Below are 262,500 nucleotides of genomic sequence, written 5' to 3' on the forward strand. Positions count from 1 at the left end.
CTGAAGGGATATCAGCCTCCTGTGTAAGGGTCAGGGCTGTGGAGCTGGGAGTTATGAAATATTTATGGTTGGTGATAAGGGAACATGATAACAGTCAAGGTAACATTCTCCTGCCTCCATCAGCAGCTCAGTACTACACCAGGCCACAACACCTGATCACCAAAGAAGCCAGAGGGCCCAGACTCCAGCCAACAGCTACAGGTGGTCCTTATAGACTCAACTGAACATCTAGCCAACTGTTATCTCTCTTGTGTTTATTAGTGTTTTGTATCGGTATCGAACACCCACCTGATTACATAATGTGTCCAGGAAAAACTCTGGACCCTAGTTATTGTCTGTAAGGTTTTCCTGGTAAGTCAACTGGATCAGGACAAAGTCGGGGCCCTAGTTATCGTCTGTAAGGTTTTCCTGGTAAGTCAACTGGATCAGGACAAAGTCGGGGCCCTAGTTATCGTCTGTAAGGTCTTCCTGGTAAGTAAACTGGATCAGGACAAAGTCGGGGCCCTAGTTATCGTCTGTAAGGTTTTCCTGGTAAGTCAACTGGATCAGGACAAAGTCGGGGCCCTAGTGATGTGGGAAGTTGGACAGAGATATGGTTCCTACCAGCATCTTTGGCCCACTTGAGAATAGAGGTGACCTCGTTGCCCTTCTGGGTCTTGCAGATTCCGTTGCGAGCAGCAGCATTCACACCGACCGTGTTCAGGTTGGTCTTAACACCACACAGGTAGGCTGTGGCTGTGGATGAACTGTCAGGGATCTGGAAGTCAACACTGTATGTCTGCACACAGACAGACAGTACATGCAAACATTAAGGGATAGAAAGGAACACACATGAATAATATGTACGCATGAGCTTGCACCTCATACATACATCATTATACACAACAGACACAATATCTTCCTCTGAAAGAGGTACTCATGGTTGCAGCTGCACATCAAACAAAGTGTGATTTCTGTGGGTATCTCTATGCATGTTAATGCATGTATTTGAAGCTTTGTTTGTTTGTGTACCTTGAGGAGGCCCGCATGGGGGAAAGTATCCATGGTCATCACTGTCTCCTCTCCAGACTGGTTGTGCATCTGGCCCTTGAGGATTCGAGCTGCTGTGATGGTGGTAATGCCCATACCTTGAGGGGAATGGCACAAAGAAATAGGGCACGATGGGGTTGTACTGGACTGTAACTGGTGAATTAGAATAGGCTGGAAAAGGAGGTTACAAATGAGTGTCTCTCATTGTTTTTGTTATGTAAGATTTGGATACGGTGAATACACCACTGATGTGAGGTTTGGACAGTGATTGGTCACTCACCGTCACCCAGGAAGAGCATGATGTTTTTAGCCACATTGGTGTTCAACTTCCTGTTCAGCGCTGCTTGCAAAGCCTTGGCACCCTGGGCTCTCCAGAACTCTGGGTTCTCCTCCTCAGCTGGACCAGAGACAGAGACTTTTCAAAAACATACGTATCTAAAACACACTTATCTGAACTCCTCTAGCTCTCACAACTTACACAGAGCAAACATTTCAGGAATATAAAAATGTTTTACCTTCTGTAATATTTGATATAATCTACTTTGAGAGAGTGTCTGTGTGTGAGAGAGAGAGAGAGATCAGAGGTGGTAGAGATCAACACCCTATGGACTGTGTGAGAGAGAGAGATCAGAGGTGGTAGAGATCAACACCCTATGGACTGTGTGAGAGAGAGAGAGAGATCAGAGGTGGTAGAGATCAACATCCTATGGACTGTGAGATAGAGAGATCAGAGGTGGTAGAGATCAACACCCTATGGACTGTGAGATAGAGAGATCAGAGGTGGTAGAGATCAACACCCTATGGACTGTGAGATAGAGAGATCAGAGGTGGTAGAGATCAACACCCTATGGACTGTGAGAGAGAGAGAGATCAGAGGTGGTAGAGATCAACATCCTATGGACTGTGAGAGAGAGAGATCAGAGGTGGTAGAGATCAACACCCTATGGACTGTGAGATAGAGAGAGATCAGAGGTGGTAGAGATCAACACCCTATGGACTGTGAGATAGAGAGATCAGAGGTGGTAGAGATCAACATCCTATGGACTGTGTGAGAGAGAGAGATCAGAGGTGGTAGAGATCAACACCCTATGGACTGTGAGATAGAGAGATCAGAGGTGGTAGAGATCAACACCCTATGGACTGTGAGATAGAGAGAGATCAGAGGTGGTAGAGATCAACACCCTATGGACTGTGTGAGAGAGAGAGATCAGAGGTGGTAGAGATTAACACCCTATGGACTGTGAGAGAGAGAGATCAGAGGGGGTAGAGATGAACACCCTATGGACTGTGAGAGAGAGATCAGAGGGGGTAGAGATTAACACCCTATGGACTGTGAGATAGAGAGAGAGAGAGATCAGAGGGGGTAGAGATGAACACCCTATGGACTGTGAAAGAGAGAGAGAGATCAGAGGGGGTAGAGATTAACACCCTATGGACTGTGTGAGAGAGATCAGAGGGGGTAGAGATGAACACCCTATGGACTGTGAGAGAGAGAGAGAGATCAGAGGTGGTAGAGATGAACACCCTATGGACTGTGGGAGAGAGAGATCAGAGGGGGTAGAGATGAACACCCTATGGACTGTGGGAGAGAGAGATCAGAGGGGGTAGATATGAACACCCTATCAGGCTCCAAGAGACATGTAGTGATGACTATCATACATCACTTGCCTGGTCTTTATTCTCTCATCAGCTAAACATACTGTAGATAGGAGGCTACAGTAACATACTGTAGATAGAAGGCTACAGTAACATACTGTAGATAGGAGGCTACAGTAACATACTGTAGATAGGAGGCTACAGTAACATACTGTATATAGGAGGCTACAGTAACATACTGTAGATATTAGGCAACAGTAACATACTGTAGATATTAGGCAACAGTAACATACTGTAGACAGGATGCTAGAGCAACATATTGTAGACATGAGGCTACAGTAACATATTATATATAGGAGGCAACAGTAACATACTGTAGATAGGAGGCTACAGTAACATACTGTAGATAGGAGGCAACAGTAACATACTGTAGCTAGGAGGCTACAGTAACATACTGTAGATAGGAGGCAACAGTAACATACTGTAGATAGGAGGCTATAGTAACATACTGTAGACAGGAGGCTAGAGCAACATATTGTAGACAGGAGGCTACAGTAACATACTGTAGATAGGAGGGTACCGTAACATACTGTAAACAGGAGACTAGAGCAACATATTGTAGACAGGAGGCTACAGTAACATACTGTAGATTGGAGGCTACAGTAACATACTGTAGATAGGAGGCAACAGTAACATACTGTAGATATGAGGCTATAGTAACATACTGTAGACAGGAGGCTAGAGCAACAGTAACATATTGTATATAGGAGGCTACAGTAACATACTGTAGATAGGAGGGTACCATAACATACTGTAGACAGGAGGCTAGAGTAACATATTGTAGACAGGAGGCTACAGTAACATATTATATATAGGAGGCAACATTAACATACTGTAACTAGGAGGCTACAGTAACATAATGTAGATAGAAGGCTACAGTAACATACTGTAGCTAGGAGGCTACAGTAACATACTGTAGCTAGGAGGCTACAGTAACATACTGTAGCTAGGAGGCTACAGTAACATAATGTAGATAGAAGGCTACAGTAACATACTGTAGCTAGGAAGGCTACAGTAACATACTGTAGCTAGGAGGCTACCGTACCGTACTGTAGATAGGAGGCTACTGTAACATACTGTAGATAGGAGTCTACTGTAAAATACTGTAGATAGGAGGCTACAGTAACATACTGTAGACAGGAGGCTAAAGCAACAGTAACATATTGTATATATGAGGCTACAGTAACATACTGTAGATAGGAGGCAACAGTAACATACTGTAGACAGGAGGCTAGAGCAACAGTAACATATTGTATATAGGAGGCTACAGTAACATACTGTAGACAGAAGGCTACAGTAACATACTGTAGATAGGAGGCTACAGTAACATACTGTAGATAGGAGGCAACAGTAACATACTGTAGATAGGAGGCTACAGTAACATACTGTAGACAGGAGGCTACAGTAACATACTGTAGATAGGAGGGTACCGTAACATACTGTAGACAGGAGACTAGAGCAACATATTGTAGACAGGAGGCTACAGTAACATACTGTAGATTGGAGGCTACAGTAACATACTGTAGATAGGAGGCAACAGTAACATACTGTAGATATGAGGCTATAGTAACATACTGTAGACAGGAGGCTAGAGCAACAGTAACATATTGTATATAGGAGGCTACAGTAACATACTGTAGATAGGAGGGTACCGTAACATACTGTAGACAGGAGGCTAGAGCAACATATTGTAGACAGGAGGCTACAGTAACATATTATATATAGGAGGCAACATTAACATACTGTAGCTAGGAGGCTATAGTAACATAATGTAGATAGAAGGCTACAGTAACATACTGTAGCTAGGAAGGCTACAGTAACATACTGTAGCTAGGAGGCTACCGTACCATACTGTAGATAGGAGGCTACTGTAACATACTGTAGATAGGAGGCTACTGTAAAATACTGTAGATAGGAGGCTACAGTAACATACTGTAGACAGGAGGCTAAAGCAACAGTAACATATTGTATATATGAGGCTACAGTAACATACTGTAGATAGGAGGCAACAGTAACATACTGTAGACAGGAGGCTAGAGCAACATATTTTAGACAGCAGGCTACAGTAACATATTGTATATAGGAGGCAACAGTAACATACTGTAGATAGGAGGGTACAGTAACATACTGTAGCTAGGAGGCTACAGTGACATACTGTAGCTAGGAGGCTACAGTAACATCATGTAGATAGAAGGCTACAGTAACGTACTGTAGCTAGGAAGTCTACAGTAACATACTGTAGCTAGGAGGCTACCGTACCATACTGTAGATAGGAGGCAACAGTAACATACTGTAGATAGGAGGCTACAGTAACATACTGTAGATAGGAGGCAACAGTAACATACTGTAGCTAGGAGGCTACAGTAACATACTGTAGATAGGAGGCAACAGTAACATACTGTAGATAGGAGGCTATAGTAACATACTGTAGACAGGAGGCTAGAGCAACAGTAACATATTGTATATAGGAGGCTACAGTAACATACTGTAGATAGGAGGCTACAGTAACATACTGTAGATAGGAGGCAACAGTAACATACTGTAGATAGGAGGCTACAGTAACATACTGTAGACAGGAGGCTACAGTAACATACTGTAGATAGGAGGGTACCGTAACATACTGTAGACAGGAGGCTAGAGCAACATATTGTAGACAGGAGGCTACAGTAACATACTGTAGATAGGAGGGTACCGTAACATACTGTAAACAGGAGACTAGAGCAACATATTGTAGACAGGAGGCTACAGTAACATACTGTAGATTGGAGGCTACAGTAACATACTGTAGATAGGAGGCAACAGTAACATACTGTAGATATGAGGCTATAGTAACATACTGTAGACAGGAGGCTAGAGCAACAGTAACATATTGTATATAGGAGGCTACAGTAACATACTGTAGATAGGAGGGTACCATAACATACTGTAGACAGGAGGCTATAGTAACATATTGTAGACAGGAGGCTACAGTAACATATTATATATAGGAGGCAACATTAACATACTGTAACTAGGAGGCTACAGTAACATAATGTAGATAGAAGACTACAGTATGTTACTGTAGTCTACAGTAACATACTGTAGCTAGGAGGCTACCGTACCATACTGTAGATAGGAGGCTACTGTAACAATATACTATCGATAGGAGGTTACAGACAGCGCTTCAATTACATATTGTCATGGGTTTCAATTAGAACTGCAGATAGTAGTTTCTTCGTACTTTAATGTTTTGTCAGATTCAGAAGAACTTGTGTAGCGAGGTGAGAGAGAAGAGAGACAGGGAATTAAGAGTTTAGAAGTTTACGACAAGTGAGAGGAGATCCAGCAGAGAGAAGAGTAGTCGAAGAGTAAGATCAAGTGAGAGAGAGAGTATGATGATGGAGTGAGAGGAGATTAGTTTGTGAAAGGAGAGAGTAAGAAGGTTTGAGGGGAAAGGACCGTAGAAACCAATGAAAAGAGTGAATATAATTACAAACACAACTCAGAAGAAAGTCATAGTGATTGTCCAGAAGTAAGTCAATGAGAAGGGCAGGAGATGAGCTAAGTCAGGTCAGGTGACCATCCAGAGTAAATGTGTGTCTGGCAGATCTTTTACCTTTGGCGGTGGTTGAACCCAAAACACCCAGCAGACACAGGGCCACGATAGACCATTTCTGAGTTTCCATGATGATGTCTAAAGAGGACAGTTATTCTTTCTGATCTTCCCTCAGCGCAACAGAATAATATATTCCAGCCCTCCCCGGCCATAAATCATTTGTAATGGCAGGTCATAAAACTGACTGATAGTGACCATAGGCCAACAACCAACACCAACACCAATGTGGTGACTGACAACCAACACCAACACCAATGTGGTGACTGACAACCATACCAACACCAGTGTGGTGACTGACAACCAACACCAACACCAATGTGGTGACTGACAACTCTACCAACACCAATGTGGTGACTGACAACCAACACCAACACCAATGTGGTGACTGACAACCAACACCAACACCAGTGTGGTGACTGACAACCAACACCAACACCAATGTGGTGACTGACAACTAACCAACACCAATATGGTGACTGACAACTCTACCAACACCAATGTGGTGACTGACAACCAAAACCAACACCAATGTGGTGACTGACAACCAAAACCAACACCAGTGTGGTGACTGACAACAAACACCAACACCAATGTGGTGACTGACAACCAATACCAACAATGTGGTGACTGACAACCATACCAACACCAATATGGTGACTGACAACCAACACCAGTGTGGTGACTGACAACCATACCAACACCAATGTGGTGACTGACAACCAACACCAACACCAATGTGGTGACTGACAACCAATACCAACACCAATGTGGTGACTGACAACCAACACCAATGTGGTGACTGACAACCAACACCAACACCAATGTGGTGACTGACAACCATACCAACACCAATATGGTGACTGACAACCAACATCAGAGGTGACTGACAAACCAACACCAATGTGCTCTCACAAGCAGACACATGAAGTGCAAGTATAATTAAGAATGCAATGAGACACACACGCCACGTTTTTCTCTGTGATTTCATGGCCTTTCCACTACAAAGACTGGACTCAAGTACCTTAGACTCTCTACAGCTGTTTGAATACTTGATGTCCCACAGATTAAAACACCTACTCAGACATTATCAGAGCCAACAGCTCTGAATCATTGCTTTTGTTTATGACTTTATTGATTAACAGACTAGCAGTTGATTAAAAGCACAGGGAGTGTGTGGGGACTGAGCTTCCAATAAACACACTGTAAACACTGACCTCGGATCTGCTAATACAATCGGGAACACACACACACACACACACACACACACACACACACACACACACACACACACACACACACACACACACACACACACACACACACACACACACACACACACACACACTAAATGAGTAGATCATTAATAACACAGTAGACAGGGGGATAAAGGATGATTTACATTATAGAGTCCAATGGGACTGGACTGCATGGATGAAGTGCTGGTCTGGGGGACAACTGCCAAACACACACACCAGTTAATCACGTATGCATATAAATACAGCAACTTCTTTAAGAACAGATTGTTACATATACTCCCACACATTCTCACTACACAGACTTTCAACATAACATGTCTTAACACTCAAATCACACACACACATTCATTAACCTACACGCAGAGACAAGCAGCCCCAAACACTGTAGTGTGAGTAGTGATAACAGCGGTGGTGAGGGTGAAGGCAGGGTGTGTTGGCTCTGTGTTATTGCGGGGGGTGATTTACAAAAAGTGGCATGTGGGTCCAGGCAGGAGGCATGTGCCATCACGTGGGCAATGTAAGTTAGGTATTATCTTTAGTGCCTGTGAACAGGCATGCCCATGGGCCATTGGCATACACTGCCACTGATTGACTGATTACATCGTTGGTTGACTGACTGATTGAGTGACTTAATCATTGGTTGTTTGATTGACTGATTGAGTGACTTAATCATTGGTTGGTTGACTGACTGATTGAGTGAGTGACTTAATCATTGGTTGGTTGATTGACTGATTGAGTGACTGACTAGCTGGTTGGTTGACTGACTGATTGAGTGACTGACTAGCTGGTTGGTTGACTGACTGACTAGCTGGTTGGTTGACAGGCTGCTTATGCTTCACCAGTATGAAAAATCCCCTGTTTTTGTTGTTGAGGATGCTGCCACCATCATGCCTGGAATAGACGGCTCCATGCTGGAGTCCCTGTACAGCTCAAAACTCATGTCCCTGGGAGCAGACAGCCCTGCAATACACAGGCAGAGGTGTTATGCACTCACACTCAAATCTCCAAAAATGTGCAATCACATAGATGGTGTGATGGCTCCCTCTAGTGATTATGAAAGCATTGAACAAACCTGAATCAGCTGTGTAGTGCTAGGGTAACAATCAAAACGTGCCCCCAGGGAGGGACCACAGGACAGAGTTCGGGAAACCCTGGCCTAGGGAATAGGGTGCCATTTCGGACACAGTCAGTCTTCCCCAGTGCCCCATATACTGTACTGACCTATTAGGCCTCTTTAGCCGATCTGTTGGTTGGCTGTCTTTGAAAACTGTGAGGAACCTGTTGATTGTGATGGATAAAAGGAGGCTAAAGATAAGACCATGACAGTAATTGAAGGATCAACATCTCAGCAGGGGAAAGAATCATTCCTGTAACAGTCAGGCAAGATAAAACGATAACAAAGGGAAACAAAATGGCCACCGGGATAAGGTTACAGCGGTGTAAAATGACAGTGAGTACATACATGAAAGAGACCTCTGTTGTCTTCATTATAAGTAGTGTATTGAAGGGGGTGTGAGGTTGAATGTCATCATTATAAGTAGTGTATTGAAGGGGGTATGAGGTTGAATGTCATTATAGGTAGTGTATTGAAGGGGGTATGAGGTTGAATGTCATCATTATAGGTAGTGTATTGAAGATGGTGTGAGGTTGAATGTCATTATAAGTAGTGTATTGAAGGGGGGGTATGAGGTTGAATGTCATCATTATAGGTAGTGTATTGAAAATGGTGTGAGGTTGAATGTCATCATTATAGGTAGTGTATTGAAGATGGTGTGAGGTTGAATGTCATTATAGGTAGTGTATTGAAGGGGGTATGAGGTTGAATGTCATCATTATAGGTAGTGTATTGAAGATGGTGTGAGGTTGAATGTCATCATTATAGGTAGTGTATTGAAGATGGTGTGAGGTTGAATGTCCTCATTATAGGTAGTGTAATGAAGGGGGTGTGAGGTTGAATGTCATTATAGGTAGTGCATTGAAGGGGGTGTGAGGTTGAATGTCCTCATTATAGGTAGTGTATTGAAGATGGTGTGAGGTTGAATGTCCTCATTATAGGTAGTGTATTGAAGATGGTGTGAGGTTGAATGTCATCATTATGGGTAGTGTATTGAAGATGGTGTGAGGTTGAATGTCCTCATTATAGGTAGCGTATTGAAGAGGGTGTGAGGTTGAATGTCATCTTCATTATAGGTAGTGTATTGAAGAGGGTGTGAGGTTGAATGTCATCTTCATTATAGGTAGTGTATTGAAGAGGGTGTGAGGTTGAATGTCATCTTCATTATAGGTAGTGTATTGAAGAGGGTGTGAGGTTGAATGTCATTATAGGTAGTGTATTGAAGGGGGTGTGAGGTTGAATGTCATTATAGGTAGTGTATTGAAGAGGGTGTGAGGTTGAATGTCATCATTATAGGTAGTGTATTGAAGAGGGTGTGAGGTTGAATGTCATTATAGGTAGTGTATTGAAGAGGGTGTGAGGTTGAATGTCATCATTATGGGTAGTGTATTGAAGAGGGTGTGAGGTTGAATGTCATAGGTAGTGTATTGAAGAGGGTGTGAGGTTGAATGTCATCATTATAGGTAGTGTATTGAAGAGGGTGTGAGGTTGAATGTCATCATTATAGGTAGTGTATTGAAGATGGTGTGAGGTTGAATGTCCTCATTATAGGTAGTGTATTGAAGATGGTGTGAGGTTGAATGTCATCATTATGGGTAGTGTATTGAAGATGGTGTGAGGTTGAATGTCCTCATTATAGGTAGCGTATTGAAGAGGGTGTGAGGTTGAATGTCATCTTCATTATAGGTAGTGTATTGAAGAGGGTGTGAGGTTGAATGTCATCTTCATTATAGGTAGTGTATTGAAGAGGGTGTGAGGTTGAATGTCATCTTCATTATAGGTAGTGTATTGAAGAGGGTGTGAGGTTGAATGTCATTATAGGTAGTGTATTGAAGGGGGTGTGAGGTTGAATGTCATTATAGGTAGTGTATTGAAGAGGGTGTGAGGTTGAATGTCATCATTATAGGTAGTGTATTGAAGAGGGTGTGAGGTTGAATGTCATTATAGGTAGTGTATTGAAGAGGGTGTGAGGTTGAATGTCATCTTCATTATAGGTAGTGTATTGAAGAGGGTGTGAGGTTGAATGTCATCTTCATTATAGGTAGTGTATTGAAGAGGGTGTGAGGTTGAATGTCATTATAGGTAGTGTATTGAAGAGGGTGTGAGGTTGAATGTCTCCATTATATGTCATCTACATTATAGGTAGTGTATTGAAGAGGGTGTGAGGTTGAATGTCCTCATTATAGGTAGTGTATTGAAGATGGTGTGAGGTTGAATGTCCTCATTATAGGTAGTGTATTGAAGGGGGTGTGAGGTTGAATGTCCTCATTATAGGTAGTGTATTGAAGATGGTGTGAGGTTGAATGTCCTCATTATAGGTAGTGTATTGAAGATGGTGTGAGGTTGAATGTCCTCATTATAGGTAGTGTATTGAAGAGGGTGTGAGGTTGAATGTCATCTTCATTATAGGTAGTGTATTGAAGGGGGTGTGAGGTTGAATGGCATCATTATAGGTAGTGTATTGAAGAGGGTGTGAGGTTGAATGTCATCATTATAGGTAGTGTATTGAAGATGGTGTGAGGTTGAATGTCCTCATTATAGGTAGTGTATTGAAGATGGTGTGAGGTTGAATGTCATCATTATGGGTAGTGTATTGAAGAGGGTGTGAGGTTGAATGTCATTATAGGTCGTGTATTGAAGATGGTGTGAGGGTGAATGTCATCATTATGGGTAGTGTATTGAAGAGGGTGTGAGGTTGAATGTCATTATAGGTAGCGTATTGAAGATGGTGTGAGGTTGAATGTCATCTTCATTATAGGTAGTGTATTGAAGGGGGTGTGAGGTTGAATGGCATCATTATAGGTAGTGTATTGAAGGGGGTGTGAGGTTGAATGGCATCATTATAAGTAGTGTATTGAAGATGGTGAGGTTGAATGTCATCATTATAAGTAGTGTATTGAAGATGGTGTGAGGTTGAATGTCATCATTATAAGTAGTGTTTTGAAGGGGGTGTGAGGTTGAATGTCATTATAGGTAGTGTATTGAAGAGGGTGTGAGGTTGAATGTCATCATTATAGGTAGTGTATTGAAGAGGGTGTGAGGTTGAATGTCATTATAGGTAGTGTATTGAAGAGGGTGTGAGGTTGAATGTCATCATTATGGGTAGTGTATTGAAGAGGGTGTGAGGTTGAATGTCATAGGTAGTGTATTGAAGAGGGTGTGAGGTTGAATGTCATCATTATAGGTAGTGTATTGAAGAGGGTGTGAGGTTGAATGTCATCATTATAGGTAGTGTATTGAAGATGGTGTGAGGTTGAATGTCCTCATTATAGGTAGTGTATTGAAGATGGTGTGAGGTTGAATGTCATCATTATGGGTAGTGTATTGAAGATGGTGTGAGGTTGAATGTCCTCATTATAGGTAGCGTATTGAAGAGGGTGTGAGGTTGAATGTCATCTTCATTATAGGTAGTGTATTGAAGAGGGTGTGAGGTTGAATGTCATCTTCATTATAGGTAGTGTATTGAAGAGGGTGTGAGGTTGAATGTCATCTTCATTATAGGTAGTGTATTGAAGAGGGTGTGAGGTTGAATGTCATTATAGGTAGTGTATTGAAGGGGGTGTGAGGTTGAATGTCATTATAGGTAGTGTATTGAAGAGGGTGTGAGGTTGAATGTCATCATTATAGGTAGTGTATTGAAGATGGTGAGGTTGAATGTCATCATTATAAGTAGTGTATTGAAGATGGTGTGAGGTTGAATGTCATTATAGGTAGTGTATTGAAGGGGGTGTGAGGTTGAATGGCATCATTATAAGTAGTGTATTGAAGATGGTGAGGTTGAATGTCATCATTATAAGTAGTGTATTGAAGATGGTGTGAGGTTGAATGTCATCATTATAGGTAGTGTATTGAAGATGGTGTGAGGTTGAATGTCCTCATTATAGGTAGTGTATTGAAGATGGTGTGAGGTTGAATGTCCTCATTATAGGTAGTGTATTGAAGATGGTGTGAGGTTGAATGTCATCATTATGGGTAGTGTATTGAAGAGGGTGTGAGGTTGAATGTCATTATAGGTCGTGTATTGAAGATGGTGTGAGGGTGAATGTCATCATTATGGGTAGTGTATTGAAGAGGGTGTGAGGTTGAATGTCATTATAGGTAGCGTATTGAAGATGGTGTGAGGTTGAATGTCATCTTCATTATAGGTAGTGTATTGAAGGGGGTGTGAGGTTGAATGGCATCATTATAGGTAGTGTATTGAAGGGGGTGTGAGGTTGAATGGCATCATTATAAGTAGTGTATTGAAGATGGTGAGGTTGAATGTCATCATTATAAGTAGTGTATTGAAGATGGTGTGAGGTTGAATGTCATCATTATAAGTAGTGGTTTGAAGAGGGTGTGAGGTTGAATGTCATCTACATTATAGGTAGTGTATTGAAGAGGGTGTGAGGTTGAATGTCATCATTATAGGTAGTGTATTGAAGAGGGTGTGAGGTTGAATGTCATCATTATTGGTAGTGTATTGAAGAGGGTGTGAGGTTGAATGTCATCATTATTGGTAGTGTATTGAAGAGGGTGTGAGGTTGAATGTCATCATTATAGGTAGTGTATTGAAGATGGTGTGAGGTTGAATGTCATTATAGGTAGTGTATTGAAGAGGGTGTGAGGTTGAATGTCCTCATTATTGGTAGTGTATTGAAGAGGGTGTGAGGTTGAATGTCATCATTATTGGTAGTGTATTGAAGAGGGTGTGAGGTTGAATGTCATCATTATAGGTAGTGTATTGAAGAGGGTGTGAGGTTGAATGTCATCATTATAGGTAGTGTATTGAAGAGGGTGTGAGGTTGAATGTCATTATAGGTAGTGTATTGAAGATGGTGAGGTTGAATGTCATCATTATAAGTAGTGTATTGAAGATGGTGTGAGGTTGAATGTCATTATAGGTAGTGTATTGAAGGGGGTATGAGGTTGAATGGCATCATTATAGGTAGTGTATTGAAGATGGTGAGGTTGAATGTCATCATTATAGGTAGTGTATTGAAGATGGTGTGAGGTTGAATGTCATCATTATAAGTAGTGTTTTGAAGAGGGTGTGAGGTTGAATGTTATCTACATTATAGGTAGTGTATTGAAGAGGGTGTGAGGTTGAATGTCATTATAGGTAGTGTATTGAAGATGGTGAGGTTGAATGTCATCATTATAAGTAGTGTATTGAAGATGGTGTGAGGTTGAATGTCATTATAGGTAGTGTATTGAAGGGGGTGTGAGGTTGAATGGCATCATTATAAGTAGTGTATTGAAGATGGTGAGGTTGAATGTCATCATTATAAGTAGTGTATTGAAGATGGTGTGAGGTTGAATGTTATCTACATTATAGGTAGTGTATTGAAGATGGTGAGGTTGAATGTCATCATTATAAGTAGTGTATTGAAGATGGTGTGAGGTTGAATGTCATCATTATAAGTAGTGTTTTGAAGAGGGTGTGAGGTTGAATGTTATATACATTATAGGTAGTGTATTGAAGAGGGTGTGAGGTTGAATGTCATCATTATAGGTAGTGTATTGAAGAGGGTGTGAGGTTGAATGTCATCATTATTGGTAGTGTATTGAAGATGGTGTGAGGTTGAATGTCATTATAGGTAGTGTATTGAAGGGGGTGTGAGGTTGAATGTCATCATTATAAGTAGTGTATTGAAGATGGTGTGAGGTTGAATGTCATCATTATAGGTAGTGTATTGAAGATGGTGTGAGGTTGAATGTCCTCATTATAGGTAGTGTATTGAAGATGGTGTGAGGTTGAATGTCCTCATTATAGGTAGTGTATTGAAGATGGTGTGAGGTTGAATGTCATCATTATGGGTAGTGTATTGAAGAGGGTGTGAGGTTGAATGTCATTATAGGTAGTGTATTGAAGATGGTGTGAGGGGGAATGTCATCATTATGGGTAGTGTATTGAAGAGGGTGTGAGGTTGAATGTCATTATAGGTAGCGTATTGAAGATGGTGTGAGGTTGAATGTCCTCATTATAGGTAGTGTATTGAAGAGGGTGTGAGGTTGAATGTCATCTTCATTATAGGTAGTGTATTGAAGGGGGTGTGAGGTTGAATGGCATCATTATAGGTAGTGTATTGAAGAGGGTGTGAGGTTGAATGTCATCATTATAGGTAGTGTATTGAAGATGGTGAGGTTGAATGTCATCATTATAAGTAGTGTATTGAAGATGGTGTGAGGTTGAATGTCATTATAGGTAGTGTATTGAAGGGGGTGTGAGGTTGAATGGCATCATTATAAGTAGTGTATTGAAGATGGTGAGGTTGAATGTCATCATTATAAGTAGTGTATTGAAGATGGTGTGAGGTTGAATGTCATCATTATAAGTAGTGTTTTGAAGAGGGTGTGAGGTTGAATGTCATCTACATTATAGGTAGTGTATTGAAGAGGGTGTGAGGTTGAATGTCATCATTATAGGTAGTGTATTGAAGAGGGTGTGAGGTTGAATGTCCTCATTATTGGTAGTGTATTGAAGAGGGTGTGAGGTTGAATGTCATCATTATAGGTAGTGTATTGAAGAGGGTGTGAGGTTGAATGTCATTATAGGTAGTGTATTGAAGAGGGTGTGAGGTTGAATGTCCTCATTATTGGTAGTGTATTGAAGAGGGTGTGAGGTTGAATGTCATCATTATAGGTAGTGTATTGAAGAGGGTGTGAGGTTGAATGTCATCATTATAGGTAGTGTATTGAAGATGGTGTGAGGTTGAATGTCATTATAGGTAGTGTATTGAAGAGGGTGTGAGGTTGAATGTCATCATTATTGGTAGTGTATTGAAGAGGGTGTGAGGTTGAATGTCATCATTATAGGTAGTGTATTGAAGAGGGTGTGAGGTTGAATGTCATCATTATAGGTAGTGTATTGAAGAGGGTGTGAGGTTGAATGTCATTATAGGTAGTGTATTGAAGATGGTGAGGTTGAATGTCATCATTATAAGTAGTGTATTGAAGATGGTGTGAGGTTGAATGTCATTATAGGTAGTGTATTGAAGGGGGTATGAGGTTGAATGGCATCATTATAGGTAGTGTATTGAAGATGGTGAGGTTGAATGTCATCATTATAGGTAGTGTATTGAAGGGGGTGTGAGGTTGAATGGCATCATTATAGGTAGTGTATTGAAGATGGTGAGGTTGAATGTCATCATTATAAGTAGTGTATTGAAGATGGTGTGAGGTTGAATGTCATCATTATAAGTAGTGTATTGAAGATGGTGAGGTTGAATGTCATCATTATAAGTAGTGTTTTGAAGAGGGTGTGAGGTTGAATGTTATCTACATTATAGGTAGTGTATTGAAGAGGGTGTGAGGTTGAATGTCCTCATTATAGGTAGTGTATTGAAGATGGTGTGAGGTTGAATGTCATCATTATGGGTAGTGTATTGAAGAGGGTGTGAGGTTGAATGTCATCATTATTGGTAGTGTATTGAAGAGAGTGTGAGGTTGAATGTCATCTACATTATATGTAGTGTATTGAAGAGGGTGTGAGGTTGAATGTCCTCATTATTGGTAGTGTATTGAAGAGGGTGTGAGGTTGAATGTCATCATTATAGGTAGTGTATTGAAGAGGGTGTGAGGTTGAATGTCATCATTATTGGTAGTGTATTGAAGAGGGTGTGAGGTTGAATGTCATCATTATTGGTAGTGTATTGAAGAGGGTGTGAGGTTGAATGTTTTCTAAAGAAAGGGAGTCTGTCTCTAAGAGCTGCCAACTCTGCTGTCAACTATCTGGAATGGTCAAAGGGTTAACAGAATAAACTGGATTAAATATAGAGCTGCCGGGGAGGATTTCGCTCTTCATTACCATTCAGAACATTTCCTATCAAAGGGGACAGACAAGGTAGGAAGGATTTCTGTTTAACACAGAAAACAACATTCAAGTATTCCAATAGGAGACCTTTTGATCATCAAAATAAAAGGTGAACAATTAAGTGACGAGGAAGACTTTTCTGAGTGCGTTGTAGGAAGATGAAAAGGTGCTGCTGCAGTGTAAGTCTCCATGTCAGGGATGTTATGGACCATGTTATGTACCATCTGGTAGACCAGGTCAGTACAGCCCTGTTGTCTGACCTCGTCACTCATTGTCACTGTACCAATACCGGCTCACATAGTGGGCATAACTCACAGCAACCGTGGCGTGTTGTACCTGCATCGGCTTTCACATAACCAACAGATTCACAGTTGAAGTCAGAAGTTTACATACATTTTAGCCAAATACATTTAATCTGTTTTTCACAATTCCTGACATTTAATCAGAGTAAAAATTCCCTGTCTTGGTTCAGGTAGGATCACCACTTTATTTTAATAATGTGAAATGTCAGAATAATAGTAGAGAGAATGATTTATTTCAGCTTTTATTTCTTATATCACATTCCCAGTGGGTCAGAAGTTTACATACACTCAATTAGTATTTGGTAGCATTGCCTTTAAATTGTTTAACTTGGGTCAAACGTTTTGGGTAGCCTTCCACAAGCTTCCCACAATAAGTTGGGTGAATTTTGGCCCATTCCTCCGGACAGAGCTGGTGTAACTGAGTCAGGTTTGTATGCCTCCTTGCCCGCACACACTTTTTCAGTTCTGCCCACAAATGTTCTATAGGATTGAGGTCGGGCTTTGTGATGGCCACTCCAATACCTTGACTTTGTTGTCCTTAAGCCATTTTGTCACAACTTTGGAAGTATGCTTGCATTGTCCATTTGGAAGACCCATTTGCGACCAAGCTTTTAACTTCCTGACTGATGTCTTGAGATGTTGCTTCAATATATCCACATCATTTCCCTACCTCAGGATGCCATCTATTTTGTGAAGTGCATCAGTCCCTCCTGCAGCAAAGCACCCCCACAACATGATGCTGCCACCCCCGTGCTTCACGGTTGGGATGGTGTTGTTCAGCTTGCAATCCTCCACCTTTTTCCTCCAACATAATTTAAAAAAGATTTGACCTTTATTTAACTAGGCAAGTCAGTTAAGAACAAATTCTTATTTTCAATGACAGCCTAGGAACAGTAATAATGATGGTCCTTATGGCCAAACAGTTTCATCAGACCAGAGGACATTTCTCCAAAAAGTATGATCTTTGTCCCCATGCGCAGTTGCAAACCATAGTCTGGCTTTTTTTATGGCGGTTTTGGAGCAGTGGCTTCTTCCTTGCTGAGCTGCCTTTCAGGTTATGTTGATATAGGACTCGTTTTACTGTAGATACTTTTGTACCTGTTTCCTCCAGCATTTTCACAAGGTTCTTTGCTCTTGTTCTGGGATTGATTTGCACTTTTCACACCAAAGTACTTTCATCTCTAGGAGACAGAACGCGTCTCCTTCCTGAGCGGTATGACAGCTGCGTGGTCCCATGGTGTTTATACTTGCGTACTATTGTTTGTACAGATGAACATGGTACCTTCAGGCGTTTGGAAATTGCTCCCAAGGATGAACCAGACTTGTGGAGGTCTACAATTCTTTTTCTGAGGTCTTGGCTGATTTCTTTTGATTTCCCATGATGTCAAGCGAAGAGGCACTGAGTTTGAAGGTAGGCCTTGAAATACATCCACAGGTACACCTCCAATTGACTCAAATAATGTCAATTAGCCTATCAGAAGCTTCTAAAGCCATGACATTTTCTGGAATTCTCCAAGCTGTTTAAAGACACAGTCAACTTAGTGTATGTAAACGTTTGACCCACTGGAATTGTGATACATTGAATTATAAGTTAAATAATCGGTCTGGAAAAATTACTTGTCATGCACAAGGTAGATGTCCTAACAGACTTGCCAAAACTGTAGTTTGTAGTCAAATTTGTGGAGTGGTTGAAAAATGAGTTTTAATGACTCCAACTTAAGTGTATGTAAACTTCCCGACTTCAACTGTCCTGAGAAGAGGGGAGTACTGGACATAAGGTCAGACAGGAACAGAGAGGGATAAGTAGGCAAAGGGGAGAGAGACCGACAGAAGCAGAGCGAGTAGAACTTGAGCGTTATCAATCTTGCTCATAGATCCAGGATTTGTTCATAGTTAGATCCCAAATATGCTCATAGTTACATCCAAGATATGCTCAAAGTTGGAGGTTGCAGTTTGAGTGAGCTTGTTACTTAGGACAGTCATGATGGGATGTGTGTAGAGGCTATACAGTACCTGCACCTTTGACCCAGCGCAGTATGGAAGTGATCTTGTTGCCCTCGGTGGCGTTACACTGTTTACAGACAGCCTTTGCACTCAGCTCTCCCTGGAACTTGGTCTGTGGCTGCCACCTTTTCCACCTCGATTATTAGACAGACCCATTACTATGATATGAGAATGCTTGCATCGTAGCTGTTCTAATGATTGTGTTCAGTAAACCTAAATCTCAAAAACCTATCAATATATAGGTATAATATATAATATAACCTATCAAATCTCAAAAACCTATCAATATATTCAAAACTACAGCCCTATCCCATTTACCAGGTACTCCTCAGTCAAACAGAATACAAAAGTGGAAAGGAGAGTGATTTGTGATAAAATGGAGATCTAATAGTGTGGTAAACCCATATAAGTAGTGAGGGCTAAGATGAGGAGTGCTCAGAGCGCACACAAAAAGTGAATAGGTTAAGAGTTCAGGGGATCACAAACCTGTTACAGAGGTCAGACTATACAAATCTGTTGTGTAGGATTAAGGTCTAGTCACCTCTTCCACCCCTGATCTACACAGATGGAACTTCTGCACAAAAGAGAACAGTCAGAACATAACTCTGCAGATGGGAGAACTTTAGAAGCAGAGACAATGAAAACACACAAATGCAATTTCTCAGCGGCGGAGCCCCACAGCCATGTTCTGGTTGGGTGAGACTGACACAATGCCCAGTCGGCTTCCTCATTCCACAGGACAATTAAGTAGAGTAAAGGCTTTCAGTTTTTTTGTGTGGGACAACAGAGAGGACTTGGTGGGGAGAAACAGTTTAAAACCTGACATTACTGTGAAACTACATGTAGGCTGTCAGTCCTCCCCTCTGGATAAAAATCAATATATTAAAATGGTGTCTTATTTGCAATGTTCTTTATTATCTTTTCCAGTTTTAGATATGAAAAGAGGCATTCATTTTCTTAATTAAATACTTCATAAAGTAAAGCAAAAAAGTATTTACAAAATATTCAATTAAATTGTAATCAATGACTTCAGGTGGATCATTACAAGCACCTGCTAGCTGAGGAGAGAAAAATATAAATACAGAGAACTTGTTTCAGAAAAAAAAATACATGGTATAACATTAGAATTTTTATTTTTGAAAAACAAAAAAGCAATATATTACAGAACTCTCCTGAAATGCAATTCCACTAAATGGAAGCAGAAAAAGCCTTAGGAAACGTACTGTGAATGTAATTTTACACTCTTTTGAAATTGCTTCTTTAAAGATGATTTATATATAGACCTTTCAAGTTTGAATTATGATTTTCTCTTTTTAAAAATCCACATTGTTGCAAGCCCGTTCTCCCTTTCCAGACCCACAGTTTTTGGAAGTGTAGGAAAAAAGTAACACGGGACAAATTGGGGTTGGCGAGCATGGCCATAAGGAAGCATTGTGACCCCCAGCAGCAAAAGGTCATTGTCCATTGCCCCACTGTCCCTCTCCACCAGACAGAAAGCGAGCTCCAGCATGTCCACTTTTCTTTATACATATTTTCTTTTATCTAAAAAAAAGAAACACTTCAATCATCCTAAACTCAAAAAGAAAGAGCTAAATCACTGGCAGAGTCGTGCAGAATCATACATTCAACATGATGGCCATCATGTCTCATTCAACAGGATATATGATGTAATCAAAAATATATATATGAGCAGCCTTTATTAGTTCGGTCTGTTGGGGATTTAATTTGTTGTTTTGCTAAACATCATGAATAGTGTTGCTACGGCAACATGACGCCTTTAAAACAAGGGATAAAACCTCAAAACACTGAAGGAAACAGCCACCCCTACAGCTTGTTGTAATGCTTATCGCTCTCGCAATTACTTTCTCAATTTAGTTCAAAGACATTCGGCAGCGCAAAATAAACAAAAACGAAGAAAATAAAACCAAAAACGCTTGCATGTTCAATCCGTAGTAGAACCTCCTAGCTGATTTTTTCCTCTTTTTTTTTTTTTTTTTTACGTTGAAGGATTTTGTTGATTCTAACAGCCCCATGTTCCTGAATCATCCACAACAGGATGTTCTTTTTCCTCCTCCAGGTCTTCCCAGAGTTCAGGGGGCGCTGGTGAGCAGGTCCTAGCTGTTGTTGTCAGACTCCTCGTCCTCGGCCTCACGGAGCCAGGTGAAGAAGGCGGTGACGGACTTCAGGGCCACACCCTTACCCTGCATCTCTGCGGGGTCCTTGCTGGACTCCCACTTGTTGAAGGCCTCTTCTTTGATCACGTCCTCATCATACAGCGTGTCAAAGAACATCCGCAGCAGGTCTACAAGAAAGGAGGAAGAGAGCATGTCAACAATGTAAGCAGAGGGAGACAGGATTTCAATACACAATGTGCACAAAAATAACATCTAGGATACAAATTGGTCAACCACACCCCTCGGTCAAATAACCCCTATGGGAAAAAAGAAAGAAAGGCTAACATTATGAGACAAACACAGGACAAATCTGAGTCTTCAGCATGTAAAAAAAAAAAAAACGGGATGCACGATATATCGGTGAATCTCAGAATCGACCGATATTAGCTAAAAATGCCAACCTCGGTATGGGCTCGATGTCTTGTTTAACACCGATTTTAAAAAACTGTCAAAGCTTCCGTGCATACCGATATACCATAGGAACATGACGTAATGACTCCACATAAAATGTTTTCACTGCACGTGCAACACAGCATTCCTAACCTAGCCCACAATGTCTGCTGTGTGGATCGAGCAGTCAACAAGTCGAGCAGTCATTTGAAAGAGTAAGAACATTTCAGCGAGACAACTCTAAGGCAAAATCCATTAACGCCAAGATAATGGAATTCATTGCCCTTGATAATCAACCGTTCTCTGTCCTGGGTGATGTTGGCTTTCGTCGACTGGTCGAGCACCGGTACGCACTACCAAATGCGCTATTTTTCAGATGTTGCCCTACCGGAGTTACACAGTAATAGCGTCACTATTAGCTTCACCACATACATACTTTGGAACTCCGTTTGGGTCTTTGCGTGTTAAAAAAGATAAAGTAGCACTGTCAAAGCTGTACAAAAAAGTCTGCAAATAAGCAAACAACGGCCACAAACGACGTGTTTACAATACCGCGTCGGTAATAAACCATAATTTGTTTGACTGCAACTTCTGGGGTAGCTAGCTTTAGCTTGGTACCTAGCTAGTACCAATACAACCAGCATGAAAACAATGACCTGTAGAAACAGCAGTCATTTTCATTATTCTCAGCAATGATTTAGGAATCCTTGTGAGTAAGTATTAGCTTGGTTGCCACTTGTTGTTTGCCTGTTGAAATTGAACTTCAGTTCATGAAAATAAATAGCTAGCCAGCTACTTAACCCTGTTGCCCAAAGCTAATGTTATAAGTAGCCAGCTAGCTTCATCTGGCTCGTGAGGCTCAACCGGACTGGGGGTATGTGTTGTGAAGCTAGCCACAATAAGGATTAGGCACAATAGTGGAATTTGCGGTTTGCCTTCAAAATAAAAGTGTATCATTGACAGTAATGCAAAAGACAAACAGTAGAATTATGCCATACTTTTATTTTGAAGGCTAACCGCAAAGTCCACTATTGTGGCGTATCTATATTGTGGCTAGCTTCACATAGATGGGTCCGACCATCATTAATCAATTAAGAACTGTCTTATAAATTAGGGTTATTTTAGATGATGACACCTAGTTTGTGTCATTTTTGGGGAAGAACATTGTTTGCATCCATGAGCTAGCTCACTTTAAAAAAAAAACCAGCCCTGTAGGTGCGCGAGCAAACTTTACCAGCATCATAGCATACGTATTGATGAATTGTTGTGACATGAAATACGTGTGCGCGTAATCAATGTGTAATAACCACGTAAAAAATGTATGAACGCGTTAAATTATGTGAAGTGCAGTCATATTCAGGTCCTGATTGGTCAAATAGTGTTATTTGAAGTGTATCTTTTTTGACACGCAAACGGCGTTCCATAGAAATCCTGGTTGAGAGTGACATGACTGAACAAATGAACAACGAAACAGCACTGCAAGTAAGTGACTGAAATAGGTTTGATTATGTTTTACTGGCAATGGGGACACAAGTAAATGTCAACAAAATAACTTTTTGGTTGGTGTGGTGTGTGTGTGTAACCTTTATTTAACTAGTCAAGTCAGTTAAGAACACATTTTTACTTACAATGACGGCCTGGACGACGCTGGGCCACTTGTGCGCCGCCCTATGGGACTCCCAATCACGGCTGGATGTGATACAGCCTGGATTCGAACCAGGGACTGTAATGACAGCTCTTGCACTGAGATGCAGTGCCTTAGACTACTGCGTTCATTGTGTGTTAACTATTTAAAATTTTTGTTTTAAATTTACAATATCAGTATTGTTTTTTTTGGGGGCAAGGAAAATATCGGTATCAGTCAAAAATGTCATATCGGGTGCATCACAAAAAAAACTGCCAGACTTGACACAGGGAAATAGAGAGGAATGTGACTGAAGTCATTCTGTATCTCACTCACTGGCAGGCTGCTCCATCTCCACCATGAGGGCCTGCAAGGCGTAGAGAGCCTGCAGCTCCTTCTGCTCATCCTTCAGGTACTTGTGGAGCAGCTTGGCCCTCCGGGTGATCACCTTCGCATCCAACTTGTAAGGGTTCTCACCTGCAGGCAGCGGGGGAGGGGTCAAAAACTACCTTTTGGTATTTTTTACATTAGTCCACTATTGATACAGTCCCAAAATGTTTTGCATGTCAGCAGTCATGCTTTCAAGATATTGGACTTTCAAGAAGCAAAGTGTCACCAGCCACATCATCATGATTACTTTTGGAGTGATCTGAGCCATAATGTGTTGGCTCGGATATATTATTTCTACATTGTCCGTTCCAGCACGGTTAAAGCAACCATGCATCGGTACAGAGCTGCTAAGTCCGGTGAAAAGAGTATTGGAGTGCAGGTTTGTCCTGATACAGTGTTGGATTGGCAGGTAAAGGTAGGGTAACTCACAGATGATGGCTGACTGGCAGATGGATGTCATGAGTGCTCTGACAAACATGTTGGAGGACATCTGCATCTCGTCCAGGTTAGCCTAAAGAGGGGAGACACAGTCACAACACATATCAGTGGGGTTGAGCAGTGGGATATACAACAAGGACCAATAGGAATAATGGGGATATATATACAGTGCATTCAGAAAGTATTCAGACCCCTTTCCATTATCCTTATTTTGTTACGTTACAGCCTTATTCTAAAATGGATTTAAAAAATATATATATTTAGCAATCTACACACAATACACCATAATGACGAAGCAAAAACAGAAATACCTTATTTACATAATTATTCAGACCTTTGCTATGAGACTCAAATTGAGCTCAGGTGCATCCCGTTTCCATTGATCATCCTTGAGATGTTTCTACAACTTGATTTGAGTCCAACTGTGGTAAATTCAATTGACGGGACATGATTTGGAAAGGATAACACCTGTCTATATAAGGTCCCACAGCAAAATCCAAGCCATGAGGTCGAAGGAACTGTCCATAGAGCACCAATACAGGATTGTGTCGAGGCACAGATGTGGAAAACGTTTATGCAGCATTGATTACTCCCCAAGAACACAATGGCCTCCATCATTCTTAAATGGAAGAAGTTTGGAACCACCAAGACTCGAACGTCTCTGGATAGACCCGAAATAGCTGAGCAGCAACACTCCCCATCCAACCTGACAGAGCACTGAGAGGATCTGCAGAGAAGAATGGGAGAAACTTCCCAAATACATGTGTGCTAAGCTTGTAGCGTCATACCCAAAAAGACTTGAGGCTGTAATTGCTGCCAAAGATGCTTAATACTTACAGTACCAGTCAAAAGTTTGGACACACCGACTCATTCAAGGGTTTTTCTATATTTTTAAGGAAAATAATAGTTTTTGAATAATAGTGAAGATATTAAAACTATGAAATAACACACGTGGAATCATGTAGTAATAAAAAAAAGTGTTAAACAACTCAAAATATATTTTATATTTGAGATGCTTCAAAGTAGCCACCCATTGCCTTGAAAGCTTTGCACATGCTAGGCATTCTCTCAACCAGCTTCATCTGGAATGCTTTTCCAACAGTCTTGAAGGAGTCCCACATATGCTGAGCACTTGTTGGCTGCTTTTCCTTCACTCCACGGTCCAACTCATCCCAAATCATCTCAATTGAGTTAAAGTCAGGGGATGGAGGAGGCCAGGTCATCTGATGCAGCACTCCATCACTCTCCTTCTTGGTCAAATAGCCCTTACACAGCCTGGAGGTGTGTTGGGTCATTGTCCTGTTGAAAAACAAATAGTAGTCCCACCAAGCGGAATCCAGATGGGATTGAGTATCGCTGCAGAGTCCTGTGGTAGCCATGCTGGTTAAGTGTGCCTTGAATTCTAAATAAATCACTGTGTGTCATCAGTAAAGCACCATCACACCTCCTCCTCCATGCTTCACGATGGGAACCACACATGCTGAGATCATCCGTTCACCTACTCCGTGTCTCACAAAGACATGGCGGTTGGAACAGAAATCTCACATCTGGACTCATCAGACCAAAGGAAAGATTTCCAACGGTCTAATGTCCAATGCTAGTGTTTCTTGGCCCAAGCAAGTCTCTTCTTATTGGTGTCATTTAGTTGTGGTTTCTTTGCATTAATTTGACCATGAAGGACTTATTTCACTCAGTCTCCTCTGAACAGTTGATGTTGAGATGTGTCTGTTACTTGAACTCTGTGAAGCATTTATTTGGGCTGCAAATTCTGAGGCTGGTAAATCTAATGAACTTATTCTCTGCAGCAGAGGTAAATCTGGTTTTCCTTTCCTGTGGTGGTCATCACGAGAGCAAGATGGTTTATGCGACTGCACTTGAAGAAACGTTGACATTTTCCGTATTGACTGACCTTCATGTCTTAAAGTAATGATGGACTGTCGTTTCTCTTTGCTTATTTGAGCTGTTCTTGCCATAATGTGGACTTGGTCGTTTACCAAATAGGGCTGATTGGCTCAAACGCATTAAGTAAAGAAAGAAATTCCACCAAGTAGCTTTTAAAAAGGCACACCTGTTAATTTAAATGTATTCCAGGTGACTACCTCATGAAGCTGGGAAAGAGAATACAAAGAGTGTGCAAAGCTTTCATAATGGCAAAGGATGGCTACTTTGAAGAATCTCAAATATAAAATACATTATCATTTGTTAAACACCTTTTTGCTTACTACATGATTCCATATCTGTTAATTCATAGTTTTGATGTCTTCACTATTATTCTACAACGTAGAAAATAGTTTTAAAAACAAGAAAAACTTGAATGAGTCGGTGGGTCCAAACCTTTGACTGGCACTGTATGTAAAAGTGATATTGAATACATTTTACATTGAATGTGCAACAAATATTTATGTTCTTTGTCATTATGGGGTATTGTGTGTAGATTGAGGGGGCAAACTATTTAATACATTTTAGAATAAGGTTGTAACGTAACAAAATGTGGAAAAAATCCAGGGGTCTGAATACTTTCCGAATGCACTGTAACAAAAGCAAACCGAAATATTAATTGGGTGAGTGGACACACTCTCCCTCTCACACGTCATACCTCGACCCAATCATAGATCCTCTGGTTGTCAGCCTTGTCCTGTATGAGTCTGTCCAGCTGTTTGTTCAGCTCCTCTGAGCTCAGCTCTTTCTTTCTGCTCTTCTCTGTCTCATCATCTCCTCCTCCTCCCAGGGTGAACTCCACATTCTGCATTCAGAGGGAACACACAGAAAGACAGTGAAACTTCCCATCATCACTGTTAAGGGCTTTCCAGACAGGTAGCGATGAGGCTTTGCCAAAATAGAGCAGATTCCCATTTTCTCTGCTTCGGCTGAGTAGCTTTCACGTGCACGAGCACCGCAGATCGCTCCGCCTACGATAATGTTGCTTGCCTAGCTCCATTGAAAATCAGCGGGCAACTCTGCTGCCGCTTCCTGTCTGGAAAGCCCTTAAAACTTCTTAAGGCTAGGGGGCACTATTTTCACATACGGATAAAAAGTGTGCCCAAAGTAAACTCAGGCCCAGAAGCTAGGATATGCATATAGATTGGTAGATTAGGATAGAAAACACTAAGGTTTTTAAAACTTAAAATTATGTCTGTGAGTATAACATAACTTATTTGGCAGGCAAAACCCCAAGGACAAACCATCCAGGAAAATAATTGTTTGAGGTCACTTTCTTTACAATGTGTTTTCTAAGTGGATCTAGATTTCTAAGGCCCTTACTTGCAGTTCCTATCGCTTCCACTAGATGTCAACAGTCTTTAGAAATTGGTTGATGTTTTTCCTTTGAGAAATGAAGAAGTAGGGCTGTTCAGAACGAGGGTCGAGTCTAGTGTACTGTTGTGGTTGGGGCGGCCGAACTGAAAGCCCGGTCCACTTTGTTTTCGTCCGGTATTGAACACGGTTTATCCCGTCTTAAATTTTATAGATGATTTATATTTAAAAATACCTAAAGTTGGATGAGGAAAGTTGTTTGGATCAAGTTTACAGATAACTATATTAGATACTTTGTAGTCATGTTGTGCGAGTTGGAACTAGTGTTTTTCTGGATAAAACGCGCCAAATAAATTGACATTTTGGAAATATAACGACAGAATTTATCGAACAAAAGGACCATTTGTTATGTTTAATGGACATATTGGAGTGCCAATAGAAGATCTTCAAAGGTAAGGCATGAAGTATATCGTTATTTCTGACTTGTGTCGCGCCTGGCGGGTTGAAAAGTGATTTTCATGTGTTTGTTTGATGGGTGCTGTCCTCAGATAATAGCATGGTTTGCTTTCGCTGTAAAGCCTTTTTGAAATCGGACACTGTGGCTGGATTAACAAGAAGTACATCTTTAAACCGATGTATAACACTTGTATGAGTTATGCTATTTCACTGGGTGTTGTCAAATCGGATTGGCGCGAGAAGGGATCACTAAGAAGTTTTAAAGCACCTTGGGACAACTGTTGATGCAAGTAAAACTATATAAACACATTTGATTGCAATTTGATAGATTGATCTAAAGGTAGCCTCAGCGATATGACGTAGATGCAAAGTAAACAGCAGTGGGTCAATTTCCGCAACTAAAGTGTGTTAAAGTGTGAGGCTCAACCTCAGCTGTTTTGGTCTCCTGGCTGTAAGAGCGTGAAGCGAATCCGTGCACATGCACAAATACTGTGACTATCTTGCTCGTCTCAATATCTGCAGTGCTGCTCATGGCAAAGTAATTTAGCTGAATCCACCTTCAATAATGGGACTATTATTTCATATTTGTCTCTTAGTTCAAAAAGGGGTAATACTATATGGTGAATCTGCTTTCAACCCCTACAGGGTCATGACCTCCGACCTCTTACCTTTTCTGTCACAAACTTGTTGACGTCCTCGTCCTCAGGCAGAAAGTCTTTCCAGCTAAGCCCCGCCTCCCTCCACATGGCGCCTGCCTTTTTATGGCTCTGAGGTAGCAGATACAGGTGGTTCCATTAACACTTTGGATCCACAAACATGACATTTGCATAGAATTCAAACATCAAAAGGTCTTCTAGAGAGATATGAAAACATAAAGCACTATCTCCTTCACAGGTTGGGTAGAGAGAGAACATACCATTCCTTTGCAGAGTAAGGTGAGGATCTGGACCAGCAGAACTCCAGCCATCCCCTGAGGAACCAGGGGCTTGGATATCTCCCTACAGGGTCATAGGTCAAAAAACGGTCAGTAGGTCACATCTTAATATAGAGGATACTGACTGATTAAATAGAGTTATTATTATTAGAGGCCTAGAATGAAGCCTGGGACTGACTTAAAGAGCTGTCCCATGGGGATGCCTCCTTCGTGAAGCATAGGGGTGATAAGCTCAGCCAGGTAGAGCCAGATGTGGGGGACGTCTATGGCCATGTCCTCCGCCACCTCCAGTATCTCTTGAAGCCTGTTGACACACACCAAATCACTCAGATTTATCAGATAGACTATCTAGAAAAGAAAAAGGTCAATATACTAGTGATCCACTATAACCGTTTCCACATATTCAATGTTTCACAACTCATTTGTGTATAGTGCTGTTCCACGGGCAGAAAACACAAACTCTCTCTGAGGTGACTGACCCTCTGTAGTACTGCTCTTTGGGCAGGGTCCCTGCCTTGTACAGCTGGTGCAGCAGCAGGCCCATGCGTTCTCTGGCGATGGGGCTGCGCTCCAGAGTGGACTCTAGACCACTCCGTACAAACACAAAGAGCAGCGGGGTGCTGTTCATCTCCACTACACACTGCAGCGCCTCCTACAGCGCAGGAGGGGAAACAGGATTCAAAGGTTAGTTTTACTCCTCTAAAGTAGGGCAGTGTTTCAATAATAAAAACATTAAAATAACCTGTTTTGTTGTACATCATTCACATGGAAAGCCATTTTCAATTACCACCATGTGGCCAACTAGCTACAGTATGTATCATATCTGTGTGTGGTTGATATGTAGTACTCTCCAATGATCTGCATGGGTATAAGTGTGATGTACCTTCATGTCGTTGATGTGTAGGTACTCCTCTATGATAGCCGTGGACTTCTTTTCCAGCATTTCTTCACTCAAGGCAGGTTTGTTCTGGGCAGGAGGGGGGGTCAGAGCAGCTTCCCTCTTCACTGTGGCCCAAACAAAGAGAGAAAGTCACATACAAATGTCTCCCTGAGAAATCCTTGCCTTTAAAAACATTGTAAATTCCCCGTAAAGGTCCCTGAATTGGTTAACATAGTACCAACTCTCTGCCTTTCCCCATCTTTGTTTCATACCATTGTCTTTGCTTCTGGCTCGGTCTCTGCTGCTCCGGTCATCGGTCATGCTGGCTACGCGGCGTACAGGATCAGCAGGGCCGCGGTGCTCCCTCTCTCTGCTGTGCTCCTCTGTCTCCCTGCTAAAGCTCCGCTTGGTGACCGGGGGCCGGTTCCTGTCCCGGTCGTCTCGCCGGTCATCCCGCCTGTCGAAGCGGTCGTTGCTGCCACGGTCATGACGCTCGAATCTGTCGCTGCCACGGTCCCGGCTCGAGCTGTTCCTGTTTGTGTATATGGGCAGGGGGTGGGGGTAGATGCAAAGAGTCACAAGATGACCTTAATTCATCTGAACCAATCATAAACATTCTGCCCTATGGTAGCAGTGATGTTCCATATTCAAACCAGTGCCTTTGGATAATATTAAGACTCCTTGACTTTTTCCACATTTTGTTACATTACAGCCTTATTCTAAAGTTGATTTAATTGTTTTTTCGTCAATCTACACACAATACCCCATAATGATGAAGCAAAAACAGTTCAGAAATGTTTGCTAATTTATTAAAAATAGAAAACTGAAATATCACATTTACACAAGTATTCAGAACCATTACTCAGTACTTTGTTAAAGCACCTTTGGCAGCCTCGAGTCTACTTGGGTATGACGCTACAAGCATGCACACCTGTATTTTGGGATTTTCTCCCATTCTTCTCTCAGATCGTCTCAAGATCTTTCAGGGTCGATGGGGAGCATTGCTGCTCAGCTATCTTCAGGTCTCTCCAGAGATGTTCGATCGGGTTCAAGTCTGGGCTCTGGCTGGGCCACTCAAGGACAGTCAGAGACTTGTCTCGAAGCCACTCCTGGTTTGTCTTGGCTGTGTGCTTAGGGTTGTTGTCCTGTTGGAAGGTATACCTTCATCCCAGTCTGTGGTGCTGAGCGCACTGGAGCAGGTTTTCATCAAGGATCTCTGTACTTTGCTCTGTTCATCTTTCCCTCGATCCTGACTAGTCTCCCAGTCCCTGCCACTGAAAAACATCCCCACAGCATGATGCTGCCAATACCATGCTTCACCGTAGGGATGGTGCCACGTTTCCTCCAGACGTGACACTTGGCATTCAGCCCAAAGAGTTCAATCTTGGTTTCATCAGACCAGAAAATGTTGTTTCTCACGGTCTGAGAGTCTTTAGGTGCCTTTAGGCAAACTCCAAGCAGGCTGTCAAGTGCCTTTTACTGGTGAGTGGCTTCCGCCTAGCCGCTACCATAACGGCCTGATTGGTGATGTGCTGCAGAGATGGTTGTCCTTCTGGTAGGTTCTCATAGCAAATAGTCTGAATACTTATGTAAAAAGGGTATTTCTTTTTTATTTTTAATACATTTGCAAAAAAAATAATCTAAAAACCTGTTTTCGCTTAGTCATTATGGGGTATTTTGTGTAGATTATGAGGATGATTTATTTTAAATCAATTTTAGAATGTGGCTGTAACAAAATTTGGAAAAGGACAAGGGGTCTGAAGTCTTTTGGAAGGCACTATATGTAAAGGACAGATGTAGTCTTTTGTAACGTCCCAGTGCTGCTGACCTCTGAGGAACTCTTCTGTCCGAGTCATGTGAGGGCCCTGAGGAGGAGGGCTGCTGTGGCTGCAATGCTGAGAACCTGTTGAGGGTGCTGGTGGCTGGGCGGCCTCCTGACTCTGGGGCTATGAACACACAGAGAACACAAACACAACATTTTTGAAGAGCCTAAGAGTAGATATTTCACAATGGTGGTTGTACTGGTAAGAGGACTTACTGGCTTCACAAGCGGGTTTGGCTCCGGTGGTGCCTCCACTGCTGCCCTTGCCCCAGCTGCCCCACATGCCCTTACCCCCGAGCTGGGGCGCCAGCAGCTGGTTGTTGAAGTCCAAAGCCCCGGGCTTCAGAGAGAAGGAGAGGTTAGAAACATTACTGTTGAGTAAAGAAGACTTGCAGGATTGGGCTAAACATCTTGAGATCTGAAAAAGGTCTGAAGTTTTGAGTTATATAAGCGAGGAGTCAGGAATAGTATGGTAATAACTCTAAATGGAGGTTAAAGGTTAAGTGGTGTGTGCCAGACTACAGAGTGAGTGGGTTTGGTGTTTCAGTTGGGAATGGTAGGGCTGATAGAACTTTACAATGGGGTTGAAGGTTAAGGAGGTGGATGCTAGACTGCAAGTAGAGGGGGTTGGAGTATTTCAGTCCAAACTGAGTATGGGTCCACGGTACGTGGCTGAGAATCCACAGTATAATGTATCACTGACCTTAGTGATCTTGCTGAGTCGGCTGGTGTCGATGGGTCTGCTCTTGGTGGAGATGGGAACTGTGTTCCAGCCCTCGTCCTGGGGCTGACTCCTTTGGCCCGTCTGGGGGTGTTGGCCCCCGCGGCTCCCCTGATCTCTTCCTCCACCACCACGTCCTCCAACTCCTCCTCGGGTGTTCTGGTTGAGGAGTTGCTGCTGCACCTTGAGAACCTCCCTGTGCTCCTCCAGCTCAGCATCCTTGTGGATCTGGTCTATGGTCTTGGGGCCCTGCTCTCCTCTCCTGGGGACCCACGTGTTCTGGGAGGGGAGGCAGGGAGTGAGTTAGGGCTGTCCATGACTAAAAAAAATCTTGGTCGACAGAGACGTCCTGTTCTTTCGACCAATTGATTTTTCAATATATAGGCAGACACACCCTATGTGTTTGAATAAAATCAACGATATATGCACTGAGTTTGTCTGATGCTTTAAGCACACTGTTTGATTAAATAATTAAGAGACAAATGAGAAAGAGACAAGAAAGAGCCCGATGGTCACACTGTTACAACAAAATGACAGTGAGTGCCTGTGACTGGCGCACATTGTCTCGCTCTCCTCCCTAGTGTATTGAAAAGGCACCACAGCACAGGAAGTGTTTATTGGGCTGTCCATGCTGAAGTTGCTACATCATTTCAGCCATTTAGTTTCTTACTTGTTTCAGACTGAAAAGTTGTGTTACCGAAATCCCTAATTTGTTTAGGAAAAACATTTCCTATTCCCTCAACCCTTGCTCGCTTTACGTAAAACATGTAAGCATCACATGCATGTGACCAATAGGGCCTGACCTATAGCCCATAATAATCACATCAATATATTGGTTATAACAAACTCCAAACACAGTAACATGTGACAGCAAAATGGATGAGGAGAATGTGAAAAAGCAACGCGCAAATGTTTACTGGTTGTTCAGGAGGGAAAGGGGAAGTCAGATCTGTGGAAGACATTTGACTTAGTTGTGGAAACTACTGGAGATCTAGATAAAGGAGGGTATAGGAGCAAGCGTTGTGTGAGTATTGTGTGCCAAACAGTTGCTGTTAAATGACTTTTTTTTAAAAAACAATTTGGAAGTGTAAAAACCAAATAAATAAGTGTACCAAAGAGTCTGTTCTAACGAGAAATAAAATATATAAAGCCTTGATTACAGCAGACTAAAAACAGTTGCATGCATTCGTGAATTGCGATGTATTTATTGTTTAGGCTAAATTACTCAAAGCTCCCTTTGTCATTTAATTTTAAAACTAAAATGCTTGCATTTTAAAGCATGAATGTCTTGTATGCTATGTGATGGCATGAACGAATGAATAATTGATCGATTGATTGATACAGTAGCCCGAGTTAGTTACGGTTTTAAGACAAAACAGGACACGGTCTTAGGCCGACAGCTCGAAGGTAGTTACACAACGACACTACTTATTATAATGATGATCATAATAACAATAAGGATATCAAGAAAAATTAGGGTATAGGAGTGAGAGCTGCGTACATATTGTGTGAGACAAACAGGTGGTGTTAGATCACAATATTATTTTTCTCCTGTTTGGAACAGTGTAAACACTAAATAAATTAGAAGTAATACCAGTCTGTTCTTACGGAAAAACAAATATAAAGCCTTCATTACAGCAGAGCAAAGCTTAAAAATGGCTTTATCCACCATTTTGCCGTTGCATTAAGCTTGGTGCTCATGGAATCAGTAGGCTATAAACAAACACTCTCTAACAGGCAACAGAAGCAGGACCTGACTTATTTCTGAAAATATATATATAAGGATGATTTATAAAGCCAGGCACATTTAACAGTCAGGCTATTGATTATAGATCCAATTAAGTTGGGGTTTCCTCTCTGCTGAATCCTTAGACAATTAGGCTAAGGCAAGGACTGTTTCCTCGTTTCTGCTCTTGCTGCCTCCGCCAATGTTCTCAATCCCAATATGCCGGTCAACTTTGCTACTATGCAGATAGCAACATAGGGAAAGGCACCAATTCTAGGGTGCACTGAAGAGTATGTTCCATAACCGCGGGCAGCGACCGTATCCAACGAAGGATAAACCTCATGTTATAAAATAGATACTATTTCCTTTTTACATACTCAATTGTATATATATACACATTTTTTTTTTTACATACTATAACCATATACAATTTTAGTATCACCTGTCTCAGAGTGATGGACTGTGCCATTCCTGTGCCATTGCTCGACTAAAGAAATCTCGGTCGCCCAACAGCCTATCGAGAAAACAATGGACCAGTCGACTAAATGAGGTGAGCCCTAGAGTGAGAACAGTAATATTATGGACCAAACAATGGACCAGTTGACTAAATGGGGTGAGCCCTAGAGTGAGAACAGTAATATTATGGACCAAACAATGGACCAGTCCACTAAATGGGGTGAGCCCTAGAGTGAGAACAGTAATATTATGGACCAAACAATGGACCAGTCCACTAAATGGGGTGAGCCCTAGAGTGAGAACAGTAATATTATGGACCAAACAATGGACCAGTCCACTAAATGGGGTGAGCCCTAGAGTGAGAACAGTAATATTATGGACCAAACAATGGACCAGTCCACTAAATGGGGTGAGCCCTAGAGTGAGAACAGTAATATTATGGACCAAACAATGGACCAGTCGACTAAATGGGGTGAGCCCTAGAGTGAGAACAGTAATATTATGGACCAAACAATGGACCAGTCCACTAAATGAGGTGAGCCCTAGAGTGAGAGCAGTAATATTATGGACCAAACAATGGACCAGTCCACTAAATGGGGTGAGCCCTAGAGTGAGAACAGTAATATTATGGACCAAACAATGGACCAGTCCACTAAATGGGGTGAGCCCTAGAGTGAGAACAGTAATATTATGGACCAAACAATGGACCAGTCGACTAAATGGGGTGAGCCCTAGAGTGAGAACAGTAATATTATGGACCAAACAATGGACCAGTCCACTAAATGAGGTGAGCCCTAGAGTGAGAACAGTAATATTATGGACCAAACAATGGACCAGTCCACTAAATGGGGTGAGCCCTAGAGTGAGAACAGTAATATTATGGACCAAACAATGGACCAGTCGACTAAATGGGGTGAGCCCTAGAGTGAGAACAGTAATATTATGGACCAAACAATGGACCAGTCCACTAAATGAGGTGAGCCCTAGAGTGAGAGCAGTAATATTATGGACCAAACAATGGACCAGTCCAATAAATGGGGTGAGCCCTAGAGTGAGAACAGTAATATTATGGACCAAACAATGGACCAGTCCACTAAATGGGGTGAGCCCTAGAGTGAGAACAGTAATATTATGGACCAAACAATGGACCAGTCGACTAAATGGGGTGAGCCCTAGAGTGAGAACAGTAATATTATGGACCAAACAATGGACCAGTCCACTAAATGAGGTGAGCCCTAGAGTGAGAACAGTAATATTATGGACCAAACAATGGACCAGTCCACCAAATGGGGTGAGCCCTAGAGTGAGAACAGTAATATTATGGACCAAACAATGGACCAGTCCACTAAATGGGTTGAGCCCTAGAGTGAGAACAGTAATATACTTTAACTGAGGATTGGAGTTCGATGGAAAAGTGTGGCGTACTCTTAACACTCCATCTCTCTTTCAGGCAAAGGTTACTTAGTCAATAAACTAAGACATAAATGGGTGACAACCAGGCTATAGAAAGAGCGGGAGAGATGCCTTGCCCTAACTTGACCCCGTTGTCAGCTTTTCCAGAGAATGGAAACTGAAACTAGAGTGTTTTCCCAGTAAACAGCAGGGGCCAGTGTGCTGACTGAGTGCAGCTGATCAGCTCTTGTGAAACATCCCGACTGCTGCTTTGGTAAGACACTTACTGGGGGTGGAACCATAGAGATCCTATAACGTAGTTATGTGGTGCACATGTTGGAACCCTGTCTGAACATGTAGGAAACCTCCTCACACACACACACACCTACATGACCTGTGTTGTACAGGGAGAAGACATTAGTGAGGATACAGGATCCAGTGTAACACCACATCACTGCTCTCACCATACTGCGAGTCACTGTTGAACAGACACACAAACACACAGGCTCTGCAAACATTTTCTCAGAAAAGTCACTGGATACTAAACTAGTTACAGTGGAACAGTCCAGTCCGTAACTGCATTACGGGAAACCAGAGGCCTAGGCTACAGATCCATACCTGTTAGTCCCTTAGTAACTAGTCGTTTTCAAATAAAGTAAGAAATGTGAGTTTGTGAATCACTGAAACCTTAGTGAATGGGGCATAGGCATGAGGCTTGGGCTGTATACCAGGTTATTTGGAAATACCCACGGGAAGTTCTTCAACACTGTCAATACCACAAACTATTTATTTGACATTATTTGTATTAATTAGAATATTTGTATCTACTTAAGTAAATACCTGCAGTCAACTTGTGCAATTTAGGAGATAACGCAGATCTTGTTATTTCATTACGAAGCTTTACCGGTAGTCGTGGGATTAACTGCAGCCCGCACCAGGTGATCTTGTTATAGTATGGAATTCACAAATAAATATCTTAGAACTATTAAGTTAACCGTCTAAAATGTGCGAAATGCTCTGCAGTTGTGTATTTGGTTTGCTAACTTAGTACCAAGTTATCTAGCTAAGTGGTTAGCTTCTTGCAATTAAGCTCTTGGTAACAGCAGAGAATCCCGTCCGTTTAATATTTATTTTGTGTGTGCAGCAGACTAACATTTTTGAGTTACTTGTATAACTTTATGAGTGGGATGTCTGTCCTGCAAAGTTTGTCAAGAGACTGTATAAAATGTTTGCATGCGTTCGTTAGATTTTACATGTACTTGTTAGCATTGCTAACCTTTGGATTGAAAATAGTGCCCCTTGTGTTCAGCGCAGGTATTACCGAATATCCCAGTATGGCACTCGGTCATTATGAAGTTAGGATAATCTGGATATTGCCCAAGCCTACTAGGCATGGATAAGTATTTTGTGTGAACATCAAGGGACACATCCATTTAGAAGGGAGGTAAACATCTAGATGGTGAATGACATGGAGAGGAGGGAGTCGTTTACAGTGGCTTGGAGAGAAGGGATTGGCTGCAGGGTGCAGACTGACTCCAGTCTCAGCTTATGGCACCAAGGGCCCAGCTGGGGAGCCTCCCTGTATTAAAGATCTGACCTTGTCTCCCTCTGAGCCCACTTCAGAACCCTCGACACCCACACAGGCTAGTGAGGGTTTCTATGGGCCAGTAAAACGCCAACACACAAAACAACACAACCCACTATTATACACTACACCTGCATGCATATAGAGGGCTTGTAAAGCACATGAGGGGTCAGAGGTGATTTGGGGTCATGGGTAAATTCAGAGGTAATGTGGGGTTAGGGGAGAATATTCTGTCTATGGTAGTTTGACCCATAGTGTTTACTGATATGCTTGGATACATAACAACCAGAGGACAAGGGTCAGTCAGATTAGAGATTACCAAAAGGTTTAGGTGAGGGGGCTAAAGCATTCCCCAGACACTGGTGGGTGGTGTGTGTGTGTGTGACGAGGTATTACCCTCCTGAGGTCCAGTACGTCCTGCAGCATGAAGCGGATTCTGGACGATGTCTTCTTCTCCTTGATGATCTTGTCCATCTGGGCAAAGTACTGGTCCATACGTGGCTACAGAAAGAGAGACAGGCAGGTTAGTGTGTATGTGTTTGTGTGTAAATCTGATTCTCAGAAATAATTTGGCATAAGTGTTCTAAACGATGTGTGTCTGTTAGTGACACTGGTTCAGCGTTACCTTTGCCTTTTCAAAGTCCAGGTCCTTCCCTATAGTTGACAAGAGTCTACAGAGGCACTCTAGTGACTCCTCATCGTGGTTCTTCAGCAGCTTGACGATGCAGTCGTGCATGATGGCCTCCGTCAGCATCTTCAGCTTGAATAGCTCACCAATGAACTTGATGTTGCCTAGCGACCGCCGCCGCGCCTTGTCTTTGGCCTCCTCCAGCTCTGCCTTCAGGCGATCCTTCTCCTCCTTCAGACAGGAAGTGATTTAACAGGAAGTAGGGAGAGGGAGGCATATCAGACAGATGGTCAACTGACACATACAGAAACCAAAACCAAGTGTGTGTGTGAAGGACATTTTAATTGGTCACTGAGAGCCCAGCTCGTACCGTGGCTGCAGCGTCCAGCTCTTTCTGCTTCTTCTCAAAGATGACATCATCGTCCTTGTCCTTCTCAAACTCCTTCTGACAGCGGTTCAGAAGCAGCTTGCGGAAATTCACAGTGACTCCCGGCTTGTCTGTAGTGGGGACTTTGAGCTGACGAGAGGAACAGAAAAACACAAACATTTAAGCCACGGTTGGAAAGCTTTGCAGACATAAAGCATAAGAGGGAACGTGATAGGAGACGTCATGAGTGTGTAATGGCACCACTCAGAAACGTGGCACAGAACAGAGGTCAGCACCGAACCAAGACCAGCACACTAGATGTACACACACCCTTCAGAGTTTACTCACCCCAATAAGGCAGCGGCACATGTTGGCGTAGGCCACGGAGAAGTTGGGTTCAGAGATGGCCTTCTCAAAGATCAGATCTATCACTCCCTTCAGCCTCTCCTCTGTATCGATGGTCAGCTCTGTGACCTGCTTCATCAGCTGTTGGAACATCTGAGGGGTCAGCTTGTTCAGGATACTACGGACCCTCTTGAACAGCTCCTGGGTCTTGGCCTGTTCCGAGTCGTCGCTCTCCTCCTCAGGAGCAGCTTGCCCACTGGTAGCCTTCTTGACAGCGGGCTTCCAGGCCTTCTCAGCCTTGTTGAGCTTCACGTCTTCCGTCAGAGACGAAGAGATGTTGATGATCCTCCTGGGCTCCTTACGCTGGCCCTGCTGGGAGCGACGCGGTCCTCCACCACCCATACCAGAGGGCTGAAGGAGAGGAGGGAAGGGAAAAGGAAAGAAATTCAGTCAACATTTTTTAAATATAATCCCAGAGTTTCAGAATCTGAGTGTAGTCTTTGAGAAGATTGACAGTTTTTCATGATAACTCACTGGTCCTCCTCTGTGGCCACCTCCACCTCCTCCCATTCCAGGCCTGCCCAGGTTGGCAAACGAGGGTGTGAAGTCAGGGCCCATGTTCATCCCTGGCAAACGGCTGGGGTCCAGCTGGCGGAGAGGGGCCTTATTCGCCTGGAGAGAAAGAATGACCGAACAAGGACAGAAGAGAAAGAATGAAGGACACAAAGAAAGTCAAAATAAGTAACTGGTAAATAAAGTGGTCTATCTGAAGAAAAATATATATATTCTCAAATGGACCGTGCAGTGGTTCCTCCAGTCCAGCAGGGGACAGAGTGTTGTACTGTACCTTGTCCAGCACCACGTCACTGATCTGAGGTAGGCCCTCAGGCTTGGACATGGCGGCACTGATGAACTGGAAGCCCAGCAGGAAGTCCCTGTCATACCTCTTCTTCTCCTCTGGGTCTATAGGCCTACATAGTTCTGATGGAGAGGAACAAGGAATTATAGATGAATCACATTTATGTGAGTTTTCATCAGTATAGTGTTCAGGGTTTAGGTTGGTAGAGTTGGGGTATATAGTCTCATCTGAACTGAGTATTACTCCGTTTCACTTCTAAAAATCATAGATTGATGTCAAATGGGACTTTATGACTCGTGCTCTGACAAAGCATTTCCAATAAAGTGAAACTTTGCATCCTCACTTGACTGACACGCAGATCTTGTGAGATAAGGTGTAGAGGATAACGTTAAGAGGATAACATTTCTAAGTATAGAAATGTTATAGGGCATCTCCGGGCCAAGGTTCAGAACCCACCCTCTTTGTACTGGTACTTCAGATCCTCGGGCTTGGGTTCGATATTCTCTGCATCCAGTTTGTCCTCCTTCTCCTCCCACGTCTCATCCACCTCTTCGACTGCAGGGGTGTTTGCTGGGCGGGGCTCCTTAGCGTCAGAGGCAGAAGTGGGTGTGGCCTGCTCAGGAGTACTCTCCACTACCTGCTCCTGGAGAGGGGGTGAGAAAGAGAGAGGCAGGGAGAAAGAGGGAGAGAGAGGGGGGGGGGGAGAGGAGGGTTGAGGGAGAGAGAGGAGAGGGTTGAGGGAGAGGGTTGAGGGAGAGAGAGAGGAGAGGGTTGAGGGAGAGAGAGAGGAGAGGGTTGAGGGAGAGAGAGAGGAGAGGGTTGAGGGAGAGAGAGAGGAGAGGGTTGAGGGAGAGAGAGAGGAGAGGGTTGAGGGAGAGAGAGAGGAGAGGGTTGAGGGAGAGAGAGGGCGAGAGAGAGGAGAGGGTTGAGGGCGAGAGAGAGGAGAGGGTTGAGGGCGAGAGAGGAGAGGGTTGAGGGAGAGAGAGAGAGGAGAGGGTTGAGGGAGAGAGAGAGAGGAGAGGGTTGAGGGAGAGAGAGAGGAGAGGGTTGAGGGAGAGAGAGAGGAGAGGGTTGAGGGAGAGAGAAGGAGAGGGTTGAGGGAGAGAGAGAGGAGAGGGTTGAGGGAGAGAGAGAGGAGAGGGTTGAGGGAGAGGGTTGAGGGAGAGGAGAGGGGTTGAGGGAGAGAGAGAGGGTTGAGGGAGAGAGAGAGGGTTGAGGGCGAGAGAGAGGAGAGGGTTGAGGGCGAGAGAGAGAGAGGGTTGAGGGCGAGAGAGAGGAGAGGGTTGAGGGCGAGAGAGAGGAGAGGGTTGAGGGCGAGAGAGAGGAGAGGGTTGAGGGAGAGAGAGAGGAGAGGGTTGAGGGAGAGAGAGGAGAGGGTTGAGGGAGAGAGAGAGGAGAGGGTTGAGGGCGAGAGAGAGGAGAGGGTTGAGGGCGAGAGAAGGAGAGGGGGGTATTAGTTAGTGTACATTCTTGGGTTTTTAATGGGCCAGCTGTAAACAGGCATTCTTAAAGCTTTGATATGAGACGGCGTGGGTGGCGTGTTTGATACGAGACGGCGGGGTGGCGTGTTTGATACGGGACGGCGTGGGTGGTGTGTTTGATACGGGATGGCGTGTTTTGATACGGGACGGCGTGGGTGGCGTGTGATACGAGACGGCGGGGGTGGCGTGTTTGATACGGGACGGAGTGGGTGGCGTGTTTGATACGGGATGGCGTGTTTTTGATACGGGACGGCGTGGGTGGCGTGTTTGATACGAGATGGCGTGGGTGGCGTGTTTGATACGGGATGGCGTGTTTTTGATACGAGACGGCGTGGGTGGCTTGTTTGATACGAGTCGGCGTGGGTGGCGTGTTTGATAAGAGATGGCGTGTTTGATATGAGATGGCGTGTTTGATATGAGATGGCGTGTTTGATATGAGATGGCGTGTTTGATATGAGATGGCGTGTTTGATATGAGATGGCGTGGGTGGGGTGTTTGATATGAGATGGCGTGGGTGGTGTGTTTGATATGGATGGCGAGGGTGGTGTGTTTGATATGGATGGCGAGGGTGGTGTGTTTGATATGGATGGCGAGGGTGGTGTGTTTGAAAAGGATTGAGTGGGTGGTGTGTTTGAAAAGGATTGAGTGGGTGGTGTGTTTGAAAAGGGTTGAGTGGGTGGTGTGTTTGAAAAGGATTGAGTGGGTGGTGTGTTTGAAAAGGATTGAGTGGGTGGTGTGTTTGAAAAGGTTTGAGTGGGTGGTGTGTTTGAAAAGGTTTGAGTGGGTGGTTCATGTGAACAGACCTCCTTAAAGGCATCCAGGAGGTCTCCAACAGCCTCCTTCTTGTTCAGATCCTTCATCTTCCTCTTTTTTTTGGGCACAGAAACAGCAGCTACAAGCAGAACACCACCAACACAGTCAGAATAAACCTCTATGGATTGACACTCAATCCCTAGTCCAACCCTAGCACCCAAAGTCCACCTAGAAATCAAGGTGGAGCGGTTACCACATTGCCACCTATCCAACTTTTTATTTTTATGGCTTTCTGTTGGAGCTGTGATCACTCCAAGTACCCACTGTTCTGGGTCCTCAGCGTAGACATAACCCGGTAACTCTCTGCCCCTCACGACACAGGCTCGACACACACAGTCGGACTGCAACACCTCAAGGGGCAGATCCTGTTTAATCTTCACCAAGTGCCAAGCGGTAGGGTTAGGAATTCAAATAGAGAAAGACAACGTGGTTGAATGAGATAGACAGACAGATGGATCCAGTTAGAGAAAAAGACAGACAGAAGGAGACTGTTTCAAAGAAGTAGAGAGAAAAAGCAAGTCAGACTGATACTGACCTTGCATAGAACTCTCCCCGGCTGGGGTGGTGCTCTGTGGTGGTGGAGAGTCCATCTCGTCTTCTACACGGGGAGCAGTTACAACTGTAGTAGTAGCAGTCTCCGCTAGGACAGGCGGTGCCTGGGCAATGGGGGCGGGCGTCGCCTTGACAATGGGGGCGGGCGTTGCTGTGACTGCAACAGGCGTCAGTTTAGGCATGGGTGCCTCGCTCTGTAACTGAGCCACCTCAGGCTCAGCAATGGGGCTGACGTCACACTCCGACGACTCCGCAGACATCTTCTCAGGGTCCTGGGGGCTGGGGAGCGGCAGGCCATTGGGCAGCCTGAGCTCCTCTGGCTGGGCGATGGGAGACTCCGGGGGGGGTTCTGCTGCCTGGGGGGTGGGCATGTTGATGGACAGGGCTGCTGGCTCCTCCTCCTTGGCTGGGGGTGGCTGGGTGGCAGAGATACCATTAGTGCTGCTGCTAGGGGTGATCACTGGAGCAAGGGAAGGCTCAGGTTTGGATGATGTAGTCACCTCCTGCCTAGCCTCCGCCACCTCCTCTTTAATCTTCACTTCCTCCCGCTCCTCAGCTGCAGGAGTGGGGCGGGGTTCAGGCAGGGGTGCAGGGTAAGCGGGCACTTCAGGGGCAGATGGGGCTGGAGCAGCGGCTGGAGCGTCCATCGTGTCTGCAATGGGACTAGTTGAGGGTTGGGGGGTAGTAGGGACAGTAGTGTGGTGGGTGGTAGTTACCGACGGGGGTGTGGGTAGGTCCTGGGATAAGGAAGGGGATTTACTGTTTGTTTCTGGGAGTTTGACCTCTGTTGGGGCAGGGTAAGTCTTGACCAGTTCAGGGGGGACAGTTATGAGAGTGGCTGCAGGATTCCCTCGGTCATCTGAGGAGGAAAGGAGATGTCACGAGGAAAAACCACTGGTTAAATTCACCTTAGGAAGGTAATGGTTAACAGACTCAAGTGGCCCATAGCATCATACTAATGTTCAAATTGACCCTCATGTCTGTTGATCTTATTTTTAAAATGACCCACTTATTATCCATTCAACATTAAATGGTAAAAATACACAGGTCCTTTCCAAAGGAGCATTTTGTCTATGTGATTCAGTCAAATTCACAAAAATGTACTTCTATGTACTGAAGGTGAACCAATGAGCAACGGCCAGCTACGGCCTTCAAGATGACCTGACCCCTCGGCCAACTCACCTGGTCTGACCACGACAGGTGTCACGTTCTCCCCGTCGGCCTGGCCAACGGCTGGGCCCTCTGATCCAGATATAGACGACTAAGGGACCGAATACAACACACAGACATTAGGTAACTGGAGTGGACACAATCATATGACAGCCTTATGAAAACCTTGTGACAGGTTAGATACAATGCCCAATATGTAAACAAAATGTCTGCACATCCAATAACAGGATGGTATGGTAGATAAAGGTGTGTAAAGGGATGATGGTTGGTGACGAGGGTACGGTAGCTCACCTCTGAAGAGTCGTCGCTCACCTGTGGGGGTGTGGGGGTGGTGCCACTGCGGGTGCCCCCTGACATAATCTCCTCAGTGATGTCTCTACCACCCTGGTTAGGGTCTCGTATTATGATCTATAGAGAGGACACAAGACAACAGTGAGGGACACAAGAAGAAACATTTAGAGAATGCAGGAGCGCCTTTGAGAAAAACGTGTTACTCGCTCTTGTTTCATTCCCTTTCTAAAGGAGGGAGAGCAAAAAAGAGAACGAACGAGAGTAAAGGAGAGAGGGAGGGTGAGGAGAAAGCTGAAGAGAATAGCTGTCACAACTTAACTGCTTCCTATGATGCTAGGCCCTGTTTCCAACTCTGCCAAGTCTGTGTTGCACTGTAGGGCTGTGGCCTAGCAGCGTCTTCTCAATCAGCAGAGCTACATTTCTCACACTCACACAAGAAACACCAGCCCCACAAAGCTATGCAGCCTGACAAACAGACTTGTAGACAGATTGCTGCTATGTTTTAGCTAATTCTTCCCCAACAAAATATGACTACTGACATACTCAACTTTAGTCAAATAAATTCCAGTGCAAGCCAGACATTATTTTCTCTCTCCATACGAACTCAAACTATACCTAGAAAATCAGCCAGATGTGCTGTTATTGAAAAGCACAGTACAATACACCTTCAAACTTCTGAAAAACGGATTACTCACTTACAAGGTGTGCCCTTACACAGAGCCACATGTTTTCTATCACAAACTCTCCTTGCTCTCTTTCTGTCTGTCACACACATTAAGAGTTGTCAGCAACAGGCTTGAGCCAGCACATTCCCCCACTGGTAGAGTCATTTACCTGACGTGGACAGGCTCCAGAGCCCTTAGCAGGCCTCTCTCATCCTGGTGCCGGAGTTGAGCCGTCGGCCTGCAGGCCTCTCCCAGCAAGTAGGCTGCTTTTGCAACCGTGGTTGGGAAAACGCACTTAGCCTACTCCCTCAACTCGCAGAGCCAGCAGGGCAGAGCCTCGTTCCCAGCTCTCACACACGTAGAGGGAGAGACAAAAGACAAAAAGAGAGCGAGCGAGAGAGAAGCCAGAGTGACTGGCCTTGTGGAGCTGCAGCACTGGAATGCAAGCACCCCCGCCCACTGAGCACCGAACCACACAGTCAAAAGGGGCCAAATAGAGGGGGAAAGAGGGAGGAGTAAGTCCAGAAAAAAGGAAGAGAAGAAAAAAACTATTCAAAACTTTAACAAATGAGCTCCGGCTAGTGTACCTCCCTTTATCTCTCTCTCTCAGCTGCTCTTCTGTCATTCTGTCCTCAGGCACTACAAAACATTTCAGCCTCTTCCTGGGGGAGAGAGGGGGGATGCAACAGAAGCAGCAGCAGAGAGGGAGCGAGAGAGAAGGGGAGGAGATAGGTCAGCCATTGTGCTTCTGGCTCAGAGGGGGAGGAGCCCGGCAGCCACGTGGAGCTGAGCTATGTGCTGACATGTCCTTAAACCCCCCCTTGGTCTACCCAGAGACCAGAGATTCATAAAGTGAGCAGTGGAGAGAAGAAAAAAACAGGCCAATGCACTGCTTGAAGGCAGTGTGGTAAAAAGGAAAATATTTAGAAAATTACCTCACAGTTACAAGACAGCTACGACTAAACAGCCTGCTTAGCTTTGCTGAAAAACAACAGCTTTACACTTCATACTCGTTTGCCAGCATGCTGGCAGACATTATTGAAATCATATAGAAAGACAACGTGACGCTCAGACACAGAATATCTGAATCACGACGGACTCGCTGTGTGCTGCTGCAGCACTTCCTCCCCTGTCCCCCCGGTTTACCATCCTCCTATTAATTAATTACATTTCACCTTTATTTAACAAGGTAGGCCAGTTGAGAACAAGTTCTCCTTTACAACTGCGACCTGGCCAAGATAAAGCCAAGCAGTGTGACAAAAACAACAGTTACACAAACAAACATACAGTCAATAACACAATAGAAAAATCTATTTACAGTGTGTGCAAATGTAGAAGAGTAGGGAGGAAAGGCAATAAAAAGGCCATAGAGGCAAAATAATTACAATTTAGCATTAACACTGGAGTGATCGATGTGCAGATGATGATGTGCAAGTAGAAATACTGGGGAGCAAAAGAGCCAAAAGAGGATAAGTAATAATATGGGGATGAAGTAGTTGGGTGTGCCATTTACAGATTGTCTGTGTACAGGTACAGTGATCGGTAAGCTGCTGACAGCTGATGCCTAAAGTTAGTGAGGGAGATATGTCTCCAGCTTCAGTTAGTTTTGCAATTCGCTCCAGTTTACCTAGCAAAGACTTATCGACCCGGAGCCAGTGGGATTGGCGACAAATATGTATTGAGGGCCAGCCAACGAGAGTATACAGGTCGCAGTGGTGGGTAGTATATGGGGCTTTGGTGACAAAACGGATGGCACTGCGATAGACTGCATCCAATTTGCTGAGTAGAGTGTTGGAGGCAATTTTGTAAATGACAACGCCGAAGTCAAGGACCGGTGGATAGTCAGTTTATGTTTGGCAGCATGAGTGAAGGAGGCTTTGTTGTGAAATAGGAAGCAGATTCTAGATTTAATTTAGGATTTTACAGTTCACTGTCTAACCAGACACCTAGGTATTTGTAGTTGTCCACATATTCTAAGTCAGAACCGTCCAGAGTAGTGATGCTAGTCAGGCGGGAGGGTGCGGGCAGCAATCGGTTCAAGAGCATGCACTTAGTTTTACTAGCATTTAAAAGCAGTTGGAGGCCACAGAAGGAGTGTTGTATGGCATTGAAGCTCATTTGGAGGTTTGTTAGCACAGTGTCCAAAGGGCCAGATTTTCCAAATACACCAAGACAGTCGTGAAGAGGGCACGACAAAGCCTATTCCTCCTCAGGAAACTAAAAAGATTTGGCATGGGTCCTGAGATCCTGAAAAGTTTCTACAGCTGCAACAACGAGAGAATCCAGACTGATTGCATCACTGCCTGGTACGGCAATTGCTCGGCCTCCGACCGCAAGGCACTACAGAGGGTAGTGCGTACGGCCCAGTACATCACTGGGGTTAAGCTGCCTGCCATCCAGGACCTCTACACCAGGCGGTGTCAGAGGAAGGCCATAAAAATGGTCAAAGACCCCAGTCATTGACTGTTCACTCTACTACCGCATGGCAAGCGGTACCGGAGTGCCAAGTCTAGGACAAAAAGGCTTCTCAATAGTTTTTACCCCCAAGCCATAACACTCCTGAACCAGGTAATCAAATGGCTACCCGGAGTATCTGCATTGTGTCCCGCCACCAACCACCCACCATCCCCTCTTTACACTACTTCAACTCTCTGTTCATCATATATGCATAGTCACTTTAACCATATCTACATGTACATACTACCTCAAATCAGCCTGACTAACCGGTGCCTGTATATAGCCTCGCTACTGTATATAGCCTCGCTACTGTATTTCACTGTCTTTTTACTGTTGTTTTTATTTATTTACTTACCCATTTCTCACCTAATACCTTTTTTGCACTATTGGTAAGTAAGCATTTCACTGTAAGGTCTACACACCTGTTGTATTCGGCGCATGTGACAAATAAACTTTGATTTGATGTATACAGAATGGTGTCGTCTGCGTAGAGGTGGATCAGAGAATCACCTGCAGCAAGAGCGACATCATTGATATATACAGAGAAAAGAGTCTGCCCGAGAATTGAACCCTGTGCCACCCCCATAGAAACTGCCAGAGGTCCGGAAAACAGCCTCGCCGATTTGACACACTGAACTCTATCAGAGAAGTAGTTGGTGAACCAGGAGAGGCAGTCATTTGAGAAACCAAGGCTGTTGAGTCTGCCGATAACAATGTGGTGATTGACAGAGTCGAAAGCCTTGGCCAGGTCGATGAAGACAGCTGCGCAGTACTGTCTTTTATCGATGGCGGTTATGATATCGTTTAAGACCTTGAGCGTGGCTGAAGTGCACCCATGACCAGCTCGGAAACCAGATTGCATAGTGGAGAAGATACGCGGGATTCGAAATGGTCGGTGATCTGTTAACTTGGCTTTTGAAGATTTTAGAAAGGCAGGGCAGGATATAGGTCTATAACAGTTTGGGTCTAGAGTGTCTCCCCCTTTGAAGATGGGGATGACCGCGGCAGCTTTCCAATCTTTGGGGATCTCAGACGATACGAAGAGAGATTGAATATGCTAGTAATAGGGGCTGAAAATTTTAGAAAGAGAGGGTCCAGATTGTCTAGCTCAACTGATTTGTATGGATCCAGATTTTGCAACTCTTTCAGAACATCAGCTGTCTGGATTTGTGTGAAGGAGAAGCAGGGGGGTCTTGGGCAAGTTGCTGCAGGGGGTGCTGAGATGTTGGCCGGGCTAGGGGTTAGAGGTCGACCGATTATGATTTTTCAACGCCGATACCGATTATTGGAGGACCAAAAAAGCCTATACCGATTAAATCGGCCGATTTTTATTTATTTATTTGTCATTATGACAATTACAACAATACTGAATTAACTCTTATTTTAACTTAATATAATACATCAATAAAATCAATTTAGCCTCAAATAAACAAACATGTTCAATTTGGTTTAAATAATGCAAAAACAAAAGTGTTGGAGAAGAAAGTAAAAGTACAATATGTGCCATGTAAGAAAGCTAACGTTTAACTTCTTTGCTCAGAACATGAGAACATTTGATAGCTGGTTGTTCCTTTTAACGAGTCTTCAATATTCCCAGGTAAGAAGTTTTAGGTTGTAGTTATTATAGGAATTATAGGACTATTTCCCTCTAAACCATTTGTATTTCATTAACCTTTGACTATTGGATGTTCTTATAGGCACTTTACTATTGCCAGTGTAACAGTATAGCTTCCGTCCCTCTCCTCCCTGGGCTCGAACCAGGAACAATGACAACAGCCACCCTCGAAGCAGCGTTACCCATGCAGAGCAAGGGGAACAACCACTCCAAGTCTCAGAGCGAGTGACGTTTGAAACGCTATTTGCGCGCACCCCGCTAACTAGCTACCCATTTCACTTCGGTTACACCAGCCTCATCTCGGGAGTTGATAGGCTTGAAGTCATAAACAGCGCAACGCTTGACGCACAAGGAAGAGCTGCTGGCAAAACGCACAAAAGTGCTGTTTGAATTAATGCTTACGAGCCTGCTGCTGCCTACCACAGCTCAGTCAGATACTTGTATGCCCAGTCAGATTATATGCAACGCAGGACACGCTAGATAAACTAGTAATATCAACCATGTGTAGTTAACTAGTGATTATGAATGATTGTTTTTTTACAAAATAAGTTTAATGCTATCTAGCAACTTACCTTGGCTTACTGCATTCGTGTAACAGGCAGTCTCCTCGTGGAGTGCAATGAGAGGCTGGTGGTTAGAGCGTTGGACTAGTTAACTGTACGGTTGCAAGATTGTATCCGCCGAGCAGACAAGGTGAAAATCTGTCGTTCTGCCCCTGAACGTGGCAGTTAACACATTCTTATTTTCAATGACAGCCTAGGAACGGTGGGTTAACTGACTTGTCTAATTGAATAAAGGTGTAAAAAAAGATTTTTTGGGGGGCCAAATTGGTGTCCAAAAATACCAATTTTCCGATTGTTATGAAAACTTGATTCCGATTAATCGGTCGACCTCTAGTAGGGGTAGCCAGGTGGAAAGCATGGCCAGACATAGAAAAATGCTTATTGAAACTATCAATTATCATACATTTATCGGTGGTGACAGTGTTTCCTATCCTCATTGCAGTGGGCAGCTGGGAGGAGGGCTCTTATTCTCCATGGTCTTCAGTGTCCCAAAAATGTGGGGAATTAGTGCTACAGGATGCAAATTTCTATTTTAAAAAGCTAGCCTTAGCTTTCCTAACTGACTGAGTATATTGTGGCCAAAATATACGAGCTTCTACTTTTAAAAATACATTTTTCTAGAAACAAGTCTCACTGTTGCTGCTTGTTATTGACCCCATTCAGCCGTCTTAGATATCATCCTGACCAACTTGCCCTCTAAATACACCTCTGCTGTTTCCGATTGTTATGAAAACTTGATTCCGATTAATCGGTCGACCTCTAGTAGGGGTAGCCAGGTGGAAAGCATGGCCAGACATAGAAAAATGCTTATTGAATGGCCACCTGGCCATGCTGCTGCTCCAGTTTCAACTTCCACCTGACTGTGCTGCTGCTCCAGTTTCAACTGTTCTGCCTTATTATTATTCGACCATGCTGGTCATTTATGAACATTTGAACATCTTGGCCATGTTCTGTTATAATCTCCACCCGGCACAGCCAGAAGGGGACTGGCCACCCCACATAGCCTGGTTCCTCTCTAGGTTTCTTCCTAGGTATTGGCCTTTCTAGGGAGTTTTTCCTAGCCACCGTGCTTCTACACCTGCATTGCTTGCTGTTTGGGGTTTTAGGCTGGGTTTCTGTACAGCACTTTGAGATATCAGCTGATGTACGAAGGGCTTTATAAATAAATTTGATTTGATTCGATTGGTTCCTAACTTCCCTGAAAAGTTACATATTGCGGGGGCTATTCGATGATAATGCAGAACGCCACAGGATGTTTTTGTGCTGGTTAAGTCTGGGGTAAACCAAGGGCTATATCTGTTCTGAGTTCTACATTTTTGAATGGGGCATGCTTATTTAAGATGGAGATGAAAGCACTTTTGAAGAGCAACCAGGCATCCTCTACTGATGGGATGAGGTCAATATCCTTACAGGATACCTGGGCCAGGTCGATTAGAAAGGCCTGCTCACTGAAGTGTTTTAGGGAGCGTTTGACAGTGATGGGGGAGAGCGTTTGACTGCGGACGCATTACGCACGCAGGCAATGAGGCAGTGATCTCTGAGATCCTGGTTTATGACAGCAGAGGTGTATTTAGAGGGCAAGTTGGTCAGGATGATATCTAAGACGGCTGAATGGGGTCAATAACAAGCAGCAACAGTGAGACTTGTTTCTAGAAAAATGTATTTTTAAAAGTAGAAGCTCGTATATTTTGGCCACCGACCTGGATAGTATGACAGATAGTGGCACTGGAAGCTCAGGGGGCCTCTATTGAAGGACCATCAGCAGCATGGGATGAGGCCGCTTGGCTGGCCAAAGTCCACCCCGGCTACAACAGCATGCTCCCACTGCCAGTGATAAAGCAACCAGGCCCATCGTACCATACAGAACACAGGTACACTGGAGACTAGATCAGACTAGTCCAACCATACAGAGCACATATACACTGAGTGACAAAGTGACCAGGTGAAAGATATGATCCCTTATTGATGTCACTTGTTAAAGCCACTTCAAATCAGTGTAGGTGTAGGTGAAGGGGAGGAGAAAGGTCAATTACAGGAGGATTTTTAAGCCTTGAGACTATCGAGACATGGATTGTTTGTGTGTGCCATTCGGATAAAAGAAATAAGTGCCTTTGAACGGGATATCGTAGTAGGTGCCAGGCACAACGGTTTGTGTGTGTCAAGAACTGCAATGCTGCTGGGGTTTTTCCACACAACAGTTTCCTGTGTGTATCAAGAATGGTCCACCACCCAAAGGACATGCAGCCAACTTGACAACTGTGGGAAGCATTGGAGTCAACAATGGGCCAGCATCCCTGTGGAATGCTTCTGACACCTTGTAGTCCATGCCCTGACAAATTGTAGGCTGTTGAGGGTAAAAGGGGGTGCAACACAATATTAGGAAGGTGTTCCTAATGTTTTGTACACTCAGTGTATGCCTGCTGCAGAGAGACCAGAGAAAATAGCTGAAAACATGTTGGCTCACAATTTAAAAATAAGAGCAAGCTATATGATGAAAAAGTTTTGGCACAGATACAGCCGACTAGCGCTAGCTGACGCTACCTAGCAAATGTGTAAAAAATATATATGTTATACAAATTGATACTTTGAGTCAAAGTATTGATATAATATTAGTCGAAAATAATATTGTGATATGTAACTATCATTTCCCCCCTCCCCATCACTAAGACATACCTGATGAATCCAGACCAGCAGAAGCACACTAGTACTACAGCCCTAAAGAACATGCTCCAGTCACACAGCAGTTCAGTAACAGTTCATCACGTAAAACGTTATCCATTTCAAATCAAAGACAAACGTAAATCATGAGGAGTAGATCCATCTAGAATCCTCCTTAGACAGAATACAACACTATCCCACAGCACAGTGTGGTTTATCACACAAGTCCTCTCGTTACCATGGCAACGTGTCATGTCACATCCACGAGAGTGTAAGCCGGCCTGACAAGAAGACACAGTAGACCAGTTTTGAAGACCAAATCTGCGCTGTGCACCTTCACAGTGGATGATGGGGGAAAGGAATCAGTGCTGGATATACCTTGCTGACAAACTATACTTTTTATTTTTATATTCACACGCTTTATTAGCACAGTCCTTACCTTCCTTTAAAACATGAGAATCACTGAAGTTTTCAAAACCTGCTCTGCATGAGGGGGACCATTGACTGACATAACATCAGACCACTAATGTTTCTTGGTGGGTGTTTCCAGTTGTGTTACTTGTCCATTCTGGGATCAGGATACCTGATTGTCTAATCTAGGAGAGGTGCTACGTGGGCTGGCCTGTAGTCCAGCAGTTAGCGTCGCTGGCCCTATGGGTTCCAATCCAACTCACTGACCTTGTGCTCCTCCTATCTCTGCTGTCTTTTCTCCACTATCCTATCTGCTAAATAAAACCACAAAATGAAACAGTAGAGGTGGGGTGATGAGTTTAACTGTGTGTGGTGTATAACAGTAGAGGTGGGACGATGAGTTTACCTGTACCTGTTTGCGCTCCCTTTTGGGGTGGATCTGTTGCTGTGGAGGTGGTTGCTGCTGCTGGAGGGGGGGGTTCATGATGACCGGAGCAGCCGGCACGGAGGACGTGTACTGCTGTTGGGCCGGGTAGTATGCCCCTGCTGTGGACAAGACAGAGAGAGAGTTGTCCCACAAACTTTAAATTAGCACGCAAGTAGTCATGAATGTCAGCACTTTTGGAAATCACCAGCAAAACGCCAAAGTTTAGTGTCAAGCATATGTGTTGTGAGAACAGCTGCAGTACTAACCACTATGAGAAGCATTTAAAAACATCCTCCATACTAATTCACCAGCTGCGGCAGATTGTCAGAGTAATTTCACAATTAAAAAAGGAAACGTCACAGTTTTTCTACTTTATATTCATCATTTCCAGCACCACCCCAACATCAACATATGAGAAAATGTAATGTTTCTTTGTTTGGTAGTAAAAAAGATAGCGGAAGATAAGTGTTTCCAATGACAACATGGGTGTGCTTCGTGTGATTTTGACCAATTGTGAATAGGCATCGGAAACACTTATCTTTCGCTATGTTTTTTACTACAAAACAGAGAATCTCCACATACAGTGCCGTGAAAAAGTACTTGTCCCCTTTCTAATTTTCTCTACTTTTTTATATTTATGATACTGAATGTTATCAGATCTTCAACCAAAACTTATTAGATAAAGGGCACCTGAGTGAACAAACAATTACCTGCTTATTTAATTTATTTCATGTACAAAGTTACGCAACACCCAATGCCCATGAGTGAAAAAGTAATTGCCTCCTTACACCCAATAACTGGTGGTGCCACCTTTAGTTGCAATGACTGCAACCAAATGCTTGCTGTAGTTGTTGATTTGTCTCTCACATTGCTGTGGAGGACTTTTGGCCCACTCTTGCATGCAGACCTGCATTAACTCAGCGATATTTGGGAGTTTTCAAGCATGAACTGCTCATTTCAAGTCCTGCCACAACATCTCAATAGGGATTAGGTCTGGACTAGGCCATTCCTGACATTCTCCTGTAGAATTCTCTGACACAGATGAATTGTGGCAGCAAAGCATTCCTAAATTGTCACAGGATTGTGGAATGCAGTGTTTGGTTCTCGCCAGGTATAAATGGGACCCATGTCATCCAAAAAGTTACACTTTTAAAACATCTGTCCATAGAACATTCTTCCAAGAGTCTTCATGATCATTCAGGTGCTTTTAGGCAAACTTGAGTCAACTTTTTGGACGACATGGGTCCCATTGTGCCTGGCGAAAACCAAACGCTGCTTTGAATACAGTGCCTTTGGAAATATTCAGATCTCTAGACTTTGTCCACATTTTGTTACGATACAGCCTTATTCTAAAATGGATTAAATAAAAACATTTACACACAATGCCCCATGATCACAAAGCAAAAACAGGTTTTTAGAAATGTTTGCTAAGTTAAAAATAAAATAACTTATTTACATAAGTATTCAGAACCTTTGCTATTAGACTCGAAATTGAGCTCAGGTGCATCCTGTTTCCATTGATCATCCTTGACATGTTTCTACAACTTAATTGGAGTCCACCTGTGGTAAAATAAATTGATTGGACATGATTTGGAAAGGCACACACACACACCCGTCTATATAAAGTCCCACAGTTGGCAGTGCATGTCAGAGCAAAAACCAAGCCATGAGGTCAAAGGAATTGTTCGTAGAGCACTGAGACAGGATTGTGTCGAGACATCTGGGAAGGCTACCCCAAAATATTCTGCAGCATTGAAGGTCCCCAAGAACAGTTTGGAACCACCAAGACTCTTCCTAGAGCTGTCCGCCCGGTCAAACTGAGCAATCAGGGGAGAAGGGTCTTTGTCAGGGAGGTGACCAAGAACCCGATGGTCACTCTGACAGAGCTACAGAGTTCCTCTGTGGAGATGGGAGAACATTCCAGAAGTACAACCATCTCTGCAGCACTCAACCAATCAGGCCTTTATGGTAGAGCGACCAGCCACTCCTCAGTAAAAGGCACGACAGCACACTTGGAGTTTGCAAAAATGCACCTAAAGACTCTCAGACCATGAGAAACAAGATTCTCTGTTCTGATGAAACCAAGATTGAACTCTTTGGCCTGAAGCATGACCAAGTGTCACATTTGGAGGTAACCTGGCACCATCCCTACGGTGAAGCATGGTGGTGGCAGCATCATGCTGTGGGGATGTTTTTCAGCAGCAGAGACTGAGGGACAAGTCAGGATTGAGGGAAAGATGGAATGGAGCAAAGTACAGAGAGATCCTTGATGAAAACCTACTCCAGAACGCTCAGGACCTCAGACTGGGACGAAGGTTCACCTTCCAACAGGACAACGGCCCTAAGCACACAGCCAAGACAACACAGAAGTGGCTTCAGGACAAGACTCTGAATGTCCTTGAGTGGCACAACCAGAGCCCGGACTTGAACCCGAACGAACATCACTGGAGAGATCTGAAAATAGCTGTGCAGCGATGCTCCCCATCCATCCTGACAGAGGTTGAGAGGATCTGCAGAGAAGAATGGGAGAAAGTCCCCAAACACAGGAGTGCCAAGTTTTTAGCACACCTGTGTTTTTAATTGTTAAAACATTTCTAAAAAACAGTTTTTTCGTTGTCATTGTGGGTATTGTGTGTAGATGGATGAGGGGGGGACAATGTAATCCATTTTAGATTAAGGCTGTAACATAAAATGTGGAAAAAGTCAAGGGGTCTGAATACTTTCCGAAGGCCCTGTAGATGTTATTTTATATTCTCAAACTAACAGCAGAGCCTATATGATGTCCTTCCATACAGGCATGACATGCTGGAGTGATGCTTCTATGCAAATGTTGTTGATCAGTAGGCTAATATACAGGGCCTTCAGAAAGTATTTACACCCTTTAACTTTTTACACATTTTGTGTTACACCCTCAATTTAAAATGGATTACATTTAGATATATTTTACACTGGCCCATGTTAGTGGAAATTAGCTTTATTTAAAAAATAAATAAAAAACATAAAAAATGTAGAGCTGAAATGGCCTGAATCAATAAGTAGTCAGGCTCCCGAATGGCGCAGTGGTCTAAGCAAGTGGTGTCACTGTAGTTCGAATCCAGGCTGTATCACATGCGGCCGTGATTGGGAGTCCCATATGGCAGCGCACAATTGGCCCAGCATCGTCCGGTTTTGGCCATCATAAGAATTTGTTCTTAACTGACTTGCCTAGTTAAATAAAGGTTTTTATAAAAAAAAAAAATAGTATTCAACCCCTTTGTTATGGCAAGCCTAAATATGTTCAAAGGTAAACATTTGCTTAACAAGTCACATAATAAAGTTGCATAGACTCACTCCCATTTGCAATAATGCTTAACATGATTTTTGAATGACTACCTCATCTCTGTACCCCACACAGAGATAATTGTACGAGCAGTAAATTTCAAACACAGATTCAACCACAAAGAATGACACATATTAGTAGACGGATCAAAATGAAAATATGATACATTGAACATCCCTTTGAGCATGTTGATCACACTTTGGATGGTGTATCAATACACCCAGTCACTACAAAGATGCTGGCGTCTTTCCTACCTCAGTAGCCGGAGAGGAAGGAAACCGCTCAGGGATTTCACCAGGAGTTTAATAGCCGTGATAGAAAACTGAGGATGGATCAACATTGTAGTTACTCCACAATATTATCTTAATTGACACAAAAGTGAGAAGGAATGCCTCTAGAGAAAAAAATATTCCAAAAACATGCATCCTGTTTGCAACAAGGTTAATACTGTAAAAAATGTGGCAAAGAAATCAACTTTTTGTCCTGAACAAAGTGTTATGTTTGGGGCAAATCCAATACAACACATTACTGAGAACCACGCTCTATATTTTCAAGCATAATAGTGGCTGCATCATGTTATGGGTATGCTTGTAATCAGGAGTTTTTCAGGATAAAAAGGGAACAGAATGGAGCTAAGCAAAGGCAAAATTCTAGAGGAAAACCTTTTTCAGTCTGCTTTCCAACAGACACTGGGAGATTAATTCACCTTTCAGCAGGACAATAACCTAAAACACAAGGACAAATCTACACTGGAGAAGACAGTGAATGTTCCCGGGTGGCTGAGTTGCACTTCTGACTTAAATATATGGCAAGACCTAAAAATGGTTGTCTTGCAACGATCAACAACCGAATTGACAGAGCTCGAAGAATTTAGAAAATAATGACCAAATGTTGCACAATCCAGGTGTGGAAAGCTCTTACAAACTTATCCAGAAAGACTCACAGCTGTAATCGCTGCCATAGGTGCTTCTACAAAGTATTGACGAATACTTATGTAAATGAGATATTTCAGTGTTTTATTTTCAATACATTTCCCAAAATTTCTAAAAACATGTTTTCACTTTGTTATTATTATGTGTAGATGGGTGAGAAAAATATATTTTAAATTCAGGCTGTAACAACAAATGTGGAATAAGTCAAGGGGTATGAATACTTTAAGGCACCGTAAGTCCCAAATGGAAGGAAAACAGATTGTCATCTGTAGCACCATAGACTCCACTGATCAGCCAAAACAATAACTCAATGCATGCACACACTTGAATATGCATTCACCTGCATCTGGAGTAGGCCTATGACCCCTTCAGTTAGCCAGTTTATCAAGAAATTTGCCATTCAAATACAATTATTACCATTATGTTATGTAGTTAGATTGGTAAAAACTAAGTCAAATGTATTGTTTGATTTAAAAATGCATACATGTCTGTCTATGGAAAATTGTGTCATCCCAGAAAAATCAGACTAGGCTACTTCAGGAATCAGGGCTAACTGTTTCCTCTGTTATAATGATATTTATATTTACTATGGATCCCCATTAGCTGCTGCCTACTCTTCCTGGTGTCCAGCAAAATTAAGGCAGTTTAAACATTTTTTAAAACATTACATTCGCAGATTTCACAACACACTGTGTGCCCTCAAGCCCCTACTCCACCACTACCACATATCTAAAGTACAAAATCCATGTGTAAGTGTGTGTATAGCGCCTGTTATCGTGTGTGTATGCATGTGTCTGTTGCTTCAGTCCCCACTGTTCCATAAGGTGTATTGTTACCGTTTTTAAAAAATCTAATTTTACTGCTTGCATCAGTTACTTGATGTGGAATAGAGTTCCATGTAGTCATGGCTCTATGTAGTACTGTGCGCCTCCCATAGTCCATTCTGGGATTGGGGACTGTGAAGAGACCTCTTGTGGGGTATGCATGGGTGACCAATGTGTGTGCCAGAAGTTCAGACAGACAGCTCGGTGCATTGAACATGTCAATACTTTTCATAAATATAAATAGTGATGAAGTCAACCTCTCCTCCACTTTGAGCCAGGAGAGACTGACATGCATATTATTAATATTAGCTCTCTGTGCACATCCAAAGGCCAGCTGTGCTGCCCTGTTCTGAGCCAATTGCGATTTTCCTAAGTTCCTTTTTGGGGGTTACTCCAAGCAGTTTAGTCACCTCAACTTTCTCAATTTCCACATAATTTATTATTATTCCTTACCACCCACTGAAACTAACTGCAGCTTTTTGTTAAGTGTTGCAGTCATTTCAGTCGCTGTAGTAGCTGACATGTATAGTGTTGAGTCATCCGCACACAGACACACTGGCTTTACTCAAAGCCAGTGGCATGTCGTTAGTAAAGATTTAAAAATTATGGGGTCTAGACAGCTGCCCTGGGGAATTCCTGATTCTACTTGGATTATGTTGGAGAGGCTTCCATTAAAGAACACCCTCTGTGTTCTGTTAGACCGGTAATGCTTTATCCTCAATATAGCAGGGGGTGGAAAGAGATACAACTTTTTTCCAGCACCAGACTATGATCAATAATGTCAAAACCGCACTAAAGTCTAACAAAACAGTCAACAGACAAATCTTGGGCCCTAGGCATCTAGGGTAGATTTGAGAGGAATGTATTGGCATCAAGAAATACAGCTAAAATGCTACCAAGCCTATCAGAGAGCAATGTTTAGCCATCCAATCCCTTCAGATCTACAGTGGGGGGGAACAAGTTTTTGATAACCTGCAAAATTGGCAGTGTTTCCTACTTACAAAGCATGTAGAGGTCTGTAATTTTTTATCATAGGTACACTTCAACTGTGAGAGACGGAATCTAAAACAAAAATCCAGAAAAACCCAGAAAAAGTCATTCATTTGCATTTTATTGCATGACATAAGTAATTGATACATCAGAAAAGCAGAACTTAATATTTGGTACAGAAAACTTTATTTGCAATTACAGCGATCATACATTTCCTGTAGTTCTTGACCAGGTTTGCACACACTGCAGCAGGGATTTTGGCTCCCTCCTCCATACAGACCTTCTTCAGATCTTGCGATACATGGCCCCATCCATCCATCCTCCCCTCAATACGGTGCAGTCGTCCTGTCCCCTTTGCAGAAAAGCATCCCCAAAGAATGATGTTTCCACCTCCATGCTTCTTTGGGATGGTGTTCTTGGGGTTGTACTCATCCTTCTTCTTCCTCCAAAAACAACGATTGGAGTTTAGACCAAAAAGCTCTATTTTTGTCTCATCAGACCACATGACCTTCTCCCATTCCTCCTCTGGATCATAGGCAAACTTCAGACGGGCCTGGACATGTGCTGGCTTGAGCAGGGGGACCTTGCGTGCGCTGCAGGATTTTAATCCATGACGGCGTAGTGTGTTACTAATGGTTTTCTTTGAGACTGTGGTCCCAGCTCTCTTCAGGTCATTAACCAGGTCCTGCCGTGTAGTTCTGGGCTGATCCTTCCTCATGATAATTGATGCCCTACGAGGTGAGATCTTGCATGGAGCCCCAGACCGAGGGCGATTGACCGTCATCTTGAACTAATTCCATTTTCTAATAATTGCGCCAACAGTTGTTGCCTTCTGACCAAGCTGCTTGCCTATTGTCCTGTAGCCGATCCCAGCCTTGTGCAGGTCTACAATTTTATCCCTGATGTCCTTACACAGCTCTCTGGTCTTGGCCATTGTGGAGAGGTTGGAGTCTGTTTGATTGAGTGTGTGTCTTTTATACAGGTAACGAGTTCAAACAGGTGCAGTTAATACAGGTAATGAGTGGAGAACAGGAGGGCTTCTTAAAGAAAAACTAACAGGTATGTGAGAGCCGGAATTCTTACTGGTTGGTAGGTGATCAAATACTTATGTCATGCAATAAAATGCTAATTAATTTCTTAAAAATCATACAAATGTGATTTTCTGGATTTTTGTTTTAGACTCCGTCTCTCACAGTTGAAGTGTACCTATGATAAAAATTACAGACCTCTGCATGCTTTGTAAGTAGGAAAACCTGCAAAATCGACAGTGTATCAAATACTTGTTCTCCCCACTGTATATATTAAGTGCCTAGGGAGTATGGGCTAGGGGTTGTTCCTGGACCAGAAGCAATTAAGTTAGGCCATAGGACCATGACAGCACTCCCTCCTCGAGTTGCCTGGCCACTATCGACACATGCCCCACCCCAGTCTTTTCCACATTCACACAGAGATCCCAAATTCCAACACTCCATCTTCAGAAATACACGACTCCATAATTCATTAGTCTTACTTGGTCTTTCCAGACCTGAACTTCCAAGGCCGTCAGCGACAGTATGAACCAGTCTCTCCCACTCACACATATCCCCATCTTCTCTCACAGAACAAAAACTCACGTAAGTGGCCTCTGAATAGCACACATTTCAGTCTAACTCACATTATTGAGTCTGCATTGTTGACCAGGAAGAGCACTGACTAAATTTAGTCAAAACCCACACCGAGAGGGGAGGGAGAAGGGGAACATGCACAAAAAGAGAAAGCAAAGGGAACAGGACTTTCTTGGAGAGTTCCCCTCCCAGTAAATAAGAGCTTGAAATATGAGTCCCGACGAGAGGGAGGGAATGGGGAACAGGGGGGGTGGAGAGAGAGAGTGGGCTTAAAGGAGACGGTGTAACCAGACCGCATCACATAGTTACCCTCAGCCTGCTGGGAGCTCATCCTAGAGGCACAGTTCCCCAATCTCAACGGCATCCTGAGAGTGTGAGAGAGAGGAGAACACAAGGGGGAGAAGAGGGTATCGTCTCTGAAGTCCTCCTCCTCTCCTGTCTACAGCTGAGTTATCCCCTCAACTGCTTAAGTCTTTTTACTACTCTCCTCCGTCATTTGACCTCTCTCCGTTTCACCCCCCTCTCGCTCCCTCTTGTTCCGTCTCTCCTTCCCTATTTCTCTCTCAACAAGTAGCCCAAGTCTCCCGGGATCAGCAGTGAGTAGATGCAGAGGAGAGAGCTGTACACCATGAGAGAGAGGAGAGAGACACACCTCTTTTACATTTTTTTATGGAAGTGATCTGGGCTTCCAGCTAGGTCAGGGCCCAGGACGTAGGTGGGGTGGGGGGTTAGTAAATCACTCAACTGTGGGCTAAAAATAACCCCTTCCCACCCGTATCTAATCACCACAAAGCCTGAGAGGGTAGGAGGAAACTGTTTTTCACCTGGCCATGAGCCGTGATCATGTTGCCAGTACCACCTAATGGATCGGAGGTATATGGCATATATTCTATGGCTCTACAGAATGTGCTGCTTATGCCAGTTTTCCACTGCGGTGCTCAGTTGATTGCTACTCCTGTCACGACTACAGCTCTGCTGTGGAAAAACTTGGCAGACCCAAACCATGCCTTCCACCTCCAGGAGGCTGTATTGACGACACAGAGTAAACCTACTAGTTCACCAACAGAGGGCCCAAACAAACACTTATCGTATTCACACTGAAATATGCATGCAGAAGCCAACTGTATTTCCCCCCAATTTTCTCACAAATTAAGTCTGGTTAAATTAAAAAAAGAAAACATGTTGCTGTCTCATCAGTGCTCTAGTGTGTGTGTGTGTTGCTGAAACAAAGTTCTCGTCTCCTTGTCACATGACCAGTGAAGAGGGTTGTGTGTCAGACTGACCTCAGGACATGTGACTTCTGGAGTCTGATAAAGATGCAACAACCATTCGACATCCTAAAAAATGAACAGACCATGCACACATTTTATAGGGTGATGATCATACCTAAAGCAGAGTGAAGCAAGTCTCAATAGCCCCACTGCAGATTTACAACTTGGGCTGTGGTCTTTACTAGAGGTCGACCGACTATGATTTTTCAACACCGATATCGATTATTGGAGAACCAAAAAAGCCGATAACGATTAATCTAAAGATTAAAAAAAATAAATAAATGTTTTTGAATTTTGAAAAGGCTGTTGCGCAGCAACTCACTGCCTTCCTGAAGACAAACAATGTATACGAAATGCTTCAGTCTGGTTTTAGACCCCATCATAGCACTGAGACGGCACTTGTGAAGGTGGTAAATGACATTTTAATGGCATCGGACCGAGGCTCTGCATCTGTCCTCGTGCTCCTAGAGCTTAGTGCTGCTTTTGATACCATCGATCACCACATTCTTTTGGAGAGATTGGAAACCCAAATTGGTCTACACGGACATGTTCTGGCCTGGTTTAGATCTTATCTGTCGGAAAGATATCAGTTTGTCTCTGTGAATGGTTTGTCCTCTGACAAATCAACTGTACATTTCGGTGTTCCTCAAGGTTCCGTTTTAGGACCACTATTGTTTTCACTATATATTTTACCTCTTGGGGATGTTATTCGAAAACATAATGTAAACTTTCACTGCTATGCGGATGACACACAGCTGTACATTTCAATGAAACATGGTGAAGCCCCAAAATTGCCCTCGCTAGAAGCATGTGTTTCAGACATAAGGAAGTGGATGGCTGCAAACTTTCTACTATTAAACTCGGACAAAACAGAGATGCTTATTCTAGGTCCCAAGAAACAAAGAGATCTTCTGTTGAATCTGACAATTAATCTTAATGGTTGTACAGTCGTCTCAAATAAAACTGTGAAGGACCTCGGCGTTACTCTGGACCCTGATCTCTCTTTTGAAGAACATATCAAGACCATTTCGAGGACAGCTTTTTTCCATCTACTTAACATTGCAAAAATCTGAAACTTTCTGTCGAAAAATGATGCAGAAAAATTAATCCATGCTTTTGTCACTTCTAGGTTAGACTACTGCAATGCTCTATTTTCCGGCTACCCGGATAAAGCACTAAATAAACTTCAGTTAGTGCTAAATACGGCTGCTAGAATCCTGACTAGAACCAAAAAATTTGATCATATTACTCCAGTGCTAGCCTCTCTACACTGGCTTCCTGTCAAAGCAAGGGCTGATTTCAAGGTTTTACTGCTAACCTACAAAGCATTACATGGGCTTGCTCCTACCTATCTCTCTGATTTGGTCCTGCCGTACATACCTACACGTACGCTACGGTCACAAGACGCAGGCCTCCTAATTGTCCCTAGAATTTCTAAGCAAACAGCTGGAGGCAGGGCTTTCTCCTATAGAGCTCCATTTTTATGGAACGGTCTGCCTACCCATGTCAGAGACGCAAACTCGGTCTCAACCTTTAAGTCTTTACTGAAGACTCATCTCTTCAGTGGGTCATATGATTGAGTGTAGTCTGGCCCAGGAGTGGGAAGGTGAACGGAAAGGCTCTGGAGCAACGAACCGCCCTTGCTGTCTCTGCCTGGCCGGTTCCCCTCTTTCCACTGGGATTCTCTGCCTCTAACCCTATTACAGGGGCTGAGTCACTGGCTTGCTGGGGCTCTCTCATGCCGTCCCTGGAGGGGGTGCGTCAACTGAGTGGGTTGATTCACTGTTGTGGTCATCCTGTCTGGGTTGGCGCCCCCCCCTTGGGTTGTGCCGTGGCGGAGATCTTTGTGGGCTATACTCAGCCTTGTCTCAGGATGGTAAGTTGGTGGTTGAAGATATCCCTCTAGTGGTGTGGGGGCTGTGCTTTGGCAAAGTGGGTGGGGTTATATCCTTCCTGTTTGGCCCTGTCCGGGGGTGTCCTCAGATGGGGCCACAGTGTCTCCTGACCCCTCCTGTCTCAGCCTCCAGTATTTACGCTGCAGTAGTTTATGTGTCGGGGGTCTGGGGTCAGTTTGTTATATCTGGAGTACTTCTCCTGTCCTATTCGGTGTCCTGTGTGAATCTAAGTGTGCGTTCTCTAATTCTCTCCTTCTCGCTTTCTTTCTCTCTCTCGGAGGACCTGAGCCCTAGGACCATGCCCCAGTACTACCTGACATGATGACTCCTTGCTGTCCCCAGTCCACCTGGCCATGCTGCTGTTCCAGTTTCAACTGACCTGAGCCCTAGGACCATGCCCCAGGACTAGCTGACATGATGACTCCTTGCTGTCCCCAGTCCACCTGGCCATGCTGCTGCTCCAGTTTCAACTTCCACCTGACTGTGCTGCTGCTCCAGTTTCAACTGTTCTGCCTTATTATTATTCGACCATGCTGGTCATTTATGAACATTTGAACATCTTGGCCATGTTCTGTTATAATCTCCACCCGGCACAGCCAGAAGGGGACTGGCCACCCCACATAGCCTGGTTCCTCTCTAGGTTTCTTCCTAGGTATTGGCCTTTCTAGGGAGTTTTTCCTAGCCACCGTGCTTCTACACCTGCATTGCTTGCTGTTTGGGGTTTTAGGCTGGGTTTCTGTACAGCACTTTGAGATATCAGCTGATGTACGAAGGGCTATATAAATAAATTTGATTTGATTTGATTAATACATCAATAAAATCAATTTAGCCACAAGTAAATAATGAAACATGTTCAATTTGGTTTAAATAATGCAAAAACAAAGTGTTGGAGAAGAAAGTAAAAGTGCAATATGTGCCATGTAAGAAAGCTAACGTTTCAGTTCCTTGCTCAGAACATGAGAACATATGAAAGCTGGTGGTTCCTTTTAACATGAGTCTTCAATATTCCCAGGTAAGAAGTTTTAGGTTGTAGTTATTATTAGGAGTATTTCCCTCTATACCATTTGTATTTTTTTAACCTTTGACTAATGGATGTTCTTATAGGCACTTTAGTACTGCCAGTGGAACAGTATAGCTTCCGTTCCTCTCCCTGCTCCTCCCTGGGCTCGAACCAGCAACACAACGACAACAGCCACCATCGAAGCAGCGTTACCTATGCATAGCAAGGAGAACAACTACTAGAAGGCTCAGAGCGAGTGACGTTTGAAACGCTATTAGCGCGCGCTAACTAGCTAGCCATTTCACTCCGGTTACACCAGCCTCATCTCGGGAGTTGATAGGCTTGAAGTCATAAACAGCGCAATGCTTGACACACAACGAAGAGCTGCTGGCAAAACGCACAAAAGTGCTGTTTGAATGAATGTTTACACGTCTGCTTCTGCCTACCACCGCTCAGTCAGATACTTGTATGCTTGTAGGCTCAGTCAGATTATATGCAACGCAGGACACACTAGATAATATCTAGTAATATCATCAACCATGTGTCGTTAACTAGTGATTATGATTGATTGATTGTTTTTTATAAGATAGGTTTAATGCTAGCTAGCACCTTGCCTTGGATTACTGCATTAGTGTAACAGGCAGTCTCCTTGTGGAGTGCAACGTGAGAGAGGCAGGTCGTTATTGCGTTGGACTAGTTAACTGAAAGGTTGCAAGATTGGATCCCCCGAGCTGACAAGGTGAAAATCTGTCGTTTTGCCCCTGAACGAGGCAGTTTACCCACCGTTCCTAGGCAGTCATTGAAAATAAGAATGTGTTCTTAACTCACTTGCCTAGTTAAAAAGGTCAACAACAAAAAAATTTGAAAGGGAAAAGGGGGGGGGGGAATCGTCACCCAAAAATACCCTAATTAATCGGCCATTCCGATGAATCAGTCGACCTCTAGTCTTTACATACATTACGGCCAACTAATATACACAAAGCATGTGGACACCCCTTCAAATTAGTGGATTCGGCTTATACACCCGTTGCTTACAGGTGTATAAAATCAAGCACACAGCCATGCAATCTCCATAGACAAACATTGGCAGGAGAGTGGCCTTAATGAAGAGCTCAGTGACTTTCAAAACGGCACCGTCATAGGATGCAACCTTTCCAACAAGTCAGTTCGTCACATTTCTACCCTGCTTAAACTGCCCCGGTCAACTGTAAGTGCTGTTATTTCTTCTCTCTCAGGGGGTGGATCAGCTTTAATATTGCGGGTAGATTGTTGCTTCCATCAATGTAATTGTCTACATCATTTCCAATCCCACATATATTTTTTGGGGTCTCTCTCTCTGGCTCTCTCCACATAAACATTCGTACACACACAAACATTCATACATACAGTGGGGCAAAAAAGTATTTAGTCAGCCACCAATTGTGAAAGTTCTCCAACTTAAAAAGATGAGGCCTGTAATTTTCATCATAGGTACACTTCAACTATGACAGACAAAATGAGATTTTTATTTTATTTTCCACCATAATTTGCAAATAAATTCATAAAAAATCCTACAATGTGATTTTCTGGATTTTTTTTCTCATTTTGTCTGTCATAGTTGAAGTGTGGGAGAACTTGCACAATTGGTGGCTGACTAAATACTTTTTTGCCCCACTGTATACACAGACAAACATTCGTACACACACAAACAAATAAACAAACACTAAGAATATACCTTTATTATTCCCCGCAAACCCTACCACCCCTCCCCCAATTGGAGTAAACTAATAAACAATAACAATTAGGCTTCTACCTTCAGTTTATACACATTTTACAGGCACAATCTATTTAACAATAGTTTTATTTTATTAATTATAATTTATTATAGACCAAAAACAAGCTACATATGAACAGCACAAAAATAAATGATCTAATGACTCTGCCTCCTCGCAGCAAAATCTGCAGAGCTGGGAAGATTGTATCCCCCATATATATAACATTCTATTGGTTGCAAGAATTTTGTATAATAATTTAAATTGAAAAATTTAAAGTTTTGAATCCGGCGTTGTATTTGCGTGTCAATTCATAAACCATGTGCCATGGAATCGGTACATCGAAAATCTCTTCCAAACTATTTTTCCATTTATATGGCAAAGCTGTCCATTTTTTGGTCCTTAGACCAATTTAATTTATGTTTTTATTTATCACAATATTCTTTAACCATTTATGGTCTTTAATGCAGGGCCGACAGACAAGTTCCTTACTTTCCCCCTAGTACTTGCCTCTTCCATTTTTGTGATAATGCTGCAATTAGTTGGTTGTAATTTTGGGTAGAGCAGACATTTCCATGTCTGTGTGAGCTGCATGTGTGACATCATTTAAGCTAAAAATCAACCTGAGGATTGAATATAAACATCGTTTGACATGTTTCTATGAACTTTACGGCTACAATTTGGATTCTTTTGTCTGATTGTTTTGACTGAGTTTGAGCCTGTGGATTACTGAAGAAAACAGAGCTAACAAAAAAGGAGGTTTTTGGATATAAAGAGACTTCATCGAACAAAAGGAACATTTATTGAGTAAATGAATGTCTTCTGATTAACACCATATGAAGATCTTCAAAGGTAAGGGATTAATTGTATCTCTATTTCTGAGTTTTGTAAAGCTTCTGCTTGGCTGATTGCTGTTTGTAATAATTTGTCAACTGGGCTATGTTCTGGGCCAGGTATGTTCTGGGCTAGGTATGTTCTGGGCTAGGTATGCTTTCGCCAAAAATAATTTTATAAATATGACACTGCGGTTGGCTTAACAAGACGTTAATCTTTAAAACTAATGCAAAATATGTTTTGTCTTCTGAATTTTTTAAATGATCATTTCTGTAATTGAATTTGGCGTTCTGTAACCTCACTGGATGTTGGCCAGAAGGGACGCTAGCGTCCCACGTTCCCTAGAGTGGTTAACAGCTTTTACAATCAAGCCGTAAGACTGCTGAACAAATGATCAAATGGCCACCTGGGCGATTTAAATTGCCCCCCACCCGTTTCCACACTGCTGTGTATTATCTATGCATAGTCACTTTACCCCTACCTACAGTTGAAGTCGGAAGTTTACATACACCTTAGCAAAATACATTTAATCTCAGTTTTTCACAATTCCTGACATTTAATCCAAGTAAAAATTCTGTCTTGGGTCAGTTAGGATCACCACTTTATTTTAAGAATGTGAAATGTCAGAATAATAGCAGAGAGAATGATTCATTTCAGCTTTTATTTCTTACATCACATTCCCAGTGGGTCAGAAGTTTACACACACTCAATTAGTATTTGGTAGCATTGCCTTTAAATTGTTTAACTTGGGTCAAACCTTTCAGGTAGCCTTCCACAAGCTTCCCACAATAAGTTGGGTTAATTTTGGCCCATTGCTCCTGACAGAGCTGGTGTAAGTGAGTCAGGTTTGTAGGCCTCCTTACTCGCACACACCTTTTCAGTTCTACAGGATTGAGGTGAGGGCTTTGTGATGGCCACTCCAATACCTTGACTTTGTTGTCATTAAGCCATTTTGCCACAACTTTGGAAGTATGCTTGGGGTCATTGTCCATTTGCAAGACCCATTTGTGACCAAGCTTTAACTTCCTGGCTGATGTCTTGAGATGTTGCTTCAATATATCCACATCATTTTCCTCCTCATGATGCCATGTATTTTGTTGAAGTGCATCAGTCCCTCCTGCAGCAAAGCACCCCCACAACATGATGCTGCCACCCCCGTATTTCAATGTTCGGATGGTGTTCTTTGGCTTGCAATCCTCCCCCCTTTTTCCTCCAAACATAATGATGGTCATTATGGACAAACAGTTCTATTTTTGTTTCATCAGACCAGATGACATTTCTCCAAAAAAGTATGTGGCTTCTTCCTTCCGGCGCCGACAGAGATGGCCGCCTCGCTTCGCGTTCCTAGGAAACTATGCAGTATTTTGTTGTTTGTGTTATTTCTTACATTGTTACCCCAGGAAATATGAGGTTTTATTATATACAGTCGGGAGGAACTATTGGATATGAGAGCAACGTCAACTCACCAACATTACGTCCAGGAATATGACTTTCCCGAAGCGGATCCTCTGTTTGGTCCACCACCAAGAACAATTGATCGGATCCCAGCCGGCGACCCAAAACAACGGCACTGCAGAGGGGCAGACGGAGCGGTCTTCTGGTCAGGCTCCGTAGATGGGCACATCGCGCACTGCTCCCGAGCATACTACTCGCCAATGTCCACGACTCGCCAATTGTCTCTTGACAATTGGGTAGACGGAATTCGAGCGAGGGTTGCCTTCCAGAGAGACATCAGTGATTGTAACGTTCTTTGTTTCACGGAAACATGGCTCGCTCGGGATACGTCATCAGAGTCGGTACAGCCACCTGGCTTCTTCACGCATCGCGCAAACAGAAACAAACATCTCTCTGGTAAGAAGAATGAGGGTGTGTGCCTTATGATTAACGACTCATGGTGTAATCATAACAACATACAGGAACTCAAGTCCTTTTGTTCACCTGACCTAGAATCCCTTACAATCAAATGCCAAACGCACTATCAACAAAGAGAATTCTCTTCAATCATAATTCCGGTTGTGTATATCCCGCCCCAATCAGACACATTGATGGCCCTGAAAGAAGTTAATTTGACTATGTAAACTGGAAACCACATATCCTGAGGCTGCATTTATTGTAGCTGGGGATTTTACGTAAATCTGAAAACAAGGCTCCCTAAATTTTATCAGCATATCAATTGCGCCACCCAGGCTGGCAAAACCCTGGATTATTGTTATTCTAACTTCTGCGACGCATATAAATCCGGCGGGGGCCCTCCTTTCGGCAAATCTGACCACGACTCCATTTAGTTGCTCCCCGCCTATAGACAGAAACTAAAACAGGAAGCGCCTGTGCTCAGGTCTGTTCAACGCTGGTTCGAACAATCGGATTCCATGCTTCAAGATTGCTTCGATCACGTAGACTGGGATATGTTCCGCATAGTGTCGGACAATAACATTGATGAATACGCCTATTCGGTGAGCGTGTTTATTAGCAAGTGCATTGGTGATGTTGTACCCACAGCGCCTATTAAAATATTCCCCAACCAGAAACCGTGGATTGATGGCAGCATTCGCACAAAACTGAAAGTGCGAACCACTGCTTTTAATCAGGGCAAGGTGACCGGAAACATGACCGAATACAAACAGTGTAGCTATTCCCTCCGCAAGGCAATCGAACAAGCTAAGCGTCAGTATAGAGACAAAGTAGAGTCTCAATTCAACGGCTCAGACACGAGAGGTATATGGCAGGGTCTACAGTCAATCATGGACTACAAAAGGAAAACCAGCCCTGTCGCTGACCACAATGTCTTGCTCCCATACAAACAAAACTTATTTGCTCACGTTGAGGACAACACAGTGCCACTGACATGGTCCTCTACCAAAACCTACGGGCTCTCCTTCACTGCAGCCAACGTGAGTAAAACATTTAAACGTTTTAACCCTCGCAGGGCTGCAGGCCCAGACGGCCTGCAGATCAGCTGGTGTTTACAGACATATTCAATCAACCCTTATCCCAGTCTGCTGTCCCCACATGCTTCAAGAGGGCCACCAATGTTCCTGTTCCCAAGAAAGCGAAGGTAACTGAGCTAAATGACTATCGCCCCGTAGCACTCACTTCCGTCATCATGAAGTGCTTTGAGAGACGAGTCAAAGACCATATCATCTCCACCCTACCTGACACCCTAGACCCACTCCAATTTGCTTACCGCCCCAATAGGTCCACGGACGACGCAATCGCAGTCACACTGCCCTAACCCATCTGGACAAGAGGAATACCTATGTAAGAATGCTGTTCATTGACTACAGCTCAACATTTAACACCATAGTACCTTCCAAACTCGTCACTAAGCTCGAGACCCTGGGTCTCGACCCCGCCCTGTGCAACCGGGTCCTGGACTTCCTGACAGGCCACCCCAGGTGGTGAGGGTAGGTAACAACATCTCCAGCCCGCTGATCCTCAACACTGGCGCCCCACAAGGGTGTGTTCTCAGCCCTCTCCTGTACTACCTGTTCACCCATGACTGTGTGGCCATGCACGCCTCCTACTCAATCATCAAGTTTGCGGACGACACTACAGTGGTAGGCTTGATTACCAACAACGACGAGACGGTCTACAGGGAGGTGGTGAGGGCCCTCGGAGTGTGGTGTCAGGAAAATAACCTCACACTCAATGTCAACAAAACAAAGGAGATGATCGTAGACTTCAAAAACAGCAGAGGGAGCAGCCACCTATCCGTATCGACGGGACAGTAGTGGACAAAGTGGAAAGTTTGAAGTTCCTCGGCGTAAACATCACGGACAAACTGAATTGGTCCACCCACACAGACAGCGTGGTGAAGAAGGCGCAGCAGCACCTCTTTAACCTCAGGAGGCTGAAGAAATTCAGCTTGTCACCAAAAGCACTCACAAACTTCAACAGATGCACAATCGAGAGCATCCTGTCGGGCTGTATCACCGCCTGGTACGGCAACTGCTCCGCCCACAACCGTAAGGCTCTCTAGAGGGTAGCGAACTACCTGCCCTCCAGGACACCTACACCACCCGATGTTACAGGAAGGCCATAAAGATCATCAAGGACAACAACCACCGAGCCACTGCCTGTTCATCCCGCTATCATCCAGAAGGTGAGGTCAGTACAGGTGCATCAAAGCGGGGACCGAGAGACTGAAAAACAGCTTCTATCTCAAGGCCATCAGACTGTTAAACAGCCACCACTAACATTGAGTGGCTGCTGCCAACATACACCAACTTTAATAATGAAAACATTGATGCAATAAATGTATCACTACACACTTTAAACAATGCCACTTTATATGTTTACATACCCTACATTACTCATCTCATATGTATATACTGTACTCTATACCATCATCTACTGCATCTTGCCTATGCCATTCGGCCATTGCTCATTCATATATTTTTATGTACAAATTCTTATTCATTCCTTTACACTTGTGTGTATAAGGTAGTTGTTGTGAAATTGTTAGATATTACTGCATGGTCGGAACTCGAAGCACAAGCATTTCTATACACTCGCATTAACATCTGCTAACCATGTGTATGTGACAAATAAAATTTGATTTGCTGAACGGTCTTTCAGGTTGTTGATATAGGACTCATTTTACTGTGGATATAGATACCTTTGTTCCTGTTTCCTCCGGCATCTTCACAAGGTCCTTTGCTCTTGTTCTGGGATTGATTTGCACGTTTCGCACCAAAGTACGTTCATCTCTAAGAGACAGAAAGTGTCTCCTTCCTGAGCGGTATGATGGCTGCGTGGTCCCATGGTGTTTATAGTTGCGTACTATGGTTTGTACAGATGAACGTGGTACCTTCAGGTGTTTCGAAATTGCTCCCAAGGACGAACCAGACTTGTGGAGGTCTACAAAAAAAATTCTGAGGCCTTGGCTGTTTTCTTTTGATTTTCCCATGATGTCAAGCGAGGAGGCACTGAGTTTGAAGGTAGGCCTTGAAATACATCCACAGGTACACCTCCAATTGACTCAAATAATGTCAATTAGCCTATCAGAAACTTCTAAAGCCATTTTCTGGAATTTTCCAAGCTGTTTAAAGGCACAGTCAACTTAGTGTATGTAAACTTCTGACCCACTGGAATTGTGATAGTGAATTATAAGTGAAATAATCTGTCTGTAAACAATTGTTTTAAAAATGACTTGTCCTAACCGACTTGCCAAAACTAGTTTGTTAACAATACATTTGTGGAGTGGTTGAAAAACGAGTTTTAATGACTCCAACCTAAGTGTATGTAAACTTCCGACTTCAACAGTACAAATTACCTCGACTAACCTGCACCCCTGCACATTGACTTGGTACCGGTACTCCTGTATATAGCCTCGTTATTTTATTGTGTTACAATTAAAAAGTATTTTTTTGTTTATTTAGTAAATATTTTCCTAACAATTTCTTGAACTGCACTGTTGGTTAAGGGCTTGTAAGTAAGCATTTCACGGTAAGGTGAATTCTGTTGTACTCTGCGCATGTGACATAAAATTTGTTTTGATAAACTGGGCATGTCAAATCTAGTGTGATGGCTTGAGGGGATGAAATGAAGAAGCATTTCTGGAATGATCACTACCGCACTAAATAGGCCCCTTTCAATGTCAATCCGTCACCAGCTAACATGTACTCAATCTGCTTCCATCTTCCCCTCTAGTTCCCACTCCCTCAGGTGTGAAAATCTCAAAAGGATTGTGTAGGTGAAAACAGTCAAGTGGAAGTTCCACTTTGCCTACTGAAGAGCTAGGCCAGAGGAGCCATCACCATACTGCTTACACATATCCAGTCCCTTCAGGTAGTTTAAAACAGCGAATGGGCGAATGAGCATAATGGAAGCAAGACAAATCTGTGAGGGACTGGGGGGGTGATATTTGAGTTTCATACACCTCCAGAGCACCAGCTTCAAGACTAGTATTTGCTGCCAAAACTGGAAGAAGCACCAGTGAGCTGAGCCTGAGGTCACACTGACTTCCCTTCCTACTGGAGCAGACTCAAATACATTCCTGCCCCGGTCTCAAAACACACACGCATACAGGCAGAGGCTCTGTGCACGTTTGTCTTTCCATGGTTGCAGAGGCCCAAACAAAAAGGGAGTCAATGTCAGTGGGAGACTGGTGCATGTGTTAGCCAGGTGCGAGTACAGTATGAGAGAACATGAGTCAGTACCTTTGTAGGCATTGAGCGAGCACGTGACTAACATAAGCACACAAGCTAAGACTATTAGACTGGCAGCACGAGGGAAAATTTCAGAAAATGTGCTCACTCCTCTAAATGTTTTAGCTCAGAAGGAAGAAAGATTTCTAGTCTGCAGTCAAAAAACAGCTCTACATTGACATCTGACCAGATCTCTACAAAGTACACACACAGAAATATTGATATGCAGAAATATATCTACACACACACACACACACACAAGCAACCACACATCAACTCCCCCCTCTCTTGTATACCATGTTGGAGTAATGCATGTCAAGACTTAACATTTCTAAATTAGACTCCATATATGGACTGCTCTGCCCATGGCTGGTCACTGTTCAACTGTGCAGACAGACTAAGCCACTACATAGCACACAGACTTGTGAGCAGGGTCACCAAGCTTGTTTTCAGGACAACCAGTAAGCTTTCCATAGCCCATGTACTGGCAAACACATACCACTAGAGGGCACTCACTCTGCATCACCAGCCCAGAGGCCTTCGTTACCACACAAAATTGACAGGGAAGTTAAGAAATTTGGAACAGACAACACTGTTGGGAATGACTTCTGGTGCCGAAATAAGTAACAGGTTTGGAATTTGACCTGTGTGTCAGGGTTGAATTCACTTTGAATTTAGTCAATTGAAATTCTGTTGAAAATACATTTAAATTAAACTCAGGAATTGACATCCCTGTTTTCAGTGTGTCCAGGAGAGAGCAGTGTTAAGCTGAAGCCTGTGGTTTTGGGTAAAGGTGGGTAATCGGCAGGCGAGGCCCAAACAGAGCCTCTTACCATATGTACCATATTCAGCTGGGCTGGTGCCTGGGTAGAAGCCTGGAGTGCCCGGTGGGACCGGGTACTGCTGAGGGGTGGCCACGTACGTTGACCGGTACTGAGGGAGAGACATGACAGAATAGTTTAGATATTATCTAAAAAGGTACATTGTAGAACGTTCCCCAAGCCCAGAGTATTACAGGCAAGCTAAAATTCAACTACAAAACAATGAGTAGGATGGAAAAGGTGCTAAGACAAGCCTGCCAACTAGTATTTGATCTAACTCATTCAACAGACACACCTATACTTTTCTTTGTCCCACACACACAAGGCAGGAAAACCTCTCTTAAGGTTTAACTTGCACCCCTCTACCTCCCTCTAACACACAGTAACAGCCATCCGTCTCTCTCTGTGGTGCTTTTAAGCACTGCACAATCAGGAAGGGACTGGAGGGTCAGCTGATCGCCTGGGGAAGGGGAGAGGGGCATTTTTCCCAGCACTGGCTCCATAGAGCGGAGGCCAGACTCAGCAGAATCTGTCCCTGAGCCAGGGGGTCACCAGACCACTCCATGTGGGGCCTCCCTCACAGACGGGGAGGGGGACTGCCTTGCTAGTTGCTACCAGACCTGGTTTCAAAAAGCATTTCCTTTCTTTCCAAATTCCATAGCTGGGTTTGATTGAGCTTGCCTGGTGCAAAGGAACAGTCCCAAAAGGTATAGTGAATGTCTGAGTAAAGAGAATGACAGTGGCCTAGTATAGATGGAGCACCATGGTGGAAGGGGCGGGGTGAAGTTACCTGTCCGGGTATGAAGTAGGCGGGGCCCTGTTGGTTGGGGAAGGGGATCTGCTGTGAGGGGATCATCATCATCTGTTGGCCCGGCTGGTAGACGTGTGTGGGCGCCACAGGCCTTGGCGTGCTGCTGGGGGGCACCCGGGGGGCATTGCTGGGCAGACTGGGCCGGCTGTAGTACGGCTGGAGAGAGGAAGGAGGAGGAGGAGAGAGGAGCAAGTTATGGAAAAGTCCTCTTTAGTAAAGAACATTCAACAATTAAAACGTTAAAGAGGACTATTATATTTCCCCTTGCCATTCCTTATGGCAGTTAATACTACAACAATTTTAACAGTCTGTTCTGACACTTTAACAGCATATTCATGAAGGCAGAATCCAAACTGCTAAAAACCAAATAAGACTAGAATGTTCTGTGTTGCTTCATTTACATTCTGATGCTTCTCTTTAGGCAAAACTAAAGCCCAAAAAATGATGGCAGGACCACAGGCACGAACACTGCCAACTACAGACAGACCGACTCCTCTGGAAAAATAAAGAGGAGAAGTGTTACCTGCAGTGACCTGAATCCTCCCTTCACCAGCACATCCCACAGACACCACGTGAATGCACACGGACGCAAGAGAGGGGGCATGAGAAAGGGGGGAGAGAGGACATGAGAAAGGGGGGAGAGGGGGCATGAGAAAGGGGGGAGAGGGGGCATGAGAAAGGGGGGAGAGGGCATGAGAAAGGGGGGAGAGGGCATGAGAAAGGGGGGAGAGAGGGCATGAGAAAGGGGGGAGAGAGGGCATGAGAAAGAGGGGAGAGAGGGCATGAGAAAGGGGGGAGAGAGGGCATGAGAAAGGGGGGAGAGAGGGCATGAGAAAGGGGGGAGAGAGGGCATGAGAAAGGGGGGAGAGGGCATGAGAAAGGGGGGAGAGGGCATGAGAAAGGGGGGAGAGGGGGCATGAGAAAGGGGGGAGAGGGGGCATGAGAAAGGGGGGAGAGGGGGCATGAGAAAGGGGGGAGAGGGGGCATGAGAAAGGGGGGAGAGGGGGCATGAGAAAGGGGGGAGAGGGGGCATGAGAAAGGGGGGATGAGAAAGGGGGAGAGGGGGCATGAGAAAGGGGGGATGAGAAAGGGGGAGAGGGGGCATGAGACAGGGGGAATGAGAAAGGGGGAGAGGGCATGAGAAAGGGGGAGAGAGAATGAGAGAGCAGCAGTCAGTTGATAGAAAGCAGAGAACCTATACCCACAGTAGTGAATTAACAAGCAGAATGCATCCCTAGTCCTTTAAAAATGCAGGTGTGTGAGCAACTGTGTCCATGCGCAAAGCTAACATAGAACACTGAGTCGGTGTGTGTGTGTGTCAGGGTTTCCGTTAGGAAAATGTGGCGCCGGACATTAGGCTGTTTTACATTTTATTTACCAGACCAATATGCTTTGGGTGCATAACCTGATTAGGGCATCCACCCACTATGCTCAGAATGACAAAAATCACATTTAGTATATGGTAATTCATATTAACAGAACATGCAAGTGGAGAATCTTACTGAATTCTGATGTGCACTTTAAACATGTTAGAATAACTGTCTTTTCCTATTTAACTTTTCCTCAGCCAGCAAGAAGAGTAACAAACAGCAAAATCACTAGTCTGTCAATCAAGAGTAGAAAGGTTTGTACTTATTTTATTGGTCAGCTTGTTGAGAAATAAATACAGTGCCTTGCGAAAGTATTCGGCCCCCTTGAACTTTGCGACCTTTTGCCACATTTCAGGCTTCAAACATAAAGATATAAAACTGTATTTTTTTGTGAAGAATCAACAACAAGTGGGACACAATCATGAAGTGGAACGGCATTTATTGGATATTTCGAACTTTTTAACAAATCAAAAACTGAAAAATTGGGCGTGCAAAATAATTCAGCCCCCTTAAGTTAAATACTTTGTAGCGCCACCTTTTGCTGCGATTACAGCTGTAAGTCGCTTGGGGTATGTCTCTATCAGTTTTGCACATCGAGAGACTGACATTTTTTCCCATTCCTCCTTGCAAAACAGCTTGAGCTCAGTGAGGTTGGATGGAAAGCATTTGTGAACAGCAGTTTTCAGTTCTTTCCACAGATTCTCGATTTGATTCAGGTCTGGACTTTGACTTGGCCATTCTAACACCTAGATATGTTTATTTTTGAACCATTCCATTGTAGATTTTGCTTTATGTTTTGGATCATTGTCTTGTTGGAAGACAAATCTCCGTCCCAGTCTCAGGTCTTTTGCAGACTCCATCAGGTTCTTCCAGAATGGTCCTGTATTTGGCTCCATCCATCTTCCCATCAATTTTAACCATCTTCCCTGTCCCTGCTGAAGAAAAGCAGGCCCAAACCATGATGCTGCCACCACCATGTTTGACATTGGGGATGGTGTGTTCAGGGTGATGAGCTGTGTTGCTTTTACGCCAAACATAACGTTTTGCATTGTTGCCAAAAAGTTCAATTTTGGTTTCATCTGACCAGAGCACCTTCTTCCACATGTTTGGTGTGTCTCCCAGGTGGCTTGTGGCAAACTTTAAACAACACTTTTTATGGATATCTTTAAGAAATGGCTTTCTTCTTGCCACTCTTCCATAAAGGCCAGATTTGTGCAATATACGACTGATTGTTGTCCTATGGACAGAGTCTCCCACCTCAGCTGTAGATCTCTGCAGTTCATCCAGAGTGATCATGGGCCTCTTGGCTGCATCTCTGATCAGTCTTCTCCTTGTATGAGCTGAAAGTTTAGAGGGACGGCCAGGTCTTGGTAGATTTGCAGTGGTCTGATACTCCTTCCATTTCAATATTATCGCTTGCACAGTGCTCCTTGGGATGTTTAAAGCTTGGGAAATCTTTTTGTATCCAAATCCGGCTTTAAACTTCTTCACAACAGTATCTCGGACCTGCCTGGTGTGTTCCTTGTTCTTCATGATGCTCTCTGCGCTTTTAACGGACCTCTGAGACTATCACAGTGCAGGTGCATTTATACAGAGACTTGATTACACACAGGTGGATTGTATTTATCATCATTAGTAATTTAGGTCAACATTGGATCATTCAGAGATCCTCACTGAACTTCTGGAGAGAGTTTGCTGCACTGAAAGTAAAGGGGCTGAATAATTTTGCATGCCCAGTTCAGTTTTTGATTTGTTAAAAAAGTTTGAAATATCCAATAAATGTCGTTCCACTTCATGATTGTGTCCCACTTGTTGTTGATTCTTCCTGAAATGTGGCAAAAGGTCGCAAAGTTCAAGGGGGCCGAATACTTTCGCAAGGCACTGTAGCCTATTCCAAACAGACTCATACAACCAGTAGGCTATATAAAAAGGCTACATTAAAAAAATAAAAACAGAAAGCAATGAGTCTGAGGCAACAGATCAGAACTTTTAGCTTAAAATGTTGATAAAATATTATTTCTTCACATTATAAGCGCAGCAATGCACACAATGCAGTCGGGAATTAACCAGAAACGATAGTTGTTAAAAGGGCACAGCATATGCGAGCACTTTCATGTGACAAAAATGAACATGTCAAAAAGGAGAGGAGATCTAATAGGCTACTTTGAAGCAAGGTAAGAAATGCCTCAATGTACTGAACTAAAATATAAACGCAATATGTAAAGTGTGGTCCCGTGTTTCATGAGCTGAAATATTTTGTGAAGAAATGTGTTTAGATCCCTGTTCGTGAACATTTTTCCTTTACCAAAACAATCCATCCACCTGACAGGTGAGGAATATCAAGAAGCTGATTAAACAGCATGATCATTACACAGGTACATCTTGTGCTGGGGACAATAAAAGGCAACTAACATGTGCAGTTGTCACACAACAATACCACAGATGTCTCAAGTTCAGGGAGCCTGCAATTGGCATGCTGACTGCAGCAATGTCCTCCAAAGCTGTTGCCAGATGATTGAATGTTAATTTCTCTACCATAAGCCGCAACCAACTTCGTTTTAGAGAAATTATGTCCAACCGGCCTCACAACCGCAGACCACGAGTAACCACGCCAGCCCAGCATCTCCGCATCTGGCTTCTTCATCTGCGGGATCGTCTGAGACAAGCCACCCGGACAGCTGATGAAACTGTGGGTTTGAGCAAACCGAAGAATTTCTGCACAAACTGTCAGAAACCATCTCAGGGAAGCTCATCTGTGTGCTTGTTGTCCTCACCAGGGTCTTGACCTGACTGCAGTTCGGACTGAACCGACTTCAGTGGGCAAATGCTCAACTTCGATGGCCACTTGCTCGCTAGAGAAGTGTGCTCATCACAGATGAATCCCGGTTTCAAATGTACCGGGCTGATGGCAGGCAGCGTGTATGGCGTCAGGTGGGCAAGCGGTTTGCTGATGTCAATGTTGTGAACATGGTGGCGGTGGGGTTAAGGTATGGGCAGGCATAAGTTACAGACAACTTACACGATTGCATTTTATTGATGGCAATTTTAAATGCACAGAGATACCGTGTCGAGATCCATACCAGATAGTGACTGGCTTTCTGATCCCCATCCATACTTATATTTATTGTTTAAATGTTAAGGTATCTGTGACCAAACTCATAGATTAGGGCCTAACTGATTTCCTTATATGAACTAACTCAATTAAATCTTTGAAATTGTTTCATGTTATATTTTTGTTCAGTGTATGTATTAAAACGTTTAGGTTTCAAACAATTAAGTATATGTCTTCAAAAAGCAAGTTGCCTCCAGCTCATTGCAAAGTGGTGTGTGACGCGCTGATGAAGTCTGCCTTATGTTGCAGTTTGATGCCGCCTTCAAAACAACTTGGAACGGGGAAATCTCTGACTTCAGTGTGTTCAAGACAACTGGGGGGGGGGAATTGCTCAGACTGGGAAAATCGTTTTGAACAGTTATCAAACTCGGGCCTCTTTCTAGAGCTCCGACTTTCCGACCTGAAAATTGCTAACGTCATGATTTGGCCTTCCAGAATTCCCAGTTGTCTTGAAAGCACCACAAGATGCTGCAGGAGCAGCTCTTGTGCTGTTCGACAGATGATTTTCTACTCAAAGGCTCTGTATCTGTATGCGTGTAATAAATAAGATACATAATGAATATAATGTACACACAGGCCAATTTAATTCCACTAAATGTTGCAAATTAGCCTACAAACCGATAAGCTTGAGCAGTCAAACGTATTTCCATCATTGAATAGCCTAAAAAGCATTATTTCGCACATATTTTTTTTCTCCCGCTGGACAATTGTCTGGAGCCAATTTAATTTATCCGCTTATTTATTTATTTTTTACGTTTAATATGTAAATTGGACAAAAGCTAATAATTACCCGCTAAGGGAAATCCTGGTGTGTGAACATGACAAGTTCCGAATGAATGAGGGATCCCAGAATACTTTTGGAATAGGATTCTACAGCAGATTCAATCTCTTAGCCTACCAAAATAAACATGTGTAGGTTTTACAACATTCAGTGCTCAAAAACAGTTTAGAAAGACAGGAAATGCAAGTATAGAGAGAACTCTACACTGTCCCCTATTTCAACCCAGCCCACCCAAGTCCCTGGTTAGGCTGTTAGTACCTGTTGGTGTAAAGCACGGGGCCCGGGGGCAAACTAGAAAAGAAGAGCAAGACAGGTCACAGGTCAGAGGTTAATAGGACACCAGCTGGAGAGCAGCAGATACAACCCTCCTCCACAAACACACAGAGTGAGAGATAGGCAGGCATGGAGCAGGGCTCAACAAGAGGATTCAGAACACTATACAGGTCTCATCTGAGAGAATGTTACTGCTAGAAGGCAAAATCAATGACAGGTTGGAGTGTGGAACGTACACTCACTGAACACTAAACAGTAAGAGATGGTATCAAGAGGAAAGAATGAGAGTTTACACGTAGCACGATTATGGCTGTCATGACATTTCGTCAGCCTGTGATTGTTGACCGTTAATTAACAAACACATTTAGCATCTCCTGGCTTCCAAAGCCACTGACGCAGACCTTTGGAATATTTACATTTTTAAAAAGTCTAATAAATCCATTTAATATAGCCCTCACCTTCTAAAAAATCCAATATTTATTTAATACAGGTCTAAAGAAACATGAAGAAAATGTGTCCATTTCAGAAGAACAGAATAGCATACTCTGAGTTGTCCTTATATTAGGTCCTGATCTGGATATGTCATATGGCTGTGGGATACCCTAGTTCATTTAGCAGACAAGATTTGCTTAGAGTTCCATGGCATTATTATATAGTATGAAGAACACAATTGAACAAAGCTGAATAAAATAAAGGCTATTTTCTCCAAAAGATTTGAGGGAGTGCGCACATGCGGCTATTCTGTGTTGAGTGTTTAACAAAGAAATGGGTACTCCTATATGCTTCATTTAGAGTTAGTTATGTACCTTTAGTTCTACAAACGTTGGGCTATATGTATAGATTATTAATACATTGGCTGCATGATGCGACTAATGATGATTTGAAAAAAGGTCACGTGAAAAGGCATGAGCTCTGCTTTGTTTTTTGGTGCGGGCTGTACACAGCTCATCAGTCTCTCATTCACAATTTGACAAGCAATTGATAATGTCTCCAACTTCTCGGCGGCATGGCCTTTGTGTGGCTGTAATGCTCTCTACAAAAATCTATGCCTTTTGCGGCCAGTGGCCATTGTGCCTTTGGGCTAAATATAATAATGATAATTCCCTTCTCCCTGACTGCTGCATGCTCCGAAGCACCTCTCACTCACATGGCTCTCCAGCACGTGATCGGGCCTTTCTCACAGGTTACAAGTGACGCAACTGCGCGCATCCTTCTGCAATTCCGAGGTGCATATTAAAGAAGAACTGTCCACATTTACTTCTTGTCAGCCAACAAGATGAGTAGGCCTAACAAACAGCAAAAGCACGAGCCTATGTCAATCTAATATCCCCCATAGTACAAAAGTTGTCCTATTCTATTCTGTTGCGAAAAATAAATAAGTCTGGGACAGTTGTGGTATGCGATAGATCCCAAATTAATACAACCCCTAGCGTCAATAAATATTTTTTTACAGAATGGGGCTGACAACTTTTCAGAACGTAGCTTAAAATGTTGATAAACTATTAGGCTATTTCTTCACATTATAAGCACAGCAATGTTCCATTGGAGGGAAAACACCATTATCAAAAGTGACCGCAAATGCGATGACGTATGTAATGCTTTTATTATAAAAAGGTGTATGTTTATGGTAAAAATTCACTCAATTTTAAACTCAACCGCTGCTTATTTATGCCAGTTAGGCTCTACACGACTTGTGAAGAGGGATTAATGTGCTTAATTTTAAGAAGTTATTTGACCACTTTAGTTGTGATACAAACCTTATTAAAACATATAGGCCTATGGGCTAGGCTACATGAGGTGCGCGCGCAACTCTGGTTCGAAAAAGTCAAAATTATATATAAGAAGTTTGTTTTGATTTATAAAGTACCATTATCATGCACCCGTCTCGGAACAGGGGTGGGGGTGTGGGGAAATACATGTAATCGATGCACTTAAATAGCAAATGGAGGAGGCTTTTCCCGTGGTACATTTTCAAGCCAGCCAGGTAGACTATACTTCTATTTTAAAGAAAAGCCATGTGCTTAATATTAGGAAAGTTGAGAAATACATTTGAGAGGCCTATCCTATTGAAAGCTGATGGGATCCTCCTATTTTTAAGAGGCCATCACTCTGTTTTCTCATGCAATTGCACAGCCTATAGAAATGTTGCACAACATGAAATGTTACAGCACTGAGTAACATGCAGTTAGCAAGTTTGGTAGGCTACTAATGACCATCTGGAGCATCAGAGCTTGGAGAAGCCTAATTACTAAACAGTCACTTGGAATTTGACTGCCTTCATGACTGTTGACCGCCGTTGTGGATGTAATACGGTCACAACAGCCCTAAGCAGGATCTACATTCCTACCAATAGATTAAGATACTGCACTAGGGACTAAATGAAGCTGTGGGGTGACGGAGGGCGAACCTGTCGGTGCTGTGGTGCTGGGTTCATTTGTGGAGGTGGGGTTGCAAAGACAACAGAGGGGGGTTGTCCAGGAGGGAAGGTGGCCTGTGAAAGGGAGAGGAAAAGAGGGGAGAGACTGTGATCAACAATATGGTTACTGATTGGAGAAACAACCATGAGACAAGATTGAAGCTCCAATTAAAACAAACAGTAGATTCCCGTTACCTGTTGGATTCCGGGGGAGGGGGCAGGGTGGGTGGCAGAGGGGGGTCCCGTTATAGGCTGTGATGCTTTATTCATTTCATGTGGTTCTGCATGGGCGCACTCGGACCTGTACAGAAATCTGAGAGGAGGAAGAGTGTGGAGGAGGTGAAGAGAGAATCAGGGATAGACTATGAGAGAGAGAGAGAATGGTGTTTAGGCGTTGTTGACCAGCACTCACACTTTGAACCGTGTTTAGTCCCAGGAATGGGAGCAGGGCTCGGTGGTGTGCCAATGTGGTGGTCGTCTGTCCTCTGATCGCCCTGTCAGATAGAGAGAGAGAAAGAGAGGTCAGATTGGATTCATAACTGAGATGACAGAGACAATGGTTTGGTACACATGGGATACAATTCTATTCCCCATGAGACAGGCATATTGTCAGGGAGATCACAATACGATTTCACAATCCTATATGTAGGTTAGTGCGATTCAATACTGCGATTTGATGTTCCAAACATACCTATTGCTCACTATATGTCTGCTGCAGAGCATGAGAAAATGAGTTTTGATCAGTCATGAAAATAAGTGTTGAAAACATGTTGACTCACTATTTTTTTTAAAGACAGAACAAGCTATATGATTAAAAATACCGGCATTGGCACAGGTACAGCCAACGAGAATTAGACAGGGTTTATTCTGGTTCAGAAATGGTGCTTGGGTGGTGGGCGTGGCCATTGGAGTGGTCGCTACCCGAACATTTGAGGCCCTTCTGTTGTCCGCAGTGACAAAATGCAGCCGTTTAAAACCTAATTTCCTACAATTCCACAAGTCAGAAAAAAACGTGCAGTTTTAAAGCCAATTTCCTGCAATTCTACACATTTCGCCATGACTTACCCTAGCCGAGTGACACAAACACAACAAAATTAATGGAGGCCCCAGGGCACGACAAAAATACTAATGAATGTGGTTCATTTGTGATTACTATTTTTAAGAACTAACAAACTCAGTAAAAAAAGAAACGTACTCTTTCTAAGTTTACTTTCAGCAAACTTCACATGGTGTAAATATTTGTATGAACATAAGATTCAACAACTGAGACATGAGCTGAACAAGTTCCACAGACATGTGACTAACAGAAATGGAATAATGTGTCCCTGAGCAAAGTGCGAGTCAAAATCAAAAGTAACAGTCAGTATCTGGTGTGGCCACCAGCTGCATTAAGTTCTGCAGTGCATCTCCTACTCATGTACTGCACCAGATTTGCCAGTTCTTGCTGTGAGATGTTACCCCACTCTTCCACCAAGGCACTTGCAAGTTCCCAGATATTTCTGGGGGGAATGAACCTAGCCCTTACCCTCCAATCCAACAGGTCACAGACGTGCTCAATGGGATTGAGATCCGGGCTCTTCACTGGCCATGGCAGAACACTGGCATTCCTGTCTTGCAGGAAATCACTCACAGAACGAGCAGTATGGCTGGTGGCATTGTCATGCTGGAGGGTCATGTCAGGATGTGCCTGCAGGTACCACATGGGGAAGGAGGATGTCTTCCCTGTAACACACAGCGTTGAGATTGAGCTTGTTGTCATTGCAGGCAGTCCAATGATACTGTGGCACACCGCCCCAGACCGCGACGGATTCTCCACCTCCAAATCGATCCCACTCCAGAGTACAGGCCTCAGTGTAACGTTCATTCCTTCGACAATAAACGCAAACCCGACCGCCACCCCTGGTGAGACAAAAACATGACTCGTCAGCGAAGAGCACTTTTTGCCAGTCCTGTCTGGTCCAGTGACGGTGGGTTTGTGCCCATAGGCGACGCTGTTGCCGGTGATGTCTGGTGAGGACCTGCCTTACAACAGGCCAACATGCCCCCAGTCCAGCCTCTCTCAGCCTATTGCGGACAGTCTGAGCACTGATGGAGGGATTGTGCGTTCCTGGTGTAACTCGGGCAGTTGTTGTTGCCATCCTGTACCTGTCCCCCAAGTGTGATGTTCAGATGTACCGATCCTGTGCAGGTGTTGTTACACGTGGTCTGCCACTGCGAGGATGATCAGCTGTCCGTCCTGTCTCCCTGTAGCGCTGTCTTAGGCGTCTCACAATACAGTCTCGCAATTTATTGCCCTGACCACATCTGCAGTGCTCATGTCTCATTGCAGCATGCCTAAGGCACGTTCACACATATGAGCAGGGACCTGGACATCTTTCTTTTGGTGTTTTCAGAGTCAGTGGAAAGGCCTCTTTAGTGTCCTAAGTTTTCATAACTGACATTAATTGCCTACCGTCTGTAAGCTGTTAGTGTCTTCACGACTTTTCCACGGGTGCATATTCATTCATTGTTTATAATTCATTGAACAAGCATGGGAAACAGTGTTTAGACCCTTTTACAATGAAAATCTGAAGTTATTTGGATTTTTACGAATTATCTTTGAAAGACAGGGTCCTGAAAAATTGACGTTTTTTGTTGTTGCTGAGTTGATATAGGTCCATTATCTTTTCTACATACTTTAAATCTTGTTTTAGTCATTTAAGTTCAAACTGAAAACATTTTTCCAGCCCGAAAAATGATATGTATATATGTATGTAAACACACAGTGCCTTCAGAAAGTACTTTTCCCACATTGTTAGATTACAGCTTTATTCTAAAATGTGTTAAATTGTTATTTTTCCTCATCAATCTACACACAATACGCCATAGGTAAAGAAGAAAAACAATTTAGTTTTTCATTTTCAACAGGACAATGACCCAAAACACCTCCAGGCTGCTTAAGGGCTATTTGACCAAGAAGAGTGATGGAGTGCTGCATCAGATGACCTGGCCTCCACAATCACCAGACCTTAACCCAATTGACATGGTTTGGGACGAGTTGGACCGCAGAGTGAAGGAAAAGCAGCCAACAAATGCTTAGCATATGTGGGATGTCCTTCAAGACTGTTGGAAAAGCATTCCTCATAAAGCTGGTTGAGAGAATGCCAAGGGTGTGCAATGATGTCATCAAGGCAAGGGATGGCTAATTAAAATATATTTTGAATGTGTCATGTGTTATTTCATTGTTTTGATGTATTCACTATTATTCTAAAATGTAGAAAATAGTCAAAATAAAGAACCCTTGAATGAGCAGGTGTGTCCAAACTTGACTGGTACTGAACACAGTGCCTTCAGGAAAGTATTCAGACTCCTTGACTATTATGTTGTTACGCTACAGCTATCTAAAGTTGATTAAATAGTTTTCTTGATGTTGCCACCACCATGCTTCACCGTAGGGACGGTGCCAGGTTTCCTCCCGACGTGACGCTTGGCATTCTGGCCAAAGAGTTCAATCTTGGTTTCATCAGACCAGAGAATCTTGTTTCCCATGGTCAGAGTCTATTAGGTGCTTTTTGGCAAACTCCAAGCGTGCTGTCATGAGCCTTTTACTGAGAAGTGACTTCGTCTGGCCACTGTACCATAAAGGCCTGATTGGTGGAGTGCTGCAGAGATGGTTGTACTTCTGGAAGGTTCTCCCATCTCCAAAGAGGAATCCTGTCTGAGGGACCATTGGGTTCTTGGTCACCTCCCTGAACAACGCCCTTCTCCCCAGATTACTCAGTTTGGCCAGGTCTAGGAAGAGTCTTGGTGGTTCCAAACTTCTTCAATTTAAGAATGATGGCCACTGTGTTCTTCAGAACCTTCAATGCTGCAGAAATGTTTTGGTACCCTTCCCCAGATCTGTGCCTCGACTCGCAATCCTGTCTCGGAGCTCTACGAACTCCTTCGACCTCATGGCTTGGTTTTTGCTCTGACATGCACTGTCAACTGTGGGACCGTATTTTGACAGGTGTTTGCCTTTCCAAATCATGTGCCATCAACTGAATTTACCACAGGAAGACTCCAATCAAGTTGTAGAAACATCATGGATGATCAATGGAAACAGGAGCTCAATTTGCAGTCTTATAGCAAAGGCTCTGAATACTTCGGTAAATAAGGTATCCGTTTAAAAAATATATATCTGAAAAACGTTTTTCGCTTTGCCTTTATGGGTTAGTGTGTGTGGGTTGATGAGGATTTTTTTTTATTTAATACATTTTTAAATAAGAATAACATAATAAAATGTGGAAAAGGGGAAGAGGTCTGAATATGTTCCAGTATACGCATGGACACGATTATTATTATTTATTTTGTAAATGTTTAGACATAGGAGACCCACCCAAGACTTTTCTATGCATAAAAACCCCTGGCAGTTTTAGCTATCTAGCATTTAATTGCTTTACAAATCCATACTTGGAGTTAAAGTATTGATATAATATCATCCAAAATAATATTGCAATATATAACTTGATTTTTTTGCGCCGCATCACTACTATTGTCCCAATAGAATATGTTGGGTTTCATCTAACGGCCATTCACTCTTGAATTAACAGTAGACACACACCCTCTCTGTCTCAGCCACACACAAAGAGCAGTTGGGAAAAGCCCTGTGTTTTCTAAGGGAAATTACACTTCTGGCAGGTGAAAGAAGCCAAAATAAAACACTGACTACAAGACAGAGAAGAAAAGCACACTAAAACAAACCCAGCACCTTTCAAATGGACAGGTGGAACAGCAAAATTAAAGAAATGTTGAAATAGACATTTTCCACTAGCACTACGACACCCTCAGACCGGTGGGGGAGTTAGAAAGGAAATGGCAATGAGAGGTTGTGGTTGGTTAAGGTCAGAGAGAGAGTGAGTTGGTGCTGAGTTGACACTCCGGAGCTGAGTTGACACTCCGTTGACACAGTCTACGCAAAATAAGCCAACAAGGGTCAGTTTGAGTCAAGTTCCAAAAATTCAGCCGCACAAATGTATGTAGAACTACGTAGTGAAGCAAACGGACCTCCATCGCCTTAGTTTGCGTAGACTGTGTAGAGCCTTTTGGAGGGTCTCCCTGTGCTCACCCTGACGCACTCAAACTGACAGCAAGACACCTAATGAAAAACTGATTCACCCTGAGGGGAAGAGACCTATGTTTTTGGCCACACCCTATAGCTGAAGCCTAAAACGGTTCCCTCTGAAAGGATGAGGGAGCACTTCACATACATGAAGGATTCAGTTGAGTTCCTTGATGAGCAAACAGTCATGGCCATATATCTCAATCACCTCCTATTCCAACAGCATTAACTGTGTGCATACTAAATAAAATCAGTATATATCCTACTCCCGCAGCAATAGTGCTGCAGTGCAGAACTGACCAGGCAGGATAGCCCAAGGGAGAAGGGGTTGAAGGGAGGGGGATGTGTGAAACCCAGCCGAGACCACACCCACCAGTTCCAGTCATCCAGCTGGCCTGACAGGCAGCAGAGGGGGATGAATGTGTATGTATGGGGCGGGGACGTTCATTTTCAACCACCAATGCAACAGAGACCGATGCATAATCCCAACACGGACCCCATGACCTAGTGTGGGTGGGAGCAGAGGCCTAAAACACAGGCTGTTGCCATAACAAAGCAGAAAAGGTGTGTGTGTTTACCTATGTACTAGTGAATTATATTATTTTAGGTGTTAGTCTGTGTGAATGGTAGTATCATGGGAAGTTTAGTGTTTGTTATGCAGTCTCAAACAAAAAGAGAGTGCTGAAGGGAATGACTAAACAGTGGCATCTACATGTCATGTTCGTAACGTTTGAATTACTAGCCTCTGATTCTCAGACATTGTTCACATATAACATAGCCTACCCGATAGTCGACCTTAAAAGCACTGTACTGCCTGGATGGCCATGCAAACACACTAGATGTGATGACCTCTGAAATGTCTGTTCAACTCGAAAGCTAGGTAACTGAACAGTACCAGCCAGGTCAATGGGCCGATGGCAGTGCAAAAAAAGTAATGCATTTCTGTGGTGGAAAGGAAGGAAAAAGGACACCTGTCAAGACTGCACGTGTAGCTACTGCCAAATAATGTTTATATGTAACCCATAGCTTAATATAACAAGCCTTACAGGGGACATCAGGGGCCAATTATTTCTAAAGTATTGTGGTGTGTCATGCCCTAAAAAGAAATACCATTCCAATCACTACCCATCTGCCAGATCCCATCCCAGAGAGCATTTCAAATTGAAATGTGATAAAGAACAACTTCACATCTGTGGGACAGAATTGAATGACAGTGTCCTCTGTATATTAGATTTGTATGATCTGAACATTGCAGGTGAGTGACCTCATTCCCAACACCGGGGCTTCCTAACCCTTTTCACCCAGGACCAGACAGGTTCTAGTCAATGACCATACACTTGGCAAGCTACATCAGTTATTTGTTATTGATTATCATCACAATTCCACCACTACTGTTGTTATTTACAATAGCTGTAATTCAAGATGAGAGCCAAAGCTATTCAGAGAAAGGCATTTGGTAGAGGACTAATTAATAATGGGGTAAATCTGGGATCATGGCTCGCCTGCTTCCTCAAGGCTCACGAGCTGGCTCTGAAGCGGCATCCATTTTGAGCCGAGGTTCTCAGCCAAGTTCACGTGTCGGTAATCGCCGTATATCAGTAATCGCTTCTCTAATGCAGATGCTACTACAACAGAAAGACATCTTACCAGACACCCCTGCGGACAGAATAGTTGTGCAGTCAAACAAAGTATTTGAGCTAATGCCAAATGTATTATTCCCTACGCTACATTAGCATTAGAAGCCATACACCGGTCATTTTTCAGTCACGCAAAACATACATAGCTACAAATTCACGGGACAACAAACAAGGCAGACCTGACGACTGTCACACAATAAACATTCATATTGCTAGCCACATGCATGCAGTCTACGGATAGTGGATAACTTTCAAACCCTCAGTTCTGACAAGCTCCGGTAACGTGAGACGATAAGGCGTGTAGGATTGCTTTGCTGTGCGGCGCCATGTTGCTCCAACAGCCTCCTCGGTCGTCACTAGTTACCACAGCCACAAAGTCATAAACCCCGCCCATTTCTACATTTTACCCAAACCACACTGCTAATCTTTTTATTTTATTTAACTAGGCAAGTCAGTTAAGAACAAATTCCTATTTACATTGACGGCCTACTAAGAAACAGTGGGTTAACTGCCTTGTTCAGGGACAGAACGAAAGATGTTTACTCTGTCAGCTCGGGGATTCGAATCAACAACCTTTCGGTTACTGGTCCAATGCTCTAACCACTAGACTACCTCCCGCCCCGACATTATGCCTAACATTAAATTCATTTTTTAAGATACAGCCAATTCTGACTTTGAGGCTGTGCTAACTAGTGGCAAACATTTTTTCCCCCAAATCCACTTTGGAGTTCCCACGTGGGTGGATCTCCTGCTTTAGCGCGCGCAGCAAGTGTGGCACAATGCGCACACACAGCAGCCGGCTTCTTGTACTCCTCTATTCTCTTATCGGTTTTGATTTTCAAATTTGCCAACATTTATAGCAACCATAAACGGACAATGCTCAATCTGCATATAATGACATGCAGGCTAGCAAGCATGTAGCTGAGGAAAGCTCAACTCCGTTGTCTTACATCGAGGTGGATATGTAAGAAAACTGAGTTTAGCTTTCAGCTAACAAACAAGGGGTCTCCCAAATACCAAAAAGATGGTAACCAGTCTCTGGCAATTACCACCCGGAAACTGATCAGCATCTGTACCATTTCACCCGCAGGGTAGCATCCTCGATATGCTGTGTCATCCTCTTAACATTACGCATGGGATCCAAGGATAAACGAACATGCCAATGTGGATCCTACCACATTGTCCATGCATCAGCAATATGTATTCTCAGTAAACGGAGATCCCACAATATATCCCTCTGTCAAATTACAAAGGCCACAATTAAATATGTGGGGCGGCAGGTACCCTTGTGGTTAGAGCGTTTGGCCAGTAACCGAAAAGTTGCTGGTTCGAATTCCCGAGCTGACAAGGTAAAAAATATGTTGTTCTGCCCCTGAACAAGGCAGTTAACCCACTGTTCCCAGATAGTCCGTAATTGTAAATAAGAATGTGTTCTTAACTGACTTGCCTAGCTAAATAAAATGTAAAAAATATGTCGCGTTCAAAACAGCTGGTTACTCGATTTGTCCAGTGGGTCGTTTTTATCCCCGAATATCTAGTTGTCTTGACTACACTGAACTCGGAGATTTCTCCTGACTGACTACCTGATAAAAACGAGACTGGACAAATAGTTTTGAATGTCGATAATCATTTGACCTCGTTTTTTTCACCGAATTCCCAGTTGTCTTGGAAGCGCCACATAACAAGTGTTAACTAGTTACAACACCGACGTGCAGACTGGGAAGGCGACAAAATGATGCCTCCTCGACCAACTAACTACCGGTACTTCAACTATAACATTTACCACCCTTCCGAAACAAGATAGCAGTCACAGAGTGCAGTATGCTGCAAATACTGCGTCCAAAATAACAGTCGACTGCAGTTACTGCACGTTCAAAACGGCAATATTTTTTTGTAAGGAACGATTGGGTTCAATGTCCATTTCTCAAAAATAAAGAACAGATGTGTCATAAAAGTTGCTACGGAACACAAACTATTATTCACCACAAACCGAGCAAATTGTCACTTCTCATAACGTTAGCGCTAGCTGCATAGTATAAAACTGCTTACCATTAATTAGCTATACACGTTTAGAAAAGTATTAGCTAGTTAAAGGGATTCAAATGGATGTTTTTAATTCGGTATGTCAAATCTCCTGCCTTCGTCAATTCTCTTTCGTAGGCTAATGCTTATCACCTCGTAGGAAGGGGTGTCCTCTCTTTTTGGGGTGGGGGTTGGTTGGGCTAACAGGAAAAATCAGTCTGGGAGTGGAGACAGCGCAAGCCCCCATATATCGATCTACTGGGTTTAATTTCAATTTTAAAAGCGCGGATGAATGCGGATTGTCAATTTCTGTCTCACACAATTCTGAATAAGCAAATAGTATAGATGGAAATCATAACATTTACCTTTCTCTCCTTCAGTCCGCAGTCGGACGAAATGGGCGGTCCCGGAAGCCGGTAGCCAAATTCCGGTTTAATCAGTCATGTGACAGGGAGGCCGGTGTGATTGTAGCTTCTACCCGTTTTAGTTGAAAAGTCGAACCACAAACTAATGTGCAGTAGTTTTCGTGTAATATTAAAACGAATTCATACACGCACAATAAAACACTCATCACTAGCGTGGTTGCTTTTGCTCGCATGGCATGGCCAGATTGGTGTCTGTGATGTCAAGTGTGCAGTCTGAAAAGTTTATTAAGATATGTAAAACGTATCAGCTTAATATGCATTTACTTTCCTTAAATGTGTATTTCAAATGTTCAATACATACCGCAACATCCAGCAAGTTAGTATTCAGAACCTCTGCTGCAGTGAGGGTTCATGACCAAATCTCACTTCAGTACCACTCCACTGCTCAGTTTCATTATTAGCCATCCAGATCTGCAAGCTGTGTTATGAAATGTATCTTTCAGAAACTTGTCCATCAGGTATAACAGACAAATTAGACAATTCCAACAAATGAGTTTAACTTTTATTTTAACCTTTTACAGTACTGTAACAAAACTGAATGATAAAGAGGACACATTTTCCATGCTCTAATTACAAAAAGGAGGTTGTCATGTGGGAAAGAGAAACCAGTTGTAGTATTGATGTGGACTGAGCTTATGTTGTTCATCACTAGTGCTGCATTTACACAGGCAGCCCAATTCTGTTTTTTTTCTTCCACTAAATTGGTCTTCAGACCAATCAGACCTGCTCTGAAAATGATCTGATTGGTCCCCAAAAAATCCTGTGAAAATGTAGCTTTGGAAGCTGAATGAGAAGCAGGGAGAGGCTGAACAGTTCCCTTCTGACAGCTGACCCTAGATCAGTTATATATTTGTGGAGCCTAAAAGAGCTGGTTTAATATATTTATGAGGAACTGATCATAGATCAGAACAAAGAGGAATCCAATCTAAATAGTGTGAATGAGGGGACAGTTTCCACTCCCTGCGCCGGTTAGTTTGACCACCCAGAACACAACCATACATTTTCACAGAGGCTGTTGACAAGAGAAAGAGGGGTAGGCCTTCCTGGCTCTTGTCAGACATGGAATAAAGTAGTAAAATACGAGGTCTAAAAGAGTCAGGGAGGGCTACCAACGAGAGACCGGTAAGGAGAGTAACGTGGGTACCAGGGGAGGACAATAGGGCACAATCTAGGCATCGTAGTTGGGGTTCTTGCGGAGGATGACAAAGCCCTCCAGGATTGGGGTGACGGGGAGATACTCCTCTGTGGCCAGCTCTGCCCTCTCTCCATGGGCCAGGAGCACCGGCGTGGTGTGGGTCTGGAAACCTGTGATGGCTTTGGGCTTCCCGGCCTGGCCAACTACGTCCACCGCCTATGGAACAATTACATTACATGAACCATGAGGTCGAGTCCACTCTACCATCTTATGGCATTACATCCTAATCTTGAGAGTAAAAAGCACTTGCACATGTACACGTTACTTTGCATTAGAGATGTTCAACCATAGAATGAAAAGAATCTCCAGCACATTTTACTTGCAAAGCATCGCGTCATATCGTGCTGGCATTTCGACCTTCATCACACCATCTAGGTTCATCCTTAACATTACATTTTAAATATGAAGCTAATCACACAGGCTCTTATTAAGAGCATAGCATGAGCAACAGGCTTACCTGTCCCACCCTGACGGACACGGGCAGCGGTCTCAGCTCCTCGTCGAAGGTGACCAGCATACGGGGCTGCATGGCAGCCACCAGGCCGTAGAGGACGTAGTGAGACTTCCCCAGGATTACTGGAGCACACACAGGAAACAGCGGCGGGCGATGTCAACACAAACAGCCAAATACTCAGACCCAGGTTAAGACATTCAGCAGACTTACTACCTGACATAAAATGAGGACAATGAAACAAGCTGGGCAAGGGCCAATGCCATTCAGGAGTTGAACAGATGCTAATTGTTTTCTATGTGGAATTTTCTAGCCATACATTGAAATTCAGTTCACTTCCTCAAATGACTCAACAGAAATAAACTTCACCCCAACCCTAAACACAAGGATGTGGAAAAAGGGAGGGTAGGGAGAGGCAAATAAAAGGAATGGTGAAGGTAGATTAATGAGGAAAAGGTCTCACTGTTCTTGACGTCGAGGAAGGAGACGAGGACAGTGAGTAGTCCTGCCACGGCCACCTGACTCATCAGCTGCCTGTCACTGTGGTACGGACACAGCGTCAATGTCCCTTTACCCAGGTGAGTCAGACCCTGTGGACATGGCACAGAGCAAGGGTTAGGAGACAGACACATACTCTCCCCCTCTCTCTAAACACACACGTTAGAGTGCCAGAGCGGCACCTCTTTTTGCTACCCACCTGTGCCAGTCGGACCATGAAGAGGTTGTTGGGGTCTTTGGCATGGTACTGAGCCAGCTGCCTCAGCATGGCAGCCAGGCGGGCATTGTTTGTTCCTGCGGACAGAGAGATGGAGCCGTGAGTCAGTGAGTTCTCATGGCAACCATCCACAGCTCGAGACACAGTCAGTGGAGAAGGTCTCATACTTTGATGTCATCTGGCACAGTGAATTCAGTTATATGTTATGTTATTTCCTATTCAAGGATGAGGAATAATTACAGGGGAACATTGTGATAACTTAGTGAGGCAAATCAATCTAACTTCTCAATATAATAATGAAGCCACTGACTGATTGGGTTCCAGACAGTAGGCACACAATAGAGCCCATTGCCCAGTAATGCCAGGGTCCACTCACCGCTGCCCACCATGCCCATGGCAAAGATGGAGTTGTGGGAAACCTCTGGGTCAGCATCGTGGGAGAACTTGCTGAGTGTGTCCAGGATGTTGAGGCGAGGATTCGACACGGAGATCAGGGCCAAGGCCAGAGGCACTGCACGCCTCAGAGTAGGCTCTCCATACCGCAACTAGGAGTGAGTGAGGTGAGAGAAGGAAGGCAAGACAACGGAGAGAAAGAGAAAAACAGACGTGGGATGGTTGGATCAAGTGAAAGAGACAGGGGCTAAATCAACCCCAAACATATTAACAAGTCTGAGGTTAGACTGACCAGGTGCCCAAATGCCCGTAGTGCCATCTCTGAGCCAATTTCTTCTCCCATGGCAATGAGTGCAATACCCAGGACAGCCACACCCTGGGAGGGGGAAGCAGAGAGCATATTAGTTCAATATCAAATCTCATTCAAACCACTCAGATTATATTTTGTCATTTAGCACCTTGCTCAAGGCCACCAACACATTTTTCACCTAGTCTGCTATGGGATTCAAACCAGCGACCTTTTGGGTTACTGGCCCAACGCTCTTAAATGCTAGGCTATCTGACAGTCCTTTATTAACAAAAGCCTGGCATACCTGGTGGGAGCCCATGTCGGCTGCACTCTCTTTCTTGTCTTTGTCCTTCTTATCCTTCTTGTCTTTTTCCTCCTCCTTTTCCTTGGCTTCATAGTGCTCACTGCAGATGTGGAGAAGCTGCTGCACCTTCAGTACGTTACCAGAACCTGGCATGGAGAGAAACAGATAAATATAGGATAAATATACAAGCCATTTCTTGTTAATCTCAATGAGATCACCGGTATAAATATATTATATATAAATCAAAAACAATTGGAGACAAAAATGGAGCTATGATGAGACTGACCTGCATAGGCACAGACATCCACCAGGGTGTTGGCGAAGCTGCGGAAGGGCTCAGGCACCACCTGCAGCGCTGCCAGGGTGGTCTCAATGGCCTCCCCTTTACCCAGGTGGTTGAGGCCCAGGCCCAGGGGCAGCCAGCGGGCGTATGTGTCTTTCAGCTCCAGCTCACTCTTCTCCATGATGGTCTGGACGATGGTGGAGGTGACATCACCATTACACGAGCCCACGGCAATCATACCGCAAGCTAGTGCCGTCACACCTGCCACCTGAGTGTGTGACAAGACACGTAACATGGGACTGTGAGCTGGGTTTAATGAGTGTGGATGTGTACTTGACTTAAACCCAGACAAACTTTGGAACTACACACACACACACACAGTACCTCCATGCTGGACTTGGAGTCTACCATGACAGGCAGCAGCAGAGAGAGGACATCCTCACGGTTTGAGCCAGCATACGCCAGGCCCAGGCTAAAGATAGAGGGAAAAGGTCAGGGGGACAAACCCTACCAAAAACAAGTACTTTTAACAGGCAGCGATTATACAGTGCTAAGAAAGGACTAAACAGACCTCAAAGGTCTTTAATGTGTAAGAGGTGACAGGCAGTAGCGGCTAGGGGTTGATTTGGGACCGAACACCCATTTCCATCTCTCCTTACCCAAAGATGGCTCCAATCCGCATGACGTTGCTGTTGTGGAGGACGTAGTCTGACAGCAGAGCCAGGGCAGGGTCACATTCGTTCCTAACCCCAGAGTTCACTATGCCACAAGCCAGGAGGGCCCCCGACTACAGAGAGAGAAAGGAGAGAAGAGAAAGAGAGGGGGAGAAATATCTACATTAATAGCATTTGTAAAGCTTTTCTGGGTGCTGTGAAGGTTGTGGTACGGAGGTTTTAATGCAGGGTGTTTGGTAAGAGGGTGAGTGTGTGCGCTGACCTTTATGTAGTCCTCTGAGGAGTAGAGGTATTTGTCTATCTGTGTCAGACCACCATCCACATCCCACAGCAGGATCATCCCCAGAGAGGCTGCAGCACTCAGCATACCTGGAGAGAAACACAGAATTAGCATCAACATTTACACAACAGCAATGTTATTTTTGTTATTCAAATAAAATTATATTTATCACATGTGCCGAATACAAAAGGTGTAGTAGACCTTACAGTGAAATTCTTACTTATGAGCCCCAAACCAAAAATGCAGATAAGAAATAAAAGTAACAAGTAATTAAAGAGCAGCAGCAAAATAACAATAGCCAGACTATATACAGGGGTGTACAGGTAGAGTCAATGTGCGGGGGCACCGGATCGTTAATACACTGCTCAAAAAAATAAAGGGAACACTTAAACAACACAATGTAACTCCAAGTCAATCACACTTCTGTGAAATCAAACTGTCCACTTATGAAGCAACACTGATTGACAATAAATTTCACATGCTGTTGTGCAAATGGAATAGACAACAGGTGGAAATTATAGGCAATTAGCAAGACACCCCCAATAAAGGAGTGGTTCTGCAGGTGGTGACCACAAACCACTTCTCAGTTCCTATGCTTCCTGGCTGATGTTTTGGTCACTTTTGAATGCTGGCAGGGCTTTCACTCTAGTGGTAGCATGAGACGGAGTCTACAACCCACACAAGTGGCTCAGGTAGTGCAGCTCATCCAGGATGGCACATCAATGCGAGCTGTGCCAAGAAGGTTTGCTGTGTCTGTCAGCGTAGTGTCCAGAGCACAGAGGCGCTACCAGGAGACAGGCCAGTACATCAGGAGACATGGAGGCCGTAGGAGGGTAAAAACCCAGCAGCAGGACCGCTACCTCCGCCTTTGTGCAAGGAGGAGCACTGCCAGAGCCCTGCAAAATGACCTCCAGCAGGCCACAAATGTGCATGTGTCTGCTCAAACGGTCAGAAATAGACTCCATGAGGGTGGTATGAGGGCCCGACGTCCACAGGTGGGGGTTGTGCTTACAGCCCAACAACGTGCAGGACGTTTGGCATTTGGCTTCCTGCTTTCATTTTAGCTTGTAAGCAGGAATCGGGAGGATAGAACTATGGTCAGATTAGACAAATGGAGGGCGAGCTTTGTATGCGTCTGTGGAGTAAGGTAGTTAAGAGCTATTTTCCTCTGGTTGCACAATTAACATGCCGATATAAATTTGGTAAAAATGGATTTAAGTTTCTCTGCATTAAAGTCCCCGGCTACTAGGAGCTCCGCCTCTGGGTGAGCATTTTTCTGCTTGCTTATGGCGGAATACAGCTCCTTGAATACTGTCTTAGTGCCAGCCTCTGACTGAGGTGGTATGTTAATACCTACGGAAAATACAGAAACTCTACCACACTACCTCAGGCGAGCAGTAGCTCGAGACGTCCTTAGATATCATGCACCAGCTCTTATTTACAAAACGACAGTCTGCCGCCCCTCGTCTTACCAGACCCTGCTGTTCTATCCTGTTGTTGCAGTGTATAACCAGCCAGCTGTATGTTGATAGTGTCGTCGTTCAACCACAACACCACGAAGCATAAGTTATTAGTTTTGAATGTCCCGTTGAGGTTTAATCTTATGCGTAGGTCATCTATTTTATTGTCCAAAGATTGCACGTTTGCTAGTAGAATGGAAGCAAGTGGGGGTTTATTCGATCGCCTACGAATTCTCAGCAGGCAGCCCGCTCTCCAGCCCCCTTTTCTCTGCCTCCCTTATACGCAAATCATGGGGATCTGGGCCTGTTCCCGAGAAAGCAGCATGTTTTCGGCGCCATTTTCACAATCCTCATGCTTGCAATTAAGGATTAGCAATGAAGGTGATACAGTGCCTTGCGAAAATATTCACTCCCCTTGGCATTTTTCCTATTTCGTTGCTTTACAACCTGGAATGAAAATAGATTTATGGGGGGTTTGTATCATTTGATTTACACCTACCACTTTGAAGATGCAAAATATTTTTTCTTGTAAAACAAATAACACAAAAAAACAGAACTTGAGCGTGCATTACTATTCACCCCCCCAAAGTCAATACTTTGTAGAGCCACCTTTTGCCGCAATTACAGCTGCAAGTCTCTTGGGGTATGTCTCTATAACCTTGGCACATCTAACCACTGGGATTTTTGCCCATTCTTCAAGGAAAACTGCTCCAGCTCCTTCAAGTTGGATGGGTTCCGCTGGTGTACAGCAATCTTTAAGTCATACCACAGATTCTCAATTGGATAGAGGTCTGAGCTTTGACTAGGCCATTTAAATGTTTCCCATTAAACCACTCAAGTGTTGCTTTAGCAGTATGCTTAGGGTCATTATCCTGCTGGAAGGTGAACCTCCGTCCCAGTCTCAAATCTCTGGAAGACTGAAACAGGTTTCCCCTCAAGAATTTCCCTGTATTTAGCACCATCCATCATTCCATCAATTCTGACCAGTTTCCCAGTCCCTGCCGATTAAAAATATCCCCACAGCATGATGCTGTCTCCACCATGCTTCACTGTGGGGATGGTGTGAGGTGTTGGGTTTGTGCCAGACATAGCGTTTTCCTTGATGGCCAAAAAGCTCAATTTTATTCTCATCTAACCAGAGTACCTTCTTCCCTATGTTTGGGGAGTCTCCCACATGCCTTTTGGCGAACTTAACATGTTTGCTGATTTTTTTCTGGTCACTCCTCCATAAAGCCCAGCTCTGTGGAGTGTTCGGCTTAAAGTGGTCCTATGGACAGATACGCCAATCTCCGCTGTAGAGCTTTGCAGCTCCTTCAGGTTTATCTTTGGACTCTTTGTTGCCTCTGATTAATATCCTCCTTGCCTGGTCTGTGAGTTTTGGTGGGCGGCCCTCTTTTGGCAGGTTTATTGTGGTGCCATATTCTTATAATGGATTTAAATGACGCTCCGTGGGATGTTCAAAGTTTCAGATTTTTTTTATAACCCAACCCTGATCTGTACTTCTTCACAACTGTGTCCCTGACCTGTTCGGAGAGCTCCTTGGTCTTCATGGTGCCGCTTGCTTGGTGGTGTTGCAGACTCTGGGGCCTTTCAGAACAAGTGTATATATACACTGAGATCATGTGACACTTGGTTAAATAAAGTCCACATGTGTGCAATCTAACTATGTGACTTCTGAAGGTAATTGGTGGCACCGGGGCTTCATAGCAAAGGGGGTGAATACATATGCACGCACCACTGTTCTTTTACATTTTTATTTATATCTTTCGAAACGGGAAGTGATTTTTTACATTTCACTTCACCAATTTGGACTATTTTGTGTATGTCCATTACATGAAATCCAAATAAAAATCCATTTAAATTACAGGTTTTAAAACAACAAAATAGGAAAAACGTCAAGAGGGGTGAATACTTTTGCAAGGCACTGTACATTAAGTTGCTGCTAAGAATCCTAGATTAATGAGCCTAGTACTCACTGTCGAACCACAAAACATGAAACATTTTCAGTCAAGCCCTAAAAAATGTGAACCATGAGCCTCAGAAAGGGATGTGAGGCTGTGTCTGTGTGTGTGTGTGTGTGGGGGGGGGGGGGGGGGGGGGTTCTCACCATGATCTTTGTTTTTGTACAGCCATTTGTTGCCATCATCTGTGAGCAGCTTGTCCTGTCCGAACCCTGCGTTGACGAAGCCGTTGACAAACGAGGATGCCAGGTTCATACGAGCAGAGTCCACCTGGGAACCACTTCCTCCAAACCCTGACAGACAGAAGATGGTGCGATGAGAGGGAGGATGAGGAAAGGTGTGTGATATAACATGACCAGGACAATTAGTGCCCTGCTGTAGTAAAGGACAACTCACTGTTGTTCTCTAGGTGGGTTTTGTAGATGTCATCTGGGACTTTGGGTTCCATGATGTCCAACTGTAAAGAAAGGGAACAGTGTGTTATTGGCTCGCATTCTCTTTCACTAACTGGTTTATTCACGAGACCAGCCAGCTGTTCATTATCCTCCAGCCTCATCTCTTCTCTCACTCTATGCACCATTATTCTCCCACCCTGACCCCACTCTTTCACGCTCCTCTTAGTACCTTCAAGTCTCCTCCATTTCCCCCTCTCAACAATATCAAATGGAGCACGGTCCTCTGACTCTTCTCTACACGTCAAATTCCTCTCTCCGTGGCCCTACTCTAAACACCTCCCCATCTCCAACATACACGCAGTCCCCACTGTCAGTCACACTCCATCCACTGACTTGAACAGTGACCCACTCATTAGTCCTGCTCCAATTGGATATAAGAGTGACGTCAACTTACCAACATTGACTTTCCCGAAGCGGATCCTCTATTTGGACCACCACCCAGGACAATGGATCTAATCATAGAAGCCGACCAAAAACAACAGTGCCGCAGAAGGGCCAGACGGAGCGGCCTCCTGGTCAAGCTACGTAGACGTGCACATCGCCCACCACTCGAGAATACTACTCGCCAATGTCCAGTCTCTTGACAACAAGGTAGACTAAATTCGAGCAAGGGTTGCCTTCCAGAGAGACATCAGAGATTGTAACATTGCTCTCTCGGGATATGTTGTCGGAATCGGTTCAGCCACCGGGCTTCTCCATATATCGGGCCGACAGAGAACCACCTCTCTGGGAAGTGGAAGGGTGGGGGTGTATGCTTCATGATTAACGACTCATGGTGTAATCATAACAACACACAGGACCTCAAGTCCTTCTGCTCACCTGACCTAGAATTCCATACAATCAAATGCCGCCATTTTACCTCAAGAGAACTCTTGTCAGTTATCGTCACAGCTGTGTACATTCCCCCTCAAGCAGACACCACGACGGCCCTCAAGGAACTTCACTGGACTCTATGTAAAATGGAAACCATATATCCGGAGGCTGCATTTATTGTAGCTGGGGATTTTAACAACAAGACTGTTACGGATACAAGTGTTACGGATACAGTTATCCTGTGTGTGTGTGTGTATCCTGTGTGTGTGTGTTTTTCTCTCCTTCTCCCCTCACAGGTGAGAATCATCACTTCCCAATCAGTCAACAATCAATCATCAATCAGAAGACACACCTCCTCCTATTTCCTACCCTATCACAGTTCCTTCCCCATGGTTTAAAAACCCCATCATTTGTTTGCTCTAGAGCTAGCTCAATCTCTCTGTAAATGCCATGTCTGTAGGTCTCTGTTTCACTCTCTCTTTGTCTTAAACCTCTCTTTTGTTTGAGCACCTCCATAGCACTTTGTCATCACCTGTGAGTATTGTTTTGGTTATGGTGTTTGTTTGTTGCTGGTGGGAAAAGGGGGAAACCAAGACAAGTCGCCCATGGGCATACACTACCCGTAGGTGAACTTTGTTAAATACACTAGTTAGAACTGGGCGGACCACCCACTGTATTTTTGGTTAGTTAGCTGTTGTTAAAATAGGCTAGTCTAGCTTAGGGGTGTTTTTATATATTTATTGTTTCTTTCCTTGGGTCCAGCTCAGCCCCTTTTCCTGCTCCCCCCATTACCGTGTGTTTATAAATAAACTTTGAGTTTGACGGTAGATTTCAGTTGTCCTGGTTATTTCGTTCACACTTTTACTTTGTCACAATTATAATTTGCATGAGTTATATTACGGGTCTCATTACCATCCCCCTAGACTGTCGGGCCAAAAGGGATTCGTAACAAAGACTATCTAAATTTTATCAGCATATTGATCGTAGTACTCGCGGGGGTAACACACTCGACCACAGCAACTAACTTCCGCGATGCATACAAAGCCCTCCCTTCGGCAAGTCCGACAACGACGCAATCTTGCTTCTACCGTCCTATAGGCAGAAATTCAAAACAGGATGTACCAGTGACGAGAACCACTCAACGCTGGTCTGACCAATCGGAATCCACGCTTCAAGATTGTTTTGATCACGTGGACTGGGATATGTTCTGGTCCGCCGCCGAGAACAACATTATCTATACGTTGAATCTGAGTGAGTTTATAAGGAAGTGCATTGGAGATGTTGTACCCACTGTGACTTAAAACCTACGTTAATCAGAAACTGTGAATGGATGGCGGCATTCGCACAAAACTGAAAGAGCGAACCCCTGCATTTAAACATGGAAAGAGGTCTGGGAATATGTCTGAATGTAAACAGTGTAGTTATTTCCTCTGCAAGGCAATCCAACAAGCGAAATGTCGGTACAGAGACAAAGTGGAGTCGCAATTCAACGGCTCAGACATGAGACGTATGTGGCAGGGTCTACAGGAAATCCCAGACTGCAAAAAGAAATCTAGCCACGTCACAGACATCGACGTCACGCTTCTAAACACCTTCTTTGACCGCTTTGTCTTTACGGACATATTCAATCACTCCCTATCCCAGTCAGCTGTCCACACCGGCTTCAAGATGACCACCATTGTTCCTGTACCCAAGAAGGCAAAGATAACTAAATGACTACCGCCCCATAGCACTCACCTGTCATCATGAAGTGCTTTGCGAGACAAGTCAAGGATCATGTCACCTCCACTTTACCGGTCACCCTTGACCCACTTCAGTTTGCATACCACCCCAACAGGTCCACAGACAATGCAATCCCCATCTCACTGCACACCGCCCTATCCCATCTCGACAAGAGGAATACCTATGCAAGAATGCTGTTCAGTCTACAGCTCAGCAATCAACAACATAGTAACCTCCAAGCTCATCATCAAGCTGGAGACCCAGGGTCTCAACCCCATCCTGTGAAATTAGGTCCTGGGCTTTGACGGGTCACCCCCAGGTGGTGATAGGAAACAACATCTCCACTTCGCTGACCCTCAACACTGGGGCCCCACAAGGGTGCGTGCTCAGCCCCCTCCTGTACTCCCTGTTCACCCATGACTGTGTGGCCCTGCACGCCGTCAACTCAAATTATCAAGTTGGCAGACGACACTACAGTAGTGGGCTTGATTACCAACAACGACTAGACAGCCTACAGGGAGGTGAGGGCACTCGGAGTGTGGTATCAGGAAAACAACCTCACTCAACGTCAACAAAACAAAGGAGATGATCGTGGACTTCAGGAAACAGCAGAGGGAGTACCTCCCTATCCACCATGAAGGGACAGCAGTGGAGAAGGTGGAAAGTTTCAGTTCCTTGGTGTACACATCACGGACAAACTGAAATGGTCCACCCACACAAACAGTGTGGTGAAGGCGGCGCAATAGCGCCCCTTCAACCTCAAGAGGCTGACGAAATTTGGCTTGTCACCAAAAACCCTGACAAACTTTTACAGATGCACAATCGAGAGCAACCTGTCGGGCTGTATCACAGCCTGGTATGGCAACTGCACCTCTCTCAACCGCAAAGCTCTCAAGAGGGTGGTGCAGTCTGCACAATGCATCACCGGGGGGAAAACTACCTGCCCTCCATGATACCTACAGCACCAGATGTCACAGGAAGGCCAAAAAGATCAAGGACAACAACTACCTGGGCCACTGCCTGTTCACACCACTACCATCCAGAGGGCAAGGTCAGTACAGGTGCATCAAAGCTGGGACCAAGAGACTGAAAAACAGCTTCTATCTCAAGGCCAGACTGTTAAACAGCCACCACTAAACTCAGAGGCTGCTGCCTACATTGAGACTCAATCACTCTTCACTTAAAACAATGCCACTTTAATGTTTACATATCTTACATTACTCATATCATATGTATATACTGTATTTTATACTATCTATTACACCTTGCTTATGTCGCTCGGCCATCGCTCGTCCATATACACTGCTCAAAAAAATAAAGGGAACACTAAAATAACACATCCTAGATCTGAATGAATGAAGTATTCTTATTAAATACTTTTCTTTACATAGTTGAATGTGCTGACAACAAAATCACAAATTATCAATGAATATCAAATTTATCAACCCATGGAGGTCTGGATTTGGAGTCACACTCAAAATTAAAGTGGAAAACCACACTACAGGCTGATCCAACTTTGATGTAATGTCCTTAAAACAAGTCAAAATGAGGCTCAGTAGTGTGTGTGTGGCCTCCACGTGCCTGTATGACCTCCCTACAATGCCTGGGCATGTAGGTGGCGGATGGTCTCCTGAGGGATCTCCTCCCAGACCTGGACTAAAGCATCCGCCAAATCCTGGACAGTCTGTGGTGCAACGTGGCGTTGGTGGATGGAGCGAGACATGATGTCCCAGATGTACTCAATTGGATTCAGGTCTGGGGAACGGGCGGGCCAGTCCATAGCATCAATGCCTTCCTCTTGTAGGAACTGCTGACACACTCCAGCCACATGAGGTCTAGCATTGTCTTGCATTAGGAGGAAGCCAGGGCCAACCACACCAGCATATGGTCTCACAAGGGGTCTGAGGATCTCATCTCGGTACCTAATGGCAGTCAGGCTACCTCTGGCGAGCACATGGAGGGCTGTGCGGCCCCCCAAAGAAATGCCAACCCACACCATGACTGACCCACCGCCAAACCGGTCATGCTGGAGGCAGCAGAATGTTCTCCACGGCGTCTCCAGACTGTCACGTGCTCAGTGTGAACCTGCTTTCATCTGTGAAGAGCACAGGGCGCCAGAGGCGAATTTGCCAATCTTAGTGTTCTCTGGCAAACGCCAAACGTCCTGCACGGTGTTGGGCTGTAAGCACAACCCCCACCTGTGGACGTCGGGCCCTCATACCACCCTCATGGAGTCTGTTTCTGACTGTTTGAGTAGACACATGCACATTTGTGGCCTGCTGGAGGTCATTTTGCAGGGCTCTGGCAGTGCTCCTCCTTGCACAAAGGCGGAGGTAGCGGTCCTGCTGCTGGGTTGTTGCCCTCCTACGGCCTCCTCCACGTCTCATGATGTACTGGCCTGTCTCCTGGTAGCGCCTCTGTGCTCTGGACACTACGCTGACAGACACAGCAAACCTTCTTGGCACAGCTCGCATTGATGTGCCATCCTGGATGAGCTGCACTACCTGAGCCACTTGTGTGGGTTGTAGACTCCGTCTCATGCTACCACTAGAGTGAAAGCACCGCCAGCATTCAAAAGTGACCAAAACATCAGCCAGGAAGCATAGGAACTGAGAAGTGGTTTGTGGTCACCACCTGCAGAACCACTCCTTTATTGGGGGTGTCTTGCTAATTGCCTATAATTTCCACCTGTTGTCTATTCCATTTGCACAACAGCATGTGACATTTATAGTCAATCATAAGTGGACAGTTTGATTTCACAGAAGTGTGATTGACTTGGAGTTACATTGTGTTGTTTAAGTGTTCCCTTTATTTTTTTGAGAAGTGTATTTATATGTACATATTCTCATTCACCCGAATTGCAAAAATCGCTGAAGTTGGAGACTTATCTCCCTCACCAACTTCAAACATCTGCTATCTGAGCAGCTAACCGATCGCTGCAGCTGTACATAGTCTATCGGTAAATAGCCCACCTATTTTTACCTACCTCATCCCCATACTGTTTTTATTCATTTTATTTTCTGCTCTTTTGCACACCAATATCTCTACCTGTACATGACCATCTGATCATTTATCACTCCAGTGTTAATCTGCAAAATTGTAATTATTCGCTTACCTCCTCATGCCTTTTGCACACAATGTATATAGACTCTCCTTTTTTCTACTGTATTATTGACTTGTTAATTGTTTACTCCATGTGTAACTCTGTGTTGTCTGTTCACACTGCTATGCTTTATCTTGGCCAGGTCGCAGTTGCAAATGAGAACTTCTTCTCAACTAGCCTACCTGGTTAAATAAAGGTGAAATAAAAATAATAATAAATAAAAAAAACTTGTGTGTATTAGATAGTTGGGGAATTGTTAGATTACTTGTTAGATATTACTGCACTGTCGGAAGCACAAGCATTTCGCTTCACTCGCATTAACATCTGCTAACCATGTGTGCGTGACCAATAAAATTGTATTTGATTTGAAACAGTTTCACTCTTCCAACCCCATCCCCTTTTTAGTCTACCCTCTCTCACCCTCCCTCTCCTTACCTCTCGGGCCAGGGCGAGGAAATTGCTGTTGAGCTGGACGTTGGACATGATCTCCGTCAGGTCCTCGTAGTCCTCCACGTCCTCGTTGAGCTCCAGGAACATGCCGTGTCGTCCCAACATGAAGGCCATCTCCTTCTGGATCACGCTACAGGAAACACCCAATAAACGGTCAGCTCATCATTAACTATGGAAAACACTGCTGAATGATTGTCAGTTGAAAATATGAATAAATACGGAACTGCCAAAATAAAGGAAACATCGACATAGTGTCTTAATAGGGCGTTGAGCCACCACGAGCTGCCAGAACAGCTTCAATGTGCCTAGGCATAGATCTTCCAAGTGTCTGGAACACTATTGGAGGGATGAGACACCATTCTTCCATGAGAAATTCCATAATTTGGTGTTTTGTTGATGGCGGTGGAAAACGCTCTCTCAGGCACCGCTCCAGAATTACCCATAAGTGTTCAACTGGATTGAGATATGGTGACGAAGACACACACCCCTTTAAACCCCCTATCTTTTAAAGTCTCAGATCTCTTCTAGCCATGGTAGATTATGGGCAACCCTAAGCATGATGAGATGTTTTAATAGCTTAATCCCCTAGAGTCGATTGAGAAATCTAAGCAACATAATAAAAAAAAATCCCCATAAAAATCTGTCAGTTTAAGAGATGTGTTATTACTTCTCCATTAGCTGGGTCTCAATCCACTGCATCCGCTGATGTTGCACTTCTGCATCTACGGTGAAAGGTGGCAGACCGAGAGCAGTGTCTGCCAGACCATGAGACATCCCAAAAATCGACTGTAGCATCTGAACAGTTTGATGGGTCTGCAACCACTATGGAATGTGAAGAATCTCACAAACACGATGGTGTTGTCAGTTTTGCTCTAGGACCCCCACGAGCAGCTTGGGAGTTGTTTGAAGGTAACCGGTACCGGTTTTAAAACATTTAAGTATGCATGTATGTATGAAGGTAGTTTCGTGCCTAGACAAAAAAAGGTTAAATATGTGTAAAAAAATTATCATCTTTCCTGAGCTTTTTTATATCTCCTAGATACAAGACAAATACTTCAAAACCTTGTTAGTCTTTACCATTTATAAATGTGTTATTCAAAGTTTCCCTGCTCTAAAGGAATAAAGAGAAAATTCAATATTCTATTTAAAAAAAAAATATTCTCACTATCTAGGATCCTAAAATTCTAAATCAAATAGCTAAATGATTTATAGTATGACCGACGTAATACACCTCCATGTAAGCTTAGACTTTTAAGAATGAATTAACTCTTGCACCGCACCTGTTTTCAATATACTTTGTATCCCTCATTTACTCAAGTGTTTCCTTCATTTTAGCAGTAGCACTTTTATTGAAAGTGTTGCTGTGAGATAATTCAGCAAGAGAGAATGAAGTGAATGTGTGTCATTACATGTCTTTGCAGGAGGTGAAGATGTTCTCCACCAGTTCCACATCATTGAGCATCAGGGCCAGCCTCAGGGCCTCTGGGTAACGGTTAAACTTCCTGAAGATGTTCAGGGAACACTTTAACAGGGCAGAGTTCTCTGGCTCAGGGACATAGCTCACACAGCTGCAATGGAGGGAGAGAGAAGGAGAGAGGAATGGCAGAGGGGTTTAGGATTACTGAAGAGAGGAACTTCCTTTTGTCTCTTCAGGCTGCTGTTAGCACACTACAAGTGCATTGAGGCAGAAGCAGAATGTGGTACAGGTGTTTGAACGCGTGTGTGTGTGTGAGTGAGTGAAGGTACAGTTGAAGTGGGAAGTTTACATACACTTAGGTTGGAGTCATTAAAACGTGTTTTTCAACCACTCCACAAATGTTAAACTATAGTTTTGGCAAGTCGGTTAGGACATCTACTTAGTGCATGACAAGAAGTTTTACAACAATTGTTTACAAACAAATTTCACTATCACAATTCTAGTGGGTCACAAGTTTACATACACTAAGTAGACTATGCCACTAAACAGCTTGGAACATTCCAGAAAATGGCGTTAGAAGCTTCTGATAGGCTAATTGACATCATTTGAGTCAATTGGAGGTGTACCTGTGGATGTATTTCAAGGCCTTCCTTCAAACTCAGTGCCTCTTTTCTTGACATCATGGGAAAATCAAAAGAAAACAGCCAAGACCTCAGAAAAAAAAAAAAGTGTTAACCTCCACAAGTCTGGTTCATCCTTGGGAGCAATTTCAAAACACCTGAAGGTACCACGTTCATCTGTACAAACCATAGTACGCAAGTATAAACACCATGGGACCACGCAGCCATCATACCACTCAGGAAGGAGACGCGTTCTGCCTCCTAGAGATGAACGTACTTTGGTGCAAAAAGTGCAAAGCAATCCCAGAACAACAGCAAAGGACCTTGTGAAGATGCTGGAGGAAACAGGTACAAAAGTATATATATATCCACAGTAAAACGAGTCCTATATCAACATAACCTGAAAGGCCGCTCAGCAAGGAAGAAGCCACTGCTCCAAAACTGCCATTAAAAAGCCAGACTACGGTCTGCAACTGCACATGGGTACAAAGATCATACTTTTTGGAGAAATGTCCTCTGTTCTGAAGAAACAAAAATATAACTGTTTGGCCATAATGACCATCATTATGTTTGGAGGAAAAAGGTGGAGGCTTGCAGCCAAAGAACACCATCCCAACCATGAAGCACAGGGGTGGCAGCATCAGGTTGTGGGGGTGCCTTGATGCAGGAGGGACGGGTGCACTTCACAAAATAGATGGCATCATGAGGGAGGGGAAAATTGTGGATATATTGAAGAAACATATCAAGACATCAGTCAGGAAGTTATAAAGCTTGGTCGCAAATGGACAATGACCCGAAGCAGACTTCCAAAGTTGAGGCAAAATGGCTTAAGGACAGCAAAGTCCAGGTATTGGAGTGGCCATCCACAAAGCCCTGACCTCAATCCTATAGAAGATTTGTGGGCAGAACTGAAAAAGCATATGCGAGCAAGGAGGCCTACAAACATGACTCAGTTCCACCAGCTCTGTCAGGAGGAATGGGCCAAAATTAACCCAACTTTATTGTGGGAAGCTTGTGGAAGGCTACCCGAAACGTTTGACCCAAGTTAAACAATTTAAAAGGCAATGCTACCAAATACTAATTGAGTGTACAGTCGTGGCCAAAAGTTGAGAATGACACAAATATTAATTTTCACAAAGTCTGCTGCCTCAGTTTATATGATGGCAATTTGCATATACTCCAGAATGTTATGAAGAGTGATCAGAGGAATTGCAATTAATTTCAAAGTCCCTCTTTGCCATGCAAATGAACTGAATCCCCCAAAAAAACATTTCCACTGCATTTCAGCCCTGCCACTAAAGGACCAGCTGACATCAATGTCAGTGATTCTCTCATTAGCACAGGTGTGAGTGTTGACGAGGACAAGGCTGGAGATCAATCTGTCATGCTGATTGAGTTTGAATAACAGACTGGAAGCTTCAAAAGGAGGGTGGTGCTTGGAATCATTGTTCTTCCTTTGTCAACCGTGGTTACCTGCAAGGAAACACGTGCCGTCGTCATCGCTTTGCACAAAAAGGGCTTCACAGGCAAGGATATTGCTGCCAGTAAGATTGCACCTAAATCAACCATTTATCGGATCATCAAGAACTTCAAGGAGAGTGGTTCAATTGTTGTGAAGGCGGCTTCAGGGCGCCCAAGAAAGTCCAGCAAGCGCCAGGACCGTCTCCTAAAGTTGATTCAGCTGCGGGATCGGGGCACCACCAGTACAGAGCTTGCTCAGGAACGGCAGCAGGCAGGTGTGAGTGCATCTGCACGCAGTGTGAGAAAGACTTTTTGAGGATGGCATGATGTCAAGAAGGGCAGCAAAGATGCCACTCTCCAGGAAAAACATCAGGGACAGACTGATATTCTGGAAAGGGTACAGTGATTGGACTGCTGAGGACTGGGGTAAAGTAATGTTCTCTGATGAATCCCCTTTCCGATTGTTTGGGGCATCTGGAAAAAAAGCTTGTCCGGAGAAGACCAGGTGAGAGCTACCATCAGTCCTGTGTCATGCCAACAGTAAAGCATCCTGAGACCATTCATGTGTGGGGTTGCTTCTCAGCCAAGGGAGTGGGCTCACTCACAATTTTGCCTAAGAACACAACCATGAATAAAGAAGGGTACCAACATCCTTCGAGAGCAACTTCTCCCAACCATCCAGGAACAGTTTGGTGATGAACAATGCCTTTTCCAGCATGACGGAGCACCTTGCCATAAGGCAAAAGTGATAACTAAGTGGCCCGGGGAACAAAACAGATATTTTGGGTCTATGGCCAGGAAACTCCCCAGACCGTAATCCTATTGAGAATGTGTGGTCAATCCTCAAGAGACAAACAAAATCCCACAAATTCTGAAAAACTCCAAGCATTGATTATGCAAGACTTGGCTGCCATCAGTCAGGATGTGGCCCACCTTATACCACCCACCACTGCGACCTGTATGCTCTAGTCGGCTGGCCCTCGCTACATATTCGTCGCCAGATCCCCTGGCTCCAGGTCATCTACAAGTCCATGCTAGGTAAAGCTCCGCCTTATCTCAGTTCACTGGTCACGATGGCAACACCCACCCGTAGCATGCGCTCCAGCAGGTGTATCTCACTGATCATCCCTAAAGCCAACACCTCATTTGGCCGCCTTTCCTTCCAGTTCTCTGCTGCATGTGACTGAAAGGAATTGCAAAAATCATTGAAGTTGGAGACTTCTCTCCCACAAACTTTAAACACCCAATTTACCTTCCTCATCCCATACGGTTTTTATTTATTTACTTTTCGGCTCTTTTGCACACCAGTATTTCTACCTGCACATGACCATCTGATCATTTATCACTCCAGTGTTAATCTGCAAAATTGTAATTATTCGCTTACCTCCTCATGCCTTTTGCACACAATGTATATAGACTCTTTTTTTCTACTGTGTTATTGACTTGTTTATTGTTTACTCCATGTGTAACTCTGTGTTGTCGGTTCACACTGCTATGCTTTATCTTGACCAGGTCGCAGTTGTAAATAAGAACTTGTTCTCAACTAGCCTACCTGGTTAAATAAAGGTAAAATAAAAAACCAAATAAATAAATAAAGAAGTTAATTGACAGCATGCCAGGGCGGATTGCAGAGGTTTTGAAAAAGAAGGGTCAATACAAATATTTGACTCTTTGCATCAACTTCATGTAATTGTCAATAAAAGTCTGACACTTATGAAATGCTTGTAATTATACTTCAGTAACATCTACATCTAAAGACACTGAAGCAGCAAACTTTGTAGAAATTAATATTTGTCATTCGCAATTTTGCCCACAACTGTATGTAAACTTCTGACCCACCAGGCATGTGATGAAATAAATAAAAGCTGAACTAAAACATTCACTAGTATTATTCTGACATTTCACATTCTTAAAATAAAGTGGTGATCCTAACTGACCGAAGATAGGCAATTTTTACGAGGATTAAATGTTAGGAATTGTGAAAAACTGAGTTTAAATGTATTTGGCTAAAGTGTATGTAAACTTCAGACTTCAACTGTACATATGTTTGCCCCTCATGTGGTAAGGAGTGTGTGTTGTCCACTCACCTGGTGAGGTAGAGGCAGACCTTGGCATATGCATTGTCATCTATATAGAGCTCCAGCATATCTAGTCTCTCAATCTCCATCAACAGGTCACAGGCCTCGTGCTCAGCGTTGTGAGCCATGTTGTAGGGCACAATCTCCTTCACAAGCTTTAGCAGAGTCTCCTGTTGCGTCTTATCACTCTCCTCAACCTCCTGCCACTCTTTGGCCACCTCGCCTGCCAGGTGCCTAAACACATAGCAGAGTTTGGGTCATTTTTACTTAGTCTACCATTGTTAAAGCATGACTAAGTGAAAATTCTACTTAAGTAGAAGGTAGGATTCCCCCTGTATGCATTGTTAGCCGTCCTGTATCCTACCTAACGTATTCATGACCCCAGGACGCCAGCTCCTCCTGGGAGCCCAGCAGACGGTATTTCAGACACTCTCGCTCCCCACTCATTGTCATGGCCAAGACCGACACCACGTCCGCACAGAAACTCTGCAAAACAAAACAGACAAGAGTTAGCTGGACGTTTCTATAATGACAGTTACGATGGGTCCTTCTGAACATGAATCCCTAGTGCCATCTAGATCTGAAATGTCCAATATACTAGTTATGTATCATTGTTACATTTTCCGTATCTCCAGTAACATTGCAAAAATAAATCCATCACGATTTTGTGGTTATAAAGTAAAAGCAACAAAAAAAAACATGAGCTAGCGCACACCCAGAGAAAATGACTTTATGTAGAGGTGCTGCCTATAGGGATGGCAAGACTTTATTGCTTCCCTTCCCTGTCTGCTTTTACTCACACTAATTTATTGGGTAAATCACCAACATTTTGGCATTACTGTGCCAGCTTCAGGGTCCCTGAAGAAGGCACAGTGATGCCACCCTGAAGGAACAGTGAATCCGAAACGTTGGTGATTTACCCAATAAAGTACTGGGAGTAAAAGCAGACAGGGAAAGGAAGCAATAAAGTCTTGCCATCCCTATCTCCTGTTTTCCCGACTGTCACAGTTATCCATTTAGCAAGGACATAGCCATCGGTATTCCCACCTTGTTCTCGCCAGGCGCCATGCCCTCATAGATCTCTTTGAGCTTGCCATAGTGTGGCCGCAGGAACTTCAGGGGCTTAGGCACAGAGGTCATGGAGGTGGTGGAAGAGCGGATCTGCCTGCGCAGCTCCTCTAGAGCAGGCCGGTATAGAGACGTGTCCGTCTCCTGTGGATGGGTGTTTGAGAGAGAGAAAGGGGGTGGGGAGGTGTACATTGCATAAGTACAAAGAATGTTGTTTTATATGGATAATCACCAAAGACTTGCAGTGTGTGTAAATGACTGACTCTCCATACTAACACCTTATATACAGTAAAAAAATATATTTGAAAAGAATATAAAGAGCTATAGTCCCAGAATGTCCAAAGCAAAACCAGACTTGAGGTTTGGCAGTCCTTGTGGTAGTGGTACTCACACCAAGCCTCTCCACCATCATCTCCAGCTCTTCTTGCAGCTGTTTGTCCTCATCAGACTGGAGAGAAATGAAAGGAACTGACATTACAGTATGACAGATTCAACATGGGAAATTATAAAAAACGAACCCTGCACAGTAAACAAAGAACAATGTGTGTTCCAACAGGAACCTAAAGCAATGAAAAGCTCTGCAATTTGCTAACTGATAAATATTGGAGCATTCTGTCATACACCGGTCCTATACCATTGGCATTGTCGACGGATGGAAGGGTTCCCCTGATAACTAGCTATATCCAACGTTGCCGGTCTGAAATTGGCTAATGTACTGTACTCGATAATACGTTTACAAACCCATTTATGTAAATAGCTAGCTAAACAAACCACACGTAATAACTATACCCACCTCGCAATCAAACATCACTGATCATAACACATATAGGTATCTAGTTACTCTCAACAAGAAAATCTGATAACGACAGGCAGGTTAATTTACTGCAGTTGCAAAGTCACTAGCTGTATTGTAACAACATTAGCGAGTGGTTTACAAAGCAACACTAACGTCATTTAGATAGTTAACGTTACGTTATTGTAACTTGGCTACATAACTACTTAGCAAACTTTTAGTTTATCTATCGGTAGTTCATTTCTGGCCTGTCATTAGCAATTGTTAGCTAGCACAGCCAACTACCGGCTTTGCTAACGTTAACTAGATGAATACGTTTTTTTAATAACTCGCTTTCAGTCGGAAACAATAATCTTAATTGTTGGCACCTGGTACATAGCCAGCCATGACATACTTTTCATTAAAGGAGACTCAAACAGTTATTATTTTGAATGACAACGCTTTCGGCCTGTTCAACCATGTCAACCAGGCAGTGAGTGACTCAGGCAAAAACGCTGCTCTGCTTCCCTTGTTCAAGATGTTTAGAAAAGTGGCACAAATCACCAGTTCTTGCTCTTCTTTTTTATCCTTGTCCTTCCCTGTGGGCTTAATCTCCTTTTCCTCTGTCTTTTCGGACTGCTTTTTCTCTTTCTTTTTTGCGTCCTCCATGGTTGCTGTTTTACGAAATTCGGCTACGGATAAACTGAAGAACAGGAGACTTCCTCTCTTCAGAACCGTGGAAGTTTGCTGACATCGATAGTGTTCTACCGCCACCTGCTATGCGGGAATAATATTGCACCAATCCCCACTCTTAACCCCACGACGATAGATGGCAGCACTTAGTATATCCAAAGTTGGCACATACACAAATAAGAAAAAAACATTCACATGATCACGTAAACAAATATCACGTGTCTTTCTATTTCCAAAAGAGTACTATGATCTTTCCTTGTTAGTTTTTCCAAGCCCGTCAACATGGCTTTTCAAGCGCTCATAGTTTTTACTTTAGCATGTCTGTGTGTCCCTTGTTACGGTAACAGAAAATTCATAGAAATAGATACATTTTCTAATGATGTGCAGAAGGGAAATGGCAAACCTGTCTTTCAGGAGCAATGGATTACGCAAAAACTGGACCACTTCAACGGTGCAGACAGTCGAGTGTGGAATCAAGTAAGTTCTGACATTGTATTATATTCTTATTCGCACTGCAGTATATGGATATATCAGTTACCTGTTAGTTTTTCTGTCTACTGTCTAGGCGTGATCAAGTCTGTTAGTTCATACATAATACAACATACCGTTTATTACATTTCCAGAAATTCCTTGTAACTGAGACGCACTACCGAGCTGGAGGACCGGTGTTTTTGATGATCGGCGGAGAAGGTCCAATCAACGCCGGGTGGATGGCCATGAACCCTGGGTCGGCCTGGCTTACTTATGCCAAGAAGCTCGGCGCCCTCTGCCTTATGGTAGAGCATCGTTTCTACGGCGACAGTCGTCCCACAGTGTAAGTTTTTTAAATATACAGTATCAGTCAAAAGTTTGGACACCTACTCATTCAAGTGTTTTTCTTTATTTTTTACTATTTTCTACATTATAAAATATAATAGTTAAGTCATCAAAACTATGAAATAACACACATGGAATCATGTAGTAACCAAACAAGTGTTAAACAAATCAAAATATATTTTAGATTCTTCAAAGTAGCCACCCTTTGCCTTGATGACAGCTTTGCACACTATTGGCATTCTCTCAACCAGCTTCAGCTGGAATGCTTTTCCAACAGTTCCCACATATGCTTATCTGCTTTTCTTTCACTCTGTGGCCCAACTCATCCCAAACCAATTGGGTTGAGGTCGGGTGATTATGGAGGCCAGGCTATCTGATGCAGCACTCCATCACTCTCCTTCTTGGTCAAATAGCCCTTACACAGCCTGTAGGTGTGTTGGGTCATTGTCCTGTTAAAAGACAAACCTGTTTTTGCTTTGTCATTATGGGGTATTGTGTGTAGATTGATGAGGGGAAAAAAACAGATGGGATGGTGTATCGCTGCAGAATGCTGTGGTAGCCATGCTGGTTAGGTGTGCCTTGAATTCTAAATAAATCACTCTGTGTCACCAGCAAAGCACCCCACACCATCATACCTCCTCCCTGCTTCACGGTGGGAACCACACATGCGGAGATAATCCGTTCACCTACTCTGCGTCTCACAAAGAAACAGCGGTTGGAACCAGAAATCTCACATTTGGACTCATCAGACCGAAGGACAGATTTCCACCAGTCTAATGTCCATTGCTCATGTTTCTTGGCCCAAGCAAGTCTCTTCTTATTATTGGTGTCCTTTAGTAGTGGTTTCTTTGTTGCAGCAATTCGACCATGTAGGCCTGATTCACACAGTCTCCTCACAACAGTTGATGTTTAGATGTGTCTGTTACTTGAACTCTGTGAAGCATTTATTTGGGCTGCAATTTCTGAGGCTGTTAATTAACTCAAATGAACTTATCCTCTGGGTCTTCCTTTCCTGTGGCGGTCCTCATGAGAGCCAGTTTCATCATGAGAGCCAGCAAAAGTGCGACTGCACATGAAGAAGTTCTTGAAATGTTCCGTATTGACTGACCTTCATGTCTTAAAGTAATGATGGACTGTTGTTTCTCTTTGCTTATTTGAGCTGTTCTTGCCATAATATGGACTTGGTCTTTTATCAAATAGGGCTATCTTCTGTATACCAGCCCTACCTTGTCACAACACAACTGATTGGCTCAAATGCATTAAGAAGGAAAGAAATTCCACAAATGCACTTTTTAAGAAGGCACACCTGTTAATTGAAATGCATTCCAGGTGGCTACCTCATGAAGCTGGTTGAGAGAATGCCAAGAGTGTGCAAAGCTGTCGTCAAGGCAAAGTGTGGCTACTTTGAATTATCTCAAATATAAAATATATTTTGATTTGTTTAACATTTTTTTAGTGACTACATGATCCCTTACGTGTTATTTCATAGTTTTGATGTCTTCAATATTATTCTACAATGTAGAAAATAGTAAAAATAAAGAAAAACCTTTGAATTAGCAGGTGTGGCCAAACTTTTGACTGGTGCTGTATATGGGATCGTTTTATGTATGTTTAGATATTTCTAGTCATTTTAAATGCGCTTGTATCACTATATTACGGTGGCAGTTCTTGATCAAATAACCTCTAGGGGACAGAGTTCCATTGAAAGGTGAGCACCCCTGTCCAGCAGTGTCCTGTGCTCTCTCAATATGAATCTCATTTAACTGATGGATATCTGTTATTATTTGTATCTGGCTAGTTCAAAGAATCTAGTGGGATTGATTGACGTGTCGTTCATACAGAGTATAGAAATAGTCAACCAGGTGTTGAGTGAGGCTCTCAAACTGGTTTCCTCCTGACTTGATTAGCCCCTTGTCTGTCTTGTCCCTCACAGTGACCTGAGCACAGAGAACCTGCGGTTCCTCAGCAGTCAACAAGCTCTGGCCGACCTGGCTCACTTCCGCACTGTCATCGCTAAACAACGGGGCTTGACCAACAGCAAGTGGGTGGCATTCGGCGGGTCATACCCAGGTGCGCTGGCAGCCTGGTTCCGACTCAAGTACACCCACCTGATTCATGCTGCTGTGGCAAGCAGCGCACCTCTCCACGCCACGGTAAACTTCTCAGGTAATAATAACACACAGTAATCCTCCTTTCTCTCAGTGATCTGTCAATTTTCTCTCAGGCTTGTCCAAGTCCCCATCTCTCTTCCTCTACATGACCAGTGTCACTCTGCCTGCAGGAGTTTCAGGGTGTTACAGAATACCTGGAGGAGGGTGTCTCAATCATTTAAACATTTGTCTGAAATAAACTTAAGCAAATCACTCAATAATCAGCAGAAGCATAACAAAAGATTGAGCCTGGATTGGCCTGGACTTCAGAAGACCCCAATGTTTCACCTTGCTGAATATAGTCCCCAGGCAGATCCATTTTATGGAATAATGAACTGGAAATAGTCATGCACTGACTATGAGCCTGTCACTATCAGTGGAGGCTGCTGAGGGGAGGACGGCTCATAGTAATTGCTAGAATGGATGCAATGAAAACCATATGTTTGATAGCATTCCATTGACTCTATTCCAGCCATTATTATGATCCATCCTCCCCTCAGCAGCCTCCACTGGTCACTATGTATATTAGAGTTGAGGATAATGGTCAGTGTTATACCCTGGAGGGCAGATAGAGGAATAGTGGTGGATGGGGAAGATTGAAGGGTCCTCTCTAGGTTGTTGTCTTTGGCTTTCTCTTCTTTTCTCTCTTCAATTGTCTCACTGGTTTCTCGAGGAAGAGCTCTCCCTTGCCCTCCATTTGGTAAATCCAACCACAATTATATCCTCCTGATTCCTGCTTACAAGCAAAAATTAAAGCAGGAAGCACCAGTGACTTGGTCTATAAAAAAGTGGTCAGGTGAAGCAGATGCTAAACTACAGGACTGTTTTGCTATCACTGACTGGAACATGTTCTGGGATTCTTTCGATGGCATTGAGGAGTACACCACATCAGTCACTGGCTTTATCAATAAGTGCATCGAGGACGTCGTCTCCACAGTGACTGTACATACCCAACCAGAAGCCATGGATTACAGGCAACATTTGCACTGAGCTAAAGGGTAGAGCTGCCGCTTTCAAGGTGCGGGACTCTAACACAGAAGCTTATAAAAAATCCTGCTATATCAAACAGGCAAAGTGTCAATACAGGGCTAAGATTGAATCGTACTACACCGGCTCTGACGCTCGTCTTATGTGGCAGGGCTTGCAAACTATTACAGACTACAAAGGGAAGCACAGCGGCGAGCTGCCCAGTGACACGAGCCTACCAGATGAGCTAAATAATTTATATGCTCGCTTCGAGGCAAGCAACACTCATGCATGAGAGCATCAGCTGTTCCGGACGACTGTGTGATCACACTCTCCGTAGCCGACGTGAGTAAGACCTTTAAACAGGCCAACATTCACAATGCTGTGGGGCCAGACGGATTACAAAGATCTGTGCTCTGGGCATGTGCGGACCAACTGGCAGGTGTCTACACTGATATTTTCAACATGTCCCTGATTGAGTCTGTAATACCAACATGTTTCAAGCAGACCACCATAGTCCCTGTACCCAATAACACGAAGGCAACCTGCCTAGCCATGAAGTGCTTTGAAAGGCTGGTAATGGCTCACATCAACACCATTATCCCAGAAACCCTCTACCCACTCCAATTTGCATACCGCCCAAACAGATCCACAGATGATGCAATCCCTATTGCACTCCACACTGCCCTTTCCCACCTGGACAAAAGGTACACCTATGTGAGAATGCTATTCATTGACTACAGCTCATCGTTCAACACCATAGTACCCTCAAAGTTCATCAATAAGCTAAGGATCCTGGGACTAAACACCTCCCTCTGCAACTGGATCCTGGACTTCCGGACGGGCCTCCCCCAGCTGATGAGGGTAGGTAGCAACACATCTGCCACACTGATCCTCAACACTGGAGCCCCTAAGTGGTGCATGCTCAGTCCCCTCCTGTACTCCTTGTTCACCCACGACTGCATGGCCAGGCACGACTCCAACACCATCATTAAGTTTGCAGACGACACAACAGTGACAGGCCTGATCACAGACAACGACGGGACAGCCTATAGGGAGGAGGTCAGAGACCTGGCCAGGTGGTGCCAGAATAACAACCTATCCCTCAATGTAACCAAGACTAAGGAGATGATTGTGGACTACAGGAAAAGGAGGACAGAGCACTCCCCCATTCTCATCGACAGGGCTGTAGTGAAGAAGGTTGAGAGCTTCAAGTTCCTTGGTGTCCACATCACCAGCAACTAGAATGGTCCAAACACACCAAGACAGTCGTGAATAGGGCATGACAAAGCCTATTCCCCCTCAAGAAACTAAAAAGATTTGGCATGGGTCCTCAGATCCTCAAAAAGTTCTGCAACTGCACCATCAAGAGCATTGGTTGCATCACTGCCTGGAACGGTAATTACTTGGCCTCCGACCGCAAGGCACTACAGAGGGTAGTGCATACGGCCCAGTACATCACTGGGGTTAAGCTGCCTGCCATCCAGGACCTCTACACCAGGCGGTGTTAGAGGAAGGCCCTAAAAATTGTCAAAGATCCCAGTCATAGACTATTCTCTCTACTACCGCATGGCAAGCGGTACCGGAGCGCCAAGTCTAGGACAAAAAGGCTTCTCAACAGTTTTTACCCCCAAGCCATAAGACTCCTCAACAGGTAATGAAATGGCTAATCGGGCTATCTGCATTGTGTCCCGCCACCCACCACCCGCCAACCCCTCTTTTACGCTTCTGCTACTCTCTGTTTATCATATATGCATAGTCACTTTAACCATATCTACATGTACATACTACCTCAATCAGCCCGACTAACCAGTGCCTGTATATAGCCTCGCTACTGTATATAACCTCGCTACTGTATATAGCCTCACTACTGTAATAGCCTCGCTACCGTAATAGCCTCGCTACCGTAATAGCCTCGCTACTGTATATAGCCTCGCTACTGTATATAGCCTCGCTACTGTATATAGCCTCGCTACTGTATATAGCCTCGCTACTGTATATAGCCTCACTACTGTATATAGCCTCGCTACTGTATATAGCCTCGCTACTGTATATAGCCTCACTACTGTATATAGCCTCGCTACTGTATATAGCCTCGCTACTGTATATAGCCTCACTACTGTATATAGCCTCTCTACTGTATATAGCCTCTCTACTGTATATAGCCTCTCTACTGTATATAGCCTCCCTACTGTATATAGCCTCCCTACTGTATATAGCCTCCCTACTGTATATAGCCTCACTACTGTATATAGCCTCACTACTGTATATAGCCTCTCTACTGTATATAGCCTCTCTACTGTATATAGCCTCTCTACTGTATATAGCCTCGCTACTGTATATAGCCTCTCTACTGTATATAGCCTCTCTACTGTATATAGCCTCTCTACTGTATATAGCCTCGCTACTGTATATAGCCTCTCTACTGTATATAGCCTCTCTACTGTATATAGCCTCGCTACTGTTATTTTTCACAGTCTTTTTTACTGTTGTTTTTATTTATTTACTTACCTATTGTTCACCTAATACCTTTTTTGCAATGTTGGTTAGAGCTTGTAAGTAAGTATTTCACTGTAAGGTCTACACACCTGTTGTATTCGGTGCACGTGACAAATAAACTTTGCTTTGTTTTGGCAAGGGTGTCACCAAGGCAACAGTGTCTTGGAATATGGACAACTATAACAACACACACTGACCCCTTTTGATGAGACTGGGAACATTTAGAGATCAACCAACACACACAAACACAGAAGCTCAGTTGGGAATACTGCACTGATGTCAGATACCGTCATATTTCTCCCAGTCCACGCAAGTTTCTATTTCCCAACAATGAGCAGGCCATTGTGGTTTAGTGAGTGTTTCTAACCATAAGTGCTTTCTCCTGTTCGTCTGAACAAGGCTCACTTTTTCCACTGTAAAGATCATCATTTTTAGAAAGTCATAAACATTGAAATAATATGGTTATTATTGTGGTAACCACACATGGAGCTGGCCTGTCCATACTGGGACGGAGACACTTCAACAATATGTTTGAAAACTCTAACTCTTAACACTGTACGATATTCTAAATAAGGTTCAGGTTATTTGAACAGTACTCCTACGCACTGTTTAAGTATGACTTTGGGAGGTACTTAGAGACTGGAGGCAGAAAGGGTTCTATAAATACAATCCACTCATTATATATTATGACATGACTTACTGGCTCTGTGTTGGAACAGTCACCATGTCTCAAAATGTTATTTGCTCTGTTTAAATAGTGTTGGTTCATAGTGACTTGTGTTTGAACTGTGTGTTGTCTCTCTCTGCATTTTGCCCAGAGTACCTGGAGGTGGTGTGGCGGGCCCTGGCAGCTGAGAACCCAGAGTGCCCCCTGCTGGTAAAGAAGGCTTTTGACACCCTGCAGGAGCGCATCAAAGACCCCAACAACTACGACAACATCACCAAAGATTTCAAGTACTACACCTCTCCTCTTTTCCCGCCCTCCCTCCACCTCTCACAATATAGCCCACTGTCACGACCCGGATCAAAGCCCGTAACAAAAAGGGAGACAACGTGGAGATATATTTAAAAACATATTTAATAACTGAAGTAACCTATATACAATAAACAATGGCGTGTGTAAGTGAGTGGTTGCATACATAGATGTGCCAAAACAAACCGGCCACAACCAAAATCAAACAGTGTGTCTGCAGGGAGAGAGTCACCTTAATGAATGGGGAAAAGGCAGACAGAGTAGGAGGGTCGTTACACCACAAGCATATACACTCTCTCAATTAGTTATTCTCACCTACTGGAATAGTAGAAAATAGTTACAGTAAGAAGAATCACTACATAGTAGAGAATGACGAATACCACAGAACAGGTGTGTGGTGTGGCTGAGGACAAACAGGTGTGTTATTAAATTGGGGTCAAGTGGCAGGAAATGATCCAGTCACTCCAGCTCCTCTCCTAACTGTCCTAAGTGTGTGTGTTGAGGGTGCTGGTGTGAGATGGGTCTGGTTGCAGCTCATCTCTCTTGGCCTTCAATGTCTGCACTGGCAGCTTGAGATATCGGAACGTCGGGCACGCACTGGAATCTGTTGGAATGCCATGGCATCCGATCCTGTCTCTATGGTAATGTCTACACTTCACACGTATGTGCGACTTCTACTATCAGAATACGAAGATGGCTTTGAAAAGACGGGTTTAGACGCACAAAAGTCGCTTTGTGGTCTGATTGTGTTCAAATCTGGCTGACCACTTCAGGAGGTGGTCAGGGATGCATTGTGTGCGGATTTCTCAGTCTGGATGCAGTCAGGCAACCAAACACGCATAGAGTGGGCAACATCATCAGCACTTCTCCCACAAGTCTCCAGAAAGCTTGTGTTTTGGGACCTAGAGGCACCTTTTCTTTATATATGTTTACTTAACCTTTGTTTAACAAGGCAAGTCGTTGGAGGAAATACATTCCTAGTATATGTACTGGCCTCAAATTCTAACCATCTAGCTAATAAACTCAGCAAAAAAAGAAATGTCCTCTCACTGTCAACTGCGTTTATTTTCAGCAATGTTAAATATTTGTATGAACATAATATTCAACAACAGACATAAACTGAACAAGTTCCACAGACATGTGATTAACAGAAATGGAATAATGTGTCCCTGAACAAAGGGGGGGTCAAAATCAAAAGCAACAGTCAGTATCTGGGGTGGCCACCAGCTGCATTAAGTACTGCAGTGCATCGCCTACTCATGTACTGCACCAGATTTGCCAGTTCTTGCTGTGAGGTGTTACCCCACTCTTCCACCAAGGCACCTGCAAGTTCCAGGACATTTCTGGGGGGAATGGCCCTAGCCCTCACCCTCCAATCCAACAGGTCCCAGACGTGCTCAATGGGATTGAGATCCGGGTGCTTCGCTGGCCATGACAGAACACTGACATTCCTGTCTTGCAGGAAATCACGCACAGAACGAGCAGTACGGCTGGTGGCATTGTCATGTTGGAGGTACATGTCAGGATGAGCCTGCAGGAAGGGTACCACATAAGGGAGGAGGATGTCTTCCCTGTAACGCACAGCATTGAGATTGCCTGCAATGTCAACAAGCTCAGTCTGATGATGCTGTGACACACCACCCCAGACCGCTCCAGAGTACAGGCCTCGGTGCAACGCTCATTCCTTCAACGATAAACTAGAATCCGATCATCACCCCTGGTGAGACAAAACATCGTCAGTGAAGAGCACTTTTTGCCAGTCCTGTCTGGTCCAGCGGCGGTGGGTTTGTGCCCATAGGTGACGTTGCTCCCGGTGGTGTCTGGTGAGGACCTGCCTTACTACAACAAGCCTACAAGCCCTCAGTCCAGCCTCTCTCAGTCTATTGCGGACAGTCTGAGCACTGATGGAGGGATTGTGCGTTCCTGATGTAACTCAGGCAGTTGTTGTTGCCATCCTGTATCTGTCCCGCAGGTGTGATGTACTGTGCAGGTGTTGTTACACGTGGTCTGCCACTGTGAGAACGATCAGCTGTCCGTCCTGTCTCCCTATAGCGCGGTCTTAGGCGTCGCACAGTACGGACATTGCAATTTATTGCCCTGGCCACATCTGCAGTCCTCATGCCTCCTTGCAGCATGCCTAAGGCACGTTCACGCAGATGTGCAGGGACCCTGGGCATCTTTCTTTTGGTGTTTTTCAGAGTCAGTAGAAAGGCCTCTTTAGTGTCCTAAGTTTTCATAACTGTGACCTTAATTGCCTACCGTCTGTAAGCACCGTTCCACAGGTGCATGTTCATTAATTGTTTATGGTTCATTGAACAAGCATGGGAAATGGTGTTTAAACCCTTTACAATGAAGATCTGAAGTTATTTGGATTTTTACGAATTATCTTTGAAAGACCGGGTCCTGAAAAAGGGGTTTCTTTTTTTGCTGAGTTTATTTTAAATGTTTTTTTTCGGGGCTATAGTTATGCTCACCCGTATGCAATCCCTTTAGCATTGCTTGCCAGCTTGCTGGCTAGCTATAGAGGCCATCAGCAGTAGCTAAATACTGTAGCTGCTAAATACTGTAGCTAGCCAGCAAGCAATGCTATTTTGCCTATTCTACTGTTTTGTAGAATGCATACAGGCATATAATGCAGGAAAATGGAATTTGGGCACACTCTGGACATTTAAATGTAGGTCTAGATGCATGACTGGTTCGAAATTCGATCAGAATACTAAAGCTGCAAGAACTGTCAAGTCTAGACATGGCAATAGTCTCTCTGAAAGGCATTGGTGCTCCAGGCGGACAAAGGAATCACTCTCCACCTCTTCATTCAGTCCCTCTTATCTTTCCCTCTCCCTGTTAACCTCTCCCTCTCCCTGTTAACCTTTCCCTCTCCCTGTTAACCTTTCCCTCTCCCTGTTAACCTTTCCCACTCCCTGTTAACCTCTCCCACTCCCTGTTAACCTCTCCCACTCCCTGTTAACCTCTCCCACTCCCTGTTAACCTCTCCCACTCCCTGTTAACCTCTCCCTCTCCCTGTTAACCTCTCCCTCTCCCTGTTAACCTCTCCCACTCCCTGTTAACCTCTCCCTCTCCCTGTTAACCTCTCCCACTCCCTGTTAACCTCTCCCTCTCCCTGTTAACCTCTTAACCGTCATCGTATAATTTATTAGTGTGTTTGTACACTTGAAAGTGAAAGGGTTTTAGTCAAGTGTTTGTGTGGCATGTCTGCATGCCTTGGTCACATTGTTCTTTGGCTTTAGGGGCAGTCTCTTATTACTGCATGCTCTCTGTGTGCTTGTTCCAGGTTGTCATAGTGACTGTATGGTCATTTTATATGGTGAACGGTGGGCTGAGACTGCTTTATTAGTCTGGCAACTGCTACTGATGTCAGACTGACACACACAGACCATGCATTTGTCTGGGCAGCCGCCTGACCACACTGTACAAGTGCACACACACAAAAACACATGTACATGTAGTCCATGTCTCCGTCTGTCCTATTTTCTAACCACAAGATACCTCTGAGAGACAGTGTCAGCGTCACAGTTCTGTCCTGAGGTCGCTCTGTCACGGGTCACTTCCAAAGTCAACATGTGACCTCAACTAGTGGGTGGGACTGGGCCTGTTGTGGGCGGTGACTAATGACAACACAAACAACAACCCTCTACGGCTTTTGGATGATGGTAATTTGCTAGCCCAATGTTAGAATAGCAACAAAATAACACATTACCTCCTCTGCTCCTGAGTCCTTAAATAGAATGAATAGAACGGCCGTCCCCATTCAAGTCAATGATGGCAGAATGGGTAGACTGGCAGCCATTGGGGGAAGTAAAAGCATGAAGTGTACTCATCAATATGTGCCATGATTTGTTGATTCAATTTAACTGACATTACAAAAATTACATTCCATTGCATGGGCCACATTGGTTAACATAATTTGAATGAACATTCTACATTGCCAAAGAAATTATTACATCACAATACCAGTCTGCCATTACAAGTGTAATGATGAGTTTACCAGTCAAATTGCCTGGGTTAGAGGGTCCAAGCCCGTTCTATTCATTCTATTTCTGGGTATGTTTGTGAATTCAATCTGGAGTGCCAGAAGGGCTCAGAGTGCGCTCTGGACGTTCGTAAATTCAGAGCGCTGTCAGATGGTCCGTTTGTAAATTCAGAGCGCTGTCAGATTGTCCTTTTGTAAATTCAGAGCGCTGTCAGATTGTCCTTTTGTAAATTCAGAGCGCTGTCAGATTATCCGTTTGTAAAGCTGTCAGATTGTCCGTTTGTAAATTCAGAGCGCTGTCAGATGGTCCGTTTGTAAATTCAGAGCGCTGTCAGATTATCCGTTTGTAAAACTGTCAGATTGTCCGTTTGTAAATTCAGAGCGCTGTCAGATGGTCCGTTTGTAAATTCAGAGCGCTGTCAGGTTATCCGTTTGTAAATTCAGAGCGCTGTCAGATTGTCCGTTTGTAAATTCAGAGCGCTGTCAGATTGTCCGTTTGTAAATTCAGAGCGCTGTCAGATTGTCCATTTGTAAATTCAGAGCGTTTCGCTCTCTGAATGTTCAGAGCACTCACTGGACATTCTGATTGAGGAGTAGGGTCGATCCGAGCGCTCTTACCTCACAACGTCAGTCAAGCACCCAAGCTAACTGGCTAGCTGGCTGGCTACTTCCAGGCACAAATGAGAGAACACCTTTTTACTCGCCCTAGCAGAGCTGGTTAGGCTGTTTTCATGTTATCCAGAGCGTTTGTGACTAACTGTGATGGTGGCAACAATTGAATTACACTTTTTTGCTGACGTTTACTGGCACCGGCCATATACAACGGGTGGTGAGCGTTCGCAAATGTATCAGTTATTCTGCGCTCTGCACACTCAGGCGAGAGTGCTCTGAAATCGGAGTAGATAACCAGGGTATATGCACCCTATATGTGCTTCTGCTGCAGAGAGGGGGGTGTTACCTATGCAACCGAAGACTAATTTGCTGCAACGCCTTGCTTGTTTCAGAAAGGAGCAACAAAGTTTAATCACATTTTTAAGAGTCCATGTTACAGCAGAAACGGACTTAACCACACTAATGCCCAGCTGTCCCGTGTTCATTCACCTGTAAATATATATATTTTTAAATGTTATGGCGGTTATTTTATTTTCATGCTGGTCTTGATCCATAAACGTCGGTTACACGGTAATTGTGCAAGCCCTACGCCACACTAACCCCTAGGCAGCCCCCTTCAACCCAATCACTGTCACCATGACGAACGACTTCATTATCCCCTGGTTATGGGTGTGAGGGATCCGTGTAATATCCTGGTTATATTAAGCTGATAGGCTAGGTCGAAAAAATACAGGCTAAAACAACATAATAAATCCATGCGGAACGTTCAAAAATAAACCCTCATTGCACCAGCGCCGTGGCTGATTCTACAGGATCAGCATTGAAAAGTTAACCAGTGTTCGGGAAGTCAAGTAATACATTGGTTTTAGAGAATTAGAAAAACGTTTAAATGATTAAAATGACAGTAAAACAGTGTATGCTATGTGTTTGCTGAGCAGTTAGCTGAAATTCAATACGATTGTGTTCATTTTACACTTTGATGGCGAACTTCTGTACTGCTTCCATTCGCAGAGTCCAATGAATTTATTTTGGAACGCTTCTGTATGGAATTATTACGTTGTCTTAACCTGTTATCTTAAACCTAACTGACTGGTTGGGTCAAGTATTTCCTTCTGTCAGTCTGTAGCAACATATCACTTATATCAATGGAGTGCATTTGGTACCACCAAATTTGGACTCTTCTTACACTTCCAGGTAGTTTTATGTTTGTGTGTATGTATATCAGTGGAGACTGGTGATTTAAAATTGAGGTGGATGGGAGACTCACAGTATAGGCGTGGAACGCACACGGAGACCACAAAGTGCGTTTAAAAAATCATCTAATACGAATTATTTTAACCTAAAACATTTAATAACGACATGTATAGTACAATATTATGGGGAATGGGAATGACAGGGCTACTTACAGTGTTGGAAAGGGATCATAGCAGTGATTGAATGAGGGTATGAGGTATGAGTTGAGATGTTCAGAGACTTGACCGGTGCAGGACAGGATTTGACTGGGAAGACAAAAAACAATAACACAACACACTACACAGCTAGGCAAAAGAGCTAAGAATGATTTAGTCTAAGCAAAGAGTAATAATGTGATTGTGTATGTGATTGACTCTACATACAGTAATGTGAGGAAATTGAGTGAGTGGGCACATGAGAAGTCGTGGCTTCAGTTCATGTCAGGAGAAAGTTGACAATGGTAGTGGAGTGGAGTGGTCGTCACCTCTTATTCAAGGAACATGAGGGGACTTGGCTGTAAATACAAAATAGCAGATACATTCCATTACAGCTGTGCCATCGTAGGTTTGGACAACGAGTTTCTCTATGAACTTAAACTCAGACGTCTCAAAAAAGTCACACAGACTGCGCATCTTGACCACTTGACACATCAAAGTAGCCCAAGCTTCCTGAATAAAGCCCTGATCATCCACATGCCTGATGATAACTGACAACTGCAAGTAGACTGGTGGCACCATAGGTCCCAGAGCCTTGGGGCTATTTTTACCCCCAGGGGCCTGGAGTTTTTCCTTATATGTTAACCGAACTAGGAAAACTCTAGACCCTATAGGGTATGACAGTGACTAATTAGTTGTAAAAGGGTTTATATGGGCTATGATGGGACCAGTTTTTCATAATCAAGTCACATGGTTTTTAAAAATTCCTGAAAAAAACTCCTGGCCCTGGGGGGGATGAAAACACTCTCCAACAGCATCTACCTTATATTTGTTCATATAAATTATATTTAGACTAGATTAGAAGGGGGGGGTTCCTCTACCCAGACAACAACTGGAAGACAATAGAACTCACAGGGCTGAGCTTGCTTTATGCATGTTTGCATCATGCAGGCCTATGCAACTGTAGGCTTTGTAAAAAAAATATAACAAATAAAACCTGCATCTGCCATCACTATTATGTTGATTGATTAATTCCAGATAATATTTTTGGATTAAAAAAAGTATAGGCAGTCTAGCCAGCCCAATTTGGAATATAATCTAAATGTGATCATATTCAAACTTTCTCCTGACACACAAATGGACTATAAATAAATTAGAGGTTGGCCGATTAATTAGGGCCGATTTCAAGTTTCCATAACAGTCGGAAATCGGTATTTTTGGACACGGACTTGGCCAATTTTTATTTTATTTGTGTATATATATATATATTTTTTACACCTTTTATTTAATCGTTATTTAACTAGGCAAGTCGGTTAAGAACACATTCTTATTTTCAATGATGGCCTAGGAACGATGGGTTAACTGACTCGTTCAGGGGCAGAACTACAGATTTTCACCTTGTCAGCTCTGGGGATTCAATTTTGCAACCTTACAGTTAACTAGTCCAATGCTCTAACCACCTGCCTCTCATTGCACTCCACGAGGAGACTGCCTGTTACGCGAATGCAGTAAGCCAAGGTAAGTTGCTAGATAGCATTAAACTTATCTTATAAAAAACAATCAATCAATCATAATCACTAGTTAACTACACATGGTTGATGATATTACTAGTTTATCTAGAGTGTCCTGCGTTGCATATAATCGATGGGGTGCGTATCGTTGCTCCAATGTGTACCTAACCATGTACATCATGTACATCAATTTCTTAAAATCACTACACAGAAGTACAGTGGGGAGAACAAGTATTTGATACACTGCCGGTTTTGCAGGTTTTCCTACTTACAAACCATGTAGAGGTCTGTCATTTTTATCATAGGTACACTTCAACCGAGAGAGATGGAATCCAAAAATCCAGAAAATCACATTGTATGATTTTTAAGAAAGTAATTTGCATTTTATTGCATGACATAAGTATTTGATCACCTACCAACCAATAAGAATTCCGGCTCTCACAGACCTGTTAGTTTTCTTTAAGAAGCCCTCCTGTTCTCCACTCATTACCTGTATTAACTGCACCTGTCCACACACTCAATCAAAGACTCCAACTTCTCCACAATGGCCAAGACTAGAGAGATGTGTAAGGATGTCAGAGATAAAATTGTAGACCTGCACAAGGCTGGGATGGGCTACAGGACAATAGGCAAGCAGCTTGGTGAGAAGGCAACAACTGTTGGCGCAATTATTAGAAAATGGAAGAAGTTCAAGATGATGGTCAATCACCCTCAGTCTGGGGCTCCATGCAAGATCTCACCTTGTGGGGCATCAATGATCATGAGGAAGCCCAGAACTACACGGCAGGACCTGGTTAATGACCTGAAGAGAGCTGGGACCACAGTCTCAAAGAAAACCATTAGTAACACACTACGCCGTCATGGATTAAAATCCTGCAGCGCACACAAGGTCCCCCTGCTCAAGCCAGCGCATGTCCAGGCCCGTCTGAAGTTTGCCAATGACCATGTGGATGATCCAGAGGAGGAATGGGTGAAGGTCATGTAGTCTGATGAGACAAAAATAATCCTTTTTGGTCTAAACTCCACTTGCCGTGTTTGGAGGAAGAAGGATGAGTACAACCCCAAGAACACCATCCCAACCGTGAAGCATGGAGGTGGAAATATCATTCTCTGGGGATGCTTTTCTGCAAAGGGGACAGGACGACTGCACTGTATTGAGGGGAGGATGGATGGGGCCATGTATCGCGAGATCTTGGCCAACAACCTCCTCAGTAAGAGCATTGAAGATGGGTCGTGGCTGGGTCTTTCAGCATGACAACGACCCGAAACACACAGCCAGGGCAACTAAGGAGTGGCTCCGTAAGAAGCATCTCAAGGTCCTGGAGTGACCTAGCCAGTCTCCAGACCTGAACCCAATAGAAAATCTTTGGAGGGAGCTGAAAGTCCGTATTGCCCAGTGACAGCCCCGAAACCTGAAGGATCTGGAGAAGGTCTGTATGGAGGAGTGGGCCAAAATCCCTGCTGCAGTGTGTGTAAACCTGATCAAGAACTACAGGTAATGTATGATCTCTGTAATTGTAAACAAAGGTTTCTGTACCAAATATTATGTTCTGCTTTTCTGATGTATCAAATACTTATGTCATGCAATAAAATGCAAATTAATTACTTAAAAATCATACAACGTGATTTTCTGGATTTTTGTTTTAGATTCCGTCTCTCACAGTTGAAGTGTACCTATGATAAAAATTACAGACCTCTACATGCTTTGTAAGCAGGGAAACCTGCAAAATCGGCAGTGTATCAAATACTTGTTCTCCCCACTGTATATATTTTTAAACCTGCATATGTAGCTAAAAGAAATCCAGGTTAGCAGGCAATATTAACCAGGTGAAATTGTGTCACTTCTCTTGCGTTCATTGCACGCAGAGTCAGTGTATATGCAACAGTTTGGGCCGCCTAATTTGCCAGAATTTTACATAATTATGACATAACATTGAAGGTTGTTTAATGTCACAGGAATTTTTAGACTAATGGATGCCACCCCTTAGATAAAATACGGAACGGTTCCGTATTTCACTGAAAGAATAAACATCTTGTTTTCTAGATGATAGCTTCCAGATTGGACCATATTAATGACCTACGGCTCGTATTTTTGTGTGTTATGATTTGATAGAGCAGTCTGACTGAGCGGTGGTAGGCAGCAGCAGGCTCGTAAGCATTCATTCAAACAGCACTTTTGTGCGTTTTGCCAGCAGCTCTTCGTTGTGTGTCAAGCATTGTGCTGTTTGACTTCAAGCCTATCAACTCCCGAGATTAGGCTCGTGTAACCAATGTGAAATGGCTAGCTAGTTAGCAGGGTGCGCGCTAATAGCGTTTCAAACGTCACTCGCTCTGAGACTTGGAGTGGTTGTTCCGCTTGCTCTGCATGGGTAACGCTGCTTCAAGGGTGGCTGTTTTTGTTGTGTTCCTGGTTCGAGCCCAGGGAGGAGCGAGGAGAGGGACGGAAGCTATACTGTTACACTGGCAATACTAAAGTGCCTATAAGAACATCCAATAGTCAAAGGTTAATGAAATACAAATGGTATAGAGAGAAATAGTCCTATAATTCCTATAATAACTACAACCTAAAACTTCTTACCTGGGAATACTGAAGACTCATGTTAAAAGGAACCACCAGCTTTCAAATGTTCTCATGTTCTGAGCAAGGAACTTAAACGTTAGCTTTCTTACATGGCACATATTGCACTTTTACTTTCTTCTCCAACACTTTGTTTTTGCATCATTTAACTTCTTGATGCACCTATCCCGTTAGCGGGATCATTTTCGTCAACATCCTTTGAATTGCAGAGCGCCAAATTCAAATGAAATTACTAAAAATATTTAATTTTCATGAAGTCACAAGTACAATATAGCAAAACACAGTTTAGCTTCTTGTTAATCCACCTGGCGTGTCAGATTTCAATAAAGCTTTTTGGCGAAAGCATACCAAGCGTTTATGTAAGGACATCTCTCTCAGTAGACAAAATATTACAAACAGCTAGCAGCCAAGTAGATTGGTCACAAAAGTCAGAAAAGCAATAAATTAAATTGCTTACCTTTGATGATCTTCGGATGTTTGCACTCACGAGACTCCCAGTTGCACAATAAATGTTCCTTTTGTTCCATAAAGATTATTTTTATATCCAAAATACCTCGATTTGGTTGGCGTGTTATTTTCAGAAATCAACAGGACCGAGCGGTCACGACATCGCAGGCGAAAATTCTAAATAGTATCCGTAAAGTTCGTAGAAACATGTCAAAGTTTTTTTTAAATCAATCCTCAGGTTGTTTTTACAATATATAATCGAAAATATTTCAACTGGGACTGTAACTTCTTCAATAGGAGAGAGAGAGAAATGTCTGCTCCAAGCTGTTGCGCATGCAAAAAGCTGCTGGCACCCAGCCATCCACTGACGCGATGTGATCTTTCTCGCTTATTTTTCAATATAAAAGCCTGAAACTATGTCTAAAGACTGTTCACACCACGGGGAAGCCATAGGAAAATGAATCTGGTTGATATCCCTTTAAATGGAGCGAAGGCAGGCAATGGAACAGATAGGTTTCAGGAAAAACAGCACTTCCGGGCTGGTTTTTCTTCAGGTTTTCGCCTGCAATATCAGTTCTGTTACACTCACTGACAATATTTTGACAGTTTTTTTTCTATCCTAATCTGACAATTACAGTGCCTTGCGAAAGTATTCGGCCCCCTTGAACTTTGCATCCTTTTGCCACATTTCAGGCTTCAAACATAAAGATATAAAACTGTATTTTTTTGTGAAGAATCAACAACAGGTGAGACACAATCATGAAGTGGAACGACATTTATTGGATATTTCAAACTTTTTTAACAAATCAAAAACTGAAAAATTGGGCGTGCAAAATTATTCAGCCCCTTTACTTTCAGTGCAGCAAACTCTCTCCAGAAGTTCAGTGAGGATCTCTGAATGATCCAATGTTGACCTAAATGACTAATGATGATAAATACAATCCACCTGTGTGTAATCAAGTCTCCGTATAAATGCACCTGCACTGTGATAGTCTCAGAGGTCCGTTAAATGCGCAGAGAGCATCATGAAGAACAAGGAACACACCAGGCAGGTCCGAGATACTGTTGTGAAGAAGTTTAAAGCCGGATTTGGATACAAAAAGATTTCCCAAGCTTTAAACATCCCAAGGATCACTGTGCAAGCGATAATATTGAAATGGACGGAGTATCAGACCACTGCAAATCTACCAAGACCTGGCCGTCCCTCTAAACTTTCAGCTCATACAAGGAGAAGACTGATCAGAGATGCAGCCAAGAGGCCCATGATCACTCTGGATGAACTGCAGAGATCTACAGCTGAGGTGGGAGACTCTGTCCATAGGACAACAATCAGTCGTATATTGCACAAATCTGGCCTTTATGGAAGAGTGGCAAGAAGAAAGCCATTTCTTAAAGATATCCATAAAAAGTGTTGTTTAAAGTTAACCACAAGCCACCTGGGAGACACACCAAACATGTGGAAGAAGGTGCTCTGGTCAGATGAAACCAAAATTGAACTTTTTGGCAACAATGCAAAATGTTATGTTTGGCGTAAAAGCAACACAGCTCATCACCCTGAACACACCATCACCACTGTCAAACATGGTGGTGGCAGCATCATGGTTTGGGCCTGCTTTTCTTCAGCAGGGACAAGGAAGATGGTTAAAATTGATGGGAAGATGGATGGAGCCAAATACAGGACCATTCTGGAAGAACCTGATGGAGTCTGCAAAAGACCTGAGACTGGGACGGAGATTTGTCTTCCAACAAGACAATGATCCAAAACATAAAGCAAAATCTACAATGGAATGGTTCAAAAATAAAAATATCCAGGTGTTAGAATGGCCAAGTCAAAGTCCAGACCTGAATCCAATTGAGAATCTGTGGAAATAACTGAAAACTGCTGTTCACAAATGCTCTCCATCCAACCTCACTGAGCTGTTTTGCAAGGAGGAATGGGAAAAAATGTCAGTCTCTCGATGTGCAAAACTGATAGAGACATACCCCAAGCGACTTACAGCTGTAATCGCAGCAAAAGGTGGCACTACAAAGTATTAACTTAAGGGGGCTGAATAATTCTGCATGCCCAATTTTTCCGTTTTTGATTTGTTAAAAAAGTTCGAAATATCCAATAAATGTCGTTCCACTTCATGATTGTGTCCCACTTGTTGTTGATTCTTCACAAAAAAAATACAGTTTTATATCTTTATGTTTGAAGCCTGAAATGTGGCAAAAGGTCGCAAAGTTCAAGGGGGCCGAATACTTTCGCAAGGCACTGTATATGCATATTCTAGGTTCTGGGCCTGAGAAATAGGCAGTTTAATTTGGGTACGTTTTTCATCCAAACATCAAAATACTGCCCCCTACACTCAACTTAAACCAAATTGAGCATGTTTCATTATTTATTTGAGGCTAAATTGATTTTATTGATGTATTATATTAAGTTAAAATAAGTGTTCATTCAGTATTGTTGTAATTGTCATTATTACAAAAAAAAAAAAAAAAAAAGTCAGATTAATCAGTATCAACTTTTTTGGGTCCTCCAATAATCGGTATCGGCGTTGAAAAATCATTATCGGTCGACCTTTAAAATAAATAACGTTACCAATTAGTTTACCCTGACCAGATGGACAGGTATCATAGGATGTATGCAGCTGCTCTTATTAGTAGCCTACAGTTGATCAGACAGAAAAATTGTCTAGATTTAATCCCATACATCATGTCAGATTTCTAATGTTTCGGTGTAGCCTATGCTGCTGCACCATTTATGTCATGAGTTTTTGCTTGTGTCTGCCCGGAGTGACTTTGTTATCTTTGTTAAATAAATACCAGAGGAAAGTGCAAAGCCTACTTGAGCGCACATGAAAAAATTAGCTGCATCAAGCTCTCTAATCTAAATCTTACTGGATGATGCGACGGAAGCTATCAAATCATTTGTAATTGTTTTCAACATCCCAGAAAAGATGTTCAGCATGTAAAGAAGCATCGTAACGTGCAATTACAGGTGGCTTGATGATTGTTTTAGCCAGCTATACATTTGACACCAGTTTGTATTGAATGCCCTCACCTTTTCATCCTTCTTCATGAAAATGATCTCAGGCAGAGGTCGACCCTCACTTTTAATTTGCACCTTTTCCATGTACCCCAGAGAGTGGACACAAAAATAACGTTCTAAACCCAATAAAACAATGTATAATATACCTCCATCTCTTTAATTAAAAAATAACAAATTTAAATTGAATAATGTCCCAAAAATGCTCAACTATAACTATTCACTCTTAATCTCTATCCAACAATGTTACCAAACTTCTCAACACATAGAACCCCCATAATGCTCTGTGGCACAATCCCAATACAACAATCTAGGTTTGTTCTCTGATCCTACATCTATGATTGGATGGACAACATGTCAGTTCATACTGCAAAAGCTTTTAATGGTTGGAGGACGTCCTCCGGAAGTGGTCATAATTACCATGTATGTCTATGGAAGGGGGTGAGGCCTACCCACCTCCTAGGTTTTGTATTAAAGTCAATGTAGCTAGCTGTCCTCCGGCTACACCATGGTGCTAGCCCAGACAGCGCTGTTGAAGTTACTGTAGACCTTCATTGCAATTATTTGGTGACATGAATATATTTAGTATAGTTTTATCTAAAAAGGATACATTTTTAAAGATTATTTTTTAAACTATTTTTGTAAATTGATCATGCTGTATATATACTTTTCTACTGTATTATTGTATGTTTGTTAATTCCATGTGTAACTCTGTGTTGTTGTATGTGTCGAACTGCTTTGCTTTATCTTGGCCAGGTCACAGTTGCAAATGAGAACTTGTTCTCAACTAGCCTACCTGGTTAAATAAAGGTGAAATAAAAGAAATTCACTGAGGAGGATGGTCTTCCACTTCCTTCTCTGAGGAGCCTCCACTGATGTATATACTGTAAGCGTCAGGAGTACCTTGGGGCTCCTTTCCGCTTGTACAAAAATTACTAGATAGAAAGGAGTGAGCTAATGTGAGTGTCAAATGGACTCTAAAACAGAACAATAGTGACCTAGTGTATAAGATGAGGTTGTTTGCGTGCCAGGCTTACTTATACAGAGGACTAGTTCCATGAATGTGGATACTCTATACTGTCATCAGCAGTGGCCCTCGGTCTCTATAACACAGCTCACTCTCTCTCTCGCTCACTCTCACTTTTTCATTCTCTGTCTCTCAGTTTATGTTCAAAACTGCAGATCCAGTCAGAGAAGGACCGGGCATACATCCTAGATGCCCTGGCAGACAACATTATGAACACAGTCCAATACAACAATGACAATAGAGAATTTGAGGTAAGAGAGGTTTGTGGACAGTATGTCATTTCAGGGTATAAGGAGCCTGGTTGACCAAGGAGAGGAACCATTTTGACTCAGGATTAGGGTAGTTTGGGGCTCAAATGGGCAGTGGTGGAAAAAGTACCCAATTGTCATACTTTAGTAAAAGTGAAGATGCATTAATAGATAATGACTCAAGAAAAAGTGATAGTCACCCTGTAAAATACTAATTGAGTAAAAGTCTAAAAGTATTTACTTTTAAATATACTGAAGTATTAAAAGTAAATGTAATTGCTAAAATATACTTAAGTATCAAAAGTTAAAGTATAAATCAAATCAAATCAAATCAAATTTATTTATATAGCCCTTCGTACATCAGCTGATATCTCAAAGTGCTGTACAGAAACCCAGCCTAAAACCCCAAACAGCAAGCAATGCAGGTGTAGAAGCACGGTGGCTAGGAAAAACTCCCTAGAAAGGCCAAAACCTAAGAAGAAACCTAGAGAGGAACCAGGCTATATGAGGTGGCCAGTCCTCTTCTGGCTGTGCCGGGTGGAGATTATAACAGAACATGGCCAAGATGTTCAAATGTTCATAAATGACCAGCATGGTCGAATAATAATAAGGCAGAACAGTTGAAACTGGAGCAGCAGCACAGTCAGGTGGAAGTTGAAACTGGAGCAGCAGCATGGCCCGGTGGACTGGGGACAGCAAGGAGTCATCATGTCAGGTAGTCCTGGGGCATGGTCCTAGGGCTCAGGTCAGTTGAAACTGGAACAGCAGCATGGCCAGGTGGACTGGGGACAGCAAGGAGTCATCATGTCAGGTAGTCCTGGGGCATGGTCCTAGGGCTCAGGTCCTCCGAGAGAGAGAAAGAAAGAGAGAAGGAGAGAATTAGAGAACGCACACTTAGATTCACACAGGACACCGAATAGGACAGGAGAAGTACTCCAGATATAACAAACTGACCCCAGCCCCCCGACACATAAACTACTGCAGCATAAATACTGGAGGCTGAGACAGGAGGGGTCAGGAGACACTGTGGCCCCATCCGAGGACACCCCCGGACAGGGCCAAACAGGAAGGATATGTTAAATCATTTAACATTTCTTATATTAATCGAACCAGACACCCTTGTTTTCTTGTGTTTTAAATGTATGTATAGCCAGGGCGTGCTACAACACTAAGATATAATTAAAAAATGAAGCATGTGCTTAGTGAGTCCACCTGATCAGAGGCAGCAGGAATGACCAGGGATGTTCTCTTGATAAGTGTATGAATTAGACCATTTTCCTGTCCTGCTATTCATTTAAAATTGAACTTTTGGGTGTCAGCGAAAATGTATGGAGTAAAAAGTACACAGTGGTGTAAAGTACTTAAGTAAAAATACTTTAAAGTACTACTTAAGTAGTTTTTTGGGGGTATCTGTACTTTAATTTACTATTTATATTTTTGACTACTTTTACTTCACTACATTCCTAAAGAAAATAATGTACTTTTTACTTTAAAAAAAATAAGATTTTATAAATTTCCCCTGACACCCAAAAGTACTCTTTACATTTTTCATACTTAGCAGGACAGAAGAATTGTCCAATTCACTCACTTATCAAGAGAACATCATTGGTCAGTCCTACTGCCTATGATCTGGCGGACTCACAAACGCAAATGTTTCATTTGTAAGTTATGTCTGAGTGTTGGAGTGTTCCTCTGGCGATCCATAAATTGAAAACACAAGAAAATGGTGGCGTCTGGTTTGCTTAATATAAAGGATTTGAAATGATTTACAGTTTTACCTTTGATACTTAAGTATATTTAAAACCAAATACTTTTAGACTCAAGTAGTATTTTACTGGGTGATTTTCACTTGAACTTAAGTTATTTTCTAAGTATGACAATAGAGTACTTTTTCCAGCACTGAAAATACATTGGGGCGGCAGGTAGCCTAGGGGTTAGAGCATTGGACTAGTGTATAGCTTCCGTCCTTCTCCTCGCCCCTACCTGGGCTCGAATCAGGGACCCTCTGTACACATCAACAACAGCCACTCTCAAGTTAGCGCACACCACCGCTAACTAGCTTGCCATTTTCACATCGGTTACACTAGTAACCAAAAGGTTGCAAGATCAAATCCCCGAGCTGACAAGGTAAAAATCTGTCATTCTGCAGGCAGTTAACACACTGTTCCTAGGCTGTCATTAAAAATAAGAATTTGTTCTTAACTAACTCACCTAGTAAAATAAAGGTAAAAAAAAAAAAAACTTCTTTAGGAATGTAGTAAAGTTAAAGTAGTCAAAATATAAATAGTAAAGTACAGATACATTAACAAAAACTATTTAAGGAGTACTTTACACCACTGGAAATGGGGTTGAGGAAGAAGGGACAGGAAGCTCTAAGCTGAAGCCCAAGGGAGGAAATAAAACCGCAATTCTTCCAAAGCGAGAGGCCCAGGGTTGTGGCCCAGAAAAGAGGCTCTCCTGGCGGTTCTCTGGGCTTTCATGCACCCCTATCCGAAACCATGACCCCTCTCATAACCAAGTAGTGTCTGTCTTTACCTCAGGAAGGGAGGCCAGAGAGGGGGGGTCTGAGCTTCGAGATCTGACCATTTTCCCAGGGGTCTTTTGTGGTCACCATGGCGATTCTCTCTGTGGCTTGTTGCCGGTGGAGATGTGAGTCCAATTACCAATAATGTGGAAAAAGGGCACAAAAGAGCCTTTGGATTCAGACAGGCTCCAGTTTCCTGGCCTCAGAGCAGAGAGCTGCTTTAAAAGGAGTGGTTTTGTATGAACTCCACAGAACAACACACTAATAAAGTGATTGGTTGGCTCCAGCGCCCAGAGGGATGGATAGGGGCTGGGGGTTCAGGTACCATTGAGGAATTTGTATAGGGAGTAAAGCAGATAGGGGGAGTGTAATCTAACCCGATAATCTAATACCCCTGCATGGTTGAGCAATGTGTGGCTCATAAAATAGGAAGGAAATTATGTAATCTTATGAAACAATGTTTATAAGGTTATTATTTTTCCATGTATTAACTTAATATAGCAGAGATCCAAACATAGACATGTCTTCTTGTGATGGTCACAGGTGGGGTTAATTTTTCAGCTCTGTGTCGAACCCAGTTGTAGTAAATATGTAACTAACTAAAGATCTCACATGTACCTTAGCTGCTTAGCATACTTAGTAGAAATGTGTACCTCTGTATGATACCAGTGATGTACAGTACCAGTCAAAGGTTTGGACACACCTACTCATTCAAGGGTTTTTCTTTATTTTGTTCTATTTTCTACATTGTAGAATAATATTGAAGACATCAAAACTATGAAATAACACATATGGTATCATGTAGTAACCAAAAAAGTGTTAAACCTTTGCCTTGATGACAGCCTTTGATGTCTTCACTATTGTTCTACATTGTAGAATCAAATCAAATCAAATTTATTTATATAGCCCTTCGTACATCAGCTGATATCTCAAAGTGCTGTACAGAAACCCAGCCTAAAACCCCAAACAGCAAGCAATGCAGGTGTAGAAGCACGGAAAATAGTAACACATTTTAAAAACCTGGAATGAGTAGGTGTGTCCAAACCTTTAACTGGTACTGTAGATAGACAGCGGTAGTCAATGAGAATCTACAGACTTCCACCCACAGTTATAGTGAGTAACCATGATGTTGTGTCATTGCAGCATGTGTTGGACACGAACTGCACCATTAAGACTGTGTGTGGTGTGATGTCCGATGCCTCTCTGGGAGACCCCTACTACCGCTTCGCTGCTTTTGTTCGCCTCAGAACCATTACCCACCTTCTTAAGCCCTGTGTTAAAGACCTCACCTACAACGCTAACCTTCAGGACCTCAGGAACACATCCTATAGCGGACCCCACGGTGGGGGAGGTGAGGGGGTAGAGGGGCAAAGGACCTCACTGCGGGGGAGGTGCGGGAGGAGAGGGGCAAAGGACCCCAAGCCGAGGGATGTGAGGGGCAAAGGATCCCATAGTGGGAGAGGGGTTGGGGTGGTGAAGGGGTAGAGCATCTCTCTGGGGATGTATGTCAATGTTCTCAACAAAAAAAAAAACTCTGTACAATGCCAAGGGACAGAAGAAGCCAAACCTGCTTTATCAGCAGTTAACACTGAGACCCTGAGACCGTCACTCAATACTGGTCCAGGGGATCCTTGTCCATAATGCTTTTTATTTACATTGCTATTTGCACAATTATTTGCTTTGCTAAATTTGAATGGTGATCATCGTACACACCATTTCAATGGACTATCTCATGCTATATGTATTGTGAAGAAAATGAAGAGTACAAGTGATGGGCTGGAGCTAGAGCAGGTTTGGCTCCTGTTGCCTCTGCAGTGTGTAAAGTGTGTTTTATTCACTTAATAGTGTTATTCAGCATTAAAGAAAGATCCCTCCTTGTTATACTGCTTGACGGTGGGGTTGTGTGCGTACATGTGTGTGTTTGTTTGTCTGCGTGTGCGTGTGCGTGAGTGCATTTGCTAAGACAGGCATTTTACATATATTCCTTTTAGTTTTACAGTGGATAGTGTTGTCTCTCTATATCCTCTGATCTAGAACGTTGGTTAGAGCCCTGTCATAGGTTGTGTTCGGTTAGTAATAATGTTCAACCAGTTTCCATGTTGTGCTCTGGCCTTTGGCTGTGGCCATGGTTCCCAGGGATAGTTTCCTTGGCTGGGAGGGCTTATTGGTTTAGTGGGGATCACTGGGACAGGAAGTGGGCTTTTAAAGAGCCGCCCGGAGCTTCTGTAAACCACCCACTTTTCCCTTCTCTCTCCCTCTCTTCCTGGTAACTTTGCTCCCTCTCTTTCCTTTCTTTGTCTTTGCTCAAAGGCACAAAACAGTGCATTTGAACAGTAAATAGTTTTCCCTCGATATTTTTGACAACTTAACCTGTCATTCAAGTCTTGTGGTATTACTATGTAATTTAAGCAATGAAGTTGAAAGTTAACATTTGTTCTAGTGAGACACATATTTGCTCTAGTGAATCAGACAAGATGAAGTCACCAGAGACGTACATACAAATGATTATTATATAACTAAATATACTGTAACTGACAGTGTTGATTGGACCCTACTATATGTACAGTGCCTTCTGAAAATATTCAGACCCCTTGACTTTTTCCACATTTTGTTATGTTACAGCCTTATTCTAAAATTGATTAAATAAAAAAAGGTCCTCAGAAATGTACACACAATACCCCATAATGACAAAGCGAAAATTGTTTTTTTGAAATTTTTTCAATAAAAAACATAAATATCTTATTCACAAGTATTCAGACCCTTTGCTATGAGACTCGAAATTGAGCTCCGGTGCATCCTGTTTCCATTGACCATCCTTGACATGTTTCTACAACTTGATTGGAGTCCACCTGTGGTAAATTAAATTGATTGGACATGATTTGGAAAGGCACACACCTGTCTATATAAGGTCCCACAGTTGACAGTGCATGTCAGAGCAAAAACCAAGCCATGAGGTCGAATGAATTGTCCATAGAGCTCCGAGACAGGATTGTGTCGAGGCACAGATCTGAGGAAGGGTACCAAAACATTTCTGTAGCATTGAAGGTCCGCAATAACACAGTGGCCTCCATCATTCTTAAATGGAAGAAGTTTGGAACCACCAAAACTCTTCCTAGAGCTGGCCACGCGGCCAAACTGAGCAATCAGGGGACAAGGGCCTTGGTCAAGGAGGTGACCAAGATCCCGATTGTCACTCTAACAGAGCTCTAGAGTTCCTCTGTGGAGGTCGGAGATCCTTCCAGAAGGACAATCATCTCTGCAGCACCAATCAGGCCTTTATGGTAGAGTGGCCAGACGGAAGCCACTCCTCAATAAAAGACACATGACAGCCCAATTGGAGTTTGCCAAAAGGCACCTAAGTCTCTCAGACCATGAGAAACGAGATTCTCTGGTCTAATGGAACCAATCTGCATGGAGGAATGGGCCAAAATACCAGCAACAGTATGTGAAAACCTTGTGAAGACTTACAGAAAACATTTGACCTCTGTCATTGCCTTTACAGAAAACATTTGACCTCTGTCATTGCCCAGAAAGGGTATATAACTAAGTATTGAGATAAACTTTTGTTATTGACCAAATACTTATTTTCCACCATAATTTGCAAATAAATTCATTAAAAATCCTACAATGGGATTTTCTGTTTTTTTTTTCTAATTTTGTCTGTGTGAAGTGTACCTATGATGAAAATTACAGGCCTCTCTCATATTTTTAAGTGGGAGAACTTGCACAATTGGTGGCTGACTAAATACTTTTTGCCCCACTGTATGTATCTCTGTGTATCCAGGGAGACAGTGGACATACCAGACCTGCACTGAGTTTGGTTACTTCCAGACCACTGATTCTCCTAACCAGCCCTTCGGTGGCTTTGGCCTCCAGTGAGTACTTATTTAATGCTGACAAGTATTCTCCTCCAGGTGTGTGTGTACTAGTGAAGGAATGTCTCTCTGTGGAATAACTGGATCAATGGCGCCTCTCCTCTCTCTTTCCATCCCTTCCCTCTCTGGCAGGTACCATGTGGAACAGTGTCAGGACATTTTCAACATCAGCGCCAAGACACTCTATGCTGGAATAGACCAGACCAATGAGAACTACGGCAGCTACAACATCCGTTCCACGAGAATTGTTTTCCCCAACGGTTCCATCGACCCCTGGCATGCCCTGGGCATCACCTCTAGCATCTCAGATGACCTCCCTGCCATCTTCATAAAGGGTGAGGGCTCAACGTTGGTCCGTTCTATCCTTTAACTGATGTCTATGGTGTCTTGTGACTACATTCAGGTCCTTTCAGCATCTGACAAATGCTTTGTACAGGACGAGATCAAGAGAGCAGCTGTGTCATGTCACTGTATAACAGCAATCTCTCTCTCATATATATATATATATATATATATAATCAGTCACTCTGATCCAGGAACAGCCCACTGTGCCAACATGTACCCTGCCAGAGCTGAGGATCTCCCCCAGCTGACCCTGGCTCGGGAACACGTCTTCCAGCTCCTACAGAGGTGGCTGAAGGAGAAGTGAGAGACAGCTACAGTGGCCAATCACGCTGAATGAGAAGTGATAGAAAGCCATGGTTGCCAATCAGGCTGAAGGATAAGGATTTATGTTTGTTTGGAGAAAGGAAATGACCACAGTTGTACAATAGTGACTGTGCTATAAGGATGTAAGGACTATTGATTATATCAATGTAATGTTGTTTCCTTGTACATGACAAATACAACTTTTAAGAGATTAATCAGATTTGGTTTACACTATCCTCTTCCAGTAAATTCTTTCAAAATAAAGTGTATTTCCCAATATTACTGAATAGTTGTTTTCCAGACAGTCTGTGCACTTCACAATGTCTGACTGTCTACTCTTGTGAAATATCAGCAGGAAAATGCATGAATGATGCTCTCACTATTTGCACTATGACAGTAGGAGAACCATGATTATGTCCTACAAAAATGCCAGAAGATGACATGTCAAACACAAACAACATTCTGGAAATACATTCACTCCACAGCAGAGGGGCTGTGTTACAGTATATATTTCAGTTCATATTTGCCCTGGTCAAGAATATATGGGGAGATTTTGTCCTTTAAGAGCTTGAGATTCAGTAATACTGCAAAATCCCTCTCCAGGACATGATCCTAACACCGCTGTATTCTCTCTCTCCACACAGTGTTTCTTTTCACAATCCCCTTTCTATATCCCAGCAGGGACACTACTCCCTCAGTCCCCTGGATTCAACCCACAGCAACACAGGGGGTGGGGTGTGAACTCTGAAACATCTGGGGCCTCATAAACTGCATATGTACAAAATGTGTATATGTACAAGTTTTATTTTTAGAATCTAAAATAATTACACAGCAATCCTTTCCATATTTTATTTTCATGACCATTGCAGGCTGTGATGGGTTCATATTCCTGAAGTAGCCATACAACTAATGACCATGCACATCTCTTGTTTATTTAAACAAAGTAGTCTAAATAAAAAGGCTAAATATATATTTCAAGTGTAACTGCTTTCTTCCTGCGAAGGAGAGGCGGACCAAAACGCAGCGTGGTTGAAGTTCATGGTTCTTTTAATAAGAGACACTTAACATGAACAAACTACAAAACAATAAACGTTGCAAAACCGAAACAGCCCTATCTGGTGCCGCAAAGACAGGAAACAACCACCCACAAAATCCCCAAACAATATGGCTGCCTAAATATGGTTCCCAATCAGAGACAACGATAGACAGCTGCCTCTAATTGAGAACCAATCTAGGCAACCATAGACATACAATTTACCTAGACAGGTGCCAGCCCATAAACGTACAAAACTATCTAGAAAGGAAACAGCCCCATAAACATACAAAACTCCCTAGAAAGGTTCAGCCCCATAAACATACAAAACTACCTAGAAAGGTTCAGCCCCATAAACATACAAAAAACCCTAGACAGGGTAAAGCACATAAATCCCCCATGTCACACCCTGACCTAACCAAAATAATAAAGAAAACAAAGATAACTAAGGCCAGGGCGTGACATCAAGTTTTGCAATGCCGTAGGCAGCGCACTTTATAATATACAGTCAAATTTAATTAACAGTTGAACAGTTTATATGTGACATTGAAGTAGGCCTATGTATGTTACTGTAACTAGGCTACCCTATTCCTGCTTTGGGCATTCTGGTTAAATCAATGTTTCCACATTTCCAAGTGGTTGTAATTGTATTTTCTTTACAATGTTTCAGAATTCATGGGCAGTCCATCATATTTAGGTTGGGGGAAAAGTTGATGCAAAATATTGTTGAATTCAAACGTCCTGCTGACAGGTCAATAATGTGCCATTGTTTAATCATATAGAAACTGACACAAATCCTTTTCCAGATACATCATAAATTACTGCTAAAGATTAAAACATCCTCCCAACACAGTGGTAGTTTATGTAAAATATTTGAACGTATGGGTAGAATACACAGTATTGCTGTGCGATAAGAGTGGGACATAATTGTCTATTTAATCTCAGAGCCTATACCAAGGCAGGACATAGAAACCGAATAATCTATTGAACTAAATATTGAACAACAATTCGTCTTTTGCATAGTGTGGGCTGCGTTTATCTTACTTTTAAATTGTTTCGAATATACAATCAATCTTTCTGAATGCATGGACAGGGGTTTAATGTTGGTAGCATGCTTGTTTAGTTTGAAAGAGTCACTACAAAATATCAAAACATTCTGCGCACACCTCTACAGAAATGGGATCAAAATAGCCATTGCTCTTTAAGAAACTGCCTTGGCCTAATTCAAATCGTTTAAAAATTATACTGCAAATAAAGAGCGTTATTGGCGACATAAAAGGTATACGGAGGGTGTTTTCCAGGCAGGGGTTTAATGCTCGTTCACACGCGCAGTTTTATGACAGGTCTTATTTATAACGAGAAATGTATTGTTTTCGCCAAGTATACAATATTTGTGTGCGTGCGCAGACTTTTCAGAAATGGTGCACTCAGAAATGTAATGTGAAATGTACGCAACGGTTATAGGTTCCAACCTGGGCAGAGGATCAAAGGCTCTGTCTGCGCGGTCTATTAAAGGGAAGGATAGCAAGGGCTCCAACATCTCCTCTAGATATAGAGTAAGGGTCTATTACGGGGAAGGGCAGAGATGGCTCCAATATCTCCTGTAGATATAGCCTTACAATAGAGCACATGTTATTTGTGTAAATGACTGAAGTCTGCAGGCAGGATCTGCTCTGCTTCTAGTTTCAGCAGCCTTAAGAGTTGGACATGCTTACATATCCACATACACACTGCCATAGAGTTACATTAGAAGTGCCCATCCAAGAAGACTCAATGTCATTGGCCGCAGATAAAATGAGGTCAATGAAATTATAGATAAAACATATCTATGCTCATTGGCCATTGGACATGAACTACACAACAAGTTGGAAATCGCAAATTCAACAATGAGTGGTTTGGAAGGAATCAGTGGCTAACTGCAAGCATTGCAAAGCAATCACTAGCCTGCTATTGAGTGGAGTGGCTGTGTGGTCCCAAGTCTGGGATTAAAGGTCTCTTTTCCAAGGTTAAAATGATAAACATTCAACATTGGCCATGCTGTCAATGAAGCATGATTTGTGCCAAGCTCAAAACAACTGTTAACTTGGAACTGCGAAATCTGACTTTAGTGAGTTTCAGACAACTGGGAACTGGGGAAAAACGAGCTCCGACTGGGAAAATGCGTTTTGAGCAGTCATCCAACTCGGAACTGTACACCTGGAACTCGGGCCTCTTTCAAGAGCCACGACCTGAAGATCCCTGACGTCATCATGATTCAACATCCCAGTTGTCTTCAAATTACCATAAATCAAGAGAATGTCAGACTTTGATGATAAAGTTTGATGACAAAATTTGCCCACGAAGGACCACTGTGCCACCTTCCTGTTCCAGTGAGCACAGCACAACAAGGTGAGGCCAAAAATGTATTGTATGCCGCTGCATAAATGATGTAATATGGCAGGGAGATATGTATACTGTAGCTAAGAAAGTAATACTAAGTGTTGTGTAGTAAGCTGTTAGTAGCCCACGTGCCTCACCCTAATAATTTGGTCTATTTTCCCTTCTTAATTTTGCCTACTGTTCTGACTTGGTGGTGCACATGTAGCCTACAACCTGTTTTAGAGAAATGCAATCATCGAGAGTTGGGCCAGTAACCGAAAGGTTGCTAGATCGAATCCCCGAGCTGACAAGGTAAAAATCTGTCATTCTACCCCTGAACAAGGCAGTTAACCCACTGTTCCTAGACCGTCATTGTAAATAAGAATTTGTTCTTAACTGACATGTCTAGTTAAATAAAGGTTAAATAAATAAAATAAAATTTTAATTTTGTAAGAGCTTTCATTGTCTGCTTATATGCCCCCTTAATTTATCCTACGGTTCTGACTTGGTGTACAGGGAGAACAATGTAAGAGCGGCCCATGTTCTGAATTCTGTCGCTGTACATTTCAAAAGCGCTGAGCAAATAGTTATATTGACAACATCCGTCCTAGCTCGCTCATTAATGTCTTTATCGAAATTACAGATTGCCTCTTATCTGCTTGTCATCCCCTTATGCCATAGTTTGTACATCTCACTTGTCAGTAGAAACCACATTTATTTAAGCAAGTCAGCAATATCAGCTTTATAAAAAATAAAGGCAGTAAATGAGGCTGAATGAACTGTTTTGCTACCAGACAAGGCCAGGTGTAGCAGTGGTAAGGTGTTGGGACAGCTTTATGTAGACCCTAAAAGTTTGTGGGCACCATTTTTCACCGTCATAGTGAAATTAATGTATTGTTTATTGTTGTGTTGTGTACTGTAGTTGTGTTGCTGGCATGCCCCCCCCACTAAGATTTACATGCCAAAATCGCCACTGTGTACCTTCGCTCTTAATTAATCTCATGTAACTCAACACGCCATACATCCACTAACTCTTTAAAAAATCCTGTATTTTTAGTATGGCAGAGTCGGTGTAACTAAGCCAGGGCTTGGCCCCTCCTGTATATGTGTGTGTGTGTGTTTGGGGGGGTGGGGTGCACACAGGTAAACAGAGGCACCAGGTGGTCCTTTTGTCCTGCCAACAGTTATCTGGGGGACCCAGGGGCCACTGGGGGAAACTGACTTACAATACAAGCTGTCTTAAAATGTCTCCATAGTGAGTGTTGGAGAGGTGGAGTTTGAGTAGGCAACTTATAACTTTATGTTACAAACACTTTCTCTTCTGGGTATGAAATGTCATTGTGGGGTGAGCCACTCCCTTGTCTGTACATTAACCCTTGTGCTTTGCTGCAAAAAAATTACATCCATTGTGGTATGGTCAAATTGACCCACACAGTTTAAACACACTCAACTTTATTTTGTCTTGTCAGACGTTTCAGAAATAAGAAATACAAGGACATTTGATTTTTTTTTAAACTCTATATTTAAGAACTATTTGTTAAACATATTTCCTTTCTCCCAAACAAGTATTTTCTGTTTGGAGCTCATTTTGGAGTGTCAGAGATCTGCTGCTCTCACACTGAGAAGGAGAAGCTTGGGAAAGCTCCTTTTCACCCAAATATAATTATAAAAGTGCAACCAGAAACAGTCAAAACAAAATACATCAAAGACACTTGTTTTTTTTATCTGTGCAAATATCTATACACATGAAAGCCAGCGTAAGGTTTGTATACAAAATAGAAATTCCAAAACATATCAGTGTGTCCACATTTTGAAGTTAGGTTCGTGACACTAAATGAGAAAAAGTAATTTAATTTAATGTAGAAAAAGATAGATTAACTAGTGTTTTAGACTATTCAAAAGTGGAAATGGGTCAAATTGACCCGCAACATAATATCAGGTTAATAAAACTGAGTAAACGAAATTAAGCAAATGTTTAAAATAGGACACATATCACATGCACAAAGATAAATTAAATGAACAATTTTGAATCCCAAATGGTAGGCTAGCAGTTATAAAACAGTAATTTTTAACCGTGAACTATCAAGGACTATAGTATGGCGCACTCATGTTCGTTGTTCGTTAACATGTTCGTTGTCATGTTCGTTGTCACTTCCTGTTTACAGTAGTCTACTATACACTTGCAAGTTGTCACTTTATGCGTTATTTTTTCTTCTCTCAACAACCGTTCTCCGATTCGAATTTGACTGTCGGGAGGGCGGAGTTCAACTCAGTAAAACCCTCCATATTATAATCTTGAGTGTCAGACAGCACCTTTACCTTTGGGACAAACATCGACGGAGACCTTGTGCCTGACTGTTCACTCTACTGGTAACTCGAGAGAGACTGGTGTCGTATTCATATTGCGTTACCAACCGGAACTGTTTTATGTTCAAATAACGTTTTTGGACTATTTACATCCAAACTATTCAGGTAAGGATCGGTTATCTCCACATGGAGACGCGATATACAGTTTAAAAATGTATGCAGGATATGGAAATGTTACTATGTATCAGGCTAGCCTACTTCGTATGTACAGTTCGAGAGATGAGTGATGTGAAGCTACATTGCTGCCAGCCAGAGAGGACAAATATTCATTTTCAAGCGCGTCGCTTCAAAGTGGATCTATTCTAATTAGCTACTTTGAAAACAATGATCATCATTGGTCAACACCTGGGTCATAGTCTCATTTGTCTCGACTTCACGGTTAAACGTCATGTACTGTTAGCAAAGCCTACCACATTTCCAGAACTGAAATGCAGAATTATACTGCTGTTGATTTTAAATTTTTCAATCCATGGATAAAGTAGATGTCAAGGTGATTTAGTTTGCTGCTTGTCAACTAATTTATTTATTCAAATTTCCAGACTGGCATCCATCACTTTTGCAACAATTTTTTATGAATAGCCTACAGTAGGGCAGGCTTTAGCCTACATATTACCAGCCAACACACACACAGCTCTGAAAGAGCTCTGTTTACAGTCTCTGTACATGTCTGAACTGGAGTTAGTTTAATTAACTTGTAGGGAAGAGGCGGGTGGGTTGTCACCAACCTTAAATACCTCAGCTGCAGGAGGCTATGACTGAGTGTTGTTGATAGTTCCCGGTCAAGATTGGGCTTGGTATTGGGTTATCTTGTTCTGTATCTCAGTGAGTAGCCTACTGTTCCCAGTGATTTTGCTTTTCTGAACAGTTTCACAACAAAGTAACTGTGATGAGGATTAAACATCCCAAGGAATGTCAGAGAATTCCAATGATTGGCTTGATAGACCGCTGCCACACTCGGGAGCCCTAAGGCACTGCATCTCAGTGCTGGCAATGAGGTGCCACTACAGACACCCAGGTTTGAATCCAGGCTGTATCACAACTGGCCGTGATTGGGAGTCCCACAGGGCGGTGCACAATTGGCCCAGTGTTGTCTGGGTTTGGCTGGTGAAAGTCGTCATTGTAAATAAGAATTTGTTCTTAACTGACTTGCCTAGTTAAATAAAAATATATTGATATAGGCCATATGTATGTAGAGATAAACTCCTTACTTATATTATTGAATATTTGCATTAATATAATTCACCCGTCTGTTTCTCAATCTGTACTTAGACAATGGTTGTCTGGGTTTTATTGCAAGCTGTTGCATAAAGCCAGTATTTCCACAGGAAGGATGCTAGAGCTGATGCAGTCTTCTAAAAATTGCTGTAAGATTTAATATGAACTATAGAAAGACTGGCAATGAGGTGCCAATAACAAGACCCAACATGAACTATAGAAAGACTGGCAATGAGGTGCCAATAACAAGACCCAACATGAACTATAGAAAGACTGGCAATGAGGTGCCAATAACAAAACCCAATATGAACTATAGAAAGACTGGCAATGAGGTGCCAATAACAAGACCCAACATGAACTATAGAAAGACTGGCAATGAGGTGCCAATAACAAGACCCAACATGAACTATAGAACGATGGGCAATGATGTGCCAATAACAAGACCCAACATGAACTATAGAAAGACTGGCAATGAGGTGCCAATAACAAAACCCAATATGAACTATAGAAAGACTGGCAATGAGGTGCCAATAACAAGACCCAACATGAACTATAGAAAGACTGGCAATGAGGTGCCAATAACAAGGTAATTAGTGCACTACTTGTTACTGGTTTTGGGTGCTGACAGTATCCATTAGTCATGTTTAGACAGCATGACTAACACTTCACTTGACAATGGCGATACTAAGGCCAGGGTCATAGGGGCACAAGACCTTTCAGCGCCTGTCAAAACCATAAGGAACAAGAACATGCAAGACTGCTCTCTCTGTTTGGATTGTGGTGAACCACGTTGAGTCATAATCCTACATACAAATGACTTCCATGACACTCTCTCCTCTTCCAGGTGTGTGAGACCTGAGACCTGAGATGGGCCTCCCCTCGTTACTGTGCCTGTGTGTGCTGGTGACCCTGTGTGGCCACCGGGGGGTGCTCTCCCAGGCCCCCTCCTATGGCGAACGGGGCTCCGACCTGGGGCTCCAGGTATTCCTGCAGGTGGCCCGCTCCAGACCCCAGGAGAACGTGGTGCTTTCCCCCCACGGCGTGGCCTCCATCCTGGGCATGCTGCTGCCAGGCACCCATGGAGAGACCCGCAGGCAGCTCCTCACAGCACTCCGTTACAAGAAGAATGGTTAGACTCCCTCAATACTAGTCCTTTCATAGCCTCATCCAGTGTCACTCATTAAAGGGATATTGCAAGATTCTGCCAATTAAGCCACTTTTCTTCATACACAGAGTCAGATGAACTCATGGATACCATTTTATGTCTCCTTGCAATATGAAGGAAGTTAAAAGGTAGTTTTGCGAGCCAATGCTAACTAGTATTAGCACAATGACTGGAAGTCTACAGGTACGCTAGCATATGCTACTGTACTTGTAGACTTCTAGTCATTGCGCTACCCAGAGTAACAACATGATGACTTGAAGGACATGCCTTCCAGTCATACTCCTACCCCGAGGAATGACAATGTTTTCAGAAAATCCCAAAATATCTAATTGAAATTGTCCAACTCTTCTTTCCAGGCCCTTATAAGATGTTAAGGAAGCTCCACAAGACGCTGACAGCCAAGTCCAACCAGGACATCGTGACTATCGCCAACGCTATGTTCTCCCAGCAGGGCTTCCCTATGGAGGAGGCCTTCATGTCTTCCAGCAGGGCCAACTTCCAGTGTGAGAGCCGGACCTTGGACTTCACTGACACCCAGGTGGCTGCAGCCACCATCAATGACTGGGTCAACAACCAGACCAAAGGTGAGGCTCCAACTGGAGACAAGCTTACTGTAGGACAGTCAATTTAAACATTACCATAGATCTCTAATGGTATGTAATTAGGCTACATTCATTTCACTAGGTCTTGTGGTAATTTTACATTAAATGGGGGTAACTAACTTGTCCTATTCAATTCATTGTTTATTTTGGTCAGTGTGTCATTTGTGTTGGAATCATACATTTTCCTGACTGCTGTGTTCTAATTTACAGGCCACATCCCCACTCTGGTCAAGGCAGACATGTTGGACGGCGCTCTGACCCGCCTGGTGGCCGTCAACGCCATCTACTTTAAAGGCCTGTGGAAGTCCCGCTTTCAGCTGGAGAACACCAAGATAAGAACCTTCAACGCGGGAGACGGCAATGCATACAAGGTCCCTATGATGTCCCAGCTGTCGGTCTTCAACATTGGTGAGTTCTGCTCTGAAACCTAAGACACCACTCTGAACCCTTCTGACCTGCTCACTGGGCTAATATTCTGACCTGTGTGTGAAATGATATACTGTACTAGTCTGCCGTAGTTAGACCACATAATTCCATCTTGGCTGTAGTTTAGCCTGTTAAGTGACATGGATAGAGTTTGTCATGTTGGCCTAAGAGTAGTCGAGTGGGGTATTTATCCATGCCTTACAGTTTCAGGACAGAATAGCTACTCTGGACTGTCTGGGATTATTTCCCTGACATGCCTAGTTTATTTCTGATAATAAATTGTGAAAGCCTCATGAATTAAGCATTGCTCTTGGGAGTCATATTTCAACCTCCATTTACAGGGTAAATACTATAGAGCAACACATTTGGCAAGCATATTTCGCAGACATAATTGACAGGTTAAATCACTTTTCTGTGGGTTGATATGAGTATAATGGGAACCATATTGTTGCTTTATGACTACATATGGAGTTCAGCTTCGATGACATGTTTTATGACTGTTTTACAGCATGATTGTACATGTTGTTGGATTGGTATCACTGTGGTTTTGGCGTCTTTGTCTTGCGGACCACATCCCTACCACAGATTGTCCTGGGAACCAACAAACGTCATCCTTCTCATTATGCAACTAAAGCCAAACTTGACTAAACTCTTTGACATACAATATTCATGTCACTATAGAGGAGAGATATATAGTATCCTCATAAGGGTGTTGAATATTGTCAGAATTTCAGATAGACCAATAAACACCTCTTAGCCTACGGTATGGATACTCCTGACCCCTTATCTCCTAGGTCTGGCCAGCACACCCCAGGGGCTGAATTATAAGGTCATTGAGCTACCGTATCACGGCAACAGCATAAGCATGCTGATCGCCCTGCCATCGGAGGAGGACACGCCCCTAGTTGATGTCATTGCTCACATCAGCACAGCCACGATACAGAGCTGGACCAAGCTGTTGCACCAGAGGAAGGTTCGCCTGCTGCTGCCCAAGTAAGACCCAAACACAACCCACTCACTGGTTAAAAAAACCTTACCCAGGATTCTGTTCAGTAGGACGCAATGTCCTGGACGCAATGTCCTGGACACATTGCAGGTAAAAATATATTGTATAGAGCTGACATTATTGCTCACTACATGACAGAGAAGCGTGTCTGTAATGTTGCACCCCAATGACCAAGTAAATTCCAAGTATTGTTGCAGGGATGGGTCAAAGACAAGACACACCCACTCCTGACTCTTATTCTAATAATATTTAATTAACCTTTATTTAACTAGGGAAGTCAGTTAAGAACAAATTATTTTTTACAATGATGGCCAAACCCTCCCCTAACCCGGACTATGCTGGGCCAATTGTGCGCCGCCCTTTGGGACTCCCGATTACGGCCGGTCGGGATCGAACCAGGGTCTGTAGTGACACTTCTAGCACTGCGATATAGTGCCTTAGACCGCTGCACCACTCGGGAGCCCTGTGGCCAGGAAGTACTTCCTATCAGCAAATAACACACCTGCTAACACTCCTCGCTTCAACATTTGTGCTATTTGTTATGTGTATGAAAAGTCTTCACTAATTGGTGAATTAAATGGTCATTACATCATTGGCCTGTGTGTGTAGGTTTACTGCTGAAGCCGAAGTGGACCTGCGAGCCTCCCTCTCAGCCCTGGGGATAACAGACATATTTGATGAGGGCAAAGCCGACTTCAGACACCTCAGTGAGTGGCACTGGGATCATACATAAAAAATCACATAGAACTGTAAGGTCTTCTTTCTGACAATGTATCAACCAACCATTGGTCTCAGTCTGGCTTGACACAATGATGACTGGGGGTAATATATGAAAACATTGTTGACTGTTTACTGCAATGAGAGCTCCAAATAGCCATGATTCATGTCTAGCTGTCCGGTGTGAAGTGCTGAAGAAGCATAAGATGTTATTTTCCTCTAACGACTTCTGCAGGCTTTCTGATATTATGGACCAGAATTAACGTGTGCCGACTTGTTGTCCTCTAGTGCCACCCAGTGGAACATTGTTTTTATCAATGGAACTTTACAGCACTTCAATATTTTGTCATCTAACTTTTCCCTCAGGTACAGAGCCTGTGTATGTATCTAAAGCGCTACAGAAAGCTAAGATAGAAGTCAATGAGGATGGAACCAAAGCAGCTGCTGCCACGAGTGAGTGTTTGTTGGTTTAGTCATTTTGTGTTTGTATTGAGTTGCGCATCTGTGTGGATACTCTCTCTGAATATTAAAGATAAGGCAGGTTGAAGACATGTTTTGATTTGTATTTATCCTTTTCCTCCAGCTGCCATCTTAATGGCCAGGTCTTCTCCACCTTGGGTCATCGTAGACCGACCCTTCCTCTTCCTCATCCGGCACAACCCAACAGGTACAGCATGCTGTCTGTCTGGCTCTCATTTTTCTGTAACTTTTAGAATGTACTCTTAATCATTTCAAAAGACTGACATCCTCTTTGGCAAAGATCATTAGTTGTTTATCTAGCAGTTGTGTAATTGAAACGACATACATCGGGAAGGGAAGGTCATATTCTGTCTTTGGTTTTCTTTCTTGTTGACATGCCTGATATGTTAATTTCCTTCTATTTGCTGCATAATTACTTGTTGTTTCTTTGGTCCTCAGGTACGATCCTCTTCATGGGCCAGGTAAATCAGCCTTGAGCTTTTTCTGCCTGCAGATGTCCCTTTCCCTGGAATGTGCCTTCCGAGCTTCAGAATAATACATTAATATACACAGCACACACTTCCTTGCTCACATCAAACACACACAAACACACTCAGACTTGTATTTTTGCCATCTGGAGATTTGTGTACAATATGGACATATTATGATGCTATTTGTTTTAAATGTTTGCATTTGATTTGACTTTTTCTATGATCCATAATATAGTGTTCTGCCAATGAGACATTTCCGTAGTGTTTTAATTATCCTTTGTATACTTTCTAGAGTACTTGCTACTTCTTTTTTTTTATATGACCCTGAATGTCAAACGTGTATATTATATGAGGTACATTTCAGTTTGAATTAATGTTATTGGTGGTTTTACATGTTCAGTTTCAGATTAGAAAGTTACACTCCAAGTCACTGAATTCATTTAGCCACTCAAACCCATGTTTTGATATGTCAATCATCTGCATTAAACTCTGTTTGAGTACTCTTGTACTTAGTTTTTTTTTCTCCAAATGGAATGTAACAATTACCATCTGTTATTGAGGTGGATGAGTTGGTACTTAAAAAAATTGAGGGGTGTGCTTAAATAAACATCCTTTCTCTTGTATCAATCAAATATACAAAACATTCCATAAAGTAAATTAATGTATTTATAAAGTTATAGCTACATGTAAAGGATACCTTCTATTAGGGAAAAGTACCTTTGGATGTGCAAGTCGACCAGGGGAGATTCTCATTTTGGAAAAAGACCGTCCTCCATCCTCTTTCCTCTGTGACCTGGAAACAACTCAAGTTGGTGAGTGGTCGAGGAGAGTGTCATTTAGTTAGTAGGAGAATGGAGGAGTGTCCTTGCCTCCCACCGACAAAGCACATGTGAGGTAAAGTTTTGTGAGCATGGAGAGGTTAGAAAAAGGCAGACTAGTAAATTGGGCTAAGGAAAAGGTGGGTATTGAAGAAAGGCTATTTGTGTGTGTGTTCTGCAAGCAGTACAGCGGATGAAGGCACGGCATGAGCGTGGTGAACGGATAGACATGGTTATGGAAAACGAGGAAGGAGAAAAACAGTGCAGTGGGAAGATGTGTGTTGAAGTACAAAATATATTCTGCGGTCCGATGGCTCAGAAATGTAACCTGATGAGAGTGAGAATGAATTACCTGTGGTGGTAGATGTGGTGAAGTCATCCAAGTGTCACGCGCCTAGGGACAAGATCTGTGACTTGCTTTGCTCTCCAGACAGGCTGCCTTTGAAAGGAGTGATTACTAGGGTGGCGTTAAGTGTTGAGGTGGAGCAACTGAAATAAAACAATTCCCTATGTCTGTTTTACGCCTGCCGTTTGGTGCGACACAGGCCCGGTGGTGAAACTGAGAAGACACTGTCTGTCCTTTTGAGTTTGGAAGCAGAGTCTTTACCTGATAAAATCAGTTATCTCGTGAAAGCTTTTGTGCCAAACCCACTAAGGTGTTTCAAATGCCAAGCTTATGGTCATATTGCAGCAGTGTGTAGATGGAGATTCCAAGATGTGAGAAGTGTGCAGGAGGGCATGTTACAAAGGATTGTGTACTATCGGTGGAAAAAAACTGTCTCAATTGTGGGGGAGCCCATGTTGCTGGGGATCAGAAGAGAGATAGGTTGTAGTTGCCAGGGTCAGTGTAGAACAGAAGGTGTTGTATGCTGAGGCAGTGAAGAGAGAAGAGGATGATGAGTCACAGGTGAGCAGTAGGCCTAGGGCAATACAGAGTGATACAAATGTGTGCTTCAGTAAGGTTTCTTAGCATTCATTGCCATGATTATCAACTGTCCCACAGAAATGGAATGTAAATCACAGAAAATAGATGTTTTGGTGGCAGTTGCAGATAAGTACTTGGGTGTACTAGGTTTTACTGCAGAAGAGTGACAAGGTGTGTTGAACAAAAGAGTCCTGTCCTCCCAAGCAGTCGGCCTGGTGAAGAATTACTTAGGGTCAAGGTATTGGCATGGGGTGGTGATTTTTTTAATTTTATGTAGTGGTATATAGGTTAGTTGGTGGTATGCAAAAGTGGTATGTAGGTGTAGGCTTAGTTGGTGGTATGTAATAGTGGTATATAGATGTAGGGCTAGTTGGTGGTGCAATTTTTCCCTTTTTGTTTTCGTATCACAAAATGTAACTTGATCAACCACACAATACCGCACAGTAGGTGGCGGGATGCACAAACAAAATGTGCAAACGCCATAATACCAAAGAAGAAGAAGAGTATCCTACCTGAGCCCTTCCCAGAAGAGTTTTGAGAACTGCTACACCCCCTTTGAATCAGCTGTTGTTTACTCAGAGGAGAAAAGCATGCATATATTTAAAAACACTATGCTACTTATACTTTTATCTATAAAATGTCTACCACATACAGATTACTTTTTACCTCATTACACATTTCATTTGGGATTCCACCACTGTAAATGTAATTTGCATGATGGGAGAAGTGAAGAAAGAGTCTCATTTCATACAAGCGTATCTGTTTCCACATTTCCTTCAACATTTGCTTTGACATTTTCAAAAGGAGTTGATGAGAGGACGGAGGAGTTGAGTAAACCAATTGAGAATCTCCCTATGTGTGACCATAGAACAGTGATAGCAGCAAAGAGTGGTGCGCCCTAGTAAAAAGCTTGCTGATGAGTGTGGTCTGAGGGAGTTGGTGGTTGGCCCTGCTGTGGTGATGGGGTGTTCCTCCGTGGTTCCTTCTGGATCCTGCTATTGATCTAATCTTGGTAGAGACACACAAAAAAATGTCAGAAGTGAGTGATATAGGGGGTTAACAATTACATTGGTAGATGTTTTTGTTTTTTTACAGATGTGGTCATACAGAAGCAGGTGAATACATTCCTTAATTTGATGTGGTGATATGTTGACAACTAACAAATGAACTGTCAGTATACTCTGTTGAACTGTTGGCGATAGTAGCTGCCCTCCAGTGGGTGAAGGACATTCAACCTGCCAGAATTTCAGTATGCTCAGATTCCCTGTCTGTATTTAATAGTTTATCATCTGGCAAATCTAGTAAGAATGATCTGCTATTGGAGGCATGTTATTACGAAGAATCGAGTGATAGGGAGATTCTGTTGGGTCCCAGACCATGTGGGAGTGGGGGGGAATGAAAGAGTAGAGCCATTATGATAGATGTGTGGCAGAGGAGGTGGGACTCAGAGCCCAAAGGCCGGCGTTTATATGCCCTCCAAAGAAAGGTTGGTGGACCAAGAGTCAAGGGTCAGATTAGGAAGGAAGAGGTGGTGTTTGCTCAGTTGCATCTTTGTATTTTTTTTTTAAACCTTTATTTAACTAGGCAGGCCAGTTAAGAACAAATTCTTATTTTCAACGATACAGTGGGTATGATAGGTACAGTGGGTTAACTGCCTTGTTCAGGGACAGAATGACAGATTTTTTACCTTGTCAGCTCAGGGATTCGATCTAGCAACCTTTCAGTTACTGGTCCAACGCTCTAACCACTAGCCTATCTGCCGCCCCGGCAGGAGAAAAAGCATACATTGAACTCATTATCAAATCTGGTTAGAAAGCTTACGAATGGTGTATGGTTGATGAAACAGTGAAGCACGCATGTTGATGCATTGTTGTAAGTACCTGTATGTGGAAAAGATTAATGTGTAGGGTTATTGAGGTTGGACAGCGATGGGGAAGGGTTTGATAGAAGTTAGTAGGGGTCTTTTTATTTTCTTATTGGTACAGGATTAGATAGGAGAATTTAGTTTATCTTATTGTTTGTTTCTTTATTCATTAAATCTGTAAACTGTGATTGACTACACACCCCAGTACAGTAGTTGGCGGTATTTACCTCTAACGTTTGTTTACGGACCGCCATAATATTATAGTAAAAGAAAAATACGGTTTTGCGCTGCTATTCTAGAGATTACGTTAATCCTACTCATCCTTTTAGCTGTCAACTGATTGTCGAGTTGGAAGAAAAAGAAAACATAGCCATGGCGGCAGAGATTCATTCGAGGCCTCAAAACTCAAGACCAGTTCTTCTAAATAAGATCGAAGGACATTCTGACGCGGTCAATGCTGCAGTTTTGATACCGAAAGAGGACGGAGTGATCACAGTTAGCGAGGACAGGTAGGTTGGCTAGCAGTTAACTGTTATCCAGACAATTGACTGACAATTGTTAGCCTACTTACTAGGTTATCATTTGCCTGGGGACCAGACGGTGAATTTTTAAATACACCGTCTGGAACATCATGACAGTGTTTGATTCTGGAAATGGTTCTCTTACAAGCAGGAATGTGGAATAAAATTATTTGAACTTCCTCTGCCGATTGTCCGTTATGTTGGTCCTTTAGCTGCTCGAAATATTTGACAAAATATCCACAGGAATGTATTGTTTTGTCGACTTTTTACAACACCGGTACTGACGTTGAGATTTTTAACACCGCTAAAACCATAGAGATCCTATTAAATTACTAGAGGGGCTAGCTACAAAGATATGTATAACTAACCCACGATTGACCAGAGCCTGTCTTTCCAATGGGAGCAAATTAATCATAGTGGACAGAACGAGCAAGGAGGTGGGCAGAGCCAAGTACGAGCTAGTGAAATCCAATTGGCCCGTTTTAGTCTTTATTTGGATATTTCCGTCAGGGAATGCCTACTCTGAAGTGCACATATGTAAACACTCGATTCGCCCTTGCACGCTAAACAATGCATTTTTTTGTTGTTGACTTTACCCTTTGGCAAAGGGTAAAGTCTACAAAACACAGCTAGGCCAAAATTCGTCTCGTTCCATCTTTTCCCACTGTCAGACACTGGGCTTCCTTCCATCACCATATTTGGTAGTGAGTGGAAACGCCAACCGGATGCTTCACATTTATTCATCTGGTGAAATATCTGTCTCATTGTTCTATCTGTGATAGCAATGTCATAAACCCTCAAAGTTCCATTAATGGGTCGAAAATTGGAAGCCATCCTCCTCGGGGAGAAATCCAAAAACCACATGACGTCGCCCGAGTCTGACTCTCAGCGGAGTGCCCCGACTCTCAGCCGGAATCGGCCCAGATCCACTGCTAGCTGGGATACAGTGCAGATCAATTCTTAACATTTCATTGTTTTACACCTTTCTTATCACTGCACTGGCAAACCATGATTGACCTTTGGACCATCATAATTAGGTTACTGTCCATTTTAGTATTCTAATTCTATGTGCAAGATTTTGGTTAGTATGCATGGTTTACATGTGTTTACTTTTGTCTCACTTTTGTGCCTGTGCCTTCTGTCATGAGCAAAACACATTGATTACCACACACAGAAGTCTGTTTAATAATACATTCAGGTGGATATTTTGTCTAAAATTTCGATCTATTGAGGGACCAACACCACAGACCTTTGGCAGAGTAAGTTTAAATAGAATTTTATTCAACATTTGTGACAGCCAAGCGACGTTTAGGATGTCTCTATGTAAATGTGCGTGGCATTGTCTACATAATTTGAGGACATCGCCACGTTCCGTGGCTAGGTTATTATCAAACTGACCAAACAGCTTGCTGTCCTCTGCCTAAATAGCCTGTAAACCAATTATTTATATTTACACTAGATGACTGAAGCCACTGTGATCCATCTTGGCACTCCCCCACAGTTGTAAAAAAATTTTGGGGGGGGAAACTATACAAAATGTATTTCGTTAAGGCTACCTTTGTTTTTGCCACTTTGATTCGATTACAGATACCTTTTAATGCATACTGCGTTTAATTGTGTTATGTGAGCTTAACAAAACATGTTCTTTTTTTTTAAAGTATCATTTTTTGATAATACTAATGTTACTGTCCCCCCAGCTCTTGAGCTGTCTGTATCCTCCTGACTGGTGGTTATTTTTTTAAAGAAAATAAATATGCTTCTCGGCATCTCTGCTAAAATCTGTGTAAAGGATTGAAAGCGATGGGAGCCTTATTCAGTACATTTAGTCATTCATTTCTTGCTTTTCTAAAGTCTACCAACCCTTGCCAGCAGGTATGCCAGCTAAGATAGTTAGACAAGCTAGCAAAAAATGAAACAAAATAAAGTGTGTGTGCGTTTAGTACTAGTCAAATATTTGGACACACCTACACATTCAGCTCTAATGAACTTATCCTCTGCAGCAGAAGTAACTCTGGGTCTTCCTTTCCTGTGGCGGTCCTCATGAGATCCGGTTTCTTCATCAGCGCTTCATGGTTTTTGCGACTGCACTTGAAGAAACTTTCAAAGATCTTGACATTTTCCAGATGAACTGACCTTCTTGTCTTAAAGTAATGACAGACTGTCGTTTCTCTTAGCTTATTTGAGCTGTTCTTGTCATAATATGGATTTGGTCTTTTACCAAATAGGGCTATCTTCTGTATACCACCCCTACCTTGAAGGAGTCAAAAATCACTTAAATACATGTCATTTTTTTTCCAAAACATTCAAATGAAATACTAGAATGCCATTCATTCCAATGGAGGCATGCTCCTTCTGGGGAGTGCCAATATGGCCGACCGATGGCTTTAAAGCCTCTCTTTGGCCAATACATAGTATCAGCAATCGGGTTTATGTACATTATTGCTGTAAACAATGGCTTGTTGCGGGACGAATCAACTTCGCTCCAAGAGGCAACTGCCTAAACAATTTACAGCTTTCGTAGGTGTTAGCTATAGCAAATAGTGTTTCTTTATTGATTTAGCAAGTTCGCTAGCTAATAGGTATGGAATGCATATCCTCAGGGCATAAAATTGCGATTAGATACTTTGATTTTATTGCGATTCGATTTTCCAAACATATTGTTCACCATATGTCTGCTGCAGAGGGATGAGGAGAGCCATGAGAAAATTAGTTTTGATCAGTCATGGAAATAAGTGCTGAAAACCAATGGGCTCCCTATTTAAAGAGGTAGAACAAGCTATGAAGGAACAATACTGGAGGTTTGGTAGAGCAAACTAGCACAAAAATAATATTGTGATATTGTCAAAACGATATGATTATATCGTCAAAAATATTACTACTACATACCCAACCCAACGGTCACCATTATTTGAGACTTTAAATTAGGGGTATGCACTGTGAATCAATTGACAAGTGTTACTGCCACCTCCAACCCCAATTGCAGTTGAAAATGGTTTTGTTTAGAGCCATTTTGTCACCCCCTGACCCATAACCACTCTAGTTAGACACAAAAGAGAGATGTAAGCCTAAACACCTTCCTCCAAAAAGTTATACATAAATGGAGTGAGTAGCATGGGCACTTCTCTGGAGCGGGTGGCCATCTCTTCTGGTCAACTTTAGGGCACCAGGCCTAGAACAGAGCAAATTCATGTTAATAAACAGATCACTGACCATTTTGAATCCCACTGTACCTTCTCCACTGTGCAATCCGGTTTTCGAGCTGGTCATGGGTGCACCTCAGCCACGCTCAAGATACTAAACGATATCATAACCGCCATCGATAAAAGACAGTACTGTGCAGCCGTCTTCATCGACCTGGCCAATGCTTTCGACCTTGTCAATCACCACATTCTTATCGGCAGACTCAACAGCCTTGGTTTCTCAAGTGACTACCTCGTCTGGTTCACCAACTACTTCTCAGACAGTTCAGTGTGTCAAATCGGAGGGCCTGTTGTCCTGACCTCTGGCAGCCTCTATGGGGGTACCACAGGGTTCAATTCTCGGGCTGACTCTTTTCTCTGTATATATTAGTGATGTCGCTCTTGCTGCGGGTGATTCCCTGATCCACCTCTACGCAGACAACACCATTCTGTATACATCTGGCCCCTTCTTTGGACACTTAACTAACCTCCAAACGAGCTTCAATGCCATACAACCTTCCTTCCATGGCCTCCAACTGCTCTTAAATGCTAGTAAAATGAAATGCATGCTTTTCAACCGTTCGCTGCCCGCACCCGCCTGCCCGATTAGCATCACTACTCTGGATGGTTCTGACTTAGAACAACTACAAATACCTAGGTCTCTGGCTAGACTGTAAACTCTCCTTCTAGGCTCATATTTAAACATCTCCAATCCAAAATTAAATCTAGAATCGGCTTCCTATTTCGCAACAAAGCCTCCTTCACTCATGCTGCCAAATATACCCTCGTAAAACTGACTATCCTACCGATCCTCGATTTCGGCGACGTCATTTACAAAATAGCCTCCAACACTCTACTCGGCAAATTGGATGCAGTCTATCACAGTGCCATCTGTTTTGTCACCAAAACCCCATATACTACCCACCACTGCGACCTGTATGCTGTAGTTCGTTGCCAGACCCACTGGCTCCAGGTCATCTATAAGTCTATGCTAGGTAAAGCTCCGTCTTATCTCAGCTCACTGGTCACCATAGCAACACCCACCCATAGCACGCACTCCAGCAGGTATATCTCACTGGTCATCCCCAAAACCAACACCTCCTTTGGCCACCTTTCCTTCCAGTTCTCTGATGCCATTGATTGGAACGAATTGCAAACATTGCTGAAGCTGGAGACTTATATTTCCTTCACTAACTTTAAGCATCAGCTATCTGAACAGCTGCAGCTGTACATAGCCCATCTACAAATAGCCCACCCAATCTACCTACCTCATCCCCATATTGTTTTATTTACTTTTCTGCTCTTTTGCACACCAGTATTTCTACTTGCACATCACCATCTGCTTATCTATCACTCCAGTGTTAATTTGCTAAATTGTAATTACTTCGCTACTATGGCCTATTTATTGCCTTACCTCCTCACGCCATTTGCACACACTGTACATATACGTTATGTTTTCTATTGTGTTATTGACTGTACGCTTGTTTATTCCATGTGTAACTCTGTTGTTTGTGTCGCACTGCTTTGCTTTATCTTGGCCAGGTCGCAGTTGTAAATGAGAACTTGTTCTAAACTGGCCTATCTGGTTAAATAAAGGTTAAATAAAAAGGTGGAGGTCATGCTTGGTCAATTGTACATTGAGGAGCAATATCCTGAGCAAAAGGTATAGAGACAATTGAAAGCTCTGGAGCGACACCTTTCCCTGTGGTTGAAGAGATGAGGAAAGTGTTTGAGGAAGGGAGAATCAAATAGTATGAGATGTTGGTTCAGTATTCTTTATTTTACATCTCATGACTGGACTGTCGTAATTGCACTGTACTCTCCTTTTGTGTCACGGGTCACAATGATCTTGTGGCTTGAGAATTTCATGGCGTTATAAAATTGTTGCAATAGATGAACTGATGTTTTTATACAGACCTTTTCCTCCCAAGTAGCCCAAGTTCTAGTACTGTAATCCCTATTCACATTTGAGACTATCATGCTGCACCTGTAGGAACGGTACCAAGAGGGGCACTTGAAGTTTGAATATGACATTTCCTGTGTCCTATGTCCAGAACTATCCGGGTATGGCTGAAGAGAGACAGTGGACAGTACTGGCCCAGCATCTACCACACGGTCTCCTGTAAGTACCACAACCGATTTACAAGTAGGCTTTAGTTGACACATCCAGTAGATGCTGAAGCGTATACTACTGAAACAAAACATTGGCCATACGTACATATTTTTCTTCTCTGTACTAGCGCCGTGCTCCTGTATGTCGTACCACCACGATAGCAGGCGCATCTTTATAGGGCAGGACAACGGGGCCATTGTGGTGAGTGAGCTAAAGCCTTAAAGATGACCCCATGCTTAAACGCTAGTCTGACTATGTTTGACTGGACTCATAACATACAATTCTTGTTCACACGGACCCTTTTTCCAATGTTTCCCTGCTTTGAATGAGAATCAAGCTACAAGTATGAAGTTACATAGATTAAGAGTGGTACTGGTAGCAGATCTTTATTATTGTTTGGTGGTCTTAACAGGAATTCCTTCTGTCTGAAGATTTCAACAAGATGAACCACGTGAAGATGTATCCTGGTGAGATCTGAGAGGGGGTTTCCTGCCTTTACAAAGCAAATGACAACAAAAAAGCTTTGGTGACGTTAGACATGATCTCTAGTGTTCAGTAATGGTACAATGATCTGCTATTTCAGTGATAATTTCTCTTTAGTGTGTATTAGATGTGTGTGTCTACTGGGCTGTGTTCTGCATCCTCGCCCAGTCCCATAAGAAATCATCTGCATGCCTCTGGGCAAATGTCCCTCTGTGGACTCAAACATGAATTAGAGGCTGATGTCATTGCTGCTTAGAACACATGCATGCACGCACACTCACACACAGACCCAGACCCACAGTCTAAGAGGAGAAAGTAATCATTGTCCAAGCAATCATAGCTTGATGATCCATCACCACATATTGGCTGATTATTATTAGGTTATTACAGTCCCTTTCCCCCAGGCTCAGTGAATATGATATCTGTGACTAACAGCCTAGCCATGCAGCCTGGACCTTACTCTCATCACTGGAAAATCCCTTCTTTCGGAAACTTGAGTTTTAAGCATTAGATGCCAACAAAAACAGATGTCACTGGAAGTTTCCAGCAGTTCTCTTTCAGCAGAGAAAATGACCCCAGAACAGAAAAGCTCCATTAAATGGTTGATAGTAATTTAACTCGCTCATACCTTTTGCAGAAAGCTGAATGTAGAATGACTAAAACATTTGTGTGTGTATGTATTTAACCCATTTGTGTGTGTGTCCAGCCCATCAGAACCGTGTGTCAGACATGGTGTTTTCTCTGGAGAGCGAGTGGGTGGTGAGCACCGGACACGACAAGAGTGTGAGCTGGATGTGCACCCAGAGCGGCAGTATGCTGGGGCGCCACTACTTCGACTCCTGGGCCTCCTGTCTACAGTATCCTTCTCTCTCTGTGTGTGTGTGTGAGAGAGCTGGACAGGTGTCCGTTTGCATTGTGATGTTCATATTCATAAGAATTACTTCTTGGGGAAAAGGTCACTTCCTGTCTGTCCTATGTGCCCTTCCTCTGTATCTTCCTTGACTCCGTGTCTAGGTATGACCATGACACCCAGCATGTCTTTATAGGGGACCACTCAGGACAGATCACCCTCCTGAAACTGGAGAGACAGACCTATTCCACTGTGACCACACTGAAGGGCCACGAAGGTAAACCTATACATCACAGGAGGTTGGTGGCACCTTAATTGGGGAGGACTGACTGGCGCGGGATTAGTGGATTGGTATCAAACACAAGGTTTCCATGGTTTCCAGGTGTTTGATGCCATTCCACTCGCTCTGTTCCAGCCATTATTATGAGCCGTCCTCCCCTCAGCAGCCCCCTGTGCTACACACACATGGACCCACGTATACTGTACATCTGCCTATGCACAATATGGAAACGGTCACTGCAAACTGCTCAAATGCCAACTGGCAATCATTTTAAAAAGAGGAAATGTTGGTAGCAGATTGTATGGCGCTATACTGTACCGTCATGCAGTGTGGTAACAGTTTTGCAGTGCTGTGATTTTCTCTCCCTCTGGTTGCCTGTGGTTTCTCTAATCATTTCCCTGTGATTCACCCCAACCTTCTAAAATCCAATACAATTCTATGTGTCACGTGCTTCGTGAACAACAAGTGTAGACTAACAGTGAAATACTTACCTATGGGCCCTTCCCAACAATGCAGAGAGAAAAAAGAGAAATAATAGAAAAATAATAACACAACAGGTAAAAGATAACTTGGCTTTATACACGGGGTACCGAGCCGATGTTCGGGAGTACGAGGTAATTGAGGTAGATACTTTTGTATATATTGTGTATGTGGACACCACTTCAAATTAGTGGATTTGGCTATTTCAGCCACACCCTTTGCTGACAGGTGTATAAAATCGAGCACACAGCCATGCGATCTCCATAGACAAACACTGGCAGTAGAATGGCCTTACTGAAGAGGTCAGTGACTTTCAACGTGGCACCGTCATAGGATACCACCTTTCCAACAAGTCAGTTTGTGAACTTTCTGTCCTGCTAGAGCTTCCCTGATCAACTGTAAGTGCTGTTATTGTGAAGTGGAAATGTCTATGAGCAGCAACGGCTCAGCCTCGAAGTGGTAGGCCACACATTCTCACAGAACAGGACCGCCAAGTGCTGAAGCGCGTAGCACGTAAAAATCATCTGTCTTCTGTTGCAACACTCCCTACCGAGTTTAGAACTGTCTCTGGAAGCAACGTCAGCACAATAACTGTTTGTCAGGAGCTTCAAGAAATTGGTTTTCATGGCCGAGCAGCCGCACACAAGCCTAAGATCACCATGCGCAGTGCCTGAGTAGTGTAAAGTTCGTCGCCATTGGACTCTGGAGCAGTGGAAATGTGTTCTTTGGAGTGATGTCATCTGGCATTCCAATGGATGAATCTGGGTTTGGCGAATGCCAGGAGAACGCTACTTGCCTCAATGCATAGTGCCAACTGTAAAGTTTGATGGAGGTATAATGGTCTGGGGCTGTTTTTAATGTTTCGGGCTAGGCCCCTTAGTTCCAGTGAAGGGAAATCCTTAATACTACAGCATCAGTGACATTCTAGATCAGGGCTGCCCAACCGTTTTCCTGGAGCTCTACTGTCCTGTTGGTTTTCAGTCCAACCCTAATTTAACACACCTGATTCTACTAATTAGCTGCTTAACAAGACCTTAACAAGCTGAATCAGATATGCTAAATTAGGGTTGGACTGAAAAGTTACAGGAGAGTAGATCTCCAGGAAGAGGGTTGGGCAGCCCTGTTCTAGATGATTCTTGCAACAGTTTGGGAAGGCCCTGTCCTGTTTCAGCATGACAATGCCCCTGTGCACAAAGCAAGATCCATACAGAAATGGTGGATGAACTTGACTGGCCTGCCCAGAGCCCTGACTTTAACCCCATCGAACACCTTTGGGATTAATTGGAATGCCGATTGCGAGCCAGACTTAATCGCTCAAATCAGTGCCCAACCTCACTAATGCTCTTGTGGCTAAATGAAGCAATGTTCCAACATCTAGTGGAAAGCCTTCCCAGAAGAGTGGAGGTTGTTATAGCAGCAAAGGGGGGACCAACTCCATATTAATGCCCATGATTTTGGAATGAGATGTTTGAGGAGCAGATGTCCACATACTTTTGGTCACACAGTGCCCTCCACTAATATTGGCACCCTTGGTAAATATAAGCGAAACTGGCTGTGAAAAAAATGTCTGCCGTTTATCCTCTTGGTCTTTTATTAAATATATTCACAAAAATCAAACCTTTTAATTGTAGTAAAATGATTGGAAAAAAATGCATGTGAAATAAATATTTAATGTGTGCTACAATTATTGGCACCACTAGAAATGATTGTGTAAAATCTAACTGAAGTATCTTCCCATTCATATTTGACGTTATTTTAAGTTAACCTGAGTGATTAGGAACACTTAAGTGGTAAGTCATGACTTCCTGTTTCACTGGGGTATAAATATGAGGTGTCACACAGGCCAAGATCCAATAGTCATCCATCACTATGGGAAAGACCCGAGAATACAGTAATGATGTGCGACAAAATGTTGTTGAGCTGCACAAAATAGCTCAACGGTTGAAAATGCCCATTTCCAGTATCGGCAATAATTTAAGAAGTTTAAAGCAACAGGAGATGTTAACAATCGGCCTGGAAGAGAACGTGTGTCTATATTGACCCCAACCACAGCGAGGAGGATGGTTCAAGTGGCCAAAAAATCTCCAAGGATCACAGCTAAAGAACTGCAGATGTTAGTTGGGTGTTTGGGTCAGAAAGTCTCCAAAACCACAATCAGATGCCACCTACATAACCACAAGTTGTTTGGGGGGGTTGCCATAAAAAAGCTCTTGCTGTCATCAAACTCCAGCGCCTACAGTTTGCCAAATGTTACTGGATCTTTCAATGGGACTGGGTTATATTGTCAGATTAGACCACAATAGAGCTTTTTGGAAACAAACACCAGAGGTGGGTTTGGCGTAGATAGAAAGATAGCCATGCAGAAAAGTACTTCATCCCCACTGTGAAGTATGGTGGTGGATCTTTGTGGAGCTGTTTTTCTTTAAATCAAACCTCACTGCCTCTGCTAGGAAGCTTAAACTGGGCCGTGGTTGGAACATCCAGCAGGACTATGATCCAAAGCACTCCTCAAAATAAACACAAAAATGGTTAACTGACCACAGAATAAAGGTTTTGCCATGGCCATCCCAGTCCCCTGACCTAAACCCCATAGAAAACCTGTGTGATGAGCTGAAGAGGAGAGTCCACAAGCGTGGACCTCGGGATCTGGAGATATTCTGTATGGAGGAATGTTCTGCGATCCCTTGCCATGTGTTCTCCAACCTCATTATGCATTATTATAGGAGAAGACTCAGAGTTATCTTGGCAAAGGGAGGTTGCACAAAGTATTGAATGAAGGGGTGCCATTTTCTGATATTTTACTTTAAAGCTTAGATTTTTGTGAATATTTAGAATAAAATAATTTTTTTCACAGCCCGTTTTGCTCATATTTACCAAGGGTGCCAGTATTAGTGAAGGGCACTGTACATATAGGTATGGATAAAGTGACAAGGCAACAGGATAGATAATTAAGCAGTAAGTCCCGAGGGGGTGTGGTATATGAACAATATACCACAGCTAAAGGCTGTTCTTATGCATGACGCAGTGCGGAGTGCCTGTATACAGGCCTTAGTCGTGGTATATTGGCCATATACCACAAACCCACGAGGTGCCTTACTGCTATTATAAACTGGTTACCAATGTAATTAGAACAGAAAAAATAAATGTTTTATCTTACCTGTGGTATACGGTCTGATATACCATGGATCTCGGACAATCAGCATTTAGGCTCAAACCATCCAGTTTATAATAAACATACCATGGCGTTGTTGAATACTCATTTCGGATTGGCTTGAAGGGCATTCTAGAGCATGCATTATTTCCGTATAACTCACGGTAGAATTCAATCGCTATAGTTCATTTTGACATGTTCTATGTTTTGAGCCCGAATAATCAACGAGGGGCTATGTGTTCAACGGTAACTAATGCAACTCTGCGGAAGGTCAGTTCTACTCTGCATCGTGGAACACACATTCCATGTCGTTCATTACTTTCCATTGAACGCATAGCCCCTCGTTGATTATCCTTTACATAGCAGTAGTGTATGTGACTCAAAAGAGTGAAAAAAGGGTAAATGCAGATAACCAATAGCTACCCGGAGTAACTATTTAGCAGTCTTATGGCGGGGATGTTCTGGGCCCTGTTGGTTCCAGACATGGTGCGTAGGTACCGCTTGCTGTGCAGTAGCAGAGAGAACAGTATGACTTGGGGGCTGGAGTCTGGAGCCCCATTTCTCACTTCCTATTGTCCTTTTGTCACCCCCCCATTTCTCAGGTAGTATTGGAGCTCTGTGGTGGGATCCTGTTCAGAGGCTTTTGTTCTCAGGAGCGTCGGACCACAGTGTCATCATGTGGGACATCGGGGGCCGCAAGGGACGAACACTACTGCTCCAGGGCCACCAGTAAGAGGGAGGGAGTGTGTCATCCAGTTCATATGCTTGTCAGTAGCAGGGCTCTGTAGGTTAGCACCAGCTGTCACAGGGAGCTGTTCACCACGTATTGTTTTACATTCTGTGGACTCCTCAGATGGCGTAGCTATCAGACCAAGTCAGTGGAGTTCCTCCTTAAGTTATGTCATTATGTTAATACAGTAAACAAGTCAGCTGTCTGGGATTCTTTGGAAGATCACTCTGAATATTTTCTATGTTATTCCTTCTCTCTCTTCCCCTCTCCTCCCCGTCTCCAGTGAACGAGTGCAGGCGGTGCGCTACCTGCAGCTGACCAGACAGCTGGTGTCCTGTTCTGCAGATGGAGGTGTTACAGTGTGGAACATGGACACTCCCAGAGAAGAGGTAGGTACAGTATGTCAGGAGCCAGGAATACATCTCAATACCTCTTCACCTTCTACTCTCCTTAGAGTAAGGGTGGGCAAACTTTCAGGCCCCAAAATAGAACAAAAAACATGCCGTAGGTTACCCAACTCTGCCTTAGAGGCTGCTGAACTCCCAATCTCCTTGGTTACGGAGCATCACCAACTCCCTACTGCCCTCTGGTGTTGAAAGTTCAAGCTCTCTCTCTCTGTTCCTGCTTGACTCTCTACAGGCTCCTCAGTGGTTGGACAGTGACTCGTGTCAGAAGTGTGAGCAGCCTTTCTTCTGGAATGTCAAACAGATGTGGGACTCAAAGACGATTGGTCTTCGGCAGGTGAGAGAGCAGGCAGCCTCTGGTATAGCCCAGAGCCTTATATAGAGACTAGACTACATAGCCATTACTGTTGTAAGAATTGACTGTATAATACTAATGGTAGAAATACAGGAACTAGGAGTGATCAGTCCATATTCTTTGACCCTTGGCTAACCCTCGTGTTTCCTGGTTCAGCACCACTGCAGGAAGTGTGGCAAGGCGGTGTGTGGGAAGTGTAGTTCCAAGCGCACTACATACCCTGTGATGGGCTTTGAGTTCCAGGTGCGCGTGTGTGACACCTGCTACGACACCGTCAAGGACGAGGAGTGAGTAATAAAAACATGCCAAAACAAACTAACCAAGTCGCTCTGGGTAACAGTGTCAGCTAATTGACTCAAATGTACTGTCAATATAATAATTCTGTAACGGAGTATAATAAAAATGTGTGACTCAGATTTATTTTTGTCTTCTTCATCCAACCCCCTTATTCATTGCTACTTGTTGTCCTCACGTACCACGTTGTCTCATCTTCCAGTCGCACTGCGTTAGCAACGTTCCATGAGGGGAAGCACAACATAGCCTTTATGGACATGGACCCTTCCAGAGGCCTGATGGTGACCTGTGGCAGCGACCGTGTCATCAAGGTCAGACATACTATCAGCCCAATCACTCACTGGTGGTCAGATAGACAGTCCCTGATCATTGGGGATTAAACTCAATACTATTACATTTTTTAAATATGCTTGGAAAGTGAAAATGTTCTAGAATGTCAAAAAGTAAACATTAATAGAGACATCTTGCAATTTTGTAGACGGCATCGCCTTTTATTAGTGAAGAGATTTACAGTGGCTAGTTAACAGTAAGTAAGTGAATTATTTCGCCCCAAAGTTAGCCAAGACTATTAGCTAGCCAGCTAAAATGATTTACAGTTAGCAAAATAGTGTAGAAGAGATTGCTAACTACATTAGCTCTGCCTTGTCTCCAAACATTACAAGGTGTCGGTTGTTTACATTTCACCATTGGGATGTGCATCCATGCATATCCACTTTCTTTGCGTATTAATGTAATCTTTCAATATTCATACATCTGACTTTACTGACTCTCTGATTGGCTCTTTCTTTCGACAGATATGGGACATGACGCAAGTGGTTGGATGTAGCATAGCAACAGGCTTTTCCCCACGTTGATTAACCTCTGCACCCGATCGGCCCCCAAACTCTGTCCTCGGCACTACTGACAGGTGTCTCTGTCCTTGGGACCTCTGTTGCAATGACAACTTCTCTGTCTCATCCTTCTGGCTCCTCTTCTCTGTCTGGCTGCTTCTGTTCTCTCACGTCCCGTTTGGATGAAGATACGTGTGTGCTGTGTAAATGGATGGGTACTGGTGTTGGTAACCCTTCAATGATTTGGTGTCAGTTTTGTACGACAGAAGTCTCAAATGTGTCTCAGGTCTAACTTCCAGTGTGTACCCATTCAGTGGAGCTCCAAGCACAATGTGTGTGTGTGTGCACACGCATGTGTGGAAGGAGCAGTGTTGGTGTTTTGTGTTGACGTATGTTAGACTTCTGTGAGGTTTCTTTGACAAAGTGGGTCACATTCCTCTTGCACTGTAACATTGGACTGCTAACACCCATCATCCACAATGCCCTGCCCAACAGACACACAGGGCTCTCCTATTGGCTGGTGACTTCAACTTTCTACATTTGAAATATTGCAAATACTAACCATTATGACACTGCTTTTATATATGCATATGCATAGTGTGTACAGTATGAGATGCAGTGTTACTTACCTCTGTATATCCCTCAATGATCATGAGGTCAGTTTCTCTTTCTTGCTAGTCCTTCTCTTTCCCCCTCTCTTGTTCTCTCTTCACTAGTTGGCCTTAAACTCACTTGTTTGTCTCGGAGGAGGAGATGGAAGAGTCATTAGCCGGCATGGCTGTACGTGCCCGATTGACGCTCGAGCCGTCGGCATGACAACCCTTGCCGAGCCGTAGGCACAGCTGTTCTCCCCCAGACATTGTCCAACTTCACCTCAGACACACCTAAAACCTCTTGTCAATTTTCTGTACAGATATCACTTCTAGTCCTGATAACCAAGACCCCATACTCTATTGCCTTTGCGATAAGTTAAGATGAATTTGCGTATAATGAAAAACGGTGTAATGTTTTGAACAAGAGGTTTTTGTTCTGCTTTTGCTCTATTTAGACAGGCACTTAGGTACTGAAATGGTACTGTATAAAAGTCAATGTAGCACTAGTTACCGTGCACGCTGATGTTTTACACTGTTTCTTCTCACTGTGAGTTTGTGGGTAAAATTAGAAGCTGCTTGCGTTTCCTCTAAGGCCTTAAGAGAGCGGGACACCCCAAGCTTTCTTGAACCTTCAAACTGTTCACGACTCTTCTCACACGTACACACACACACACTCTGCTCTGTAGCAGAGCTGCATTTTTCACTTAACCGTCACCCATGAATACTTTCAACACTATCGACTTGCTTCTAGTTTCTATGTCACTCTCCCGCTCTGTTTTGTTTCCAGAGCCCAAGAAGGTTCTCCACTGCACTGAAATGCACTAAATGTGATTTAGAGAGCAGATGTGCTGTGCATTTAAAAAAAAAAAATGTTTTTGTAAGTTTGCATTTCAGGGGATTTGCTTCATTACGGCTCGAGTTACGTGGCGTCCTTAAACTAGTAAATATTTGGCTAATTTGTGGTAGGTTAGACTAACGCTTGCCTTAAGGTAAAACTGAACATGACATGGGAGTTCCAACTTTTTTATAATTGTAATCCCATTCCAGGTTTGATCACCTAGTGTATAATATTTATATTTGTAGCAATGTGTTTCTGGTTGTTTACTTCATCTATAGGATGATGGTGGTGAGTTCACACAGACAGGATGATGTCACTGAGAAATCTGTCACAGATATGCTTACTATGTCATGTCAGAAACATGATGACAGCTTTGGGAGATATGTTTATCTCACAGAGGTGTTGACATAAAGACATTTTGTGACATCACAGAGATACAGGGGTGTTGATGTCAGAGGGACATTGTGAGGTCATAGAAGCGGCAGGTATCCTAGCGGTTAAGAGTGTTGTGCCAGTAACTGAAAGGTCGCTGGTTCGAATCCCCGAGTCGATTAGGTGAAAAATTGGTTGACGTTCCCTTTAGCAAGGCGCTTCACCCTAGTTGCTCTGGATAAGAGCGTCTGCTAAATGACTAAAATGTCAAGTACAGTCATCAGGGATGTGCAGTGTTCTTGGGGACACTTATACTACAGTACAATCAAGGCTCAAGTTCAGCTTTTATTTATTGTGTTAGATCAAAATAAATCTCTGGTGCTCTGTAAACATGACCCCAACCTTAACCCTCTGCGTTATAGAGGATACTTGGGACAGCTAACTGGAGTCCCAGTGATTTCTGCTCCCAACTAGATGAATTCCATTATGAGGGGTAACTAAGAGCCAGTAACATTTAGAAGCTAACATTTGTGATTCCCTCCACATGTTCCCACCACATTTGTGATCAATACTATTCTCTAGGTATGTTGGTTTGTAATGAAGTATAAGTCTGTTTGATGGGTCAATCCCATGAAGAAGAATTTATATACTTTTTACATGATTAGATTAGTTGTTTTCATCATATGGTGGTCATACATGTAATTTGACTAAACCCCATCCACATTTTCACACAGGTATAAAATTGTAATATCTGAAACTGGAGCCGTATCTAGCAGAGGAGACTACTGGGAGGAGCTATAGAAGGACTGGCTCATGGCATTTATGGAAGTGAGTCAAACGTGGTTTCCATTTGTTTGATGTGTTTAAAACCGTTTCATTTATACCATTTCAGCCATGACATTGAACATGTCCTCCTATAGCTCCTCCCACCAGCCTCTTCTGAATTCTACAGTTTACGTTCTCTATTACTCTTTAAGGGGCGGTAGGGTAGCCTAGTGGTTAGAGCGTTGGACTAGTAACCGGAAGGTTGCAAGTTCAAACCCCCGAGCTGACAAGGTACAAATCTGTCGTTCTGCCCCTGAACAAGGCAGTTAACCCACTGTTCCTAGGCCATCATTGAAAATAAGAATTTGTTCTTAACTGACTTGCCTAGTTAAATAAAGGTATAAAAAAAATAAAACCTCTGTCATTTTATCATGTCATAATGCTCGTAAATAATCTTGTTTTTCCGACCATTGTTGTATATCTTTAATAATTGTATTTTTAAAGAGAAACTCTTGATGATGATGATATTGACAGTACTGCCTAGTCTCCCTGTGGCACTCTGTCACGGTGAAGAAAGAAATGAAATCTTAAGAAAGAAATCCATTCAGACCTGTTAATAAGTCTAACTCTTGTGTTGGATGCCTCCCGCCTGCAATACAGTAACAGTCAGAAAAGACATAAGGGAATTTTATTTTATTCAAGGATGATATCAGAAAATACATGACTGCCTACATTATCGCCTTATCTTTAAGCATATATTTATCTTATCACTTCCTCAAATTGTTTAAGTGCCCCTTAAACATCAATAGTATTAAATAAATATACCTTAGCTGTATTGGACATGTCAGGTAATGCTGTGGTTCCTTCCTTACCTCTTGGGTGTGAATAGGTAAAAGGCCCATCTACCTGCTGATAGTGAGAGGTCTCTTCATGCCTGGGCTCAGTATAACCACCCAAAGGCTTATACTACAAAGCAAGATCAATGATTTAGCCAGCTAACTTGCCAAAATATTCTGAAATAACTTGTGTTTTTATAAGATAAGCATGAAATTGGCATGGTCTAATTGACTCAACCAAAAACACATATCAAAGTTTAGGTTTCAATAGTTATTTCTGGTTGTTAATCAAAGTTAGCTGGCTAACTCTGATCCTGCTTTGTAGTGTATCCCTCTGGTGTTTGCCCTCCTGATGTTGTCATTTTGTTAATGTACACCATGCATTTAATCAGTTATGTACACAAGCTTTATAGACAACTTCATAAGGTTGTAATACTAAAGAAGCACTTGGTAAATTAGTTTGAACACGAGCAGAGTAAACCAACCAACCACGTGTTGTTAGGCTGGGCCCATAGCAACAGGCTGTGATGTGATTTGTGGATGAATAAGGAAGTGACTTTGGTCACATCAGATTCCCATCTGATTGACAGCTTTCATTGAGTCACTGTGTGAAGTGGTAGAAAAGCAACATACTGTGTTTGTTGGGTTAAATGTATAAATAACTGAAAAGTGCTTTCCCTATCAGCAGCTCAAAGGCAACAAGGTAAAGAACCCTTTTCAGGGAACCCTAAATCAGCATCATCACCATCAAACACTGTTCTGTTTTAGCCCTCAGTGCTGGAGTTGAGCTTAAAATATAAAGTGTTTGAAGCCATGTAGAGGTTACATATTAAATGTGCTCTGGTTCAATACATATCTAAATTGTTAAAGTAGTGCAAATCAAATCTAGTAGGATGCCTCCTCTCTCCTCCCCCCCTGACAGGTATGTGTAGACTGTTAGCTTTGCTGAACTGGGTCACAGAATACTGTGATACAGTACACTGGTTCCAGTGTATCTATAGTACTGGTGGGTGGGGGGGGGGGGTCTTAGTGGGGCTGGAAGGTCTTGGCCAGATCCTCCATCACACTCATGAACTTCTGCTGCTCCAACTGGGAACTGTGGGTCCAGGCCAGGGGCAGGTGGGCAGACACCATCCTCCGATCTGACACACACAACACAATATGTTTTACAACCTGGTTGGTTAAAATAGAAGCATTTACTATTCACGTTGTGATTGATCCATCCTATAGCCATGTCAATGAAGTTATCTAGAAAATGCAGTTCAAACAATACAATGTAGGCCTAGTTGTTGTCCCCTGATATGTATTGTGTAAATGCAGGTGCAGAGATGAGAGGGGGTGTCTGTTAGTGACTCTATTGAAGTGATTCTTTGCTATCCCGCTGTGCTGGGGAAGGTTACTGAGGTCGCCACAATGGAGGAAGAGGGCGTGTGTCAGAGGGAGGGAGGAGGGGGGGTTCCACTGTACTCTGGCAGTATCTGGTACCAAGAGCTCCAGCTGCAGTGGACCAACGCCAGAAACCCAGCCCAACCCACCCCCGCCCGCTATCCCCAACCTCCAGTCTTCTCATGCCCCCAGTCAAACCCACACAGACAAACATTTCATTCAGACAGCACTCATCTTCTTTCTCTCTCCTTTCCCTCTCTCTAAAGCCCTCCCATATGCTCCAAATATCCTCATTCCCTCTATTCTTCTCTCTTTCCCTCTCCTTCGGTGTCTCTCTTCTCCAATTCTGACTGAGGTCCACTGTACCCGAGAAGCCTGGCTGTTTTAAAGAGCTCTTGTTTTCTCCAGAAGCACAGATTGAGAACGAGTTGTGAGGAGAGAGAGAGTGCGTGGATCTGACACTTAACCCATGACACTACGCTAGACCTCACTTTGCTGTCTTACTGTAGTTTTGTCTCTCTTCTGGTCATGACCTCTGATACTTTACCACACAACACATATTAAATCGCTCTCTGTAATTGGTAAACAAATGGGGACAATCCCATGCTTCAGACCATGCTTTACTTTTGTTTGTGATACTTCGTTTAATGGAGAAGTTGTGTGGTAAGTGTGTTCTGTGTCTTTTACTGCCTACCCTGGAAGAAGCTTCCGCTGGGCTTGGTGGCGGCGGCCTCTGAGATGGCCAACCACACCACGGTATCAGCCCCCTGCTCCGGGGTCCTCAGGCTGTCCTTCATAGACTGGTGGAAGTCAGGCATGGCATTGGCCACCGCTACAACTCCAGAAAGAGACTCATCAGTAACACATTTTATTTTAATAAACAATTGTTGATCAGAATGTATTACGTTTTAAAACTATTAGATTTGTATTAAAACGGCATCGGATATCTATATTGAAATTGTAAATCTCAATATTAAATGTCAATCTCCAAATGTGGATATGTGTTTATAATGTTGTCATACTTGGAACCGAAGCTGTTTGCTGCTGGTAGTTGTGTAGCTGTGGTGTATTGATACAGTACCTGGTGTGTCCACCCAGCCAGGATGCATCACTGAGAAGTGGATGTTGCTATGGGTTTGGGCCCACTGCTCTGTCATCACCACCTGTTGCCTCTGAAACACACACACACTGGGATCAGTTCAAACACAAATCTCAAATGTAACATTTCTGACCAAATAAAATCAGCCCTAGATGATGTGACAAGCACAGACCAGCAAGAGACCACCACATCATGCATTTACTATATTTGTCTCCAACCTTGTATGGATGTCTGTGTACCCCTGCCCCCCCTCACCTGGTGCCGTGTGCCCCTACTCCCCTCACCTGGTGCCGTGTGCCCCTGCCCCCCTCACCTGGTGCCGTGTGCCCCTGCTCCCCTCACCTGGTGCCGTGTGCCCCTGCTCCCCTCACCTGGCGCCGTGTGCCCCTGCCCCCCTCACCTGGTGCCGTGTGCCCCTGCTCCCCTCACCTGGCGCCGTGTGCCCCTGCCCCCCCTCACCTGGCGTCGTGTGCCCCTGCCCCCCTCACCTGGCGCCGTGTGCCACTGCCCCCCTCACCTGGCGCCGTGTGCCCCTGCCCCCCTCACCTGGCGCCGTGTGCCCCTGCCCCCCTCACCTGGCGCCGTGTGCCCCTGCTCCCCTCACCTGGCGCCGTGTGCCCCTGCCCCCCTCACCTGGCGCCGTGTGCCCCTGCTCCCCTCACCTGGCGCCGTGTGCCCCTGCCCCCCTCACCTGGTGCCATGTGCCCCTGCCCCCCTCACCTGGTGCCGTGTGCCCCTGCCCCCCTCACCTGGTGCCGTGTGCCCCTGCCCCCCTCACCTGGTGCCGTGTGCCCCTGCCCCCCTCACCTGGTGCCGTGTGCCCCTGCTCCCCTCACCTTGTGCTGTGCGTAGACCATGGTCCCGTCATAGCGGCCTATTTCTGTTTGCAGGTTCCCTGTCCTCAGCTTCTGGACCAGCATCCCTCCAGATGAAACTGTGATCTGAGGAGGGAGGGGAGACAGGAAACATGAAATAATCATAAACAGGAAGCACACTGAAGTATGTTTTTTTTGTTTGTTGTCAAATGACATTATGAGAAAAACCGCCAGTGGGTTTCAAACTCACCACTCTGGGCTCTGCACTCTTCTCCAGTAAGGGAATCAGTCCCCTGGTCAGGATATACACACCTAGAGATGGAGAGAGATGTGTTTCTTTCAAGGGGTTTTGAACGGAAGTGGTTATGAGCCTGAAGTATTCACATTAACCTCTGTCACTGACTCACCCATGACGTTACTGGCAAAGCTCTTCTCCAGCCCCTCAGCGTTCACATCCCTCTCACTCATGATGCAGCCTGCATTATTTATCTGTCCACGTCAATCAATAATCCTACATTATGAATACTGTACACATGTAAAGCTATATAAAACATGGGAAGAACTCTGTGTACATTTATAGAAAGAGAGAATGATAAAAGGCAGGGTGATGACTAGAGGTAGAAATATATGTTACATGGTTATCACTTTGATTCAAACGTGTTCAGCACTCACCAGTAAATTCAAGGCTTTGTACTTCCTCTTGAAGGCCTCTGCAAATTCCCAAACCTTCCGTGTCTCTGATAGGTCCAGAATGTGGACATAAATTTCCTGAAATTACATGATTATTACACTAGTTGCAGGGGTACAGAGCACAAGGTGAGGGGAGCAGGGGCACATTACATGATGATTACACCCCCCCCCCCCCCCCCCCCCCCCCCACACACACACACATTTTGAGGGTAAGAGAGAGGCCCAAACTCACTCACTTTATTTCCTGACTCCTTGACAATGTCAGCCCTGGCCTCCTCTGCTTTGTCCTTGTTCCTGCACACCATGTGGACTGTACCACCTGGAAAGGGGATGGGGGATAACAGTAGAGCAAGAGTGGCTGAACCAGGGGTGTATTCAGTGCGGTGAAACGTGATGATGCTCTTCCTCCAAAGACACACATGTACTCACTAACTCACACACACACTCGCTCTCTCTCTCTCTACTCTACAGACACACACCATACCTCTCTTGGCGATGGCCATGGCTGTAGCTCTCCCTATGCCACTGTTGGCTCCAGTGATCATGAAGACCCTGCCTGCCATGGACACTTCCAGGTCCTTTTCCACAAAGTGCTTGGCTGCAGACAGGAACGCACTCCTGCAACACACACAGATAGACAGACAACAGTCAGGTGGAGGCTATCCATCCACTGCTCCATTCCACAGGGTGGTTGAAATAATTCATTGAATGATTGATCGAAAACAGATTAAAAGAAAGTAGGTCAGTGCCAGTGCACATAGATGTCCTGGGGTCAGATATGGTCAGAGTGAGGAGACAGCATCTAAAATGGAACAAAATCAAAACAGTTCAGATATTCAGTGAGCAAGACAAAGGTCTAACAAAGGGAAAGACTGTCACATCATCTCTTAGGTAATTTGAGAAGGAGAGAGGAGGCGGTTCTGAGGCCACCGCTGGTGATAGCTACAGCAGCCTGTGTGCCACGTCAAGGGGTTCAATGGCAGCCATTGTTCCCAATGGGGGATGAAGGGAGTAAGGCAGCGCCGTACTTAGGGATTGTTTTGGGCTAAATGCATGCTCTGTTTGGTGGTGTCATGCAGCGTAAACACTAGCGGAGTCAAGGGTCAGGGCGGGTAAAGAGACTGGTCTCTGCAAGAAAACACAACATTGAACAAAGGAAGTGGGGAATAAATGACAAAGACACCTCTTCAGTTGGATTTGATTGCTTTGTTGTTCAGAATGAGGAAGGGCAGTGTGTGATCTGATGCTATTTGTAAACCATTTATCAATAGTTCCACATGATGGCATTGACTTGAGCTGGTCGATATCCAAATAAGATTGTAAAGCTTTGTAGTTAGCATTAATGACCCAATTGATTAGTAATATGATGGCAAAAAGTCAACGGTTCCTTAACAGTTTTGTCCATTTAGTGGTTTTGACACAACACAGCAGTAATGGCCCAGGCCCTATTCTACAGATCTTGGATCGGTTCTGCTATCCTAATGCAATACTTAATCATTGAGGGTAAAATAACTCAAATGACAGTGGTAAGCAATACAGATATGTACAATACATATGTATTCATGTCTGTATTGCTTACCACTGTCATTTGAGTTATTTTACCCTCAATGATTAAGTATTAGAGGATTAATCAAGACAGGGTTGGAACACTGCTTAACCAGTGTTCTCCATCTGTTTCATTTGTTGATGTTTCTTTTTACCAGTGAACATCTAGAATCTACCTGAACCACTGTGATGTTCACAGAATGTTCACTGTGATGAATTTAATACTATCTTGCCAAATGATGAACACACATGCACAGAGAGAAAGAGAGAAAGAAAGGGAAATGAGATAGAGAGAACGAAAGAGAGAAAATATACACATTGTTCTGGAATAGAAAATATTTATTTTTGAACATTCAGTTGTATAAATTTTATCGATTTAGTTTGTAACTTGTGACATTTGTACCAGGGATTTGATTCCATGAAATATCAAAATCAACTATAACAAATATGTGCGTATGTGCCCAACAGATAGGAGACCAGTGATCAATTGCCTACTGTTCTCCAGAGTAAATATATAAGCATCAATGTGATGATGCTGCTGCTGATGATGATGATGATGATGACAGAAACACCATAGCGGAGAAAATCTTACCTGGTGAATTCAGTCATTCCTTTCAGAAACCACGCGGAGTTGCGGTAAAGAGACATCGTTGTATTACCCATGGAATCCTCTCGTCCCGTCGTCCGTTATTGCACTCTCTCCTCCGGTTTTAACTTGGACCAAACCCACGTGTGTGAATTTACATTTGATGACACCTTCGGCCACCCAGCGGCGAGTTGGGATCAACAACTGAAGCACAATCAAACTCGGTGTCAACTGGTGTCAGCTCGACACTGTCCATGATGTCTATAGGCTTGAATGAATGTTAAAAAACATTCCTGCTGAATCTCCAATAGGTTTGCATGGCACATTCAGGAGTTGCATGCACAGCATTTCAAATTAAATTTCAACGACCGCATATTTCAGTAACAGAAGAAAATTAAATCAGGGAATTATTGATAATAATTATGGGGGAACTGAGACTAATTGTCGGTTTTTATAGGCCTTTAGGCTACAATAGAAAAATCCAAAAGAACACGCAATATGTCTGTCGCTGGAAGTGAAATAATAGACGCACATAACTTGGCTTGACAAACAGGATAATATCTATATTTGATCATAAACCAGTTAGTAAAGTACTACAATGCACCTTGCCCAGGAACCTCCTGTGAAAGGTGTGAACCAATTCCGACCAAGCAAAGCAAAAAACGGGGCGCGGCACAGTCAAGACTAGAGAAGGTATGGTTTCGCAACTTAACCCACAGTCAAGACTAGAGAAGGTATGGTTTCGCAACTTAACCCACAGTCAAGACTAGAGAAGGTATGGTTTCGCAACTTAACCCACAGTCAAGACTAGAGAAGGTATGGTTTCGCAACTTAACCCACAGTCAAGACTAGAGAAGGTATGGTTTCGCAACTTAACCCACAGTCAAGACTAGAGAAGGTATGGTTTCGCAACTTAACCCACAGTCAAGACTAGAGAAGGTATGGTTTCGCAACTTAACCCACAGCATTGTGGGAATTTGACGTTGCCAGTCCCTATGTACCGGTTTTACGCAAGAATGTAGTTAACATATTTTCCCTCAACTGTTGGCCTTACTCTCACATTGCAGCTTCACGATGGTGAGTAAAATGTCTGCTTTTGGTTCCATGTTTTGACATTTTACAGGGGAAGTACATTCTCTCTATCGAACATGCACCTGTCCAAAAGGTGAGTAGGCTACAGTAACGGTGTTGTCAATGGCACACCCAGTTGATTTGGCAGGTTGTCTCCACCTGTTTGCCCGGACACTACAGTAGCTTAAAGAAGCGTTGCTGGCTGGCACCACTGAAACCACCTCTCCCACTTGAACAGTTGTGCCGTCTGTCTTGCATAAGAAGCTGTTTATCGATGGGTTGTTGCACAATGTGTTGTTTTCATACTAGAACGTTTCGAAAGTCATGTGTAAGTTATAGTTTTGCTAAAACTGTCCATTTTTTTAGGCTGATTTTGTGGAGATCGTGAAATATCGTTTTTGTCTTGCACAACAACGTGGGTGGGTATACTTTGTGGACGTTCCAACAGGAGTCTGTTCCAAAAACTTCGTAAATAACAAGGTTGCCAACAAACGACACATACAAAGTTGTATAGTGGCAGAATAAGATGCATATATTTTAATACTTTTACATTTTCATGGCATCCTATTTGTGAATAGGGTAACGACAATTTTTTTTTTCACTCACCAGGTTTATCGCGAAATGTCTGCCCTCTCTGGTAGTCTATGGACAAACATTAAGAATAAGCGATGTGGAGAGTTGATGCCTATTCGACAGGTAATTAGCTAGGTGAATTGATCGTGCAACTTTGTATGCTTTGTTTGTTGGCAACCTTGTACTTTACGAAGTTTTTGGAACAGGTTCCTGTTGCAACGTTCCACAAATTATACCCACCCCAACATCCACGTATCAGTTAGAAGTGTTGTTTTGAATTGTGGTTTGGATTCCAACACATCAACTAGGCTTAAGTGTGTAATTGTGGGGTGTGTTCAAAGTGTCTGAGTGTGTGAGTAGCCTGCATGAATATGTCCATTCATGTGTTACATGAGCATACTATGTCTGAAGAAATACACTCAATCTGTTGCCTACAATAATATCCATTCTAGTCATTCTATTTTTACAATTTGGGTCCCATGCTAGTCAACTTCCTGCCCCCTCCCCCCTCAGATGTACTTCCTGCTACTGTTAAGCCGGCAGGGGAAGCTGCGACTGCAGAAGTGGTTCACTCCGGTGACAGAGCGAGAGAAGAAGGTGACCAGGGAAATGACTCTGATGGTGCTGGCTCGCCCTCCCCACTCCTGTAACTTCCTCCTCTGGAGGGACCTCAAGATTGTTTACAAAAGGTGACTGAGGAAGCAGAACCTCTCTCTGGGTCTGGATCTGTCTGTGGTTTACCTTCGATCTCTTTCTCTTATATCCCTTCTCGCTGTCTCTGATTTTCTTTATTTGACAGATTATTTGTTTTCCTATTTTTGACTTCTGTGTTTCCTTCTTTTGTCTTTTTCTCTGTTGACCCCCATTGCTGTCTGTGTTTAGCCCCTCTCACTATTGTCTCTGGGCTGGAACAGACTATGGTGCCTGTGTACTGTACTGTACTGTAGAGGGAGGGAAAGGAGGAGGGAATTGGGTAGACTGGAACCATCCTTGGCCCCTTTATTAGTGTTTCATGTTTAACCTCCTAAACCCCTTCCTCCTCATCAGTCCGCCTTAGACACACACGGCACACGCTCAAGTGAAATATACACTGATTGTACAACACATTAGGAACACATTCCTAATATTGAGTTGCACCTGCCTTTGCCCTCAAAACAGCCTCAATTCATCAGAGCATGGACTCTACAAGGTGTCGAATACATTCTACAGGGATGCTTCCCACAGTACTTGTGTCAAGTTGGGTAGATGTCCTTTGGGTGGTGAATCATTCTTGATACACACGGGAAACTGTTGACAGGGAAAAACCTTTGCTGACACACTCAAACCGGTGCGCCTGGCACCTACTACCATACCCCGTTCAAAGGCACTTAAATCTTTTGTCTTGTTCACCCTCTGAATGGCACATATACACTTATGACAGTCATAAATACCTCTTCTCCCCCCTTTTTCCTCTCTCTACCCTACTGACGTTACATTTGCAAAACCCTTGGTTAAACATATAGATTCTGGGAGCATCAGAAGGTGGGTGAAAATAAACTATATTCTGGTAATCCAACTAATGGAACATATGCGGTGGTACTTAATGAATATGATGTCAGTTCTGTTGTCATCTGAGACATTCTCATCAATGATAAGATGACATAAACTCTACAGTGGAAAGTCTACACAGCAGAGTTATCGGATTCACATGGAATTGTTGTTCAATTTAAATGTTTGAATATGAAATTATTTGTGATGGGATGAAATATGATTTTAGCTTCTAAAATGTGAGATTTGGGTTTTTATAAGATGGGGCTCTGCTCAATCAGTGGCCCGCCCCTGTGAAGGGACATGGGCTATAAAACGTTTCAAACACGCCCTCCTCTCCCTTCCTATATAAGCCCTTGACGACAATGTAACCTCCTGTTCCGAGGATGCAGGACGACGGTCCGATGTCAGAATGGTTCAGATAATAACTACAGAATGAAGCCAACATCAGCGTGAGCTTGGGTTGCGAATGGTATGAACTTTGAACTCTTATTCACTACAGAAGTGATACCTCCTAGCCGTTGAGTTAGCAACAGCAGCTGCAAACGCCGGGTTGGGAAGGAACAGACAGAGTATCCCGTCTACCACACAAAGACGTTACTACAACATATCCAATTGACAACCAGAGACATTCTTCAAAGGACTAGGTTGGGCAACACGGCCTTCCATCTACCACCAACCTACTGAAGCGCAGCTCAGAGTAAATATTTATTGCGTTTTCCTTTTCCAAATGGGCGGTAATTTCGAATGCATAAGATACTGTATTTACGATAGCACAGCTTCGGCCTTTGTTCCTCAGTCTTCTCGCTCTTTCACTCAAACCCAGCCCTTTTCTTTTGTGTAACAAGCTGTCATATCTGTTCCACCCGCTAGGGACGTTTTCCTTTATGACGTAATTTGTAGTCAAGTTATGATTTAATTATGTGTATGTGTAATTCTGTGTGATTAGTTAGGTATTTAGTAAATAAATAATTAAACCCAATTTTGTATTGCTGGTTCAACTTGTTAGCCAGGGTTCGTGCAGATAACCAAGAATTTACAACTTTCACATGAGAATGAATTAAGATGAAGATTAATGTTGACTGCTATTGATGTAAAATATTACTAGGTCTTTCAGAGTTTATTCGGAAGATAACAGCTCTAAATATTATTTTGTGGTGCCCGACTCTCTAGTTAATTACATTTACATGATTAGCTCAATCAGGTAATATTTTAAAAATTATTTTATAGAATAGCATGTCATATTACTTAATTCGGCATAGCCAAAGACACAACAATAGCTTTCAACTGGTCAGTCTATGTCATGGAAAGAGCAGGTGTTCCTAATGTTTTGTACATGTAAATACATAACAGACAAGCAGATTGTTTTTAACCTCTATGGTAAAGTGACTCCCTTGCATATAAACATAACAACTGTAACCCTGTTTCTTGACTCTCTGCTCCCTTGCAGGTATGCCAGTCTCTACTTCTGCTGTGGTCTGGAGGACCAGGACAATGAACTGTTGACCCTGGAGGTGTTGCAACGATATGTCGAGCTGCTGGACAAATACTTTGGCAACGTAAGCATAATGTACAGGCAATGTAAGGGATAGTTATTGTCAGGTTAAGCTCTCGCTAGGGGAAAGGTTCAATAAAACAAGGGGAAAGTATAGGTTAAATTGATGAATAGAAACTAAATGTTAAAGTCTATGTTTTTACAGTATTTTCAACATTGTATACTCTTAATGGTGCCTATTGCCTCTCATTAATGTTCTGTTGCCCTGTCTGCTCTGTGTTGCCCTGTCTGCTCTGTGTTGCCCTGTCTGCTCTGTGTTGCCCTGTCTGCTCTGTGTTGCCCTGTCTGCTCTGTGTTGCCCTGTCTTGCCCTGTCTGCTCTGTGTTGCCCTGTCTGCTCTGTGTTGCTCTGTGTTGCCCTGTCTGCTCTGTGTTACCCTGTCTGCTCTGTGTTGCCCTGTCTGCTCTGTGTTGCCCTGTCTGCTCTGTGTTGCCCTGTCTGCTCTGTGTTGCCCTGTCTGCTCTGTGTTGCTCTGTGTTGCCCTGTCTGCTCTGTGTTGCTCTGTGTTGCCCTGTCTGCTCTGTGTTGCCCTGTCTGCTCTGTGTTGCCCTGTCTGCTCTGTGTTGCCCTGTCTGCTCTGTGTTGCCCTGTCTGCTCTGTGTTGCCCTGTCTGCTCTGCTGCAGGTGTGGGTTGGATATCATCTTTAACTTTGACAAAGCCTACTTCATTGTGTGTGTGTACATGATTTACTATACTTGTGAGTATCAGAAGTCCTCACAAGAAGAGCAAACCAACTAACATTCTGAGAAGTGGGGACATTTTGCCAGTCATAACTTGCTGTTTGGGGTTAGGGAAAATAGGATTTTAAATGGGAATCAATTATTGTTCCCCAAAAGGTCCTTACATGCAGGGGTGCAACTTTGGTTTTAGGAGTGGGGGGGGGGGGGGGGGGGACAATGAGTGTGGATTCTACCATGTTTATGAATAATCCTTAATTAATCGTGAATAATAATGATGAGTGAGAAAGTTAGTCTCATAAATATCAAACCTCCAAGACATGCTAACCTCTCACCATTACAATAACAGGGGAGGTTAGCATTTTATAGAATGTTCTTTGGATGGTCTTAAACTGCAGTAATTTATGTCTGAGATTATATGAACATGACGAAGCATTCAAACACATCTGTATCCATTCATCATCATCATCAGTCTCCCAGGTCATCCTCACATTTTTGTTTTATGTTTTGTAGTCAGGAAAAGCCTCTTAACCCTTGATATAGTTTGGAAATCAACTTTAGAGGTTAATCAGCCTGCCTTAAAATAGTTTAAATCTTTGAAGCTTCTGGCTTGTCTGGTGTTTACTGCACAAAGAGAATAAAATGTTGCATCTGCGAAAGCTCCTCAACATCACAGACTGGTCTTCCCTGGCTACCTGACCCTGCTGAGACCCATGTCACCATCTGATCCTTATCCGATGAGGCATGACAAATAATTACCTTGTTGTACAGTTATACATTATATTATCCAAGAATAGAATCAATGGTTCAATAACTGAAGTGACCATTATTCCCAGATCCCAGACTGTAGCCTACCCATCAACTCAAGATGGAACTTTGTATCCATTCACTGATTCTTATAATATACTGCAAAATTCACCTGAGCTCTGAAGATTGGCCATCCCTGGCTGTATGAATTTGCTGGGACACCTGTCACCATCTGATTATGCTAAGAAGAGCATAGTGTTGTGTACTGACTGTGCACTGTGACAGTGAAGCCTGTAGAGCTGTTTATACCGTGTCGGTATAACAAGTAGGAAACTAACAGATCAATAATGTTACATTGCTATATTGACTGTGATTGGGGTAAAAATAAGATCTAATGTTAGCCAACATTTGACTAGCTCTAATGGCACATCAACTGGAGAAAACAAACAAAGGCTACCAAACATTTTCATACTCACAGCAGCTGTTATATACTGCTACCAGAGGCTAGAGCTGAACTGGCTGTGGTAGCTAGGAGCTAGCTCTAGTTCATTCACTTCAGACAGAAATTCAGTCGAGGGGGGATGAGACATTAGCTAACGTTACATGTCAGTTACACTACTAGCTCATCACTGGGAATAAGTATTTTTTTTTTCCTGTTAAGTCAAACAGCAGTTTGCTTGCTTTTACAACCTGAAGAAAAATCACAACACACACAGACAACTGCTACCTCTGTTCGCGTGCTCTGTGGCAGGGATGCCAGTTCTAGCAAAGATTGTTAGAACAATGACCACTCAAAACCCACCCAGAAGGCCTGAAAACGAACCCATTGTTTTTTTCCAAAGCAAGAGAGGTGTTGCCACATTTATACAATAAACCCTTTTTCCATAATGTTATCGAACGAATTAGGAAGGAATTGGAACGACTAGAAGCAAAATTAGAATTTCATCAAAACAATTATTGCAAATAAATAATTATATGATTAAACAATAAGGCACGAAAGGGTATGGTACAGTGCATATCTTGTTACGTTACAGCCTTATCCCTCCTAAATCTGCACACACTACCCCATAATGACAAAGCAAAAACAGGTTTTTATAAATATATTTTAAAAATTAAACAAAAATATTTCATACGGATTGGCAGGGATACACTCTAACTCGCAGACATAATTTACATACTAAGCATTTGTATTTAGTGAGTCCGCCAGATCAGAGGCAGCAGGAATGACCTGGGATGTTCTCTTGATAAGTGTGTGAATTTGCCGTTTTCCTGTCCTCAAAGCATTCAAAAAGTAACGAGTACTTTTGTGTGTCTGGGAAAATGTATGGGGTAAAACGACAGCACATGTAACAGGGTTATATTGGTGATTCCCCTTGCCACTATATTGTTAAGTCAATGGGTTTTTGGTTTTAGTTTTGTCTTGCCTTCACCTACTCAACATGGCATCTTATTGGCTGGTTTGCGTAGCTTGCTTACAAGGGAGGATTCAGTTAGAATCGTCCCAGTGAACAAGCACCAAACCAGCGGTAAGTTGTTGGTTGCAAAGCACTGTACGTCAGAAGTGATTTTTTTATACTCCCAAGTGATGATTTAAATGTACAATTTATATCAATTTGTTTGTAAATGTTATTCGAACATCACACAAGATGCAGCATTTTTTGGTGAATATTTATTGTGCATTTTGTAGAGAATTCCCGCTAATACTAGCTAGCAACTTACTATGTCTGGTGGTGGGGGGGGGGGGGGTCTGTATATTTTGTACCGTGCATGAGTGCAGAGTTGGATGGTGAGCTGTGCATCGCATGATGTGGAATTTTGTGCTGTTCCTATCAGAATAAAGCTCCATGACTGGTGCTACAAGTTGGAGTTCGTGTCGATGATTGATTGTACACAACGCAAGAAGAGTACTGTTACACATAGTCATACGCACGTCCTGTAGCACACCATCTCTTTCTGCAGTCCCCTACAACCCTGCCTCATTCTTTGGCCGATCTTGGGAGTGAGTGACTCATCGATATCCTTCAACTGTGTGTGGCGCAGGTGTGTGAGCTGGACATCATCTTTAACTTTGAGAAGAAGGCATACTTCATCCTGGATGAGTTCCTGGTGGGAGGAGAGATCCTAGAGACCTCCAAGACAGCTGTGGGCATCGCTATGGAGGAGGCAGAGACACTACAAGAGGTGACCCACACACAGTCACTTAAGTGTGACACTTGCCCAAATATTTCAATATGTTTCTTCTGTTCTCTCAACAGACAATGGAGGAGTATATGAGTAAACCGACCTACTGAACCAATAACAGGGACGTGAGTCGAATCTTAAGACCGAAGAATTATTTTCTCAATAAGTGCCACAACATTTCAAAGAAGATTTATTCTTAAGATACTCTTCCATTCTGACAGAATACATGGTCTGTTTTATATAAGCACTTTCTAATATTATTAGTCTTTTTTAAAAACTTTTTACTCCTTTTTCTCCCAAATTGGTAGTTCCAGTCTTGTCCCATTGCTGCAACTCCCGTATGGACTCGGTCAAGAGCGATGTGTCCTCTGAAACGCAACCCCTCCAAGCTGCACTGCTTCCTGACCCAGCCGCACCAATGTGTCGGAGGAAACGGTGTACAACTGGCGACTGTGTCAGCGTGTGTGCTCCCGGCCCGCCACAAGGAGTCACTAGAGTGCGATAGGACAAGGACATCCCGGCTGGCCACACCCTCCCCTAACCCGGATGACACTGGGCCAATTTTGCGCCGCCTATTGGGTCTCCCGGTTGTGGCTGGCTGCGACACAGCTCGGGATTGAACCTGGGTCTTTAGTGACGCCTCAAGCACTGCGATGCAGTACCTTAGACCGCTGCACCACTCGGAAGGCCCCTATAAGCACTTTCTGAAAGATGCATTAGGAGTTTTATCATTTAGGAGTTCATTTTAAAACAGAGTTTAACTTTGAGATTTATTTTTAAATGTGTTATTAGTTAAAATTATTTTATAATTACAAATTTGATAGGATCACATATGTTTTACAGTAATTGTAGCCTGCTTTGCTTTATCTGATTTTTAAGCAAATATGTTATTTTAGCATATTGCTGCTGCATTTTCAAATGTTTTAATTCAGTTGTGAGTTGATCCAAGGATTGTAAACCACAACTTCTTACCACTTTGAAAGTCACATTTATTATTTTAATTCTATGTTGGTTAACATAGCCACTGCCTGCACAAACGTGATAGTGCCTTATTGTAATATTTCTCAGTTGGCAAGATAGAGCCAGATGGTTCTAAGATTGAAGCTAAAGGTTGACATTTTGGAAAGTGATGCCTACTCAGTGCCGTTAAAGTTGTACTGTCTGAATAAATAGTTTTGTTTCCAGAATAGTCTGTCATTTTAAATGTTAGAGTATGTTGTTTCCACTTGTTGAAAATTGATCATCTCTTGGTTTTATTAGTGGAATTGACAAGGACTACCCTGTTCGCCCCAGGCTAAGAAATTAGTCATCGTTCTGAGTGAAGCCTTACTTGAAATACAGACTAGATCCATGAGAGAGAATTTAGTACTTACAGGTATCCAAGGGTAAGAAGGAGAAGTTCCTGAATCTACAGTTAGAGACTTTGTCCTTACAGCGCTTCAGATTCCACGCGAAGCTATCGATACAATCCAACTTGAACGTGTACACTTCGGACAGAGAGGGCAGAGGTATGAACGCCTAATCGTTGCCACACTTCTTTCTTTAAAGATAAAATTATGGGTAAAAGACTTGCTGGCATGAATGACCAGTTCCCGAAGGAAATTGCAGAACGGCATAAAGTTCTGTATCCAATTTTCAAGGAAAATAGATTGAAAGGGAAACACTCTCGTCGATAAACTGTTTATTGATAACCAGTTGTTCAGAGACACAAAGACTACTCAATGGCTATTTTAAAAATGACAAAGTTCTCATAGAGGAGGCAAATAAGGAAACGCAATTCTAGCCCAGTTATGGATTGTAATAATACAACAGAAAATAGATATAACTAATTGGAACACAAGCACTAATTCAACATGGTGGAGAAAAACACAGTAAACAGAAGGCGCAGTATGTGTGGATGGATGGTGTGGTGTGTGTTTTTTGGTGTTTGGGAAAGTGTGGTGTTGAGTGAGAAAGAAAATGGTTGCATATCCCAGAACCAAGTTATTTCTGTGAGCAGGGGTTGTGAGAGAGCTTTTGATGTTGTTCAGATGAGGGATATACATTATAAAATAATTATACATTTTATTTATTGTCCTATCGTGGTGAAAGAGTGTTTTAAAATAAATGATACATATAATTTGTTTATTGTCCTATCATTGGGAACTACATTTTAAAAATGAATTCTACATCTAAGACCATTTTATTTCTGGTCCTATATTGATGGAATGGTACACAACGCTATACCCTAGACATTGCTTGACATCATGAATGACCCAGATACTAAGGAGAAGTCCCTTTCTGTTTTATGGGCCTGCTGTAAGCAGCCTGTATGCAGCCAAAATGCGGTGGGAGACTTAGAGCAGCACCGCCCCCTCAAGATTCTGAGCTTGCTTGGCAGAGTTGGTCCTGCAAAGCCCCCTGATGGGAGAGCATAATATACAAGGAAATTCTCAAAGCTGCTAATGAGAACCTTGACGACCTTGTACCTAGCCGGTGGGGATTCTGGTGGGGTGCCCCCACCCAGGCAGTGGCAGTGCTGGCAACTCTAGGTGCAATAACCCATGGGGATGGGGTCACACTCGGACATTCAGAGAGGGGGTATATTATTGTGGCCCTGGTCTGACTGCACGGACATGCTTGGGAATATGGTCACTACGTTTCAGGTGAAGGGGGTATATCTGACCTCCATCATATAGGTTGTGACAATGGTTAATCAAATCTCCCCATTTCTGCCCAGTTTTGCAGGCCTTCTCATACAGCTGCAACTGTATATGCATTTGTAAATCAAGACCTTTCTTGAGTTGGGCTCTAGGATGGTGCAACTGTTGAGAATCTGAGTCTATGGTTGTTGTGGGGAAAAGGGGTTGAGTGTGTGTGTGTGTGTGTGCGTGTGTGTGTTTATCCCACAACTGTTCCAAGGGAGTTAAAGATGTTAGGGACAATATAGGATGATTCACTAACTGTTTGCTAATATAATAATTGCTTGCCATAATGTAATATTGGTAATGGCGAGACTGGTGAGAGGTAAAAATCCTTTGCATAAATTGCCTACATTACTACAAATATTAATAGCTAATTATGGAAAATAAGAAACAGGATTTAAAAATAATTTAAAAAAAAAAAAATATATATATATAGTACAAATCGAGGTGAGGGCGATGGAAATGCATTTGGTGGTTGATCTGCTTCTGTTCTGTGGGTGGCACTGTGCTCTTTCTGAAGGATGGGTCCCGGTCTCTCCGGGGCTATGGGATCCGGGGGGTCGGGGGTGGTCTGCAGGGCATTGGGATGACAACCCAACTCGGGATGAGGAGGGCTATTAGCGGGTGGAATAGTGGGGACCAATTGGAGTTTAACTTAGTAGCAATGCAAATATCATGGTACAGCTATATAGAAACTCAATCATCATGTTACTTTTTAATGGTACGCTTAAAACATATTTTGATACATAGAATTGAAAGTTGTGTCTCATGGTAAGTGGTGAAATAAGTATAGCCAGTTATAATTGTAACGGCTAGGCAGATAATAAGAAAAGACGATCAGTATGTACCTCGCTAAAAGAGAAGGAAAATAATATCTATTGTTTACAGGAAACTCATTCAACAATTTTAGATGAAGTTATGTGGAAAAAGGACTGGGGGGGCGAAATATATTTCTCCTATGGGCAAAGAAATTCAAAAGGGGTGACGATATTAACAGTAATTTTTATCCAAATGTGCAAATTGTCCAAACAGATTATCAAGGTAGATGGATGATTTTGAATATGTTATTGGACAATAAACAGATTTGGCTCATTAACCTACAGTTGAAGACGGAAGTTTACATACACCTTAGCCAAATATATTTAAACTAAGTTTTTCACAATTCCTGACGTTTAATCCTAGTAAAAATTCCCTGTCTTAGGTCAGTTAGGATCACCACTTTATTTTAAGAATGTGAAATGTCAGAATAATACTAGTGAATGTTTTATTTCAGCTTTTATTTATTTCATCACATTCCCAGTGGACCAGAAGTTTACATACTCAATTAGTATTTGGTAGCATTGCCTTTAAATTGTTTAACTTGGGTCAAACCTTTCAGGTGTCCTTCCACAAGCTTCCCACAATAAGTTGGATGAATTTTGGACCATTCCTCCTGACAGAGCTGGTGTAACTGAGTCAGGTTTGTAGGCCTCCTTGCTCTGAACACACGCTTTTTCAGTTCTGCCCACAAATTTTCTATAGGTTTGAGGTCAGGGCTTTGTGATGGCGGCTCCAATACCTTGACTTTGTGGTCCTTAAGCCATTTTTCCACAACTTTGGAAGTATGCTTGGGGTCATTGTCCATTTGCAAGACCCATTTGCGACCAAGCTTTAACTTCCTGACTGACGTCTTGAGATGTTGCTTCAATATATCCATATCATTTTCCCCCTCATGATGGCATCTATTTTGTGAAGTGCACCAGTCCCTCCTCCAGCAAACCACCCCCACAACACGATGCTGCCGCCCCCGTGCTTCACGGTTGGGATGGTGTTCTTCAGCTTGCAAGCCTCCCCCTTTTTCCTCCTAACATAACGATGGTCATTATGGCCAAACAGTTCTACTTTTGTTTCATCTGACCAGAGGACATTTCTCCAAAAGTACGCTCTTTGTCCCCATGTGCAATTGCAAACCGTAAAAAAGTACGTTCATCAATAGGAGACAGAACGCATCTCCTTCCTGAGCGGTATGACGGCTGCGTGGTCCCATGGTGTTTATACTTGCGTACTATTGTTTGTACAGATGAACGTGGTACCTTCAGATGTATGGAAATTGCTCCCAAGGATGAACCAGACTAGTGGAGGTCTACAATCTTTTTCTGAGGTCTTGGCTGATTTCTTTTGATTTTCCCATGATACCAAGAAAAGAGGCACTGGGTTTGAAGGTAGGTCTTGAAATACATCCACAGGTACACCTCCAATTGACTCAAATGATGTCAATTAGCCTATCAGAAGCTTCTAAAGCCATGACATTTTCTGGAATTCTCCAAGCTGTTTAAAGGCACAGTCAACTTAGTGTATGTAAACGTCTGACCCACTGGAATTGTGATACAGTGAATTATAAGTGAAATAATCTGTCTCTAAACAATTGTTGGAAATATTACTTGTGTCATGCACAAAGTAGATGTCCTAACCGACTTGCCAAAACTATAGTTTGTTAACAAGAAATGTGTGGAGTGGTGACTGTGTGGAGTGACTCCAACCTAAGTGTATGTAAACTTACGACTTCATCTGTGTATATATGTATATTTATGTGTGTGTGTGTGTGTATATATAACATTATTTCACCTTTTATTTAACCAGGTAGGCCTGTTGAGAAGAAGGTCTCATTTACAACTGCGACCTGGCCATGATAAAGCAAAGCAGTACAACACAAACCTCTCCACCTCAAGAGTTACACATGGAATAAACAAACGTACAGTCAATAACACAATGGAAAGAATCTATATACAGTGTGTACAAATGAGGTAAGATTAGGGGGGTGAGGCAATAAATAGGCCGTAGTGGCGAAGTAATTACAATTTAGCAAGTAAACACTGGAGGGATAGATGTACAGAAGATGAATGTGCAAGTAGAGGTACTGAGGTACAAAGGAGAAATAAACCAATATGGGGATGAGGTAGTTGGATCGGCTATTTACAGATGGGCTATGTACGGGTGCAATGATCTGTGAACTGCTCTGACAGCTGATGCTTAAAGTTAATGAGAGCGATATGAGTCTCCAGCTCAGTGAATTTTGCAATTCGTTCCAGTCATTGGCAGCAGAGAACTGGAAGGAAAAGCGAAATATACCTGCTGGAGTGCGTGCTATGGCTGAGATAAGGCAGGGCTTTACCAAGCAAAGACTTATAGATGACCTGGAGCCAGTGGGTCTGGCGACGAATATGAAGCGAGGGCCAGCCAACAAGAGCATACAGGTCACAGTGGTGGGTAGTATATGGGGCTTTGGTGCCAAAATGGATGGCACTGTGATAGAATGCATCCAATTTGCTGAGTAGAGTGTTGGAGGCTATTTTGTAAATGACATCGCCGAAGTCGAGGATCGGTAGGATAGTCAGTTTTACGAGGGTATGTTTGGCAGCATGAGTGAAGGATGCTTTGTTGCGAAATAGGAAGCCGATTCTATATTTTATTTTGGATTGGAGATGCTTAATGTGAGTCTGGAAGGAGAGTTTACAGTCTAACCAGACACCTAGGTATTTGTAGATGTCCACATTTTCTAAGTCAGGCAGGCAGGTGCAGGCAACGATCGGTTGAAGTGCATGCATTTAGTTTTCCTTGCATTTAAGAGCAGTTGGAGGCCACGGAAGGAGAGTTGTATGTTGTATGGCATTGTAGCTCATCTGGAGATTAGTTAACAAAGTGTCCAAAGAAGGGCCAGAAGTTTACAGAATGGTGTTGTCTGCGTAGAGGTGGATCAGATAATCACCAGCAGCAAGAGCGACATCATTGATGTATACAGAGAAAAGAGTGTGCCTGAGAATTGAACCCTGTAGCACCCCCATAGAGACTGCCAGAGGTCCGGACAACAGGCCCTCTGATTTGGTCACTGAACTCTGTCTGAGAAGTAGTTGGTGAACCAGGAGAGGCAGTCATTTGAGAAACCAAGGCTGTTGAGTCTGCCGATAAGAATGTGGTGATTGACAGAGTCGAAAGCCTTGGCCAGGTCGATGAATATGGCTGTACAGTATTGTCTTTTATCGATGGCGGTTATGATATCGTTTAGGACCTTGAGCATGGCTGAGGTGCACCCGTGACCAGCTCGGAAACCAGATTGCATAGGGGAGAAGGTACGGTGCGATTCTAAATGGTCGGTGATCTGTTTGTTAACTTGGCTTTCGAAGGTCCAGATTGTCTAGCCCAGCTGATTTAAAGGGGTCCAGATTTTGCAACTCTTTCAGAACATCAGCTATCTGGATTTGAGTGAAAGAGAAATGGGGGAGGCTTGGACAAGTTGCTGTGGGGGGTGCATGGCTGTTGACCGGGGTAGGGGTAACCAGGTGGAAAGCATGGCCAGCCGTAGAGAAATGCTTATTGAAATTCTCAATTATCGTGGATTTATCGGAGGCAGCAGTGTTTCCTAGCCTCAGTGCAGTGGGCAGCTGCTCTTATTCTCCATGGACTTTACAATGTCCCAGAACCTTTTGGAGTTTGTGCTACAGGATGCAAATTTCTGTTTGAAAAAGCTAGCCTTTGCTTTCCTAACTGCCTGTGTATATTGGTTCCTAACTTCCCTGAAAAGTTGCATATTGCGGGGGCTATTTGATGCTAATGCAGTATGCCACATGATGTTTTTGTGCTGGTCAAGGACAGTCAGGTCTGGAGAGAACCAAGGGCTATATCTGTTCCTGGTTCAACATTTTTTGAACGGGGCATGCTTATTTAAGATGGTGAGGAAAGCACTTTTAAAGAATAACCAGGCATCCTCTACTGACAGAATGAGGTCAATATCCTTCCAGGATACACGGGCCAGGTTGATTAGAAAGGACTGCTTGCTGAAGTGTTTAGGGAGCTTTTGACAGTAATGAGGGGTGGTCGTTTAACCGCAGACCCATTACGGACGCAGGCAATGAGGCAGTAATTGCTGAGATCCTGGTTGAAGACAGCAGAGGTGTATTTAGAGGGCAGGTTGGTCAGGATGATATCTATTTGGGGTTGTACCTGGTAGGTTCATTGATAATTTGTGTGAGATTGAGGGCATCTAGCTTAGATTGTAGGATGGCCGGGGTGTTAAGCATGTCCCAGTTTAGGTCACCTAACAGTACGAGCTCTGAAGATAGATGGGGGGCAATAAATTCACATAGGGTGTCCAGGGCACAGCTGGGGGCTGAAGGTGTTCTATAACAATCGGCAACAGTGAGTCTTGTTTCTGGAAAAGTGCATTTTTAGAAGTGGAATCTCGAATTGTTTGGGCACAGACCTGGATAGTATGACAGAACGCCGCAGGCTATCTCTGCAGTAGATTGCAACTCCGCCCCCTTTGGCAGTTCTATCTTGTCGGAAAATGTTATAGTTAGGTATGTACATTTCAGGATTTTTGGTGGCCTTCCTAAGCCAGGATTCAGACATGGCTAGGACATCCGGATTGGCAGAGTGTGCTAAAGCAGTGAGTAAAACAAACTTAGGGAGGAGGCTTCTAATGTTAACATGCATGAAACCAAGGTTTTTACCGTTACAGAAGTCAACAAATGAGAGTGCCTGGGGAATGGAAGGGGAGCTAGGCGTTGCAGGGCCTTGATTAACCTCTACATCACCAGAGGAGGAGTAGGATAAGAGTACGGCTAAAATAACTGGTTGTCTGGTATGTTCGGAACTGAGAGTAAAAGGAGTAGGTTTCTGGACGCGGAAGAATAGATTCAAGGCATAATGTACAGATAAGGGTATGGTAGGATGTGAATACAGTGGAGTTAAATCTAGGCATTGAGTGACGATGAGAGAGCTTTTGTCTCTGGAGACACCATTTAAACCAGGTGAGGTCACCTGGTTACCAGACCCAGGGTGGGAGGTGGAACAACAGGGCTAGCTAAGGCATATTGAGCAGGGCTGGAGGCTCTACAGTGAAATAAGGCAATAATCACTAACTAAAACAGAAATGGACAAGGCATATTGACATTAGGGAGAGGCATGCATAGACGAGTGATCATAGGGACCAGTGAGTAGCTAGGCGAGCTGGAGACATGGCGATTCAGACAGCTAGCGGGCCGGGGCTAGCAGGCTAGCAGAAGGGCCTTAGGGGGACGTCGCGACGGAAGAGTCTGTTGTAGCCCCCTCGGACGGTTACGTCGGCAGACCAGTCTTGACGGATCGGCAGGATTCCGTGTCGGCAGTAAAAGGGGTTCAGGTCAATTGGCAAAATAGGCATTGTAGCCCAAGGAGTGGCTGATGTACCTCTTCAGCTAGCCGGGAGATGGGCCTAGCACGAGGCTAGTTCCAGGTTAACTGATGCTTGCTTCGGGACAGAGACGATAGCCAGGAGTAGCCACTCGGATAGCAGTTATCTCGCTGCGATGATCCAATTGAAAAGGTTCAGGGCTTGCGGTAGGAATCCGGAGATATGGAGATTTGGTGGAGAAAAAGCAGTCCGGTATGCTCTGGGTTGAATCAAGCTGTGCAGACTGGCAGGAGTTGACCGGGCTAAGGTTAGCTGATGACCGCTAGCAGTGACGAACTGACTACTAGCTGACTACTAGCGGGTTCCGGTTCTAAAGTATAGAAAATAGCAGATCCATACCACATTGGGTGAGGCGGGTTGCAGGAGACTATGTTGAAATTGAGGTTAAAAATATATACGAAGAAAAAGAAGATGAATACACGGGTCACAACAAGACAAAGACGTCTGAACTGCTTTAGCAGTTGGTGTGACTGTGTATATATCTTTTTATATATATATATATTGTGTGTGTATGTACAGTTGAAGTCAGAAGTGTACAAACACTTATTTTGGAATCATTAAAACTCGTTTTTCAACCACTCCACAAATTTATTGTTAACAAACTATAGTTTTGGCAAGTCGGTTAGGACATCTACTTTGTGCAAGACACAAGTAATTTTTCCAACAATTGTTTACAGACAGATGATTTCACTTATAATTCATTGTATCACAATTCCAGTGGGTCAGACGTTTACATACACTAAGTTGACTGTGCCTTTAAACAGCTTGGAGAATTCCAGAAAATGTCATGGCTTTAGAAGCTTCTGATAGGCTAATTGACATCATTTGAGTCAATTGGAGGTCTACCTGTGGATGTATTTCAAGACCTACCTTCAAACCCAGTGCCTCTTTTCTTGGTATCATGGGAAAATCAAAAGAAATCAGCCAAGACCTCAGAAAAAGATTGTAGACCTCCACTAGTCTGGTTCATCCTTGGGAGCAATTTCCAAACATCTGAAGGTACCACGTTCATCTGTACAAACAATAGTACGCAAGTATAAACACCATGGGACCACGCAGCCGTCATACTGCTCAGGAAGGAGATGCGTTCTGTCTCCTATTGATGAACGTACTTTTTTACGGTTTGCAATTGCACATGGGGACAAAGAGCGTACTTTTGGGGAAATGTCCTCTGGTCAGATGAAACAAAAGTAGAACTGTTTGGCCATAATGACCATCGTTATGTTAGGAGGAAAAAGGGGGAGGCTTGCAAGCTGAAGAACACCATCCCAACCGTGAAGCACGGGGGCGGCAGCATCGTGTTGTGGGGGTGGTTTGCTGGAGGAGGGACTGGTGCACTTCACAAAATAGATGCCATCATGAGGGGGAAAATGATGTGGATATATTGAAGCAACATCTCAAGACGTCAGTCAGGAAGTTAAAGCTTGGTCGCAAATGGGTCTTGCAAATGGACAATGACCCCAAGCATACTTCCAAAGTTGTGGAAAAATGGCTTAAGGACAACAAAGTCAAGGTATTGGAGCCGCCATCACAAAGCCCTGACCTCAAACCTATAGAAAATTTGTGGGCAGAACTGAAAAAGCGTGTGTTCAGAGCAAGGAGGCCTACAAACCTGACTCAGTTACACCAGCTCTGTCAGGAGGAATGGTCCAAAATTCATCCAACTTATTGTGGGAAGCTTGTGGAAGGCTACCTGAAAGGTTTGACCCAAGTTAAACAATTTAAAGGCAATGCTACCAAATACTAATTGAGTGTATGTAAACTTCTGACCCACTGGGAATGTGATGAAATAAATAAAAGCTGAAATAAATCATTCTCTCTACTGTTATTCTGACATTTCACATTCTTAAAATAAAGTGGTGATCCTAACTGACCTAAGACAGGGACTTTTTTACTAGGATTAAATGTCAGGAATTGTGAAAATCTTAGTTTAAATATATTTGGCTATGGTGTATGTAAACTTCCGACTTCAACCTTGTGTGTTTTCCCCAAAAATGTATGGGTGTTGGAAATGATCTATCCGCAATATTAAAGCTGATCCACCCCTTAAAAACTTAAAATAAATGTGATGTTGTCTTGTTTGTTGCGACCGGCGCTGTCCAAAGTGCTGAAATCATAGAAATAGTATCTCATTCTGTGTGGCTGAAATGTCCATCTTCACATTTGCTCATTATTGTAGCTTTAAATTTACCAAATTGATTTCATTGTTACATACTACTAGCTTATCAGTCAATCAAAGATGTTAGATTGATCAAGAGTTTTTAGATTTTACAACAACAAGCCGAGGCTACATATTGTTATTGCTGACACATTGAGACAGATGGTGTTTTTGTATTTGATATTCTGCAGCCTGTTCACCATCTGTGCGCTCCAATAAGTAAACACTACACAGTAAGGAAAAAATAAAGTCAATGCTTTATTCACCTCATACATTACACATTACCGAACACATGTACGAAATATAAGAGGAGGAACACAAGTGGATGTGCACTGATGTACGGCTAGTATAAAGTGGTCTATTGTAACTAGTGTTGTTCTAGCTAGCCTATCAAAAACATTGAATATTATGCCACACACTCAGTTACAACCACCAATAGGCACTCCCTTGTAGCTACATCAGATCAAGTTCATGTATAAATTGGCTATTAAAGCATGAGCTGTAGTAAATCTAGTGAAGAGACTAAACTCCATTGCATGTATTTACTTTTCAAAATACTTTATTATGATTCCCCCCCCCATCAAAACAATATAATATGGATCTACATCCCCACCATCTACAGTCCTTTGACAGTTTGGGCATAAAGGTCCTTATCTTCGCCCTCTTCAGTCTCTGGGTTCAGATAGTCTAGAATTTTCAGCAGCGTGTCGTCATCCAAGCCCTGCGTTTGTGACACATTGCCCGTGTCCTCCTTGGGATCTGACTGTCTTTTCTGAGGCAGGCTTTTATCTGAGTCCATTTGGTCAAAGTAGTCCTGTATCGCCTGCTCGAACGTTCCCAGCACGAGCTGATGGTCTTGTGAGGGAGGCTGCGAGGTGCGCTTTTTTTGGTTTGCTGTCTGCGGATACTGTGCCAACATCTGGGCAGCCAGATAAGTCGACAGCTCGTCTTCATTGACAGTGTTGTCGTAGTCGTCCTTTCCTTTCTCTGGGACGTTTGGCTCAGAGAACATGTAGTTTTTCTGCTTTCCAGCTGGCGTGTAAAACCTTGACGGCGGGCTTGTATGCTGTTTCTGCTTCTTGATTGCAGGTGCGTTCTGATTTGCCACGCTTCCCAGCCCGAGGATTTTTAGAATGTCTTCTGTGTTTATTTCTTCCGGGATGTTGCTTGTTTGGGTCTCAGGCAGTCTGTTGAAGAATGTCTCTGGAGGGATCTTATTTTTTTGGTGAGAGGAGATCTGAGTTAGTTTGTCCTCTACCCTGGCCAGATCATTAGGTGTCCAAGACTGTGCCTTTGTCCTCAGTGGTGTCCTGTCCTGTTTTGTCATCTCCCCACTCTTCAGCATGTCCATCAGGTCTTCTGGTGGGATTTGTAGTTTCTGGGAGATTTGGATGAGCTGGTAAATGGCCTGTGGATCTACCTTGTCACTGTACTGACTTTGAGCTGCCCTCCTCTCTTCACTCTCCTCCTCTTCTTCTTCTAGCTCTCTCTTCTGCTCCTCCTCTTCTTCTAACTCTCTCTTCTGCTCCTCCTCTTCTTCTAGCTCTCTCTTCTGCTCCTCCTCTTCTTCTAGCTCTCTCTTCTGCTCCTCCTCTTCTTCTAGCTCTCTCTTCCGCTCCTCCTCTTCTTCTAGCTCTCTCTTCTGCTCCTCCTCTTCTTCTAGCTCTCTCTTCCGCTCCTCCTGCTCTGTTTTCTCCAGCACCTTCAGAAGGTAGTAGTCATCTGGGTCATATTCTCTTGGACCTAGCTGACTTGATCGCTTGACCTCATCAATCTCCTCATCATCTTCATTATCATCATCATCATCTTCATCATCCTCCAAGCCTCTGTCGAACTCCTGCCTGTTGTCTTTCTCTTCGTCCTCCTTATCCACCTGCTCCTCTAGGGGCGACCAATCCTCTCCCCCTGTCACATCCTCATAGGCCAGGTTCCTCACCTTGAACATGTCATCATCACCATCATCCTCAGTCTGGCGTTTGTGTCCAGCCTTGGCATTGGCTATCCTCCCCAGTTCCTCAAACACAGACTGCAGATTGGCCAGGTTCTGGGGCGTGTACTTCCCCTCCATGTTCTCATTGGTGCGTTTGAAGGGGCTCTCGCGGACTCTGCCTTCTTCCTCCCCCTCACCGTCCTCTTCATCTTCAAACATCAGCGGGTACTTCCTGTGAGGCCGGCTAGCACGCTGCGTCCACGGATACGCCACGCCCTCTCCCACCTGGCTGTCCTCCTCCTTCGCCGGTCTCCGCCCTTTGCCCAGAGTATGGCGGGCTGCACTGGGCCTCACAGGGGCTGGCTTGGGGCCCTTCTTGGTCTGCTGGAGGGTATTCAGTACCGCCTGTAGCCACTCATGGGTCTTGTTCTCGTTGTTGCCCTCCCCTTCCTCATCATCCTCATCTTGGTCCTGGCCTTGGCCTATATTACTCTGACTGGTCTGGGCAGGAGAGGGTAGCCTCAGCATGGAGAGGAGTTTCTCTGAGTCTGTGTCCATGTTGGTGGTGTCATAGTCTAAGCTGAGGGAAGCCTGCTCCTGTGGGGCTGACGCCCCGGTCTGCTGGCGGAGGCTCTCAATGTACTCCAGGGCCTTGAGCATGTCTGCATTGGGGGGGAGGTAGGGGGTGTCTCCTCGCTGGGGGTCCAGCTCACTGCCCCTCAGTCTGTGTTCTCTGAGAGAGGCCCCCTGGGCACTGCCGGAGCCCAGGAGTAGGAGATGGAGCAGGGAGAGGAGGAAGGCCATCCCTGCAGAGGAGAGCTTGGGGAGTGACGGCATGGTGTCTTCAGCCTGGAGACAGACACAACAGGGAGAGAAGAGTCAGCGCTGACCTTTTAGGTTTAGGATATGAAGATTTTTCACTGGTCAGACCATTATGTACTTATCTGCTCCTGTCACTTCAGTTTAGAGTCTTAATTGATTTCAAACAAGAATATGTTCAAGGGCCGTGCAGTCAAAATCGTGATTTTTCTGTGTTTTATATACATTTCCAGATTAAATTTGTTAATAGACCAATAAGAAAGAGTTCCAAACCTTTCTGCCAATAACAGCTCATTTTCAGTTTTTCCCCTTCCCACTCTGATAGTCCTATAGCAAAAAATTCTTGCTTGAGAAATTGATCTTTGATAAGAAGCTATTTTATTTTATAACAGTTTTAATTGAAAACAATCACAGTAAGGTACTTAATTGCTAGTCAGGAATGATTTGATATTGAGATAACTGCTTCATTGGCCCTTTAAAGATGAGGCCAGTTTAAAGGCTTTTGTAATGATCAGCTCTAATGACCATTACAATTCTGAAATCTTTCATTTTTAGACCTGCCTTTTATTCCCGTTTGATGCTTCAGCTATAGACTCTTAGTGATCTGTATTGAGGTTCTGTCACTCTAGCTGCAGCTTTTACCCACAGAATGAAAACCGCATCTGTTGAAAGCCCAAATGATTGTTTGCAGAGCAGTAATAACATGGGCATTCAGCTCGCCTATAAATCTCATTAGTTTTCAAATTGTTGCTCTCCAGAATGAGTCACAATCCAGTTGTCTTGGTAACCCTTTGGCTGATGCTGGCTGCTGTGGAAACACTACTACCTACACCAAAGACATCTCTAGCACACTCAAACAATGTTGTGTTGCACAAGCCTTTCACTGAGAAAATGCAATGGAACTTTATAATCATGAACCTAATTTGGATACAAATATTGAACACTGCTATTTATAAACCAACTAGTGGATGAATTGGTTTTGAAATCAAAGTGTTGTTTAATTTAGGCTATGTATTATCTGCTTATCCTACATAAACTACAAATTACTTTAGCAAATCACTAAAAACGAAACTATAATAAACTTGACACTATAAAACAGATTATGCATCTCTTCACTGCGGTAGCCCTGTTTGCAATGCATCAGGTTGGTTAAAGATACACGGATTTTAAAATGGAAATTAACATATTAAAATAACTGAAAATAGTACAACTGAATTCCATTTTCTTCAAATAATAATTTCGATGTAGGCCCTATGTAAAATCTTACCTCTGCAAAATAGTTTCAATCGATAGTCGTGAGTGAACTTAGCATCTCTAAGAGCAGGGATTCTCTGTGTTCAGCACCGGGGACAGCTCCTCGGGTTATATGAGGCGCCACCTAACTCGTGCGTCACTGCGACATACGCAATACACGATCCAAAGAAACACACAAACATAATTAGAACTGGTTCACCTCGACGTTCAATTGGAAAGGCTTATGTGATCATGTTATCATCATGTCTAATTATATATTTTTTGTTAACCAACAGCGATGACTAAGTAATTAATATATATAATATCTGGACGGTAAGGTCGTGATTAATTAGCCCACAGCACAATGTCTACTTATATGGTGATAGACCTATACAACTATGTCTACGAGTTCTCCAGATAGGCTAATTATAATCATTTGCTCCAGGGACTTAAGCCTACGTGAGGCATTTTGTAGGCCTATGCTAAATAATGCTGCAATATTTGTGTTTCAAACTAAACATTTGTGTTGGCTATAACAGAAACGCTACACAGCATTTTGGATAATGATGTTGCCCAGTCAAGGAAAAATGCAACATCTATTGATTAAAACATTGGTAGAGCTCAGTTCCTGGTCCCGTATCGGGATTTGCACCTATGTATGCATCAACAAAACGGCGCTGCGGGCGTCCCTCTCGAAAGAGAGGGACCATCGATGACTCACTCACGCCCAAGATCTGCCAAAGAATGAGGCAGGGTGATGAGGACTGCAGAGAGATCGTGTGCTACGGGAGCTGCCTATGACGGTGCAATCGTAAGCCACTGGTCTTTTTATTTTGGTTGCCTGTCAAGTCCTGTCTGGCCCAGGTCAGGGGTACGTCGTCACTTTCATTCATACATTTCCGTGGGGACTCGGCACTCAGATAATTACAGTAGTATGATTTGTTTACTAGGGATCCTGATTCCAGATACGCTTTCAGATATCGCTTCTATTTTGACATTGTAACAATATATTAGGATGGTGTCTCAGTGTGACTGTATGCGTCTGTTGATGTATTTGACTGACCAACCATATTTTGTTTACATTCAGCACATGCCTCCACTTTTCATGTAACTCCCTAATGACTGCATGTACTCGCGCATGTGCAAACACAGACACACACGCCAAGCAGTAAAGGATGTAAGGCTCAAGCAGCTTGGCTAATTGCTTGTGGTTGTGGCTGTGCTATGGGTAAACAGAAACCAATTACCCCTCTGTTCCACCCTCTCCCTCCTCCTACAGCCCATCTTCCCATAACACAGGCCTTTAGGGTCAAATAGAAACTCTTCTTACAGGCAATTAGCAGCAGTCTCAAATGTAACTACAGCCATACACATATTGGTGGTATCTGTATATGTTCCACCATCTGTTCAATGTGTTATCAAATTGTATCAGCCTATTAGAGAGAGAGAAAAATGCTGTCTCCAAGTGCCTCAGATACTATTCAACCTGCTTTATCCTAAGCCCTGGGTGTAGCCTAAAGATGCTCTCTGATTTCATTAAGATAACATCAGTGAACTTCAGGCCAATTTGATCTTAATGCTTGCTTGGCATCATATAGACATTGATCTGTAGTAGGCTATTGTTCTTTTCAGTATCAGTAATTGACAGACATCTGACACATCTATGTAATCCCATTTGAATTAATCTCATGGATCAAATTGGTTCCAATGCCATAGCAATTATCAATCTCCCTGATGATGTCATATAATAGGGAAACTGCATCATGACAGTGATACTGCTCCTTAACCCCAGCTGTCAATGTCCTGGCAGGGTGGATGGAGAGAGGCAGAGAGAGAGAGAGAGGCAGAGCGAGAGAAGCAGAGTGGTGGAGAGAGGGAGGCAGAGCGAGAGAGGCAGAGTGGTGGAGAGAGAGAGGGAGGCAGAGGCAGAGCGAGAGAGGAAGAGAGGAAGAGAGGGAAACCAGAGAGGGAGAGAAGGATAAATTGTATTGGTCTAGAAGCTTTGACGTCAATGACTCAATTTACAAGTGGATCATGTCCCTCTTTGTGTGTCTGTATGATATGGGCTAGTTGTCTCAGCCATTGTCTGCGTATCTCTCTGTCTGTGTTGGGGGAGGCATGAACATGAGTCACGGAATTCTGTACGTTTATGGCAATGGCAATTTGTTTCAGATAAACATCTTGGTGTGTGTGCTGCACTTGAGTGTGGGAAGACTATGAAATTATTTCAATATGCTCCAGCCTCCAGAACCACAGGATGCCATATTAATACTCAATGTGGCTAGGCCTTACCTTATTACTGTGACGGGATTTACAGGTAGATTACAACGGTGTCATTATTATCAAGGAAGTTTTAATGTCACGGACAGTGAAATGCCTTTCTTGCCGACTCAAAACCCAACAATGCAGTAATCAAAAACATGAGTGATTAAATCAAGGAGTAAGAACATGAGAAAGTAAGCATACTATATACAGGGGTTAGTCAGTTCCAGTACCATATTTACAATATGCAGGAATACTGGACTGATAGAAGTAGATACAGTGCCTTGCGAAAGTATTCGGCCCCCTTGAACTTTGCAACCTTTTGCCACATTTCAGGCTTCAAACATAAAGATATAAAACTGTATTTTTTTGTGAAGAATCAACAACAAGTGGGACACAATCATGAAGTGGAACGACATTTATTGGATATTTCAAACTTTTTTAACAAATCAAAAACTGAAAAATTGGGCGTGCAAAATTATTCAGCCCCTTTACTTTCAGTGCAGCAAACTCTCTCCAGAAGTTCAGTGAGGATCTCTGAATGATCCAATGTTGACCTAAATGACTAATGATGATAAATACAATCCACCTGTGTGTAATCAAGTCTCCGTATAAATGCACCTGCACTGTGATAGTCTCAGAGGTCCGTTAAAAGCGCAGAGAGCATCATGAAGAACAAGGAACACACCAGGCAGGTCCGAGATACTGTTGTGAAGAAGTTTAAAGCCGGATTTGGATACAAAAAGATTTCCCAAGCTTTAAACATCCCAAGGAGCACTGTGCAAGCGATAATATTGAAATGGAAGGAGTATCAGACCACTGCAAATCTACCAAGACCTGGCCGTCCCTCTAAACTTTCAGCTCATACAAGGAGAAGACTGATCAGAGATGCAGCCAAGAGGCCCATGATCACTCTGGATGAACTGCAGAGATCTACAGCTGAGGTGGGAGACTCTGTCCATAGGACAACAATCAGTCGTATATTGCACAAATCTGGCCTTTATGGAAGAGTGGCAAGAAGAAAGCCATTTCTTAAAGATATCCATAAAAAGTGTCGTTTAAAGTTTGCCACAAGCCACCTGGGAGACACACCAAACATGTGGAAGAAGGTGCTCTGGTCAGATGAAACCAAAATTGAACTTTTTGGCAACAATGCAAAACGTTATGTTTGGCGTGAAAGCAACACAGCTCATCACCCTGAACACACCATCCCCACTGTCAAACATGGTGGTGGCAGCATCATGGTTTGGGCCTGCTTTTCTTCAGCAGGGACAGGGAAGATGGTTAAAATTGATGGGAAGATGGATGGAGCCAAATACAGGACCATTCTGGAAGAAAACCTGATGGAGTCTGCAAAAGACCTGAGACTGGGACAGAGATTTGTCTTCCAACAAGACAATGATCCAAAAGATAAAGCAAACTCTACAATGGAATGGTTCAAAAATAAACATATCCAGGTGTTAGAATGGCCAAGTCAAAGTCCAGACCTGAATCCAATCGAGAATCTGTGGAAAGAACTGAAAAGTGCTGTTCACAAATGCTCTCCATCCAACCTCACTGAGCTCGAGCTGTTTTGCAAGGAGGAATGGGAAAAAATGTCGGTCTCTCGATGTACAAAACTGATAGAGACATACCCCAAGCGACTTACAGCTGTAATCGCAGCAAAAGGTGGCGCTACAAAGTATTAACTTAAGGGGGCTGAATAATTCTGCATGCCCAATTTTTCAGTTTTTGATTTGTTAAAGTTTGAAATATCCAATAAATGTCGTTCCACTTCATGATTGTGTCCCACTTGTTGTTGATTCTTCACAAAAAAAAAAACAGTTTTATATCTTTATGTTTGAAGCCTGAAATGTGGCAAAAGGTCGCAAAGTTCAAGGGGGCCGAATACTTTCGCAAGGCACTGTATGTATAGGAGTAAAACATGTCTAACCTTTATGTGTAATTTGAGGCATTTGTGTGTTGTTGTCGCGCGACATACTGCTCTTACATAAATGTTTATTTTTCTGTTTTCATCTCCTCCTAAAAAAAGGAACACTCTTTTTTTCATTACTACAAGAGCATGAGTCAGACATAGCTTTTTTCACAGACAGATTGTGCTGAGCGAGAGAAAGCAAAGACAAACACACATGTCCTCTGCTGTTGGATTATTTTCAAACTAGAATGATGAAGTAAATATAGAAAAAAGTGCATTAGTTTGGATGTTTTTTTCATTTGTATGATGGATGCACCAGGGTGATTCTGCGATGGAGAGGACAATGAGGGAAGTGCAGTACATCATTGTTCAAAGCAATGGTACAAATACAGAGCCCTGAAGAACACCACCAATTCAAATATATTCTTTAAACAATCTAGATCTCTGCTTTTTTTGTGGAGTGCGCCAACTCTTTTCTACCTCGAATTAGTCCTTTAGGAAGTTGTTCTTGGTAAGCCCGTTTCAGTCTGTTTATAGTATTAACCATCAAACACATTCATGTTGATCCATAACGGTTTTGCATGTTTCTCAGAAGATGTCTTTGAGTTCAAATGCCATGTAATCCACAGTGAGACAGAATTATACTGGTTACCATGGTGCACACCTGTCCTTTTGGTGTCCTGTGGTAAAGAGCCCTCTAGGTAAAATTCACTATACTCTTAGAAGAGAAAAATAATCCGTATAGAACCACAAAGGGTTCTATCAGTTGCTTCATATAAGTTATATATAGAACCATTTTATTGTCACACCCTGATCTGTTTCACCTGTCTTGTGATTGTCTCCACCCCCTCCATGTGTTGCTTATTTTCCCTGGTGTATTTATCCCTGTGTTTCCTGTCTCTCTGTGCCAGTTCGTCTTGTATGTTTTTCAAGTCAACCAGCGTTTTCCCCGTACTCCTGCTGCTATTCTCTTTTGCTAGTCCTCATGGTTTTTGACCCTTGCCTGTTTTCTGGACTCCGTACCCCGCCTGCCTGACCATTCTGCCTGCCCTGACCTCGAGCCTGCCTGCCACTCTACCTCCTGGACTCTGAACTGGTTTTGACATTTTGCCTGTCCACAACCATTCTCTTGCCTATCCCGTTTGGATTGTTTTATAAATATGAAGACACAAACCACCTGCCCCCCATGTCTGCATCTGGGTATCGCCTTGTGCCCTTAAATTTATAGGGTTCTTTGACCAGAACCCTAGAGGCACTTCTTCACTGAACCAAAATGGTTCCATATAGAACCTTGCATGGTGCCATTTAGGAATTATGGCTACTACTATTAAATTGTAATATTTTTTAGCTAAGAATATCATTTAATAAACAATTAAATAATGGACAAAAGAATACCAGCATAGTCTTTAGAATTTATTGCAAACATATTTTGGAAATATGCACTCGTGGCCAGGGAGGCATCATTGTTTGAGTCATGGCCCACGTCAACTCTGGCTGACTTCTTTACAATACAGTACAACTTTGTCCATTAGTTAAAGTGAATAACAAAAATGTGTGTTCTGCTCCATTCTCAACCAAACAGCAGACCTCATACACACAGTTGAGACAAGCACAAGCTGCAGTGCAGCGCCCCTGGAAGGAGAGCATGTTGTGGGGTTAAGGGCCTTGCTCAAGGGACCAACGGTAGGGGAATGTTTTGAGGATGTAAACCCAGCAGCCTTCCAGTTGTCAGATCAATTCCTCCCATTTTTTCCAGTGCCCGGCCCAGGATTTGTATTGGACACCTTTTGGCCACAGATACACCTCCTGCCACAGGTCAAACTCCTTTGCCGCTGGGTTGCCTAGCGCCAGTACAGTATGGGTTGTCTGACTGGTGCTAGAGAAGAGAAAAAAAGGAGCAAAAACGAGTTAATCTGCCAAAATGAAGACTGTTAAAACGGCCAGCTTCAGTCAGCTGATTCTAGCGATCCCTTCTAGTTAGTTCTATTCGAGCAGCTTAGTCTCCTACTCAGAACACACTTTTGTTTGTGTGTTATTGGTCAAGGTAATGGCATCTCCTTCAGCCAATCAGTGGCCTTGATTCCCGGGACTTCAGTTTAAGTTAGTCTATGACCACAGCACGCTGTGTGGTCAGAAACATACTTTTCCCATCCTGATGAGCACTTCCACAGTTTTCCCTCTTGCTGAACTTTTCCTCCTGTGGACTGAATCCCTGTATGTCTGATGTTTAATTGTGTGTGTGCATCTAAAGGACCACGTGGACATGATTCTCAGTTATCTGAACCGTGAGTGGTCAGATGTGTGTGTAAATGTGGACATCTTTGTCCATTAAACTCCCCTTAACCTGGACATCTGCCTCGTCCTTGTTCTGACCGGACATTGTGTAGTGGTTGCTATCGGCCCTAAGCCAACATCTAAGGTTTCTTATTACATTCATGGTCCTTTGATTCTCTACAATCCTACCCCTATTTTTCAAAGACAAAATGCTATGCAGACATATGATGTAGATTAGAAGAACAACGTACATGCAGTTGTTCTCAGCAGCAGCCGAAAGAGATCCTCTGTCTCTGATCATTCTGGGTTACGGCCAGACTGAGTGTCACGTTCTGACCTTAGTTCCTTTGTTATGTCTTTGTTTTAGTCTGGTCAGGACGTGAGTTGGGTGGGTTTGTCTATGTTCCGTTTTCTATGTTGTGTTTTGCGTTTGGCCTGGTATGGTTCTCAATCAGAGGCAGGTGTCGTTAGTTGTCTCTGATTGAGAATCCTACTTAGGTAGCCTTTTCCCACTTGTGTTTATTTTCTGTGTCTGTGTTCTACACGGAACTGTTTCGGTTGGTTATTTCACGTGGCGTTTATTGTTTTGTTTCAGCGTTCGCTTGTTTAAATAAAGAGCATGAACATGTACCACGCTGCGCATTGGTCCTCCGATCCTTACTACTCCTCCTCGTCGTCAGAGGAGGAAGACAGCCGTTACACTGAGCAAAACAGTGTGTTAAAAGCCATGTAATGATAAACTAGGCTATTGAATCACCAAGACTTATTATACATATTTCATTATGAATAATGTATACTTAGCTACCTCCTCTCAGTCAGTCTTCTAATGGCTTCATGAAACAGTCTCCTCAATGGACCCCACACTGAAATACTGAAATAAAAGTAACAATTAGCTAATTGCCAATGTTAGTCTGGTTCTGTAGCTCTATTTGGCATATCCCATTAAACAAGTATCTTTATTTGAAGGAGTTAGCTGGCTAGTTTAACTTGGTGAATTAAAGTAGCCTAGCTTTTTCTGTTTCGCTAGCTAAATTAACTTAAGTTCTGTTAGCTTACAAAAGTGCTCAAATTCAAATAACATTTACATTTTATTTACCTAGCCTATAGTTTATCATATGGCTTCATATATTTGAATTAAATAATCAACTTCGCTTTCTTTATCTAAGACTTTATGCTTTTATTAAAAACCTTATTTCCTCCTGCTTCTAATAATTATTAATAATAACTGATTGGATCTATGTAGTGCTTTTCTACCAACTGAGGTACTCAAGCGCTTTACATAGTAAGGGGGAAACTCACCTCATTCACCACCAATGTGAAGCACCCACCTGTGTGATGCACGGCGACCATTCTAGATAGCATTTAGTTTGCAACAGCACAGGTTTGTATGAACAACACAGGATTGTATGAACCTTGAGATCTCGGCAGCAATGTTTGAATATGAATTTGATCTCCCCCTGCCATAGAGGGCTAACGGTGTTGGACATCAACTAGCCGTTTTTCTGACCAGGCAAAGTCAGAGCACCATCATTCATTATGGAATAAAATGCCAATTCAAAACAGCTGAACCAAATTAAAAGGGAATGTTAGCTGTCATTCCAGAGTTTAATTTGACTGGGTTAGCTGTTGACGGCAGGGTAGCCTAGTGGTTAGAGCGTTGGACTAGTGACCGGAAGGTTGCAAGTTCAAACCCCCGAGCTGACAAGGTACAAATCTGTCGTTCTGCCCCTGAACAGGCACTTAACCCACTGTTCCTAGGTCGTCATTGAAAATAAGAATTTGTTCTAAACTGACTTGCCTGGTTAAATAAAGGTAAAATAAAAAAAATAGCTGTTGTTTTCGAAAACTCCCATTATACTCTGGGGAAGGGATAGAACCCTCACTGGATATATACAGTACCAGTCAAATGTTTGGACATATCTACTCATTCTAATTGTTTTTCTTTATTTGTACAATTTTTTTGCATTGTAGAATAATAGTGAAGACATCAAAACCTTGAAAAAACACATGGAATCATGTGTCATCATCATCAAATCATCATCATCTGAATCCTGGCTTAGGAAGACCACCAAAAATTCTGAAATCTTCACCCCTAACTACAACATTTTCAGACAAGATATAATGGCCAAAGGGGGCGCTGTTGCAATCTACTGCAGATTGCCTGCAGAGTTCTGTCCTACTATCCAGGTCTGTACCCAAACAATTTGAAGAAACTTACAAAGTTCTTGAAATTTTTAGGATTGACTGACCTTCATGTCTTAAAGTAATGATGGACTGTTGTTTCTCTTTGCTTGTTTGAGCTGTTCTTGCCATAATATGGACCTAGTCTTTTACCAAATAGGGCTATCTTTTTTATACCACCCCTACCTTGTCACAACACAACTGATTGGCTCAAACGCAATAAAAAGGAAAGAAATTCCACAAATTAACTTTTAACAAGGCACCCCTGTTAATTTAAATGCATTCTTGGTGTCTACCTCATGAAGCTGGTTGAGAGAATACCAAGAGTGTGCAAAGCTGTCAAAGGCAAAGGCTGTCTACTTTGAAGAATTTCAAATATAAAATATATTTAGATTTATTGAACACTTTTGTGGTTATTACATGATTCCATGTGTGTTATTTCATAATTCTTATTCTTATTCTTCTTATAATTCTTATTATTCTACAATGTAGAAAATAGTAAAAATAATAATATAATAAATGCTTGAATGAGTAGGTATGTCCAAACCTTTGACTGGTACTATATACACATATATAAACCTAAAGTGTATATATATATATATATATATATATACACACCTTTTTTCATAAAGGGTTCTTTAATCTCGTCCAAAGAACCAAAAGGTTCTATATAGAACCCCAAATAACTATTTTTGTGCAGGTAATGTGTGGTAATGCTCAGTCTTCTAACAGATGATGTTTACTACACTACAGTAGTGTCTATTCTGTGCCCCTTCTCCATTCAGTGCTGTCATAACAGACCACAATAGGACTTCATCACAACCACGCTACAGTGGTGCCACATCTTTCCTTCACATTACTTCCAATGTATTTCTTCTGTTCTTCCCTGTCTCCTTTGCCTAAATCAGCTAACAAACGCCCAGAAGAGTCAAGAAAAATCTATAAAACAAAGCAAAAAGTAAATCGGCCTAGAAAGGGCTCACATTATATTTGAATTTCTCTCTCTTTCTTTACCCCATGTCCCTGACAGTCCCAGTCACAGCTTCCCTTTTTCCTGAGTTCATTCTGCCACGTTACTCAATAAGACACGCTCAATTCTGTTTGGGGTATAGAAGTGGCTTCCTTTGGCGTCTTAAGATTCTTGTTGCACTTCAACATAGGCCTGGCTGAATCCAGGCTTGCTATGCTTACATTGCCTTGGGCTTTGATGTTTTTATTTTGAGAGATGGGGGGAGGTTGTGATTAGCAGATCCTTTGTGATTGGCACAGAGAAGGAGACCTGGTAGCTTGGTTGGTCTGAAAGATGTGGCTCAGATAAAAATAAATCTCTCCACGCCCACAGCTGGCATTTCGTAGAGACATCCCCTTGCTGTGGGGACACAAACATGTTGTAATTGGGGTAGGAGTCACACAGGAATTTCCCAAAATAAACATCACATTACACTTTAACACTGCACATACCCACAACAAGGAGGAGAAAAGAGGAACAAAGGAAGTAGAGGGACATTCACCTAGCAATTGCTAAGTGCCCATTGAGACAGGAAGCTGCATAGGCCCCGGCTGTCTGCTCTAGTAAAGCGTCTGATCCCAGAGACCAGAGAGAGAGGGATGGAAGGAGAGAGAAGGAGGGACAGAAAGGCAGAGAGAGAGAGGGAGAAAGACAGGAGAGAGGAGCAAAGAGAGAAAGGAAAGAGAGCGATAGAGTTTGAGAGAGGAGAGAAATGGCCTGGGGGGGAGAGGAAGAGAGAGAGAGATGGAGGGGGGAAGGAGAGAGAGGGTGTCTGGAAGTACAGCCAACATGACTCATAGGTCAGATTTGCACAAGAGAGCTATAACATGTATGTGTGTGTGTGTGCAGACATCTTTGCCTGTGTGTATGTCTTTGCGTGTGTGTGTGTGTGTGTGTATGTATGTGATTGCGCTTCTGGTGATATGTGAGAAATGAGAAAAACAACCACCTGATTTTATCTCCCTCCTAACCCATAATACCCAAAACACCAGCACCAGTTAGAGAGTGTCAATCATCATCTCTGAACACCCAAGACGATCGCTCTATAAAAACAAGTGACGGATATGACAGCAAGAAGACTCAAGGCTTCGAGATAAGCATGAAACCTAAAGTAATTATTTCCCATGAAATGTGGTTTCTGCTATTATACTGACACAGCTAGCACGTAACGTTCTGAGAACCATATATTTCTTAGAGCTTGGTGAGAGCATGGTTGTCCTATGGTTATTTAGCATACAACCTTCCAACAACTTTCTGTGAATGGTGCAGGATAGTGGCTTGGCTTTGGAACATTCTCAGCACATTTAAGGAACTTGACAAAACCTATTTTTTTCAATTATTATTTTTCATGTGGATTCCACGTCACAATACTTACATTTCATTACAATTTTGGAACATTCTTCAACTGCTTTGACATTAGGAATGTTCTTTAGTAGTTCAGAGAACACTAACACACGTTGTTTTTCTGTGGGAATTTCAGTACTTCAGCATAACATTTCCCACAGGGTTCCTCATGGTTCTATTTAAAATCATATTCTCAAATTGTTCCAAGAACGTTAAGAAACAATTTTATTCTGTGGGAATTTCAGTACTTCAGCATAACGTTTCTTACAGGTTTCCTCATGGTTCTATTTAAAGTCATTTCTCAAATTGTTCAGATAAATTTAAGAAACTTCCCATAAAAAAAACACAAGAAAACTTTGGTAACGCTCAGAGAACCTTCTAGGAATGTTAATTAATTAAAAATATACATTCCATTCTCAGCACCAACAAAACTCTATCTTATAAAGTGTGTTCAGATGTGTTGACCGCACTAATTGGCCACACCTGATCTTAATGAGTGCCTGTTTCCTTTGAATTGCATCTGTTTAAATATACTGATATTAACAGCTTTGTATGCGTAAAAACAAACAAGCTATGCTAGCTCCATCCTGGTGATACCTCCCTGCAACCCAAAAATGTGCTTTCCCAGAACAGGTAAAATTTTCACTTCCATTCTCAAAACGTAACCAAATGTGCCAGCTGGGGAGGTGCAGACTGACTGTCGAGACAATACATTCTGCTCCCTGGGTGGCTGTGAGACAGTGTAGAAAATGGTCAAATCAGTCCAGTCTATAGGTCGTGGCATATTTCTGCTTTACCAAATGAGGAGAGAGTTACAAACTTCACACACCAGTCAGAGTTATACTCAAACTGCATCTTTTTTAATAAGAGCTTTGCAATAGCCCTTTGACTTTCAACAATTCACTATTTCTAATGACCAGTTGAGAAGTACCACCAGAAAAGTACAAAGATCTTTTATAGCCAAGATACACTCCTCTCAACATACATGACGAATCACAGATCTTAGGAACATTTCACAAAGATTAAGATTTGTATGAAATGTATTTATAAAACATAGCAGACTGTTACTGCTGTGTCAACAGTTCTCATTGTAAAGACCAGTGTCTGGCCCCCTCACTCCAAAAGGGAACCGTCTCTCCCTGATACGACATAGAACAGAACCATTTGCTCATGTTATCTGGAATGCTCTTTAGGCTTTATTGGCCAAAGACATCGTAAATCTCCTCTGTCAGTGCTATCTTATAGAGGCCCATCCTCAGTGGAACACACACACAATACTCTGTTCTGTCGAATGTAACAACTATTATAATGTAATACAAGCATTGTAACAATCTTGCAATTTTCCACCACACTTCCCTGAAATTCCTGTGGCTTTTTTTTTCGGGAGAGTCATGCGTCCTCCAAAACACAACCCCGCCAAGACGCACTTCTTCTTGACATAATGCTCGCTTAACCCAGAAGCTAGCCGCACCAATGTGTTGGAGGAAACACCGTACACCTGGCAACCGAGTCAGCACGCATTGCATCCGGCCCACCACAGAAGTCACTAGAGCTCGATGAGACAAGGACAACCCGGCCAACCAAACCCTCCCCTAACCCGAACAACACTGGGCCAATTGTGTTTCACCTCATGCGTCTCCCGGTTGTGGCTGGCTGCGGCACAGCCTGGGATCAAACCAGGATCTGTAGTGACACAGCTAGCACTGCGATGCAGTGCCTTAGACCGCTGCGCCACTCGGAGACCACGGCTGGGTGACTTACTTGTTGGTCTGTCTCCTATGGCTGTGTGACGTCTTGGTCTGTCTCCTGGGGGGAGGGGCTCTTTCACTGATCTGGGACCTGTCTTTTGGACCAGTGAGGATTTTCAGCATGAGAGAGCAGAGTGAGGACAGCAGATTACCCACTGATAGGCAGACTACAGCTACTTTAGAGTAGCAAACACTTACAGTCACTTGGGACCACTGGGCCTTAGTGTGGTGGGAAGTCTCAATCAATAAATCGCTCAGACAGATGAAATGGACTGAGGTGTGTGTGGGTAAGTGTGTGTGAGTGTGTGTGAGTATGTATATTGTGTGGGTGGCTAGGTTAGAGTAGAATGGTATGTTTAATGTTTATTGGAAGAAGCTCATGATCTCCCTTGTCATTCAGTCCTCTTGCTCTGCTACATCTATCTACATTCTGCGTCTGATTTGTTGTGATTTTAACTACTATAACCATAACAACAGACAGAAAATACAAATATTTTTGATAAACTGGCTTGGGCAGAAGGCAGACAATAAAACTAATGCACTGTGTATCACCATAGAGGCTTCTCGAAAGCAGGTATTTCCTGACAGGCTGAAGGAACGCTGTAATGTCTTTTATTATTCCCTAGGCAGGAGGAACAAGACAATTGTCTTCTGTCTACCAGGATGCAATCTCCCAGCAGCTCTGACATACTGCCCACAACAGAAACATTTGCCCCTTTCCTGGGCCATAAGAATCCACACAGCCCGGAGCCAGGGCCACTTCCCCATCCCCAGTCTCTCTTTATCATCCAACGACTATAAGACACGCGACGGGGCAAAATATATTTATTTTGACACTAAAGCAAAATAATTGTCAATTTGGCCCCATACTCCAGCATTTTGAAATTTAGATTTTTTTGTTGTTGTTGCCCCCTCTTCATTTGTCCCTTCATCTCTCTCTCTATCTATAGTATACACCTCTCTCTCTCTCTCTCTCTGTCTATAGTATACACCTCTCTCTCTCTCTCTCTCTCTCTCTATAGTATTCCATTCTCTCTCTCTCTATAGTATACACCTCTCTCTCTATCTATAGTATACACCTCTCTCTCTCTCTCTCTCTGTCTATAGTATACACCTCTCTCTCTGTCTCTATCTATAGTATACACTCTCTCTCCGTCTCTAGTATACACCTCTCTCTATCTATAGTATACACCTCTCTCTCTCTGTCTCTCTCTAGTATACACCTCTCTCTCTGTCTCTATCTATAGTATACACCTCTCTCTCTCTGTCTCGTATACACCTCTATCTATAGTATACAACTCTCTCTCTCTGTCTCTCTCTATAGTATACACCTCTCTCTCTCTCTCTCTCTCTATAGTATACACCTCTCTCTCTGTCTCTCTCTATAGTATACACCTCTCTCTCTGTCTCTCTATAGTATACAACGCTCTCTGTTTCTCTCTAGTATACACCTCTCTCTGTTTCTCTCTAGTATACATCTCTCTCTGTTTCTCTCTATAGTATACACTCTCTCTCTATCTATAGTATACACCTCTCTCTGTCTCGTATACACCTCTATCTATAGTATACACCTCTCTCTCTCTGTCTCTCTCTATAGTATACACCTCTCTCTCTCTGTCTCTCTCTATAGTATACACCTCTCTCTCTCTGTCTCTCTCTATAGTATACACCTCTGTCTCTCTCTCTATAGTATATACCTCTCTCTCTCTGTCTCTCTCTATAGTATACACCTCTCTCTCTGTCTCTCTATAGTATACACCTCTCTCTGTTTCTCTCTAGTATACATCTCTCTCTGTTTCTCTCTATAGTATACACTCTCTCTCTATCTATAGTATACACCTCTCTCTCTCTGTCTCTCTCTATAGTATACACCTCTGTCTCTCTCTCTATAGTATATACCTCTCTCTCTCTGTCTCTCTCTATAGTATACACCTCTCTCTCTCTGTCTCTCTCTATAGTATACAGTGCCTTGCGAAAGTATTCGGCCCCCTTGAACTTTGCGACCTTTTGCCACATTTCAGGCTTCAAACATAAAGATATAAAACTGTATTTGTTTGTGAAGAATCAACAACAAGTGGGACACAATCATGAAGTGGAACGACATTTATTGGATATTTCAAACTTTAACAAATCAAAAACTGAAAAATTGGGCGTGCAAAATCATTCAGCCCCCTTAAGTTAATACTTTGTAGCGCCACCTTTTGCTGCGATTACAGCTGTAAGTCGCTTGGGGTATGTCTCTATCAGTTTTACACATCGAGAGACTGAATTTTTTTCCCATTCCTCCTTGCAAAACAGCTCGAGCTCAGTGAGGTTGGATGGAGAGCATTTGTGAACAGCAGTTTTCAGTTCTTTCCACAGATTCTCGATTGGATTCAGGTCTGGACTTTGACTTGGCCATTCTAACACCTGGATATGTTTATTTTTAAACCCTTCCATTGTAGATGGAAAGGCAAAAATACATCTCTCTCTGTTTCTCTCTATAGTATACACTCTCTCTCTATCTATAGTATACACCTCTCTCTCTCTCTCTATAGTATACACCTCTCTCTGTCTCTCTCTATAGTATACACCTCTCTCTGTTTCTCTCTATAGTATAGACTCTCTCTCTATCTATAGTATACACCTCTCTCTCTGTCTATAGTATACACCTCTAACTCTCTGTCTCTCTCTATAGTATACACCTCTCTCTCTATCTATGGTATACAGCTCTCTCTCTGTTTCTCTCTATACTATACACCTCTCTCTCTCTGTCTCTCTCTATAGTATACACCTCTCTCTCTCTGTCTCTCTCTATAGTATACACCTCTCTCTCTATCTATAGTATACACCTCTCTCTGTTTCTCTCTATAGTATACACTCTCTGTCTATATCTATAGTATAGACTCTCTCTCTGTCTCTATCTATAGTATACACTTCTCTCTCTCTCTATAGTATACACCTCTCTCTCTCTATAGTATACACTTCTCTCTCTCTATAGTATACACTTCGCTCTCTCTCTCTATAGTATACACTTCCCTCTCTCTATAGTATACACTTCTCTCTCTCTCGTACACACTTCTCTCTCTCTATCTATAGTATACACTTCTCTCTCTCTTTCTATAGTATACACTTCTCTCTCTCTCTATAGTACACACTTCTCTCTCTCTCTAGTACACACTTCTCTCTCTCTCTCTATAGTATACACTTCTCTCTCTCTCTATAGTACACACTTCTCTCTCTCTATCTATAGTATACACTTCTCTCTCTCTCTCTCTATAGTATACACTTCTCTCTCTCTCTCTCTATAGTATACACTTCTCTCTCTCTATATATATAGTATACACTTCTCTCTCTCTCTATCTATAGTATACACTTCTCTCTCTCTCTCTATAGTATACACTTCTCTCTCTCTCTCTATAGTATACACTTATCTCTCTCTCTCTATAGTACACACTTCTCTCTCTCTATCTATAGTATACACTTCTCTCTCTCTCTATAGTATACACTTCTCTCTCTCTCTCTCTCTCTCTCTCTCTCTCTCTATAGTATACACTTCTCTCTGTCTCTCTCTATAGTATACACTTATCTCTGTCTCTATCTATAGTATAGACCCTCTCTCTGTATCTATAGTATAGACCCTCTCTCTGTCTCTATCTATAGTATAGACCCTCTCTCTGTCTCTATCTATAGTATAGACCCTCTCTCTCTCTATAGTATACACCTCTCTCTCTCTCCCTCTATCTATAGTATACACTTCTCTCTCTCTCTCTCTCTCTCTCTCTCTCTCTCTCTCTCTCTCTCTCTATAGTATACACTTCTCTCTCTCTCTCTCTATAGTATTCCATTCTCTCTCTCTCTATAGTATACACTTCTCTCTCTCTCTATAGTATACACTTCTCTCTCTCTATAGTATACACTTCTCTCTCTCTCTCTCTCTCTATAGTATACACTTCTCTCTCTATAGTATACACTTCCCTCTCTCTATAGTATACACTTCTCTCTCTCTCGTACACACTTCTCTCTCTCTATCTATAGTATACACTTCTCTCTCTCTCTCTATAGTATACACTTCTCTCTCTCTCTCTATAGTACACACTTCTCTCTCTCTCTCTAGTACACACTTCTCTCTCTCTATAGTATACACTTCTCTCTCTCTCTATAGTACACACTTTTCTCTCTCTATCTATAGTATACACTTCTCTCTCTCTCTCTCTCTCTCTATAGTATACACTTCTCTCTCTCTCTCTCTATAGTATACACTTCTCTCTCTCTCTCTATAGTATACACTTCTCTCTCTCTATCTATAGTTTACACTTCTCTCTCTCTCTCTATAGTATACACTTCTCTCTCTCTCTCTCTCTCTCTCTCTATAGTACACACTTCTCTCTCTCTCTCTATAGTATACACTTCTCTCTCTCTCTCTATAGTATACACTTCTCTCTCTCTCTATAGTATACACTTCTCTCTCTCTCTATAGTATACACTTCTCTGTCTCTCTCTATAGTATACACTTCTCTCTGTCTCTCTCTATAGTATACACTTCTCTCTGTCTCTATCTATAGTATAGACCCTCTCTCTGTCTCTATCTATAGTATAGACCCTCTCTCTGTCTCTATCTATAGTATAGACCCTCTCTCTGTCTCTATCTATAGTATAGACCCTCTCTCTGTCTCTATCTATAGTATAGACCCTCTCTCTGTCTCTCTCTATAGTATACACTTCTCTCTCTCTCTCTCTCTCTATAGTACACACCTCTCTCTATCTATAGTATACACTTCTCTCTCTCTCTCTCTCTATAGTATACACTTCTCTCTCTCTCTCTATAGTATACACTTCTCTCTCTCTCTATAGTATACACTTCTCTCTCTCTCTATAGTATACACTTCTCTCTGTCTCTCTCTATAGTATACACTTCTCTCTGTCTCTATCTATAGTATAGACCCTCTCTCTGTCTCTATCTATAGTATAGACCCTCTCTCTGTCTCTATCTATAGTATAGACCCTCTCTCTGTCTCTATCTATAGTATAGACCCTCTCTCTATCTATAGTATAGACCCTCTCTCTGCTTCTATCTATAGTATAGACCCTCTCTCTGTCTATCTATAGTATAGACCCTCTCTCTGTCTCTATCTATAGTATAGACCCTCTCTCTGTCTCTATCTATAGTATAGACCCTCTCTCTGTCTCTATCTATAGTATAGACCCTCTCTCTGTCTCTATCTATAGTATAGACCCTCTCTCTGTCTCTATCTATAGTATAGACCCTCTCTCTGTCTCTATCTCTCTCTATAGTATACACTTCTCTCTCTATAGTATACACTTCTCTCTCTCCGTCCCAGTCTTTTGGGCAGGGTTTGATTTGGGAAGTGTCACAAGAACAGGCGTATCTGAACTGGGTTAACAGAAGTATATTCAACATTCAATTAGTTCCAATCAAGTGCCATATTGAACATGATATCCCTGTATTTCCCTGTCATGCAGGCAGCTAGCTACACAATGGATCAGACAAAACACTTGATTACAAGGCAGAAAAATGACTGCAATTATACAGAACTAGGTGTTCAGTGTGTGTGTGTGTGCACGTATGCATGCACACAAGCAATCACACACACGTACACACACACACACTGACCTATGCACATCAACATACACACATCACCTTACATCAATCCAACACTTCTCAAACTCTCATCAACACAAGTTCTCACGTACACTTTGTCACACCTGCTGGTATTGAATCTCTTCTCATCTATTTGCTCTTTGTCACTTCCTCTGCAGAGAATGCCACTTGGCTTTTGTGAGCGGCAGTATCCATGGTGACAAAGGATGTTGCTCCATTGGTGGATGGCCCCCTCAGGAGCAGGTGATATGAAGTGGCTTTCAATTGGCTTTTTACACCTTATAGCACAGTGAGACATTGTTACCCTCGGCAACAGGGGTCTCAGTGCAGTGAAGACATGCAGAGAAGTCACAGAAGTCAACTCCAAAACATTGATAACTAGACATTCAACAACACAACGTAGAAAGACACACATAGGTGTCACTGTTATAATCACTTGCCTTAGACACACGCCACTAACATAATAAAGACATTGTACTAAAATAAACATGTACTTTGTTGTGAACAGTATAGAAAATCAGAATCAGGTTCCTTTCTCTTCTGTCAATGGAGGAGAAGGTGAGGTAGAGTATTGGGAGAGAGGTGGAGAGGACCAACAACCAACAATGAAGCTGGTATTTATAGTTTATAACAATACCATAAAAAAATACACAGATGATGCAATATGCTTCCCTGCCCCTGAAGGACGTTTATTTATTTGATCTTTATTTTGTCGGAGTCATGCTGAGACCTATTTTACAGATGAGCCTTGTAATTACATACAGTACCTTCAGAAAGTATTCACATCCCATGAGTTTTTCCACAGTTTGTTGTGTTACAGTCTGCATTTAAAATGGATTACATTGAGATGTTTTGTCACTGGCCTACACACAGTACCACATCATGTCAAAGTGGAATTATGTACAAATTAATACAAATGAAATGTCTTGAGTCAATAAGTATTCAACCCCTTTGTTATGGCAAGGTTAAATACGTTCAGGAGTAAAGCTTTGCTTAACTAGTCACATAATAAGTTGCATGGATTCACTGTGTGTGCAAATGTTTATTTTTGATAGACAACCCCACACATACAGATAATTGTAAGGTCCCTCAGTCCAGCAGTGGGCTCCCGAGTGGCACAGTGGTCTAAAGCACTGCATCTCTAAGGCACTGCAGGCATCACTACAGACACCCTGTTTCGAATCTAGGCTGTATCACAACCGGGCCGTGATTGGGAGTCCCATAGTGCGGTGCTCAATTGGCCCAGTGTTGTCCGTCCGGGTTTGGCCGTCATTGTAAATAAGAATTTGTTCTAAAACTGACTTGCCTAGTTAAATAAAGGTTACAATTTAAATAATTATATATATATATTCAAACACAGATTCAACCAAAGACCAGGGAGGTTTTCCAATGCCTTGCAAAGGGCACCTATTGGTAAATGGATTTTAAAAAACACATACATTGAACATCCCTTTGAGCATTTCGAAGTTATTAATCACACTTTGGATGGTGTATCAATACACCCAGTCACTACAAAGATACAGACGTCCTTCCTAACTCAGTGGCCGGGGAGGAAGGAAACCACTCAGGGATTTCATCATAAGGGCAATGGGAATTTTAAAACAGAGGAGAAAACTGATATTCATTTTTAAAATAGTTACCGACGTTAATTGTTGTGATAGGAGAAAACTGACCATGGATCAACATTGTAGTTACTCCACAATACTAACCCAATTGGCAGAGTGAAAAAGAAGCCTGTACAGAATAAAAATAACCCAAAACATGCATCCTGTTTGTAATCAGGCACCAAAGTAATACTGCAAAAAAACATTCTGAATAAACACGTTTTATGTTTGTGGTAAATTGAATACAAACATTACTGAGCACCACTATCCATATTTCCAAGCACAGTGGTGGCTGCATTATGTTATGTTATCCTTGTAATCAGGATTTTTTCAGGATAAAAAGGAAACAGAATGGAGCTAAACAGAGGCAAAATACTAGATGAAAATCTGGTTCAGTCTGCTTTCCACATAACGACACAGGGCGAGACCCAGATGCAGACACAGGAGGCAGATGTTTTGAGTCTCTGATATTTATTAAAATACAAGGGGCAGCCAATAGGTCAGAGTCCGAAAGGTACCAGGAGGCAGGCGGGCTTGAGTTTCAGGGCAGGCAGAAAAGGTTGGAACCGGGAGGGCTAGAAAACAGAGACTAGGAAAAACAGGAGCATGGAGAAAAAACACGCTGGTAGGCTTGACAAGACGAACTGGCAACAGACAAACAGATAACACAGGTATAAATGCACAGGGGATAATGGGGAAGATGGGAGACACCTGGAGGGGGGGTGGAGACAAGCACAAAGATCATGTGAAATAGATCAGGGTGTGACACCAGAAGACACTGGGAGATTAATTAAATTTTCAGCAGGACAATAACCTAAAACACAAGGCCAAATCTACACTGGAGTTGATTACCAAGAAGACAGCGAACGTTCCTGAGTGGCCGAGTTACAGTTTACTTAAATCTACTTAAATCTATGGCAAGACCTGAAAATGGTTGTGTACTGTAGCAATGATCAACAACCAATTTGACAGAGGTTGAAGGATTTTGAATATAATAATGGGCAAATATTGTAAAATCCAAGTGTGCAAAGCCTGTTTGGAATTCAGGATGTAACACAATAAAATGTGTTAAGGGGTATGAATACTTTCTGAAGGCACTGTAAATATACACATCAATACACTAGAGAGTTTTGTAGATTATTGTAGACTATAACCAGATTTATCTTACTCAGTGGATAGCGAAGGAATCTCAAGAGTTTGATATCCACTGAGCCATTCCTGAGACCGGCTCTGGTAAATACGCACATCAATACATTACGAAAGTAAAACAGAGATTCAAAATCATAAAATAAATTCATTCAGGTTAATAATGAAGTATGGTATGGCGGAAGTTTGTGCAAGAGTGCTTTATAAACAAGAAGAGTGCAATGCATTGATCTACAAGACTTCAAAGAGGGCCCCTCCTACTTTCTGACACCGAATGCAGTGATGTGTACTGAACCGGTCGCCGTAATAAAGTGTATAGTGCATTTTGATAAACTGCCTCCAATGGCTTCAATAAAGTGGCAGCTGCATTCATATAGACATATCGCCATAATCTATAACTGGCATGAATGTTGACTGAATTATTTAGTTTTTTGTTAACCTGCAGTTCAAGGCATCAATCAGCAGCTGACATTTCAAGAGCAGACTTTACAAAAGACTCAAATGCACTGCACAGAGGAACAGAAAGTCTGGCAGGTTTTCTTGAATGTTTCATACCATTGTATTTATCCGTGTGTGTGTGTGTATACATATATATTGTGTGTGTGTGTGTGTGTGTCTACATATATATTGTGTGTGTATACATATATATATTGTGTGTGTGTGTAGAGATGTTTTATGAGGAATTTGTCTTGCTCAATTAAAGCCCCCTCCTCTCCTGGTCTTTCTATAAATATTCTGGCTAGGTGACTCATCGTACGCTCTACCAGCCCTCCCTCCCTCGCTCCCAACACTGCGTCTGTTCTCCCCCCCCCCCCCCCCCCCCTCGCTATCTCTATTCCATCCAATCTTACTCTCTCTCTCTCTTCAGCTCAGCTCATTATTAGAGGTCCTTCATTTAAAGAACTCAACATTGTCTGCCACACCCTCCCAATATCCAGACTGATGTTTTTGTGGTTGTGATGCGTTTGCTTCCTCCACACGTCATGTGGAAAAAAAGCTAGTTTTACTCCACTATAGACACGATAGCACAGTCTAAGAATTTGAGAGTGGTTACATTTCTCTCGCCCCATCCCTCAGCTTTTTACCAAAACAGTGGCGTGGTGGCCACTGTTATTTTTTGAACTGCAGATTTCCCCTGGCTGCATTTGTGGAAGTCTAATGAACTATTCTAGAAGCATTCTTGTCATTGCATTTCAAAGACTTTCCTGGCACTCAATGCCACTCAAGTTGCTAAATTGATTGATCATTATGATCAATGGCAAAATCTAGTTTGGGCCAATATGCAGTTTTTAAAACAGTTAAACCCTTAATTCAAATCAAATTGTATTTGTCATATCCGCCGAATACAGCAGGTGTTGACCTTACAGGGAAATGCTTTACTTACAAGCCCTTAACCAACAATGTGGTTTTAAGAAAAGTTAAGTAAAAAAATACAAAATAATTACCAAACTGTCACTATTAAACAGATTTATCAGGCCTCTAGTACGTTGAAGAAGTCAGTAATTAGAGATTCTCTGGCGTTTGACTCAATCCGACACCATGATGACAGGCAGCCTGCTGAATGGCCCTACTGAGAGGAGAAGAGGATAGAAAGTCTAACAGTAGCGTTTACACATGAAGCAATTATTCTAACAAGTAAAAGTAATAATGTAAACACCATAATGTAAACACCATGAGAAACTCTTATAAAGAGGCAATTGCCATGACCGCTGTTTGGTCCAGAGGGGTCTGTGGGTAATTAACCTGCATTGCTGCTCAATTCGTTAGGTGTGTCCTATGAACCAATGAGGATGGTTAGTCTTTGACAACTATACTGTTTTAGAACAGTTCCCATCGTAACAATAATATTCATGAGGCCCTACTTTTTTTCTTACTACTTAATCTCTCATGGACAGATTCACATGTAAACAGGAAGTGACAACTTGTGAGAATTTTACTTCTTGGTAACCTAGATTACTTACTACTTGACCTCTACTTGAACTCCAGGTCCTATCCAATCTCAGGGCCCCATCTGTTTGGGGGGATAATATAAAGGGAGATTCTCTCTTCTGCTTTTCTCCACCTCTGCTGAATCGTGTCACCATTTCACCCTGACTAATCAACATGCTTGTTAGATGTGCGTTCGGCAGGCATGTAGGGCCACGCAACACCTCCCACATCCTTAACGAAGCTTCAAGGAAGCCCTAACTAACAAAACTTTCAACAAGCTGTGTGCTTTAGCTCTGTAGCTCTCCCTCCACTCCACCCGCCTCATCTCTGGGAAACTCTGTAGCTCTCCCTCCACCCGCCTCATCTCTGGGAAACTCTGTAGCTCTCCCTCCACCCGCCTCATCTCTGGGAAACTCTGTAGCTCTCCCTCCACCCGCCTCATCTCTGGGAAACTCTGTAGGTCTCCCTCCACCTCATCTCTGGGAAACTCTGTAGCTCTCCCTCCACCCACCTCATCTCTGGGAAACTGTAGCTTTCCCTCCACCACTCTTCCCACCTCATCTCTGGAAAACTCTGTAGCTCACAGCTCCCCGATGTAACATCTCACAGTGGGTGACTAACCTCCAAAGACAATACGTGGGTTCTCACTTGAGAGAGACAAGTCACATTCACTGTGATGTTAACAGAGATTAAATAGATGCTTCTGGAAATCACTTTGAAACACTTTCTCCCCTTTCTATTAGGTTATGTATGAAGGGAAAGACACGTGTTCTCTCTACATAGTCAGAAATGAGACATTTAGTGATCACACTTCATCAATAGAGTGACCCCATACCACAGTCCATCTATACATAGGATAATTACCATAGGACAAGTGGACACAGGTGGAGTTAATTTAGTCACAGGTGGCTAGCCTTTAGACTTTATTATTCACTAGCAAACTGACTTCTCATGTGTTGGGTGGCATTCCCTTTTCTACCAGAGACAGACTCACTACCTTCTGCCTAGGTCGCCATAGAAACCGTTATTAGGAAAAGGGTAAGATTGGCTCCTCTGTTGATTGTTGCTGAGAAGCAACACAGACACCACCTCTTTGAATGCAACACAAATGTGATTTATTCACAAACATCAATTAATGACCATTAGTCTAATGGTTATTTCAGTTTACACCACAGCATTTCCAGCTCTGGAAGCAAAAAGGCCTTTGGTCCTCAGTAGAATAAATCCAGCCTATGCCTGTGTTCTCGTAGTTTCTGAGTGTTGATTATACAACAGAAGAGGACTATCGTTTTGATTCATGTATGATTTCTATATTCAGCAGCCTGGCTAACCACCTTGACTATTGCAGCAATGCATTCAGCAGCCTGGCTAACCACCTTGACGATTGCAGCAATGCATTCAGCAGCCTGGCTAACCACCTTGACTATTGCAGCAATGCATTCAGCAGCCTGGCTAACCACCTTGACTATTGCAGCAATGCATTCAGCAGCCTGGCTAACCACCTTGACTATTGCAGCAATGCATTCAGCAGCCTGGCTAACCACCTTGACTATTGCAGCAATGCATTCAGCAGCCTGGCTAACCACCTTGACTATTGCAGCAATGCATTCAGCAGCCTGGCTAACCACCTTGACGATTGCAGCAATGCATTCAGCAGCCTGGCTAACCACCTTGACGATTGCAGCAATGCATTCAGCAGCCTGGCTAACCACCTTGACGATTGCAGCAATGCATTCAGCAGCCTGGCTAACCACCTTGACTATTGCAGCAATGCATTCAGCAGCCTGGCTAACCACCTTGACTATTGCAGCAATGCATTCAGCAGCCTGGCTAACCACCTTGACTATTGCAGCAATGCATTCAGCAGCCCGGCTAACCACCTTGACGATTGCAGCAATGCATTCAGCAGCCTGGCTAACCACCTTGACGATTGCAGCAATGCATTCAGCAGCCTGGCTAACCACCTTGACGATTGCAGCAATGCATTCAGCAGCCTGGCTAACCACCTTGACGATTGCAGCAATGTATTCAGCAGCCTGGCTAACCACCTTGATGATAACAGTAATGTATTCAGCAGTCTTGGCTAACCACCTTGATGATAACAGTAATGTATTCAGCAGTCTGGCTAACCACCTTGACTATTGCAGCAATGCATTCAGCAGCCGGCTAACCACCTTGACGATTGCAGCAATGCATTCAGCAGCCTGGCTAACCACCTTGACGATTGCAGCAATGCATTCAGCAGCCTGGCTAACCACCTTGACGATTGCAGCAATGCATTCAGCAGCCTGGCTAACCACCTTGACGATTGCAGCAATGCATTCAGCAGCCTGGCTAACCACCTTGACGATTGCAGCAATGTATTCAGCAGCCTGGCTAACCACCTTGATGATAACAGTAATGTATTCAGCAGTCTTGGCTAACCACCTTGATGATAACAGTAATGTATTCAGCAGTCTTGGCTAACCACCTTGATGATAACAGTAATGTATTCAGCAGTCTGGCTAACCACCTTGATGATAACAGTAATGTATTCAGCAGTCTTGCCAACCACCTTGATGATTACAGTAATGTATTCAGCAGCCTGGCTAACCACCTTGATGATAACAGTAATGTATTCAGCAGTCTGGCCAACCACCTTGATGATTACAGTAATGTATTCAGCAGCCTGGCTAACCACCTTGATGATAACAGTAATGTATTCAGCAGTCTTGCCAACCACCTTGATGATTACAGTAAATTATTCAGCAGCCTGGCTAACCACCTTGATGATAACAGTAATGTATTCAGCAGTCTTGCCAACCACCTTGATGATTACAGTAATGTATTCAGCAGCCTGGCTAACCACCTTGATGATAACAGTAATGTATTCAGCAGTCTTGCCAACCACCTTGATGATTACAGTAATGTATTCAGCAGCCTGGCTAACCACCTTGATGATAACAGTAATGTATTCAGCAGTCTTGGCTAACAACCTTGATGATTACAGTAATGTATTCAGCAGCCTGGCTAACCACCTTGATGATAACTCTACTCTAGTCTTTTACTCTATGTTCCAGACGTTCTAGACGACCAATTCTCATAGCCTTTAGCCGTACCCTTATTCTACTCCTCCTATGTTCCTCTGGCGATGTAGAGGTGAATCCAGGCCCTGCAGTGCCTAGCTCCACTCCTATTCCCCAGGCGCTCTCTTTTGACGACTTCTGTAACCGTAATAGCCTTGGTTTCATGCATGTTAACATTAGAAGCCTCCTCCCTAAGTTTGTTCTATTCACTGCTTTAGCACACTCTGCCAACCCGGATGTTCTAGCTGTGTCTGAATCCTGGCTTAGGAAGACCACCAAAAATTCAGAAATTTTAATTCCAAACTACAACATTTTCAGACAAGATAGAACTGCCAAAGGGGGCGGTGTTGCAATCTACTGCAAAGATAGCCTGCAGAGTTCTGTCCTACTATCCAGGTCTGTACCCAAACAATTTGAACTTCTACTTTTAAAAATCCACCTCTCTAAAAACAAGTCTCTCACCATTGCCGCATGCTATAGACCACCCTCTGCCCCCAGCTGTGCTCTGGACACCATATGTGAACTGATTGCCCCCCATCTATCTTCAGAGTTCGTGCTGCTAGGCGACCTAAACTGGAACATGCTTAACACCCCAGCCATCCTAAAATCTAAACTTGATGCCCTCAATCTCACACAAATTATCAATGAACCTACCAGGTACCTCCCCAAAGCCTTAAACACGGGCACCCTCATAGATATCATCCTAACCAACTTGCCCTCTAAATACACCTCTGCTGTCTTCAACCAAGATCTCAGCGATCACTGCCTCATCGCCTGCATCCGTAATGGGTCAGCGGTCAAACGACCTCCACTCATCACTGTAAAACGCTCCCTGAAACACTTCTGCGAGCAGGCCTTTCTAATCGACCTGGCCGGGGTATCCTGGAAGGATATTGATCTCATCCCGTCAGTAGAGGATGCCTGGATATTTTTTTTAAATGCCTTCCTAACCATCTTAAATAAACATGCCCCATTCAAGAAATGTAGAACCAGGAACAGATATAGCCCTTGGTTCTCCCCAGACCTGACTGCCCTTAACCAACACAAAAACATCCTATGGCGTTCTGCATTAGCATCGAACAGCCCCCGTGATATGCAGCTGTTCAGGGAAGCTAGAAACGATTATACACAGGCAGTTAGAAAAGCCAAGGCTAGCTATTTCAAGCAGAAATTTGTTTCCTGCAACACTAACTCAAAAAAGTTCTGGGACACTGTAAAGTCCATGGAGAATAAGAACACCTCCTCCCAGCTGCCCACTTCACTGAAGATAGGAAACACTGTCACCACTGATAAATCCACCATAATTGAGAATTTCAATAAGCATTTTTCTACGGCTGGCCATGCTTTCCACCTGGCTACTCCTACCCCGGACAACTGCACTGCACCCCCAACAACAACTCGCCCAAGCCTTCCCCATTTCTCCTTCTCCCAAATCCATTCAGCTGATGTTCTGAAAGAGCTGCAAAATCTGGACCCCTACAAATCAGCCGGGCTAGACAATCTGGACCCTTTCTTTCTAAAATTATCTGCAGAAATTGTTGCCACCCCTATTACTAGCCTGTTCAACCTCTCTTTCGTGTCGTCTGAGATTCCCAAAGATTGGAAAGCAGCTGCGGTCATCCCCCTCTTCAAAGGGGGGGATACTTGACCCAAACTGCTACAGACCTATATCTATCCTACCGTGCCTTTCTAAGGTCTTCGAAAGCCAAGTCAACAAACAGATTACCGACCATTTCGAATCTCACCATACCTTCTCTGCTATGCAATCTGGTTTCAGAGCTGGTCATGGGTGCACCTCAGCCACGCTCAAGGTTCTAAACGATATCTTAACCGCCATCGATAAGAAACATTACTGTGCAGCCGTATTCATTGATCTGGCCAAGGCTTTCGACTCTGTCAATCACCACATCCTCATCGGCAGACTCGACAGCCTTGGTTTCTCAAATGATTGCCTCGCCTGGTTCACCAACTACTTCTCTGATAGAGTTCAGTGTGTCAAATCGGAGGGTCTGCTGTCCGGACCTCTGGCAGTCTCTATGGGGGTGCCACAGGGTTCAATTCTTGGACCGACTCTCTTCTCTGTATACATCAATGAGGTCGCTCTTGCTGCTGGTGAGTCTCTGATCCACCTCTACGCAGACGACACCATTCTGTATACTTCCGGCCCTTCTTTGGACACTGTGTTAACAACCCTCCAGGCAAGCTTCAATGCCATACAACTCTCCTTCCGTGGCCTCCAATTGCTCTTAAATACAAGTAAAACTAAATGCATGCTCTTCAACCGATCGCTACCTGCACCTACCCGCCTGTCCAACATCACTACTCTGGACGGCTCTGACTTAGAATACGTGGACAACTACAAATACTTAGGTGTCTGGTTAGACTGTAAACTCTCCTTCCAGACCCATATCAAACATCTCCAATCCAAAGTTAAATCTAGAATTGGCTTCCTATTTCGCAACAAAGCATCCTTCACTCATGCTGCCAAACATACCCTTGTAAAACTGACCATCCTACCAATCCTCGACTTTGGCGATGTCATTTACAAAATAGCCTCCAATACCCTACTCAACAAATTGGATGCAGTCTATCACAGTGCAATCCGTTTTGTCACCAAAGCCCCATATACTACCCACCATTGCGACCTGTACGCTCTCGTTGGCTGGCCCTCGCTTCATACTCGTCGCCAAACCCACTGGCTCCATGTCATCTACAAGACCCTGCTAGGCAAAGTCCCCCCTTATCTCAGCTCGCTGGTCACCATAGCATCTCCCACCTGTGGCACACGCTCCAGCAGGTATATCTCTCTAGTCACCCCCAGAACCAATTCTTTCTTTGGCCGCCTCTCCTTCCAGTTCTCTGCTGCCAATGACTGGAACGAACTACAAAAATCTCTGAAACTGGAAACACTTATCTCCCTCCCTAGCTTTAAGCACCAACTGTCAGAGCAGCTCACAGATTACTGCACCTGTACATAGCCCACCTATAATTTAGCCCAAACAACTACCTCTTTCCCAACTGTATTTAATTTTATTTATTTATTTATTTTGCTCCTTTGCACCCCATTATTTTTATTTCTATTTTGCACATTCTTCCATTGCAAAACTACCATTCCAGTGTTTTACTTGCTATATTGTATTTACTTTGCCACCATGGCCTTTTTGCCTTCCCACCTTTTGCCTTCCCACCTCATTTGCTCACATTGTATATAGACTTGTTTATACTGTATTATTGACTGTATGTCTGTTTTACTCCATGTGTAACTCTGTGTCGTTGTATCTGTCGAACTGCTTTGCTTTATCTTGGCCAGGTCGCAATTGTAAATGAGAACTTGTTCTCAACTTGCCTACCTGGTTAAATAAAGGTAAAAAAATAAAAAAATAACAGTAATGTATTCAGCAGTCTTGGCTAACCACCTTGATGATAACAGTAATGTATTCAGCAGCCTGGCTAACCACCTTGATGATAACAGTAATGTATTCAGCAGCCTGGCTAACCACCTTGATGATAACAGTAATGTATTCAGCAGCCTGGCTAACCACCTTGATGATAACAGTAATGTATTCAGCAGCCTGGCTAACCACCTTGATGATAACAGTAATGTATTCAGCAGCCTGGCTAACCACCTTGATGATAACAGTAATGTATTCAGCAGCCTGGCTAACCACCTTGATGATAACAGTAATGTATTCAGCAGCCTGGCTAACCACCTTGATGATAACAGTAATGTATTCAGCAGCCTGGCTAACCACCTTGATGATAACAGTAATGTATTCAGCAGCCTGGCTAACCACCTTGATGATAACAGTAATGTATTCAGCAGCCTGGCTAACCACCTTGATGATAACAGTAATGTATTCAGCAGCCTGGCTAACCACCTTGATGATAACAGTAATGTATTCAGCAGCCTGGCTAACCACCTTGATGATAACAGTAATGTATTCAGCAGCCTGGCTAACCACCTTGATGATAACAGTAATGTATTCAGCAGCCTGGCTAACCACCTTGATGATAACAGTAATGTATTCAGCAGCCTGGCTAACCACCTTGATGATAACAGTAATGTATTCAGCAGCCTGGCTAACCACCTTGATGATAACAGTAATGTATTCAGCAGCCTGGCTAACCACCTTGATGATAACAGTAATGTATTCAGCAGTCTTGGCAACACTGACAGCAACTTCAAGGGAAAAAGCAGAAAGGTCATGAACCACATTTCCTTTTAAAATGCAGAAAGAAAAGAGCAAACATCAAATGCTCCACCCTCTCTGGCCCAATGAGGACCAATCACTATTTATGATGGTAGAATTACTGAATAATTATTCACCGTTCTTTCCACTATAAGGAAAGTAAGGAGGGTGCTGGATCCATATACTCTGAGGGAGGGGAGTCTGTTTCCGGAAAGAAATAACCACAATAACAGTCAATGATGGGAAAAAAGTGTGACTCACAACACATCTATAACGATTGTCTTCCTCTTCTGATGAGGAATAGGATGGATCGGACCAATGCACAGCATGATAAGTGTTAATATTATAATTTATTAGAACAGAAACACTAAACAAAATAACACAGAGCGTAAACCGAAACAGCCCTGTAAGGTGCAGCAACAGAAAACAACTACCCACCACCCATATTGGGAGAACAGGCTGCCGAAGTATGGTTCTCAATCAGAGACAACGATTGCCAGCTGCTTCTGATTGGGAACCATACCAGGCCAAACACATAGAAATAGAAAACATAGAACACAAAACAGAATGCCCACCCCAACTGACGCCCTGACCAAACTAAAATAGAGACTGAGGTCAGGACGTGACAACATCAGAGTGTCAGTAGTTTGACTCATAATTACCCCTACTGGTTTGTATTTAACCCTTATTTTACTGAGTGACTATGCTAGATGAGAAAGTCCACATTTGAGATGTTTTGGGAGGAAGAAGTTGAATAACTAAAAGAACAACAATCATCAAAGTCAATGGAACTGCACAATATTAAGACATTTTATAAATGGAAGGAAACTAGTCTAGAAACCTACCAAAAAACAGTTAGGCAAAAACAAATTCAAACCCTTTTAGACAAATTCCTGGACAAAACATTTCACTGTAATAGTGAAGGTGTACACTTGGCAGTAGAAAGCCTAAACAGTATATTTGACCTCTCAGCTTTCCTATCAAATCAAAACATTTCAAGCAGACAACCTAAGAAAATGAAAAACAATGACACATGGTTTGATGAAGAATGCAAAAACCTAAGAAAGAAATTGAGAAACCTATCCAACCAAAAACATAGAGACCCAGAAAAACTTAGTCGACGCCTTCACTATGGTGAATCACTAAAACCATACACAAATACACTATGGAAAAAGAAGGAACAGCATGTCAGAAATCAGCTCAATGTAATTGAAGAATCAATAGAATCTAACCGCTTCTGGGAAAATTGGAAAACACTAAACAAACAACAACACGAAGAGTTATCTATCCAAAATGGAGATGTATGGGTAAACCACTTCTACAATCTTTTTGACAAAGAATTAACAGCAAAAACATATACATGATCAATTACAAATCTTAGAATCCACTATTAAAGACTCCCAGAACCCACTGGATTCTCCAATTACATGGAATGAACTACAGGACAAAATACAAACCCTCCAACCCAAAAAGGCCTGTGGTGTTGATGGTATCCTTAATGAAATTATAAAATATACCACACTTTTCAATTGGCTATACTTAAACTATTTAACATCATCCTCAGTTCTGGCATCTTCCCCAATATGTGGAACCGAGGACTGATCACCCCAATCCACAAAAGTGGAGACAAATTTGACCCCGAAATCCTCTGCATTATCATTAACAACAGACTTGTACATTTGCTCAATGAAAACAATGTATTGAGCAAATGTCAAATTGGCGGTTTACCAAATAACCATACGACTGACCATTCACACTGCACACTGCACACCCTAATTGACAAACAAACAAACCAAAACAAAGGCAAAGTCTTCTCATTTGTTGATTGCAAAAAAGCTTTTGACTAAATTTGGTGTCTGCAGTACAAATTGATGGAAAGTGGTGTTGGGGGAAAACATATGACGTAAAAAAATCCATGTACACAAACAACAAGTGCGCATTTAAAATTGGCAAAAAACACACATTTCTTTCCACAGGGCCGTGCGGTGAGACTTGAGCCCCACCCTCTTCAACATACAGTATATGAATTGGTGAGGCCACTAGAACAGTCTGCAGCACCCGTTCTTACCCTACTAGAATCTGAAGTCAAATGTCTACTGTGCTGATGATCTGGTGCTTCTGACCCCAACCAAGGAGGGCCTACAGCAGCACCTAGATCTTCTGCACAGATTCTGTCAGACCTGGGCCCTGACAGTAAATCTCCGTAAGACAATAATAATGGTACACATATACACATATATAAATTCCATCTAGACACTGTTGCTCAAGAGCACACAAAAAAAGTATACATACCTGGGCCTAAACATCAGCACCACAGGTAACTTCCACAAAGCTGTGAACGAGCTGAGAGACAAGGCAAGAAGGGCCTTTTATGCCATTGAAAGGAACATCAAATTCGACATCCCATTTAGGATCTGGCAAAAAATACTTGAATCAGTTATAGAACCCATTGCCCTGAGGTCTGGGGTCCGCTCACCAACCAAGAATTCACAAAATGGGATAAACACCAAATTGAGACTCTGCATGCAGAATTCAGCTAAAATATCCTCCGTGTACAACGTAAAACACCAAATAATGCATGCAGAGCAGATTTAGGCCAATACACGCTGATTATCAAAATCCAGAAAAGAGCCGTCAAATTCTACAATCACCTCAAAGGAAGCGGTTGTCTAACCTTCCATAACAAATCTATCACCTACAGAGAGATGAACCTGGAGAAGAGTACCCTAAGCAAGCTGGTCCTGTGGCTCTGTTCACAAACACAAACAGACCCCACGGAGTCCCAGGACAGCAGCAGAAACACAAACAGACCCCACGGAGCCCCAGGACAGCAACAGAAACACAAACAGACCCCACGGAGCCCCAGGACAGCAACAGAAACACAAACAGACCCCACGGAGCCCCAGGACAGCAACATAAACACAATTAGACCCCACGGAGCCCCAGGACAGCAACAGAAACACAATTAGACCCAACCAAATAATGAGAAGACAAAGAGATAATAACTTGACCCATTGGATAGAATTTGCCAAACAACTAAGCAAACTGGAATGCTATTTGCCCCTTAACAGAGTACACAGTGGTAGAAAGCTCTTTTTTAAGGAAAGCTTTGACTATGTACAGACTCAGTGAGCAAAGCCTTGCTATTGAGTGAGGCTGCCATAGCCTGTTTTCTCAAGAGCCAAGTATGCCTATGTGCACACTGCCCACAAAATAAGGTGGAAATTGAGCTGCACTTCCTAACCTCCTGCCATATGTATGACCATATTAGAGACACATATTTCCCTTGGATTACACAGACCCATAAATACTTCAAAAACAAATCAACTCCCATATCTATTGGGTGAAATACCACAGTGTGCCATCACAGCAGCAAGATTTATGACCTGTTGCCACAAGAAAAGGGCAACCAGTGAAGAACAAATACCATTGTAAATACAACCCATATTTGTTTATTTATTTTCCCTTTTGTTCTTTAACTATTTGCACATCATTACAACACTGTATATATGTAACGGCATTCAGAGGTGGAAGAAGGATCGGACCAAAGCGCAGTGTGGTAAGTGTTCATGATGTAATATTTAATGAAACGAACTGAAATACAAAACAATAAAGTGACTGAACACCCAAACAGTACTGTGTGGACCAAACACTCACACGGAAACAGTACTGTGTGGACCAAACACTCACACGGAAACAGTACTGTGTGGACCAAACACTCACACGGAAACAGTACTGTGTGGACCAAACACTCACACGGAAAACAAACACCCACAAACCAACAGTGAAACCCAGGCTACCTAAGTATGATTCTCAATCAGAGACAACTAAGGACACCTGCCTCTGATTGAGAACCATACCAGGCCGAACACAAAAACCAACATAGAAAAACAAAGAAAGACTGCCCACCCCAACTCACGCCCTGACCAGACTAAAACAAAGAATAAAATAACAGAACTATGGTCAGAACGTGACAATATAGACATAATATGACATTTGAAATGTATATTCCTTTGAATCTTGTGAGTATAATGCTTACTGAACATTTTTTACTTTTGTTTATTATATTTGGCAATGTAAATATATGCTTTGGCAATGTAAACATTTGTTTCCCATGCCAATAAATCCCTTTGAATTGAACTGAAAGAAGGAGTGGAAGGATCGACAATGCTAGGTCAGAATGACTCATTTAAAACTTAATTAATTCTGCAAATGTGGGCAGAGCGCAGGGCGCAGGAGGACGTAGGTAGGACTCAAAATCCTCAGCTCCCAGTGGTGGAGGAGGCTATTTAGACACATCCTGTTGTATCATGCTGCTACGCATGGTCTCTCTCTCGCTCTCTTGCTCGCTCTGTGTGTGTGTGTCACTATTTCTCTCTCCCTCTCTCTCTTCCTCTTTCTCTTTATTTTTTTGTCTCTTTCTATATTTTTCTCACTGGCTCTCACTTTTAATTTCACCACTGCAGCTTCTAGTTCCACCTCGATGCCCGGCTCTTTCTTTCACTGACCCTATCTCTCTTCTTGTCCCTTATTAAAAAGACATGAGCCCAAACATTCCTACAGCTGTAGTTCTACTTTATGCTGCACACTGATGTGTCTACACTATCAATAATTAGGAATGGTTCATTTGTGGAATAGCATTAGGTAGACAACAGCATTAACCCTTCCTCAACTTCCTTGTGTATAATGTATGAATTTTACCCGAAATGTAACTATTTCACATTCATAATTCAGTTACGTTTAAGGTGCTCAGGAAATAGGATTTAATACGCCTCAACTAGTTCTTGTGATTGTATATATGTCAACTTAACCTGAGAGAGAGAGGGAGGGGAGTAAGAGGGGAGAAAGAAAGAGAAAGAGAGTGAGAGGGAGAAAATGGAGAGATGGGGAGAGAAGGGGGAGAGGGAGAGAGAAAGAGAGAGAGAGAGGGGGGAAATGGAGAGAGGGGGGGGGGGGGAGAGAGGGGGGGATAAAGAGAGGGAGAGAAGGGGGAAATGGAGAGAGGGGGTAAATGGAGAGAAGGGGTAAATGGAGAGAAGGGGGAAATGGAGAGAGGGGGGAGAGAGAGAAGGGAGGCAGAGAGAGGGAGAGAGATAGAGAGAGAGAGGCAACATATATAACATATACTTTATATATGTCGGATGTGGCAGGGCCTGCAAACCATTACAAACTACAAAGGGAAGCACAGCCGAGAGCTACCCAGTGACACGAGCCTACCGGACGAGCTAAACTATTTCTATGCTCGCTTCGAGGCAAATAACACTGAAACATGCATGTGAGCACCAGCTGTACCGGAAGACTGATCACAACATTCACAAGGCCGCAGGGCCAGATGGATTACCAGGACGAGTACTGCAAGCATGCGCTGACCAACTAGCAAGTGTCTTTACTAACATTTTCAACCTCTCCCTGTCCTAGTCTGTAATACCAAACATGTTTTAAGCAGACTACCATAGTGCCTGTGCCCAAGAACACTAAGGTAACCTGCCTAATTGACTACCGACCCAAAGCACTCACGTCTGTAGCCATGAAGTGCTTTGAAATGCTGGTCATGGCTCACATCAACACCATCACCCCAGAAACCCTAGACCCACTCCAAATTGCATACCGCCCCAACAGATCGACAGATGATGCAGTTTCTATTGCACTACACACTGCCCTTTCCCACCTGGACAAAAGGAACACCTATGTGAGAATGCTATTCATTGACTACAGATTAGCGTTCAACACATAGTGCCCTCAAAGCTCATTACTAAGCTAAGGACCCTGGGACTCAACACCTCCCTCTGCTACTGGATCCTGGACTTCCTTATGGGCTGCCCCCAGGTGGTAAGGGTAGATAATAACACATCCGCCACGCTGATCCTCAACACAGGGGCCCCTCAGAGGTGCATGCTCAGCCCCCTCCTGTACTGCCTGTTCACTCATGACTGCACGGCCAGGCACGACTTCAACACCATCATTCAATTTGCCGATGACACAACAGTGGTAGGCCTGATCACCGACAACAACGAGACAGCCTATAGGGAGGAGGTAAGAGACCTGACCGTGTGGTGCCAGGACAACAACAGGAAAAAGAGGACTGAGCATGCCCCCTCAACCTGCAGTGGAGCAGGTTGAGAGCTTCAGGCTCCTTGGTGTCCACATCACCAACAAACTAACATGGTCCAAGCACACCATGACAGTAGTAATGTGGGCACGACAAATCCTATTCCCCCTCAGGAGACTGAAAAGATTTGGCATGGGTCCTCCAGATCCTCAAAAGGTTCTACAGCTGCCCCATCGAGAGGAAGGTAACTGCTTGGCCCTGACCACAAGGTATTACAGAGGGTAGTGCGAACGGCCCAGTATATCACTGGGGCCAAGCTTCCTCCCATCCAGGACCTCTATACCAGGCGGTGTCAGAGGAAGGACCTAAAAATTGTCAAAAGCTACAGCCACCCTAGTCATAGAATGTTCTCTCTGCTACCACACGGCAAGCGGTACCGGAGCGCCAAGTCTAGGTCTAAGAGGCTTCTAAACAGCTTCTACCCCCGAGACATAAGACTCCTGAACATCTAGTCAAAGGGCTACCCAGACTATTTCCACCGCCCTCCCAGTCCTCCCTTCTCCATACCACTGCCACTCTCTGTTGTCATCTATGCATAGTAACTTTAATTAACTCTACCTACATGTATATACTACCTCAAATAACCGGTGCCCCCGTACATTGACTCCGTACCGGCACCCCCCTGTATATTTTGTTATTTTTTATGGCTGCTCTTTAATTGCTTGTTACTTTCATCTCTTATTCTTATCCGTATTTTTGAAACTGCACTGTTGGTTAGGGGCTCGTAAGTAAGCATTTCACTGTAAGGTTGTATTCAGTGGGAGGCCCCGGTGCACAACTGAGCAAGAGGACAAGTACATTAAAGTGTCTAGTTTGTGAAACAGACGCCTCACAAGTCTTCAACTGGCTGCTTCTTTAAATAGTATACGAACAACACCAGTCTCAACGTTAACAGTGAAGAGGCGACTCTGGGATGCTGGCCTTCTAGGCTGAGTTCCTCTGTCCAGTGTCTGTGTTATTTTGCCCATCTTAATCTTTTATTTTTATTGGCCAGTCTGAGATATGGCTTTTTCTTTGCAACTCGGCCTAGAAGGCCAGCATCCCGGAGTCGCTTCTTCACTGTTGATGTTGAGACTGGTGTTTTATGGATAGTATTTAATGAAGCTGCCAGTTAACATTAAAACCTCTAGTGACTCCCCATCCCGGGTCCGGGAGCGTAATCATCGACTTACACTAATTAGTATAACGCCACGGACATAAATGTTACTAGAAAATATTCCTATTCATGAAAATCACAAGTGAAATATATTGAGACACTTTACAGCCAAAGCTAGACAAGCATTTGTGTAAGTTTATCGATAGCCTAGCATAGCATTTTGTCCAGCTAGCAGCAGGTAACTTGGTCACGGAAATCAGACAAGCAATCAAATTAAATTGTTTACCTTTGATGAGCTTCGAATGTTTTCACTCACGAGACTCCCAGTTAGATAGCCAATGTTCATTTTTTCCAAAAATATTATTTTTGCAGACAAAATTGCTCCGTTTGTTCTTCACGTTTGGCTGAGAAATCGACCCGGAAATTACGGTCATGAAAACCCCAAAAAATATTCCAAATTAGCTCCATAATATTGACAGAAACATAGCAAACGTTGTTTATAATCAATCTTCAACGTGTTTTTCAAATATCTATTCGATAATATATCCACCGGAACAATTGGTTTTTCAGTAGGACTGATTGGAAAAATGGCTACCTCTGTATTTTACGCGAGAATCACTCTGAGAGCCATCAGGTGACCACTTACACAATATAGCCGCTTACGGGTATTCTTCAACATAAATGCGTAAAACTACGTCTTAATGCTGTAGACACCTTGGGGAATACGTAGAAAAAGTAATCTGGTTGATAGCCCATTCACTGCTCAATAGGGACGCATTGGAATGCAGTGCTTTCAAAACATCAGGCACTTCCGGATTGGATTTTTCTCAGGCTTTCGTCTGCATTATCAGTTCTGTTATACTCACAGACAATATTTGTACAGTTTTGGAAACTTTAGAGTGTTTTCTATCCTAAGCTGTCAATTATATGCATATTCTAGCATCTTGTCCTGACAAAATATCCCATTTACTATGGGAACGTTATTTTTCCAAAAATGAAAATACTGGCTCCTAGTCACAACAGGTTTTAACAATGTCGACACTGTATTTCTAATCAATTTGATGTTATTTTAATAGCCAAGAAATGTGTTTTTCTTTCAAAAACAAGGACATTTCTAAGAGACCCCAAACTTTTGAACGGTAGTGTATATATATCATCAAATTGGCGAGGGCACTAGAACAGTCTGCAGCACTCGGCCTCACCCTATTAGAATCTGAAGTCAAATGTTTCCTGTTTGCTGATGATATGGTGCTTCTGTCCCCAACCAAGGAGAGCAGCACCTAGATCTTCTGCACAGATTCTGTCAGACCTGGGCCCTGACAGTAAATCTCAGTAAGACAAAAATAATGGTGTTACAAAAAAGGTCCAGTTCTCAGGACCACGAATACAAATTCCATCTAGACACCGTTGCCCAAGAGCACACAACAAAAGAATACATACCTCGGACTAAACATCAGCACCACAGGTAACTTCCACAAAGCTGTGAACGATCTGAGAGACAAGGTACAGTAAGAAGCACCTTCCTTCTATGCCATCAAAAGGAACATGAAATTCTACATCCCAATTAGGATCTGGCTAAAAATGCTGGAATCAGTTATAGAACCCATTGCCCTTTATGGTTGTGAGGTCTGGAGTCCGCACACCAACCAAGAATTCACAAAATGGGACAAACACCAAATTGAGATTCTGCATGCAGAATTCTGCAAAAATATCCCGTGTACAATGTATAACACCAAATAATGCATGTAGAGCAGAATTAGGTACCCACGAATTATACCAACGAATGATCAAAATCCAGAAAAGAGCTGTTAAATTCTACAACCACCTAAAAGGAAGCGATTCCCAAACCTTCCATAACAAATCCATCACCTGCAGAGAGATGAACCTGGAGAAGAACCACCTAAGCAAGCTGGTCCTTGATTTGATTTGCTCTTGAGAAAGGCCAAGAGAAGACAGGATATGAGGTGGAAACTGAGCTTCACTTCCTAACCTCCTGCCAAATGTATGGCCATATTACTAGAGACATATATTTCCCTCAGATTACACAGACCCTCAAAGAATTAAAAAACAAATATAATTTTGATAAACTCCCATATCTATTGGGTGAAATACCACACTGCGCCATCACAGCAGCAAGAGTTGTGACCTGTTATCACAAGAAAAGAGCAACCATTGAAGAACAAACACCATTGTAAATACAACCTATATTTACAGTTGAAGTCAGAAGTTTACATACACTTAGGTTGGAGTCATTAAAACTTGTTTTTTAACCACTCCACAAATTTCTTGTTAATTAACAAACTATAGTTTTGGCATGTTGGTTAGGACATCTACTTTGTGCATGACACAAGTCATTTTTCCAACAATTGCTTACAGACAGATTATTTCACTTATAATTCACTGTATCTCAATTCCAGTGGGTCAGAAGTTTACATACACTAAGTTGACTGTGCATTTAAACAGCTTGGAAAATTCCAGAAAATGATGTAATGGCTTCAGAATCTTTTGATAGGCTAATTGACATCATTTGAATCAATTGGTGGTGTACCTGTGGATGTATTTCAAGGCCTACCTTCAAATGCAGTGCCTCTTTACTTGACATCATGAGGAAATCAAAAGAAATCAGCCAAGACCTCAGAAAAAAATGGCAGACTTCCACAAGTCTGGTTCATCATTGGGAGCAATTTCCAAACACCTGAAGGTACCACGTTCATCTGTACAAACAATAGTACGCAAGTATAAACACCATGGAACCATGCAGCCGTCATACCGCTCAGGAAGGAGACACATTCTATCTCCTAGAGATGAACGTACTTTTGGTGCGAAAAGTGCAAATCAATCCCAGAACAAGAGCAAAGGACCTTGTGAAGATGCTGGAGGAAACAGGTACAAAAGTATCTATATCCAGAGTAAAACGAGTCCTATATCGACATAAGCTGATAGGCCGCTCAGCAACGAAGAGGCCACTACTCCAAAACCGCCATAAAAAAGCCAGACTACGGTTTGCAACTGCACATGAGGACAAAGATCGTACTTTTTGGAGAAATGTCCTCTGGTCTGATGAAACAAAAATAGAACTGTTTGGCCAAAGGAGGAAAAAGGGGGATGCTTGCAAGCCGAAGAAGACCATCCCAACAGTGAAGCACGAGGGTGGCAGCATCATGTTGTGGGGGTGCATTGCTGCAGGAGGGACTGGTGCACGTCACAAAATAGATGGCATCATGACGAAGGACAATTACGTGGATTTATTAAAGCAACATCTCAAGACATCAGTCAGGAAGTTAAAGCTTGGTCGCAAATGGGTCTTCCAAATGGACAATGACCCCAAGCATACTTCCAAAGTTGTGGAAAAATGGCTTAAAGACAACAAAGTCAAGGTATTGGAGTGGCCATCATAAACTCTGACCTCCATCCTGTAGAAAATTTGTGGGCAGAACTGAAAAAGCGTGTGCGAGCAAGGAGGCCTACAAACCTGACTCGGTTACACCGTGTCTGTCAGGAGAAATGGGATAAAATTCACCCAACTTATTGTGGGAAGCTTGTGGAAGGCTACCTGAAAGGTTTGACCCAAGTTAAACAATTTAAAGGCAATGCTACCAAATACTAATTGAGTATGTAAACTTCTGGTCCACTGGGAATGTGATGAAATAAATAAAAGCTGAACTAAAACATTCACTAGTATTATTCTGACATTTCACATTCTTAAAATAAAGTGGTGATCCTAACTGACCGAAGACAGAATTTTTACTAGGATTAAATGTCAGGAATTGTGAAAAACTGAGTTTAAATGTATTTGGCTAAGGTGTATGTAAACTTCTGACTTCAACTGTATATATATTTATTTTTCATTTGGTACTTTAACTATTTGCACATCATTACAACACTGTATATAGACATAATATGACATTTGAAATGTATTTTTATTTTGGAACTTGTGTAATGTTTATTGTTCATTACATTCTAATTAGCATCATAAAATACATTCCTTTTCTTTCACACTATTGTTCTGCCTCACTTTGGTTTGGCATGTTGTCAATGGAGTGAGTTGTGAGCATTATGGCCTGCAGCAGGGCTGATATGGTATGGTGTGTGGGTGGGTGCCTGGAGGGGGATGGGCTGTAGTAGCGTTGTCATCATAGCGATTGGGAGAAATCCCAGCATTCTTCATGATCGTTTCCCAGGACTCCTATCACATGGGAAGATCTCCAGTGGGTGGGATGGTTTGGCCTAATCTTACCGTATGATGACTTTTCAGATATAGGGTGCTGGTTCGAATCTCCGAGCCAACTAGGTGAAAGATCTGGCAATGTGCCCTTGAGCAAGGTACTTAACCCTGTTTTCTCCTTTAAGTGGCTCTGGATAAGAGTGTCTGCTAATTGTGCTAAATTATGTAATTGTAAATAATTCAAAATAAATAATCAGCTAACTGCCTGAAAAAATAGCTTCTTATTTTATAAATTAGTGTGTCAACACTTCAGAACAAATAAGACATGGCAAGGACAGTATGTTGTGTTGATTCTACTGAAATGACTGCTGTTCCCCAGCAACAGGTGGGGTAAAACTACTGCAGCACTGCCCCCTTTTGGAGAAAACTAGATATTGCAACAAAGTTTTTTTCAAAATAAAAACATGTATTTCCCAAGAAGAGTAAAGAAGAACCATATCTCTTAAACAGATCATTATTTTTCAACTGTTTTTTTTCTTCTCTTCAATTTACACAACAACCCCAAGTAAACCTACATAGACATTATGAACACTGCACAGTGAAATCATTAGGCTACATCTTAAGAGGATTTCGTTACAGAAAATATATTTCAAGTGGGTTCCAGGTACGTTTCAATACTCAGAACCGGATGGTTAGAGAGCTATTGTTCCATATGTCAAGCTAAACTTTATCAGTCTTTAACTTCTCCACGTATTTCCTATATGACGGAGAGGGATGGAAAGTCTACAGTTTTTTGCGTTTATTTCCCCTCTGATCATCTGTTCTGAGCGTCACAGTTCCTCTCCGAGTATCTGTATCTCTGCGGAGTCGTCGCTGTTGTCAGTAGAACTGCCCTTCAGGGTCTCGTCCGGTCCCTCCGCGGTCCCGCTGTCCGACTCCTCCTCGATGGCAAAGCGCGCGTCGGCGGAGGAGCACAGTGAACTGACACTGGTTTGTTCAATGGAGAACAGGGCGCAGGCCAGAGGGGAGCTCAGGACCCTTCCTTCATTGACATCCTGGCTCCCCGCGGAGAAGGGAAGCGATACCTGGAAGGAGGTCATGGTGATGCTGTGTTTCTTTTTCAGCGCGCCCCATTCCCGCTGCTCCTCCTCGTGCACCAGACGCGTAAAAACGTTCGACCTTCTCTTCTCCCGCCTTTTGGAGCGAACATAGCCCAGCATTATACCAACGAGGAAGACTCCATAGAAGGAGATTACTATGAAAATGTACACGTATGCGTTGCCATTGCTTTTGTCGGTTTGGGAAGCATCATTAGCCCTCTGCAGGAGAAGAACTTGGTGCGTTGTGAAGTTGTGTGACTTCTCCATCCTCAGTGGAGTTTGAGGTGGAATGAAAAGTTTCCTGTAAAAATAGATACATTACAGAGGTTATGATATTGTTTCTTCACCCACACTTTTACAAATGATATCCAAATGAAACTTGTATGAGACATAACTTAGTTAACAATGACCTATTGTTACTAATGATACACTACTTATCCAACTTACCGAGCAACAGAACGGTGGAACATGTGAACCCAGCAGTGTGATCCGTGTCCTCGTGGGAGGGTGCGCCTATCGAATGTAACAGGATATCCAAGTGCGTGGGAATATTTATATGGCGACCTTGGGACGTCACCAATCACGTGAGTGGACTGTAGTCGAGAGGCAAGTTTTGGCCCAATGTCAAATTACGGAGTGGACGCAAATTTCAGAGTGGCCTCTGCCCAGACAAAAATGTGACAAACTATGGTTATCAGATTTTGAAACCCTATGTTCCAATTCTGTTAAATTACTAAAAAAATACGTTGATTCTTAGTGGGCTATTACTACACATTCACCTACATGTTAAATGTTCATATTACAGACAATGAAACAGAATTTAACCACTTAATTAAGCAACAAATTGTCTTGGATAGTGCTAAAGGGAAGGGTTTGGAAATGTTTGCCTAAAATTACTAGGCAATGACAAATGACGATGGTAGGCACAATTGTTTAATTTGATTAGCCTGGTCCCTTTTGAGCTTATTTTCAAAGAGTTCATTCTTACAGCTCAAACAGAACTTTCTCACGCAGTCATCATCATCATCATCATCATCATCATTACCACCTAACGTGTGTCACCAATCACTGCTTTATTATGGGTCTAATTGTAATGGACGACATAATGGACAACAGCCTAATTTCTCAATTTGCACTCAAATAACGCAGGACAGCTCTGATAGACCAAACACAATCTTTATTTATTTCTACATGTAATCAATTCCAAGGCAAATTACTTATAAATACAATTGATGCACTTATGTTACAAGGCAGATTCCCCAGACAAACAGGGAGAGGATTTCCAAAACGGGTCTATATTATAAAGCTTCAATAGATTTAACATATTCATTTTTGAGTGATCACTGCCCCTCATATACTGTGTGTACAGTATACAGGAAAACATCCGAAATGCATGTTATTCTGGGTTACAGTAACACATACTGTCAAGAAACTATATATTTCATTACTGTGTACAGCATTGTTATTAAAATATTTCCTATATGTAGTTATCCACTTGAAATCACAAGAAAAGGCAACAGGTGTCATGTGTGGAATGATGTTCTACAGAGCAATGTTTGTACCATTTAGGTACGAGAGAGCGCGCGCGAGCGCACACACACACACACACACACACACACACACACACACACACACACACACACACACACACACACACACACACACACACACACACACACACACACACACACACACACACACACACACACACACACACACACACACACACACACACACACACACACACACACAAATAAATGCTGAAGCTGTGCTCTTAACTAAAATCTTTAAATTCTCAACTGTTGTACGGAAGTGTTTTGTGTGCATCTCTTCTTGCCGTCGGCCAAGTAATCCCACCTTAGTTTGGTCCAAATGTTATATTATCATATGGCATACTGTTTACTCCAAGCATGGCAGTGGTTCTAGAACGACAGCTCTTACATTAGTGAATGTGTGGTTCACGTAAGTGCACACCTATAACAGAGTACAAATATGTTTTCTACCACTGAAAGAAAATGGTATTCACCAATCTACATATTTCTTACAAACATTATGAGTTTATGACAAGAGTATTATTAATTGGCATTATCATAAATAATAACAATTGTATTAATGACAGAAATGGCAAGGGAATAGTTCTGAAATACATACACTACATGGGCAAAAGTATGTTGTCACCCCTTCAAATTAGTGGATTCGGCTATTTCAGCCACATATATATATTCAATTATAAAATTGAGCACACAGCCATGCGATCTCCATAGACAAACATTGGCAGTAGAATGGCCCAGCTCAGTGATTTTGAAAAGTGGCACCGTGATAGGTATGCCACCTTTCCAACAAGTCAGTTCGTCAAATATCTGGCCTGCTAGAGTTGCCAATGGTGGAGGAGGAATAATGGTCTGGGGCTGTTTTTCATGGTTCGGGTTAGGCCCCTTAGTTCCAGTGAAGGGAAATCTTAACGCTACAGCATACAATGACATTCTAGACCATTCTGTGGTTCCAATTTTGTGGCAACAGTTTGGGGAAGGCCCTTTCCTATTTCAGCATGACAATGCCCCTCTGCACAAGGCGAGGTCCATACAGAAATGGTTTGTCAAGAATGGTGTGGAAGAACTTGACTGGCCTGCACAGAGCCCATTGAACACCATTGTGGTGAATTGGTATGCCGACTACTAGCTAGGCCTAATCGCCCAACATCAGTTCCGACCTCAGTAATGGTCTTATGGCTGAATGGAAGCAAGTCCGAGCATTAATGTTCCAACATCTAGTGGAAAGCCTTCCAGCAAAGGGGGCAACCAACTCCATTTTAATGCCCATGATTTTGGAAAGAGATGTTCGACGAGCAGGTGTCCACATACTTTTGTCCACGTAGTGTATATTCACCTCAAAAGTTTTTTTTTCTAGGTGCAGAGACTCAACATTTCCCTGCCCTAGCCACAACACACATTTCCCCATGGGCACAATAAAGTCATTGTCTTAGTCTCTCGGAACCTTCTGTTGACTTTGTGCCTGTAGGATCAGATGGGCAGATGGGAATCTAATAGAAATCACAGTGCTAAAGCCTCACTAAGCAGGAGAATCAGGATCAACTAAACAGAACAACCACAACCGTCAAGAACAACCGTCAAGAAACGACGACAGCTAGTTGCTTCCTGCCCTGCAGGAAATAAGACTAGTCTCCGGGCAGAACTAGGTTCTGAAATAAACCAGAGAATAAGCAATTGAAAAACCTGGCTTCAGAAACAGGGCTGAGAAATAGCCAACGAGAAGCCCTGGATTTGGAACTTGTAGAGAGAATCAGCCAATGAGGACTCTAGACTAATGTGGACAGAATCACATAATTAAAGGAGAAAAACAAATAATTAAATAACAGCTATTAATTGCAATGTTAATGGTACTTACACTCTACAGGCTCTCATGGCTTAGCATTCCTGACACCCTCAGACAGAAGGGCATTGGTGTTAAAACAACGTTTTCCAACCAACCTGAGCTTGTGCTTCAATAACGGTGAACAACACTCACTAGTCATTTAGCAGACGATTTTATCCAGAGCGACTTAGTAGTAGTGAGTGCATACATTTTCATTGGTACTGGTTCCCTGTTGGAATCAAACCCACAATCCAGGCATATGCCATGCTGTACCAACTGAGCCACATGGGACCACGACCAGACATGAGCTCAACAGGCAACGGGAAATGTGCTGTTTCTCCTCCAGTTCTTGTCCTTGTCGCGCGCATGTACGCACACACACAGAGAGAGAGAGATCAACAGGCAACATGACCTTATCTGTCCTGTCTCACAACTCACATCTGGAGGAAAACAATCTCCAAAGAGGGCAAGAAGTGGAATGAACATGGGCAAGAAGTGGAATGAACATGGGCAAGAAGTGGAATGAACATGGGCAAGAAGTGGAATGAACATGGGCAAGAAGTGGAATGAACATGGAGATATTAGGGTGTTCCAACAACACTCTTTACTTACTCTCTCCTAACTAATCCTTCTCTCTAACAGTCTTCAGGGCTTTATTTATTGTCTATTGATTCACATTTTTAAGCAAAGCCATTTAATCGAATGAAGGAACAGTAGAAATATTGCAACACAGCCTCCTCTCTTTGATATCGCTATTTCTCTCCCTCTATCTTTCTCAATTTGTTTCTCTATTTCTCTCCCTCTATCTTTCTCAATCTGTTTATCTATTTCTCTCCCTCTATCTTTCTCAATCTGTTTCTCTATTTCTCTCCCTCTATCTTTCTCAATCTGTTTCTCTACCTATTTCTCTCCCTCTATCTTTTTTTGGTCTCATTAGAACAAAGTAGATTCAAGTAAATTGAGTGCTTCTGGGGGCTCATCCGGGATGGGGGTCTGGTGGGGATAGGAAGATGGAGCTAAAAGCTTGGAGGCTTGAGGCAGATGCTGGATCTGTGCATGGAGAGGTTCTGGTCTGGTCTGGTCCTACTTCCCGCCGTACATTCTCTCGATGTCGTCCTGGTACTTACTCTTCAGCTGCTGGCGTTTGAGCTTGAAGGCGTCGGTCACCAGGCCCGTCTCGGGGGTCCAGGGGTCGGGGCTCAGACGGATCTTACGGGGGATCTCAAACCGCTCCAGCTGGGCTGCACAGGCAGACAAGAAGAAGAAATGCATCACAACTCCAGTCAGAGGTGGAACCGAAGAAATCACCAAAAGGAATGGATGACAAAAGTAGAGCTTCAAACGGACTTTAACGTGTATCTACTACGACCACTTCCATCTACTGCATAACCGCCCTCAACCGCCCATCTACTGCATCTCCTCTGTCTCCAAGGTGTGATGACCCTTGACCTCTCACCTGATAGGGCAGCCTCAGTGATGACCTGCAGGACCACCCCCTCCATGGCAGCATTGTTACACAGCTCCTCCCACGAGCCCCGGATACAATACTGCTCCGCTAGCGACAGCAGATGCTTCTGATTGGGCACCACAAAGCCAATCACGTACATCTCTTCACTGAAGAGAGATAACGGTTAAGAAGACACCACCATGTCTCTGTGTTTTTACATAGACTGATTCATACACACACACCTGTTGGCGTAGGCACAGATGTTGTCTATAAGGGGGCAGTTCTTCAGCATGGCCTCCACCTTCCCCAGAGACACATATTCTCCTGCCTGGAGCTTAACCAGGTCCTTCTTACGATCTGTAGACACAGAGACACACTGTCACACTGTATGTGTGTGTTTGTGGGGGGGGGGGGGGTAAAAAGCACATTTTCCATTGCACAGCAAATCTTTACAGACAGATATAGACAACGGAGAGCATTAGGATTTCTGTCAGTCTAAAGTAAACACAACTCAAGAGGAATTCTCAGAAGTGAGGTGGAATTGAGAAATAGTTGTTCTTGGGAGCTGTCCTGCTAGACTGATAGATGAACGTAGGGGCATAGGTTATTTAGATGGGTTTCAGTGGTTTTGGCATGACGTTGATGCGGTGTGCTGACGTAGGTGGTACCAGGGAGTTTTTTTTTACATGGTACTGTATATGGACATCAGAGGAGGCTGGTGGGAGGAGCTAGAGGAGGACGGGCTTATTATAATGGCTGGAATGGAATCAATGGAATGGTGCCAAACACATCAAACACAACGTGTTTGACTCTGTTGCATTGATTCCATTCCAGCCATTACAATGAGCCCATCCTCTTATAGCTCCTCCCACCAGCCTCCTTTTGATGGACATGCCCAAAAGTAAATGTTTATCTTAGCAAATATGAACTTGGGTGCATAACCATGGTGAAGGGGAAGACTTTGGAATAGAGTAGAAGTCTCTTTATTCAGAAAGCGAGAATGAGGACATGCAGTTAGAGGTGTTATAGCCCTGCTCCTCACCAATGATCTTGAGGCATCCATCAGGATGGACCTCTCCTATGTCTCCCGTACAGAACCAGCGCTGGCCGTTGTCGTCCACAAAGAAGTCCTGGTTCTTGGCCTCATTCTTGTAGTAACCCATGGTTACGTTGGGCCCGCCAATCAGGATCTCACCTTGTGGGTTGGGTGTGTCTGTGCTGTGGTAGCCACCTGGAGGACAGAGCAGGGGAGGAAATAAAGACCAATAGACATCAGCAGAGTAGACGGACACAGAAATATAGAGAGTAGAGTGTACTGTTAATACAGAAGAAACACTGAGTGGATAAAATGCAGACAGCATGTCCTATTTCTGAGGTCCAAACTAGGATAGAATAAACTCGATTAGATAAAACGATTAGCACAGAATAGACCATGTACAGTCGCTTCAGAAAGTATTCACACCTTTGACTTATTCCACATTTTGTTGTGTTACAGTGTGAATTTGGATTTAAAAGGATAAAATAGACGTTGTGTCACTGACCTACACACAATACCCCATAATGTCAACAGTTTTTTTAAACATTTTTACAAATTAATAAAAAATGAAGAGCTGAAATGTCTTGAGTCAATAAGTATTCAACCCCTTTGTTATGGCAATCCTAAATAAGTTATGGAGTAAAAATGTGCATAACAAGTCACATAATGAGTTGCACGGACTCTCTGTGTGCAATAATAGTGTTTAACATGATTTTTGAAAGACTACCTCTCTGTATGCATTCTGTTTGCAAAAAGGCACTTAAGTAATAATGTGGCAAAGACATTATGTTTGGGGCAAATCCAACACAACACAACACTGAGTACCACTATTCATATTTTCAAGCATGTTGGTGGCTGCATCATGTTATGGGTATGCTTGTCATTGGCAAGGACTAGGGAGTTTTTTAGGATAAAAATAAATGGAACAGCGCAAGCACAGGCAAAATCCTTGAGGAAAACCTGGTTCAGTCTGCTTTCCAACAGACACTGGGAGAGAAATTCACATTTTAGCAGGACAATAACATAAAACACAAGGCCAAATATACACTGGAGTTGCTTACCAAGACAACATTGAATGTTCCTGAGTGGCCTAGTTACAGTTTTGACATAAATCTATGGCAAGACTTGAAAATGGCGGTCTAGCAATTATCAACAATCACATTTTTAAAAGAATAATGTGCAAATATTGTACAATCCAGGTGTACAAAGTTCTCAGAGACTTATGAAAGGTGATTCTAACATCTATTGACTCAGGGGTTTGAATATCTATGTAATTACATTTCCACTTTGACATTAGAGTATTTTGCATAGATCGTTGACAAACAGTGACAAATACATTTTAATCCCACCTTGTAAGTGAAGGGGTGTGAATACTTTCTGAAGGCACTGTATGATGGAAAACTATACAGAGGAAAGAGTTGTGTTCTGAATGACTTCCTTACAAGGTCATGGTGCAGTTGAAATATGAAAGATGGATTTTTCCCCTAAAACGCTGTCCATCTCTCACACTGACTAGGGCGTGTGTGTAAATAACGTGGGATGGATCGGTAAACTATATGACATTGTTTTCATAAGTGTGTGTGTGGATAAAGAGACCCAGGGGTCCTCCTCCCTGTCTTTCTGTGTCACTCACCCTCCATCCAATCCTTGAGCTTGATTTCAGAACAAATGAGCGGTCCTCCAACTCGCCCTGTGCTGTAGTCCCACACTGGAAAGCAGACACACGCACACGCACAAAAACGCACACACATCGTCATCCCAAGCTTCAGTGACTGACAACTGTATAATACACAGTTGCACTGTTATGCTGAATGCTCCCCATCTGTTACCGTGGTAACCTAACCAAACCATAGTAGCCCTGCCAGGGCCCTGCACTCTCTACTGTCTCTAAGGGATGACAAAACGGAACTAATAGTTATGCAATGGATCACTGCTGACTGCAGTTTTTACTGCATTGGGGAGAAATAATGGATATTTCCATGACTTTCAGAACTCTACTCCCCCATCCCTCTGTATCCACTACAGTCTCTCCTCCTCCCTACCCTATCCCTCTGTATCCACTACAGTCTCTCCTCCCTACCCTACCCCATCCCTCTGTATCCACTACAGTCTCTCCTCCCTACCCTACCCCATCCCTCTGTATCCACTACAGTCTCTCCTCCCTACCCTACCCCATCCCTCTATATCTACTAGTCTCTCCTCCCCCTACCCTATCCCATCCCTCTATATCCACTACAGTCTCTCCTCCTCCCTACCCTATCCCATCCCTCTGTATCTACTACAGTCTCTCCTCCTCCCTACCCTATCCTTCTGTATCCACTACAGTCTCTCCTCCCTACCCTACCCCATCCCTCTGTATCCACTACAGTCTCTCCTCCCTACCCTACCCCATCCCTCTGTATCCACTACAGTCTCTCCTCCCTACCCTACCCCATCCCTCTATATCTACTAGTCTCTCCTCCCCCTACCCTATCCCATCCCTCTATATCCACTACAGTCTCTCCTCCTCCCTACCCTATCCCATCCCTCTGTATCTACTACAGTCTCTCCTCCTCCCTACCCTACCCCATCCCTCTGTATCTACTACAGTCTCTCCTTCTCCCTACCTCATCCCTCTATATCTACTACAGTCTCTCCTCCCCCTACCCTATCCCTCTGTATCCACTACAGTCTCTCCTCCCCCTACCCTATCCCCCTGTATCCACAAGAGTCTCTCCTCCCTCCTACCCTATCCCATCCCTCTGTACCCACTACAGTCTCTCCTCCCCCTACCCTATCACATCCCTCTATATCTACTACAGTCTCTCCTCCTCCCTACCCTACCCCATCCCTCTGTATCCACTACAGTCTCTCCTCCTCCCTACCCCATCCCTCTGTATCCACTACAGTCTCTCCTCCCCCTACCCCATCCCTCTGTATCCACTACAGTCTCTCCTCCTCCCTACCCCATCCCTCTGTATCCACTACAGTCTCTCCTCCCCCTACCCTATCCCTCTGTATCCACTACAGTCTCTCCTCCCCCTACCCTATCCCCCTGTATCCACTACAGTCTCTCCTCCCTCCTACCCAATCCCACACCTCTGTATCCACAAGAGTCTCTCCTCCCTCCTACCCTATCCCACACCTCTGTATCCACAAGAGTCTCTCCTCCCTCCTACCCTATCCCATCCCTCTGTATCCACAAGAGTCTCTCCTCCCTCCTACCCTATCCCATCCCTCTATATCTACTACAGTCTCTCCTCCCCCTACCCTATCCCATCCCTCTGTACCCACTACAGTCTCTCCTCCCCTCTACCCTATCCCATCCCTCTGTATTGACTGCAGTCTCTCCTCCCTCCTACCCCATTCCTCTGTATCCACTACAGTCTCTCCTCCCTCCTACCCCATCCCTCTGTATCTACTACAGTCTCTCCTCTCCCCTAACCCATCCCTCTGTATCTACTACAGTCTCTCCTCTCCCCTAACCCATCCCTCTGTATCTACTACAGTCTCTCCTCCCTCCTACCCTATCCCTCTGTATCTACTACAGTCTCTCCTCCCTCCTACCCCATCCCTCTGTATCTACTACAGTCTCTCCTCCCTCCTACCCCATCCCTCTGTCCCTCTGTATCTACTACAGTCTCTCCTCCCTCCTACCCCATCCCTCTGTATCTACTACAGTCTCTCCTCCCTCCTACCCCATCCCTCTGTATCTACTACAGTCTCTCCTCTCCCCTACCCTATCCCTCTGTATCTACTACAGTCTCTCCTCTCCCCTACCCTATCCCTCTGTATCTACTACAGTCTCTCCTCCCTCCTACCCCATCCCTCTGTATCTACTACAGTCTCTCCTCTCCCCTACCCTATCCCTCTGTATCTACTACAGTCTCTCCTCCCTCCTACCCCATCCCTCTGTATCTACTACAGTCTCTCCTCTCCCCTAACCTATCCCTCTGTATCTACTACAGTCTCTCCTCTCCCCTACCCTATCCCTCTGTATCTACTACAGTCTCTCCTCCCTCCTACCCTATCCCATCCCTCTGTATCTACTACAGTCTCTCCTCTCCCGTAACCCATCCCTCTGTATCTACTACAGTCTCTCCTCCCTCCTACCCTATCCCTCTGTATCTACTACAGTCTCTCCTCCCTCCTACCCCATCCCTCTGTATCTACTACAGTCTCTCCTCTCCCCTACCCTATCCCTCTGTATCTACTACAGTCTCTCCTCCCTCCTACCCCATCCCTCTGTATCTACTACAGTCTCTCCTCTCCCCTACCCTATCCCTCTGTATCTACTACAGTCTCTCCTCCCTCCTACCCTATCCCTCTGTATCTACTACAGTCTCTCCTCCCTCCTACCCCATCCCTCTGTATCTACTACAGTCTCTCCTCCCTCCTACCCTATCCCTCTGTATCTACTACAGTCTCTCCTCCCTCCTACCCCATCCCTCTGTATCTACTACAGTCTCTCCTCTCCCCTACCCTATCCCTCTGTATCCACTACAGTATCTCCTCTCCCCTAACCCATCCCTCTGTATCCACTACAGTCTCTCCTCCCTCCTACCCTATCCCATCCCTCTGTATCCACTACAGTCTCTCCTCCCTCCTACCCTATCCCATCCCTCTGTATCTACTACAGTCTCTCCTCCCTCCTACCCCATCCCTCTGTATCTACTACAGTCTCTCCTCTCCCCTACCCTATCCCTCTGTATCTACTACAGTCTCTCCTCCCTCCTACCCCATCCCTCTGTATCTACTACAGTCTCTCCTCTCCCCTAACCTATCCCTCTGTATCTACTACAGTCTCTCCTCTCCCCTACCCTATCCCTCTGTATCTACTACAGTCTCTCCTCCCTCCTACCCTATCCCATCCCTCTGTATCTACTACAGTCTCTCCTCTCCCGTAACCCATCCCTCTGTATCTACTACAGTCTCTCCTCCCTCCTACCCTATCCCTCTGTATCTACTACAGTCTCTCCTCCCTCCTACCCCATCCCTCTGTATCTACTACAGTCTCTCCTCTCCCCTACCCTATCCCTCTGTATCTACTACAGTCTCTCCTCCCTCCTACCCTATCCCTCTGTATCTACTACAGTCTCTCCTCCCTCCTACCCCATCCCTCTGTATCTACTACAGTCTCTCCTCCCTCCTACCCTATCCCTCTGTATCTACTACAGTCTCTCCTCCCTCCTACCCCATCCCTCTGTATCTACTACAGTCTCTCCTCTCCCCTACCCTATCCCTCTGTATCCACTACAGTATCTCCTCTCCCCTAACCCATCCCTCTGTATCCACTACAGTCTCTCCTCCCTCCTACCCTATCCCATCCCTCTGTATCCACTACAGTCTCTCCTCCCTCCTACCCTATCCCATCCCTCTGTATCCACTACATTCACTCTCTCTTACTCTCGCTGATGGTGCCAGCGCCGCAGGTCTCGGTGAGGCCGTAGCCCTGGCCCACGGGGCAACAGAAGCACACGTTCATGAAGCGCTGGGTGGCGGCAGAGAGGGGTGCCCCGCCCGACAGCAGCACCCTGGTCTTCCCCCCCAAGAGGGACCGAACCTTCTTAAAAAACAGGCTGGAGGGGATTGGGGTGGGGAGGGGGGGAGGGGGCGCAGATCAATTCATCTGCAAGGAAATTCATGTTTACACTTCCTGGATCAACATCATTATGTTATTTGTTTTTGGATTAGGTTTTGTGTGTGTAATAGATATTATGTGTATATGTAAGGATGTGTGTGTGTGTGTGTGTGTGTGTGTGTGTGTGTGTGTGTGTGTGTGTGTGTGTGTGTGTGTGTGTGTGTGTGTGTGTGTGTGTGTGTGTGTGTGTGTGTGTGTGTGTGTGTGTGTGTGTGTGTGTACTGTAGTAGACTGACGTACTTGTCACACAGTGGCGTGCTGCGTCCTTGGGAGAGCTGCTCCAGCTTGTAGTTGTAGGCCAGAGTGAACAGAGTCCTCTGAGCACTGCTCATCTCCTCCACCTTGGTCATCACATTCTTATAGATACGATCCATAATCTCCTGTAGCACACACAGAGAGAGAGAGAGAGAGAGAGAGAGAGAGAGAGAGAGAGAGAGAGAGAGAGAGAGAGAGAGAGAGAGAGAGAGAGAGAGAGAGAGAGAGAGAGAGAGAGAGAGAGAGAGAGAGAGAGAGAGAGAGAGAGCGAGAGAGAGAGAGAGAAAAGAGGGGAGGAATTGGGAGATGGTGAGCAGAGACACATAAAGAGATAAATAAAGAGGGGGAGTTGAGTTGGATGTATACGAGAGGGTAGAAAATAGGGGGAGATGGAGAATTAGAGACAGGGACAGAAAGAGGAGGGGAAATAAGAAGAGGGTGGTGGGTGTTCTGTTCAATAAGTTCTGGATCTGTCTGTATGTGGCGCAGACAGGCCCAGACAGCAGATCCCTGACACGTCTCTGTCAGGAGGTCCAGTTCTGAGGAGCTATGTGAGCACAGAGATAACACATGGAGGGAGTGACATCAGCCAGTGTATCTTCTCTATCTGCCCAGCAGAGACTCCGTGTCCTGGGTATGAAACAAGACCAAGTCCCAGACAAACCATTTCAATATTAGAGGTCTAAATTCAATAAATTCTGTAAAGATGCTCACAGATTCAGCAACTAGTAAAGCAATCAGAATATACTGTGGTGTATTGGGGAAAAATCTGGTCAATATGAAACATATTCAGTGTTCCAGTAAACAATTGAATGGGAATGCCCAACCCTCCTGTGGGCATGGAAAACAGTGACCTCATCACTCCCAGAGAGATTGACATAGAGAGAAGGAGAGGAACCACTAAGTCATTCAGTCGTCCAGTTAGTTGTTCTCGGATCTCAGATCCCACTCTGCAGGAGATGGGAGTGATGCTATAATGTCTTAAAGATGGCACCATGTCCGTGTGTGTGTGTGTGGACGTGTTTAACTATTCTTGTGGGGACTTAGTAAACAAACAAAAATTTGACCAACTGGAGATATTTTGTTAGTCCCCACAAGGTCAAATGCTATTTCTAGGGGATTAGGGTTAAGGTTAGAATTAGTGTTAGGGTTAGAATTACGTTAAGGGTCAGGGTTAGGAGCTAGGTTTTGGTTTAAGGTTAGGTTTTTGGGTTAATGTTAGGGTAAGAGTACGGGTTAGGGATAGGTTTAGGGGTCAGGGAAAATAGGATTTTGTATGGGAGTGAATTGTGTGTCCCCACAAGGTTAGCTGTACACGACTGTGTGTATGTGTGTGTGTGTATGTGTGTGTGTGTGTGACTTAGCACTGTCTGTTTCTTATTGACATGGTGACTGTAGGGAGAGTTTGTCCAACCCCACTAAAACCCAGAACACTTCGTTATTAAATTAATCAGTGAGTTCCAAAACTGGGCTCCAAGTTTGAATGGAGTAAAGGGCACAAACAACAAACAATAAAAACCAGCTGGTGGGTGTGAGAGTCTGTGTTTGTGTGCATGTTAGATAAATGAGTGAGAGAGGAAGTTGATGTGGGACACATGCAGCCTGGTGTCACAGAGGAAACTACACACTGTGAGCGGTGTGTGTGTGTGTGTGTGTGTGTGTGAGTGAGTGTGTGTTTGTCTATGACGGAGAAAACCACACAGGGCTTTCTCACGTTCTGTTTACAGCTGTGAATGGTTCCAGACATTGGGGCCCTCTGACCTGTGTCCCCTGACTCCTAGCATCCTCATGGGGGAACACACAGATGAAGAGATGCATGGGGTCTCACAGAAAGAGAGAGAGACAGACAGAGAGAGAGAAATAAATAGAGAGAGAGAGAGAAATAAATAGAGAGAGAGAGAGGCAGACAGAGAGAGAGAGAGAGAGAGACAAAGAGAGAATTAAAGACAGAGACAGAGAGAGAGAGACAAAAAGACAGAGAGAGAGCGGGAGAGAGAGAGAGAGAGAGAGAGAGAGAGAGAGAGAGAGAGAGAGAGAGAGAGAGAGAGAGAGAGAGATAAATAAATAGAGAGAGAGAGGCAGACAGAGAGAGACAAAGACAGAGAGAGAGACAAAGAGAGAATTAAAGACAGAGAGAGAGAGACAAAGAGAGAATTAAAGACAGAGAGAGGGAGAGAGAGAGAGAGAGAGTGAGAGACAGAGACAAAGAGAGAGAGCGGGAGAGAGACAGAGAGAGAGAGAGAGAGAGAGAAATAAATAGAGAGAGAGACAAAGAGACAGAGAGAGAGAGAGAGAGAGAGAGAGAGCAGGAACCATACTTCATCAAAGAAATTGGAAATACAGACATTGTCATCCTACAAGAAACGGGGCGGCAGGGTAGCCTAGTGGTTAGAGCGTTGGACTAGTAACCAAAAGGTTGCAAGTTCAAATCCCCGAGCTGACAAGGTACAAATCTGTCGTTCTGCCCCTGAACAG

At 43.2% G+C, this 262,500-nt stretch overlaps 10 protein-coding genes, 1 non-coding gene and 1 pseudogene across 43 annotated transcripts in view; 4 read left to right on the top strand and 8 right to left on the bottom strand.

Annotated features, from left to right (window-relative positions):
* alp3 (alkaline phosphatase 3) overlaps positions 1-6,390 on the bottom strand; it is a 15,429-nt gene extending 9,039 nt beyond the window's left edge. Inside the window, exons 1-4 of the mRNA XM_031791072.1 lie at positions 6,281-6,390; positions 1,310-1,426; positions 1,012-1,127; positions 604-778 (exon numbers count right to left, since the gene is read on the bottom strand). Of these exons, the coding sequence (XP_031646932.1) occupies positions 604-778; positions 1,012-1,127; positions 1,310-1,426; positions 6,281-6,350 (478 nt within the window). The 5' untranslated portion in view covers positions 6,351-6,390. The remainder of the gene's footprint in view (positions 1-603; positions 779-1,011; positions 1,128-1,309; positions 1,427-6,280) is intronic.
* A 13,254-nt stretch (positions 6,391-19,644) lies between these two features.
* LOC109905852 (eukaryotic translation initiation factor 4 gamma 1) lies at positions 19,645-91,631 on the bottom strand. 19 transcript variants are annotated; one of them, XM_020503495.2, is made up of 34 exons: positions 89,421-89,533; positions 82,859-82,940; positions 82,642-82,759; positions 82,438-82,521; positions 80,016-80,048; positions 75,018-75,038; positions 74,474-74,650; positions 73,696-73,795; positions 52,273-52,412; positions 43,498-43,614; positions 43,219-43,297; positions 42,537-42,895; positions 42,020-42,452; positions 41,475-41,563; positions 39,647-39,833; positions 39,179-39,312; positions 38,866-39,003; positions 38,335-38,742; positions 37,990-38,136; positions 37,617-37,850; positions 37,388-37,492; positions 31,815-32,111; positions 31,328-31,451; positions 31,118-31,235; positions 29,562-29,821; positions 29,293-29,414; positions 28,889-29,061; positions 28,588-28,713; positions 28,392-28,473; positions 28,144-28,242; positions 26,364-26,510; positions 23,759-23,840; positions 23,276-23,416; positions 19,868-21,053 (listed from the first exon to the last, which is right to left on the bottom strand). In XM_020503495.2, exons 3-34 carry the CDS (start codon positions 82,714-82,716, stop codon positions 20,866-20,868), a joined length of 5,019 nt encoding a protein of 1,672 aa, XP_020359084.1. In that variant the 5' UTR covers positions 82,717-82,759; positions 82,859-82,940; positions 89,421-89,533; the 3' UTR covers positions 19,868-20,865. The 19 variants fall into 19 exon arrangements, with proteins under 19 accessions (XP_020359075.1, XP_020359084.1, XP_020359076.1 ...); XM_020503486.2 differs by having other exon boundaries at positions 19,645-21,053; positions 42,020-42,895; XM_020503487.2 differs by lacking the exon at positions 89,421-89,533 and adding an exon at positions 91,551-91,631 and having other exon boundaries at positions 42,020-42,895.
* LOC116353749 (small nucleolar RNA SNORA17) lies at positions 41,716-41,847 on the bottom strand. The gene has a single exon (XR_004203246.1). It is a non-coding gene; the product is annotated as a small nucleolar RNA SNORA17 (small nucleolar RNA).
* Positions 91,632-92,099: 468 nt separating the features above from the next.
* Positions 92,100-114,891, bottom strand: LOC109905851 (26S proteasome non-ATPase regulatory subunit 2). Of its 2 annotated transcripts, none has more exons than XM_020503485.2 (20): positions 114,139-114,334; positions 113,194-113,250; positions 112,782-112,946; positions 112,099-112,220; positions 111,744-111,968; positions 107,568-107,726; positions 106,144-106,288; positions 100,012-100,072; positions 99,762-99,908; positions 96,177-96,283; positions 95,900-96,027; positions 95,625-95,712; positions 95,244-95,508; positions 94,958-95,103; positions 94,657-94,740; positions 94,348-94,516; positions 93,954-94,048; positions 93,720-93,846; positions 93,263-93,381; positions 92,100-92,961 (listed from the first exon to the last, which is right to left on the bottom strand). In XM_020503485.2, the coding sequence occupies exons 1-20, from the start codon at positions 114,241-114,243 to the stop codon at positions 92,779-92,781; spliced, it is 2,697 nt and encodes an 898-aa protein (XP_020359074.1). In that variant the 5' UTR covers positions 114,244-114,334; the 3' UTR covers positions 92,100-92,778. The 2 variants fall into 2 exon arrangements, with proteins under 2 accessions (XP_020359074.1, XP_031646942.1); XM_031791082.1 differs by lacking the exon at positions 114,139-114,334 and adding an exon at positions 114,873-114,891 and having other exon boundaries at positions 92,101-92,961.
* Positions 114,462-143,833, top strand: prss59 (serine protease 59, putative). Of its 2 annotated transcripts, none has more exons than XM_020503484.2 (9): positions 114,462-114,744; positions 114,891-115,081; positions 117,017-117,249; positions 121,517-121,652; positions 136,393-136,507; positions 140,172-140,379; positions 142,813-142,903; positions 143,036-143,238; positions 143,426-143,833. In XM_020503484.2, exons 1-9 carry the CDS (start codon positions 114,550-114,552, stop codon positions 143,494-143,496), a joined length of 1,443 nt encoding a protein of 480 aa, XP_020359073.1. In that variant the 5' UTR covers positions 114,462-114,549; the 3' UTR covers positions 143,497-143,833. The 2 variants fall into 2 exon arrangements, with proteins under 2 accessions (XP_020359073.1, XP_020359072.1); XM_020503483.2 differs by having other exon boundaries at positions 143,440-143,833.
* A 5,169-nt stretch (positions 143,834-149,002) lies between these two features.
* On the top strand, positions 149,003-155,895 carry serpine2 (serpin peptidase inhibitor, clade E (nexin, plasminogen activator inhibitor type 1), member 2). The gene is made up of 9 exons (XM_020503482.2): positions 149,003-149,414; positions 151,369-151,653; positions 152,046-152,273; positions 152,502-152,699; positions 153,512-153,710; positions 154,333-154,430; positions 154,807-154,893; positions 155,024-155,107; positions 155,359-155,895. The coding sequence occupies exons 2-9, from the start codon at positions 151,392-151,394 to the stop codon at positions 155,394-155,396; spliced, it is 1,194 nt and encodes a 397-aa protein (XP_020359071.1). The 5' UTR covers positions 149,003-149,414; positions 151,369-151,391; the 3' UTR covers positions 155,397-155,895.
* Positions 155,896-159,305: 3,410 nt separating this feature from the next.
* wdfy1 (WD repeat and FYVE domain containing 1) lies at positions 159,306-176,169 on the top strand. The gene is made up of 12 exons (XM_020503481.2): positions 159,306-159,506; positions 164,752-164,819; positions 164,938-165,011; positions 165,223-165,277; positions 166,000-166,150; positions 166,308-166,420; positions 170,657-170,783; positions 171,068-171,173; positions 171,424-171,525; positions 171,700-171,830; positions 172,040-172,148; positions 172,632-176,169. The coding sequence occupies exons 1-12, from the start codon at positions 159,370-159,372 to the stop codon at positions 172,689-172,691; spliced, it is 1,233 nt and encodes a 410-aa protein (XP_020359070.1). The 5' UTR covers positions 159,306-159,369; the 3' UTR covers positions 172,692-176,169.
* On the bottom strand, positions 175,909-182,462 carry dhrs12la (dehydrogenase/reductase 12-like a). Its single transcript, XM_031791083.1, has 10 exons — positions 182,199-182,462; positions 180,546-180,679; positions 180,298-180,380; positions 180,044-180,139; positions 179,779-179,860; positions 179,622-179,683; positions 179,393-179,497; positions 178,539-178,629; positions 178,152-178,289; positions 175,909-177,213 (listed from the first exon to the last, which is right to left on the bottom strand). The coding sequence occupies exons 1-10, from the start codon at positions 182,267-182,269 to the stop codon at positions 177,098-177,100; spliced, it is 978 nt and encodes a 325-aa protein (XP_031646943.1). The 5' UTR covers positions 182,270-182,462; the 3' UTR covers positions 175,909-177,097.
* A 31-nt stretch (positions 182,463-182,493) lies between these two features.
* On the top strand, positions 182,494-191,711 carry LOC109906107 (AP-1 complex subunit sigma-3). Of its 13 annotated transcripts, none has more exons than XR_004203189.1 (7): positions 182,527-183,959; positions 184,350-184,525; positions 185,866-186,063; positions 186,814-186,922; positions 190,384-190,524; positions 190,599-190,649; positions 190,833-191,711. XR_004203189.1 is itself a non-coding variant. In XM_031791088.1 (7 exons), the coding sequence occupies exons 1-6, from the start codon at positions 183,538-183,540 to the stop codon at positions 190,632-190,634; spliced, it is 603 nt and encodes a 200-aa protein (XP_031646948.1). In that variant the 5' UTR covers positions 182,527-183,537; the 3' UTR covers positions 190,635-190,649; positions 190,833-191,711. The 13 variants fall into 13 exon arrangements, 11 of the variants coding, with proteins under 11 accessions (XP_031646952.1, XP_031646948.1, XP_031646945.1 ...); XM_031791088.1 differs by lacking the exon at positions 185,866-186,063 and having other exon boundaries at positions 182,527-183,591; positions 183,873-183,959; XM_031791092.1 differs by lacking the exon at positions 185,866-186,063 and having other exon boundaries at positions 182,494-183,959.
* A 10,101-nt stretch (positions 191,712-201,812) lies between these two features.
* Positions 201,813-205,791, bottom strand: LOC109906106 (secretogranin-2). Its single transcript, XM_031791095.1, has 2 exons — positions 205,591-205,791; positions 201,813-204,353 (listed from the first exon to the last, which is right to left on the bottom strand). Exon 2 carries the CDS (start codon positions 204,339-204,341, stop codon positions 202,191-202,193), a length of 2,151 nt encoding a protein of 716 aa, XP_031646955.1. The 5' UTR covers positions 204,342-204,353; positions 205,591-205,791; the 3' UTR covers positions 201,813-202,190.
* Positions 205,792-246,931: 41,140 nt separating this feature from the next.
* Positions 246,932-248,853, bottom strand: LOC109906105 (potassium voltage-gated channel subfamily E member 4). Its single transcript, XM_020503763.2, has 2 exons — positions 248,743-248,853; positions 246,932-248,596 (listed from the first exon to the last, which is right to left on the bottom strand). Exons 1-2 carry the CDS (start codon positions 248,763-248,765, stop codon positions 248,026-248,028), a joined length of 594 nt encoding a protein of 197 aa, XP_020359352.1. The 5' UTR covers positions 248,766-248,853; the 3' UTR covers positions 246,932-248,025.
* A 599-nt stretch (positions 248,854-249,452) lies between these two features.
* The window catches only part of LOC109904877 (long-chain-fatty-acid--CoA ligase 3-like), a 76,689-nt pseudogene continuing 63,641 nt past the window's right edge, over positions 249,453-262,500 (bottom strand).

Source organism: Oncorhynchus kisutch, linkage group LG15, assembly GCF_002021735.2.
Source record: "Oncorhynchus kisutch isolate 150728-3 linkage group LG15, Okis_V2, whole genome shotgun sequence".
NCBI lineage: Eukaryota > Metazoa > Chordata > Actinopteri > Salmoniformes > Salmonidae > Oncorhynchus > Oncorhynchus kisutch.

Bases quoted from the DNA above. Each gene is read 5' to 3' on its own strand.
- LOC109905852 (XM_020503486.2), bottom strand. From the start codon at position 82,716: ATGAATAAAGCATCACAGCCTATAACGGGACCCCCCTCTGCCACCCAC. The intron at 73,796-74,473 runs GTAACTTCACCC...TCTCTCCCTCAG, and splicing joins CCTACTTCATACCCGGACAG to TACCGGTCAACGTACGTGGC. The intron at 52,413-73,695 runs GTAAGAGGCTCT...TCTTGTCCACAG, and splicing joins AGCTGAATATGGTACATATG to CAGGGGCATACTACCCGGCC.
- LOC109905851 (XM_020503485.2), bottom strand. From the start codon at position 114,243: ATGGAGGACGCAAAAAAGAAAGAGAAAAAGCAGTCCGAAAAGACAGAG. The intron at 100,073-106,143 runs GTAAGGAGAGGG...CTTTCTTTACAG, and splicing joins TCCTCGCCCTGGCCCGAGAG to TTGGACATCATGGAACCCAA. The intron at 94,049-94,347 runs GTGAGTGGACCC...CTCTGTCCGCAG, and splicing joins CATGGGCATGGTGGGCAGCG to GAACAAACAATGCCCGCCTG.
- prss59 (XM_020503483.2), top strand. From the start codon at position 114,550: ATGGCTTTTCAAGCGCTCATAGTTTTTACTTTAGCATGTCTGTGTGTC. The intron at 114,745-114,890 runs GTAAGTTCTGAC...TTACATTTCCAG, and splicing joins ACAGTCGAGTGTGGAATCAA to AAATTCCTTGTAACTGAGAC. The intron at 117,250-121,516 runs GTAATAATAACA...CATTTTGCCCAG, and splicing joins CGCCACGGTAAACTTCTCAG to AGTACCTGGAGGTGGTGTGG.
- serpine2 (XM_020503482.2), top strand. From the start codon at position 151,392: ATGGGCCTCCCCTCGTTACTGTGCCTGTGTGTGCTGGTGACCCTGTGT. The intron at 151,654-152,045 runs GTTAGACTCCCT...TCTTCTTTCCAG, and splicing joins ACTCCGTTACAAGAAGAATG to GCCCTTATAAGATGTTAAGG. The intron at 152,274-152,501 runs GTGAGGCTCCAA...TCTAATTTACAG, and splicing joins GGTCAACAACCAGACCAAAG to GCCACATCCCCACTCTGGTC.
- wdfy1 (XM_020503481.2), top strand. From the start codon at position 159,370: ATGGCGGCAGAGATTCATTCGAGGCCTCAAAACTCAAGACCAGTTCTT. The intron at 165,278-165,999 runs GTGAGATCTGAG...GTGTGTGTCCAG, and splicing joins CCACGTGAAGATGTATCCTG to CCCATCAGAACCGTGTGTCA. The intron at 171,831-172,039 runs GTGAGTAATAAA...CTCATCTTCCAG, and splicing joins GACACCGTCAAGGACGAGGA to TCGCACTGCGTTAGCAACGT.
- dhrs12la (XM_031791083.1), bottom strand. From the start codon at position 182,269: ATGGGTAATACAACGATGTCTCTTTACCGCAACTCCGCGTGGTTTCTG. The intron at 180,680-182,198 runs GTAAGATTTTCT...TGTGTGTTGCAG, and splicing joins GGAATGACTGAATTCACCAG to GAGTGCGTTCCTGTCTGCAG. The intron at 178,630-179,392 runs GTGAGGGGAGCA...TGTGTGTTTCAG, and splicing joins TGGTCTACGCACAGCACAAG to AGGCAACAGGTGGTGATGAC.
- LOC109906107 (XM_031791084.1), top strand. From the start codon at position 183,538: ATGGGTTGTTGCACAATGTGTTGTTTTCATACTAGAACGTTTCGAAAG. The intron at 183,592-183,872 runs GTAAGTTATAGT...TTCACTCACCAG, and splicing joins GAACGTTTCGAAAGTCATGT to GTTTATCGCGAAATGTCTGC. The intron at 186,923-190,383 runs GTAAGCATAATG...TGTGTGGCGCAG, and splicing joins TGGACAAATACTTTGGCAAC to GTGTGTGAGCTGGACATCAT.
- LOC109906106 (XM_031791095.1), bottom strand. From the start codon at position 204,341: ATGCCGTCACTCCCCAAGCTCTCCTCTGCAGGGATGGCCTTCCTCCTC.
- LOC109906105 (XM_020503763.2), bottom strand. From the start codon at position 248,765: ATGTTCCACCGTTCTGTTGCTCG. The intron at 248,597-248,742 runs GTAAGTTGGATA...CTATTTTTACAG, and splicing joins TTCCACCGTTCTGTTGCTCG to GAAACTTTTCATTCCACCTC.